This window comes from Rhinoraja longicauda, chromosome 7 (genome assembly GCF_053455715.1).
Source record: "Rhinoraja longicauda isolate Sanriku21f chromosome 7, sRhiLon1.1, whole genome shotgun sequence".
In the NCBI taxonomy this organism is placed as follows: domain Eukaryota; kingdom Metazoa; phylum Chordata; class Chondrichthyes; order Rajiformes; family Arhynchobatidae; genus Rhinoraja; species Rhinoraja longicauda.
The window spans coordinates 73,409,893-73,620,417 of NC_135959.1; the positions used below are offsets into that span (position 1 = coordinate 73,409,893).

General features: G+C 44.4%; 5 protein-coding genes across 13 annotated transcripts; 4 read left to right on the forward strand and 1 right to left on the reverse strand.

Annotated features, from left to right (window-relative positions):
• Positions 1 to 920: 920 nt before the first annotated feature.
• Positions 921 to 24,873, forward strand: nek3 (NIMA related kinase 3). 2 transcript variants are annotated; one of them, XM_078403181.1, is made up of 16 exons: positions 921 to 1,010; positions 4,497 to 4,627; positions 7,309 to 7,402; positions 9,135 to 9,232; positions 10,660 to 10,743; positions 11,235 to 11,302; positions 12,255 to 12,341; positions 13,289 to 13,343; positions 14,651 to 14,851; positions 15,642 to 15,720; positions 15,921 to 15,982; positions 19,032 to 19,143; positions 21,995 to 22,153; positions 22,537 to 22,671; positions 23,225 to 23,351; positions 24,782 to 24,873. In XM_078403181.1, exons 2-16 carry the CDS (start codon positions 4,511 to 4,513, stop codon positions 24,849 to 24,851), a joined length of 1,548 nt encoding a protein of 515 aa, XP_078259307.1. In that variant the 5' UTR covers positions 921 to 1,010; positions 4,497 to 4,510; the 3' UTR covers positions 24,852 to 24,873. The 2 variants fall into 2 exon arrangements, with proteins under 2 accessions (XP_078259307.1, XP_078259308.1); XM_078403182.1 differs by lacking the exon at positions 921 to 1,010 and having other exon boundaries at positions 4,509 to 4,638.
• Positions 24,874 to 27,136: 2,263 nt separating this feature from the next.
• Positions 27,137 to 65,767, forward strand: nek5 (NIMA related kinase 5). 3 transcript variants are annotated; one of them, XM_078402864.1, is made up of 22 exons: positions 27,137 to 27,226; positions 29,796 to 29,938; positions 32,217 to 32,313; positions 33,692 to 33,789; positions 34,810 to 34,893; positions 36,020 to 36,090; positions 39,042 to 39,128; positions 40,503 to 40,557; positions 41,454 to 41,654; positions 42,345 to 42,429; positions 43,415 to 43,539; positions 45,169 to 45,353; positions 46,027 to 46,105; positions 46,191 to 46,301; positions 48,067 to 48,150; positions 49,867 to 49,971; positions 51,711 to 51,776; positions 52,234 to 52,296; positions 53,378 to 53,519; positions 58,497 to 58,649; positions 61,285 to 61,402; positions 62,362 to 65,767. In XM_078402864.1, exons 2-22 carry the CDS (start codon positions 29,822 to 29,824, stop codon positions 62,624 to 62,626), a joined length of 2,391 nt encoding a protein of 796 aa, XP_078258990.1. In that variant the 5' UTR covers positions 27,137 to 27,226; positions 29,796 to 29,821; the 3' UTR covers positions 62,627 to 65,767. The 3 variants fall into 3 exon arrangements, with proteins under 3 accessions (XP_078258990.1, XP_078258991.1, XP_078258992.1); XM_078402865.1 differs by having other exon boundaries at positions 58,509 to 58,649; XM_078402866.1 differs by lacking the exons at positions 27,137 to 27,226; positions 33,692 to 33,789 and having other exon boundaries at positions 29,919 to 29,938.
• Positions 65,768 to 70,312: 4,545 nt separating this feature from the next.
• On the reverse strand, positions 70,313 to 125,018 carry alg11 (ALG11 alpha-1,2-mannosyltransferase). Of its 3 annotated transcripts, none has more exons than XM_078402872.1 (4): positions 76,856 to 77,009; positions 75,238 to 75,471; positions 72,211 to 73,136; positions 70,313 to 70,852 (listed from the first exon to the last, which is right to left on the reverse strand). In XM_078402872.1, exons 1-4 carry the CDS (start codon positions 76,918 to 76,920, stop codon positions 70,575 to 70,577), a joined length of 1,503 nt encoding a protein of 500 aa, XP_078258998.1. In that variant the 5' UTR covers positions 76,921 to 77,009; the 3' UTR covers positions 70,313 to 70,574. The 3 variants fall into 3 exon arrangements, with proteins under 3 accessions (XP_078258998.1, XP_078259000.1, XP_078258999.1); XM_078402874.1 differs by lacking the exon at positions 76,856 to 77,009 and adding an exon at positions 124,898 to 125,018 and having other exon boundaries at positions 70,314 to 70,852; XM_078402873.1 differs by having other exon boundaries at positions 70,315 to 70,852; positions 76,886 to 77,009.
• On the forward strand, positions 88,563 to 143,480 carry LOC144595386 (copper-transporting ATPase 2-like). Of its 4 annotated transcripts, none has more exons than XM_078402867.1 (21): positions 88,563 to 88,847; positions 98,158 to 99,364; positions 101,322 to 101,543; positions 102,759 to 102,919; positions 106,441 to 106,602; positions 108,582 to 108,658; positions 108,746 to 108,917; positions 110,746 to 110,979; positions 112,220 to 112,311; positions 114,275 to 114,402; positions 116,209 to 116,363; positions 122,819 to 122,953; positions 126,048 to 126,242; positions 129,119 to 129,301; positions 131,935 to 132,136; positions 134,389 to 134,535; positions 137,029 to 137,171; positions 137,682 to 137,885; positions 138,599 to 138,716; positions 139,710 to 139,812; positions 140,841 to 143,478. In XM_078402867.1, exons 1-21 carry the CDS (start codon positions 88,575 to 88,577, stop codon positions 141,112 to 141,114), a joined length of 4,587 nt encoding a protein of 1,528 aa, XP_078258993.1. In that variant the 5' UTR covers positions 88,563 to 88,574; the 3' UTR covers positions 141,115 to 143,478. The 4 variants fall into 4 exon arrangements, with proteins under 4 accessions (XP_078258993.1, XP_078258994.1, XP_078258995.1 ...); XM_078402868.1 differs by having other exon boundaries at positions 101,325 to 101,543; XM_078402869.1 differs by lacking the exons at positions 110,746 to 110,979; positions 112,220 to 112,311; positions 114,275 to 114,402; positions 116,209 to 116,363 and having other exon boundaries at positions 140,841 to 143,480.
• Positions 143,481 to 151,659: 8,179 nt separating this feature from the next.
• On the forward strand, positions 151,660 to 204,612 carry LOC144595608 (copper-transporting ATPase 2-like). The gene is made up of 19 exons (XM_078403183.1): positions 151,660 to 151,840; positions 155,540 to 155,764; positions 157,698 to 157,858; positions 165,417 to 165,578; positions 169,091 to 169,167; positions 169,263 to 169,437; positions 171,423 to 171,656; positions 173,454 to 173,545; positions 178,778 to 178,905; positions 185,563 to 185,717; positions 190,214 to 190,408; positions 193,096 to 193,278; positions 194,210 to 194,354; positions 195,029 to 195,172; positions 197,060 to 197,202; positions 200,372 to 200,575; positions 200,749 to 200,866; positions 202,699 to 202,801; positions 204,274 to 204,612. The coding sequence occupies exons 1-19, from the start codon at positions 151,708 to 151,710 to the stop codon at positions 204,314 to 204,316; spliced, it is 2,820 nt and encodes a 939-aa protein (XP_078259309.1). The 5' UTR covers positions 151,660 to 151,707; the 3' UTR covers positions 204,317 to 204,612.
• The last annotated feature ends 5,913 nt before the right edge of the window (positions 204,613 to 210,525 follow it).

Below are 210,525 nucleotides of genomic sequence, written 5' to 3' on the forward strand. Positions count from 1 at the left end.
TCCACTTTGCACCTGGCCTTACTCTGACAGTGGAGGAGGCCCAGGATAGAAAGGTCAGTGTGGGAATGGGAGGAAGTGTTTAGCAACCGAGTGATCCAGTAGGCCTATGTGGACTGAGGGAAGGTGTTCAGTGAAATGGGTTACTATGGATCTCACGGACTCCCAACATTTGTCAGTCGTATTTATCGTCACTTACATGGACACGGTGAGATACATGTTCTGCACAGTGGACTCAAGGAACTGCAGATGCTGGTTTACACCAGACAGTGTTGGAGTTACTCAGTGGGTCAGGCAGCATCTCTGGAGAACATGGATAGGTGATGTTTCCGGTCAGGACCCGTCTTCAGACCGACTGGCTGAGCTGAGTTACTCCAGCACTGTGGGTTAACGTTAGCGCTGTCTGCCAGTAGATCACCTGTACACTGACTGCCAGCGATCAGTCGGCAGCACTTGTCCAGCATGTCCACCCCCCCCCCCCCCCGACCCAACAAGAATCTCCACTCCATCCAACCAGCATCTTCACCCAATCTCCACTCCACCCAACCCCCACCTAATCTCCACCCCCACCCAACCAGTATCCCCACCCAATCTCCACCCCCACGCAATCAGTATCCCCACCCAATCCCCACCCCCACCCAATCTCCACCCCCACCTAATCTCCACCCACACCCAACCAGTATCCCCACCTAATCCCCACCCCCACCTAATCTCCACCCCACCCAATCCCCACCCCCACCCAATCTCCACCCCCACCCAACCAGTATCCCCACCCAATCTCCACCCCCGCCTAATCTCCACCCCCACCCAATATCCACCCCCACCCAATATCCACCTAATCTCCACCCCCACCCAACCAGTATCCCCACCCCCACCCAATCTCCACCCCCGCCTAATCTCCACCCCCACCCAACCATTCCACCCAATCAGCATTGCCAGGCAATCGGCGGCGGTTCCGGGTGGGGTCCCGCGGCTGTTGTATCCCGGGCCCGCGGACTCTGGGCTGGCGTCAGGTGAGCGCAGGCTTCCCCCTGCACTGGGCTGCACAGCTGGCAGCACTGGGCGGCACAGCTGGCAGCACTGGGCGGCACAGCTGGCAGCACTGGGCGGCACAGCTGGCAGCACTGGGCGGCACAGCTGGCAGCACTGGGCGGCGGCCGGGGGAGCTCTTTGTCCCTGTTTGTCCGCTGCTGCACCGCCCCCGGCTGCTGTGGCTGTGCTGTGGGCAGTGAGCGTCCTGCTGCACCACCCACTTGGCGTTTGCACGTTGTGGGCTGCTTGCCGAGTGTGAAGTTATTGATTTACTGTATTATTGATCATTATGTTCATATGCGCGCTGTTGCATTAACGGGCCTGTTGGGCTGCAGCAAGTGTGAAATGCATTGTTCTGCTTTCGGTATATCCGTGACAATTAAACACTCCTGACATAACCCCAGGAGTTGACAATCCCACCCCCAGCACTAGTTACACTTCTATGTTTCGACAGAAACAGCCCATTCAGGCTAACATGTTTTCTGTGGAATGCAGGAGGTCGCAGGGAGATCCGATAGAAGTCTGTAAAAGTCGAAGTCTAAGATACATAGATAGATAGAGTAGATAGAACCCTTTTCCAGCGCGGTTAAAATAAAATATGAGAGGACATTTAAAGTGACGGGCAACGTTTAAAGGAGACTAGACCAAGTGGACCCGTTGGGCCCAAACCTCTCCTGCTCCCCCTCCCCTTTTCCCCCCTCTCCCCCCTTCTCTCCCCCTCTCCCCCCACTCTTCCCCTCTCCCTCTTCCCCTCCCCCCCTTCCCCTCTCCCCTTCCCCCTCCCCTTTCCCCCTCCCCTTTCCCCCCTCTTTCCCCCCTGTCCCCACCCTTCCCCTCCCCCCCTTCCCCTCCCCCCCTTCCCCTCCCCCCCCCTTCCCCTCCCCACCCTTCCCCTCCCCACCCTTCCCCTCCCCACCCTTCCCCTCCCCACCCTTCCCCTCTCCCCCTTCCCCTCCCCACCCTCCCCCTTCCCCTCTCCCCCCTTCCCCTCCCACCATTCCCCTCCCCACCCTTCCCCTCCCCACCCTTCCCCTCTCCCCCTTCCCCTCCCCACCCTCCCCCTTCCCCTCTCCCCCCTTCCCCTCCCACCATTCCCCTCCCCACCCTTCCCCTCTCCACCCTTCCCCTCCCCCCTTCCCCTCCCCCTCCCCCCTTCCCCTCCCCCCTTCCCCTCCCCCTCCCCCCTTCCCCTCCCCCTCCCCCCTTCCCCTCCCCCTTCCCCTCCCCCCCTTCCCCTCCCCCCCTTCCCCTCCCCCCCTTCCCCTCTTCCCCTCCCCACCCTTCCCCTCCCCACCCTTCCCCTCCCCACCCTTCCCCTCCCCACCCTTCCCCTCCCCACCCTTCCCCTCCCCCTTCCCCTCCCCCCTTCCCCTCCCCCCCTTCCCCTCCCCCCCTTCCCCTCCCCCCCTTCCCCTCCCCCCCCACTTCCCCTCCCCCCCCACTTCCCCTCCCCCCCCACTTCCCCTCCCCCCCCACTTCCCCTCCCCCCCCACTTCCCCTCCCCCCCCCACTTCCCCTCCCCCCCCACTTCCCCTCTCTCCCTTCCCCTTCCCCTCCCCCCCTTCCCCTCCCCCCCTTCCCCTCCCCCCCTTCCCTTCCCCTCCTTCCCTTCCCCCCCTTCCCCTCCCCCCCTTCCCCTCCCCCCCTTCCCCTCCCCCCCTTCCCCTCCCCCCCTTCCCCTCCCCCCTTCCCCTCCCCCCTTCCCCTCCCCCCCTTCCCCTCCCACCCTTCCCCTCCCCACCCTTCCCCTCCCCACCCTTCCCCTCCCCACCCTTCCCCTCCCCACCCTTCCCCTCCCCACCCTTCCCCTCTCCCACCCTTCCCCTCTCCCCCCTTCCCCTCCCCACCCTTCCCCTCCCCACCCCTTCCCCTCTCCCCCCTTCCCCTCTCCCCCCTTCCCCTCTCCCCCCTTCCCCTCCCCACCCTTCCCCTCCCCACCCTTCCCCTCCCCACCCTTCCCCCTCTCCCCCCTTCCCCTCCCACCCTTCCCCTCTCCCCCCTTCCCCTCCCCACCCTTCCCCTCCCCACCCCTTCCCCTCTCCCCCCTTCCCCTCTCCTCCCCTCCCCACCCTTCCCCTCCCCACCCTTCCCCCTCTCCCCCTTCCCCTCTCCCCCTTCCCCTCTCCCTCTCCCCCCTTCCCCTCTCCTCCCTTCCCCCCTCAACCCCCCTTATTCTCCATCCTTCCCCTCCATCCCTAGATTTAAACTTTAAAATGTGAATAACTTTTAAAAATATAACACCGATTTCAATGAAACATCATGCATCAGCACCAAAGGGCCGACGGTGAGTAAGGTGGGCCTAAAATTGTTGCGCTATCGTGTACCGTTTTGGCTGTTGTTCAGGAACAAACAAACAAACAAACGAGAGTTCTAGTATATAGATGTGCAGGGCATGATTTTTTTACTCAGATGGTGGTGGGTGCCCAGAACAGGCTTTTAAGTGGTATTTGGATAGGCACAAATTGAGGGATATGGATTACATGCAGGCAGAGGAGATTTGTTTAACGGCATCACGTTCAGCACAGACATTGTGGGCCGAAGGGCCTGTTCCTGTGTTCTGTTCTGTCTTTTCACCAGTAGTGGGGGAAGATCAAAACTTTCCCCTTTGTGTCACCGAACAGCTAGTTATATACTAGAATAAATGCCACAGACATGCAAGAGCCATAATCCAACATAAATCCCTTGCATAATCAGATTCAGTGAAGGCAGAGAGAGCGTTAATTACATCTACATGGTTGGTCAGTAATTGTTACTTGAACAAAGCATTAATTTCAAACTGCAGGAGATGTAACTGGGTGGATCCCTCACCCGTGTCTCCTCTGTGTCCCGTAGTTCTGCTCTCGCACCCACTTCCCCCAGTTGGGACAAGGAGAGAGTTCCCCTGGTCCTCACCTTTCACCCCACCAGCCCCAACACCCGACACACTATTCTCTAACATTTCTGTCACCTTCAACGTGATCCCCCTTCCAGTCACATCATCCCTCCACAACTCCTCGGTTCACTCATCCCTTCCTACCCAAACCCACTCCCTCTCCAGGTACTTCCCCATACGATCACAGGAGATGTAACACTGCTCCGCGTTGGTTTCAAACTGCCTGTTAAATCAACAGCACACCATGTCCAAACCTAATCCTTGCCTGCTATGCTTGCTGTTTTTAATGTTTTATTAAAAGCTAGAGAGGAAAAACGTAGTTAGATCTATGACAGACGATTAATCATTATTTTCACACATAATGTAGACAGGCAATGGAATGACTTTTGAAATATATTTGGACAGACATGGATAGGAAGGGTTTAGAGGGCCATGTCCAAATGCCGGTAAAAGGGACAAGCCCAGAATGCCAACTTGGTTAGCAAGGACAAGGTGGGCCAAAGGGCCTGTTTCAGTGCTGTACAGCTTTGTGACTATAAAGGTTTGGCCATAGTGTAAACTGGTTTCTGACTAACATAATGCGTTTATCTTCCAGATGGGTGTTTTACAATGGATGAATACAGAGTACTAAAGGTGATTGGGCAAGGTTCCTTTGGTCGAGCTCTTTTGGTGCAAACTCAGCATGAAAACCATAAATATGTGATGAAAGAAATTCAACTTTCAAAGGTAAAGGCAATGTGAGTATATTTGGAACTTTACATGATGGAAATGTTTGATGGAGATCCCTCTTTAAATTATCTCCCTTTCATTCATAATGCTTGTTCTGTTCTCAAAGTCAACACTGGACTAGGAACTAACTAAACAAGCACTGGTAAAGTGCACTATGTTGTAACACCAAACATTTTAGATTCAAAAGTCACCCCCAGTGCTTTGCGAATGGAATCTTTAATAAAATATTGAGTAGATTTCTTGTTTTGTGCCTTTTCTTGTATGGCAAGTACCATTTGGCACCAGTTGACTCTCCCAATCCCAATAATTTCCCGTTAATATATGTGTGTTGGAGTGAAACAAATGAAGTCAACAAACCTGGGTCCAGGAAGTCTGAAATAAAACAGAAAATGATTGGAACATTTAGCATGTCAGGCAGCATCTGTGGAAGGAGAAACAGTTTGTGTGTTCAAAGCCTTCGAAGGCACTTCGACCATTAACCTCGACTCTGGTTCTCCTTCTACAGATGCTGCCTGACCTGCTGGGTGTTTCCAGCATTACTATGATTTGTTTACTGTGTACTATATACTATAATTTGTTTTTCATGTAGCAAGTTCCAATTCCCATTGTTTTGTCTAGACAACCCAAAGCAATAATTTGCAATGTAGAAAACCTACTGAATTCAATAGTGTTGTAGGCTGAAGAAAAAACTATGACTTGCGACCTGCATCCCTTTAGTTTAGTTTAGAGATTCAGTGCGGAAACAGTACCTTCAGCCCACCTAATCCGTGCTGACCAGCGATTCCCGTACACTAGCCTGGTTCTACACACCAGGGACAATTCACAATTTTACTAAAGCCGATTAACCAACAAACTTGCACATCTTTGGAGTTTGGGAGGAAACCGGAGCACCCAGAGAAAACCCATGCAGGTCATAGGGAGAACACACAAACTGCATACAGACAGCACCCATGGTCAGGATCGAACCCGAGTCTCTGGCGCTGCAAGGTAGCAACTCTACTGCTGCATCTCATGGCTGCCCTTGATCTATTGGAAAGTGTCATGAAATTGCTGCTTCAATCACAGCAGACAGCGAGGAGTCGAGTAAAGTCTCACCTTTGAGACAGTATTTCCAACATTGCAAAAACCCACATTACATGGTCATGTCAAACATAAAGTTTGAACCATGAATTTCTGAACTGGGTCGAGAGACAATAGACAATAGACAATAGGTGCAGGAGGAGGCTATTCGGCCCTTCGAGCCAGCACCGCCATTCAATGTGATCATGGCTGATCATTCTCAATCTGTACCCCGTTCCTGCCTTCTCCCCGTACCCCCTGACTCCGCTATCCTTAAGAGCTCCATCAGTCGACCATGATTGCCGACATATTCCGCACTCGGAGTATCGTGTTCAGTTATGCTCACCCTGTCATAGGAAAGGTGCCATTAAGCTGGAAAGAGTGCAGAGAAGATTTACGAGGATGCTGCCAGGCCTTGAGCGCCTGAGCTATAGGGAGAAGTAGGCTAGGACTTTATTCCTTGGAGTGCAGGTGGCTGAGGGGTGATCTTATAGAGTTGTATAAAATCATGAGAGGAATAGGCAGGGGGAATGCACAGAGTCCTTTTCCCAGAGTAGGGGAATAGAGAACCAGAGGATATAGGTTTAGGGTGACGGGAAAGATTTAGTAGGAACCTGAGTGGCACCTTTTTCACAGAGAGGGTGGTGGGTATATGGAACGAGCTGCCAGCGGAGGTAGTTGAGGCAGGGACTATAACAACATTGAAATGACATTTAGATAGGCATGTGGACAGGAAAGATTTAGAGGGTATGGACCAAATGTGAGCAGATGGGACTGGCTTAGATAGGGCATCTCGGTTGCACAGATGAGTTTGGGCCGAAGATAGACACAAAAAGCTGGAGTAACTCAGCGGGACAGGCAGTATCTCTGGAGAGAAGGAATGGGTGACGTTTCGGGTCGAGACCCTTCTTCAGACCGAAGGGTCTGTTTCCGTGCTGTATGACTAGGACACTATCCCAATTTTACCTTTTCCACTTGAAGTAATCCAGGAGTTGGTGGGAATGCTGCATTTCTTCAGGGGTCCATGAACACATCATTAAACTTGTCCCCTCCTGCCTGGCATCTTCTGTCCCTGATAGAACCAGCGGGGATTGCTGGTGGGCGCGGACCCGGTGGGCCGAAGGGCCTGTTTCCGCGCTGTATCTCTAAACTTGTAGAAGCCTAGTTTTGGACGTCTGGTGTTGGGCCTGCTCACCACATCTGTGGCAAGTGGAACTCAATATTCTCACGGGTTGTGACTTAAATCCAGTAAATGCTAATCCAAGATCTGCAGGGACTGGAAGTCTCAAACCAAAGCAGACTGTGCTGGAAACACTCAGCTGGTCGGGCAGCCTCTGCAGAGAGAGAAACAAGTTGACATTCAAGGACAAAGACCATTGGTTCCGACTGGTTCTGTCACTGTCCTTATAGTAGGCTCGTTGACACAGTCACATCAAAGCTAAAAAAATCTGATACTCGCAACATGAAGCTCTCAGAAGCTTTTTTTTTTTTTTTTTTAACTAAATATCAATTAATGTCTTTAACATACTAAATATCAATTAATGTCTTTAACATACTAAATATCAATTAATGTCTTTAATAGAGAATGTGGCTATACACTCTTTACTTTATCTGTTTAGAATCCGAGTGGACTACAAAGATCAAGGAGAGAAGCTGTACTCCTTGCCAAAATGAAGCACCCCAACATAGTTGCATTTATAGACTCGTTTGAAGGTGAGGGAATTGGGAATCTGTCTTCCTGGGGTTCTATTCTGGCCAATGTCCTTGTGTCCCTGCTGAAACTGAAAAAACTGGTTTAAACATTTAGATGGCACTTGCAGCACAGCGGCAGACTTGTTCTCAACAATCTGAGAGCAGTCCTTACCTACCATCTACCTCATTGGAGACCCGCAAACTATCTTTAATTGGACTTTACTGGACTTTATCTTGCACCAAATGTTATTCCTTTTATCCTGTATCTGTACACTGGACGGCTCGAGTGTAATTATATATAGTCTTTCTGCTGACTGGTTAGCACGCAACAAATCTTTTCACTGTACCTCGGTAAACTAAACTATTACACGTTCTACTTTTCAATCGTGTATTTATCAGGACCCCTATAGTAGATTTAAGCTAAGCGTCTCATTCTTCCCCTCTGTTATCAGGCGACTGAGCGCTCCTCCCATAAGCTAGAGGGTGGTCCCGATCTTCCAACCTACCTCATTGTGGACATTGGATTTTTTAATGAAGTTGGAATGTTATAACGCTATGACACTATATTCCGCACTCTGGTAGTTTTCTCTTTGCACTGTCTGGTGAACTTGTGTATGGCCTGATTGTACACACGTGTAGTATGATGTATCTGGTGGACTTATGTATGGCCTGATTGTACACACGTGTAGTATGATGTATCTGGTGAACTTGTGTATGGCCTGATTATACACACATGTAGTATGATGTATCTGGTGGACTTGTGTATGGCCTGATTGTACACACGTGTAGTATGATGTATCTGGTGGACTCATGTATGGCCTGATTGTAGACATGTGTAGTATGATGTATCTGGTGGACTTGTGTATGGCCTGATTATACACACGTGTAGTATGATGTATCTGGTGGACTTGTGCATGGCCTGATAGTACGCACGTGTAGTATGATGTATCTGGGTAGCGCTCACACATTTTTCCTCTGTATTTCGATACACCTGACAATAATAATTATTATTCCAGTCACTCTCTCGCTTAGGAAGTTTCTCATGACCTTATTTGATTTATTCATGACCATCTTGTATGTATTTGAAGAGTCATAGAGCTGTACAGCAGTGAAGCAAGCCCTATGGCCCAACTCATCCATGCCAACCAAGGTGGCCTTCTTGGCTACTCCCAATTGGTCACATTTGGCCCAATTCCTTTAAGCCATCGTTAAATGCACTCCTCGGTTCCTGAAACTTCTCCAGGGATACACTTGATACGATACCTGACCATGCCTCCTTTATCCTGACCAGATCCTCATTTTCTTTCAAAGTCCAGGCTTCCTTACAACTACTAGCCTTGTCCTTCACTCCAACAGGCATGTGTATGCTGTACACTCTCACCATTACATTTTCTGGACCAAACAACCTACTCCAAACAACTTTTGTATTTATGGGCCTTCAATTCTGGAGACGACTTCTCTGAGTTTAATCATTGTCAATGTCTATCCTCATTGTCTGGCCATTTTCTATCCTCCATTCTCAAGGCAAATGCCCAATCTGTTTGTGATGAAGTGACTATATATCATGCTTGGTCCCACCAATTGGGGATGAAATTCTGGGCCCGAGTATTTGACATTTCTTGTGAAATACAATTAACTTCTACATAAAACTGTGATAGTAAATTATCACTTCAAATCTGACAGTAGCTCGTTGACACTTTAATTTGCCGGCCACATCACGTTGAATACCACGTGCATTGTGTTTCTGGTACAGCTGAAGGACATCTCTATATAGTGATGGAATACTGTGATGGTGGAGATCTCACCCAGAAACTCCTGCAGCAAAAGCAACAACTGTTCCCAGAAGAAACGGTATGTGTGTTTAGTTTAGTTTAGAGATACAACGCGGAAACAGGCCGTTTGGCCCACTGAGTCCGCACCGATCAGCGGGCCCTGCACATTATCACTACCCTACACACAACAGGGACAATTTTATACATACGCCAAGCATATATCTATATAAGTATATACATATGTATATACCTGTACGTCTTTGGAGTGTGGGAGGAAACTGAAGATCTCGGAGAAAACCCACGTGGTCACGGGGAGAACGTACAAACTCCGTACAGACATCGCCCGTAGTCAGGATCGAACCCGGGTCTCTGGCGCTGCAAGCGCTGTAAGGCAGCAACTCTACCGCTGCACCACCGTGGCCGCCCGTGCTTTGTTAAAATTTAATTTTCATAGTCACAGACTCCCAGAGCACAGAAAAAGGCCCTTCAAGCCCAACCTGCCCATGTTGACCAAGATGTCCCATCTAAGCGAGTCCCATCTGTTGGCCCATATCCCTCCAAACCTTTTCTTTCCGTGTACCTTTCAAATGGCTTTTATATGTTGTTACAGTACCTGCCTCAACTTCATCCTTTGGCAGCTCGTTCCATATACCCACCACCCTCTGTGTGGAAAAAGTTGCCCCTCAGGTTCCTATTAAATCTTTCCCCAGTGTCCTCTGGTTCTTGAGACCCCTAGCCAGGGTAAAAGACTTTGTGTATTCACCGTATCTATTCCCTTCATGAGTTTATCCACCTCTATATGATCACCTACTCGCCCCAAGGAATAAAGCCCTGGCCTGCTCAACCGATTAGTTTAGCTCAGGCCTTTGAGTCTAGGTAACTTCCTTGTCTGTCATCAGTTATAATAATTATGTGATGAGACAGGCTCGAGAGGCTGTGATCCACAGCGGGGCTTCAAAGTCTCAACTACCTTGGCTGGCAGCTCATTCCATACCAAAGATACTAGAGGAGCAAGATGAACCACTCCGTCGAAATCACCTATACTGAAGTGTAGTACGCAAAGGAACCATATTAGTAAGCAAAACCCGCCATCCGTTATGCCTCTCGCGGTGTAATCAGTGTTTTGGGGAAACTAATGTGTGATGATACCAATAAAATGCAGAATATATCTCATCTATCAATTCACAGATTTTTGTTATTTTTCTTTTAAAATGTTTCTGTAAGTTTCTGCCTACTAAAATGGCGCCATGATATATTATGGTTTTTAGGGTCGAGTGGTCTATCTTGCTCTGCTCTGTTATCTTTGTTCCATACACCCATCACCCTCTGTGTGGGAAAAAAATTGTCCCACACAGTGCCATGTCTGAGAAAATCAATTACACTTTTACTTTAAATCAATTATTTGTGTTGAATAGTGAATTTGATGAGATGTACAGCAATCTTTTCACGAAGCTTTTGTCCAATTGCAGTGTGAACTTGGAACATGTTTTGTTAATGTTCTAACAGGTACTGAATCTGTTTGTACAAATCTGTCTCGGAATGAAGCACATTCACGACAAACGGGTTCTTCATCGAGACATTAAAACTAAGGCAAGTATTCCTTTTCACGGGTGAAATAGTGAACCAAACAGAGAATGTTCCACTTTAAGAATGAGATAAAAATGATGAGATTTTATAAAAATAGTGGCAATTCAAGCAACATTATTGGCTGCTGTAAGTCGAATAATGACCTCAACTGTTACAATGACCACCTATAAGCTGCTTTAGCTATTGAAGGGCCTGACCACCTAGTTTAATTAAAAAAAATATATTTTAAACTTTCGTAATGCATTTGTAATAAAACTGATAATTTGAAATTGAGAGGTATTTACAACTAAAATTCTAAACGTTTGAAAATCAGGTTTCAAACATTTCAGAGATGCCTGTAGGTTCCAGCATGTACTGTAACATTAAAAACCCCTCTGGTAATCTGTAAATAGTGAACTGATCACCACACAAAAGACACGGGCCATTGCAGTGAATTAATAGCACAATGTGTTGGAATGTAATGAAAATGATTCGCTTTTGATTTCAAAATGCAGAATGTTTTCCTGACGAAGAACGGCGTGGTTAAGCTGGGGGACTTTGGGTCTGCACATCTACTGAAGAGGTAAATTCCCACTGACATCAGGAGCTTGAGGTGATACTTTTGATCCTGAATCTTTTTAGAAATTCTCGTAGATTTGAAGAGCAAGGAAACAGGCCCTTCAGCCCACCTTGACCATGCTGACCAAAGTTGGCATACTGGGCGAGTCCCACTTGCCTCTGTTTGGCCCATCACCCTCTAAACCCTCCCTATCCATATATCTGTCCAAATGTCTTTGAAAAGTCAGACACAAGGAACTGTAGACGTTGGAAACTTGCATAGAACACAGTGTGCTGAAGTCGCTCAGCGGGTCAGGCAGAATCTCTGTAGGACATGGAAAGGCAATGTTGTCTGAAGATGGGCCCTGAACAGAAACATCCTCAAAGATGCTGCCTGACTCGCTGAGTTACTTGAGCGTTCTTTTAAATGTCGTAATTGTACCTGATTCTAAAGCTTCCTCTGACAGCTCGTTCCAGATACGGACTACCCTCTGAATGAAAAGGTTGCCCCCGAGGTCCCTCTTAAATCTTTCCCCTCGCACATTAAGCCTGTGCCCTCTAGCTTTAGAATCCTCTACTCTAGGGGGAAAAAGACTGTGAGCGTTCATTTTATCCGTGCCCCTCATGATCTTGTGCATCTCAACAAGGTCACTCCTCAGCCTCCTACGCTCCAAAGAAAAAAGTCACAGCCTATCCAACCTCTCCATGGCCTAAGTAACATACTGGTGAATCTCTTCTGCATCCTTTCAAATTTATTGTGTAATAAATAACATACTTGCATACAACAATGCATTCAGAACATTTTATGGCAGAGATGGGAGTGTTTGGCAGGGTGTGCTTGTGTGAAACAGATGATCAGTTCTGTATCCAGTGACATTGCAGGTTGCTCCTCAGATACTCACCCAAATGCTTTAGAATGATTGAGAATGTTTTCAAAAGTTATTCTCTCTAATGTAATCTTGCTTTCCTGTCCACAGCCCCCTGGCATTTGCTCATACCTACGTGGGAACCCCCTACTACGTATCTCCAGAAATCTGGGAGAATAAACCTTACAACAACAAAAGGTAGGCACTTCAATGCCCATCTGGTGATGGGCAGCTCGATTCTTTCAGGGCATTATCATGGTTATTCTTCAGGGTGGGACTTGTTTTAAATGATGATGATGATGATAAACAGCAAAGGACAGGAATAAAGTCCAGGCTTGCCCAACCTCTCCCTATCACTTAGGGCATAGAATCCTGGCAACATTCTCCTAAATCTTTTTCTGCACTCTTTCCAGCTTAAAGGCATCTTTCTTATAGCAGGGTGACCAAAACTGACATAACCATAGAGTCACACAACATAGAGAAAGATCCTTCAGTCCAACTTGTCCATACTGCCCAAGATGCCTCATCTACACCAGCCCCATTTGCCTGCGTTTGGCCCATATCTCCTCAAACCTTTCCTATCCATTTCCTGTCCAAGTGTCTTTTAAATGTTGTTATAGTACCTGCCTCAACTATATCCTCAGGCAGTTTGTTCCATATTCCACCCTCTGTGTGTGGAAAAAGTTGCCTCTTAGGTTCCTATTACACCTTCCCCCTCTCACCTTAAACCTATATTCTCTGGTTCTTGATTCCCCTACTCTATGTCAAAGACTCTCTGCATTCACCCTATCTATTCCTCTCATCACCTGAAATACCTCTGTAAGATCACCCCTCAGCCTCCTGCGCTCCAAGGAATAAAGTCCAAGCCTGCCCAACCACTCCCGATAGCTCAGGCCAAAGAGTCCTAGCAACATTCTCGTAAATCTCTGCACTCTTTCCAGCTTAATGGCATATTTCCTAAAGCAGGGTGACCAAAACTGAACACAATATTTCAAATATGGCCTCACTGTGTAAATCTGTGTAACTGGTTAGTGATTGAAGGGTTACAGTGGAAATAGTACACAATTTCTACTGATGAAACAATAAAAATCGCTGTATTAGATTGTACCAAAGTCATCTCACATCTATCTGTTTTGTTGTTTTAGTGACATCTGGGCCTTGGGATGTGTCCTATATGAAATCTGTGCTCTGCGGCATCCTGTAAGTAAATGTTATCACAATTGATATGCTTTTGTAAACAGGGAATATATTTAGGGTGACACCAGAAACTGCAGATGCTGGAATCAGGAGCACAACACCAAGTGCAAGAGGAACTCAGCGGGTCAGGCAGCATCTGCGGAGGGAATGGACAGACGACCTTTTGGGTCGGAACCCTTCTTCAGACTGATGGAGTAGGGGGGAAGATCGCTGGAAAAGAGAGTTGGGGATGGGGCAAAGCCTGGCGAGTGATAGGTGGATGCAGGTGAGCGGTGGGGGGGGGGGGGGATAAGCAGATGGGTGCAATAAGTGACAAAAGAGTTCCACCTGAAAGTAGTTTGGGAACCCTGAAGGTGGTCAGAGTTATCTTCAAATGGGGTGGGGTGATAGATGGAGAGGAGAGGGGTAGTCTTGATCGGTTACTGGCACTGGGCGAGGTGGACAGAAGCCAATTTATCCCTGCATTTGGTTCTATTGAAGTCAATGAATCATCGAAGGTTGGGTACATCTTGCCACTGACTGCCTCGATTGTGTTTCCTACCTCTGATCATAGATGAATTTCTCTTCCTGGATCTCAGGAGATAGAAAGATTCTATGATATAGGAGTAAATGTACATCATAAACTGTTGCTAATACGTTTACCACGTCAGACTGAAACAAAATGATTCATGTAGTAGAGTGAATATATATATAAGAAAATAACTGCAGATGCTGGTACAAATCGAAGGTATTTATTCACAAAATGCTGGATTAACTCAGCAGGTCAGGCAGCATCTCGGGAGAGAAGGAATGGGTGACGTTTTGGGTCGAGACCCGACAGACTGAAGAAGGGTCTCGACCCGAAACGTCACCCATTCCTTCTCTCCCGAGATGCTGCCTGACCTGCTGAGTTACTCCAGCATTTCATGTAGTAGAGTGGATTACTCTCTGGTGCCATGCTTTTCAATGGTTTTGTCAAATATATAGTTTAGTTTAGTTTAGAGAAACAGTATGGAAACAGGCTCTTCGGCCCACTGAGTCCGCACCGACCCGTGATCCCCGCACATTAACACTATCCTACACACGGGACAATTTACACTTACACCAAGCCAATTTACCTACAAACCTGCACATCTTTGAAGTGTGGGAGGAAACCCATGTGGTCGCAGGGAGAATGTACAGACTCTGTACAGACAGCACCCGTAGTCAGGATCAAACGCAGGTCTCCAGCGCTGTAAGTGCTATAAGGCAGCAACTTTACCGCTGCGCCACTGTGACGCCCATCATTTATTCTGCAAATTAATTTATTTTTTACTATTTTGCTTCCCTAGTTCCAGTCAAACAGCTGGAAGAGTCTCATACTGAAGATCTGTAAAGGCTCTTACACCCCAATTCCAAGTCTGTACTCCTATGAGCTGCATTACATCATTAAACAAATGTTCAAGAGAAGCTCGAAGGATCGGCCCTCCATTAACACCATTCTTGCCAGGCGTTGCTTTGCAAAGCTAATTAGCAATTACTTATCACCTGAGGTGAGGAGATCTGATTTTTATCCATTATTTGAAGGGCTGTTGTTTAAACCTCCTCCATGTACAGTCCCAGATTGTGGCTGTATGCAGGTGCAGCAGGCAGTGAAGAAAGCGAATGGTAGTTGGCATTCATAGCAAGAGGATTTGAGTTTAGGAGCAGGGAGGTTCTGCTGCAGTTGTACAGGGCCTTGGTGAGGCCGCACCTGGAGTATTGTGTGCAGTTTTGGTCTCCTAACCTGAGGAAAGACGTTCTTGCCTTAGAGGGAGTACAGAGAAGGTTCACCAGATTGATCCCTGGGATGGCGGGACTTTCATATGAGGAAAGACTGGATAGACTGGGCTTGTACTCGCTAGAATTTAGAAGACTGAGGGGGGATCTTATAGAAACATATAAAATTCTTAAGGGGATGGAGAGGCTAGATGCGGGAAGATTGTTCCCGATGTTGGGGGAGTCCAGAACCAGGGGTCACAGCTTAAGGATAAGGGGGAAGTCTTTTAGGACCGAGATGAGAAAACATTTCTTCACACAGAGAGTGGTGAGTCTGTGGAATTCTCTGCCACAGAAGGTAGTTGAGGCCAGTTCATTGGCTATATTTAAGAGGGAGTTAGATGTGGCCCTTTTTGCTAAAGGGATCAGGGGGTATGGAGAGAAGGCAGGTACAGGCTACTGAGCTGGATGATCAGCCATGATCATATTGAATGGCGGTGCAGGCTCGAAGGGCCGAATGGCCTACTCCTGCACCTATTTTCTATGTTTCTATGTGGCACTGTTATAATCAACCTGTTTCCACAGATGGTGAAGCAGGAATTCAGTGAAGCAACAACGAATAAGAAAAGAACCACACCAACTAAACAAAAGAAAGAAGTGAAAGGTATGTATAGATGCCGAGAATATATGAGGTGCTGCACAGGTGTTGTTTTGTAGGAGCTATTTTTAATTTTGAACAAAGTATAGTTTTCAAATTTCTAAAAATTTAAAGAAGTATTAGAAATTCTGTTGTGCATTATTCAAATACCGAATAGTGAGATTTATTCCAGGTGTTGATCCAATCCATGTATTGGTCTTTCTCAGGCGGTGTAGCAAGTAAATGTGGAGAAGACTCTGCTGGAGCTAGTGGAAGCAAACGGAACATGGTTTGTATAAACTCCTGATCAATATGCCATAATATTAAAGTATAGAAGGGGCAGAACAGTGGCGCAGTGGTAGAGTTGATTTATAATATCTTTTTGCACTCGGAACCCATTTCTCTCTCCCCCCTCCCTCCCCTTCCCCCCTCCTCCTTAGGTAGAAATATCAAATACTAGTGGACATAGTTTTAAAGTGAGAGCAGCAAAATTTAAAGGAGATATGTGGGACAAGTATTATTTTAAAAACATGATGGCAGTGGGTTCCTGGAACGCGCTGCTATAAGATAGTGGTGTTTACGAGGCCTATAGATAGGCACATGGATATGCGGGGAATGGAGGGATATAGGTTTGTGCAGGCAGAGAGCGATGGTCTTGGCATCATGTTGGGTATAGATAGCCTGTGGGCTGAAGGGCCCTATCTTGTTCTGTTCTATGTTCTATAATTGAGCATCTGAATTCTCCTCCCAAGGCTAACATAATACAAAGATGACTGTTTTGACAAAGCTCTCTCTTGAATGCATTCAGAGAATTGGCCTCCACTGCCTTCTGAGGCAGAGTATTCCACAGATTTACAAACGTCATACAAACAGCACCTGTAGTCAGGATCGAAGCCGGGTCTCTGGCGCTGTAAGGCAGCAACTCTACCACAAGCGTAGGCACACCATGATCTGGAAACATTAATTGTTATCCTTTTGTAAAGTTATGAAACTAGACTGCTTAATGTGTGTTGACCCAATGTGTCAATCCACTTCCCATGCACGTAGTCTTCTCAGATAGATTGAAGGTGAGGTTCTGTCGCTAAATGGATAGGGAAGTTTTGCTATTTGATAAAGTCACGGCACTCTAGATTCTGGTAAATGATACCAACTCTCATTGTTCATACTTTGACAATGGTGCAGAAATATCCAGAAATGTGTTTCACTAGAGGTGATAAGGGGTGGGTTTAAACCAGATTGCCAGTAGGATGCAATCTTATACAGGACGAGGCAGGTGAGAGGTTCGAAGTTGGTGTGGACGATGATGAGAGAAAGTATAGAGGACGGAATAAGCAGGAGAAAGGGCGGCACGGTGGCGCTGCGGTGGAGTTGCTGCCTTACAGCGAATGCAGTGCCGGAGACTCAGGTTTGATCCTGACTACGGGCGCCGTCTGTACGGAGTTTGTACGTTCTCCCCGTGACCTGCGTGGGTTTTCTCCGAGATCTTCGGTTTCCTCCCACACTCCAAAGATGTACAGGAATGTAGGTTAATTGACTGGGTAAAATGTAAAAATTGTCCCTAGTGTGTGTAGGATAGTGTTAGTGTGCGGGGATCGCTGGGCGGCACGGACCCGGTGGGTCGAAGGGCCTGTTTCCGCACTGTATCTCTAAAAAAAAAGGCTGACAGTAAGGAAAGAATGGTGGTTTAAATTGCACGTATTTCAATGCAAGAGGCCTGACGGGTAAGGCAAATGAACATAGGGCATGGATGGGTATGGGTGATTGGGATGTTGTTGCCATTACGAAAACCTGGTTAACAGAGAGGCAGGACTGGCAGCTCAATGTTCTAGGGCAGTGCTTCTTAAACTGGTGAATGGTTCACCCAAGGGTGAATGAAACTAGAGGGGTGCATGAAGGGTGAAATGACTTGATATATATAAAATTTTACACAAGGAAGAATAAGACGAAAACTACCAAAAAAACATAAGAAAATTTAGTCAAGAGTGAATGAAATTTTGTGATCAAGACTCACGGGTGAATGAGTTTAAGAAGCACTGTTCTCGGGTACAAATGCTTCAGGAGAGATAGAGGTGAGGGTAAAAGAAGAGTGGGGAGCGGGGTTGCATTATTGGTTAAGGAGTATGTCACGGCAGATGTCAGGGGTGACATCAGGGATGGTTCGTCTAATGAGGCTCTATGGGTGGAGCTGAGGATGATCACCTTGTTGGGGGTGTACTACAGGCCCCCAAATAGACCATGGGAATTAGAAGAACAAATGTGACAGGAGATTGCAGGCAGCTGCAGGTCTAACAAGATTATCGCAGTAGGAGGTTTTAATTTTCCCAATATTGACTGGGAATGTCATAGTGCGAAAGGTTTAAACGCAGTGGAATGTGTCAAATGTGTTCAGGAGAGTTTCCTCTGGCAATATGCTCAGGGGCCTACACGGGAGAGGCAACGCTTGATATAGTTTTGGGAAATTGGGAGGGGCAAGTGGATGAAGTGTTCGTGGATGAGCCTTTTGAGACCAGCAGCCACCGTTCTATTAGGTTCAAGATAATTATAGATAGGGACAAGAGCGGGCCCACAAGTTAAAATTGTAAATTGGTACAGGAAAGATTTACGAGGATGTTGCCAGGACTCGCGGGCCTGAGCTACAGGGATAAGTTGGGCAGGTTAGGATTCTATTCCTTGGAGCGCAGGAGGATGAGAGGTGTTCTTATAGTGGTGTACAAAATCATGAGAGGAGTAGATTGGGTAGATGCAGAGTCTCTTAACCGGAGTAGGGGAATCAAGGACCAGAGGACATAGGTTGAAGGTGAAGGGGAAAAGATTTAATAGGAACCTGAGGGGTAACATTTTCACGCAAAAGGCGGTAGATGTATGGAATGAGCTGCCGGAGGAGGTAGTTGAGGCAGATACTATTATACCGTTTAAGAAACATTTAGACAGGTACATGGATGGGACAGGTTTAGAGGGATATGGGTCAAATGTAGGCAGGTGGGACCAGGGCCGTCTTTACAGCATTATGGGCCCCGGGCAAAGCAGTGTACTATGGGCCCCTACGACAACTACTCACAGGAATAAAAATGTAAATGGTCGATAAAATGGGGCCGCTATGCTCGTGGGGCCCCGGGCAAGTGCCCATCAGGCCCATGCGTTAAGACGGCCCTGGGTGGGACTAGTGTACATGGGGCATGTTGGTTGGTGTGGGCAAATTGAGCCAAAGCGCCTGTTTCCATACTGGTGCTGATTTGGGGCTCCGTGCCAGGTTACTCATATCCTAGTCTCAGTATTTGTTAAATGCCTAATTTGGTTGATAATTTTTCTCTTTTGTGATATTACGTAACATTGTTAAGGTAACGACAGAGGAATCTCCAGCCATTCGGAAATGGAATGCGGCAGAAGGCAAAAACATCGCCAAGGGTCTGGCACAAAAAACATTGGAAGTAACTGCCTCTCAAATGGAAGGTGAAGTAATCTGTTACATGCTCCGTAATCTGCTCCTCAATTGACACACGTGCCAACTGTCCAGGTGTTACTGCCATCTTTTATAGGCTGTACAGATGTTGCACTTGTCCCATTGATGACAACAATGATATTGACATATTGCAATAATTTGTATTTTACTCTAAAATTTAAAGTGGACAAATCACGTAATTCTTAATGGGATATTTGATTTTTGGACTTCCTATTGTCTATATCCTATCAGCCGTTATTTTCCTGTTATTGATAGAGCTGCTGCCTCACAGTGCCAGAGTCCCGGGTTCAATACTGACCTTGGATGCTGACTCTCTGGAGTTTGCACGTTCTCCCTGAGACCGCATGGGTCTCCTCCCACATACCAAAGACGTGAGAATTTTTAGGCTATTTGGCCTCTGTAAATTGCCGCTAGTGTGTAGGGAATGGATGAGAAAGTGGGATAACATGGAACCAGTGTGAACGGGTGATCGATGGTTGGCGTGGACTTGGTGGGCTGAAGGACCTGCTTCCACGCTGTATCTTTCAATCAATCAATTAATCAAATACTGTTGATAAACACAAAATGCTGGAGTAACTCAGCGGGACAGGCAGCATCTGTGGAGAGAAGGAATGGTTGGCGTTTTGGGTCGAGACCCTTCTTCAAACTGATGTCAGGGGAGAGGGAGATACATAATGTAAGGTGTGAAAAAAGGACAAAGAGAATGGAGAATAAGGAAAATGTAGAATAGGTCATTGTTAGCTGGGACAAGTTAACAACAAGCAACCGAGATAAAATGTAGTCGGAGACAGTAAAACTGTTGGGAAGGGGGAGGGATAGAGAGAGAGAGGAAAAGCAAGGGTAACTTGAAGTTAGAGAAGTCAATGTTCATACCGCTGAGGTGTAAGCTGCCCAAGCGAAATATGAGGTGCTGTTTCTCCAATTTGTGCTGGGCCTCTGACAATGGAGGAGGCCCAGGACAGAAAGACCAGTGTGGGAATGGGAGGGGGGAGTTAAAGTGTTTAGCAACTGGGCGATCAGGTACGTTTAGGCAGACTGTGCGGAGGTGTTCAGCGATGTGATCGCCGAGCTTGCGCTCGGTCTCACCGTTATATAGGAGTCCGCACCTGGAACAGCGGATACAATAGATGAGGTTGGAGGAGGTGCAAGTGAACCTCTGCCTCACCTGAAAGGACTGTTGGGGTCCTTGGACGGAGTCGAGGGGAGAGGGATAGGGACAGGTCCTGCTGTTGCAGGGGAAAGTACCTGGGGAGGGGGTGGTTTGGGTGGGAAGGGACGAGTTGACCAGGGAGTTGCGGAGGGAACGGTCTCTGCAGAAAGCAGAAAGGGATGGAGATGGGAAGATGTGGCCAGTGGTGGGATCCCGTTGGAGGTGGCAAAAATGTTGGAGGATTATGTGCTAATGGGGTGGAAGGTGAGGACTAGGGGACTCTGCCCCTGTTATGACTGGGGGGAGGGGGAGGAAGAGTGGAGCTGCGGGATATCGAGGAGACTCAAGTGAGGGCCTCATCTATGATGGAAGAGGGGAAAGAACTGTTTAATGCCTAATTTGGTTGATCATGTTTCTCTTTTTGTGATATGATGTAACATTATTAAGAAAACGACAACTAGTGCTTTATGCAGCAATTTTTATAGATTTGAAAATGTGACAAGAGTTTCAGCAGATTTCTGATGTGAGGCAAGTTGCAGTGAGTGAGAGGAACTATGAGGGCTGGTGAACACTGTCTGTGCAGTTACGAATGCAGAGCTACAGCATGGAAACAGGCCCTTCTGCCCACCAAGTCCATACTGACACACACACACACACACACACACACACACACACACACACACACACACACACACACACACACACACACACACACACACACACACACACACACACACACACACACACACACACACACACACACACACACACACACACACACACACACACACACACACACAGACACACACAGACACACACACACACACACACACACACACACACACACACACACACACACACACACACACACACACACACACACACACACTCAATTAACCTAAAACCTGTACGTCTTTGGAGTGTGGGAGGAAACCAGAGCACCTGGAGAAAATCCACGTGGTTACAGGGAGAATGTACAAACTCCGTACAGACAAGCACCCATAGTCACGATCGAACCTACTTCTCTGACAATACAATACAATACAATATATCTTTATTGTCATTGTACAGGGGTACAACGAGATTGGGAATGCGCCTCCCATTCGATGCAATAAATTCATTAGTTAGTCAGTATTAATTTAAACAACCCAATGAAACAAATTGGAACAGTTTTAAAACAGAATAAAGTGCAAGTAGATCTGTGCTGGTTCACTGTGCCATGTGACCATTCGGCTCAGCAGGACCTCAGAAGGCAGTGGAGGCCAATTCTCTGAATGCATTCAAGAGAGAGCTGGATAGAGCTCTTAAGGATAGCGGAGTCAGGGGGTATGGGGAGAAGGCAGGAACGGGGTACTGATTGAGAATGATCAGCCATGATCACATTGAATGGCGGTGCTGGCTCGAAGGGCTGAATGGCCTCCTCCTGCACCTATTGTCTATTGTCTATTGACCGGTAGCAGCTCTACCAGTGCAGTTCTGAATGGATGGAGATTCCTCTGTCGTTTCCTTAACTATGTTACATCATATAATAAAAAGAGAACCATGATCAACCAAATTAGGCATTAAACGGTTCTTTAACGTGAAGAGCTGGGATTAATATCCGTGACGGAATTGAAGTGTAGATGGTTTGTGTAATCGGGATCTCCCCTTCACCGTCCAACTTGTTTGGTTGTCTTTACCCTCCTTCACAGTGACACCGAGGGGGAAGCAGGCGGTGGTACACAGTTCCAGAGCCCGTGGGGAGGCTGCTCGACGGCAGTGGAATGAGTTCCCTCCGGACACGGTGCTGGGCATCCTTGAGAAAGCACCGCTCTCATCAGCCCTCACCGCTGGCAGCGAAGATCACTGCGGTAACTTACAGCTGCAGCTTTGTCGGTTTGCGGAGTGCTGACCTTCACTGATCTTTGTGGGAATGTTTTTTATGTATGCATGGGGTGGGGAAGATTTAACAGGAACCTGAGGGGTAACTTATTTTACACAAAGGATGGTGGGTGTATGGAACGAGCTGCCGGTGGAGGTAGTTGAGGCAAGTACGATCATAACATTTAAGAAACATTGAAACCAGGTACGTAGGTAGGACGGGTTTAGAGGGATATGGGCCAAGTCAGGCTGGTGGGACTAGTGTAGGTGGGACGTGTTAGCCGGCGTGGGCAAGTAGGGCCGAAGGGCATGTTTCCACGTTGTATCACTCCTTGACTCTATACGGTGATATTGACACCTTGCTATTTATTAGGTGGCGGCGTTTTAGTGTTTCCAAAAATCAATCTACGAAAGCAATGGAACCAAGAACCTCCCGAAACAGTTCTTAATTTCTTACAGAATATTAACTCGAACCTGGCTTCTAAGACCTACACGATAAATAAAGGAGGTAAGAATTAGGGTTACAAATGAAAAATTGTTACAATTCTTTCTCATTATCTTTTTTTCACCTCTCACCTGTATCCACCTGTCCAGTGAGTGGGGAGAGATGTAAGAGGGACCTCGGGGAAACTTTTCTACTCGGAGGGTAGTCCGTATTTGGAATGAGCTGCCAGAGGAAGTTATAGAAGCGGATACAATTACAACTTTTAAAGACATTTGGACAGGTATATGGACAGGGTGGGTTTAGAGGGATACGGGCCAAATGGGACTATCCCACTATGCCAACTTGGTCAACATGATCAAGATGGGCCGAAGAGCCTGTTTCTGTGCTGTACAGCCTTATCACTTTGTGCTTCTATCACACAGACACTGGAGAAGAGGGCTGTGCCGGTCTGTGCGTTGTTTACTGATGGCTGCAATAATACCTGGGTGTCCTCATGAGTATGTAGATAGCAAGTCAGCTGATCACAAGGGCTGAGGGCACTATATGTGAGCACGAGGATGGAAAGTGATCTTCTGCCATTAATGTTTAAACTGACTAACCAAGCTTGTTTCTCCAGTGTCTGCAACCTATCTCATGGGCCCACTCTCAGCTGACACCAGCAAAGCTGATGATGTCGATGGTGAAATGGATACAATCGAGTTGGATCCAGACCGATCTGAACCCAGATCCGATGACGAAGACACGTAAGATCAAACATCATTTGGGCAATGCTGCAGAAAGCTCCTCAGCAACATCGTTTAGAAGGCTCAGTGGGCAAGGGCATTTTGCACCTTTCTGGATAAACATTTGTATTGTGGAAGGTGTCTTCCTATGAGGTCGAGCGGGGGCCTTTACTGAAGTGCAAACTCTGCTCTCTGGTTGTCATCAGAAGCCATCCCGATCTCATTGAGATGCTTATTTCCAAATCCTGCAACACAATGAGATGTCTGGTACACTCCAACATGCAATTGGGTTTTCTGTAAGTTTAATCTATACCCACTCTTCCCATTGGACAACTTAATGTAGTCTAGATATTGCAAGATAATTACCAAGGTGACTAGATCATCAACTCCATTCAATTGACCCTCCAGAAAGATGCACTTGACCGCCTCATCCAGCAAGAACGGGGTACTGATTGAGAATGATCAGCCATGATCACATTGAATGGTGGTGCTGGCTCGAAGGGCCACATTGGCCTACTACTGCACCTATTGTCTATTGTCTAAGACCAATATCTTTTTGTTACAATCATCTTCCAATTCCCTCCAATTCAATGGCCCTTCAAGGTTGTCTAATTAATGAAGTTTCTTAATCAGTGCTCGAAATAATTCCAATCCCAATCTGCAGACCAACAATCTTAATATTCCTCTCACTATCTCCCTCCCGCATCCCCACTCAACCTTGTTCCATTAATGTGCACCTTCTTCCCAATACTCCATATCATCATAGATTAGTAAGGCCTGAGCTTCGGGGGCTTTGAGGAGTAGGCAGATGTGACTGCTGCAACTTGCTGCCTTAACACTGTACACTCGAATTCTCAAGCACTGTTCAGTTTCCTTATCCCTGGGAGTACATTGATCTCCAGGATGGTCTGCAGCCAGCGGGATCAATCCCCGTGTTGGATTGCCTTCCCGACTCCCGAATGAAACAGGGGGAGACACAAAATGCTGGAGTAACTCAGCAGGTCAGGCAGCATCCCGGGAGAGAAGGAATGGGTGACGTTTCGGGTCGAGACCCTTCTTCAGGAACGTAGAGTTGAAGGGCAGGAGGAATCACAGAGGGGGAACAGTGAGAGAGCATGTTGCTAAACTCTCGATCTAAGAGAGGAGGAGAACGTCTTCAAAGTAGACATATCTTGAAGAGAATTTGCAGTGGAGTGGCAAGCTATGTAGGAAGAAAAACTGGAGATGCTGGTTTAAATCGAAGTAGACCCTTCCTGAAGAAGGGTTTCGACCCAGAATGGCACCCGTTCCTTCTCTCCCGAGGTGCTGCCTGACCCGCTGAGTTACTCCTGCATTTTATGCCTACCTTCGATTTAAACCAGCATCTGCCGTTTTTTTTCCTACGCTGAATGAAGCGTGTCCAGAAATGGTCCTTTGCTGGTGTAATGTGTCTGTCTGTTTCTCTGTTGCAGGGACTTTGAGGAAGATGACGAACCAGACTGGGTGGATGAAATGAAGAAGTTGCTGGAGAACACTCTTTAAAATGCACCTCAATGTTACGAATTAAATTTATTTTTATTTGAATTGTTTTGGTCGTCAGATGTACATTGTCAGATTTTTTAAAAAAAACAAAGTTGTGGAGTAACTCAGCAGGTCAGCCAGCATCGTTGGAGAACATGAATAGGTGACATTTTGGGGCGAGACCCTTCTTCAGACTGATTGTCGGAGTGGGGCAAAGAAACAGGAAGAGAGATTTGGATGAAGGCTGGAAGGTAATAGATTAAAACAGGTGAGATGGGGGATGGGGGGTGTGTGGGGGTGGTTGATAGGCAGATGGTGAACAAAGGCCAAAGATGAAAAGACAGAATGTGTGACAAAGGGATTGAAGAGTTGCGAATAGTGAAACTAGAACCCCTTCCCCTTCCACCCCCTTTCCTTCCTCGAGCTTCACAATTTGCAAGTGATCCTCCACTAATGGGAGCTGTTCACCAGACCACGGTAATACTTTACAGTGGGAGTAAGCACTGGATCACTGGTGATTACGTTTGGTTAGTGCTCTGATTCAAGCATTAATTCAAGCTCTTTCTTTCAATGAAAATGGCCACCCTGTCTACCAAACAGAAAACCTATGGTATGAGAAAGTTCTAACAACACATGGAAATTATCAAACCAAAGAGAGAAGTCATTGGCACATGGAGGCTTCTTGATCCCGACAAATCCATGCTGATGGATGGATACGTGAAGGTTGCTTCAAATGTTTAACTAGGTAATGCTTACTAAAATCTAATGGTTTGGACTCAGGTTGGAGTCTGAGAGAAATGCAATAGTTTAGTTTAGGTTAGACATACAGTGCGGAAACAGGCCCTTCGGCCCACCAGGTCTGCGCCAACCAGTTCCCTGCATATTAACACTGTCCTATACATACTAGGGCCAATTTTTACATTTACCAAGCCAATGAACCTATAGACCTGCACGTCTTTGGAGTGTGGGAAGAAACCGAAGATCTCAGAGAAAACCCACGCAGGTCACGGGGAGAACGTACAAACTCCGTACAGACAGCGCCCGTAGTCAGGATGGAACCCGGGTCTCTGACGCTGCAAGCGCTGTAAGGCAGCAAGTCTACCGCTGCATCACCGTGCTGCAATATGGTTGAAGAAGCTTGCCAGTACTTGTATGATTCAAAGATGCCACAGATAACAAGCAGAGAGAAACATCTGTAAAAGATGTTGCATTTCAGCAATGTTTGCTGAAAAACCTGTGACAAAGTTGTCAGCCAGGTGAACGTGTGCTGAGATCCACTAAAATACTATCAAATAAATTCAAAACCACCTTGCATGCATGCTGGATGTTGACTGTATCACAGAATAAGGTTATGCAGCTGTAAAGACAATGCAAACAGAATAATAAGTGCTGGTGGAAATCAGCGGATCAGGCAGCATCGGTGCATCAATGGACAGACGATGTTTTAGTCGGGAACCTTCAGCCTGATGAAGGAGGGGGGAGAAAGCTGGAAAAGTGAGGTGGGGTAGGACAAAGCCTGGAAAGTGATGGGTGGATACGTGGTGGGGGGTGTGGGGGGGGGGTGATTGGCAGATGGGTGGAGTAAGTGACAAGGAGACAAAAGAGTGTCAGAGACTGTCAGAGAGCGCAGATCTAAAGACAAGATGTAAGCACAAAACTCTACATCACAAGAACAAGCACTTTGTCCCACAATGTGCCTATCCAAAAGTCTCTTATCGTAGTCCACTAATGTATCTGCCTTCACTCCCGGCAACTCATTGCAGGCACCCACCACCATCTCAGTGATAAAAAATTGCCCTGCATGTCTCCGTGAGAGTACCCACTCCCACCTCACTGTACATCCATGCCTTCCAGTCTTTGATATTTGCATCCTAGGAGAAAGGTTCTGTCTGTCTATATATATATATATATATATATAGAGAGAGAGAGAGAGAGAAATTTAAAAAAAAATAAAAAAAAGATTTAATAAAAAAAAAAATAAAAAAAAAATTAAATTAAATTAAAAAAAAAAAAAGACAGATAAATAAATAAATAATTTGTCCCTGGTTTAAAAAAAAATGTAAATGCCGCTACTTCCAGTATAGTCCCTGGTGAACACTTCGCAAGTGATGACCACAAGATACGAGATAGTCTGGGCTGATGGGCTGAAGCGGCGTCTCCGGCCGCGCTGACTGATTGGCCGACGGGGCGGCAGGTGACGGTAGGGGCCGCGATGCACGACGGGGGCTGTAGTTCGATTGGGAGCGGGAGGCTTCGGTTGCCATGGTGAGCGGGACTACAAGCCCCAGGATGCCCCGCGCGGGGGCCCGGCCGGACACCCACCAACCGACGGACGGACTGACGTCTAGGGGTTGCATCTCGGCGCGGTGGCGGGGGGCCAGGCCGGGCCTGGTGAGGTGAGGCGATGGGGAAATGAGGAGAGGGGAAGGGATGAGTGGGGAGGGAGGCAGTGTGGTCGGGAGGCCTGGCCGCCCTGACTGACTGTGTGGCTGGCGTCATGGTAACCAGATGCACACAACAAGCTGCTGCAGTGACTGTCTCCGCGGGACAGGCAGCAGCGTCTCTGGAGACAGGGAATGGCGGATGTTTCTACAGACTGGAGAAGGGTCATCGCCCATTCCTTCTCTCCAGAGATGCTGCCCGTCCCGCTGAGACAGTTACTCCAGCTTTCTGTGTCTGTCTTCGGTTTAAACCAGCACCTGCAGTTCCTTCCTACACATAAACTGACCCAGTCCGTCCATAAATTGATCCCCCCTCGTTCCTTTCTGTCTCCACTCTGAAGATGGGTCCCCACCCGAAACATCACCCATCCTGTGTCCATGTCCACCTTCGGTTTCAGCCTGTACTTCCTTCCTTCACATTCTCTCTCTGTGTCTCTGCTTGTCTTTCTCTATCTCTGTCTCCATGACTCTGTCTCTCTCCACTCTCTCTATCTGCGCTTCTGCCTCTCTCTCCACGCTCTCCCTCTCTCTCCCCACACTCACTGTCACTCTCGCTCCGCTGCCCGCCCCATCTCTATCTTTCCACTCTCCCCGTCTCTCCCTCTCTGTCTGTCTCTCTCTCCACCTCTGCCCCCCTCCCCCTGCCACCTCGGTCCTTCTCCTCTCTATTCCTCTCCATTCTATCTGAAGCACAGGATCATTTTCACCCTTCCCCTGTCAATGAATTTAAGGTTGACTGCTTTTGAAAGGGCACTTGAAACAAAAATATATCACAAATCCTTTGCCAAGGTTCCTCATGGTAGGTTCCGCTGGTCTGGACCAAGGTTCCGCTGGTCTGGAAGATCTCACTGGATCTAGGGTAAGCTAGGTAATTGGATACAGAATTGGCTCGAAGGGAGGAGGCAGAGGGTGGTGGGCGAAGGTATATTTTAGTCTGGAGGTACAGGGATAGATGCTGGGTCCATTATTTGTTTATTATTTATGTTAACAATTTGGATGTGAATATAGGTAGCATGGTCAGTAAGTTTGCAGATGTCACTATATGGACAGTGAAGAATGTTGTCCAAGTTTACCATAGGATCTTAATCAACTGGGCCAGTGAGCCAAGGAATGGCAGATGGAGTTTAAAAGTTACTGTTGCCAAAAATATTCTTGTTAATACTATGCCTCACGGTTCCAGAGACCTGGATTCAATGACGACATTGGGTGCTGCCTTTATGAAGTTTGTACGTTCTCTCCATGACCACATAGGTTTCCTTCAGGTGCTCCGGTTTCCTCCCAGATCTCAGAGATGTATGGGTTGTCAAATTATTTGGCCACTGTAAAATTCCCCATATGTACATAGGTGGCAGGAGAACCTAGGCTGGATGGGGAAGGATTTTTTGGAGGAGGAGGGATTATTGGGGATGTGAGAGAGGCAATTGGATTAGCGTAAGTAGGTGCCTAGTTATCATCAGAGATGTGGTAGGATGGAGAGCTTGTTTTGTGCTTCATGGCTCTATGATTCGAAAAACAAAATGTAGGGTCAGTCTAAAGAAGGGTCGCACAGATAGGACCCAAAGGTTCTCCAGAGATGCTGCCTGACCCGCTGAGTTACTCCAGCACTTCGTATCTTATGTTTGTAAACCAGCATCCACAGTTCCTTGTTTCTCCTTAGGATCTTTGTTCTTAGGTTATCTTTAGTTAGAGATTCAAATATAGGTTGGAAATTCATAGATGTTTATCTGAGGAGGCTGTTAACTTCATGACATTAATTTTTAGAGTTGTACGGTAGCTCAGGAAAAGCTGACTGATATAATAATGTTTCATAAAAGTAGCATAATACTGCCTACCTAAATTCAACTTTTGACCATGCAATAACCAAGCTTTACGGCACTACGCAACACTAACCTCAGCAATTATGATTTTCTGTGCGTGTGCTTTTGGTTGCACTACAGACCAGTTTTGGTTTAAGGCTACCAAGTATTATGGATATTAGAGAATCAGAATCAGAATAACCTTTATTGTCATCCAAAAAAAACAAGTCTTTTGAACGAGATTTCGTCACCCACAGTCCAACAATAAGAGCAATAAAAATAAGCAATTACACACACAATCACAAACCAACACAAAACAAAAAAAAGAAACATCCATCACAGTGAGTCTCCTCCAGTCACCTCCTCACTGTGATGGAAGGCCAGAATGTCTTTTCTCTTCCCCTGCCGTCTTCACCCGCGGTCAGACTGTTGGAGTTTCCACGTTCCAGGCCGCGCCGGTCCCGCCATCCCGGGAATTAACCTGGTGAACCTATTAGTTTGTTGTATTATTAATTAGTGAACTTTTATCTGTGTGCATTGAGTTTACGGGCCTATTAAACTGCAGCAATAACTTAATTGTACTATTGTCGTTACATATAACAATTAAACACTCTTGACTCTAGATATTTTGTATTAATTTTGACATTTGTGGATTTTCTACTAATGTAAAGCCTACAATATAAATGACCTTTAAGTTCATAAGTAGAAAACTGTATTTTCTATTTTAGGGGTCTGCAACAGATTATCTAACACAATGGATAAATATGACGTAATCAGGCAGATTGGTGAAGGAGCATTTGGAAAAGCTTTCTTGGTTAAAGCCAAAGGTCACACCACACAGGTTGTGATAAAAGAGATTAAAACTGCAAAGGTGAGCCTGACATTTGAAATAAATCGACTCTACTCTGAAACATCTATGAAAATAGCTTTTATATATTTTCGAAAAATAAACACAAAGGTTCCGTAGCTAATTTATGATTTGCATTTGCAATAATTACTTAACTAGTAATGTTAAAATGGTACCTAAAATTTCTTTCAGCAACTTCTCCATTTTCAATTTTGCTTCCTGGTTTTTCTCCCCAGTCTTCCTGATTATCTCCTTGCCCTTACCTAACTTCATCTTCTCTGAAGAAGGGTCTAGACCCGAAATGTCATCTATTCAGGTTCTCTTCAGATGTTGCTTGAGTTAGTTTAGTTTAGTTTATTGTGACATATACCAAGGTACATGCTATGGAGTCTGCAGAAAGACAATACATGATTACAATCAAGCCATCCACAGATTACAGATACATGAAGGACATTCTTGCTATTGAGGGAGTGCAGCATAGGTTCACCAGGTTAATTCCCGGGATGGTGGACCGAGATATGATGAAAGAATGGGTTGACTGGGTTTGTATTCACTGAAATTTGGAAGGATAAGAGGGGATCTTATAGAAACATATGTAGGAAAATAACTGCAGATGCTGGTTCAAATTGAAGGTAGATACAAAATGCTGGAGTAACTCAGCGGGTCAGGCAGCATCTCAGGAGAGAAGGAATGGGTGAAGTTTCAGGTCGAGACTCTTCATCAGTCTGAAGACCCGAAACGTCACCCATTCCTTCTCTCCTGAGATGCTGCCTGACCCGCTGAGTTACTCCAGCATTTGGTGTTTACCTTATAGAAACGTACAACATTCTTAAAGGATCGGACAGGCTAGATGCAGGAAAAATGTTCCCGATGTTGGGGAAGTCCAGAATCAAGGGTCACAGTTTAAGAATAAGGGGTAGGCCACTTAGGACTGAGATGAGGAAAAACCTTTTTACCCAGAGAGTTGTGAATCTGTGGAATTCTCTGCCACAGAAGGCAGTGGAGGCTAATTCACTGGATGTTTTCAAGAGAGAGTTAGAAACATAGAAACATAGAAAATAGGTGCAGGAGTAGGCCATTCGGCCCTTCAAGCCTGCACCGCCATTCAATATGATCATGGCTGATCATCCAGCTCAGTAACCTGTACCTGCCTTCTCTCCATACCCCCTGATCCCTTTAGCCACAAGGGCCACATCTAACTCCCTCTTAAATATAGCCAATGAACTGGCCTCAACTACCTTCTGTGGCAGAGAATTCCACAGACTCACCACTCTCTGTGTGAAGAAATGTTTTCTCATCTCGGTCCTAAAAGACTTCCCCCTTATCCTTAAGCTGTGACCCCTGGTTCTGGACTCCAACATCGGGAACAATCTTCCTGTTAGATTTAGCTCTTAGGGCTAATGGAATCAAGGGATATGGGGAAAAAAGCAGGAACGGGGTACTGATTTTGGATGATCAGCCATGATCATATTGAATGGCGGTGCTGGCCGAATGGCCCACTCCTGCACCTATTTTCTATGTTTCTATGATAAAGGGAATAATTTTCAGTGCAAGATAAAGTCCAGCAAAGTCTGATTAAAGATAGACCGAGGGCCTCAAATGAATTTCTCTACCACTTTGTGTCTTTTTTTAATCTCCTCTCCAACACCCCTAATCTTCTCTAATTTCATCGACACTGCCTGCAGGAATCTGCCCCATGTGGTTTTCCCCCAGGCTGATTAGCCACCCCTTCCCTTCCACACTCTCAGTTTAGGTTCCCCAGCGTCCTTTTCATGATTGACATTTGTTATTATGAGGAACTGTGGAGGAGAGGGTTGTGTGGACAACAGCACCTGGAAAGTTAGGTTGTCCAGTTATCCTGCACTGTCAATGTCCCTGAGTATGCGTGGATGGCAGCACAATCTCGGGTGGTTGGGGAAGATCCCGACCCGAAACCTCGCCTATCCCTGCTCTCAAGAGATGCTGCCTGACCTGCTGAATTACTCCACCTTTCTTATAATCCACATCTTCAATTCCTTGTTTCTATATGTGTGGGGAGATGTTAGGGATATGAGAGGGGAAAGTGGGATTAGTGCAGATAGGCACTCTCACAGACACAGACGGAACCAACCTGCCCCTCTCTCTCTGCCCAGCGCCTCTTCAATGTCAGCAAATGTGCCACAAGGAATTTCTAATGTGTGGTTAACGACCTGAAATGTTAACTATTGTTCCCTCGTCGTGAGTTCACCTGCTGAGCACTTTCAACATTTTCAGTTTTGAGAACTAACACACTATCAGTTTGCTTGCCTGCTTCTACTTTTAGATGCGCCAGAAAGAAAAGGAGGCTTCCTTTAAAGAAGTGACTCTCCTGGAAAAAATGAAACACCCCAACATTGTTACTTTTCTGGATTCATTTGAAGGTAACTATTTTTCTTACGTTTATAAAATCATGATGGAAATAGATAGAGTGAATGCACAGAGTCCTTCACCCAGGTTAGGGGAATCAAGAATCTAGAGGGCATAGGTTTGATGAAGGATCTCAACCTGAAATGTCATGTGTCCATTCCCTTCACAATTAGTTTAGTTTAGTTTATTATTGTCACGTGTACTGAGGTACAGTGAAAAGCTTTTGTTGCGTGCTATCCAGTCAATAGAAAGACAATACATGATTACAATTGAGTCATTTACAGTCTTTTGATGCATGGTAAGGGACACTGCCAGACCAGCTAAGTTCCTCCAGCTTCTGCAGTCTTATGTGTCTCCATAATCTTAGTTTATAGTCCATTGTGACCGGTGCTGTGCTTCAGGAGACAATGAGATCCAAATACCGAGCAGCAAACAGCGTATTTTGTGGGTCCAGGAAGAGTTGGAATGCTTTCTTGATCAATCCAGGGGATGTTTGGATCCCCCATGTTGCAGATCCCCATAAGTTCCATCCATTCTTTCAGATCTACCTGGGACCAAACTCTGGTGGGCTGCCCCATTATCTGGATCCCAGTCACCACTTCTGCCTAGCAATGTATTAATAGCTTATGGTGTCATACTGCACCAAAACAGGCCCTTTGACCAACTTGCCAACGCCAAGCAAGATGCCCCATCTACACTAGTCTAATCGGCCGGTGTTTGGCCCATATCCCTTAAACCTTTCCTATCCATGTACCTGTCCAAATATCCCTTAATTGTTGTTATAGTACCTGCCTCAACTACCTCCTCTGCCAACTCGTTCCATATTCCCACCACCCTCTGTGTGAAAAAGTTGCCCCTCAGGTTCTGATTAAATCTTTCCCCTCTCACATTAAACCTCTGTCCTCTGGTTCTTGATTCCCCTCCCCTGGGTAAAAGATAATGTTGGTTAAAGAACGTGCCTTTAAAGAAACCACAGGCATGATTTACAAAAGTAATAATGTTGGACAAACAACATCTCATATTTCGCTTGGACAGCTTACAGCCCAGTGGTATGATATTAATTTCTCTAACTGCAAGTAACCTCGGCATTCTCTCTCTCTCTATCCCTCCCCCACCCACGTCACACTAGCTTCTCGTTTTCACCCAACAAACTGCTAACAATGGCCTGCTTCCTTTATCATCGTTACTTTTTTTGCATATCTTTCATTCATTGTTCTTCATCTCTCTACATCATCGCCGATATCTCTCTTGTTTCCCTTATCCCTAACCAGTCTGAAGAAGGCCTCGACCTGAAACGAACCCATTCCTTCTCCCCAGAGATGCTGCCTGTCCCGCTGAGTTACTCCAGCTTTTTGTGTCTGTCTTATGTAATATTTTGTACCTCATTTGCAGAGAGACAAAATCTGTACATAGTAATGGAATACTGTGATAGTGGTGACCTGATGCACAGAGTCAACATGCAGCATGGTGTTCGCTTTGAGGAGGAGCAGGTAGGGACTAAATATGCTCTTGGTTTGGAAGGTGGATGTGAGATGGAAGGTGGGATTTGGGGCACGGAAAGATGCACGTCACTAAATTATCTGTGAAGTGTGAACATGAGTACATCAAAGTACATGTACAGAGTACACAAAGACACTTGGACAGGTACATGGATAGGAAAGGTTTAGGGCAAAAACATATGGGCCAAACGCAGGCAGGTGGGACTAGTTGTTCAACATGGGCGAGTTGGGCCAAAGGGGCTGTTTCCATGCTGTATGATTCTATGATGATGAGTTGACAGACCTGGGTGGAACATGGCTTCACTGGACATGTGCCCAAGCACCCACGTCTGCTCAGGTATTTTCCAATTCTGGCAACGGGTCACGGACTTGTAAGATTAGCGCTCTCTGTCTCCACTGATGCCGCCTGACCCGCTGAATCATTTCCTGCGATTTGTCTTCTTTGATGTCTGGTATTGTGATGTTCAGATGATTGTGGGTGGGGAGAGGTGGGAATTAAAAACCCAATGTTAAGAGGAGGGCAGGTACTGTGCTTGCAAGCTCAAAGACCAAGGCAGAATCAGAGGGTTTGGAGATCCTCCCCTTTCCCCTGCTTCAACCCACGTCCCTCCATCCGGCTTGCATTTCACTCCTCTCCTTACTGTATCTGACACCCTTTTATCTACTTTTAACCTCCTGCCTTTGTCCCTTACTCCACCCATCTGCCAATCACCCCCCTCATCTGTATCCACCCATCACTTGCCGGGGGTTGTCCTGCCCTCACCCTCTCTTTTCCAGCTTTCTCCCTCCTACTCAATCAATCTGCAGAACAATAACAACGTATCACCGTTCCCTCCAAGATGCTGCCCGACCTGCCGAGTTCCTCCAGCACTTTGTGTTTTTCTCAAAATTTCAGCACCTGCAGTTTTTTTGTATACATAAAAGTTACATCTATTGTTTTTTCCACAATTAAATGTTCTCGTGTTTTAGATGTCAAAACTATATAACCGGTGTTTCCCTATTTTTTTCCAGATTTTAGATTGGTTTGTACAAATCTGTCTAGGACTGAAGTACATTCATGATCGGAAGGTGCTACACCGGGACATCAAGGCACAGGTAAAGTCCAAAGGGTAAAAGATGAAACAAATAATAGGGACCAGATGAGATCAAACTCCTTTGAAGCTTAGCGGCACATTTATACCTTTTTTTCCTGGAAGATTTTACTTTTAAATCTTTCTTGAGCCATACAGCATGGAAACAGGCCCTTCGGCCCAACCTGCCCATGCCGACCAAGATGCCCCATTATGCTGGTCCCACCTGCTTGTGTTTGGCTCATATCCCTCCAATCATACCTGTCTGTGTACATGTCCAAACGTTTGAGTTTGTGTTTAGGTTATTGTCACGTGTACCAAGATATCTTGAAAAGCTTTTATTGCGTGCTAACCAGTTAGCGAAAAGACAATACGTGATTACAATCGAGCCATACACAGTATACAGATACATGATAAAGGGAATAACGTGAATAACGTGAATAACGTGTAATTCAAGATAAAGTCCAGTAAAGTCCAATCAAAGATAGTCCGAGGGTCTCCAAAGATGTAGATACTAGCTCAGGCTGCTCTCTAGGTTTTGGTAAGATGGTTCAGTGACCTGATAATAGCTGGGAAGAAACTGTGTCCCTGAATCTGGAGGTGTGCATTTTAACACTTCTGTATTTTAAATGTCTTTTGAATGTTTTTACAACACCTTCCTCAACTACCTCCTATGACAGTTCATTCCACAATTCCATCACCTGATGTGTGAAAACATCGCCCATCAGGTTCCCTTTAAAGCATTGCCCTCTCACCTTCAACCTATGTCCTCTCATTCTTGATTCCCCTACTCTGGGTAAAAGAACGTGCATTCACCCTATCTATTCCCCTCATGATTTTATGCACTAAATATTGATGTGTCAAATTATATATCAGGATTAAATATATTTGAAAAGTTCGTACTGAATCAGTCCCTATAATTCTAATTGTGATAATGCAGACATATTGAAACAACTACAGGAAGGACATCATTATGTTGTAAAAAAGGTGCATAAGAGATCCACCAGGATGTTACCTGGACTTGTGGGCTTGAGTTATAGGGAGAGGTTGGATAGGCTGGGACTTTTTTCTTTGGAGCATAGCTCAGGTAAATGAGTGATTTTTGTCAAGGATATTTTATGAAAATAATTAAATTATATTTTTATTCTTAGAACATTTTTCTTTGTAACAATGGAAAAACTGCAAAACTTGGAGACTTTGGAATTGCACGCATGTTGAACAAGTAAGTTGTTTTTAATATTACAGGTTTCTAATACAAATAATATGATGGTAGTCCAAACCTGTGCATTCTGAGATATACCAGGGACCAGTTATGAGGGGAGGTTAAAACATTGAAATCAAGTATACAAAGAGATAATCCAGTTGGTTGGAGTGAGGTTTTGATGGAGATAGAGAAAGACTATTCCCTCTGATGAATGGGTCTTTCAGGAGAGATTCAGCAGGATGTTACCTGGGCTTGCGGGCTTCAGTTACAGGGAGAGGTTGGATCGCCTGGGTCGTTTTTCTTTGGAGTGTAGGAGGCTGAGGGGTAACATTATTGAGGTGTACAAGATCATGAGGAGCATGGATAAAGTGAATGCTCACAATCTTTTTTCCGCTAGGGTAGAGGATTCTAAAACCAGAGGGCACAAGCTTAAGGTGAGAGGGTAGAGATTTAAGAGGGACCTTGGGGACAACTTATTCACTCGAACGGTAGTCCATATCTAGAATGAACTGCCAGGGGAAGCTATCGAAGTGGATACAATTACAACTTTTAAAAGACATTTGGACAGATATATGGATAGGAAGGGTTTAGAGGGATATGGACCAAACACGGCAGGTGGGACTAGCCCAGTATGCCAACATGGCTGGCATGGACAAGGTGGGTCAAAGCTGCTGAGCTGCACAGCGCTGGTTCTATGAGTCGTTAAGGAGGAAGAAACTGCACATGCTGGTTTACACCAAAGATAAAGGGAATGGGTGACGTTTCGGGTTGAGATCCTTCTTCAGACAGAAGCTAGAAAACCGATGAAGTAAATTATTTTCACTCTGAATATTGCTCGAAAATGTGATGGCAGTTGTTTCCACACATGGTTGTACAGGAGTAGAGAAGGGCTGTGGATGTGGAACATACTGTAACAGGCAAAAGCAGAGTCAGGGGCAAAGAACAAGCACAAAACACAGTGCTGGTGCAACTCAGCGGGTCAGGCAGCATCTGTGGAGGGAATGGACAGACAATGATTTGGGTGAAAACCCTTCTTCGGGCTCAGAACAAGTGTTCTTTCAAACAACAAAAGCAGTGTTTGTGTAAGTCTCCACGATTTCTCGATGCCATGACAACCATTACATTTCTCAGGATAAAGTTGCATATTTTGCTCAACATCATGGAAAAATGTAGCAACAGTCACAAATTCAATCCTCATTGCAGGATCTTGATTCCTTAAAGGTATTTAGAAAGATAATTTTGATTTCATTTTGTTGAATGGAAGAAAATATTGAAGCTAAATTAAATTTGTAAAGTTAGAGGCATAGAGTCATACAGCATGGAAACACCTGCAGTGGTCCAACCTGTTCTTGCTGACCAAGATGCCCCACCTATGCTAGTCCCACCTGCCCGCATTTAGCCTATATCCCTCAAAACTTATCCTATTCATGTACCAGTCCAAATGTATTTGAAATGTTGTTATTGTACCTGCCTCAACTACTTCCTCTGGCAGTTCGTCCCATATATCCACCACTTTATGTGTGGAAAGAGTTGCCCGTCAGGTTCCTATTAAATCTACCTGGAATATACCTGGACTATCTCTGACATCTCCCTCCCGTTTCTGGACCTCACCATCTCCATCACAGGAGAAAAATTAGTGACGGACATTTATTACAAGCCCACCGACTCGCACAGCTATCTGGACTACACTTCTTCCCACCCGGTCCCCTGCAAAAAGTCTATCCCCTACTCCCAATTCCTCCGTCTACGCCGCATCTGTGCCCGGGATGAGGTGTTTCAGACTAGGGCTTCCGAGATGTCCTCGTTTTTCAGAAAACGGGGCTTCCCCTCCTCCATTATAGATGAGGCTCTCACTAGGGTCTCTTCTACATCCCGCAGCTCCGCTCTTGCTCCCCATCCCCCCACTCGCAACAAGGACAGGATCCCCCTCGTTCTCACCTTCCACCCCACCAGCCAGCGGATCCAACATATCATCCACCAACATTTCCGTCACCTACAACAGGACCCCACCACTGGCCATATCTTCCCCTCCCCTCCCCTCTCTGCATTCCGCAGAGACCGTTCCCTCCGCAACTCCCTGGTCCACTCGTCCCTTCCTACCCAAACCACCCTAACCCCGGGCACTTTCCCTTGCAACCGCACGAGATGCAACACCTGTCCCTTTACCTCCCCCCTCAACTCCATCAAAGGACCCAAACATTCTTTCCAGGTGAGACAGAGGTTCACCTGCACCTCCTCCAACCTCATCTATTGCATCCGCTGCTCTAGATGTCAACTCATCTATATCGGCGAAACCAAGCGCAGGCTCGGCGATCGCTTCGCTGAACACCTGCGCTCGGTCCGCATTAACGCCACTGATCTCCCGGTGGCCCAGCACTTCAACTCCCCCTCCCATTCCCAGTCTGACCTCTCTGTCATGGGCCTCCTCCAGTGCCATAGTGAGGCCCGCCGGAAATTGGAGGAGCAGCACCTCATATTTCGCCTGGGCAGTTTGCGGCCCGGTGGTATGAACGTCGACTTCTCCAACTTCAGATAGCTCCTCTGTCCCTCCCTTCCCCTCCTCCTTCCCAGATCTCCCTCTATCTTCCTGTCTCCACCTATATCCTTCCTTTGTCCCACCCCCGACATCAGTCTGAAGAAGGGTCTCGACCCGAAACGTCACCCATTCCTTCTCTCCCGAGATGCTGCCTGACCTGCTGAGTTACTCCAGCATTTTGTGAATTAATCCTATTAAATCTTTCCCCTTTCACCTTAAGTCCAAGCCCACTCGTTCTTGATTCCCCTACCCTGGGGAAAAAAACTCTTGAGTATTCACCCCATCTGTTCTCCTCATGATTTTACACACCTAAGTTGAAGTACGATATTCAAAAACGCAGCTCAAATTGTTCAGACGTATCAAGATATTAATGTTGCATTGTATAATTGTGTTGCTAGTATTTCTTATTTTGGTTGCTCTTATATTCTTGCAGTACTATGGAGTTAGCACATACGTGCATCGGAACACCATACTATTTATCTCCAGAAATATGTGAGAATCGACCATATAACAATAAAACGCAAGTATTTTTCATTTGCCCCGTGAAACATGCTGTCGGTGTCACTTTGATCTTACGTACAACTCTGACAAACGGCCATTTTACGGTTAATATTTCACTCAGGCCTCGTTCATTTAAATCTAGTTAATGAAGAGAGACAAAAAGTGACTGCAGTTTACCCCTCTCTATGCTGTTGTAAGTGTAATCAATTACAGGCTGGAGAGAAGACTAGGTCAGGCCTAGCATATTAAATTAAAACTAAAACTGAGATATGGGAGCAGGTGTAGATCATCTGTAGATCAACTTTACATGATTACAGTTTACTTGTATAGTCTTCCTGCCGACTGAATAGCATGTAACAAAAAAGCTTTCCATCATCACCTCAGTACACTTGACAATAAACTAAACTAAAATCCCAAGCTAAAACTTGTCAGAAAGCAAGGGGATGACTTTGTCAATGGATGAAACTGGTCAGCTCTGTGAGAATGGCAGGGAGCCCACAGTGTTACCAACCTCCATGGGCATTCACAGCACATGACTAACATCTTAGCTCTGAGGGGCATTGGGTATGGGGCACGAGCAGGTGGGTTGCGGATGGGAGTTGTAATCTTTACTGCAGTATGGGGGAAAAGCTGAGGTGTAATCACATTCCCAGAGAGGGTGGTAATAGGAGAGGTGCCTGCTGCCAACCTCCAGAACCAAGCGTGTCCAGGCCAATGCTGATCGCATATTTTCCCTCACATTCCCATAACTTCCCACAGATTCTACCACTCACCTGCACAACGTGGCTACCTAAATTACCAACCTGCACATATTGGGATGTGGGAGGAAACCAGAGCACCGGATGGAAACTCATGCAGTCACAGGGAGAATGTGCAAACTCCATACAGATAATAATAATAATACATTTATTTAATATAGCGCTTTTCAAGATACTCAAAGACGCTTTACAAAGCAAACAAGACATAAAAACAAACAAAAGATTTGTCCTGACGGAGAAGCGGCGAACAAATAGCGCCAGCGTCCTCTCACGTCAGGGTCCGGCAGTAAACAATAAAGAACACAAGACACACAATTACAATTTAACACAAACAACCATCACAGTGATTGCTCCAGGCACACCCTCACTGTGATGGAAGGCAAAGAAAAGTCTTGTCTCAGATAACATCAGAGTTGTAAGGCCATCAGCAGTATTCTTTGTGCCTCCTCTCACCCCCCCCCCCCCCCCAACAACCACTCAGTCCAAAAAATATGTTATATTTGAATCATATTACAACTAGACCAAATTATTTTGTAGTGAATCAGCACAATCAGAACTCAAATATATTTACGCTTCAGTACAATCTTCATTATTAGTTGTTTGACATTCTGTGAAATAATTTTTGATTTTTACAGTGATATTTGGTCTCTTGGATGTGTCCTGTATGAGTTATCCACTCTGTGTCATCCGGTAAGTATTGCAATCCTTAGCATTAATAGCAATTGTACAAATCTATATTCCAGTGATTCTCTCCAAAGGTAGCTAATTAAATAATCTCCCAGAATGTACAAGTTGAATATAGTTGCACACCTAAATCGAGAAACACTGCCTAATAGGACCGTTGTAATATTTTGTCTGTCTCGCCTCATACTTTGAGAAGAGGATTCACTATCACCTTCCTAAGACAATTAAGTATCGCCTCAGTAAATGCTGCATTTTCTTGTGACATCCAGAATCTATGAATGAACTTTTTTTTAAAGAGTATGCTATTTTGATCTCTAATTTTGGCCCAGGGCCAAATGATTTTAGCAGCTAACTGCAGTGCATGGCTGGCTTTCTCTGATTCCCTTACCTATGCATTGCAATATGCATTAGAAACCTGAGGGGCGACTTTTTCAACACAGTGGGTGGTGGGTATACAGATCGAGCTGCCAAAGAGACAATTGAGGCAGATACTATAACAAAATCTGGATAGGAAAGCTTTAGAGGGATATGAGCCAAACACGGGCAGGTTGGACTAGTGTAGATGGGGAATCTTGGTCGGTGTGGATGGGTTGAGTGGACGGGCGTGTTTCCGTGCCCTATGACTCTCTGACCCTCTCACTCAATGATTTTCAGTTCCCCAAAGTTGCAAGCAAAGAATTTGCTGCTGTTTGGTATATCTGTAAATCTGTATATCACTATAACCTTTATTTTTTTCCTCTGATAAACTGTGGTTTATTGGGATGCAAGCAAGATTAAAAGTAAAACTGAGTCAAGGATGAACACATCTGTAACAATGCATTAAGGCTGAGCAGAATGAGATTACTTGTATGATGTTCATCATGTTTTTGAGAGAAAGCTTTCAGTAAATGTTTTTTCCCCAGTTTGAGGGCAGTAATTTGCATCAGTTAGTGGTGAAGATCTGCAGGGGCTACTATGCTCCGATACATCCCAGATACACCTATGATATGAAGATCCTGTTGGCTCAGCTGTTCAAAGTTAATCCCCGTGATCGACCGTCCATCAATTCTATATTAAAAAAGCGATTCTTAGAAAAGCGTATAGGAAGATACCTAAGCCCTGAGGTAAGATTTAGTTCTATTACATTTTATTTAAGTGTAAATTACTTTCAGTACATCTGCAGTAAGTTTTATCTATTGTGGACACAGGAGACTGCAGATGCTGGAATCGGGAGCAAAACACAAAGTGCTGGAGGAACTCGGCAGGTGAGGCAGCATCTGTGGAGGGAATGGACAGATGTCATCAGTCTGAAGAAGGGTCCCAACCCAAAACGTCGTCTGTCTATCCCTTCACAGATGCTGCCTCACCCACTGGGTTCCTCCAGCACTTTGATTTTCACTTAAGTTTTATCCATTGTCCTTTTTAAACTAAAAATGCTAATATCTCGAGGTCCTAAAGCAGCGGGATGGCATCTTTTATATTTTATTGCGTAATATTTTAACGCAATTAACTGAGTAATGCGCTTCCATGAACATCCCTATATTATTACTTAGAAAGCAAATACTATGTTTACATGGCTGTTGTGCTGCTGCAAGTAAGAATTTCATTGTTCCCTTTTGGGACATATGACAATCAAAAAATATTCTTGAAACTGCTTAACAAAACTGAAAGAGTTAATCATAACAAGAGTTGTGTGAGGGAAGATAAAATCGTATTGAATGGAATCTTGTTCCTTCAAGATTTTGGTCATACTTCCTGTCTGAAAAATAAACAATATCCTCTCTGTTTGTCTGTTTCTAACCACAAAATGCCAGCTGTTAAAGGAAGAATTTAGCCACACGGTCATTCACAGAAGGAAGTCACCATCACCTAGACCTGCTAAAGCTGTCCCAAGACCAGGTAGAGCATTGCTTTTATCTCCAACCAAAATGGGCTTCAGTGTTTCAGATGCTGGTTTACAAAATACAGCACAAAATGCTGCAGTAACTCAGCAGATCAGGCAGCATATCTGGAGAACATGGATAGATGACATTTTGGGTCAACACTCTTCTTTAGACAGAGAATCTGAAGAAGGGTCCCGACCCGAAATGTCACCTATCCATGTTCTCCAGAGATGCTGCCTGACCCGCTGAGTTACTCCAGCACTGTGTTTTTCCCTGTAAGAATTCATTGGATTGGGTCGATGGAGAGAGAAGTGGGGTTGGGAGATGGAGATGGAGGCTGGGATGGTGTACTCTTGGGCTGTGTGGTAGCATCAAACATTGATATCACATTCACAGACTTCCAATTATGATTGCCATTGATTTAACAAAACCATGTAAAAAAATTACTTGTCTTAATTATGTCTTCAGTTGCCAAAGGCTGTCGCTTGCTGTAAATTTTGCTTTTGGGTTATGGCGAATACAATGTGACCTCCGTCTCCCCCTTTGGCCACTGGAGAATGCAGCAGCACAGTAACAAGGGACTCCCTCTCTGAGACTTCTCTCTAACGTGCAGGACACCACATGCAACCCAGGAGTTGCTAACAGTGACCATGCACGTTTACACACCTATATACCAGCGTATAACTTCAAAACTTTAAAGGTATTCAAAAATGATTGCAGATTAATACTGTTTGGATACTGCATTGGGATTTAAAAAAATGATTGAACTTTTTTTTGTTTATTGTTTTATCTATGAGTACTGTATTTACAGACCTGTTATGCTGCAAGTAAGAATTTCATAGTTTGGTACCTCGGACAATTAAACAATCTTGACTCTTATGGAACCTGTTGTGCAACATTTTGTGAGAACTGATGCATTGAAATTTACCGCAAAGAGTTTGGAAATATATTAGTTGCTAATTGTGTTCATCCCTGTGCATGTTAATGTCATTGCCTTCAAGCCCCGAAGATGCAGAGAGCTAAATGTGAGGTGAAGGACCCAGGAAGGCCACGTGTAAATAAGAAACAGGTACCGGCTCGTTGTGGGTGGAAGCCATTGGGAGCGTTCAACAAGCCAAATGTCAAGGTACAGTGAAAAGAGTCTGATTATACTCACATGAAAGCTAAGGATTTAAAGTTTAAAGGAGCTGTGCGGGGCAAGTGTTTTCACACACGGGTAGTGAGTGTCTGGAACGCTGCCTGCCACGGGTGGTGGTGGAGGCAGAAATATTTGTGGTGTTTAAGAGGCTTTTAGACAGACATATGGATATGCAGGGAATGGAGGGATATAGATCACATGAAGGCAGAGGATATTAATTTAACTTGGCATCTTGGTTGGCATTGACATTATGGGCCAAAATGCCTGTTCTTGTGCTGTTCTGTCCTGTGTTCTATGTTATAAGAAGTTGAAGGAGGTGTGGCCCAAACTCCAGCCTGTTATCCTACTCAGTAAAATCATTTCCCCTCCCCCTCCCCACCTCTACTTTCAGTGTGAAAAAGGTTTCTGACCCAAAACGTCATCTATCCATGTTCTCCAGAGATGCCGCTGAGTTATTCAAGAATTTTGTGCCTGCCGGCGGGACGTCAATCATCTTCCATTTTTGACTCCCCTTACCTACTCTAATCTCACCCCCTCTGAACGTACAGCCCTCCGCTCGCTTTGCAATAATCCCAACATTATTGTCAAACCCGCCGACAAAGGAGGTACCATGGTAGTCTGGTAGGCTGACCTCCACCGTGCTGAGTACAGGGTGCCAGCTGTCAGACACCTCCTCCTACTTACCCCTGGACCATGACCCCACAGATGAGCACCAGGCCATCATCTCCCAGACTTTCACTGATTTCACCACCTCTGGCGGTCTGCCCTCCACAGCCTCCAACCTTATCATTCCCCACCCCTGTGTGGGAGGGATTTTGATTTAAATGATTTAGACAATAGACAATAGACAATAGGTGCAGGCCCATTCGGCCCTTCGAGCCAACACCGCCATTCAATGTGATTAAGGCTGATCATTCCCAATCAGCACCCCATTCCTGCCCTCTCCCCATACCCCTTGACTCCGCTATCATTAAGAGCTCTATCTAACTCTCTTGAAAGCATCCAGAGAATCGGCCTCCACTGCCTTCTGAGGCAGAGAATTCCACAGATTTACAATTCTCTGAGTGAAAAGGTTTTTCCGTATCTCCGTTCTAAATGGCCTACCCCTTATTTTTAAATTGTGTTCCCTGATTCTGGACTCCACCAACATTGGGAACATGTTTCCTGCCTCTAGCGTGTCTAATCCCTTAATAATCTTATATGTTTCAATAAGATCCCCTCTCATTCTTCTAAATTCTAGTGTATACAAGCCTAGTCGCTCTAGTCTTTCAACATACGACAGTCCCGCCATTCTGGGAATGAACCGAGTGAACCTACACTGCAATCCCTCAATAGCAAGAATGTCCTTCCTCAAATTTGGAGACCAAAACTGCACACAGTACTCCAGGTGTAATCTCACTAGGGCCCTGTACAACTGCGGAAGGACCTCTTTGCTCTTATACTCAACTCCTCTTGTCATGAAGGCCAACATGCCATTAGCTTTCTTCACTGCCTGCTGTACCTGAATGCTTATTGCAACTGCTTTATTTAATTTCTGACAAAGTTAAGTTTTGAAGTTGGGATACAATTATTGTTAAAAATAAATAAGTAAAATAACTTTGTTACCCCTCCCCACAGCAATTAAACAATCGCTCACCTGTGAAGCCGTGGTGTCATCAGGCCAATGGACGGTATGGGCACTACCATGGTTATCTGGATTACTTAGAGAGGAGAAATAAAGGCCACTTAGCTTCACCAGCGCCCCAATTCAACTGCTCAATTGAAGACTACAGGCAGAGTGTGAATCATGATCCAATCCGATGGTACATTGGCTCTATTCTTTACCAACTGTGTCTGTAAAAAATCAAACACTTTGAATGAAAAGATTAAATTGCATTTTAAAATCACGCTTTGCCATTTTCTCAGAAGTCAACTAAGAACTGCCCTCATGGTTTCTTCTGAGTAAATGTTGAATGAGCAGACCACAAATATTTTCTCAAACTGGAACAGACCACAAATGAGAAGTCTCCTTGTAACTCCTGTGTGTGAAAGTTTGTCTCTTGGGTTTCCATTAAATCTTTCCTCTCTTATCTTAAACCTTGATTCTCTGGTTCTTGATTCCACTGCTCTGGGTAAAAGACTGTGCATTCACCCTGTCTATCCTCCTGAACACCTCTATAAGATCACCCCTCCTGTGCTCCAAGGAATAAAGTCCTAGCCTGCCCAACCTATCCCTATAACTCGGGCCCTCGAGTCCTGGTGACATCCTCGTAAATCTTCTCTTCATTTTTTCCAGCATAAAAACATCTTTCTGATAGCAGGTTGACCAAAACTGATCACAATATTCCAAGTGTGGCCTCACCAACGTCTTTCAGATTTTCATTTGATTTATTGCGAAATGAAAGTAATATAATTTTAGTGATGTCGAGAGAAGTAACTATTGCAATGTAAATCAGATAGATACAGACTTTCACAAATATCACTGTGTTGTTTCAGGCATCAGGCAGCTCACGAAGAATACATCCAAAGGAAGCTGGAAGCACAACAGTATAAGATGAAGGCAGAGAAACAATTGGTTAGTCTGCAGTCGGAATTGATCTGATTGGGGCTGTCTTGGTTCTGTGTCGTATTGAAAGGGGTTTTGTGACCTTGTGTTACAGGGCATACGTCCAGCATCGTCAGACGCCACTGCTCATCGAGTACAGTACCCAGACTCACCAGCCGGGCACCATCTTGAGAGGCAAGGACAGAGGAAAGAAGCAGACGATGAGGTAAACCACCGGAGGTGCTGCAGGATTTCCCCTCAATGGTGCATGTAGTGCCGTGTCATGGATGGTGTTTACGGGCTCAGCAGCAGTCAGCTCAGAGTGGAAAGGAACGGCTTGTCAACGTAATTGAGCTATGTTCTGAAACTTGCTGGCACCATGCCCCAATCAAAATTAATTAGGGTGTAACATTTAGTCGGAAACCAGTTTGTATTGTGGTATTGTATAGAGTGTAGGGTCTCGACCCGGAACGTCACTGATGCCTTCTCTCCAGAGATGCTGCCTGTCCCACTGAATTACTCCAACATTTTGTGTCTATCTGTACAGCACAGAAACAGGCCCTTCGGCTCACCTTGACAACACCAAGCAAGTTGGCATACTGGGCTAGTCCCATTTACTATCTAAATCTTTCCTATCTGTATGTGGAGTCATACAGTGTGGAAACAAGCCCTTCCGCCCAACTTGCCCACTTCAAACAACATGCCCCATCTACAGTCGACTCCTGCCTGTGTTTAGCCCATTTCCTTCTAAACCTATCCTATCCACATACCTGTCAAAATGTTTCTTAAACGTTGTGGTATCTCTGATATAATTAACTGTAGATTTGTGTGGAGCACAAGGCAATAAATAGTTTTAATCCACGATCCAAAAGCTTTGTTTAAAGTAAGATCATTATGAGATTCAATACATTTATATCCTCCAATAGCCCAGTGAAACAGAGAACTATAGAGTGATTTCACATCCTTCATTGATGTCCGAGTGAGATAATGAAATGTAACAAGTATCCTCATCAATGAAATGAAAATAGCATGAATGGAATGACATCGTGTTGGAACAGAAGTCAGCTGCGACAAACAAACCTGTTTGTTTCTGACTTGGATCACAGTGAGAAATTGAACTGAACACTTCTGGGTGGCACAGAGACGCAGCTGATATAGCCTATGTCTCTCAGCTCCAGTGAGCTTGGTTAAATCCTGACCTTCTGCTGTCCGTGTGGAGTTTGCATGTTATAGAGTCATACAGTGTGGAAACAGGCCCTTTGGCCAAACTTGCCCACAATGTCCCAGCTACACTAGTCCCACTTGCCTGCACTTGGTCCCTATCCCTCCAGACCTGTCCTATCCATGTATCTGTCCAACTGTTTCTTAAACGACGGGATAGTCCCAGCCTCAACTATTTCCTCTGGCAGTTTGTTCCATACACCCACCACTCTTTGTGTGAAAAAGTTACCCCTCGGATTCCTATTAAATCTTTTCCCCTTCACATTGAACCTATGTCCTCTGGTCCTCAATTCCCCTACTCTGTGCAAGAGACTGATATCCCTGTGACTGTTTGGGAGGACCAGTTTCCTTCTACATCCCAATAACTTGCAGGTTGGTAACTTGGTTGCTGTAAATTGTCCCTGGTGTGTAGATGGTGGGGCGAGTTGGGGATAAAGTGGATAATATAATCCTATCTGACCAATTTGGCCTCGATGGGTGGAATGGCCTGCTCCATGTTGTATCTCCATGGCTCTACTAGTCAGATGTTGTTCCTATCCTCACCAAAGAATCACCCTCGTGCATGCTAACTAAACTTCTTGAACAAACTGTATTCAGTCATAATGTTTGTGACACAAGGAGTTACAGAGATCTGGCTTTATTTAAAGTTTCTGAGGATGGTAACATTATTTACTGGGAAGTTTGCACACAATCTCAGCCAATCAGTGGCAATTATTTATAACTAACATAGAAGAAATATGGTTTTCAAACTTTGGCATTTTATTTCCTAGGAATATCGCCAGCAGCTTAAGGAAATAAGGCAACGGTATCAGTGTGAGGTGAAAGAAATTAAAGGAAAAATGGAAGAAAAAGAGGTGAGAAATTGAACTGTTTGAACACGTGTTACATCGATATGGTACTTGCTAAATTCTGATGTTAGGGAACATTGGCTCACTAACAGAAGTTGAGGTATATCTGAACCATGCTCTAAACCAGCATGACACAGGTTGGTGCCTTTTGACCTGTCACATCATTAGTTTCAATTACATTCTTTTGGCCACCCGACTTTGCTTCTTCCCATGCTGCAGGGATTAGTTAGGAAGGAACTACAGATGCTGCTTTATACCAAAGATACAGAGTGCTGGAGTAGCTCAGTCAGCATCTCACGAGAAAAAGGAATAGGCAACGTTTCGGGTTGGGACTTCTGTCCGATCCTGTTACAGGTTTTGAGGGATCCTCTCACTCTTCTATATCGCACTGAATGTAGGTCTCACTGACCCAATCTCTCCTCCTTTGCCAGTCCCACCACCACAGGAATCTGTCCAGCAAACCTTGCATGTTAAGAACATCCTTCCTTGGGAAAATAGACCAACACTGTGTACTCAGCCCCTCATGAGATCTTACCAGTGGCATTTGTGGCTGTAGAAAATCTTACTGTGGCTACATCGCAGGCAATGGACTCAGACACCACACAAAAACAAGTTTAGTTTAGTTTAGAGATACAGCACAGAAACAGCCCTTCGGCCCACCGATTCTGTGCCGACCAGCGATCCCCGCACATTAACACTATCCTATACACACTTGGGACAATTTTACATTTATGCCAAGCCAATTAAACTACAAACCTGTACGTCTTTGGAGTGTAGGAGGAAACTGAAGATCCCGGATAAAACCCACAGTCGCAGGGAGAACGTACAAATGCTGTACAGAATGCACCCATGGTCAGGATCTGACCTGGGTCTCTGGCGCTGTAAGGCTGCAGCTCTGCCGTCCATTTTAAAACATAATTTAATATTTCTTTATTTTTTAATATAATGTTAAGACATATTAGAAATCATATATGAATTATACATAAAATTTCCAAAAGAAATAAGACAGCAAAGAAAAACAAGACATTTGGTGCAAAATACAATGAAACAAAAACCATGGTCATGACAATGCAAGAAGTAGTCTGAAGAAGGGTCCCGCCCAAAAGCATCACCTATCCATTTTCTTCGGAGATGCTGCCTGAGTCACTCCAGCACTTTGTTTTGGGTAAATCAGCATCTGCCGTTCCTTGTTCCTAAGGTGGAACATACTGTAGGATTAGAGTTGTACAGGTTGGTTCCAGAACCTGTGAAAGTAGCTGTTCCCGAATCTGGTGGTGTGGGACTTATGGCTTCTGTGCCTCCTGCCCAACAGTAGCAGTGAGAAGAGGGGATGGAGTCATACAGCATGGAAACAGGCCATTTGGCGCAACTTACCCACGCCGACCAAGATGTCCCATCTACGCTAGTCCCATCTGCCTGCATTTGGCCCATATCCCTCTAAACATTATTCATGTACCTGTACAAAAGTTTTTAAATGTTATTATTTTAAATGTGCATTCACCCTATCTATTCCACTTATTATCTTATACACCACCTTAAATCACCCCTCAGCCTCCTGCGCTCCAAGGTATAGAGCCCCAGCCAGACCAACCTCTCCCTATAGCTCAGACCCTCAAATCCTGGCAATATCCTTATAAATCTTCATTGCACTGAATGATAATATCTGTGGGGATAAATAGGTGAATGTATTGGCTTTGACCTTCTTCTGTGCTTGCCCGACAGAATCATACAAGTGTTTCAAGTGAGACGTATCATGTTCACCGAGTAGCACCCAGAGACGGAGCGGCTGATCCCCAGGAGTCCAGCAGGGACAAGGGTTCTGTGCAGGTACTGGCACTCACCATTCAAAGTAATGCAGAGAGCATTCAAATATTTTCATTCAGTGTTCATCTATGAGGTCCAACAATGTACATCAATTTATATTTCACAAACTAAGCAATTGGTAAAAGTAATGATATTTCAACATTTGTTTTTCAATAATCCTTAATGCTCTTGTTGAGGTGTACAAGATCATGAGGGGCTTGGATAAAGTGAACGCTCACAGTCTTTTTCCCTAGGGTAGAGGATTCTAAAACTAGAGTGGGGAGAGATTTAAATGAGACCTCCGAGGCAACTCTTTCACTCAGAGGGTATTTCATATCTGGAATGAGCTGCCAGAGGAAGTTGTAGAAGTTAATACAATTACGACATTTAGCAGACATTTGGACAGATATATGGATAGGAAGAATTTAGATGGCTATGGGCCAAATGCAGGCAAATGGGACTAACCCAGTATGCTAATTTGGTTGCTATGGACAAGGTGGGCCTTTTCCGTTTTGTAGAGTTCTTTGACTATGTAAAGTGCAGGCCTAGTTCCAGGAATACAATTTCCATGTGGTTTATACAGAGGTCACTGAGAGACGCAAAGTTTGAGGTCACTGCTGAGGTAAAAGGTGACCACAAAGACCTGGCAGTAACTCGGGAGGAACCTTTCCCGTTCCAAAGCTGCTGGAATCGGGTGGCAGGTCATCAAGCTAGCTGAGTATCCAGACACACAACAGCAACCAGAAAACAGATAGCCAACACAGTGCCAAATACAAAGTCGACGTGTTTATGTTTAAAGTACCTGAAATATGTATAATCCTACGACATTTCCTACCATGGTTTTGAGGGTTGCAGGAGCACATTGACAATGGGTTTTGCAGCTTCTGTGTTGAAATATACTCACAGAAATCCTGATATAACAATCAGTTTATCAGGATAATAATACTGATTACCAATCTTGCTTTCATTGTGACAGGAGCATAATCTGTTCAAATAATATTCTGTCTGTGTAATTGACCTTATTTATCTTGGTAACTATATTGGAAACCAAAAATGAAAGAGCGCGTAGAAATGTACTGATTATTCGTGTTGTGTGATGCAGAATTGTACAGTTTTAGTTGTGCCATTTAAAAGAAACTGCTGAGAAGTTCATGTGTAAATATAATTGTACAGTTGATCAAGTTATCTTCTTCCCAAACACGAGTCAAAACCAATGCTGTATTTGTAGACATGATCAATAAACATACGTGTCACGTTGCTGGAAAATGCAATAATAATGTTTAACTTTTTAGAGTGTGCCAGCACATACCATTACAAGAAATGCACAGGCCAAGCATAACCACATGAACACCAGCATAACCACATGAACGCCATTATACCATTTTTCATTGTATGTATTAACCAGCTAAATATTGTCAGTGTTGTTTTAGTCTTGGTGCACTCAGTGTGGCACATTGGCACCTCTAAAAAGTTAACATCTAGATTTTCAAATTCTTAGAATTTTTAATATTATAAAAAGATTACCAAAGTTAAAAAAAAATTATAACATAGGCGGTCAGTCATATAAAAGTACAAGCAGCTTATAGAACGACAATCCACCATAGACACCAACAGCAAGGAACAATGTGCCTACTGCCACCTTTTATCCACATATAAAGCACTGGGTATTACAATGGAAACACACATCACCTGAGCTAGTTTTGGTGCAATATCCCCCGATCTGAATTTTTTCTTGACTGTTCCTTATGTCTTACACTTTCTAGGTTACTGAGAAAGATCTGAAACATCATCATCCTTCCGAAAATGAACAAATAGATCATAAACACAAGGTACAGGTAATTCCTCCAAGATTATGTCATATCATATCATATCATATCATATCATATATATACAGCCGGAAACAGGCCTTTTCGGCCCACCAAGTCCGTGCCGCCCAGCGATCCCCGTACATTAACACTATCCTACACCCACTAGGGACAATTTTTAACATTTACCCAGCCAATTAACCTACATACCTGTACGTCTTTGGACGTGATATGATATGATATGATATGATATGATATGATATATGATATGATGATATGATATGATTATGTCCTTGTTAATGAAACACATCGTAATATTCAGAATTGTTCTTTAGATGTTCGATCTAAGTATGTCAATATTTCCTGGGTGTTGGTGGCAGTATGTCACTGTTTGTAGTGGATCCCTGATCCAGAGTATTTTACAGACAATAATCTAATGTTTCATAATGAAAACTAACGTACAGCTTCTCTTCCTCAAAAGGGCGGTATAAAGTTTGAAATAAGGTTGGACGGTGAATTACTTTGTGACGACTCCCAACAAAAGGTGAGGGAAATGATTGCAATGTTTTCTAAAAAGAACAGTGTGGATTAACTTAAAGTATTTTGAAGCTTAATTAACTCGTAAGTCACTTAAAATGTGATATCTCAAACGACCTGCCAGATTGGTATTTCAACCTAAATGTTTAGAGGGATAACGAACAAGGAAAAGTTCACAAATTCCTGAATTTTGCATTGGCATTTGCTCTGAATTTCTGGGGGGAGTCAGAACGATTACTTCGCTCAGTCCGCCTTAACCAACCTGATCTCCCGGTGGCTGAGCACTTCAACTCCCCCTCCCACTCCCAGTCTGACCTTTCTGTCATGGGCCTCCTCCAGCGGTATGAACATTGACTTCTCCAACTTTAGATAGTTCCTCTGTCCCTCTCTTCCCCTCCCCTTTCCAGATCTCCCACTGTCTTCCTGTCTCCACCTATATCCTTCCTTTGTCCCACCCCTCCTGACATCAGTCTGAAGAAGGCTCTCGACCCGAAACCCATTCCTTCTCTCCTGAGATGCTGCCTGACCTGCTGAGTTACTCCAGCATTTTGTGAATAACTACCTGAAAACATGGTGTGTCAGAGTGGCTTGGCTTTGAAATCTCCTTCTGTTATACAAGAACTTTGGATGCTTGTTATGGATGCTCACAAATCCATGAGGATTACCCCTGGCAATCTGTGGAACAAGAATATGCATGTACAACAGAGCAGTGGCTTATTCCTCAGCCATGACAGGCTCAGTGTCAGAGTCACAGATCATACGGCATGGAAACAGGCCCTTCAGCCCAACTTGCCCACGCTGACCAACATGCTCCCATCTACACTAGTCCCACCTGCCTGGGTTTGGCCCATATCCCTCTAAACCTAACCTATCCATGAACGTGCAGGTAGAACAGAGCAGTGGCTTATTCCTCAGCCATGACAGGTTGAGTGAGTGATAAATCAGTTACCTTCCTTCATTTATTACTCCAGCATTTTTAAATTTGTGCCTTCGCCAAAGTTATAATACAGCCTTAAATCTGATCTCAATTATTGTTTAAATTTGCGTAATAAATTATCCTCGCTGTTTTATGTGCCGATATATTTTAGGAATTGGATACGTTCAATAAGAGGCTGACACACGAGGAAGGCAACAATCTTAAGCAGAAGAAATGGCAATTCATCGAGGCAGGAGGACTTCTGGAAGACCTCGCAAGCAAAACTTTAGAAGTAACATCGTCTCAAATGGAAGGTACACAATAATTTTACTCAGCATTCTTTTGATTTGTTTCCTGATCTCTGAACTCATTACTTTCTTTAGCAATGTTGGTGATACAGGTGTTTAATGTTTCTGAATGGGATGCAAGTTTATCCCATTCAGAATATGTGAATGCTTTGTGCATAGTTTCCTTTGGCATAATTATTTAGTTGAACAAGAGGAAGCTTTAACAAGGATTACCACCACATTCTCAAGGACCTTTGGGAATGGGCAATACTGGCCTTGCTAGCTGTGTGTTCAACCTGAAAAATAATAATCATCCCTTCCTTCTCTTTATTTCTCTTTCTTTCTTAATTTTTTAAATTTTATAATTGATTACAATGCATATAACAACAACAGTAAACCCCATCCCTCCCCTTCCCTACATAATCATGAAAACAAACAAACAAAAACAAACAAATAAATAAATAAAAATACATTTAAAAAAACCCAAAACATAACTACAATGTGACAAAAAAGACAAAAGCACAAAAACATGAGGCAAGGTAATTTTCACAAGTCAAATATTTCAGTATTTTCACTGCTGGATTCAAAGAAGGTACAAAAGCATGTGGCATTGAGGGAATAGTTTTACTTGTCCCTAATATGCTGCAGCACTGGGTTCCATATGTTGAAGAACTTTTGAGGGTTGCCAGACAATTCATATCTCAACCTCTCTACGTGTAATATGCCCATTAATTCTCTTAACCAAGTCTCAAACTGAGGAGCAGAGTCTGATTTCCATAGTTTCAAAATACATCTGTTGGCAATTACCATACCATAAACCAAGATTGTGCGAGCATTATGGTCTAGCTTCTCAAGCGTTGTGGAATACCCGAATAGAGCAGTTTCAGGGTCCGGAGTTCAAGTGACGTTTAAAACAGTGGAGTACCATTGAAATAAAAGACACCAAAAGTTGTGAAGTTTTGGACAAGTCCAAAGGTGGTGAGCGAGTGTACCCTCAGCGGTCTTGCATCTATTACACAAAGGTGAGAGATCAGGAAAGATTTTATGCAGCTTAACCTTAGAGTAGTGTAATCTGTGTATAACCTTGAATTGAATCAGTTGTAGCCTAGAATTAATAGAACAGGATTTTATACTTTTCAGTACTACCTTCCAGACATCGTCATCAATTTCAATGTTAAGGTCTTCTTCCCAGGTTTGTTTTATTTTTAAAGTAGATTTATCTAGTTTGTTTGAAAAGATACCTACAAAAGATGAGATTAGGTTCTTTGCTTCTGGGGGACCCAGCAAAATTTTAGACAACGAGTCGTCTTCGGGCAGGGTCTCAAAAAGCGAATTATTTTGTCGAACATAATTTCTCAGCTGTAAGAACCTGAAGAAATGAGTTTTGGGCAATGAGAACTTGGATTGTAGCTGATCAAATGATGCAAAGTGTCTATTTATGTAAAGATCTTTTATTGTAACTATCCCTTTACAACTCCATTCTTTGAATGCTGTGTCTGTAAATGATGGGGGGAAAGCGTGGTTATGCCAGATTGGGGCGTGCATTGACATATAACATATAACATATAACATATAACAACTACAGCATGGAAACAGGCCTGTCCGGCCCTACCAGTCCACGCCGACCATTCTCCCTGACCTAGTCTCATCTACCTGCACTCAGACCATAACCCTCCAATCCCCTCCTATCCATATACCTATCCAATTTACTCTTAAATAATAAAATCGAGCCAGCCTCCACCACTTCCACCGGAAGCCCATTCCATACAGCCACAACCCTCTGAGTAAAGAAGTTCCCCCTCATGTTACCCCTAAACCTTTGTCCCTCAATTCTGAAGCTATGTCCCCTTGTTGGAATCTTCCCCACTCTCAAAGGGAAAAGCCTACCAACGTCAACTCTGTCCGTCCCTCTCAAAATTTTAAAAACCTCTATCAAGTCCCCCCTCAACCTTCTACGCTCCAAAGAATAAAGACCCAACCTATTCAACCTCTCTCTGTAGCCTAAGTGCTGAAACCCAGGCAACATTCTAGTAAATCTCCTCTGTACCCTCTCCATTTTGTCGACATCCTTCCTATAATTTGGCGACCAGAACTGCACACCATACTCCAGATTCGGCCTCACCAATGCCCTGTACAATTTCAACATTACATCCCAACTTCTATACTCGATGCTCTGATTTATAAAGGCAAGCATACCAAACGCCTTCTTCACCACCCTATCCACATGAGATTCCACCTTCAGGGAACAATGCACAGTTATTCCCAGATCCCTCTGTTCCACTGCATTCCTCAATTCCCTACCATTTACCCTGTACGTCCTATTTTGATTTGTCCTACCAAAATGCAGCACCTCACACTTATCAGCATTAAACTCCATCTGCCATCTTTCAGCCCACCCTTCCAAAAGGCCCAAGTCTCTCTGTAGACTTTGAAAATCTACCTCACTATCAACTACTCCACCTATCTTAGTATCATCTGCATATTTACTAATCCAATTTGCCACACCATCATCCAGATCATTAATGTAAATGACAAACAACAGTGGACCCAACACAGATCCTTGGGGCACTCCACTAGACACTGGCCTCCAACCTGACATACAATTGTCAACCATTACCCTCTGGTATCTCCCATTCAGCCATTGTTGAATCCATCTTGCAACCTCACCATTAATACCCAACGATTTAACCTTCTTAATCAACCTTCCATGTGGAACCTTGTCAAATGCCTTACTGAAGTCCATATAGACAACATCCACAGCCTTGCCCTTATCAATTTCCCTGGTAACCTCTTCAAAAAATTCAAGAAGATTAGTCAAACATGACCTTCCAGGCACAAATCCATGTTGACTGTTTCTAATCAGGCCTTGATTATCCAAATAATTATATATATTGTCCCTAAGTATCTTTTCCATTAATTTTCCCACCACAGACGTCAAACTAATAGGTCTATAATTGCTAGGTTTACTTTTAGAACCTTTTTTAAACAAAGGCACAACATGCGCAATGCGCCAATCTTCCGGCACCTTCCCTGTTTCTAATGACGTTTGAAATATTTCCGTCATAGCCCCTGCTATTTCTGCACTAACTTCCCTCAATGTCCTAGGGAATATCCTATCAGGACCTGGAGACTTATCCACTTTTATATTCTTCAAAAGTGTCCGTACCTCCTCTTCTTTAATCCTCCTAATTTCCATCACTACTCTACTTGTTTCGCTTACCTCACATAATTCAATATCCTCCGGACGTATTCGGAAGCTCACAAGCTTTCCTAATTTGGTGCCATATTCTCTGAGCATTGGACAGAGTGAAGTGATCCTCTCTAAGAGAGGTGAGAGATCTGGGTAATGAAAAAAGGAGAGCAGGGAGAGAAGTTTTTGGGGTTAAGCTTTTTTCAATCGCCAGCCAAGAGGGCAGGTCATATCCAACTCCCCGTTCATATGCATACTGCCAGTATACCATGACTCTAACATTGGCCGCCCAATAGTAATATAAAAAGCACGGTAACCCCAGTCCCCCATGTTCCCTCGTTTTTTGAAGATAAGCTTTTGAGATCCTGTGTGCTTTATATCCCCAAATAAATGGCATAATGATAGAATCGATTAACTTAAAGTAGGATTTGGGGATAAAAACAGGGATATTCTGAAATAAATACAGAAATCTCGGCAGGGAGACCATCTTTACTGCGTTCACGCGGCCAATCAATGAAATAGGCAACGTTCTCCATTTCTCTATGTTCTCCTTTAGCTTGTTCAACCTTTCGGTAAAGTTAATTTAAAAAAGGGTCTTGGGGTTTTTAGATATTTTAATGCCCAGATATTTTATACTATCCGGATTTGTTTTAAACTGCATGTTGGCTAAGAATACAGGGTCTAATTCTGCTGTTATCGATTTAAGTTCACTCTTCTGCCAGTTTATAGTGTAACCTGAGACCTCGCCAAAGGAATTAATAAGCTGGAATAGGTAAGGGACAGAATGTTCAGGGTCAGATACAAAGATGGCAATATCATCCGCATAAAGCGAAATCTTATGTTCCACCCCACCCAGTATTATCGGTTTTATAAGCGCATGCCCTCTTATGCCGATTGCCAGCGGCTCAATGGCTAACGCAAAGAGGAGCGGCAAGAGGGGGCAGCCCTGTCGCGTACCCCTTTGAAGGGCAAAAGGGGGGTGACCTATCCTGGTTTGTGAGTATGGAAGCGGTGGGATGAGCATATATAAGACGTACCCAGGAAATAAAAGAGGCACCAAGACCAAACTCTTCCAGCACTCTGAGTAAATATCCCCACTCAACCTGATCGAAAGCTTTTTCTGCGTCTAAACACAGAATGGCTTGTTTGGAAGAACTATCGAATTTGTGATACATAATATTCATTACTCTTCTAACATTAAAGAAAGAGAACCTATTGGGGATGAACCCGGTCTGATCCGTATGGATAATGGATTCTATACACTTATTTAGTCTAGTCGCCATTATTTTAGTAAAAATTTTGAAATCCAAATTAAGCATAGAAATTGGTCGGTATGAGGAGGGATTGGTTTCATCCCTGTCTTGTTTCAATAAGAGAGAAATATTAGCATTCTATTTCTCTTTCTGTTCCTGATTTGTATCTAATTCACTCAAGTTTTTTAAAATTCTATTTCTCTTGCAGTCCTTCAATTTCATTGAAAAAGAACAGAGATTACTGGTTGTATTATTTGACAGGGTCTCATTGTTCTGAAGAAGGTTCCTGACCTGAAACGTCACCTATCCATGTTCTCCACAGATACTGCCTGACCCACTGAGTTACCCCAGCACTCTGTGTTCTATGCAAGATTCCAGCATCTGCAGTTCCTGTCTCATTATTGTCTTCGGACTGTTATGGATCATACTTAGAGCAATCTATCACTCAAATACTTTGAACTGGGCAACAGAAAATTTTAATTAATAGAACGTGCCACAAACATTCTTGCCCCAGTCTAGGGCTAATGTATGACTATTGCTGCACCTGACTTCTCTGTTTAGCGACCTCTGCAGCTGACCAGGTTGTTGTGATGGAAGCAGATGGTTCAAGAAACAGAAATCAGTGGGAACGGAAACCACCGGATACTTTGCTGAAGGCGCTCGTGGTTGCTCAGCTCTCATCAGTGTGTCTCACCACCTCTGCACATCAACTCGGTAAAGAAAGATCTTACTTTTAGTTTAGTTAAGGTACAGCATGGAAAGAGGTCCTTCGGCCCACGATATCCACACCTTTATATTGATTACTTGTCAGTACTAGATCTGTGTTATCCCACTTTCACAGCCACTCTCTACACACTAGGGGCAATTTACCTACAAACCCGCACGTCTTTAGGATGTGGGAGGAAACCCACATGGTCACAGGGAAAATGTGCAATCTCCACACAGATGGCACCTGAGGTCAGGATCAAATCCTCTAGTCCTGGCAAAACGCACAGTCCATCAATGACCTAGATAACTGAAGCGTGACCTACATATTCTATTTATTCACCCATTCCTTCTCTCCTGAGATGCTGCCTGACCTGCTGAGTTACTCCAGCATTTTGTGAATAAATACCTTCGATTTGTACCAGCATCTGCAGTTATTTTCTTACACTACATATTCTTCTAATCAATTCATCCAGTAATAAACAATAACATTGATGGCTTTATCCAAACCAGGCAACAGGCCACTGAGATTCCTGCATCTTGGAGTCCTGCAGGCATCTCACTATTTACACCAGGTGCTTATTGGGACGTTGTCAGAACCTTTACGAGGATGTTGCCAGGACTCTAGGGCCTGCGCTACAGGGAGAAGTTGGGCAGGCTAGGACCTTATTTCTTAGGGAGGCTGAGGGGCGATCTTATAGATATGTATAAACTCATGAAGGGATTAGACAGAGTGAATGCAGTCTTTTACACAGGGGAGGGAATTCAAGAACTAGAGAACATCAGTTTAAAATGAGAAGGGAAAGATTTAATAGGAACCCGAGGAACGTTTTTTTTCACTCAGAAGGTGGTGGGCATATGAACAAGATGCCAGAGGAGGTAATTGAGGCAGGAACAATAATAACATTTAAAAGACACTTGGGCAGGTAAACAGATAGGAAAGGAAAGATATAAGCCAAATGCAGGCAAATGGGACAGTCTTTGACGAGGCATCTTGGTTGTCATGGGCCTGTTTCCATGCTGTGTAACTCTGACTCTACTGCTTTTGAGCCAAAATGAACAACATTTTCTAACCTGATATTCCATTTGACAACTTTTATCCTACTTCATTTACTCACCGATATCTCTTTCTAGCCGCCTTGTATCCACTTCAATTTACCTTTGCAGCATCAGCAAATTTAGCAGCCCTGGCGTTGATGCCATCGTCCAAGTCATGCGTACACACATAGAGAATAGAAGCCACAGCACTTGTCCTATTTTGCACATCACTCGTTGCAACATGTAAGGCAGAAGGCCCTCTCCATTGCCCATTGGGCAGGTAATCCTCCATCCATGTCTCTCCTATACCCTGAGCTGGTGTGTTTATCCTGGTGGATTCTGCAGCACCCAAAGCACATTCCGACAGACGTTGGGGGTAGGTGGTACTTAAATCAGGAATTCATACATCAGAATTATGAAGGGCTGTCAGGAATAAAGAGGATGATTGGATTAAAAATTCTATCCCACTCTTGTCGCTCCTGAAATTCAGGCTGAAATTTTAGTACACATGTATTTATTATTATTTGTAAAGCATCCTTCAATTTTCAGCCAATTAAATATTTCCATTGTTAGGTAGGAAATGTAGGAAACACAAGCTTGTGGCCAGGCCACTGAGAGTAACTCCTTCTCTGTTCAAAATCATGCCCGAGGATCTATGTTCATCTACATCTTCATACCAGCTGCTTGCCAGGACATCTCAATTCATCTCAATATATTTAAGAGGGAGTTAGATGTGGCCCTTGTGGCTAAAGGGATCAGGGGGTATGGAGAGAAGGCAGGTACGGGATACTGAGTTGGATGATCAGCCATGATCATATTGAATGGCGGTGCAGTCTCGAAGGGCCGAATGGCCTACTCCTGCACCTATTTTCTATGTTTTTCTATGTTTCTATCCACATCTCAGATGAACAGTCCTTCCAACCGTTCAGCATTGTTACAGTGCTGCTCATGAACTAACCCAGATTTATAGAGCAGCCACTAATGGAACTATCTGTGTTGTTTATGATTCAAATTAATTCATCCTAGCTTTTTTGTTTTAACATCAGTTAAAGGATGAATGCCTGTACGGGTGAATTGTGTTGTTTTAGTGATTTGGTTGAGAGGGGAAGTTGCAATTGGAAACAGGAGGCAACTACCTTTTCATTCAGTGCCGGTTATTCTTAAATCTGTGTTGCGGGGTAAGAGACCTGCGCCTTCATTGGTACCCGAACATTAGCTGCCACTCCATCTGACACCATTTTCCTAATCATAACCTCTGACGTTCCAGAAAATATAATCCATGTCTGTCCAACCTTATATCTAATACCCTCTAATCCAGGCAGCATTCTGGTAAACCTCTCCTGAACGCCCTCCAAAGCCTCCACATCCTTACTGTAATGGGGAGACTAGAACTATACGCAATACTCTAATGGCAGCCTGACCAATTTCTTTGTGACGCATCATGATATCCTGACTCTTATACTCAATGCCCACCCTTACTGACCGATTAAGGTAAGCATACCATACACGTTCTTTAACACTTCATCTATTTGTGCTGCTAGTTTGGGATCGATACATGGCTGTGGACGGAGCTGATGATTGATCAGGCTATGTTTCGGTTTATTAGGTGGTTTGTCAACTCCTGTGAAGCCAACAGAAAAGAAGGGTGATTGTGAATCAGGTTTGGCCTCTGATGTGGAAGTGGACACTCAACGGCTGGAGCCCAGATCTGATGACGATGACACGTAAGCTCATTCTACCACTCTCACCTTTCCAAAACAAAATAATTCCATGGCATAAACATAGTCAGAGTCATACAGCGTGGAAACAGCCCATCTTGGCTATGCCAACCAACACGTCCCATCTACACTAGTCCTACTGGCCTGCACTTGGGCTAAACTGGCATGTTTAGCCCAATTACCACATGCCAGTGTTGTTGGCATGCAACCCCTATTTCAAGGTCAACTGGAACAAAGGAATAATAAACAGCGTGGGGGGGAGGGAGAGAAGGTTCAATCACATGGGATCCAGGGTGAGCTGGCCAACTGCATTCACAATTGGGGTGCTGGCAGGAATCGGAGAGCAGTAGTGGAGGGGTTGTTAATCTGATACCTGTCACCAGTCATGTGCCACAAGGATCGGTGCTGGGTCCACAGCTGACTGTCGTCTACATTGACGATTTTGACGACAAGAGGGCTGGAAAATTTGTGGATAACCCCAAAATTGGTGGTTGGTGCACAGAGAGGAAGGAGATATCCAACTTTGCAATAGGATCTAGATCAACCAGGGAAGTGGGTCAAGGAATGGCAGATGGAATTTAACTCTGAAAAGTGCAAATTGTTGTATTTTGTTGCGCCAAACAAGGGCAGTACCTGCAGAGTAAATACAATTACTTATAATAGATCCAAAATGCCGGAGTACTGTAACTCATTTCAGACTAGTCTGAAGAAAGGTCTCAACCCGAAACTTCACCCATTCCTTCTATCCAGAGATGCGGCCTGTCCCGCTGAGGTACTCCAGCATTTTGTGTCTATCTTCGGTTTAAACCAGCATCTGCAGTTCCTTCCAACACAATTACTTATAATGCAGATGTACCTGCTGTGCCATGGACAGTCTAGTCCAGTATTGCTATGTATAACCTTGTATTATTGTAACAAGAAAAATGTAGGCGGTGGTCCCGCTGATGTGTCTATTGATTCTTTAGAAACTTTGAAGAATCCGAAGATGAACTCACAGAACAGCTCGTGGAGTCTTTGCAGGAATTAATAATTCAACCAGAAGCTGATTACAGTGATGGGAAAGGAGCCAACCAAGGCGCACACGATGAACGCAGAGAGGAGGGTGAGGGCCAGGCGAAGGTGCTCGATTTCAGCACTGAAAGTATGCCTGAAAAATGTTGTGATCAAAAGAACGAGTCTGCAACTGATTCAGTCGAGGCTTTCACGGGGCAAATTACAACAACTTCCTGAGAGTAACACGGATGGCTAATCTTGCCCTCTGCAGTCAAGGAAATGAGTCGTTTAAAACATCGGTCTGGAACTGATATTTTAAAATACAAAAAACTAATTCCTTAAGCTGCTGCTCGAACGTTTCACTTGCAGTAACCAACTGATCAACTATCCTGTGAGGATATAACTATTCTGCTTTTCCTTAGCAAGTAAACCTTGTATAATTATAGTCACAGGAGAAAAATAAAGCCATGATTTTGAGCGGTACCTTCACGTACAGGTGTACTTGGCCCAAGATGATGATCCATCCCACCTTCCTCTCAAGATCTCCCTTGTACAAGTCAGTTGATTTGATTCATTCCACGTGATATGCAGAAATGAGCAAGCACTGGAGATCAAAGCCAGATGGCCAGACAGCAGCCCAATGCAATAACAAAGACCTGAGCCCCAAAATAAGCTGCACTTCAATTGATGAAGGAATCTCTAGAATCGATAAGAAAATTGGGCAAGTCTGTGAAATGGTTAACCCAAGAGCCTTACATAGGGGAAAAGGATGATGGAAAATTAGACCTACCCAGTAAATGTGACTTAAAGGACAATGTAGAAGAGGCAGTGACTAGTTTAGGGCATTGTTTAGCTTGTAAAACAGAAGTAGCTGCAGCAAAGATAATGTCATAAGATAATGGGAGTCACAACAGCAAGATGTGGCCGTGATCTACAGCACCTATTTACAGAGGAAATGTGGAAAATGGTCCTTGGGCGAAGGAGGACAAGACCCAGGCAGAAGACATGCCAGCACAGATACACAAGGATCAAATACGATAAGGAAAAATGGGTTACTAATGACCTGCTGTGTAAGTGTAAAATCTGCACACATTGTCATGCCAATACTTTAAACTGCAGGAGAGTTGTTGACTCAGTGGAGTATCTTTGAGCCCTCTCTCGCAATGCCTCCCTCGTGCACACTGTGACAGTGCCTGAAGAAACTGCCTTGTTCCAGAATCTCACCACTGCTGTATGAGGTTTAGTTTGTGTTATTCTGATTTAGGCTGTAATGACTGGGTTGTGGGCCCAGATGAAAGCTTGTTCACAACAGCAGGAATTTGTCAGGGCAATGCACCCGGCCTTGCTGTTTCATCAATGTCTCTCCATTAGAAGAGAGGACATGCAGTTCGTCAGCATGGAACACAGCCCATGACTACAGGGGAAGCAACGTTCAGATGGCAAGAAACATTCACACCACTAAAATGCCAGTTAGCAGCCACCTTCAACATTTGACAATGGTAACCAACGTTTGACAATGGCATCCAAGGAGCTACACATCCTCCAACCTGGAAATGTAACTACCATTCCTTCGCGTTCACTGAGCCCAATGGCGAGAGCTCCCTATCCAACAGTGTTAACAGAGACTCTTCTCCAGAAAGACAGCTGTGGTTGAAGAAAGTACCACACTCTCAAAGTTCATTACAGATGACCAGCAAACATTCCTAAACCCAAGTGTAAAAATTATAGTTAAATATTATTCTTGAAAAATATTTGGGATATTTTAACTTCATATTCCTCCCAATATACAATGCAAAAAAATTTAATTGTGTCTTGACCAGCACCACAGGGAGATTGGGTAGTTAAGAAGGCTTTCAGCACATTGGCTTTCATCAATCAAGTTACTGATGATAGAAGTTAGGATGTTATGTTACAGCTGTACAAGATGTTGGTGAGGCCAATGTTGGAGTAAATGTGTTCAGTTTTGGACACCCTGTTCATGACGCTGGAAAGAGCACAGAGATCATTTGAGGATATTACCAGGACTTGAAGGCCTGAGTTACAGGGAGCGGTTGAGCAGGCCAGGACTTTATTCCGTGGACCTCGGGAGGCAACCGGGTGTATAAAATACCCCAGGAGGAATAGTTTAGGTAAAAGACTGCATTCACGGCGTGAATGGGAATCAAGAACCAGAGGACAGGTTTATGGTGAGGGGCAAAATATTTAGTTGGAGCTTAGGAGCAAATGTTTTCGCACAGAGGACAGTGGGTATATGGAATGAGCTGCTAGAGAAGGTAGTTGAAGCAGGTACTTTAACAATATTTAAGACTTTGCACAGGTATATGGATAGGAAAGGCTTAGAGGGATATGGGCCAAATGCATACCTCGAGCGGCCTGGTCGAGGGAAGTGCCTTGTGAGAAAAGTGTGTCTTTGGCTCGAGAGTCTTGCCTTGTGAGAAAAGTGAGAGTCTTTGGCTCGAGAGTCTTCGGCGAGGAGGCCGAGGGAGGAGACTAAGCCAAAGGTTGGAGAGGGTGAGACGCTGTGAAGAAATGACAGGTATGCTGATTCAGTGTGATGTTTGCAGGATGTGAGAGGTCAGGGACCTGCTGGTGCCTCTGGCTGCGACAACTGTGGAAAATGTGTCCAGGTTCAGCTCTTGAAGGACCGTTTTGGGGCACTTAGAGAGGTAATTGGATGACCTCAGGATCATCCGGGAAAACGACTGGAAAAGGATCCTAGCAGGAATGACGGTGGAACAGCAATGGCAGGAATTTCTGGGCAGAATCCAGAAGATGCAGGATCATTTGAGTGAGAGGCTGACAAGCGAAGTTAGCGATGGAATAAAACTAAAAGAAAAAGTGTATAACATAGCAAAGAGTAGCGGGAAGCCAGAGGATTGGGAAACTTTTAAAGGACAACAGAAGGTAACAAATAGGGCAATACGGGATGAAAAGACAAAGTACGAGGGTAAGCTGGCCAAGAATATAAAGAAGGAGAGTAAAAGCTTCTTTAGGTATTGTGATGTATATGTAATATAAATGCCAGGCAAAAAGCAGAAGCTGGCAAATGTGCTTTGCCTCGTGACTGAGGTCAGGTGATTTTCTAGAAGTTTCCTGGTGAAGGATTATTATTAAATCTTCTTACAAGATGTCGGACATATATTCATTGTGCTAGTCACAACAGGGTCTTACCGCGGACATTACATGGTGTCAGAAGAAAAAAGAAACTAAAGAAAAGAATGTCTGGACTCAAGCCACCGGGACCACTCTCCCTGCAAGGGAACTTGGTCAAGAATTATAAGGACTGGATAAGGGCATTCTAGCTGTACGAGACGGCAACAGAACTGACGAGTAAGCCAGATAAGATTTGGTGTGCAACATTCCTACACGTAGCAGGGCCGGCCGGCCGCTCAGCAGATTGATGAGACCTTTCAGTTTGCCCAGGAGGAATGGGTCAAAATACAACCGTTGAAGAATAAGTTTCAGACATACTGTGGACCAAAGAAGAACTTAACTGTCTCAAGATACATCTTTAATACACGTGATCAGCGGCGAGGGGAGACCCTCTCCAGCTACTTGACTGCAGTGAAGTCTTTAGCTAGTGATTGCGAGTTTGGCATTATCCATGACTCGTTGCTGCGAGACAGAATCGTCTGTGGCATCACCAGCCAGCCAGTTCTGCTGAACGCGCTACATGAATCACATCTGGGAGTAGTGAAACTTAAACAACGAGCCCGCAATTTATTTGCGTGGCCAGGAATGAATGCACAGATTGAGGACACAGTGGGAACATGCTCGATATGCCAGGCGAATAGGAAAGCACAAGCAAGCGAGCCGCTACAACCACACCTCATCCCCAGCAGACCTTGGTCTAAGGTCGGCGCAGACATCTTCCATCTGGATGGAGTTGACCATTTGCTTGTAGTGGACTATTACTCCAAGTACCCAGAAATAGCACAGTTGACAGACATGACGTCACATTCGGTGATACGTGAGATGACGGGCATGTTTGCCCGGAGTGGATTTCCTGACTTGGTGATGACAGACAACGCAAGACAATTTGACTGTGCTGAGTTTCGAAGATTCCAGGAGGACTGGGAATTTGCCCATGTCACCTCAAGTCCCATATATCCACAGAGCAACGGGCAGGTAGAGCGCTTTGTACAAACTATAAAAGGTCCCATGAGAAAAGCAAAAGGCAGCGGCCGTGACCCGATGTATGCCATCCTCGAATACTGCAACACCCCCCTTGACGGGACAGGCGGCTAGGCCCCCTCACAGTTACTGAACAGTAGACTGTTAACAAGCAAATTGCCGTCGCCTCTATCGTTCTTACTGCCACATCATGTCCCTCCCATAGGACCACAACTGGCCGCCCGGTAAGATAAACAGGCAGCATACTTCAATGAGAAGGCAAGCGCCGAGCCGCTGCCGCGCCTGGAACAGCAACAACAGGTGTGGTTTCGTGCCAAACCAACCGAGTGGCAACGTGGCCGCATTGCAAGAGAAAACCTGTCCCCTTGGAACTACATCATCTCTACACCGAGCGGTACTGAGCTCCGCAGAAACAGGAAGGACTTACGACCTGCGCACGAAGCAGCTGGGCAATGCCCTGGCAACACGCAGCAGACGAGCACGAGCACTCTCCCACAAGGAGGACCCCCGCTCCCAGAAGGAGCGAGTCTCCCAGAGGAGACGGAGAGTCAACCAGACGGAGGAGCCCGTCTCCTAGAAGGAGCTAGTCTCCCAGATTCAAGAGAACTATCACAGGCCGCATCACATGGTCCTGTGGTGGGGGAACCGGCTCAAAGCGTGCCAAGCCGCACATGCATACAACATAAATACCACACAGAACGGGTTGGAAATACGACTTGCACGAGAAGTGGGTGATTGTCAAAACCCCCGGCACGGCTTGTTATGTAAAATTGTTGGCCAATTATTTGATAGTTTTGTAGTCTGAAGAGCATTGTGTTATTTGTGGTGTTTCATCCACATTAAATTGATTAAAGCTTCAAGTTATTAGTTTTGACCCCAACGTTGAAGGGGGAGATGTGATGTAATTAAAGTAAAGGGATGTATATGTAATATAAATGCCAGTGCCCCCTTGAGGCCAAAAGCAGAAGCTGGCAAATGTGCTTTTGCCTCGTGACTGAGGTCAGGCGATTTTCTAGAAGTTTTCTGGTGAAGGATTATTATTAAATCTTCTTACAAGATGTCGGACGTATATTCATTGTGCTAGTCACAGCAGGGTCTTACCGCGGACATTACAGGTATGTTAAGAGAAAAAGATTAGTAAAGACAAACGTGGGTCCTTTGAAGGCAGAAACAGGTGAAATTATTTTGGGGAACAAGGAAATGGCAGAGAGTTGAACAGGTCTTCACTAAGGAAGACACAATCTCCCAGATGTACTAGAGTACGGAGGATCTAGGGAGACAGAAGAACAGAAAGAAATTTGCATTAGGCGAGAAATATTGGGTAGACTGATGGGACTGAAGGCTGATAAATCCCCAGGGCCTGATGGTCTGCATCCCAGGGTACTCAAGGAGGTGGCTCTAGAAATAGTGGACACATTGGTGATCATTTTCCAATGTTCTATAGATTCAGGATCAGTTCCTGTGGATTAGAGGGTAGCTAATGTTATCCCACTTCTCAAGAAAGGAGAGAGAAAACGGGGAATTAAAGACCAGTTAGCCTGACATCGGTGGTGGGAAAGATGCTGGAGTCAATTATTAAATAAGTAATAATGGTGCATTTGGATAGCAGTAAAAGGATTGGTCCAAGTCAGGATGGATTTATGAAGGGGAAATCCTGCTTGACTAATCTGGAATTCTTTGAGGATGTGACAAGTAAAATGGATGAAGAGCCAGTGGATGTAGTGATGGAATTAAAAGTAACACCAGCAAATTTACAGATGACACAAAGCTTGGTGGCAGTGTGAACAGTGGAGAACTGTGAACTGCGGAAAGCTATTTTTATGTCTGACTGTGGCTGCTTTGACAGTCCGGAGTTGCCTTTCAGAGGGAAGTGCTTCAAAGAGATTGTGGCCAGGGTGAGAGGGGTCAGAGATGATCTTGCCCGTTTGTTTCCTGGCCCTTGCAGTGTACAGTTCGTCAATGGGGGGGGGGGGGGAAGGTTGTAGCCAACAACCTTTTCATCTGTGCGAATGATCCGTTGCAGCCTCCGGATGTCGTGCTTGGTGGCTGAGCCAAACCAGACTATGATGGAGAAGGTGAGGACAGACTTAATGATAGCAGTATCGAATTGGATCATCATTGCCTGTGGTAGATTGTGTTTCCTCTGTTGCCGCAGGAGGTACATCCTCTGTTGGGCCTTTTTGACTGTGGAGTCGATGGTGGCCCCCAATTAAGGTCCCTGGAGATGATGGTTCCAAGGAACTTAAATGACTCCACAGATGTGACTGTGGTGTTGTTTGATGGTAAGTGGGGGGAGGGGAGGGGGAGCTCTTCGAAAGTCTACAATCAGTTCCACTATCTTTAGAGCATTGAGCTCCAGGTTGTGGCGATGGCACCAGGACGCCAGCTGTATCACAAAGCTAATGGGATGTTGGCCTTCATAAGAGGATTTGAGTGCAGCAGTAAAGAGGTCCTTCTGCAGTTGTACAGGACCCAGGTGAGACCACATCTGGAGTATTGTGTGCAATCTTGGTCTCCTAATTTGAGGAAGGACATCCTTGCTATTGAGGGAGTGCCGCATTGGTTCACGAGGTTAATCCCCAGGATGGCAGGACTGCCATAAGAGGAAAGATTGGAAAGACTGGGCTTGTATTCACGGGAATTTAGAAGGACGAGAGACACATATAAAATTATATAAAAAGACTGGACAAGCTAGATGCAGGAAAAATTGTCCCAATGTTGGGGGAGTCCTGAACCAGGGGCCACAGTCTTAGAATAAAGGGGAGGCCATTTAAAACTGAGATGTGAAAAAAAAAATCCCCAGAGAGTTGTGAATTTGTGGAATTCTCTGCCACAGAAGGCAGTAGAGGCCAAATCACTGGATGAATTTAAAAGAGAGTTAGATGGAACTCTTGGGGCTAGCAGAAACAAGGGATATGGGGAGAAGGCAGGCACAGGTTACTGATTGTGGATGATCAGCCATGATCGCAATGAATGGCGGTGCTGGCTCGAAGGGCCAAATGGCCTCCTCCTGCACCTATTTTCTATGTTTCAGAGAAATAAGACTAGCTTGGTCAGCATGGACAAGTTTGATTGAAGGGCTTCTCCTGTGCTGTTTGACTCTAAATGGAGGTAAATGGGCCACATGAGCAGTGAAGGAACTCAGCTCGTGGCCAGTCAGTGTGGGTAGATTCCAGTTCACTGGTTGAATACAATTGTGAATGTTTCAGCACTGTCTTCACCTCGCACTTCCCTGTGCCTGTCACTGGTGAACACCGTGTTAGTGGTTTAACTGTGTCTATCGTTCAACACCATCTACCTATCGCATCCTGTATCACAGTGTGCTCCATGCCACAGCTGCACCAGATGGCACTTCACTTTTACATTCACCAGGGCTAGTGAGGGCAGAGATTTAAGAGGGCCCTCAGGGGCAACATTCATTCAGGGTCGTTTAGATCAGGGGCAACATTCACTCGGGGTTGTTTATATCTGGAATGAGCTGCCAGAGGAAGCTATAGAAGCAGATACAATTACGACTTTTAAACATATATGGATTTTAAGGGTTTGTAGGACTATGGGCCACATGGGACCAGCCTATTATGTCGACTTGATCAACATGGACAAGGTGGGCTGATGGCCCTGTGTCCGTGCTCCTCAGCTTCATCTAGGACTTGAAATTCTACAAATCAGCAGCTATATGATCTTCCAACAATGATAATAAAACTAACCTTGTAATCCACGTCTTCATTATAGTAGTTATTAATACTGTTCTCTTTATACTTGTGAATGTGTTGTTTGTCACAGATACAGAAAATACTGAAGTAACTTGCACAATTACACACCTGAAATCAGAACAGATTTTCCCTTACGCAATATTTACTGCAAAATTCAGGAAATATTTGTCTTTTCCCTTGGACACATACAACGTAAACCTTTTCAAATATTTCCAAACAACGGCAATACTGTGGAATGTTTCTCCTCCAGGGTGGAGCCTGGGAAGAGAGTCCTTACTTACATATATGATTTAATAATCAATCTTTCCTAGGAGTCATTATTTAAACACGTTTAATAATTATCTTGGGTTAAAGAAGAGTTCCAGAGCAGATATAAAAGCCGTCTCGAACTGATGGTCGGAGAATCTGCTGACAGACTTGCGTGCATTCCGTCTGATCTCCATCTGCTGCTCCGGTGGCAGTGTGAGGATGGAATTTAGAGCGTCAGCGTAACTTTCTTCGCTGTCTGCCAGGAAACCCGTTTCACCTCCGTCAAAAGGCACCACGATGTCAAGCTTGGGGCCTCCAGAATTGTGGGCCAGAATAACCGTCCCTGCAGCCATGCATTCCACCACACCTGTGGGAAAGGGGACATGGTCACAGGTACTTCAGTAACGCAGGGTGAATGTACATCAATCACATCACAGCAACAGAGGGTTGGGACGGCTCTCAGTGAAATGAATGAATAGAACAATACAGTGCAGGCCTGCACACCTGGAATTCCTGTTATGCAATCCTTTTTCTCAGCTCCTTCTTTACAGAAACTTCATTCTTGCTATTGAGGGCGTGCAGCGTAGGTTTACTAGGTTACTAGGTTAATTCCCGGAATGGCGGGACAGTCAGATAGTTGTGAATCTGTGGAATTCTCTGCCTCAGAAGGCAGTGGAGGCCAATTCTCTGAATGCATTCAAGAGAGAGCTAGATAAAGCTCTTAAGGATAGCGGAGTCAGGGGGTATGGGGAGAAGGCAGGAACGGGGTACTGATTGAGAATGATCAGCCATGATCACATTGAATGGCAGTGCTGGCTCGAAGGGCCGAATGGCTTCCTATTGTCTATTGTCTATTGATGGCTCAACCATGGTGCATCACTGCCTGAATATAGCCTGTAGCCAGGTCCGCAAGCATGTTATGGTAATCTAAGCCCCCCAAGGCACCTAGTGCAAGGCACCAAAACACGATTCTGTTTTCTGGCTTCAATCAGGAAACATTTTTTCTTCACCCAACTGAAATTTCAATCTTTGTGATCACATCTCACCTTTCCATGGTGAGGTGATGTGACATCCTGTCACAACCGAAAAGTTAAATATCTCGATGGAGTTATGCCAGCCTCACTCAGTGCATTGCTCCAGATGAATGAACTGCAATAGGATTGATTAACACCTGACCCAATTCACCATTTAACTGTCGCACCATTGATTAGCAGAAATTTAATCTGTAAAAAGAAACTAGAAATCTAAACTGTTTTAGCAATTCATCACCTGCTGCCTTTGCAATTGCCTGCAAACAATTAGTTTGAGAGGCAACCGCCAGGACTCGGGTCGATGGGGTTTTCGCTGCCTGCCACAGATTTGTGCAGGTAACAGTTATTGCTCCAAGATGAAGATGCTCTCACAGACAGGAACATTTGTTTGTCCTGTTGTTTGAACACTGGCTCGGTCTATTTCAGGTGCACCACCTTATTACAAATGTCACGTATCCAACTACAGTATTGCTTTGCAGCTTAAGTTATAGCTCAGACCACAAATAATTCTTGTTTAGATCATCTGTTAAGCACTTAATATTAAACATCTCAAAAGCATGCTATGAAGCATATTACACATGCTTGTGTATACTGGAACACCAGGTATTAAACAACTTCAGATGCTTCAAAATAATCCAAGTTAAAATAAGACAAATTCAGCAAGAATCGGAGCAGAAATCTCTAACATGCTCACCTATACCAAAATGTTCATTCCACATGGTGTGCAGTCCAATTGTAGCTTCAGAGAGATGTTTTTTAAGTTCTTCAAATGGAATATTAATTTTAAACTCGACATTCTCTTGCACTCCCAGATTCTCACAGAGTTTCTTCAGGCTAGACACTCGCTCTTCGTCCTCAGCGTTACGGCAGCCTCCGATCAGGACCAGCTTCACAGCACACTTGTGCGCACAGTCCCGCAGGAAGCGATGGAATGCTGTAATTTGTAGAGCGTGGTCCTTTTCTGGCCGAAACTGCCCGATGGAAACGATGGAATGCTCGGTCCTTTTACTGTTGTCTTCCAGCGGAATGTCCAGAAACGCCTGAACATCACAAGGTGGGCAGACAACATGAGTTCGGTCACCCGCCTTCCAAAGAGCAAGAATATGATTCAGAGTCCAGGTGGAATTCACCATTATAATGTCGCTGCAAGACCCGACCAATCCATACAGCCAGGCGAAGATGTGGTAGTAGACAAGTTTGAGGTTGCTCAGTATGGGATTGTTCGATATGAACGCTGCATTGTTAAACCTCAGAGTCCTGTCCTTCACCACAGACAGCATGTCTGTGCTAATGGTGGGGTAGTGGATGTAGCACCCCACACGGCAGCCACCCAAGTACTTGAAGAGAGGCAGCACGTAGGCATAGCCCATGGAGTCGATGAAGATGTCAGGAGTGCACTTCATGAGGGCCTCCCACCCCAGCAGCACAGACCCCAGACTCTGGCCGAGCAGAGTGAAGTGGGGATAAAGCTTTGCCTCCACAAGGTAGCGTTTCTCCAGGAAAACAAACTGAACAGGCTGGTGTAGTTTAATGTTGAATCGCCTGTAAGCTGTGTCTAGTATGTCTTCATCTGTGACGTTCTGATCGCCAGTGTAAATGACTATTTTAATATCAGCGTATCTGTGAATTACAAAATGTGAAAATTAGCCCCTTGCTGACAAAATGCACCATGTTCTTATGTCATATAGGGGAAAATTTTACAGAATACTTGATAATTCTGATATATAGAAAAAGCTACAAACAATATTCATGATAGGATCAGTGCATATTGAAATCAGTCTTAATTTTATTTACAAATAATTAATTGACAACACCCAGTTGAAAACATTATATTTATTCCAGCATTTGCTGCATCAGAGACATCATGCACTGTTTGCTGCATGTTTGCAACGTTTAGACATTCCTTGAATTTGGAAGGTAGACAGAAAATTGCTGGAGTAACTCAGCGGGTCAGACAGCATCTCTGGAGAGAAGGAACGGGTGAAGTTTCAGGTCGAGACCCTTCTTCAGTCTGAAGAAACAGACTGCCTGACCTGCTGAATTACTCCAGCATTTTTTGTCTACCTTCGATTTATACCAGCATCTGCAGTTTTTTTCCTACACACCTTGAATTTGGAATGTTTGTTGATGAATTGTCACTGCAACAGCATTGAATCTTTATGGTACATCCTTGATCTACATATCTATTTTTGCTGCATGGTCTGTTGTTAGGGTCAGAGAGACTAGCAGCCATTAATAATAATTAATTTAATAATTAGGCACCAGGCCCAAAGATGTTTCTCCAGTGCATGAAGGATGTATTTTACTTGTTGCTACAAGTGCAGAAAGACTGGGAAGTCTTTTTCAGTGCAGTACAGCCCAGAGTGATTTTTCCAGACAGAACTTTGCTTGTAACTGCACAACAGAAATACATTTACACCAGATATTCTGAGAGAGTCCTATCGGAGGGGGGAATGGAGACAGAACTTACACCTACATTGAAAGCCTTGGAGACGGCACACATGTACACTGCACAGTTTCCCGTTTGGAAAGGTCTTCATGAGAAGTGGCTGCTAGTGCTGTGTACAGCTCCATTCAGATCATGGCTCAGGCAACTCAATGAAGTTTTCATGGCGCCAGTTGAATAAAAATTAGGACTAAGTCTATAGGTTAGTATCCAAAAAGCTTTAGTTAGTTGCAGTTCAATTTAGGTCACAAAGTGCTGGAGTAACTCAATGGGTCAGGCAGCATCCCTGGAGAAAATGGATAGGTGACTTTTCAGATCGGGACCCTTCTACAGATCCGAAACGACACCTATCCATGTTCTCCGGAGATGTCTGGCCCACTGAGTTACTCCAGCACTTTGTGTTGTTTTTTTATAAACTAGCATCTGCAGTTCCTTGTGTCTACAGTTCACTTTAGGTATTTGCCACATCTGTCCTAAAGGAACTTTGAAACAAAGATCACTGGTTCCAGATGATCTCACAAGAGTTGTGCTCACTCCATCCAAGACTCTTCTGGATCTGGATTGATTCACTGGGTGAGTACATTGTTTATCTGTAGATCTTAATTTAGGATTTAATTGTTAATAAAATTATATATTTCATGTAATAAGTTCATCTATTAATGTGGGTATGATTTTTGAACAGCATTGTTTAGGTCTGTAATGCAACCAGGGCTTTTAAGACGAAGCTAGTGGAAAATTATTTTTCAATTTGTAAATCAAACATTCCCTTAGAACACAATCTACCTCGCTGATTAAGAAATACCTGCAGCTTGCAACTGTAAAATAAATGGTCCCAAGGTACTTAAAAGGAATGAAGTCAGAATATAATTTATACCGATCCAAAGACAGGTGATCAAGCTTGCACAAGGAGATAGGTTTTAAGAAATTTATTAAAGGAGTAAGGAGGGGAGATCAGGCTGGGAGTTCCAGGGCTTGGTTCAGCCAATCTCAAGTGTTGGGTTAAAGAAAATAGTATTTCACAGGCAGCTGGGGATACAGCAATGCAGAGTCACAGACTGTTGAGCTGGAAAAGGTAATGGGGAGAGAAGAACAAGGCCAAGGGAGATTGGAATACACAGACAAGGTAGCCGACCGTGGATTATAAACATGCTTTTTACCATTGCATTCTGTTGACACAATCAAAGTACATGATTATTTGGACAATTTGTTTGGACACCTTTAGAGAAAATGTTCCACAAATATTCAGACGTTGCAGGTGCAGTAACTGGGACTCACCTTTCCTGCAGTGCTCGCACAGCACACCACAACACCCGTTCCCCTCCACCCCCGGCATTGCAATACGGGTGAAAGAACGCCACCACCAAACACTTCTTGGCACCTTTTCCTGCATTTTGTGATATTTTCTTCTTTGGACAGGTCCAGAATCGTATGTACAGCAAAATAATGATCAGGATGAATGATAAACCAGTGGATATGATCAGCACTGGATAGAGCAATGAAAACATAAACCTAATAAAAAGAACAAGAGGTTACCAACACTGGCACAGTAAATATATAAAATACCAACATTAGAATTCACACCTTACGTAAGCGTTTTAACTCTCCCAAGGTAAATGCTGGTCAGTGTGTGAAGAGACACAGCAGTCTTATCAAGCTACTGGATCTACTTTTTATTACCTCCTTATATACGAAATGACATTCTTTGGTCTTGATATACAGAGCAGAAACAGGCCCTTCGACCCACCGAATCCGCGCCATTCAGCGATCAGCCTGTACATTAACACTATTCTACACGCTAGGAACAATTTTACCGAAGCCAATTAACTAACAAACATACGTCTTTGGAGTGTGGGAGGAAACAAGAGCAGTTTGAGAAACCCCACATGGCCAAAGGAAGTACTGTATACAGACAGCAGCCGAGGTCAGGATCGAACCTCGGTCTCTGGCACTGCAAGGCAACTACAAGGCAAGAAATCAGAAGCAGAACTAACAAAATCAACCATTTCTTGTAATTTACTTGCAGTACCTGGAAACCTACGCTGAGCATTTTTGAGTATGTTGTTAAAACACAGATGGCGGGTTTTCATCTGGAAAGGGATGGATAGGCTGGAGCCTCGGGTGACCTTATTGAGGTGTACAAGATCATGAGGGGCACGGAAAAATGGAACGCTCAGTCTTTTTCCCAGGGAAGAGGATTGTAAAACTGGAGGGCACCAACCGGTGGGAGGGGAGAGATTTATGAGAAACCTCAGGGGCAGATTTTTCACTCTGAGGGTAGTCCGTATCTGGAACAAGCTGCCAGAAGTTATAGAAGTGTATACAATCAAGAGTCGAGTGTTTTATTGTCATATATGTCCCAGATAGAACAATGAAATGCTTACTTGCTGCAACACAACAGAATATGTAAACACAGTACATTGTAAATAATATAACTCTACCACTGCCTCTCTCCCTGCTGCTGCAGCTCTCTCCCCAGTATGATTTTTAAAAGACATTTGGACAGATGCATGGATAGGAAAGGGTTAGAGGGATAGGAAAAAAATGCAGATGCTGGTTTAAATCGAAGGTAGACAACAAAAAGCCAGACAGGCAGCATCTCTGGAGAGAAGCAAGGAATGGGAGACGTTTCGGGTCGAGACCCTTCTTCAGACTCATCAAACGGGCAGGGGTTAGTGTGTCAACTTGGTCAGCATGGAGCAGGTGGGCCGAAGGGCCTGTTTCCGTGCTGCACAGTACAGTACAGTACAGCTCCGTGACCGTGTCTCCCGCCCCGTCAGCAGGCGGCTCCCCGGCTCATCGTCTCACTCCCGGCCGGGCCCGGGCCCGCACCGCCCCAGCACCGGCACCAGCGCTCTGCCCCCCCTTCTCCCCCGACTGGAGGACACTCTCTCACCCCCACTCCATTCCTCCTCTCTCCACTGACCTGAGGAGGCCGCTGTCAACGCCTCCCGCCGCCATTCCGGCGCTACCCCCGCCCCGGAACCAGACCCCACTGCCGTTGCCGGGGCGGGGCTTCACTGCACCCCGAGGGCCCGAGGCGGGGGAGCTGCCGGGCGTTGCCTAGCGACCGCCGCCACGTCACGGGCAGAACACGCACGGGCGCGGTGACATCACGCACGGAGAGGCGCCATTACGTCACGCGCCAGGGCTACGCGCCGTGGCCTGGGAGCAGCGGCGGCTGATTGACAGCGAGCGTCGTGCCTGCAACTCCCTCTCCCTCCAGGCTGCACCTCTCCCCCCGCCGCTATACCTCTCTCCCCCCCCCCCCCCCCGCCGCTGCAGTCTCCCCAGTGCAACAACATCCCCTACCGAAACAACACTCCCCCAGGGCAACAGCACCCCCGCCAGTGCCTGGACCTGGTGCAACAACACTTCTCTCCAGAGATGCTGCCTGTCCTGCTGAGTTACTCCAGCTTTTTGTGACTGTCTACGGTTTAAACCAGCATCTGCAGTTCCTTCTGAAACACTCAGTGCAACAACGCTCCCCCAGTGCAGCAACACTATCCCAGTGTAACAACCCCAGTGCAGCAACACTTCCTCAAACTAGTTTCAGAGTTTGCAACAGTGCAATATGGCCGCCGCTGCAGCAATCTCCCCATAAGGCAGTGGAGACCAATTCACTGGATGTTTTCAAGAGAGTTAGATTTAGGTCTTGGGGCTAACAGAATCAAGGGATATGGGGAGAAAGCAGGAGCTGGGTACTGATTTAGGCTGATCAGCCATGATCATATTGAATGGTGGTGCTGGATCGAAGGGCCGAATGGCCTCCTCCTGCACCTATTTTCTGTTTATATGACACTATATATATTTTAAATTTGGAAATCCCATTGAAAATGAACCAAAATGGGCTAGACCCATTTCCCTGCATTAGGCCCATACTCCTCTGGACCCTTCCTATCCACATATCTGACCAAATGTCTTTTAAAAGTCATAATTCTATCCACTGGCCTAGTTTCCTCTGGCAGCTCGTTCCAGATACGGACTACTGTAGCGACCATAGGGATTGGTCCTGAGAGTCGAACCCTTGGATTGGCCAGCAAGGTCACGTGGTGGTTTTGGCGCCCAAAACCAGTCAGTTGGAAGAGGACTCCAATGTGAATAGTTTGAGTTTAATGGTCGTCTGCGAACTCGGTTGTTATCTTTGTAACTGAATATTGCTACCGCAATAAACTTCTTTGACAAAGTTACAAGCCTTCAGACTCGCCATATTGGTGACCCCGACGTGATCTAGCCGATCACCTACCATGCAGGGACACGACGCCCCTGCTCCGGTTCTAACGCCCGGCATACCGCAGCTAAACGCGGTCAGCGTTCATCTTCCTCCGTTTTGGGCGCACCAACCACACCTTTGGTTTGCGCATGCTGAAGCGCAGTTCCATCTGAGAGGCATCTCGGTGGACGAGACGAAATATTACTACCTGGTCAGTGCCCTACCGCCTGAGACGTCCGCGCGGGTGATGCAGTTCATCACCTCCCCTCCTGCAGACGGCAAGTACGAAGCGCTGAAGATAATCATGCTTCGAACCTTCGGATTTAGTAGGCATGATCGAGCCGAGAGGCTTATGCATCTACCAGATCTCGGAGATCGGCTGCCGTCCGTCCTCATGGCTGAAATGTTGGCGCTGGCAGGCGGGCACAAGGATTGCCTCATGTTTGAGCAGGCATTCCGGGAGCAACTTCCAGAAAACGTTAGGCTTATGCTCATGGATTGTTCTTTCGAGGATCCCGTGGCATACGCGGAGAAAGCTGATGCGCTCATGGCGTCGAAATCGTGAAAGTACAGTTCGATCAACAGAGTCTCGGCACCATCGGGCAGCCCGCCACAACACCAAGATGGTGCTGCGACACCCGCCATTTCTCCAAAACCCCGCCAAAAGGATCCGCACAAGCGCGGCTGGTGTTATTATCATCTGCGATGGGGTGGAGAAGCCCACAACTGCCGCTCACCTTGCACTTTCTCGGGAAATGCCTCGGCCGATCGTACATATCATATCATATCATATATATACAGCCGGAAACAGGCCTTTTCGGCCCTCCAAGTCCGTGCCGCCCAGCGATCCCCGTACATTAACACTATCCTACACCCACTAGGGACAATTTTTACATTTACCCAGCCAATTAACCTACATACCTGTACGTCTTTGGAGTGTGGGAGGAAACCGAAGATCTCGGAGAAAACCCACGCAGGTCACGGGGAGAACGTACAAACTCCTTACAGTGCAGCACCCGTAGTCAGGATCGAACCTGAGTCTCCGGCGCTGCATTCGCTGTATAGAGGCAGTTGCGATTGGCCAGAACCGCCGCCTCTACGTCGTGGATCGATTCACAGACACAGTTCTTAGTCGATACGGGAACCATAGTAAGCATCGTACCGCCGACCGATCTCGAAGCTCGATCGGGTAAGAGAGGGCCTACCCTCATCGCGGTCAACGGTAGCACCATCCGCACGTATGGTACGCGGGCAATGTCTCTGTCTTTCGGTACCTGCACTTACGAATGGTCGTTCATCATCGCGGAAGTCGGTCAGGCGATCCTGGGCGCAGATTTTCTCTGGGCCTTTTCGCTAGTGGCCGATGTCCGAGGTAAAGGCCTTCGATCCTCCGCTAGCAGCGATGAGCCCGCTGCTCCACCACCTGCCACCCCGCCCAGCCCGACTGTCCAGGCCGTAGTCGCGGCCTCTGGCCCGTATGCTGAGGTCCTGGCTGAGTTTCCGGAGCTGCTCATTCAGCGTTTTGACACTCCATCTGCAAAGCACGGTATTGTCCATTATATTTCCACCGAGGGGCCACTCGTTTTCGCTCGGGCCCGGAGATTGCCGCCGGACAAACTGATGGTTGCGCGTGAAGAATTCCAGAAGATGGAACAAACGGGCATTGTCCGTCGTTCCGACAGCCCGTGGGCCTCTCCGTTGCATATGGTCTCCAAAGCATCTGGGGGGTGGAGACCATGTGGAGATTACCGGCGTCTTAACGCCGTCACCACTGCAGACCGCTACCCTATACCGCACATCCAGGACTTCTCGTCTAGTCTGGAAGGTGCTACGGTGTTTTCCAAAATTGATTTGGTGCGGGGGTACCACCAAATTCCAGTGCATCCGGAAGACGTACCAAAGACTGCCACAATCGCTCTGTTCGGGTTGTTCGAATGGTTGCTTATGCCTTTCGGGTTGAAAAATGCGGCGCAGGCGTTCCAGAGACTTATGGACCATGTCGGTCGGGAATTGTCTTTTGTTTGTATTTATTTGGATGATATCCTGGTCGCCAGTCGCTCGGAGCAAGAACATCTGGTCCATTTACGGACTGTGTTCCAGCGGCTTCAAGATCACGGGCTGATCATTCACCCCTCAAAGTGTCAATTTGGTCTCTCCTCTATTGATTTCCTAGGTCACCAGATCACCTCAGCCGGTGCCACTCCTTTGCCGGAAAAAGTGGAGGCAGTTCGTGCCTTTCCGCGGCCCACCACGGTAAAGGGGTTGCAGGAGTTTGTAGGGATGGTGAATTTCTACCACAGGTTCGTGCCGGCAGCAGCACGGATCATGCGTCCGCTCTTCCAATGTCTCGCGAGCAAACCTGTCGAGTTAGAGTGGTCCGCTGCGGCCGAGAAGGCCTTTGAGGCAGCTAAAATGGCTCTGGCAGACGCCACCATGCTGGTCCACCCGAGCACCTCCGCCCCCACGGCCCTGACGGTCGATGCGTCAGACGTGGCGGTGGGAGAGGTCTTGGTAGTCCCAGCCTACACAACCTCTCCCTGTAACTAAAGCTCATCACGCCGAAGAAGCAGAGGTAAGGTGGCCTGGAGAATTGGCATCTTGCAAAATCTGAATGATTAATATTGTGTAATTGTGTAATTGTGTAAGAAAATATGTAAGAAAATATCTGCAGATGCTGGTACAAATCAATGGTATTTATTTCACAAAATGCTGGAGTAACTCAGCAGGTCAGGCAGCATCTCAGGAGAGAAGGAATGGGTGACGTTTCGGGTCGAGACCCTTCTTCAGACTGATAATTCAGTGCGTATAAGGTAACAATACACTTCAATAGTCCCAAAATCAATTTTGAGTGATGTCTACAAGCCACTGCAACCCTAACCCTCTGACTTTCACACAGTATTTGTATTGTTGCTATCTTTCATTCTAATTTCCTGCATAAAACAAGAAAGCCCACATAGAATGTAGCCTTTGTGTGGTTTCTGCAGTTGCTATGGTACTACACTGGTGTTTTTTGAAAAATAGGATCTTGTCAGTAATTGATAGCTTTGACTGTGGAATTACAGATAAAGATTACATAACTGACATATTTCAGCATTCACAATCATTTTGGATATCATATAAATCTTTAAAATAATATCAAACAAATGTGGCTCACCTGGTGGTTACATTTTTCACCATGTCACCAGGTGAAAGTGAGGGGTTTTGGTTTTAGAGCAACACGTTTTTTTGCCAAAAGAAATATCTGAAGAAGGTTCCTGACTCGAACCTATCCATGTTCTCCAGACATCCTGCTGGACCCACCCGATTTATTCTTCTCATGATTTTATACACCTCTATAAGATCACCCCTCATCCTCCTGCGCTCCAATGAATAGAGTTCCAGCCTACTCAACCTCTCCCTATAGCTCAGCCCATCAAGTCCTGGTAGCATCCTAGTAAATCTTCTCTGTACCCTTTCCGGCTTGACAATATCTTTCCTAAAACACGGAACTGAACCCAATACTCTAAATGCAGCCTCCAGCAGCCACCCCTCCGCTTCCACGCTTTCCGAGCCCATCACGGAACTTTGGGGGGCTTCTGAAGGTGAGGGAGGTGCGATCGCAGTAAGTTCACAGCCGCCGACATCACCTTCCACCGCCTCCATCTCGGTAGTGATCCCATCTGATACCAATTGATTGATTGATAATTCATGATATTTATTGAATCAAAAGAATCACATTTTGCTCTATAACAGAATTAATCTGTAGAATTAGTTTTAGTTTAGATTAGAGATACAGCATGAAAACAGGCCCTTTGGTCCACCGAGTCCGCACCGACTAGCGATCCCCGCACATTAACACTATCCGATTACATTTTATACCAAGCCAATTAACCTACAAACCTGCACGTCTTTGGAGTGTGGGAGGAAACCGTAGATCTCGGAGAAAACCCACGCAGTCACAGTGAGAACGTATAAACTCGGTATCATATCATATCATATCATATATATACAGCCGGAAACAGGCCTTTTCGGCCCTCCAAGTCCGTGCCGCCCAGTGATCCCCGTACATTAACACTATCCTACACCCACTAGGGACAATTTTTACATTGACCCAGCCAATTAACCTACATACAGACAGCACCCGTAGTCAGGATGGAACCCGGGTCTCTGGTATTGTATGGCAGTAGCTCTACCACTGCGCCGCCCAATTTTAATCACAATTTATTTCCGTTTAATTTGAGTTTAACTTCCATTGATCTCATTGGTGTGTCAGTACATTTATTCTGTTGCCATTTATTTTCTTAGTTTACAGAATGGTGTGATCAGGCATGGTCCTCTGTTTCGTGTGGTCATTCGGTGTACTTTGATAGAATGACCCGGGGGTCAGCGAGGATTGAACTAAAGAACGGTGCTGCATCAGCTTCTGAGGAACAATGTGGACCGAATGCAATCACAGAGATAACATTGAACAAACACTCTGGTGACCTTTTCACAGACTTAAATGCCTAGAGATTCCTTCTCACAATGTTGTAAAACTTCACTGTTAAATGTAGACTTACTCTGAGGTGGAGTAAAACACAATAACACGGTGGTGCAGTAATAAAGTTGCTGCCTCACAGCGCCAGAGACCCGGGTTCCATCCTGACTATGGATGCTGTCTGTACGGAGTTTGTATGTTCTCTCCGTGACCATGAGGGTTTTCTCCGGGTGTTCCGGTTTCCTCCCATGCTCCAAAGACATGTATGTTTGTAGGTTAATTGGCTTCTGTAAATTGTCCCTAATGTGTAGGATAGAAATCGTGCATTGGTGATCCCTGCATGGCACGGATTTGGTTAGCCAAAGGACCTGTTTCCACACTGTATCTCTAAACTAAACTAGACTGCACCATTCCATGGGTGTATGGAACGAGCTGTCAAAAGAGGAAGTTGAGGAAGGTATTATCACACCATTTAAAATGTTGGGCAGGTACATGGATAGGAAAGGTTTCGAGAGATATGGGCCAAACACAGGCAAACAGAACTAGCTTAAATGGGACATATGGTCAGCGTGGACGTGTTGGGCTTAAGGGCCTTTTTCCATGCTGCATGACTCTATGACTCCAAGTAGATAAAATTATGAGAGGCACAGATAGGGTAGACAGTCGGAACCTTTTTCCCAGGGTGGGGAAATCAAATACTGGAGGGCACACCTTTATGGTGAGAGGAGCAACGTTTAAAGATGAGCGGGGCAAGTTTTTTTACACAAAGAATGGCGGGTGCCTGGAACGCACTGGAATGGTGGTGGAGGCAGATACGATAGCGGTGTTTGAGGCGTTTAGATAGGCACATGGATGTGCAGGGAATGGAGGGATATGGATCACCTGCAGGCAGAGGAGATTAGTTTAACTTGGCAGGGAGATTTGTTTACAGGGAGAACTTCTCGTGCTGCAGTGAGGTGGACCAAACGCATCGACACATCATGGCCAGCCCTGGGACCACGACTGGACAATCACTGTCCGTGATTTATCCACCCAGAGTTTACACAGATCCACGCTCACCTAGCACGGAAATAGTCCCTTCTGCCCAACTTGCCCATGCCAACCAATTTGCACCTCTACACTAGTCCCATCTCCCTCTCAACCTTTCCTATCCATGTAACTGTCTTTTAAATGTTGCTCTAGTCCCTGCCTCAACTACATCCTCTGGCAGCTCATTCCATGTACCCACCACCATCTGTTAGGAAAAGTTGCCCCACAGATTCCTATTAAATCTTTCCCCTCTCACCCTAAACCTATGTCCTCTGGTTCTTTATTCGCCTCCCCTGGGTAAAAGACTGTGCATTCACCCGATCTATTCCCCTCATGATTTATATTTACGTATAGTCTTTTCTATGACTGGGTAGACAATAGACAATAGGTGCAGGAGGAGGCCATTCGGCCCTTCGAGCCAGCACCACCATTCAATGTGATCATGGCTGATCATTCTCAATCAGTACCCCGTTCCTGCTTCCTCCCCATACCCCCTGACTCCGCTATCCTTAAGAGTTCTATCTAGCTCTCTCTTGAATGTATTCAGAGAATTGGCCTCCACTGCCTTCTGAGGCAGAGAATTCCACAGATTCACAACTCTCTGACTGAAAAAGTTTTTCCTCATCTCTGTTCTAAATGGCTTACCCCTTATTCTTAAACTGTGGCCCCTGGTTCTGGACTCCCCCAACATTGGGAACATGTTTCCTGCCTCTAACGTGTCCAACCCCTTAATAATCTTATACGTGCCACAAAAGCTTTCCACTGTGCCTTGGTACATGTGACAGTAATGAACTAAACTAAACTAAACTAGACCTCTGTAAAATAATGGTGATTTAGATTTGTTTTAATTGCATTTGGCAGCTGAATGGCACCGCTCACAGTGGATGGAGTCCATACCCAGCTCCTTGTAGCCTCGCATTTGTGTTCTCTGAGAGCCTGTAGTTGTGGTCGCGGCCAAATAAATGCCTCGAGTGTTTTGGTAACGAGATTCTCATGGTCATCGGGTGACTCTAATATTCATCCCGTTAATAAAGTCTGTGCTCTGATGCTCATGTGAGCACTCCTGCACTGACTGAGCTGTTGTACTGGGGATTAGAAGCTGCTGTATGACCTGACCATGTACGGTGCCTTATACATCTCCAGACCAAGGTGTCAAACACCAGGCATCTTCCCTGTGAGTTTCTCTTTCCTTGTTTGATTCCTTTACTGTGAAAGTTTTACATTTCTGTTCTGAATAGTGTGAATATGTTTACAGGACTACACAGATTAAGTGAGAATTGTATTTCCATTTTTCATTATCATCTAGTTCCGTTTTTATTTTCCATTATCTATGTCCTGTTGGTTTAATTATTTGTTCATTCGTCTGATTTATTGTCAACACATGGGCAGCAGCAGTCTGGTTTATTGCAAATAAAACTTGCATTTATATTTATTGTATTCTTGGTAAAGAGCAGAGTGTGGATCTGTTACCCACTCAATGCTCAGACGATGGTTTTTGTGCAAATAAAAAATATACAACTCGGCATACTGGCGGGATTACAGCTCCAAACATTGCCCATCAGCAAGTGTACAATGCAAAGTAAAGTTTTAAAAGTTAAAAAATAAAGTATTCTTTTGAGTTTGAATTTTATTTTTGGTTTCTCACATAGAAACATAGAAAATAGGTGCAGGAGCAGGCCATTCGGCCCTTCGAGCCTGCACCGCCATTCAATATGATCATGGCTGATCATCCAACTCAGTATCCCGTACCTGCCTTCTCTCCATACCCCCTGATCCCTTTAGCCACAAGGGCCACATCTAACTCCCTCTTAAATATAGCCAATGAACTGGCCTCAACTACCTTCTGTGGCAGAGAATTCCACAGATTCACCACTCTCTGTGTGAAAAAAAACTTTCTCATCTCGGTCCTAAAAGACTTCCCCCATATCCTTAAACTGTGACCCCTTGTTCTGGACTTCCCCAACATCGGGAACAATCTTCCTGCATCTAGCCTGTCCAACCCCTTAAGAATTTTGTACGTTTCTATAAGATCTCCCCTCAATCTTCTAAATTCCAGCGAGTACAAGCCGAGTCTATCCAGTCTTTCTTCATATGAAAGTCCTGCCATCCCAGGAATCAATCTGGTGAACCTTCTCTGTACTCCCTCTATGGCAAGAATGTCTTTCCTCAGATTAGGAGACCAAAACTGTATGCAATACTCCAGGTGTGGTCTCACCAAGGCCCTGTACAACTGCAGCAGTTTATTTCTTCATCTCAGAAGAAATTGGTAGATGGGTGGGGCAGAAGGATTGGATTTAATTATTGGATACAATGAACACTGATGCAAGATGATTCATTTAGGACAGGAAGGTAGGGGTTACTCAAGCAGTTTGTGTATTTGTTTAATATTCTCTGTGATGTCAAGCCTCTCCACAATCCCAACCTCTAGGCTTTGTCCATTTCTGTGGCTCACTGTCCTTGTACCAGACTGTGGACCAATTTCAAGATTTTTGATTGGATGGCTGTAAAAATAGCACATAAAAATATCCAAACCAAGAGGGCAAATCGAGCTTAATTCAGATTAGTGTGAGGTGTTGCATTTTGGGAAGTCAAACCAGAGCAGGATCTTCACAGAGAATGGCAGGGCTTTGTGGAGTGTTATAGAGCAGAGGAATTGGCATCACATATCTTTCATTAATCAGGGAATTCAGTGTAGAAGTTGAGCCATTATATTACAGTTGTACAAGACAGTGGAGAGGCCATATTTGAGTACTGCATTCTGTTTAGCTATGCTGTTAAGCTGGAAAGACTGCAGAACAGATTTACAAGGATGTTGCCAGCATTTGAGGGCCTCTGTTAAAGGAGGTTTTTTTTTTCTTTCCCCTTGAATCTAGGAGGCTAGTGGATAATCTTATAGAGTTTTATAAAATAATGAGGGGCATAGATAATGTGAATAGCCAGAGTCTTTTTTCCTAGAGTTGGGGATCAAGAAGCAGGGGACATAGGTTTAAAGGGAGAGGGCAAAGATTTGAAAGGGATCTGAGGGGCAACTATTTTCGCACTAAAGCTGATAGATGTATGGAATGAGCTGCCAGAAGAGGTACTTGAGGCAGGTACAATAACATTGTTCAAAAAACATTTGGACAGGTACATGGGTTGGAAAGGTTTAGAGGAATACTAAACCAAGTGGACCCGTTGGGCCCAACCCTCTCCTGCATTGGTGCAGCACCCTCTCCTCCCCTCCCCTCCCCCTCTCTCCCCTCCCCTCCCCCTCTCTCCCCTCCCCTCCCCTCTCTCCCTTCCCCTCCCCCTCCCCTCCCTTCCCCCTCCCCTCCCTTCCCCCTCCCCTCCCCCTTCCCCCTCCCTTCCCCCCTCCCTTCCCCCTCCCTTCCCCCCTCCCTTCCCCCTCCCTTCCCCCCTCCCTTCCCTTGGAAAGGGCCTGTTCCATGCTCTGACTATGACTCACAGTGTGTTTATTTGAGTTGCTTCTTCTTTTTGCGTTTGAGGCAGCAGAGGTTATGTGCTGCCCTCCAGGCACTGTAGCCAGTGCAATGTGCTGTTGTCGAGGGCCGTGAGGTGTACCCCGCCACCAGGGGGACAGAGGACAGTGCAGTCGAAAATGCCGTGCTGCACTGTTTGCTGGTCTGCACCACACACGCAGGCTGCTGATGGACGCAACCCCCAACGATGCTCAAATACACCTTCTGTGGCTTACAAATCCTTTTGTTCACTGCACCACTTGAGATTGGACTCCAGTGACTGCTTCTTCAGCCAGTCAGCTTCTTCCAGCCAGCTTCTTCCAACTTCGAACCATAGCTAAAATCAAACCTTTCCTCCAATTCGACGACACAGAAAAAATCATTCACGCTTTCATTTCCTCCCGCCTAGACTACTGCAACTCCCTATACACTGGGATCAGCCAATCTTCCCTGTCCCACCTGCAACTGGTCCAAAATGCCGCAGCGAGACTCCTGACGGGTACCCGTAAAAGGGACCACATCACCCCGATTCTGGCCTCTCTCCACTGGCTCCCTGTACGGTACAGAATCAACTTCAAGCTCCTCCTATTCACGTATAAAGCCCTAAATGGACATCCCCCCCCCCCCCCCCCACATCAAAAATCTTCTAACCCACCTCTCTAACTCCAGGTTCCTCAGGTCGGCCGACTTGGGGCTACTCACTATCCCGCGGTCTAGGCTTAAGCTCAGGGGTGACCGCGCTTTTGCGGTTGCAGCTCCTAGACTGTGAAACAGCATCCCTCTCCCCATCAGAACTGCCCCCTCCATCGACTCCTTTAAGTCCAGGCTCAAAACCTATTTCTACTCCCTAGCGTTTGAGGCTCATTGAGGAGGCGCTGTGAACTGTTTGCGTGCTACTGTATGTTTCATTTTTTTTCCTTAGTACCTAATCAGATGTACAGCACTTTGGTCAACGTGGGTTGTTTTTAAATGTGCTATACAAATAAAATTGACTTGGCTTGACTTGACTAGGAGTCAAAACAATTCACATTAAACATTTGCTTCAAGATAATTGAGAAAGAGTTTTCATACTGCTATCAGAAACAATATCTGTTGATTAAGATGATTGTGTGATATTGCTGCAGATTGTCAGTATTGAAACTGATCTGAATGTTTGGAATTAAAGCTTTGGAGCCGAGCTACAGAGGTTTGGAGTTTGTTCACAGTTGATTGCGTTGTTTGCTGATACTGTGGCAACAGGCTGCACAAAGCACTGGGTGGAGACAAGTAGAGGCACAGCGCTGCCCCACGTTTCCCAGTCCGTGTCGGGCCTCTCCGTTTGGCCGGCCAGTCATTGAACTGAGGGACCAAAGCAGGAATACGCGGCCAATGTGTGCGGAGGGTGGAGCTTGGTATTTGTTAAACGACGAGGTCAGGGCACTTTTGTACCTGGACTCCACAACAAGAAGGTGCCCTGTAAATGCCACACCAGGATCTCCCTGTCTTCTGCACACCAAATGGGAAGGCAGTGATGAAGGGATCGCGAAGAGGAGCCTCGTGGCGTGAGGTCCAGGGCAAGGTGGAGTCAGGGAGCACGGGTTGTCAACTCCCAGCTGGCGATTCCTCATCGCCTGCATCTGGCTCTGCAGCCCAGCGACCTGCCAGCCCATGCACGCCACGGAACGACAGTGCTGGAGTCCAGCGGGAAAGGGATGAAGACTTTCATGCCTGTGGAGAGAACAAAGCCTCACAGGTGGGTGATCCGGGCAAAGGGGCGGCCGCTGCAGATTAGGTCAGTGTCACACCATGCCTCGTGGAACAACAATACACTAGCAGGGTTCATCTCGGAATATTGTTGGAGAACAGGTCCCACCGATAATTAACATTGGGGCAAATCTTGATCAACCTATTTTTGCACTGTGGGCAGCTTGAGTGCAATCATGCAGAGTCTTTTCTCTGACTGGATCGCATGCACTCAACCTCGGCACACATGACAATAAACTAAGTTAGACTTAATGAGCTACCCCAGCACTCTGTGTCTTCCTTTGTAAACCAGCATCTGCAGTTCCTTGTGCCTACGTTTAATATGGGTTCAGGTCTATTATTTGTTGGAGGAACTGTTCAGCTTGTTCTGTGCAGTTATTTATTAATGTCATTGATCTTTGTCCGAAGGGTTCAGAAGCAATGGTCAAAGGTTCACAGGTACTGAGAGAGGGACAGAGAGGCAGTAATCGCCATCTCTGACAGTTCATGTTTCAGGCAACAGCGAGTGGTTAGAATTGTAATAAATATTCTTCAGAACGAAATTGATATGGGTAGAGTAGATTTGATCGGCCGAATGGCCCAATTCTTCTCCCATGACTTACAACAGATAGCTTTGTGGACCATGGTTAATAGTACAAGACAGTGTCAAAACAGGGGGATTGAGAGAGAACAATGGTGTTTCACAACCGGTGACGTGCTTTGTCACTGGAACAGAGCTGCAGAGAGTCTCAGAGTGAATCAGAGAGTGTCAGAATGAATCAGAGAATCACAGCGTTACAGAGCTGTGCAGCACGGAAACAGGCCCTTCGACCCACCTTGTCCATGCTGACCAAATTGGTACACTGAGCTAGTCTCGTGCCTGCATTTGGCCCATAACCCTCTAAACCCTGCCTCCACACAATACCTGGCCAGTATTACAGCGCAGAGACAAATGACTTTAAAATATTGTTCCTATTTTGGTAAGAATTAAAGTACGATCAAAAGAATACCCATCAAAAATAAAACCGTGACAAGAGATGATTACAGAATGACTATAATTTTAAAAAAGCAGATACAATTATGGTGTTTAAAAGACATTTGGATAGGAAGGGTTTAGAGATATGTGAGTCAAATACTTGCTGTAGAAACAGGCAGAACCCTGTGAAATCTCAAAATCTACATCCTATCATTTTGAGAAACATGCAGCCTAATCCCCATAATACACCAATTCTTTACAGTTCTTAGATTTTTCACCAATTGACTCTGAACCATTTTTTTTTACTAAACGTATGCCTTCACTACAAAAGAAGACACAAAGTACTAGAGTAACTCTAGTGAGGCAGCGTCTCTGGAGAACATGGATAGGTGACGTTTCGGGTCGGGACCCTTCATCAGACTGAGTTAGATCGAGAAGTAGTTCAAGACACGGGCATTGTGAAGCACAGACTCGGCCTATTTGCTCCCCCCCCCCCCCCCCGATTCAATCCAGCAGACGAAATCTACCAACAAAAGCGGTAAAACTAGAGACGAAGTTGTGATGGTGATTTTTAGGCAGAGCAACAAAGATCTGCAGATGTTGGTTTACAAAAAAAAAGACTCAAAAGTGCTGGAGTAACTCAGCGGTCAGGCTGTTGTTCATCGACTACAGCTCTCCATTCAACACCATCATCCCCTCCAAACTTATCATCAAACTCGGGGGGTGGAGGGGGGAAAGATCCAAAATGGCACGCTGAGTTTCTCCAGTGCTTTGTGTCTTTTTCTTTTGTAACCAGCATCTGCAGTTCTTTCTGTCCAGTAAGCCGTCACTGCATTCTGGACAACCACACTTGTTTCTTTCTCCAGCAAATATATTACTAATTGATCTATTTTTAAAGAACCTATCTGTTCAGACCAAATGTATTTGTTTCTAATAATCTACTTGTTCAAACCCAGCCTTTGGTGCAGACTGGGTTGAGTGTGTTGAGTGTGTTGGGCTCCACAGGGACTGGGGTGTTTCTCAGAGGATGGTGAAGGGGTAGTGTTTCTGAATGGGCTCTGGCAGTGAGGAGTCGGGGTGGGCTGGGAAAGCTGGTGCAGGAGCACACAGTGCTGTGGGCTATGTCAAGAGAGTCAAGAGTTTTTTATTATCATCTGTCTCGAAACGGAACAATGACATTCTTACTTGCAGCAGCGTAACAGATATGTAAACACAGTACTTGCTATTGAGGGCGTGCAGCGTAGGTTTACTAGGTTAATTCCCGGAATGGCGGGACTGTCGTATGTTGAAAGATTGGAGCGACTAGGCTTGTACACACTGGAATTTAGAAGGATGAGAGGGGATCTTATCAAAACATATAAGATTATTAAGAGGTTGGACACGTTAGAGGCAGGAAACATGTTCCCAATGTTGGGGGAGTCCAGAACCAGGGGCCACAGTTTAAGAATAAGGGGTAGGCCATTTAGAACGGAGATGAGGAAAAACTTTTTCAGTCAGAGAGTTATAAATCTGTGGAATTCTCTGCCTCAGAAGGCAGTGGAGGCCAATTCTCTGAATGCACTCAAGAGAGAGCTAGATAGAGCTCTTAAGGATAGCTGAGTCAGGGGGTATGGGGAGAGGGCAGGAACGGGGTACTGATTGAGAATGATCAGCCATGATCACATTGAATGGTGGTGCTGGCTTGAAGGGCCGAATGGCCTACTCCTGCACCTATTGTCTATTGCCTCTAGCACTCTATAAATCCCGAAATAAACAACAAAAAATGGTTCAGTATCTATAAAAGAGTTGTGTTCAGTTTTGGCTGAAACACAATATCGAGCATGTGTGGACACGATAAGAAGAAGACGATCTATAAAAAGCAAACAGGACAATAAATAAACAATAGTAGTGCAAAGTCAAAAATAATGTCCCCAAGTCTATGTAGTTCGAAACCTATTTGGAGCTGTAATGTTTAATAGCCAGATGGTTGTAGGGAAGAAGCTGCTCCTGAACCTGGACGTTAGAGTTTTCAGGCTCGTAAACCTTCTTCCCGATGGCAGGAGTGAGATGAGAGCGTGGCCAGGGTGGTGTGGGTCTCTGATGATGATGGCTGCCTTTTTGAGGCAGTGACCCTTAGATGGTGGGGAGGCTGAGGTATGGCTGTGTCCAGCTCTCTGCTCAAAGACCTCCCCCCTCCTATGGTGCAGTGGGCGGCACAGTGGTGCAGCGGGTAGAGCCGCTGCCCAACAGCGCCCGAGACCCTGGTTCGATCCTGACAACGGGTACTGCTGCGTGGAGTTTGCACGTCCTCTCTGTGACCGCATGGGTTTTCTCCAGGTGCTCTGGTTTACTTGCCACATCCCAAAGACGTGCGGGTTTGTAGGTTAATTGGCCCTCTGTAAATTGCCCCTAGTGTGCAGGTGAGCTGTAGAATCTGGGGTGTGGGGGGAATTGAGAACAATATGGAGAGAATGAAGTTTGATTAGATCAGTGTAGGATGAGTGTGAACGAGCGATCAATGATCGGCGTGGACTCGATGGGCGAAGGCCCGTTTTTTACATTTAGATTTAGATTTAGAGATACAGCGCGGAAACAGGCCCTTCGGCCCACCGAGTCCGCGCCACCCAGCGATCCCCGCACATTAACACTATCCTATACACACTAGGGACAATTTTTACATTTGCCCAGTCAATTAACCTACATACCTGTACGTCTTTGGAGTGTGGGAGGAAACTGAAGATCTCGGAGAAAACCCATGCAGGTCACGGGGAGAACGTACAAACTCCGTACAGACGGCGCCCGTAGTCAGGATCGAACCTGAGTCTCCGGCGCTGCATTCGCTGTAAGGCAGCAACTCTACCGCTGCGCTACCGTGAACGCCCCTGTGTTCTATCTCTGTATCTCCAGCCCATAGAATGTGATTCATTTTTATTTTCTTGCAACTAATTTAGCAAAATGAGCCAAATCAGTGTAAGTATAAGTACACTGATAGAGAACTGAAATAGGAACCGGAGAGACAACTTTTTCACACAGAGGGTGGTGGGTGTATGGAACGAGTTGCCAGAGGAGGTAGTTGAGGCAGGTACAATAACAACATTTAAAGACATTTGAGCAGGTACATGGATAGGAAATGTTCAGAGGGATATGGGACAACGGGGGCAGGTGGGACTAGTGTAGATGGGCATTCTGGTTGGCATGGACAAGTTGGTCCAAAGGGCTTGTTTCCCAGCTGTGTGACTCTATGACGGTGAAAGCCTACATTTTCCCACATTCCTAGTGCAGTTACTGTCCTGCACATCTCTATCTCCGGTTCCCAGGACCTGTCCATGTTATCGACCACTCTCTCTGTACATCCCGTCATTTCCACTCCTCTCCGTGGGTGGGGAACATCTGTTCCGGCGTGTCATTAGGACTGCCACATCAGGATGCCTTTTACCCCCAGCAGCCTCCACTATTCACTGCATGACCATGTTTTACTGGTGTGTGAATGTTTGTGAAATAATTTGCAGTCTGTAAGTTATAAGGGCGGCACGGTGGCGCAGCGGTAGAGTTGCTGCCTTACAGCGAATGCAGCGCCGGAGACACAGGTTCGATCCTGACTACGGGCGCCGTCTGTACGGAGTTTGTACGTTCTCCCCGTGACCTGCGTGGGTTTTCTCCGAGATCTTCAGTTTCCTCCCACACTCCAAAGACGTACAGGTATGTAGGTTAATTGGCTGGGCAAATGTAAAAAATTGTCCCTAGTGTGTTTAGGATAGTGTTGGTGTGCGGGGATCGCTGGGCGGCGCGGACCCAGTGGGCCGAAGGGCCTGTTTCCGCGCTGTATCTCTCAATCTAAAAAATCTGGCGTATAAAACTTGAGCTTTGTTATGTGGCACAGCGCGACAGTGCTGGAACCCTATATATTTAGCACTTTGGTGATTTTTTGTTGCACTACCTGTTGTACCTATGTATTATGTCTAGTATGATCTGACTGGATAGCACACGAACAAAGCTTTTCACTTTATCTCAGTATCAGTGAGAATAAGCAACCAACACCAAGACAAACATCACCCTTGTGTTGGTCACGTGGCAATTGTCAATCTGGCTCCTCAGCTAGATCTCTGATAAAGCAACACTCTCCCTGTAGTTCATTTGAGGGGACATACATTTGTTTTAAATCTCAAATCAGACTATCATAGTGCAAAACCGAAGTCCATGGAAGATCATAGTTGCTGAGGTTAGTGTTGTGCAGTGTTCAAGAGCCTGATGGTTGCTGGGAAGAAGCTGTTCTTGAACCTGGAGGTCATGTTTTTTTAGTTTAGTTTAATGTCACGTGTACCGAGGTACAGTCAAAAGCTTTTGTGGCGTGTTAAGCAGTCAGCTGAAAGATAATACATGATTACAATCGAGCCATTTACAGTGTATAGATGCATGATAAAGGCGATAACATTTAGTGCAAGATAAAATCCAGTAAAGTTTGATTAAAGATAGTCAGAGGGTCTCCAATGAGGTAGGTAGTTGCTAGTTGTTGATAGAATGGTTCAGTTGCCTAGGATGAAACTGTCCCTGAATCTGGAGGTGTACATTTTGCCCGATGGGAGAGGGGAGAAGAGGAAGTGACTGGAGTGAGATTCGTCCTTGATTATGCTGGCAGCCTTGCCGAAGCAGCGTAAATAGAGTCAATATAAGGGAGTAGGAAATAAACTGCAGATGCTGGTTAAAATCGAAGGTAGACACAAAACGCTGGAGTAACTCAGCGGGTCAGGCAGCATCACGGGAGAGAAGGAATGGGTGACGTTTCGGGCCGAGACCCGTCTGTCGGAGAGAAGAGGAGAACTTCTTCAAAGTTGACATACCTTGAGGAGAATTTGCAGAAGGGTCTCGACCTGAAACGTCACCCATTCCTTCTCTCCTGAGATGCTGCCTGACCCGCTGAGTTACTCCAGCATTTTGTGTCTACCTTCAATGTAAGGGAGATTGGTTTGTGTCTAAGATTGTGTCTGAAGAAGGGTCTCGACCCGAAATGTCACCTAGTCCTTTTCACCAGAGATGCTGCCTGATCTGCTGAGTTACACCGGTTTTTTGTGTCTATCTTCGGTTTAAACCAGCATCTGCAATTCCTTCCTACACAGATTGGTTTGTGCAATGGTCAGGGCTGTGTCTGCAATTCTCTGCGATTTCTTGTGGTCTTGGATGGAGCAGTTCCCAAACCAAACTGTGATGCATCACGATAAAATGCTTTCTGCAGTGCATTTGTAGGTGAGTGTTGTTGGGGGCATGCTGAACGTCCTAAGCCTTCTAAGGAAGTAGAGGCATTGGTGTGCTTTCTTGGCCATTGCTTCTATATGGGTGGTCCAGGACAAGTTGCTGGTGAAATTTAGTTTAGTTTAGTTTGAAGTTTACAGACACAGGCCCTTTCGGCCCACCGGGTCCGTGCCGACCAGCGATCTTACACCCACTGAGGACAATTTTTTTTACATTTACCAAGCCAATTAACCTACATACCTGTACGTCTTTGGAGTGTGGGACGAAACCGAAGATCTCGGAGAAAACACACGCAGGTCACGGGGAGAACGTAAAACTCTGTACAGACAGCACCCATAGTTGGGATCGAACCCGGGTCTCCGGCGCTGCATTCGCTGTAAGGCAGCAACTCTACCGCTGCGCCACCGTGCCGCCCTAGGAACATGAAGCTTTCAACCATCTATAAGAACTAGGAGCCTAAGCTACCTTAGGCTCCTGTACCTTATTCCCGATGGTAGCAGCGTGATGAGAGCGTGGCCAGGGTGGTGTGGGTCTTTGATGATAGTGGCTGCCTGTTTGAGGCAGCGTCTCCTCTAGATCCCTTCGATGGTGGGGAGGTCAGTGCCTGTGATGGGCCGGGCGGTGTTCACCACTCTCTGTAGTCTCCTTTGTTTCTGGACGTTTGAGTTACTGAACCAGGTCATGATAGAGCAAGTAGAGAAAAATGGAGTCATTTGTAAATAGGAGAAATCTGTTGGATGAGAAGGAACAGGGATTCCTTGCGCTTGAATCATGACCAGTTAACACACAGGTGATGCAAGGAATCAGGAAGCAAGGGGCACGCGGTTCTTTACCACACGAAGATCAGAGTACAAGAGTAGAGACGTATTGCTCCAGTTCTTTGGCGTCCTGGTCAGATCAAATTTGGAATACAATATCCAGTCTAATTAAAAACACAAAGTGCTGGAGGAACTCAGCGGGTCAGGCAGCACCTGTGGAGGGAATGGACAGGTGACGTTTTGAGTTGGGACCCTTCTGTAGTCTCTCGGAGCTGCTGGTCAGGGAGGTGCGGTTGTAGTCGGTCAGGCTGACCTGGACCGTGCTCGCCATCCAGAGAGGTAAAGTCTAACAGTTGATTTGAAGCAGAGCTTTTCTCAAAACCAGGATTAAAATCCAGAGTTTTGTTGGATTTTCCCTGAAAAATGGACAGTGATCTGAAAGCCGGGGCTTAGGCCTTGTTCCCTTCTACAACGTAAACTTTTGTCAGCGCTTACTATTCCAGGCAAGCAGATCATAGAAAACAATTCTTAAGATTCACTGAGAATGTTGTGGTGCTGTGTAATAACTGAGCATGGTTTATTAAAGTCATCATAAAACAGCATGCCTGTTATTTGGTATTTTGTCGTGACTTCCCAGGGCTGATGAGATGCATTTAAGTTTAATTGCTTGAAATAAAGGGAACAAGCGAATGTATAGTGAGAGTAATTTTGAAGCCTTTAGCCTGGGAGACTATGTGCTGGGGAAATCACAGTGCAACCTGCATGGAGATCACTGTGAGGAACTCCAGGAGAGTTTACAACCAGTGGGGCATAATTACTCTAATTACACACAACAAAACATCGGCCCAGCAATTACCATTCTGCTTTCCTCATCTATCCACTTTAACCATTTAAAAACTATTATGGTAATGCAGTTACACTTTAAAAAAAGGGAAGCTACCACTGGAAAGTCTTGAGCAAAACACAAAGTTCTGGAGGAACTCAATGGGCCAGGCAGCATCTGTGGAGGGGTTGGTGTGGATGACGTTTCTGGTCGGGACCCTTCTTCAGGCTGAAGGAGTTGGGGGGGAGAAGGAGAAGCGGCAAAAGAGAGGTGGGGGCGGGGCAAAGCCCGGTGAGTGATAGGTGGATACAGGTGAGGGGGGGGGGGGGTGATGGGCAGATGGGTGGAGTGAGTGACAAAAGCTGGAGGTGAAAAGGAGACAAAAGGGTGTCAGGTAAGGAGAGATGAGGAGGAGAGAAATGAGGAGGGATGTGGGTGGAAGGGGACTGGGGGGTGGAAAAGAGGGGGATAAAAGGGAAATGTGGGACTGGGGGATGGGAAATGAGCGTATGGAGGAGAGGACAGGAGCAGGGTGACTGGGAGTGGGAGGTGGTGGGGAAATGTGTGTTCATCGGGGTGAGGGAGGGATAGAAGATGGTGGAACAATGTGAGCATGGCATTTGGAGCTCAACCCTAGTTGTCATGAAAAAGTGATATCTTCCATTCCTTTGCAAAGTAGACTTCATTCATGAGCGATAGCACACTCTGTTTGTAACTCGCCATTCACACGTCCAAGATACACCTTATGTCCGTATGACGGAACAGTTTCCTTTCATGTACGCTCCTGGAGCGAAAGGACAAAGGGGCATCTGCACCAGCTCTAGCCCCTCACGGTGGTCTTTGCCTGGCCAGTTTCTGCAGTGACCACGCCAAGCCTCATTGTGCCCCCAGCACAGTCCACAGAAGATCATAGTTGCTGAGGTTAGTGTTGTGCAGTGTTCAAGAGCCTGATGCCTGCCGAGAAGAAGCTGTTCTTCAACCCGGAGGTCATGTTTTCTCTCCATTCTTTACCCCTCGGAGACCGGGAGGGTGAGGGGTGATCTTATAGAGGTGTATAAGATCACGGGGAGAATTGATAGGATGAATGCACAGAGTCTTTTACCCAGAGTAGGGGAATCAAGAACCAGAGGACATAGGTGAGAGAGGAAAGATTTAATAGGGACCTGAGAGAAAACATTTTCGCACGGAGGGTAGTGTGTATATGGAATGAGCTGCCAGAGGAGGTAGTTGAAGCAGGTACTATGACAATGTTTATAAGACACTTGAACAGGTAAATTATATATATTTATATATATATTTTAGAGGTATATGGACCAAACGCAGGAGGGTGGGAGTAGCTCACGTGGGGCATCATGGTCAGCATGGGTTAGTTGGGCCAAAGGGCCTGTTTCCATACTGTATGACACTGACTCTGTTCCCACAGGAGGTGACTGGGTCAGTGTGGGACGCTGTACCGACCATTGGTCATCTCGTTCTCCAAGCTGAACTTGGGTGAGGGATTCTTTGAGATAATCGCACACCATTCTCTCTCTTCCAGGTGCCTTTGGTGAAACACAATGGAACTGCTGTCTACGCTTGTGCAGAACAAAGCCCGAGGTGTGTGCGGCAGGCCGTGGACAGGGTTGAATTGGAGGCCAACCTGAGTGAACTCGTGCCCCTGCCCGCTGGGATCAAGACTGCCTGTGTCCGTGTTGTTGGCATGACCTGCCAGTCATGTGTGCAGTCAATACAGACCCAGCTGTCCAAACAGAAGGGGATTGTGGGCATTGAGGTGTCTCTTGGAGAGAGCAATGCCACGGTGCGGTACGTCCCCTCAATGATCTCCATTCAGCAGGTCTGTGAGGCCATTGATGACATGGGGTTTGAGGCCACTCCCCCACTGGAGAAGGAGGAGGAGGCTGGCGGAGCGGGTGAAGCAGTGGTCAGCATACGGGTGGAAGGCATGACCTGCCTCTCGTGTGTCAGCGTGATCGAAGGCGTGATCGGGAGGCTGCAGGGTGTGCTGGAAGTCACGGTCTCCCTGAGCGACCGGCGAGCAGAGATCCTGTACCAGCCGCGTCTCATCCACCCAGAGAAGCTACAAAGGCGCGTTATTGAGGCGGGATTCAAAGCCGCCATCGAGAGCAGGACCGGCTCTGTGAAACGAGCTGTGGACAATTCCATCAACTCACAAGATAGAAAGCGCAACCAATCCCCAGTGTGCAAGGACTCAAGGCCGGGCGTGACGGTGGCTTTCCACGTCGAGGGCATGCACTGCAGGTCCTGTGTGTCCAACATTGAGGGGACGGTCAGGGAGCTGCCCGGGGTACAGAGCATCTCAGTGTCCTTGGAGGACCGGGAAGCCATTGCCAAATACAATCCTCTCATGACAAATCCGACATTATTCAAGTCAGTTATAGAGGCTTTACCACCAGGGAAATTTAAAGTATATCTTCCAGATGGGATGCAGATGATAAGTGAGGCTTTATTCCCAGTTCCCAACACACCATTACTGCGGCAGCCAGGGGGTACCTCTGCTCTTCACTCCCAACCCCCCACTATTGCCGACGTTGACACTGGAGGGGTGTCTGATAATTCTCGTGTCCAGTCAAGACAGAGTGAGATCTCACAAAGAAAAGATGTGAAATTAATTCAGGTGTCACCGGCTAATGAGCTGGGAATGATCCACTTTGGGCCGGCACAGACAAAGATGGAGCAACTGAACGCGGCTGCAAATGCCACAGCATCGGTCTCCTCTCTATCTGGTACGAGCATTCTATCCCCATTTATCTGCCCAATATTTGGAACAACACTTCAGTGGGCATTGCTTCAGTGCAATGTTTAAAAAATGCAAAGTTATAAGCTAAGTCTTTGGGAGATCGAATGTAAGAGGGAAAATACGCAGTTAAGACCCTTTACAGCATTGATGTACAGAGGGATCTTGGGGTCCAAGTCCACAGCTCCCTGCAAGTGGCAACACAGTTAGATAGTGGTAAAGAAAGCATACAGTATGCTTGCCTTCGTCGGTCAGACCTTTGAGTTTAAGAGTCAGGATGTCATGTTACAGCTCTACAGGACTTTGGTTAGGCAGCATTTACATCATTGTGTGCAGTTCTGACCACCCCATTACAGGAAGGATGTGAAGGCTTTGGAGAGGGTGCAGAGGAGGTTTACTAAAATGATGCCTGGATTAGGGAGCATTAGCTACGGGGAGAGGTTGAACAGATGGATTGCTTTCTCTGGAACGTCGGAGGTTGCGGGGAGACCTGATGGGTATATAAAATTATGATAGGCATAGATAGGGTAGACAGTCAGAACCTTTTATCCAGGATGGAAAAAGATTAAATACTACAGGTCATAGCCTTAAGGTAAAAGGGGCAAAGTTTAAAGATATGCAGGGCAAGTGTTTAACACAGAGGGTGGTGGGTGCCTGGAATGTGCTGCCTGGGGTGGTGGTGGAGGCACATACAATAGTGGCAATTAAAGGACGTTTGGATAAGCATTTGCAGGGAATGGAGGGATATGGATTAAGTGCAAGCAGGTAAGAATTGGTCTTGGCATCGTATTTGGCACAAACATGGGCTGAAGGGCCTGTTCTTGTGCTGTACTGTTCTGTGGTGTATGTTCTATTAAGTCAACTACCCTACTCCTGCCAAGAAACAGGAAAGAAATTCCACATTGCTGAGTTTGTCTCTTGTTCCTGCATTCCCCATAACAGTGTGGTTCTGGTCAGTTCTGTTGTTGGTGAGACCACACTAGAAGTACTGTGTGCAGTTCTGGTCGCCCAGCTACAGGAAGCATGCCATGATGCTGGAGAGAGTGGAGAAGAGATTCACCAGGATGTTACCTGGGCTTGCGGGCTTGAGTTACAGGGAGAGGTTGGATAGGCTGGGACATTTTTCTTTAGAGTGTGGGAGGCTGAGGGGTGACCTTATTGAGGTGCACAAGATCATGAGGGGCACGGATAAAGTGAATGCTCACAGTCTTTTTCCCTCGGGTGGAGGATTCTAAAACTAGAGGGGAGAGGGGAGAGGAGAGATGTAAGAGGGAATACAGGGGCAACCTTTTCACTCAGAGGGTAGTCCGTATTTGAAATGAGCCGCCAGGGGAAGTTATACAAGAGGCTACGATTATAACTCTCAAAAGCCATTTAGACCAAAGATACTAGAGGAACAAGATGGAGCACTCTGTTGAAATCGCCTATACTGAAGTATAGTACGCAAAGGAGCGTAACGTCCGCCATTTTAGTAGGCAAAACCCGCCTCTTGCAGTGTAATCAGTGTTTTGGGTGAACAGTATGTGTGATGATACCATTAAAATGCAGAATATATCTCGTCTATCAGTTCACAAATTTTTGTTAGTTTTCTTTTTAAATGTTTCTGCAAGTTTCTGCCTACTAAAATGGCACCGTGACATACTACGGCTTTTAGGGTCGAGTGGCCTATCTTGCTCCTCTAGTATCTTTGATTTAGACAGATATATGGATAGGAAGGGTTTAGAGGGGTATGGGCCAAATGCAGGCAAATGGGACTAGCCCAGCACGCCAACTTGGTCGGCATGGACATGGTGGGCCGAAGGGCTTATTTCTGTGCTGTGCAGGTCTATGACTCTATAACTTGTTTCTTTCCATGAAAGGCATTGGTAAAAAGCTACATCGCTCTGATTTATTCCTCACAGACCATAGATACTGCTGGCATGAATAACTAATTTTGATCAATTTAGCAGAGTCTTCAAGATATTCCACTGCAAAGCGAAAAGATCCCTCTGTTGAGAGGTTGAAGGGCACATTGCCAACTGATGACCATGACCTTGAGTTTCTACCATTCAGGGACAAACCCAGTAACCACTGCTTTGAGAAGGTGGAAAAATGTTTCATGCAGATCACTGGGATGACTTGTGCTTCCTGTGTGGCCAATATTGAAAGAAATCTTCAAAAAGAAGAAGGTAAGCAGTGATTTTATGCTGCCCATAGGTTCGATGAAGCATGTTGGACAGTCTAATTAAGTACTTTTTTTTCCAGCACTGAAAGAAGTTGAATGAGCTGGATGTTTCTGTTATGCCGTTGGGAGCGTGCTTTGCATTCTGTGTACTGCATGTTGAGGGCTCTAGTTGGCACTCAGTCCTGAATCAGAGGGTCAGAGATCAACACATGTATGTAAAACACACAATGCTGGAGGAACTTAGCGGGTCAGGCAGCATCTGTGGAGAGAATGAACGGGTGATGTTTTGGGCTGACGTTTCGGGTTCATTCCCTCCACAGATGCTGCCTGATGTGCTGAGTTAATTTGGCACTTTGTGTTTTGCTCATGATTCTAGCGTTTGCAGTACCTTGTGTCTAAATGTAGGCAGAACCTTGGGTGATATTTAGTGCAGCCCCATGACAATGCCACATTGTCCACGGCCTCGAATGAACACTTCAACTTTTGAATTGAATACTAAATTATGACCCTGGCTCCAAGATCAGATCGTTTCCCCAGGGTAGGGGCATCTAAACATAGAGGGTGTTAGTTCAAGGGAAGAGGAGAAAGATTTATAAAGAGCCCTGAGGGACACCTTTTTACATGGAACAAGCTGCCAGAGGAGGTAGTTGAGGTGGTACGATTACAGCATATAAAAGACACCAGGACAGGTACAAGGAAAGGTTTAGAGGGATATGGGCCAAACGCGAGCAGGTGGGACTAGTGTGGATGGTAACACATTCATCGTGAACATATTGGCCTGTTTCTGTGGCTTATAGCTCTATGATTCTGTGAATCTGCAGCTGTGGTACGGTCTTGGTCTGAACATGGACAAAAGAGGTGAATTGCAAAGGAGAGAATGAGCGAGTATGGGGGAACGATATTACTGAGCCCTGCTACAATGATGCCATGGGAAATCAAGGATACCTGTCCACTGCCGGGACCCATGCCTAGCACCGAGGGATGTGTGCTTGTTGTTTGCAGTCACTCCAGCCCCTGGACACTCCTGCAGCAATCCTCGGGATGGTGCTCTGGTCCAAACACCTGCACTTCTTCCCTGAGGACAGGTGTGGGGATGGCCTGTTTAGCTTACTTTGCCCATTTTATGGGTTACTTCAGACCACATGCATTTATTTATAAACGGCTCCCTGCATTCTACTGAATGTAAAGTTCAATTGTACATGTAATGGGTGTCTTTTAGGAATCCATTCTGTTCTGGTGGCACTGATGGCGGGAAAAGCAGAGGTGAAATATTATCCGGATATCATCCAACCTGCTGCCATTGCTGAAATAATCACAGATTTTGGTTTTGGTGCCACTGTGATACAAGACGAGCCTCCAGCTGGGAAACTGGTACTTAATGTAAGTATGTTTCATGACTAAAGATGCAGGGATCATAACTATTTGAACAACTCTTAGAGTCATACAGCACAGAAACAGACCCTCAGCCCAACTTGCCCATGCCAACCAAGATGCCCCATCCACACGAGTCCCACCCACCTATGTTTTGGCCCATATCCTCCTAAATCTCTCCTATCCATGTGCCTGTCCAGAGACTTATTGAAACTTCCTGTGGAGTGAGTTTCCAGTTTGGCAGCACAGTGATTGATCTACGCGGGTTCTAATCTGCCACTGCAGATGAGATAAATCACAGAATAAATCCAGGGCTGAAAAACAAAGTAGGATGACGGAGTGCCCTTGAAACTATCCAGCTACACTAAAAACCCATCAGGTCTTTGGTGTTCTCAGGGAATCTAACCCCAATTTCCTCTCTTAACTGTTCTCTGAATGGCCGTGGTCACCATGGCTGGGACAAAAAAGGTGCCAGTACACAGGTGCCACTGTTTTGGTTTTGGGATCCAATCAACTTCTAATTTAATAAATTTAAAAGTATAGAATCAACTCGTGTTAAAAATCAAACATATTATGAAAATATATACGAGACCATTAACCAAAGGAACGTGCCACAAGGCCGGACAGTATTGATTCTCCCAGCCTTTAGACACACCAGTTCATGCAACAGGATTGGCTCATGTACATCAATAAATACTTCCCAGCTGCTGGTTGGATCAGATAGAATAAGAAAATAACTGCAGATGCTGGTACAAATCGATTTATTCCCAAAGTGCTGGAGTAACTCAGCAGGTCAGGCAGCATCTCGGGAGAGAAGGAATGGGTGACGTTTCGGGTCGAGACCCTTCTTCAGACTGATGTTAAACATCTCCTGGTGGCCGAGCACTTCAACTCCCCCTCCCATTCCCAGCCTGACCTTTCTGTCACGGGCCTCCTCCAGTGCCATAGTGAAGCCCACCGGAAATTGGAGGAACAGCACCTCATATTTCGCCTGGGCAGTTTGCAGCCCAGTGGTATGAACATCGACTTCTCCAACTTTAGATAGTTCCTCTGTCCCTCTCTTCCCCTCCTCCTTCCCAGATCTCCCTCTATCTTCCTGTCTCCACCTATATCCTTCCTTTGTCCCGCCCCCCTGACATCAGTCTGAAGAAGGGTCTCGACCCGAAACGTCACCCATTCCTTCTCTCCCGAGATGCTGCCTGACCTGCTGAGTTACTCCAGCATTTTGTGAATAAATGGATCAGATAGAAGCTGTTTAAGAATGATCATGACCCGAAACGTCACTTATCTTTTTCCTCCACAGATGCTGCCTGTCCCGCTGAGTTACTCCAGCACATTTTGTCTATCTTGGGTATAAACCAGCATGTGTAGTTCTTTGTTTCTACTGTTTAAAGGCCTGACTGCCTAATTTATTTTATTTAATTTTTAAACTTTAGCAATCTTTTTGTAACAAAACTGAATTTAAAATTGAAGAGCATAACAATTGGACTTTAGAGATCTTTTCGAGGTGTCGGTATGTTGTACCAGTGTACCCGCTCACAATAAAGCACTGAGCCTCATGGTCGAGCCTGCATGAGCAACATTGAACAATGAATAATGGATACAGGCAGAACCCACACACAAATAGATATTTTGTAACAACATTCTGAGATAGACTTTTGATTTGCTTGTAGGTGTATCAGCAGTGACACTGTTGGTGAATAGGCCCAAGGTTTAACTGTCTGATCGAAATCACTCTCATTTTTATTGGTGAAATGTTATGATGTTTAACAGATATGTAGGGGAAGGAGACAGTACAGATGGAATAACATAGAACTAGTGTGAACTGGTGATCGATGGACTCGGTGGGCCGCAAGGACTGTTTCCGTGTTGTATGTGCACAATCGGTCTCTCTAAGCTCCCTCGCATATTTCCCTGACTCCTTGCTCCGAGCAACCCACCACCCATCTCCTTTCCCTGAGAGCATCTCCTCACCATCTCCTTGTCCTGACAATTCCACCACCCATCTTGTCCTGACCATCCCACCACCCATCTTCTTGCCCCGAGCATTCCACCACCCATCTTGTCTTGAGCATCCCACCACCTATCTCATTGCCTTGACCATCCCACCACCCATCTCATTGCCCTGAGCACACCACCACCCATCTCATTGCCCTGAGCATCCCACCACCTATCTCATTGCCTTGACCATTCCACCACCCATCTCATTGCCCTGAGCATCCCACCACCCATCTCATTGCCCTGAGCATCCCACCACCCATCTCATTGTCCTGAGCACACCACCACCCATCTCATTGCCCTGAGCATCCCACCACCCATCTCATTGCCCTGAGCACACCACCACCCATCTCATTGCCTTGACCATCCCACCACCCATCTCATTGCCCTGAGCACACCACCACCCATCTCATTGCCCTGAGCATCCCACCACCTATCTCATTGCCTTGACCATTCCACCACCCATCTCATTGCCCTGAGCATCCCACCACCCATCTCATTGCCCTGAGCATCCCACCACCCATCTCATTGCCCTGAGCATCCCACCACCCATCTCATTGTCCTGAGCATCCCACCACCCATCTCATTGCCCTGAGCACACCACCACCCATCTCATTGCCCTGAGCACACCACCACCCATCTCATTGCCCTGAGCATCCCACCACCCATCTCATTGCCCTGAGCACACCACCACCCATCTCATTGCCTTGACCATCCCACCACCCATCTCATTGCCCTGAGCATCCCACCACCCATCTCATTGCCCTGAGCACACCATCACCCATCTCATTGTCCTGAGCATCCCACCACCTATCTCATTGCCTTGACCATTCCACCACCCATCTCATTGTCCTGAGCATCCCACCACCTATCTCATTGCCTTGACCATTCCACCACCCATCTCATTGTCCTGAGCACACCACCACCACCTCATTGTCCTGAGCAGTCCACCACCCATCTCATTGTCCTGAGCATCCCACCACCCATCTTGTCCTGAGCATCCCACCACCCATTTTGTCTTGAGCATTCCACCACCCATCTCATTGTCCTGAGCATCCCACCACCCATCTCATTGTCCTGAGCATCCCACCACCCATCTCATTGTCCTGAGAGCATCCCAACACCCATCTCATTGTCCTGAGCATCCCACCACCCATCTCATTGTCCTGAGAGCACACCACCACCCATCTCATTGTCCTGAGAGCATCCCAACACCCATGCACAAAGAGTAAAGTGCAGTGGCCAATCAACCCAGCACATCTCTGGGACATGGGGGAAGATTGGATCCAACTAAACCCCGAATTCCAACTAAACTCTGAACTACGAATTGCCTTGATTGCACTAGGGCCTTGGGGCTTTGTTTTTGTCTTTACACTATGTTTTTTTAATATATATATACATATATTAAACTTCTCGTCGCATCTACTGAGTACTATGTTAACAAACCTGCTGTGCTGCTAGAAGCAAGAATTTCATTGCTCTGTTTCAGGACATACAACAATAATATTGACGCCATTAATCTCTACCTTTAGATTACAGGAATGACTAGTGCTTCTTGTGCCCACAACATTGAGTCCAAGTTGACGAGAGTGGAGGGTGTTTTGTACGTGTCAGTGGCCCTGGCCACCAGCAGAGCCCACGTCACGCTGGACCTGGAACTGCTGGGTCCACGGGACGTTATCAGGATGATCCAGGTCGGTCCAACATGTTGACAAAGATCTTGGACATTGATTGCCTCCTGCCTGTGGTGCAGTTTAGCTTTACTTCTCTCCTACGTAATGCGGGAAAGCCTGGAGCTGCTATGAAGCCACACTGATGGCAGTTCAGTTCTGTTCCCAACCCCATCTGTGCACAATAATGACAATGCCTCACTGCCTTTCCCTCCATCGCTTCACTGCCTTGAATCCTGCTGCTTTCTCTGTCTCTCACTGATGCCCCCACTCCTCTCTAGGTCTTCCCCTTCACTCTGCTCTTCCTGCTGTCTGCCTTTTGGAACTGTCTTGTTCAAACCATGGTCTGAAGGATATGTATGGGGCAGTGTTTATACCCTGAGGGCAGTGGGTGCCTGGAAGTTCTCCTTTCCATGTTCTCCAGAGATGCTGCTCGACCCACTTAGTTACTCCAGCATTTGGTGTCTTTTTTCACCTTGTACACATTGCATAGTTTGTGTGTGGGAAGCACAAAGATATCGTGGGTGATTGGTGACTCCAACCCATCTACTCTGTCAACAAGGCCTGTGCGTTGCTGCTTTCAACCCTCTTCATATCTTTCTCTCATTCATTTGTCCTTCACTCCCCGTACACCAGCCATCACTTCACTGTCCTCCCTTCTTTTCCCAATGTTTCTTTCCTTCCTCACAATGATGCCAACTTTAGCCTCAGCCACTGAGGGAGCCATTTCCTTTCCACTAACTTTCTCAGTAGGGAAGACATATTAGGAGACACCAGAAACTGCAGGTGCTGGAATCATGAGCAGAACACAAAGTGCTGGTGGAATTCAGCTGGTCAGGCAGTGTCTGTGGAGAGAATGGACAGATGAGGTTTCTTCGGTCTGCAGAAGGATCTCAACATGAAATGTTGCCTGTCCATTCGCTCCACATGCTGCCTGACCCGCTGAGTTCCTCCAACATTTAGTTTTGAAGGAAGACATAATTTTTGTCTCACTATAGTTGCCTCTGCCATATTTAAGATCTTAAAGAGCAAGGACAAGGAATGAGGTTCTTCTAGAATATTTCATCATTCAGAAAATAGTTACCAAAGATTTGTGGTTTCAACTTCACTTTATTTTGCTCACAATACTCAATTGTACCTTTTACATTTTCCTGCAGAGTTCGCTTGGCTTCTGTGATCTATTCAATCTCTGGTTTTGTCTCATTCATGTTTAATTGTTTCATTATGGTAACATATTATTATGATTAGTACATTCCTCATCAGCTTTATTTGGTTTCTGAATACCTTGTCGATCCAGGGCCTTTGCAAAATGATGGTTTATGGTGGCATATTCTCTCTGCCTGAGAAATTGGAAGGGCAAGCTAACATCCTGCTTCATCTAGACATGGTCCAACGATGGAGGCAGTCAGCCATGTACATTATCTTTGCCATCTGACTCTCAGGATGGTGTACAAGGAGAAGCAGACTTCCTTAGATCTGTGCCCCTAGCTGCCCTTTAAGGGACCCCATCTACTGGAGGATTGCAGTACTATGTTCAGTTTTGGTCACTGCTTTCGGAAGGATGTCATTAAGCTGCAAAGAGTGCAGAGATTTATGAGCATGTTGCCAGGACTTGAGGGCTTGAGTTATAGAAAGAGGTTGGGCAGGCTAGCACTTATTCCTTGGAGCGCAATAGGCTGAGGTGTATAAAATCACGAGGGGAATAGATAGGTGGAATGCACAGGGGAAAGATTTAATAAGAACCTGAGGGGAAACTTTTTCACACAGAGGGTGGTTGGTATATGGGACGAGCTGCCAGAGGAGGTATTTGAAGCAGCTATAATAACATTTATAAGGTATTTGTCGGGTACATGGATAGGAAAAGATTAGAGGGATATGGGCCAGGTGTGGACAGGTAGGATTAGCTTAGATGGGGCACCTTGGTTGGCATGGATGAGTTGGGCTGAAAGGCCTGTTTCCATGTTGTGTGACTCTATGGCTACACTGAAACTTTTCCATTACAGGGACTCGGATTTGGAGCATCGTTAGTCAAAAGAGATACAGCCGTGCACAATCTGGAACATAAAGAGGAAATTAAGCAGTAAGCCTGTTAATAATATATTTAATAGACATAGGACATTTTGGTTTGGTGTGAATGATTCTATTTTTGTTCCTGTGGCCGTTTCAGGTGGAGGAAGTCTTTCTTATTCAGTCTTGTCTTTGGCATCCCGGTCTTTGGACTCATGATGTACATGATAGTGATGGACAAACGCAGCGGCTCCATGCCACCGGAACAGAACGTCCTCCCCGGTTTATCCATCCTGAACCTGGCTTTCTTTATTCTCTGTACTCCAGTTCAGGTGTGTGGGAATTTAAAATTTGACACAACATCCAGATGTAGTAAAGTCATAAGACATGGGAGCAGAATTAGGCCATTCAGCCCACCATGTCTGGTCTGCCATTCTATCATGGCTGATCTATTTTTCCCTCTCATGGCCAATCATGTTGAAGGTGAATAACATATTAGTGTAGGACAGGAATTCAGTTGTTCAAAATAAACTTTCTGCCCAGTTCAATCACAAAAGGTCTTCATTCAGCACCCCTATCTCCACTTTTGTGAAATGTTTCAAATGGCAGCTGCATTACTCTGAGATTAAGATGTAAGGAGTGGTTGTGCAGGCCAGGACATTATTTGCTGGAGTGCAGGAAGCCTAGGTGTGATATATAGAGGTGTATAAAACCATGATGGGACTAGATAGAGTGAATGAACACAGTCTTTTTCCATGGCTAGGGGAATCGAGTATCAGAGGACATAGGTTTGAGAGGGGGAAAGATTTAACAGGAACCTGAGGGGCAACTTTTTCACACAGAGGGTGATGGGTATATGGCACAAGGTGCCAGAGAGGCAGGTACTATAACAACAATTAAAGGACACTGGGACAGGTACAGGGACAGGAAAGGTTTAGTGGGATAGAGGCTAAACATGGGCAAATGGGACTCGCTTAGATGGGGCACCTTGGTCAGTTTGGATGTTGGGTTGAAGGGCCTGCTGTCTAACTCTATGATTTCTCCAAAGTAAATGAAGGAAATGTTGATATTGATCTGCTTGACCTGACCTCTGGTTTTGTGGTGGGACATTCTATTCTGTTATGTTCGGCTGAGACTGAGTGGCACAGTGCTTCAGTATCTGATAAACCACCAAACAAGGAATTGTACTGAAGATATTGGATTAAAATGGAGATATTGGTCTTGGATGCAGTAGAACATAGAACAGTACAGTACAGGAACAGGCCCTTCAGCTCACAATGTATGTGCCACACATGATACCAAGTTAAACTAAAGTCCTCTGCCTGTACATGATCCATATTCCTCCATATTCCAAAACGTAAAGGAGAAATCAAAATACCTCTTCAGTTCTCATAATGTTTCTACCTGACAATGTTTTATCTCTAATCGTTCCTGGAACTAGCGAAATAAGAGAGGGTCTAATTTTTCTCATATCCTGTTTTATTTTTGACCCTCATTTAACACTAGGACTATTAGGATATGCACAAGCAGAGAGATATTCAGATGAAGTTTGCAAATCATCATGCCTTGAAATGTTTTAATTTAGTTGATGATCACAATAATCTGTGCAGTAAATGAAAATCTTTCTCCCTGACTGTGGGACTATGTTTTAATGAGGCTTCATTATAATTTAAGGGGCCAATATCTTCATCATAATTTCTCAATCAAAAATATATCAAATATAAGATGTAATTCACTGATGACATTTTCATCATAAAGTGTAAAGTTATTTCATTATATTTAATTTATTTACTAAACTTTACTCAAGAGTCTGGGTCATGCCAGATTGTTAGTATGTTAGAGGCAGTGATGTCAATAATCTTGATTTGTGTTGGTTGGGGATTTCTGTTGAACTATTTAAACTAATGTTGGGCTATTCTAGGATTCCTCAGAGCCTTCAATAACCAATATCTTGCCAACAATTGGAGCTGCTTGATGTAAAAAATCTCATTTACCCTGTGAGAAGACGTTTGTGTATCAAGTCATAAATTACCCAGGAATATCTCAGCACTAATTGAAACTCTTAGAATAACATGTTGCCGAGAGATGATTATTCTTTGAGTAATTTTGGGTCTTATATTCCATACATTTAATTGGGCTAATTAATATATATTTTTAAAGTTTATTGGAGGACGGTACTTCTACGTTCAAGCCTACAAGTCTCTGAAGCACAAAGCTGCCAGTATGGATGTGCTGATCGTTCTGGCCACTACAGTGGCATATCTGTACTCCTGTATAATACTGATTGTGGCCATGGCAGAAAAGGCAGAGCAAAGCCCAGTGACTTTCTTCGATACTCCACCAATGCTGTTTGTCTTCATTGCCTTGGGGAGATGGCTAGAGCATATTGCAAAGGTGATTATTCACTTGGATGCTTTATGGTGACATTATTTTTAATACTTAATTGTTCGTTAATATCTATATACTAAAACTCTCGTTTGTTATCTTGTTTGTGACTGAACTTCAGCCAAAACGGTACACGATAGCACGGCAATTTTAGGCCCGCCTTACTCACCATTGTCACTTTAGTGATAATGCAAGTAGTTTCATTGAAATTGGTGTTATATTTTAAAAGTTATTCACATTTTAAAGTTTAAAAGGAGGGGAGGGGGAGGGGAGGAGGGAGGGGGGAGTGGGGATAAGGGAGAGGGGAGGGGGAGGTTGAGGAGAGAGGGGAGGGGGGGAGGACAGGGTGCTGCACTAATGCAGGAGAGGTCACTAATGCAGGAGGGGTCCACTTTGTCTAGGGTAATATAAAAGGCTTAATTTTCACTCCTCGTTTCTAACTGATTCTTTTAAATTCCTGCTTCTTTCCTTTTTTTCTGAATCCACACATTCTATGGACTTCAGACTGTTCTTATTTCCTGGCCATATGAGCACACCAACAGAGTGATGCACAAACATTTGTTCACACTTTTGGAAAGTAATCACTATTACTGTTTGATTGGACATATTGGTGCAGCAGCATGTCCAACCTATATAATGCACTGGAGATCTTACATGGAGACAAAAGGTTTAGTACATGGAGAGGAATGATTTAAAGGAATATGGGACAAATGCAGGCGAATGGGACTAGTGTAGATGGGTCATCTTGGTCGACATGGATGAGTTGGACTGAAGGGCCTGTTTCCATGCTGTATGAGTGTACTATTTTATGTATTACAAATATAAACCTTTGCTGCCTAGAGTTGGGAACTTACTTGAGACAGGAGTATAGAGTGATAGCAATGGGACAAAATGAAATGGGGATCAGTCAGAGTATTCAAGAGAGAGCTAGATAGAGCTCTTAAGGATAGCGGAGTCAGGGGGTATGGGGAGAAGGCAGGAACGGGGTACTGATTGAGAATGATCAGCCATGATCACATTGAATGGCAGTGCTGGCTCGAAGGGCCGAATGGCCTCCTCCTGCACCTATTGTCTATTCACTGCCGAACTTGGGTTGCCCTGAGACATTGGACAAATAAGTGTTAAAGGACGAGGAATTCAGAGAGCTCAGCAGGGAATTGGGAGCGGAGACGAGGATGAAATGGAAGGGGGAGAAGAGAACAGGATGGGAGTGACTTCTCCGATCTGTAACCGATTATTTTTGTTGCAGAGTAAGACTTCAGAAGCACTGGCAAAGTTGCTCTCACTTCAAGCTACGGAGGCCACGGTGGTAACACTGGGACTAGACAACTTGATACTGGGGTAAATTGCCAATTCAATTCAACCTATTGCTGCAGCCTCTGGTCCACACTACAGTCCATTATGCTAGAGACTTTTAAAATCTTTTTTTCATTTTTTACTCCTCTCTCCACATACAGAGGATTGTCAACTTGGTCATAGAGTCATACAGAATAGAAGCAGGCCCTTTGGCCCAACTTGCCAATGATGACCAAGATGTCCCATCTACACTAGTCCTACCCCCCCCCCCCCCCCCACTCACCCCCACCGCCCCCCCCCCCCCCTACGTTTGGCCCATATCCTTCTAAAGCTTTCCTATCCAATGTCATTTAAATGCTGTTATTGTACCTAGTTCAACTACCTCCTCTGGCTGCCCACTCCATATACCCACTCCCTCTCTGTAGAAAACGTGCCCCTCTGATTCCCCTTCACTTTAAGTCTACTCCCTCTGGTTCTTGATTTCTCTACTCTGGGGAAAAAAATTGTACATTCACCCTATCTATTCTCCTCATGATGTTATACAGTTCTATAAGATCGCCTCCTGTGCTCCAAGAAATAAAGTCCTAGCCTACCCAACCTCTCCCTATACCTCAGAGCATCTAGTCCTAGTCACGTAAATCCTCTCTGCACTCTTTCCAGCTGCTCCTGAGCTCTGTTGGCCTGACTGAGTGGCTGACGTGCGATGGGAGATGTTGACCAGTTGTACAGGTTTCCTCACACCTAATGACCACAGGGCTTGCAAAACTCCAGACTCAATATCTTCCACTATAATGTGGAATTACCGTCGCATCTCTAGGCCTGATTAAGAGCCTTGTCATTCTCTCATTCGAAATCCAATCAACAAGATGTTTCATGCAAAATACTCAGTGGGTCAGGCAGCATCTGCGGAGGGACATTGACAATAATGATTTATCCATTACTTTGAAAGTTACTTGATTAGAGTACTTCAGTGGAAACTAATTCTCTTTGATGGAAGACTAATAATAACTTTACAGGCACACTAGTCGAGTTAGTAAATGAAAATGACTGTTGTATCAATTATCAGCTGATATTATCGACAAGTTGCTGCAGGTGCTTGTTCCCGTGACATTTGTGGTGTTTTTTGTATTTTAACTTTCATCCAGAAATTGAAAGTGGGGCAGGAATGTAAATGCACAAGTTTCACATTAATAGACTTTAGGAATGCTGGAAATCTCTGGAGATTTAGAGGCAGACTTTTTTTTTCTGTACGTCAGACAAGTCTGGGCCCTCCGTGAATGATGACATCTTCTAGTTCTACTGTTTTGTTTTGCTGCTTGGTTGAGAGCAGTGGTTTTTATGATGGTACGTCCCAGTACTATGTACCGGCACATCTAACATGTGTTCATTAATTGTGCTTAGTTAATGGATAACGTCATTATGGACAGACTATGTTATTGGGACGGGACCCTTCTTCCAACTGCTGGAGTAGGGGGGACTCCATCAGCCCGAAATGTCATCTGTCCATTCTCACCACAGATGCTGCCTGGTCCGTTGAGTTCCTCCAGCACTTTGTGTTTTGCTCAATGTTCCAGGATCTGCAGTTTCTTGTGTGTCTGATTAAATCTGTACAATAGGTTATAATAGCCATTGGTTCTCATCTACAAAACCTTTGCATTTAGTGTCGGAGATGAGGAATGACAATATTTATTCACAAGATGCTAGAGTAACACAGCAGGTCAGGCAGCATCTCAGGAGAGAAGGAATGGGTGACGTTTCGGGTCAAGACCCTTCTTCAGACTCTTGATCAGTCTGAAGAAGGGCCTCGACCCGAAACGTCACCCATTCCTTCTCTCCTGAGATGCGGCCTGACCTGCTGAGTTACTCCAGCATTTTGTGAATAAATACCTTCGATTTGTACCAGCACCATCGATTTGTACCATCTGCAGTTATTTTCCTACAATTACAATATTTATATCACAACCTCTGTTTACATGAACCTATCCTCTTTGACTTTGCCTTTTCTCAGTGAGGAGCAGGTAGGTGTGGATCTAGTTCAGAGAGGTGATATTATAAAGATCGTTCCAGGAGGCAAGTTTCCTGTTGATGGGAAAGTCGTGGAAGGTACCTCTATGGCAGATGAGTCTCTGATTACAGGTATGTTTGGTGCATTGTCCCGTGTGTTGCCAGCTCGTTATCTGTGATGCTCTTTGCTAAAATAAATCCAAGATTGTTGGTTCAATTTTGACTAGTGTGCGCTGTGGCAGCCCAAAGCAGACTCTCACCTCAATTAGTTGCACAACTCAGTCCCTCCCCCTGGAAGGAAGCGTGTCCTAACGATGCATCAACATCAAAGGTACGCCACCAGCTTTGGCGATGCAGCAGGATTTTGATTCTCAGAACAAGTTCAAGGCCCTATCCTGTCTCCTTCAGTGTGGTGTGATGTTCTGGGTGTGATCTCACCAACATCATGTACAGTTGCCGCAATTCTGCTTCTCAGTGCCCTGTCTGATGAAGGCAAGTATGACCCATGTCTACATCACCACCTTGTTTACCCGTGTCAATAGCTGGTAAAGGCAGGTAGTGTTGAGGAAGCAGGGACTCTGCAGAAGGTTAGGAGAGTGGGCAAAAAGTGGCAGATGTAGTAGTGTAGCAAAGTGAGCGGCCATGCATTTTGGTAGAAGGGATAAAGGCGTACACTATTTTCTAAATGGGGAGAGGATTCAGAAATCGGTGGTGCAAAGGGACTTGGGAGTGCTGGTGCAGGATTCCCAAAAGGTTTATTTGCATGTTGAACTGGTGGTAAGGAAGACAAATGCAATGCTAGCATTCATTTTGTTGGTACTAGAATAAAAAAGCAAGGACGTAGTGCTGAGGTGCTGGTGAGGCCACATTTGGAATATTGTGAGCAGTTTTGGGCCTCAGCTGAGGAAGGATGTGCTGGCATAGGAGAGGGTCCAGAGGAGGTTTATGAGAATGATCCGGGGATGATTGGGTTAACGTATGAGGACCATTTGACAACTCTGGGCCAGTACTAGCTGGAGTTTAGAAGGATGAGGGGGGACCTCATTGAAACTTACTGGATAATGAAAGGCTTGGATAGAGTGGATGCAGAAAAGATGTTTCCAGTAATGGGAGAGACTAGAACCAGAGAATGCAGCCTCAGAATAAAAGGACGTACTTTTGTAATGGAGATAAGGAGGAATTTCTTTAGGCAGAGGGTTGTGAATCTGGAATTCATTGCCACAGCTGACTGTGGAGGCCATCACTGGGTATTTTTTAAAGTGGAGATTGACAGGTTCTTGATTAGTAAGGGTGTCAAAGGTTACAGGGAGAAGGCAGGAAATTTGAGTTGAGAGGGAAAAATATAGCGGCCATGTTGCACAGCTGAGTAGACTCATTGGGCCGAATGGCCTAATTCTGCTCCTCTGCCTTTGGTCATAAATCTCAGGGAGCTGTATACCTGTACCCTTCAGTCTCTCTGTTCTGCAGCCAGGTCCCTCGTGTCTACGATCTTTATTCAGAACTACGTACTGTGGCTTGCACTTTTGTGGCCCTAGTTTAGAGCAACTGATAATTTATTGTACATTGTTTTGCACTAATGGACCTGTAAAGCTGCAGAATTCGAACAATGAAATTCTTACTTGCTGCAGCTTGACGGGATCATTAACACAACACAATACATTTACAATTAATTATCTGTTGCTCTGGATAACCTGTGCTCTCTGAGTCAGAATTTGCAATGAATGTGACAGTTAAACATTCTTGACTCTTGATACCTTGTGCTCATGGATTTGCTCCAACTTTTGGATGTTCTTGTTGTTTCTTGACAAGCAGATCAATGTAAAACTGACGTTTGTCCAGCCCAGTTTGTGTTACTGTTTTCACTGGTTGTTTAACTCTAAAGCTAAAATGTGAGCGTGTTGAACTACCTGTGCACAATTAATTTGCTGTCTGTTTCAGGAGAGCCCATGCCAGTTGTGAAAAGACCAGGAAGTATAGTGATTGCTGGTTCTATTAATGCACAAGGAACTCTGTTGATTCGAGCAACCCATGTTGGTTCAGACACAACATTGTCACAGATTGTCAAACTAGTAGAAGAAGCACAGACATCAAAGGTAAATTTGCCACCGCTGCGTTATCCAATTAATGTCCAGTTGTATTTCTGCATTCATCAACAAAGGGAATTGGAAAGCCATTAACGTAGAACACAGAACAGTACAGCACACGGACAGGCCTATTCACGTGGAGCAAAACTCTGTAATTAAAATATAAAAGTAAAATACCACAGTCACTGTTAGGAAATATTTAGAGGGGTGTGGGCCTGGATAGGGGAATCGAGAACATAGGATCAACGACAAGGATTTAAGGTGAGAGAGGAGATTTAGGGGGCAGGTTTTTAACACTGATGTTGGTGTCTTTATGGAATAAGCTGTCAGAGGAGGTAATTGAGGCAGGTACAATAACCATTTAAAAGGCACTCGGACAGGTACATGGATCGGAAAGGTTTAGAGGGACACGGGCCAAACGCGGGCCAAACGCGGGCAGGTGGAACTAGCTTAGAAGGGGCATTTTGGTAGGTATGAACAAGTTGGTCTGAAGAGCCTGTTGCCGCACTGTATGACTATGACACAAACCTGAAATACAACTAGGAACAGGTGGAAATGGTCAGGATCAGCAGCGAATTGGAAAGAAAAGCAGAGTAAATTTCCACAAGTAGTAGCTCTACTCAATAACCAAAAGTCTGTAGTCTCTTTTTGCTCTGGTTTATTTCGCTCACATGCTTAAACTGTAATGTTGTATTCTTAATGTTTTATGCTTTATTCGTAATTGTTTACTGTATGTTTGTGTTGTCATTTGTGAGCGGAGCACCAAGACACATTCCTTGTATATGTGCATACTTGGCCAATAAACTTATTCATTCATTCATTCATTCATTCATTCATTCATTCATTCATTCATTCATTCATATACAGATCAGTGGTCAACCTGCAACATTAACTCTGCCTCATCTACTCTGTGTTCTCAACATTTGCTGATTCTATTTTGTGCTATATTATTTTTATACAATTATAATATAATTTTAAAGCAGAGTGCCATCATTGGCTTCCATTGATACCGGCCATAACAAAGTAATTTTTGCAAACTCGGAAATGGGCCCTTCGGCTTAACTCATCCACGCCAACCAAGAGGTTATCTAAATCAAAGGGAGCCTCTGGTGATAATTTTCACCTTCACAACTGTGAGGTTGATCTGCAAATCCTTGTCAATTTTCATTTCTAGTAAAGTGGTGAGGCTTGCAAACTACACCACTGATTCAGGCAGTGATTTTCAGGCACCCACCACTCTTGGGTGAAAGGTCATCCAAGTCGTTATGTTTGCTGGTTGTTAACTTGTCTGTCACCCGGTCATAACTGCACACCTCAGTTAAATTTCCCATCTCTTTCCTTGATGCAAGTAGAATAACCAGAGTATACCCGATACAGTATAGCAGCAGGCTGGAGGTCTGTGAGCAGTGGAGCGCTGTCAGGATCTGTGCTGCAAACTCTGTTGCTTGTGATCTATATAAATGACTTGGATATAAATGTAGATGGGCTGGTTAGTAAGTTTGCAGACGACACCAAGATTGCTGGGGTCAAGGACAGTGAGGAAGGCTGTCAAAATATATAGCGGAATGTAGATCAGCTACAGAAATGGCAGATGGTGTTTAATCTTAGCAAGTGTAAGGTGTTAAACTTTGGGAAGTCGAATTTAAGGGGGAAATGTGCTTTTTTTGCACGTCTTTCATTCATTTGATCCATATCTCTCTATATCACCGTCTATATCTCTTGTTTCCCTTTCCCTTGACTGTCGGTGTGAAGGGTCTTGACCCGAAACGTCACCTCCAGCTTTTTGTGTTTGTAATGTTCTGTTTTCTAAGTAACTAATTATACAATACAATACAAACTTTATTGTCATTGTGCAGTGTACAAGTACAGAGACAACGAAATGCAGTTAGCATCTTAACCAGAGTGCAGGCGATGGAATAGTAAAACATATAATATATACAGTAATTCAGTAGGGGTAGTGGAAATTCTGGTGAGCGAGATCAGTCACTGATGGGAGGAGTGCCCGAGGGGGGGGGGGGGAGGGGGATGGCAGCAATCACCGAAGCGCAGAGTTAAGTAAGGTAACGACCGCAGGAAAGAAGCTGTTCCTGAACCTGCAGGTCCGGGAACCGAAAGACCTGTAGCGCCTCCCAGATGGGAGGAGGGTAAACAATCTGTGGTTGGGGTGAGAGCTGTCCTTGACGATGCAGCGCGCCCTTTGCAGACATCGCCTACTCTGGATAGACTCAAATGAGGGGAGTGAGGAACCGGTGATGCGTTGGGAAGTTTTCACCACCCTCTGCAGTGCTTTCCGGTTGGAGACAGAGCAGTTGCCATACCATACTGTGATACAGTTGGTAAGGATGCTCTCGATAGTGCAGCGGTAGAAGTTCACCAGAATCTGAGGAGACAGATGGACCTTCTTTAGTCTCCTCAGGAAGAAGAGACGCTGGTGAGCCTTCTTGATCAGTGTTGAGGTATTGTGGGTCCAAGAGAGGTCATCAGAAATGTTGACACCCAAGAACCTGAAGCTGGAAACACGCTCCACCTCCATCCCATTAATATGGATGGGGGTGTGCGTACCATCCCTAGTCCTTCTGTAGTCCACAATGAGCTCCTTGGTCTTCTTGGTGTTAAGGACCAGGTTGTTGTCAGCGCACCACGTTGCAAGTAGCTGGACCTCCTCCCTATAGGCCAACTCATCGTTGTCGCTGATGAGGCCAATCACCGTTGTATCATCTGCAAACTTAATAATGGTGTTAGAACCATGTACAGGTGTGCAGTTGTAGATGAAAAGGGAGTCGAGGAGAGAGCTCAGCACACAGCCCTGTGGAACGCCGGTGTTCAGGGTGATGGTTGAGGAGGTGTCATTGTCTAATCTAACAGACTGGGGTCTGTTGGTTAGAAAGTCCAATATCCAATTGCAGAGGGAGGGGTTGATGCTCAGGTCATTGAGTTTGGCAATCAGTTTGGAAGGGATGATGGTGTTGAATGCTGAGCTGAAATCGATAAACAGCATTCTCACGTAGGTGTCTCTGTTGTCAAGGTGGGAGAGGGCGGAGTGAAGTGCCGTGGAGATGGCATCCTCCGTACTCCTGTTCTGGCGGTAGGTGAACTGATAGGGGTCCAGTGTGGGAGGTAGGCAGCCTATGAGGTGTGCCAAGACCAGCCTCTCGAAGCACTTAGTGATGATGGGAGTAAGTGCAACTGGGCGGAAGTTGTCGAGGCTCGCTGCAGTGGAGTGGTTTGGCACCGGCACGATGGAGGTGGTTTTAAGACTCGTAGGGACAGCTGCTTGGGCAAGTGACAAGTTGAAGATGTCAGTCCAAACATCTGTCAGCTGCGCAGCACAGACCCTGAGGACGCGCCCGGGGATACCATCAGGGCCAGCAGCCTTCCGTGCATTAATCCTGCTCACTGCCGTACACACGTCGGTGGGGGTGAGTGTGAGGTGCTGATGATCAGCAGGGAGCACAGCCTTGATGGCCACCTCTTGATTGTCCCTGTCAAAGCGGCCATAAAAGTGATTAAGCTCCTCAAGGAAGGAGGCGTCGCAGGATGTGGGGATCGAGTTGGTGGGTTTGTAATCCGTGATGGCCTGGATGCCTTGCCACACGCGTCGGGAGTCGGAGTTGTTCTTGAAATGCTCCTCGATCTTTAGCTTGTAGCTGTGCTTGGCCTTCTTGATGCCCCTCTTCAGGTTAGCCCTGGAAGAACTGTAGGCCCGAGCCTCACCTGACCTGAAAGCGGTGTCACGTGCTTTCAGCAGTAGTCTGACCTCACTATTCATCCATGGCTTCTGATTCGGGAATATGGTAATCTGTTTGAGGGTGGTGACACTGTTAATGGTGGAATTGATAAAATCCAGAACGGAGGAGGTATAAGAGTCAATGTCCGTGTGGGAGTCAAGGGTGGCCTGAGCTGCAAACACACTCCAGTCAGCGTTTCCAAAACGCTGCTGAAGTGAGAAGTCCGCTTCGTCTGACCAAACTTTAACTGTCCTCACTGTGGGTTTCACACGTCTGATGAGTGGGGAGTACTTAGGGAGCAGGAACAATGAGAGGTGATCAGACAGACCAAGGTGGGGGAGGGGGACAGCTTTGTAGGCCTCAGCCATGTTTGCATAAACTTTGTCCAGTATCTTATCTACTCTAGTGGCGCAGGAGACATGTTGATGGAATTTGGGGCGTACAGTCTTCAAGTTGGAGTGATTAAAGTCACCCGCAACAATGAAGGCTGCCTCAGGATTGTGTGTCTGTTGTTTACTTATGGCAGTATGCAGGTCTTTCATTGCAAGCTTAGTATTAGCATCCGGAGGAATATAGGCTGCAGTCACAACAGTAGATGTAAACTCTCTGGGCAGATAAAACGGTCTGCATTTGACCATGAGAAACTCTAGGTTAACTGAGCAGTGACTCTCGATGATGGTAGTGTCCGTGCACCAAGTTTTGTTTACATAGATGCACAGACTCTGGTCTTACCGGAGTCAGTTGTTCTGTCCGCTCGGAGTATATGACGCCCCGTTAGCTCAATAGCGCTATCAGGAACGTCGTTGTTAAGCCATGTTTCCGTGAAAATCATGATGTTGCAGTCCTTAATCCAATTGTGGGAGGTAATTCCCAGCCGGAGTTCGTCCATTTTGTTCGCCAATGATCGTACATTGGCAAGGAAAAGGCTAGGAATTGATGGCCTGTGTGGAGTTAGCTCTAGCCTAGCCTTTAAGCCACCTCGGCATCCACGGCGGTGTTTACGTTCGCTGCGCCGTCTATGGGTGCTTCCAGTCGGCCGAGCTGGCTTGGTACGCTCTGCTGACCAGGCCAGTTCAGGAGCGAAATGGAGTTCGCCTTAAAAGTTGTCATAGTTGCAGGAACCGATGCAGGAACCGATGTTTAAAAGCTCCTGTCGGTTGTATGATAAGTGTGCAAGACTATTCCGTGTGAACAGACATGAGGCAAATAAGCAAATTACTATAAAATCGCAGATTCTGGTGAGACACAGGGCGACGCGATGTGCCCGCGCCGCCATAGCCATAACAATTATGAGAGTCGGAAGTGGTGTTTGTTTTTATAGTATACCATAGAATCATAGAGTCATAGAGTGATATAGCATGGAAACAGGCCCTTCAGCCCAACATGTCCCAGCTATACACTATTCCCACCTGCCTGCATTTGGCCCATATCCCTCCAAACCTGTCCTATGCGTGTACCTGTCTAACTGTTTCGTTGTCCCTGCCTCAACTACCTCCTCTGGCAGCTTGTTCCACACACCCACCACCCTTTGTGTGAAAAAGTTACCCCTCAGATTCCTATAAAATCTTTTTCCCTTCACCTTAAACCTATGTCCTCTGGTCCTAGATTCACCGACTCTGGGCAAGAGAGCATCTACCCAATCTATTCCTTTCATGATTTGATACATCTCTATATGATCACCCTTCATCCTCCTGCGCTCCAGTGAAGAGTATCCCAGCTGACTCAACCTATAGCTCAGACCGTCTTGTCCTAGCAATATCCTCATAAATCTTCTCTGTACCCTTTCCAGCTTGACAACATCTTTCCTATAACATGGTGCCCAGAACTGAACACAATATTCTAAATGTGGCCTCACCAACTTCTTATACAACTGCAACGATTTACTTAACGACTTTGTACAACCGTACAATCTACTTAATTAATCTGAATTAAGTACTTTAGCCTGAGATAGCATCTGCAGTGCTGACATTTCTATCAGAGAAAAATCCTGTAAAAAATTGTCCCTAGTGGGTGTAGGATAGTGTTAATGTACGGGGATCACTGGGCGGCACGGACTTGGAGGGCCGAAAAGGCCTGTTTCCGGCTGTATATATATGATATGATGATATGATATGATATTGTTCAAAGTATTCAAATCCAGAATTATTACAATGAAATCACAATTGTCTGTTGATATTCAAACCTGAATGCACCATGTGTACGTGACTCATACCAGTTTTAAGTGTTGGATCTTCATTCATTCTAATGTTCAACTCTAGTTACATAGCTTGGGAGAATTAGAATACGTGACAAATCTTAAATAACATTTTGTTCCTGTCTGTGTGAGTCATTTAAAACTAACTATTGATTAAAACGCACGGGGTTATTTATAGTAAGGATTTTGTTTAAGATAATTCTAGAAGAGATGAGCAGTTTAAACAACTGTATTTGGGACTCAAAATTCTTTTGATGTTTCAGTATTGCGTTAATTAGAGCCATAGATCACAGAAACAGGTCCTTCAGCGCATCTTGTCCATGCTGACCAAGTTGGCATACTAGGCTAGTCCCATTTGCCTGCATTTGGCCCATAGCCTTCTAATTATTAAAGCCCTTGTTTCATTTGGCACAAATTACAAAACTGACAGAGAAAGAGAGCAGGGTAAAAGCAACCCCATGATTGTTGTGGATGTGTGAAGTAATATATTTTTAACCTGAAAATATAATTTAATTTATATTTCATTTTTATAATTTTCGCAGGCTCCAATTCAGCAACTCGCAGATAAATTGAGTGGATATTTTGTCCCTTTGATTGTTGTCATTTCTGTGGTTACGCTCATTACCTGGATTGTCATTGGTTATGTTGACTTCAACATCATGAAGACACACCTGTCGGTATGCACCTGCGATATATGTCACTGTGTGTCCAGCCCTGATCATGCCTTGTTTTAATGCCAGGGTAAAGTAGATGCCGCCTTCCTGTAAAACCTTCAAACAATGCATTCTTCACTGGGACTCCTTGTTAATCCAAGAAAATGCAACCCAGTAAAGAAGCTAGCTTCAAGCACATTTGGGGAATGGAATAATTTATTTTTAACTTTCCTAAAGCGGCAACTTTTTTACACAAAGGGTGGTAGGTACATGGAACAAACTGTCAGAGGAGGTAGTTGAGGGTGGTACAATAATAACATTAAAAATATATATGGACAGGGACATGGATAAGAACAGTTTAGAGAGATATGGTCTAAAGGTGGGACTAGTTTGGATGGGGCATCTTGGTCGACATGGGTAAGTGGGCCGAAGGGCCTGTTTCCATGATGTATGACACTACCACTCACTTATCTGAATTAAACTCTATTTCCCATTCCTCGATCCACTTGCCTAGCTGATCAAGTTTCCTCTGTAATTTTTGATAAACATCTTCACTCATAACAATACCACCTAGTATCATCTGCAAACTTGCTAATCATGCCTTGTACATTCTCACCCAAATAGTTCACATAGATGACAATGGTAATGTGTCCCTGAGGCAAACCAATGGTCACAGGCCTCCAGTCCAAAAAACAAATTTCCACCAGTATCCTCTCCTTCCTACCATGAAGCCAATTCTGTATCTAGTTAGCCATCTCTTCCTGGATCCTGTGCTATCTAATCTCCCAGAGCAGCCTACCATCTGGAACCTTATCAAATGACTCGCTAACGTCCATATAGAGAATGTCTACGGCTTTGTCCTCATCAACCTTCATAAGTTCATACATTCTAGGAGCAGAATTAGGCCACTTGGGCCATCAATAATGACTGATCTATCTTTCCCTCTCAACCCCATTCTTGTGCCTTTGCCCCATAACCCCTGACACCCTTACTTATCAAGAATCTGTCAATCTCCGCATTAAAAATATCCATTGACGGCCTCCACCGCCGTCTGTGGCAATTATTTCCGCAGATTCACCATCCTCTGACTAAAGAAATTCCTCCTTTCTAAAGATACGTCCCTTTATTCCCATTAGTGGAAACATCCTCTCCACATTCACTCTATCCAGGCCTTTCACTATTCGGTAAGTTTCAATGAAGGCACCCCCTATCCTTCTAAACTCCAGTGAGTACAGAACCAGTCCCTTCAAACACTCATCATATGTTAAACCAATTGTTCCTGAAATAATTCTCTTAAACCTCCTCTGGACCCTCTCCAACGCCAGCATATCCTTCCTCAGATGTGGGGTCCAAAACTGCTCACAATACAAAATGCAGTCTGACCAATGTCTTATAAAGCCTCAGCATTGCATCCTTGTGTTTATATTCTGGCCCTCTAGAAATAAATGCTATCCTTCTTGGGTACTACTTCAAAATCAGATTCATAAGACACAAATTCCAACGTACAAAACAAATGCTCACCATCCCTAATCAACCCATCTATTTAAATGCATATGTAACTCATCCTTCAGAATGTATAAGAAAATAACTGCAGATCCTGGTACAAATCGAAGGTATTTATTCACAAAATGCTGGAGTAACTCAGCAGGTCAGGCAGCATCTCAGGAGAGAAGGAATGGGTGACGTTTCGGGTCGAGACCCATCCTTCAGAATCCTCTCCTGTAATCTGCCTACTACAAATGTTGGTCCATAGTTGTTGGTCTATAGTTTCCAAGCTTTTCCTTGCATCCCCTATTAAATGCAGGCGCGAGATTAGCCATCCTCTTGTCATCCGGCACCTCACCTGTATCTAACAATAATTTGTATATCTCAGTTAGGACTCCTGCAATTTCTTCTCTCGCTTCCCAGTGTCCATAGATACATGTGATCAAGTCCGGGAGGTAAATGTTTACCGAAAGATTTACCTACCTTCATACGCTATGTCACCTCCTCGACCGTAATATGGACAGTCCTCAAGACAACTTCACTCCAGTATTCTGTGTCTATCTTCGTTAACTGCCCCAAGTTTTACAGTTGTCATGTCGTTCTCTTTGCTAGAAGCAGAGGAAAAATACTCATTGAGGACCCTGCTCATCTCCTGTGGCTTCACATAGAGATGACCACTGTTTTTCTGAGGGGCTCTATTCTCTCTCTAGTTACCCTAATTCCCCCCTAGACTTTGCAGAAAAAAAGGAGAACTGCTGGAGGAACTCAGAGGATAATCTCTGTAGAGGAATGGGCAGTCGATGTTTCAGGACGAGACCCTTCTTCAGATAGAAAGAGTAGAGGGCAAGTAGCCAGTATGAGGATAAAGTGGGTGTGGGAGAGGTATGTAGTAGATAGCAGGAGCGAGAAAGGGATAAAGGGGTGCAGTTTACCTAAAATTAGAGAATTCATTGTTCATGCCACTGGGTTGTAGACTACCCAGGCAGGCAGAAGATGAGGTGATGTTTCTCTGGTTTGCTTTTGACCTCACCCAGTGGAGAAGGCTGAGGACAGACAGGACAGTTTAGGAATGGGAAGGAGAATTAATATCGCTGGAAAATAGGATATCCAGATGGTGACAGGGAACAGAGCACATGTTCAGCAAGGTTGTCATCTAGTCTGGGCTAGGTCTCACTACTATCAACGCCACATTGAGAGCACCAAATACAAAGACAAGGTTGGAGGAGATGCAGGTAAATCTCTATGTCAGCTGGACGGGCTCTTTAGAACCCTGGATCATATTGTGTCCCACCACTAGCCACATCTTCCCCTTCCCACCTTTACGGAGACCAGTCTCATTGTGACACTCATTCCCCCCATCCACGCCAGTGAGGCTGCAGATACCACTGCATGCTGAACTGGCATTAATGGCACAGGGCAAGTTCTACCCTGGGGGAAGCTGCACTGGAGATGTCAACTCTGTCTGAAACACAGGGTCTGAGGTATCTAGGAGTGTTTTCCTCTGCGTTACCCTGAGTTTCACTTGCAGTGTTTTGTTGTTGGAATTGTGTGAGTGAATCTCTAGCTCATTGTGCCAACATGAGACATTGTCTGCTTCTGTATATTGTCTCATCCTCGACTCCTCTTTTCTCAGGGCTACAACACAGACATCTCCAGAGCTGAGCTGATTGTCAGATTCGCGTTTCAGACCTCCATTACGGTTCTGTCCATCGCATGCCCCTGCTCGCTGGGACTGGCCACTCCGACGGCTGTCATGGTGGGAACAGGGGTCGGTGCTCAAAATGGCATCCTCATTAAGGGTGGAGAACCGCTGGAGATGGCACACAAGGTCAGTGGCTGTAGAGTGACCAAGTTAGAAAAAACAGCATGAAAGGTAATATAGGTTTTCACCAGCAAAAGCTACGGCCATCTGTTTTAGAACATAGAATGGTGTAGCAGAGGAGCAGGCCCTTCGGCCCACAGTGTCTGTGCCAAACATGATACCAAGACCAACTCTTATCGGCGAACAGAAAATCCTTATCCCTTCATTTCCTGCATATCCGTGTGCCTTTCCAAAAGCCTCTTCAATGTCACTATCGTATCTGCCTCCATCACCACCCCCTGGCAGCATGTTCTCGGCACCCCACACCCTCTGTGTAAAAAAAAAACTTGCACATCTCTCTTAAATTTTGTCCTCTCATCTTAAAGTTATGCCCTCTAGTCTTTGATTTTTCCATTGTGGGAAGAAGGTCTTGCACTGTTATGGTCCCATTACCTAGTGTTACTGATTATTAATTTATTGTATTATTGATTATCACATTTTATCTGTGTGTATTTTGTTAATGGGTCTGTAAATCTGTAGCAAGTAAGAATTTCATTATTGCGTTGCCAGTGCATGTGACAATTCTATGCACGTGACTTTTGACTTGAAGGAATATTTTGATGAGCAGATAGTCCTCATTAAGGTCCAGAACCAGGGGCCACAGTTTAAGAATAAGGGGTAGGCCATTTAGAACAGAGATGAGGAAAAACATTTTTAGTCAGAGAGTTGTGAATCTGTGGAATTCTCTGCCTCAGAGGGTAGTGGAGGCCAATTCTCTGAATACATTCAAGAGAGAGCTAGATAGAGCTCTTAAGGATAGCGGAGTCAGGGGGGTATGGAGAGAAAGCAGGAACGGGGTACTGATTGAGAATGATCAGCCATGATCACATTGAATGGCGGTGCTGGCTCGAAGGGCCGAATGGCCTACTCCTGCACCTATTGTCTATTGTCTATTGTCTATAGTCAAAAGATCACATAAATTTTTCTTGAAAAAAAACCTGCAAGGTGGAGGGGTTAAATGTATGATACAGACAGCTTAACAAACATTCATCTGCAACCATATTCCTAACAAATACATTTCCAATTTGACTGCCTAATTCTTTACTTAGTTACTGTGTTAAGTTAATACTTTGTTAAGTCTACAAAAAAAGACACAAAGTGCTAGAGTAACTCAGTGGGTTGGGCAGCATCTCTGGAGAACATGGATAGGTGATGTTTCAGGTTAGGTCCGTTCCAGAGATGCTGCTTGATTGGCTGAGTTACTCAAGGAGTTTATGTTACTTTTGGAAACCAGCATCTAGTTTTTTGTGCCTTTATTAAGGTCCGTTTTCTCTGGAGTGAAGGTGGGTGAGAGATGACATAATGAAGATATATACAACTATGAGATGTGTGGATAGAGTAGATAGCCACTGTCTGTTTCCCTTGGTAGGAGTGTCAATATCTAGAGGGCAGAGGTTAAGATGATAGGTAGCAGGTTTAAAGATGTATAAGAAAATAACTGCAGATGCTGGTACAAATCGAAGGTATTTATTCACAAAATGCTGGAGTAACTCAGCAGGTCAGGCAGCATCTCGGGAGAGAAGGAATGGGTGACGTTTCGGGTCGAGACCCTTCTTCAGACTGATGTCAGGGGGGCGGGACAAAGGAAGGATATAGGTGAGACAGGAAGATAGAGGGAGATCTGGGAAGGAGGGACATCCAGCATTTTGTGGTTCCTCTGTCCCTCTCTTCCCCTCCTCCTTCCCAGATCTCCCTCTATCTTCCTGTCTCCACCTATATCTTCCTTTGTCCCGCCCCCCTGACATCAGTCTGAAGAAGGGTCTCGACCCGAAACGTCACCCATTCCTTCTCTCCCGAGATGCTGCCTGACCTGCTGAGTTACTCCAGCATTTTGTGAATAAATACCGCAGGTTTAAAGATGATCTGTAGTGTAAATTTGTCACATATCTGGAACGAGCTACCAGACGAGATGGTGAAGGCAAGAACAGGAACAACATTTGAGAGGCATCGGACAGGTACACAGATGAAAAAGCATAGGGGATGTAGAATTAACGCAGGCAAATGGGATTAGTACCTATAGGCTCCATGGTCGGCATGGATGCAGTAGGCTGAAGGGCCTGTTTCTCTGCCGTGTAACTCTGTGACTCCATAATTTTAATCTCCTCTGTTTCTGCAGACCAGGAATCGCGCAAGAACTCTTGCCACCTTTAGTCATCAGACAGACGAGGACTTTATTTCTTGGAATGCAGGAGGCAGAGGGGTGATCTTATAGAGGTGTATAAAATCATGAGGGGAATAGGTAGGGTGAATGCACAGAATCTTTTACCTAGAGTAGGAGAATCAAGAACCAGAGGACATAGGTTTAAGTGGAGAGGGGTAAGATTTTAAAGTAACCTGAGGGACAACTTTTTCACACAGAGGGCAGTGGATATATGGATTGAACTGCCCCAGAAGGTAGTTGAGGCAGGTACTATTACAACATTTAAAAGACACTTTAGACAAGTACATGGATAGGAAAGGTTTGGAGGGATATTGTCCAAATGCGGGCAAATAGGACTAGCTTAGATGGAGCATTATGTGGCAAGGACGAGTTGGGCAAAGGGCCTGTTTCCGTGCTGTATGACTGTAACTCTATCTAATTCATCCTGACTTTTGTGATATCTATTTGCAGAATGCTGCACATTTTTTTAAAAATACAGTCCAGTTTGAACAGTCACAGGGGCATTGTGTTCTGTGTCTGGGCGCAGTGAGTTACCACAAAATAATGTAATATTTCGTCCATTCTGGTCAATTTCTTAATATTTTTTTGAAAATGATGGAAACTGAAGCTGATAAAAATGGAGAACCTGCATTTGAGAACTTTAATTATTTTACTGTACTGAATCGAACTATCGTCTCCCCAGATAAAAGTGGTGATGTTTGACAAGACTGGTACAATTACCCATGGTGTTCCTCGGGTGATGAGGGTTCTGGTACTGGGAAACATTGCTCAACTATCTCTGAAGACACTGCTTGCAGTTGTAGGCACTGCAGAAGCCAGCAGTGAACATCCTCTTGGAAGTGCCATCACTAAATACTGCAAGGAAGTAAGTCATGGATGTTCTCTCTGCTTCTCTCAGTCTCTCAATCTAGTTTCAATTTAAGTAATCCCTACTTTATTTGTGAGTACAAACTTGGCTTCAACAGGAATATGTATGAAGTTGTTGGCCCGATTAAATATTCTGTCAAGTAACAAAAGATACCTGACTGAAGAAGGGTCTCGACCCGAAACATCACCCATTCCTTCTCTCCTGAGATGCTGCCTGACCCGCTGAGTTACTCCTGCATTTTGTGATACCTTCTATTTGTACCAGCATCTGCAGTTATTTTCCTACACATTAGATACCTGTTCGGTTTGGATCATTTTCTTCTTGTCGAGTTGAAGATAATTTCAGGATCTACTTTCAAAGAACAATTGCTTTCTTCCACCTTCACACTTCATCCCCACCAACCCTGTTCCTGACCTCTCCACACTCAACTCTCTCCTGAAGTACAATTTCAGATTTTTAAGTCTTTGGTCCTAAATATATTTACTGATTTCAGATCTATTTCTAATAAATCATTCCTGTGCCCTATAAATAGTGCAAATATTATTTTACAATGAGTTGTACAGAGTGCTCACCTATGGATGAAATGATTGTTTTTGCAAATTTAGCCACATTTCCTTACAGAGAAATAGACACAAGGAACTGCAGATGCCAGTTTACAAAAACACACAGAGTGCTGGAGTAACTTAGCGGGTCAGGCAACATCTCTGGAGAACATGGATTGGTGACTTTCTGGGTCAGGACCCTTGTTCAGACTGATACGAAAAGCCACCTATCCATGTTCCCCAGAGATGCTGCCTGACCCGCTGAGTTACTCCAACACTCTGTGAAACGTCACCTATCCATGTTCCCCAGAGATGCTGCCTGTCCCGCTGAGTTACTCCAGCACTTTGTGAATTTTTTAACATTTCCTAACACATGTTCAGTGCCCACGGGCTTTACACGCAGAACTCTGACATCTATACGTCGTGTCGGATCTGTGGATCAACATTTTTCTTTCTATCTGTTCTCCGACCCATCAGGAATCCTGCCGTTCAGGGCATATTTCTCGTCTTCTTTTCCCACAGCAGTTGATTATAACATTTGCCTCTTAATTTTTATCTGTGGCAACTTTCCCTGCACCAACTTTTACCTACTGCCACCTACTCCTCCTGTGATGGAGCCTTGGGTATTTATTAACTCAAGATGCAAAAATAATGTTTATATTATGTGGTTCAAGAAAATTTCTGCATTGTGTTGACAGCTGTCTTAAAGTGAAATTAAACAGAAAGTCCTGGAAACATTCAATAGCCAGTCGGCATCAGGATTAACTGGTCAAAGACCCTTCCTCATGACCGGCGAAAACAGAGAACAAGTTAAAGTTCCTGAAGGGTGGGGGAGGAATGGACAGGATACAGGACTCGCCAATTGTTTAGCTAAAAACCTTCGCTCAGTCCGCCTAGGCCAATACCGATCTCTCGGTTGCTAAACACTTTGACTCCACCTCCCATTCCCTTATTGACCAGGGCTTCCTCCACTGTCAGAGTGAGGCCAAACGCAAATTGGAGGAACAGCATCTCGTATTTCGCTTGGACAGCTTACAACCCAGTGGTATGAATATTGATTTCTCTAACTTCAAGTAACCATTGCTTTCCCTCGCTCTCCATCCCTCCCTCAACCTAGTTCTCCAACTAGTTTCACTGTCCTCCTGATTAATTTTACTGTTTGTATGCCTCATTGTCACCTTCCCCTCGTCCAACAATGAACCATTCTACATTTCTTTGATCAACATCTGCTTTGATGTTCTTTTCACACCTTACATGTTCTTTGTACCCTTCCATATCTCATTTCCCTCTCCCCAGACTTTCAGTCTGAAGAAGGGTCGCGACCCGAAACGTCACCCATTCCTTCTCTCCAAAGATGCTGCCTTATTTGCTGAATTATTTCAGCATTTTGTGTCTATCCTCAGTGTAAATCAGCGTCTGCAGTTCCTTCCTACACAAAGAATACTCCTTGCTCCATCCGAACATACAAAATGCTGGAGGAACTCAGTGGGCCAGTCAGCATCTGTGGAGGGAATGGATAGATGATGTTTTGGATTGGGACCCTTCTACAGACCCTGTCTGAAGTCTGAAGAAGGGTCCCGACCTGAAACGTTGTCTATCCATCTCCTTGAGAGATGCTACCTGGCCTGCTGAGTTACTCCAGCACTTTGTGTATTACAAAAAAAACCAGAAAGTGCTCAAGGAACTCAGTGGGCCAGGCAGCATCTGTGGAGGACATGGATAGGTGACGTTTTGAGTTCGGACCCTTCTTCAGACTGACAGAGTAGGGGGAAAAAGCTAGGAAAGAGATGTGAGGTCGGAACAAAGCATAGCAAGTGATAGGTGGACACAGGTGAGGGGAGGGGGCAGTGTGACAAAAGCTGGAGATGAAAATGGGACAAAAGGGTGCCAGATAAGGAGAGAAGAGGAGTGAAATGTAAAACCCAAGGGAGGGATGTGGGTGGAAGGTATGAATCTCTTCCTGTGGACGCTGCCTTACCTGCCGAGTGTTTCCAGCATTTTCTGCTTTCACTTCAGATTTCCAGCATCTGCTGTTTTTGTATAATTTTTCGATTATTGTCTTACGGCAATGTTTCCTGCCTGCCTCAGGAGCTTGGCACAGACGTGCTTGGGCACTGTACAGATTTTCAGTCTGTTCCAGGCTGTGGCATCAGCTGCAAAGTTGCAAAGATTGAAACTGCACTGAAGAAAAGTGAACAGAGTCCCAGCAAGGAGCGGGAGCAGAGTGGAGAGTTAATGCAGATCCGTGACTCACCTGATGCAGTGTCCTCACAGATAACTGGAGCAGAAGGTGAGTAAGAGAATAAGAAAATAACTGCAGATGCTGGTACAAATCGATTTATTCACAAAATGCTGGAGTAACTCAGCAGGTCAGGCAGCATCTCGGGAGAGAAGGAATGGGTGACGTTTCGGGTCGAGACCCTTCTTCAGACTGATGTCGGGGGTGGGACAAAGGAAGGATATAGGTGGAGACAGGAAGATAGAGGGAGATCTGGGAAGGAGGAGGGGAAGGGAGGGACAGAGGAGCTATCTGAAGTTGGAGAAGTCAACGTTCATACCACCGGGCCGCAAACTGCCCAGGCGAAATATGAGGTGCTGCTCCTCCAATTTCCGGCGGGCCTCACTATGGCACTGGAGGAGGCCCATGACAGAGAGGTCAGACTGGGAATGGGAGGGGGAGTTGAAGTGCTGGGCCACCGGGAGATCAGTGGCGTTAATGCGGACCGAGCGCAGGTGTTCAGCGAAGCGATCGCCGAGCCTGCGCTTGGTTTCGCCGATATAGATGAGTTGACATCTAGAGCAGCGGATGCAATAGATGAGGTTGGAGGAGGTGCAGGTGAACCTCTGTCTCACCTGGAAAGAATGTTTGGGTCCTTTGATGGAGTTGAGGGGGGAGGTAAAGGGACAGGTGTTGCATCTCGTGCGGTTGCAAGGGAAAGTGCCCGGGGTTAGGGTGGTTTGGGTAGGAAGGGACGAGTGGACCAGGGAGTTGCGGAGGGAACGGTCTCTGCGGAATGCAGAGAGGGGAGGGGATGGGAAGATATGGCCAGTGGTGGGGTCCTGTTGTAGGTGACGGAAATGTTGGTGGATGATATGTTGGATCCGCTGGCTGGTGGGGTGGAAGGTGAGAACGAGGGGGATCCTGTCCTTGTTGCGAGTGGGGGGATGGGGAGCAAGAGCGGAGCTGCGGGATGTAGAAGAGACCCTAGTGAGAGCCTCATCTATAATGGAGGAGGGGAAGCCCCGTTTTCTGAAAAACGAGGACATCTCGGAAGCCCTAGTCTGAAACACCTCATCCCGGGCACAGATGCGGCGTAGACGGAGGAATTGGGAGTAGGGGATAGACTTTTTGCAGGGGACCGGGTGGGAAGAAGTGTAGTCCAGATGACCGGGTGGGAAGAAGTGTAGTCCAGATGACCGGGTGGGAAGAAGTGTAGTCCAGATGACCGGGTGGGAAGAAGTGTAGTCCAGATGACCGGGTGGGAAGAAGTGTAGTCCAGATGACCGGGTGGGAAGAAGTGTAGTCCAGATGACCGGGTGGGAAGAAGTGTAGTCCAGATGACCGGGTGGGAAGAAGTGTAGTCCAGATGACCGGGTGGGAAGAAGTGTAGTCCAGATGACCGGGTGGGAAGAAGTGTAGTCCAGATGACCGGGTGGGAAGAAGTGTAGTCCAGATGACCGGGTGGGAAGAAGTGTAGTCCAGATGACCGGGTGGGAAGAAGTGTAGTCCAGATGACCGGGTGGGAAGAAGTGTAGTCCAGATGACCGGGTGGGAAGAAGTGTAGTCCAGAGCAGAAGGTGAGTATTTGCATTACTCATTTTAGCTGAAGTCAGATTCATGGCACCTGTAAAAAGTAGATAATAATATTAGGAATTGATTTGATTTTTTTGAGGCTATTAGAATTTCACTTTTACCAGGAGAAATTCCTAGTTCAAAAGAAAAATGGCAGATTAATCCAAGCAAGTGTGAGGTAGTGCACTTTGTGAGGTTGAATGCAAGGGGGAAATTATAATTAATGGCAATCCCCTTAACAGCATTAATGTACAAAGGGACGTTGGGGTCCAAGTCCATAACTCCTTGAAAGTGGCAATGCATGTAGACAAAGTGGTGAAAAGATAATATGGTATACTTGCCTGCATTGGTTGGGGCATTGAATATAAAAGTCAGGAAGTCATCATACAGCTTTATAGGACTTTTCTTAGGCCACTTTTGGGAGTTTTGCAAGCTGGTCACAGCACCATGTTCGGCACTGACATTGTGGGCCGAAGGGCCTGTTTCTATGTAGTACTGTTCCATGTTCTGTAACGTTGTTTAACCATGTGAAAACAAAACCTGTTTGGCACTAATGTGTGCAAAAGGTGTTGAAGGTTCTTAAAATAAACCATGAAGGAAATGCACAGAAATGCAGCACTCAGAGCCTGCTGTGTATTACTCAAAGCTGGTCTTTCTTGCCATCTCCCTGACAACCTTTTCTGTTACATGTTCCCTGAATAATGATGATATTATTAATTGAGTGCCGAGCTATTTGTTACCACCTTTAGGAACAGTGATTTCCCAGGCGTACTCTGTGTCGATTGGAAACCGGGAGTGGATGATACGCAATGGGTTGCAAGTCGGGAATGATGTCGACGAGACGATGATCAGTCACGAAATGAAAGGACAGACAGCAGTGCTGGTGGCTGTAGATGGTAAAGTCCAACTGCGGAGCTGCGATAGTGTCATTAGATTTACTCGGGAGAATTGCCCTATTGCGAACTCTGCTCATCGTCCAATGCAATTGACCAATCTCAACTTCCCAGCTGGAGAATTCAGCAATATTTACCTGTACATCATCTTCAATAATCCAATTTAATTGTTTGATTTATCATTTTTGATAAATTCCTCAGAAATTGAGCATATTATTCATAAGATCAGTTGTATGAGTAGATACTCGAGTGTAAACTAAACTCTAAATAATAATCCACAACATTTGTGGGGGATAGTTCGGTAAAAAATATCTCAAATTCATAAAGAGTAGAAGGAAAAGAAAAATCTAAATAAAATTTAAATAGGTAAAACTAGAAATCTGAAATAGACATAAAATACTGGGGCTGTACAGAGACTTTGGGGAATTTATGATTGTAATTACAGTTTAAAATGTTCTGTGCTGAATACAATAGAATGTAAGTATTGGAATAATATAAAATGTGCCAGCTCTTACCCGAGTTTGACAAGTAATTGATGAGTGAAAGATGATGATTAAGCATTGATGTACAAGAGGGATTCTGGGGTCCAAGTCCATAGTTCCTTGAAAGTGGCAACGCAAGTATCTAGACAGGTAAAGAAGGCATATGGTATGCTTGCTCTCAAAGATCGGGGCATTGTGTATAAGAGTCAGGAATTCATGAGCAGCTTTATAGGACTTTGGATAGGCCACATTTGAAGTATTGCATACAGTTCTAGTTGCCCCATTACAGGAACGAAATGGAGGCTTTGGAAGGGTGGTTTTGGAGGTTTATCAGAATGATGCCTGGGTTAGGGGGTTTCAGTTACAAGAGATTGAACAGAGTTTTTTTTCCTGAAACGCCATAGGTTTAGAGAAGACCTGATAGAAGTATCTCAATTATAGACAGGGTAGACACTCAGAACCCCTTTTCCCAGTATGGAAATGTTAAGGACGAGAGGGTATAGCTTTACAATGAGAGGGGTAAACTTTAAAGGAGATGCACTGGGCAAGTTTTTTTACACCGTGAGTGCCTGAAATGTGCTGCTGGGGGTGGTGGTGGAGGCAGATATGACAGTAGCATTAAGAGACTTTTGGATAGGCATATGGATATGCAGATAATGGAGGGATAGGGTACACGTACAAGCACAGATTAGTTTATCTTGGCATTATGTTCGGCACTGACATTGTGAGCTGAAGGGCCAGTTCCTGTACTATGTTCTATTAAAGGTAGGCATAAATACGATAAATGTGAGGTTATCCACTTTGGTGGCAAGAACAGGAAGGCAGATTATTATCTGAGTGGTGACAGATTAGGAAAAGGGGAGGTGCAACGAGACCCGGGTGTGCTTGTACACCAGTCACTGAAAGTAAGCATGTAGGTTCAGCAGGCAGTGAAGAAAGCTAATGGCGTGTTGGCCTTCATTGCGAGAGGATTTGAGTTTAGGAGCAAGGAGGTCCTACTGCAGTTGTACATACCCCGGGTGAGACAGCACCTGGAGTATTGTGTGCAATTTTGGTCTCCTAATTTGAGGAAGGACATTATTGCTATTGAGGGAGTGCAGCATAGGTTCACCAGGTTAATTCCCGGGATGGCAGGACAATAGACAATAGACAATAGACAATAGGCAATAGGTGCAGGAGTAGGCCATTCAGCCCTTCGAGCCAGCACCGCCATTCAATGCGATCATGGCTGATCACTCTCAATCAGTACCCCATTCCTGCCTTCTCCCCATATCCCCTCACTCCGCTATCCTTAAGAGCTCTATCCAGCTCTCTCTTGAAAGCATCCAACGAACTGGCCTCCACTGCCTTCTGAGGACTGACATATGAAGAAAGAATGGGTCGACTGGGCTTGAATTCACTGGAATTTAGAAGGATGAGAGGGGATCTTATAGAAACATATAAAATTCTTAAAGGATTGGACAGGCTAGATGCAGGAAAAATATTCCCGATGGTGGGGGAGTCCAGAACCAGGGCTCACAGTTTAAGAATACGGGGTAGGCCATATAGGACTGAGATGAGGAAAATCTTTTTTGTCCAGAGAGTTGTGAATCTGTGGAATTCTCTGTCACAGAAGGCAGTGGAGGCCAATTTACTGGAAATTTTCAAGAGAGTTAGATTTAGCTCTTAGGGCTAAGGGAATCAAGGGATATGGGGATATATGATCAGCCATGATCATATTGAATGGCGGTGCTGGCTCGAAGGGCTGAATGGCCTACTCCTGCACCTATTTTTCTATGTTTCTAAAATGTTGGAGTAACTCAGCGGGACAGGCAGCATCTCTGGAGAGAAGGAATGGGTGATGTTTCTGGTCGAGACCCTTCTTCAGACTGATGTTCTATTAATATTGAGCAGTGCACTAAATCAATACCAAGTTTAAATTACTTTGCAACAGTACAAATGCGGTGGATTAAGTTTCCGTTTGCACGTTCCCTGTGTTTGCCAATGCTGTGTAACAGATATCCTCTCTGGAAAGGTACGCTGTGCGGGATGATAGCAATCGCAGACACTGTCAAGCCTGAGGCCGCCCTGGCTGTGTGCACCTTGCAAAGCATGGGAGTGGACGTGGTGCTCCTGACAGGGGACAACCACAAAACCGCAACTGCCATTGCCCGCCAGGTAGGGGTGAATCACATCGGATCAATCGCCTTGGACACAGTCTCTTGCAGTTGGTTCATTCACTTTTTCATTTCTGCTCATGATTTCTATTTTAGAGGGTAGGTGGCTGTCTTTGCAACTGTCGCTAGTGTGTAGGGTAGAACTAGTATATGTGGATCGCCGGTCAGCACGGACTCGATTGGCCGAAGGTCCTGTTTCCATGCTGAAGCTTTAAACTAAACTTCTAGTCTTCTCAGTGTGCACTATTATCTCCATTCAATGGAGGCTCGGCCAGAAAGCTCGGAAGATAGAGCTGCATGAACTTGCTGGTCCTATTTACTCGGCACAAATGCAGGAGTCACTAAAATAAAAGATAAAGATTGTACTGATGGCAAAACATTTTTAATATTTCTCTATTCTTTGAATTTCATTGTTCCATTGTCGGTATATATGACAATCAAACACTCTTGACTCTAGGGTTAACTTGTTTATTCTTCCCCCCATGTTTTCTTTTCTCTTTCTTTTTTCAAGGTTGGCATCAGGAAAGTGTTTGCAGAGGTCCTCCCCTCTCATAAAGTAGCCAAGGTCCAGGAGCTTCAAGATCAAGGTAAAATAGTGGCAATGGTCGGAGATGGCGTCAATGATTCTCCTGCCCTGGCTAAAGCTGATGTGGGAATCGCCATTGGAACTGGCACAGATGTGGCAATTGAAGCAGCTGATGTGGTGCTGATTAGGGTAAGCAACTGTTACATCTTCAAAAAAAGACAAAGTGCTGGAGTAACTCAGCGGGCCAGGCAGCATCTCTGGAGATCATGGATAGGTGATGTTTTGGGTCGGGGCCCCTCTTGAGACTGATTACAGTGGGGGATGGGTTGGGGAATGAAAGCTGGGAGGGAGATGGGGGTGGGGCAAAGCCTCATGTGACAGGTAGATACAGGTGAGGGGAGGGGAGGTTTGACAGGCAGATGGTTGGACAAAGGCCAGATATGAAATGATTAAAATGTGTGATATAATTAAAAAAAGGAGTGAATTGTGAAGCCTAAGGAAGGAATATAGGTGGAAGGAGATGAGGGGAGGGAAGAAATAGGTGCAAATTCAGATAGTGCACAGAGAAGAGTGGGTAGAAAAATGGGGGTGGGGTGGGGAGAAGGTGGAGGGGTTATTTGTAGGTTAGTTACCTAAAACTGGAGAATTCAATGTTCATACCATTGGGTTGTAAACTAACCAAGCAGAATATGAGGTGCTGTTCCTCCAATTTGTGTGTGGCCTGCTCTGGCAATGGAAGAGGCTCAGGACATAGGGGCCAGTATGGGAAAAGGAAGGGGAGTTAAAATGGATAGAAACCAGGAGCTTCAACAGGCCTTATTGAAAGAGTTCTACATTTCTATTATATTCTCTTTATTTATTTTGTACTTTGTGGTGACATGTTTTCTGCCTTTTGTCCCCAGAATGACCTGCTAGATGTTGTTGCGAGCATTCATTTATCAAAAAAGACAGTTTCTCGAATTCGTATCAATTTTGTGTTTGCCTCAATTTACAACCTGGTGGGGATTCCTATTGCAGCTGGTGAGTGGAGCTCCTTTCTTTCATTTTCCCCCTTTTTCTAACCATGTATTCCTCTTAAAATCATTCAATGAGTGCAAACATTTAAAACCCATTCTAGGTACAGATGGGAGGAAGTTAGGATACTGTTGGGAGCCAATGAGAAATGAACAATGAGTAGCAAACACAAAAGTCCAAGGATGGCTCCGGATTTGGTCATGGGCTTCCTTTCCCTAACTCTGGGGAGTTTTGGATATTAATCAGACGTTCGAATGCTGGCCAGTACAAACTTCCCCCGAGCTGGTCAGCTTGGATTCCAGGCTGCTTCACAGATGAGTTGAAATGGGAAAGAGGAGGAACAGGAGAATATGTGTGGGGGTTTGGGGGTGGAGTGTGCAGGAGTGTTAGTGAATGCAATGTCTGGAGTCCCAGAACAGTGCTCTTGCTCTTACATCAGGTGCATATCATGGAAATACTTGGAATTGTCTTTCCATTCTTATTTTTTTCTCTTTGCCCTTTTGAGAATGCTTTTAGCTTTAAAAACACTACCTCTCGCCACCTCCTGTGTCACCAGAACTAGTCAATAATGTGTTAGTGTTTTTTCAAATCCATAGATGTTAATATTGTCTTATCAGTTATGTGTAACTCTCTCCTTGAATTGGGACCAGCAACCAGTGGTACCAGATCAAAGTCCTTGCCACAGAGAGGGCGTGGAGGGGTAATGCAGAATCAATGCTATTTCCATCCAGCTTCCTTCTACATGATTAGAACAAAAATCTTTGGTATAAAGTTAGCCAGCTTCATGTGCCTTTGATTCCTGTTGTTAATTGATGTTGTCCAGATGGCCAGATTTCACTGATCCCAACACAAGACTGCTCTGATAATTCATTCCGTTGTTGTAGGTTACAACTTTTCTAGTATTTTGGTGAAAATCCTGTACAGGTGGCCAAACATCACTGAGTTTCAACACGAGAATGACTGTTCTGATTATTTATTCCCTGGCTGCATGTTTTTCAGGAGTGTTTCTCCCTTTTGGCCTGGTGTTACAGCCATGGATGGGCTCAGCTGCAATGGCAGCTTCCTCTGTTTCTGTTGTCGTCTCCTCGTTACTGTTGAAACTGTGAGTAACAGAACGTTACGTTCCCCACGTTAAATCAGTTGGTCCAAAATAAGGTGTATTATTTCATAAACAAATTAACCATTTAAATTGACTGATATCAGCTGTATTTTGGAAACATGATGATGAAGCTATGATGGTGAAGCTATTTCAGGTAACTCCCTCAATAAAAACCCATGATCAATGGGAGCAGAGGCTACCACACTGAAATGATCTTAGTGAAAACTGCAGGAAGCATCTCCATGATCAAAAATCACTTCCTGCCCTGCCCTCAGTCACTCTGTAGATCAATGACACAGTCAGTCACATCCTGATCCTACATTGTCCAGCTCTATGGCAGAACATATATACTGTTCCCTTTCCCATCAAACTGGACAGTTAAGTTACTTCACACAATGCAATAACTGGGAGCAACATGTTGTCTACGGAAAGTGTAAACTACAGTTGAATTATTGTGATATGAAGGTAGATGGATATTTTATGCAAAACCCCTGCTCTGAAATGGTTGAGTGAGATAAATGTCATTCCATATTTTATGTTAACAGTAGAGACAAAAATGAAAAATATTACATTTATGAACATTACAAATTTATGCCAGGTGTAAGATACAGATGCATTCAATGCTATGAACAGAACAAAAGACATGGTACAGGGAATCTGTTATTCCCACCAAATAGGTCCATGCCCCATTGGAAAGGAGAATTATTTCTCCCTTTCCCTATCAATGTTCCTCACGTTTCAAGATCTTAAACTAATTCCACTGTCTAATGTAGGACCAATGACAAGTACAAATACATGGTAACAAGAGGGGAACTGAAATGTGTTTGTCGTGTTTTGATTATCACTATCACCTGGAATTGGGCTGTTAATAATTTGCGCCTTATGTTCCTTTACAATCAAAGGACAGTTTCAGGATTTAGTTGATTTTCTGCATTGAAAACAATCGCATTGCTTGATGATTAACATGGAACATTTTATCATTCGCTATTCAGTATGTGATCTATATGCCACTGTATTGTTCTCAATTTTAGCTACAAGAAGCCAGATCCAGAAAAACTTGAATCTCAGGCACAAGGCCGCATGAAGCAATTGACGCCGTCACAAGTTAGTGTGCGTATAGGAATGGAAAACAGTCAGCGAGATTCTCAGAGGCTCAGGACCAATGACATATTACGACGCATCAGCCGATTATCTCTGAACTCATTGACTTCTGACATGCGATCTAATCGGAGACAATCTCTTCGTGAGGAACATGATGAATGGTCCCTGCTAGTTGGAGCACCCAATGAAGAGCATTGTATCTGAAGACTGATGTGAATTATGAATAGAAAAATATATTTGTAAAAAATCATGTCTAAATGATGCCCATTCAACTCGAACCTTACTGAATGGCTTACAGCAGCAGTAATACTCATCAGGTGTATTGTTATTTGATGTACAAGCATTGAGTATGACCAAGCTGATTTATTAACTTTCACCACCTTTGAACCAAATGTGTACAAATAAGTTTTCTAAGGTTTATGTTTATGAAAAGGCATTTTGTAGTTAATTAATACTAATTGTTTTATTCAGTGTACAAAACTTTAATAAGACCAAAATATTGTGTTATTTTACACTCTAAACTCACAATACACTGCATTTCTGAACAAACAGAATTCCAATTAATGTTACCACTATAAATATTGATATCTTGAAAGATTACTTGACTTGAATCCACAACTTGTTTGGTCCAGCTTATTTCCATTTTTAACAGACATGCAGTCACCACCGAGTGAAAAACGTGGCCTTCGGTCTCGCTGCTGAAGTTTTAAGATCTTACATCGAGGACTTCAGTCACAAATTCTTACCTAATCTGCTGTGTGTGAGAAATGGAAGATTTGCCAAGGAACTTGGAGATTGTGTAATCATCATTATCTTCAGAAATGGAGATAAACCAATAGTGGTAACTGCAGGGATAAGGCAGAGATGAAAAGAGATTCCTGTACCATTGTAAATTGTTGACATTCTCTCCCCAAGGACGTGTATATGCTCAAATATGGAGATTGTTTGGGACTGAGGACATATATGGTTGTACACTAAGGAATTCAGGGTACATGAGGAAATTACATGAGTACTCAGTGGGTCAGGCAGCGTGTACATAGGAACAGAGCTTGCTATTTCGGGCTACTGACTTTGCATCAGAACAGGTGATGGGATCGAAGGGCCAAATGTCCTCCTCCTGCACCTATTTTCCATGGGATCGAGCAGGAATGTGATCCAACGGTTCAGGATCAGCCTTGATGTTTATGAATGAGACGCAAGCTCAAGGAGTGTACAAGCTACCCCACTCCTGTTTATGATGTAATCATGTTCCAATTTAATAGGTCAGTTAATGACATGAAAGTAAATGGATTCAGGGTGCGCTCATGTTCCACGGTGAGGAGTCACCAATATACACGGCATCAAAAGGTTACAGGACTTCAGACTACTTGGTTGTTTTTTCACTGGACTGAATAATTTTCCTGTCATTAAAACTTTAATGCTTCTCATGATCTTCAGAAAAAACACATTCTCCACAGGTGTACAATATGTTACACAGGACCATCTGATTGTTTTTTATAAGTATTCCTTGTTCATTTAATTTGTGGTTTGCAGGACTAATAATTTGTTTTAATGTATGCGGTCCCTGAGGAAACCATCCTGCAGTTTCCAGCTCTTCAGTGTACAATGGTGGCAGGAATTCAACTGTGGCCTTACTCCTTGAGCGCTTGCAGTGGCTGTGCCAAGCTTCAGTGCATCCCTCTACATGATCTTGAAATATCAGCCATGGGAAACTCTCAGGCCTGGAAGACTGGCAAGTTTCAGAGAGAACCAGATGGTGTCTTTCACCGAGTTGATATCCTTCCTTGATATTTGCCTTGGGGACCACTATACAGATGAACCTTGGTAATGAACACCAGATCTCTTTCTTGGTAAAGGCAGGAAGTGACAAATTATTGTATCTTGCCCAGCATTGTAACTTGGGGGGCAGTGGGTACTGGCAACGAGATTGTGTTGTGTACAGACACAACAGTTGTGTGTTGTGTATTATCTTCTATATATAGCAACTGTTGTGTGTTGAAAAAGGAGCACAGCCCCTCCTTGGGGAAGGAGAGATAAACGGCTCAGTGAATATTGATACCTTTATTATGAATAATTTCTGTGAACATACTTGCATTTGCCCTGGTTAACCACAGTGCTTCATGCGTAATTGTTTCTCCATGAACAATGTTAGTTCGGTTGATGACAAACTAACCGTGGGAGATATTTTGTTAATTAAATGCTGTAATGGAATTTTTTTAATCATAAAAATTGTAAGACTGTGATCATGCGACAATTGTACGTAAAGCTATTTCTGAGTTTATAGTGCAGATTGATGACATTGCTAAAAAGCTGATTTTATTCTGCCGTGAACCTTAAGTAAGCTGAGAAATTCCTCCAAGCTGCAGTACAATGGAGTTGAAATGGTGAGGCAAAGTCAGTACCAGAACAGGAGAAACTTTGAGGATGTAACAGGGTAAAAAGGATTAAATAATGAAATCAGGTTCCATAAACATAGTTGTATTCCTCTGGAATTTAGAAGGCTAAGTGGTGATCTGAGGTATAATAAAATGTCACTTCAGTAGGTTCTTGGTTCTTGGTCCTCCAAAATATTCCCAATGGAATTTAAACTGGAGGTGCAGATACAATAGAGGGATTCAAAAGAATAACAATTCAGGCCTTGAGGGGCATTTTGGAATGAAATCAGAAAGTCGCTTAACATACACAGATCAGAGGGAAGCTAAGTACCCTATCCCAATTCTGTACATGGCAAATCAATTTAAATCTCAAGACCACAATCTGTGAGGAGCAGGCAGAGATCATGAAGGTCTTGATAATTGTTTTACATTACCCTCTTTCAATGCTCCATTGTTCAACGGTTGGAATGTTAATCTGTGCTGATAATCAATATTTCTCATGCACATTGCCCAGGTCTTCCATAGAATGCTTTTAGTATCATTATTCCCAAACTATATTTTGATTATTAAAAGCTAAAGTGCTGTACTGTGTACAGGGAACACGGTAGCCTGATTGTCATGTTATTGATCATTGATTTGTTATTTACACTACGGTCAGTTGCAATTCCCTGTTGTACCAAAAGGTAGGAAATGATTAATGTCTGAGCCTCTGAAATGATCTCGTGGAATAACACGCACACTGTTCCGTTCTTTAAATACAACAGTCAGGATAATTTGATTCAATTACATCTCTAGTTCAAGTAGATTAATTGTTACAATGGTTCCTCTTGAGTCCTTCTCTTTATTTTACAGGGTAACTGCTTCAGTTTCAGCTGGTGACAGCTTGAAGCTGTAATTTTCTTGTCCAACATCTCAGGAGGCCACAATCTGCTGGTTTCATGTGTGAATCTGTGTGGGTGCATTGTTCAAAAGAACTGAATAGCTCAATCATCAGCACAAAAATAGCTTGAGGTACAATTGATGTTTGATTAAGCAAAGCTAAAGGCACGGTGCATGGATCAGTGAAAAATGAAGTATCCTACCAGCTCATAACATGACATTTTTGTAGTACTTCTGCAATTAAGACATCCGAACGTATTAGTGAAAATTCAACGTAGTATTCCACAACACACCCAACAATGACTTTGCCCATTAACGATTGATTGCTGTTAGTTTCAAACAATTCCAAAACTAAGCGATGTTTCACGTAATTCAAGGCCAACTATTTGACTTCAGATACTGCTCACTTTGATGCTCACGTTTAGGCTTGTAGAGTTTACCAGACAGCCTGTTACACAGTGTTCCAAGGTGTTCACTTCAGAACATCCTTATTAGCTTCTTCTGCACTCAGGGTCAGCTTGCAGAGCTGTGCCCAGCACAGTTTGCTTTCTTCATATCATCATATCATATCATATATATACAGCCGGAAACAGGCCTTTTCGGCCCTCCAAGTCCGTGCCGCCCAGTGATCCCCACACATTAACACTATCCTACACCCACTAGGGACAATTTTTTTTACATTTACCCAGCCAATTAACCTACATACCTGTACGTCTTTGGAGTGCGGGAGGAAACCGAAGATCTCGGAGAAAACCCACGCAGGTCACGGGGAGAACGTACAAACTCCTTACAGTGCAGCACCCGTAGTCAGGATCGAACCTGAGTCTCCGGCGCTGCATTCGCTGTAAAGCAGCAACTCTACCGCTGCGCTACCGTGCCGCCCTTGTATTGGTGCTGATCATATCTCAATCACAGTACACTGCTGGGGTGGGGGGGAGGAATGAAATCATCCTCAGAGGGAAAGACTAAAAATAAATAATTAAAGCTATTATTATTAAAATACTAAATATATGATAATCAAAGAAATGCAGGTGTTAAGATTCCTGGGCTCCAGAGAGATGTTTCAGACAGAGCAACAGCAAACAAAGGGAGGCAGAATGGGACCAAAGGTGAACGCTCATGGACTATTTCCCAACATAGAGGATTCTAAAACCAGAGGGCATAGGCTTAACATAGGAGGGGAGAGGTTAAAGTCGATCCTTGGGGGCAACTGATGTTTCACCCAGAGGGTAGTCCATATCTGGAATGAGCTGCCAGAGGAAGCCCTAGATTATACAATTAAGACTTATTTTAAAAGTCTTTGGATAGATATATGGATAGGATGGGTTTGGTAGGGCCAAATTCAGGCAATCGGGACTTGCCCAGGATGCCAAATTGGTCAGCATGTATAAAGGGGGCACAAAGGCCTGTTCCTGTGCTGTACAGCTCTATGACTGACAAAGGAGTCTGTCAGAGTATATTGGATGTGCAAAGTTAGTGGAGATTGGTGACGTAGCTGATAAAAAATTATGAAAGTTGGTAAACACCACAAAGGAGAGCATGGAGTCGGGTGAAGAGGAAACAGTGAGGATGGAGGATTGGAATAAAACTCAAAGTAGTGGTTTTCTTGCCTGAAGGTTAGGAGGATATTTATTGTCAAAAATCTCCAGGTTGCATTTGTTGTCCTTCATAAAAACACAAAGTTATGGAGGAAATCACTGCATCAGGCAGGATCTGTGAGGGGAATGGACAAATATTTCAGGCTGGGAGCCTTCTTCCGACTGATGATTTAGCAAGGCTTTGGAACTGATTTCACTTCTCATGTCCTGGGACTATTTGAGTACTTCCTGTGAACCGGCCACATTTGGGATTGAGAATTTGTTATTTGGGTGCTGGAGGGGAAGTAAATATCTAGAAAATATAGTTTGTTCTGGTAGTGGAGGACATGTCCAGCCTGACCTGTCGTCAGGTCTTCCTGCTCTGCATTTTGTAAGTCCTACAGTCTGCCATGTTCTTTAAATTGGCTGGCATTTGTACAATTGTTTCTGTCATTTTGCAGCAGATTTGGAGACTCCTAAAAAGACTATATCCCTGGAATAAACCAACAGCAAAAGGTGAGGGTCTGTGTATTTCTGACAGTCACTGACAATGATGACTTCCTAAACCAGCCAGATGAAGAAGCCTCAATCACACAACCCCTGCAAGGCATTTAGATTTATGCTGTCAGAAGGCAGGGAGTGACTCAAAACGTTCGTAATATAAAAATAATTCCATTCCGCAACATAAATTAAATTTAAAGTGTGGAGCTTTGGTTTCACATTTCCCTTGACTTTTCTGGCTCATCTTCTAATTGAAAGTGTCTTGTTATCTAAGAGCATCAACTCCACAAAACCCAGTGGTTTTTATGGTCTTTTGGACCAGCTTAATCACAAAGCAATGTAATTACTAGCACAACAGTTGGAAGAATTGACTCTTAATACAAAATATTCTACAAATAGATTTTGTGGAGCAAATAGTAAAGTGAAAACATCAGCTATCTAGTCATTTATAGTTATTTATCAAGACTGCATGTACTGTTATTTCAATTTCTTAAATTAGTTGTTATCTGAAGAAAAGTTATAGGAAATAAGCTACATGTTGGCTGAGTTTTGTTCAACAGTAAAATAATGCAGAAAATGCAGAAAGTGTCGCCACCGAATAATATAGGACTCGGACACCATGCACTCTTTTCCAGACACACTTTAATTACTTGTGCACAAGGAGAGCAGCAGATTCACAAATACCACACTGCTCTGAATTCAACTTGATGAATGTCAACTTCTATACAGACGTTTAATCAATTGGAATCTTATGCACTACCTACTTTTTTTTCTTCTTTTTTTTTTTGTGTGTGGGGGGGGGGGGTCGTGTAGGGTGTGTGTGTGTGTGTGTGGGGTGTGTGTGTCTGTGTGGGGTGTGTGTGTGTGTGTATGTGTGGGGTGTGTGTGTGTGTGTGTGTGTGTGTGTGGGGGGTGTGTAGGGTGTGTGTGTGTGTGTGTGTGTGTGTGTGGGGGGGGTATGTAGGGTGTGTGTGTGTGTGTGTGTGTGTGTGTGGGGTGTGTGTGTGTGTGGGGTGTGTGTGGGGTGTGTGTGTGTGCGTGTGGGGTGTGTGTGTGTAGGGTGTGTGTGTGGGGTGTGTGTGTGTGTAGGGTGTGTGTGTGTGTAGGGTGTGTGTGTGTGTAGGGTGTGTGTGTGTGTGTGTGTGGGGTGTGTGTGTGTGTGCGTGTGTGGGGTGTGTGTCTGTGTGTGTGTGTGTGTGTGTGGGGTGTGTGTGTGTGTGGGGTGTGTGTCTGTGTGGGGTGACATATGGAATTACCAATCTAAATACATTCTGATAGTGTTAATAGCCAACACAAACAATATATTCACATCTGTATCAGTAACCAATAGCAGATACATATCCGATTCTAATAACTAACCCCAGTATATTCTGATAGGTAATAGTGATTAATAGTAATACGTTAATAGCCAATCTTAATACATACTGATAAGTATTCGTAACCAATAGAACTACATGCTATATTATTTTCTGTTATGCCTGACCGGAGGGGGTCATTTACACTCTTCTTAGGGGAAGGGAGGCTATCTAGAGCAATGAGACTCACAAGGGCATAATTCTACAGCGCCGAGTACAGAGAGTGACTGCCAAGATATGTTGTCCCGATAGATGGAGATTTTAACACTATTGTTCTGTAAGGCCTGAAACAATGTGATTCTTAGGGCTTTTGTGTTCGCTGAAGCTTTAATAAAGTGCACACCATTTTAACCCTTGCTATGCTGTAGCTTCCACAGAAGTACTCAGCACATTAGACAGCATTTGTGGAAAGAGAGAAATAGTGAATACTTTTGTAACTTTGTCAGCACCCTATACATACTTTGAGTATGGTATGCAAAACAAAGAATTTCACTGTGACATGTCACATGTGATAATAAAGTATCAATCAATCAATAGCATTAATGTTGCTGGATGATGAATTTTCATTAGTACTAAGCAGTTCTGTCACAGACGTTATCTGGAAGTGTTGGGTCTCATCCCTAATCCTGAGGGATATAGCCTGCTAGTTGGTAGATGAGATACTCTGCCTCGGGCTTACTGCTGGGACTTGATTGTATTCATATATGGTATATGTGATCTGTTTTGAAAGCATGCAAACCAAAGCTTTTCGCTGCCACTCGCTACACATGACAATAGTAAACCAAACCTGGAACAGTGTAAGAGTCCAAAGATAGAGGTCTGATTGGGGAGGGATAGAGGACTAAAGCAGGAGGGAACTGTCAACTTAGGGGCTTCCCTGCAGATGAGTATTTCACGCTATCTCTGTACACACAATAATAATAAAACCACTGGGGCACAGGCAGCAACCAATCTGCATTTGATTCCTTAATGTACAGGAAATCATATCATGAATAATAAATGCTCTACACAAGATTGGAAATAATGTTTCACTGGAATAAATGTTTGGGTGCATGGATGATGAGATGAGTACGTTGCTGAAGATAAGCACTGCATTGTCAGACACTGTAATTTGATCACGTAGACTTCCTAAGATTAACAACATTAGAAGTAATGTCTATGAACAGAAGGTGAGAGGTTTCAAAATGATAGAGCAATAAAAAAATCGATCTTTTAAATTCTGCACATCAAAGCACTGCAAAGTCTTACAATCAATATTCATGAACCACAGGAGATGCACTTTTGTTTATAAAGCTAAACAATGCGAATAGTCAACACCACAGCGCAGCGGGAGAGTTGCTGCCTTACAGCATCAGAGAACCGGGTCCAATCCTGACCTCGGATGCTATCTATATGCAGTTTGTATCTCCCTGTGACATTGTGGGTTTTCTCTGGGTGCTCCTCCCACATTCCAAAGACGTGCAAGTTTGGATGTTAATTGGTTTCTGTAAATTGGTCCTAATGTGTAGGATAGAACTAGTGTACGGGTTGGTTGGTTGGAGTAGACTTGGTGAGCTGAAGGGCCTGTTTCCACACTGTATCTCTAAAAATAAAACTATTCATGGTCATGGGTATCGGACTGGTGTTAAATCATTTTCTCTCTTTGCAAGTGAAAACTTTAAGAGGCATAGATAGGATCAATGGTTTTTTTGTGATCCTACACATCGGTACCTTCTAGCGGCTCCTCTGAAAACCATAATTATTTCATTTTCAGGCAACGTTACACATATGTATATTAATCACAATTAGCTAGTGGATAATGTAAGTGAATGAATTAGAACATTTAATTGATTAGACAGTTTAGTTATAATATTACAAGTTAAAATGTCCCCAAGATTGGAAATCTTAATGATGCAAATTGGTAATAAATGTAGCTTAATTTTTAATTGACATGTGTACTTGCACCTTTTTGTCTACGAAAAGGAGCATTGGATTGGATAGACAATCAGAATCTTTTTCCCAGAGAATAAATGTCAAAGACTAGAGGGCATAGCTTTAAGGCGAGAGGGGCAACGTTTAAAGGGGATGTGCAGGACAGGTTTTTTCCACAGAGGTTGGTGGGTGCCTGGAACTCGCTGCCAGGAGTAGTGGAGGAGGCAGATACGATAGTGGTGTTTAAGAGGCTTTTAGATATTCAGACTTTTGAATATTCAGGGAATGGAGGGATATGGATCACATGCAAGCAGAGGAGATTAGTTTAACTTGGCATCATATTCGGCACTGACCTTGTGGGCCAAAGGGCCTGTTTCTGCACTGTATTGTTCTATGTTCTGATCTGCCAAGTATTGCCAGCATTTTCTGTTTTCTTTATATTTGAGTTCTTTCCAGGTTTACGGCCTGTTGTTGATGTCAATGCCAGCATGACTATTCCAGCATGTCAATGCCAATGTGTCAAGGCCAATGCATCAATGTAATCATGCCATGTAAATGCCAACATGTCAATGCCAACATGCCAAGGTCAACATGTCAAGGCCAACAATCAATGCCAATGTGTCAATTCCAACACATAAGGTCAACACATCAATGCCATCGTGTTGTGTCAATTCCAACATATGAATGCCAACATATCAAGACCAACAGTCAATGCCAATGTGTCAATGCCAACACATGAAGGTCAACACATCAATGCCATTGTGTCATGTCAATGCCAACATATCAAGGCCACCAGTCAACGACAATGTGTCAATGCATGAAGGCAAACACATCAATGCCAACCTGTCGTTGCCCTGCTGCCTCCGGGCGCGCCTCCAGGAATAGATCACTTGCAACTATTACTTCTGCCATCCTTATTGCGGGGATGTGCGGCCTGAGCGTCGGATCGATATGTTTGCTTTAACACAAGCCGACCGCGAGGGACGGGCGGACGGCGAGCCCGCTGCACCTGTGGGCTCGTGCTCGTGCCAACCGCCCGCCCGTTCGTGCCAACCGCCTGCCACGTGACGCGCGCTGAATTGAATGGCGCGGCCGTTAGCGGGCGGCGCGGCGCGGCGCGGGTCGGCGGGTGGCCGTCCTCCACTGGGCCGCCTCGACACCACAGGTGCGGCGGTGGCGGCCGGGGCTCTCATCTCTGGGCGTGGGAGGGCAGTAACTCCCAACTCACCTGGAATTTAGAGGTTTGCTTCATGTTTAAGGTGGCGACGGGGAATAGTGCTGCCATTGATGCTTTGGGTGGTAATTAGCCAGATGGGATTTATTGGGGACAACAGAGCATAATGTAGACAATTGTTGTGTAGATGTCAGTGTTAGAACTGAACTGGAACAACTTGGCAAGAAGCCCAGGTAGTTCTGGAGAGCAGCTCTTCAGTACTATGTCTGGAATGATTTCTGAGCCTATGCTACATTTTGTGTGCATTCAGCATTTTGCTTAACTACGTGGAGTGAATCAGATCGCCTGAAGATCTGGCATCCTAACGCTGGGAATCTCGGGAGGAAGACAAGTTGCATTATCTACTGGGCGCTTGGGCTGAATTTGGTTGCTAATAATTCAACATTGTCTTTAGGAACTTGCATGCTGGGCCCCATCCTTGCAAAGGATTGGAATAGGATGACCAGGCAGGAAAGGATTTGAAATTGGTGTCTTACGTTGATGACGGGTGATCTATTGAACGTCAAAAATATTGGCACCCCGCCCAATCCCAAATCAGCAATGAATGTCTAGAGTTAAAACCTTGCAAGGCCTGAAGCTTTCCACCTCCTTCCTATGATTTAAACTGGGCATCTCAATGTTTTTCAATGATTCTTTGAAATAACCTGGAACTGTTTTTTTCCAGATGCAAACAACCTTGGACTGGTATTCTACAGAGAGGGAATATATTGAAATCCTGTGCTGCTAATATTGAAGCTGTCAAAAGCCGAAGTGTATTTCAAGGCCAGGGAAATATTGTGAAATATGAACCCCCTCTGGTTCATAGTGAGGCTTTCGTACTGAAGAAATTTAAAATCTCCTTTCCAAGTGTGATAAAATGAGACAGTATCAATTTCCAACAAAACCATGTCTATATCAACAAAACTGGAGTACTTCAAATCACTTGTGCCGTGATCATTAGCATTGGATGCTCATATGCCTCCCAAATGCAAAGGACACAGTCAAGCAAAATATCACCGGTCAAAAAGCAGGGAAAAAGTAGCATCACTTCATCATTTATACTATCAGAGAGATTAGGAAGTGTCACAAATACAATGGAAGATACTTTCACTGTACCCGGTAGGGTAACTGAATTTTGACTTCAAAAGTTTTGAAGAATTTTAAACAATTTTGGTGTTTGACAATATCAATGATTTTTACTTTAAAGTGAAGTAAAATCAAAATTTTTGATGTTTTTCTGTAGATCAATGGGACAAAGATGTAAATTAGTCAATATTAAAACGAGGCAGCCCTCATAAGGGCTTAACATAAGTGATGAACAAGAGAATTGTAAAATACATTTCACCAGCTTAATGTTTGAATCTGCGCTATTTTACCTTCCAAACCTCATTTGGAAGAAATGTCATTCCATTTAATGCTCGGAGTTGAGAAAGGCACAGATCAGTTTTTGGTATTTGAGGAGCAGGCAGTCCTTGTTGTAGAATATTGCATGGGATCCAAGGAGAGATAACTGGATGGATAGAAAATTGGCATCATGGAACGAAGCAGAGGGTGATGGTGGAAGTTGTTTCTCGGACTGGAGGCCTGTGACTGACTAGTGATGTGCCTCAGGGTTCGGTGGTGGGCCATTACTATTTTTCATCTATATCAATGATTTGGGTACGGCAAGATTAGCAAGTTTGCAGATGATACAAAAGTGGATGATTTTGCAGATAGTGAAAATGGTTGTGAAAAATTGCAGCAGGATCTTGATCAATTCATGTGGGCTGAGGAATGGTTGATGGGAATTAATGCAGAAAAATGTGTGGTGTTGCATTTTGGGAAGTCTAACATGGGCAGGACCTTCACAGTGAATGGTAGGGCTTTGGGTAGTGTAGAGCAGAGGGATCTAGGAGTGCAGGTGCATAGCTCCCTGAAGGTGGAGTTGCAGGTTGATCGGGTGGTCAAAAAAGCGTTTGGCATATTGGCCTTCATCAGCCAGAGTATTGAGTATAGAAGTTGTGAAGTCATGTTGCAGTTGTATAAGATGTTGGTGAGGCCACATTAGACTATTGTGTTCAGTTCTGGGCACCATTTTATAGGAAAGATGTTGTCAAGCTGGAAAGGGTACAAAGAAGATTTATGGGAATGTTGCCAGGACTAGTGGGTCTGAGCTATAGGCAGAGGTTGAGTAGGCTGGGATTTTATTCCTTGGAGCACAGGAGGAGAGGAGTGATCTTATAGAGGTTTGTAAGATCACGAGAGGAATAATAATAGATCGGGTAGATACACAGAGTCTCTTGCCCACAGAGGTGAATTGAGGATTAGAGGACATAGGTTTAAGGTGAAGGGGAAAAGATTTAATAGGAGTCTGAGGGGTAACTTCGTCACACAGAGGGTGGTAGATGTATGGACCAACCTGCCAGAGGAGGTAGTTGAGGCAGGGACTATCCCCACATTTAAGAAGCAGTTAGACAGGTCTCCTTGCGTTTGGTGTGCACAGCCTAAAGTTGTAGGTCAAGGATAGACATCCAGGCCAGGGCAACATCAGTTGCTGGGTAGATGGCCTTGATGTCACCAGGGAAAAGCCTCAGTGAGCAGTCATTCACGATGTGTGGGATGGTCTGGTCTGGATATCCGCAGTCGCAAGCAGGGCTGTCTGTCATGCCCCACTTGTGCAGGTGATGGGCTGTTCTTGCATGGAGGGTGCGGATCCTGTTCAGGGTTAGCCATTGCTTGCGATGTAGGTCAAATCCCGGTGGGTTCACTGTGGGGTCTGTGATCACCTCTCCGTTGTTGGTATTGGCATCTTTCCAGGCTCTGTGCCACTCAGTCTCGGGGTCAAAGTCTTCCAGGGATTTGGCTGAAGACCAGAAGGGTTTGCGGGACTTCAGCCACATGTTGGGCAGATTGTTCAAGTTAGCATGGATGGGAAAGTCAGGGTTAGTCTCGATGGTGCACCAATCTTTCAACATCCTCTCCCTTCTGTGTAGGCTGGGAGGGGCGATTTGAGAGAGGACAGGGAGCCACTGCAAAGGTGTTGACTTAAGTGTCCCTGTGATGACCCACATTGCAGAGTTAAGGACAATGTCAACTCGGTTGGTGTGGCAGCTATTAGCCCAAGCTGTTGAGCAAAACTCGGTGATTGAGTAGACGAGGGCTAAGCTTGCAGTACAGTGTGCATTGGATTCCCAGCTGTTGCCTGCAAGTTTCCTGATGATGTTGACCCTTGCTTTCAGTTTATCAGCCACCCTCTTCAGGTGTTCACGATAGGTGAGGGTGCAGTCCAGGGTGACTCCGAGGTACTTGGGGAATTTCTCATTCTTCACTGGCTTACCTCAAAAAGACACTCGGAGCTTTGCATTGGCGAGCCTATTGTTGAGGTGAAAGGCAGTGGAGGTTGTCTTAGATGGGTTGGGGCGAAGTCGCCAGAAGGTGAAGTACTCCTCCATCCCCTTCAATTCTTGGGTTAGCACTCTGCTGATATCCTCAAGGGCAGCTCTCTGGTAGGCAAGGGCAAGAGCAAGATCATCTGCATTTGCAAACTTCCTGGATGAGGTAGTTGGCAAGTCACTCACATAGATGTTGAAGAGTAGGGGAGCTAGGACAGAGCCCTGGGGGAGGCCATCATTCAGGGTCCTGACAGAGCTGGTCTGGGTCCCCAAGCAAGACTCTAAATCTACAACTGCTGAGGTTGGATGGTGGTTTGGCACTGCAAGATTCTGGAAGTTTTCAGCAACAGACTATGTCTCCACACGGTGTCATATGCTGATGACAGATCGATGAGAGCAACACCAGTTTTCAGGGCACGTTGGAAGCCAGCCTCCAGATTAGTAGTGAGGGCAAGTACATGGATAGGACAGGTTTGGAGGGATATGGACCAAATGCTGGCTGGTGGGACTAGTGTAGCTAGGACATGTTGGCTGTGCGGGCAAGTTGGCCCGAAGGGCATGGTTCCACACTGTGTCACTATAAGACTGAAACAGCCCTTTCAGCCCACTGAGTCAGTGCTGACCATCAAGTACCCATTCACACCAATCCCATTTTATCTCCTCACATTCCTATTAACTTCCCTCTGATTCTACCATGCACTCACACATTGGCAGTATCTGTGGAGAGAATGGACAGATGTTTTGGATTGGGACCCTTCAATCCACAGTCATAGAAAGAATGATTAAACTCCACACAAATAGCCCCAGAGATTTTGAATGAACTCAGGTAACGAACTGTGAGGCAGCATCTTTAATAGCTGCCAGTACACCCTGTGTATTTATTTCCACACAATTGGCAAGAATGATGCATTGAGAGGGAAAGAATGAAACCTCAGGAGAGAGTGGTCATGATTTTCCTCTGGATCATGGGCAGCTCACCTGCCTGAGAGCCTCACAAAAGAAAAACTTAATTTTATAGGAGGCCCTCTTCACCCTCCTACTGCACGATTGAACATTTGTTTTGTTGTAAGATTCTTACTACATGGACAATGGCCCTCTCCATTGCCAAAACTAGTGGCATTTGTTGGAAACCGTGTGGAATATTCAAATCCGAGTTCTCTCGACCCGAAATGTCAACCATTCCTTCTCGCCAGAGATGCTGCCTGTCCCATTGAGTTCATCCATCATTTTGTGTATCTTTTAGATACTCGCTCTTTTAACTGATCAACTAGTTGCTCCTGCCAGAAAGCAAGAATGAAATTCCACATTGTTGTGTTTGCTGCTTTTGTTCCTGCAAATTCATGCATCTTATTAGTTTCCATAAAAGCAAAAGTAACTGATAGTTCAGATTTATTCCTCCCAGTCCATAGATACTGCTTGCATGAATGAGTCATTTTGATCATTTTAGCAGAGGCTTCAAGACTTTCCCTTTCAAAGAAAATAGATCCCTCTGTTGAGAGGTTGAAGCGCATATTGCCAACTGAAGATTATGAACTTGAGTTTCTACAATTCAGCGACAAACACAGTATCCACAGCTTTGAGAAGAAGATGGAAAAATGTTTGATACAGATCACTGGGATGACTTGTGTTTCTTGTGTTGCCAATATTGAAAGAAATCTTCAAAAAGAAGAGGGTAAGCAGTGATTTTTTGCTAGCCATGTTCGTGGTGATTATATGTTAATCTTAACAAAGAGTACAATTCTTTTGGAGCTGAAAAAAATAATACCTTAGATTTTTAATTCAAGTAACACCTTTTGCCTTATACTTTGTGCTCGCCATAAAGTGCAGATGACGACACTCTTGTGGATCAGAAGGGCAGAAGTCAGAAGATGTACATTGACATCTTGCTTGGAACACTGGATGTATTCCTTGAAACAATAAATTGAATTGATACCAAAAGGCATAAGTATTACTTATGGGACATAGGTTTAAGGTGAAGGGGGAAAGATTTAATAGGAATTTGAGGGGGTAACATTTTCATGCAAAAGGTGGTAGGTGTATGGATCTAGCTGCCAGAGGAGGTAATTGAGGCAGGTACCATTGCAATGTTTATGCAATATTTAGACAGGTACATGGATAGGACAGGTTTAGAGGGATATGGGCCAAATGCAGGTAGATGAGACTTGTGTAGATGGGTCATGTTGGCCGGTGTGGGCAAGTGGGGCCTGAAGGCCTGTTTCCACGCCGCAAGACTCTATGACTCTATTTAGTGCAAAGAGATATATAACTGGCAGTGATGTGATGCTGGGAAGCTGGCAATAACCCCTTCCTTTCCCCGCACTGCACACCATAGCCTTTGGAGTCTATGTGTTAATGTGAGCTCCTGCGGTCCCAGGTGCTTGTGCTTAGAAGCTGACCTTCACTTGAATGTTTGCCGCAATGAAACGACCACAGCTTGATGTGGTCGGGCTGCCTGAGAGCCTGGTGTAGGAGTGTGCAGGGGTAAGTGGTGTATCGCTCAGCCCTGAGACATGGGGCTCAGAGCTGTCCCCTACTGATGAGCAAGAGCCATGCCTGGGGTAATCAGCACTTTCACCATGTATTGTAAGACTGCATAGATCTTACAATCTCTCCCACCACCTCTTTGACATGGTGGAAGCTGTTCCCTGCCCCTGTCAATTGAGCTTGTTACCGTAGTGTAATCTCTGGTCTGAGGGGAGGTCTGCAATTAAACAGATTAGCGCCCCTAGTTCTGGACTCTCCCAACATTGGGAACATTCTTCCTGTATCTAGCTTGTCCAGTCCTTTTATAATTTTATATGTCTCTATAAGATCTCCTCTCATCCTTCTAAACTCCAGTGAATACAAGCCTAGTCTTTTGAATCTTTCATGTGACAGTCCCGCCATCCCAGGGATCAATCTCGTGAACCTACGCTGCACTGCCTCAATTACAAGGATGTCATTCCTCAAATTAGGAGACCAAAACTGTACACAATACTCCAGATGTGGTCTTACCAGGGCCCTATACAACTTCAGAAGAACCTTTTTACTCCTATACTGAAATCCTCTCATTACTAATTATGTCAGTATTCCAGCTACACTGAAAAATACCAACCAAGTCCTAAATAAACATCTGCCCAGTCACAAGACTTAGGATAAATGCAGCCTGATCAATGGCATCCTTTTGGTCTATTGTCATATTATTAATGTGCAGCTTCATTTAACTTTCATGTAGTAAGTTCATCAATTTTCATGTAGTAAGTTCATCAATGATCAATCTGTGCCTAACAATTTCATGAGACAGTATTATAGCCTTGTTCCAAACCTGAACGATTAACTGAATTTTCAGGGTACGTGAAAGTTTGGGGCACCATTTTATTGAGCCCTGATACCATTAAATATTTGGGAATTGAGTGGAAATGAGTGGAAATGAGTCTCCTGGCGATAGTTGAAGAAAAATGTATTTGTTAGATATCAGCCCCTGGACATTTCAACAGGTCCTTAAACAAACCATTTTCATTGCCATTTCATCATGTGATCAAAGATGAGGAAGGGGAATGTTTGTCTTATTTTGCATTTTCTACTAAATATAACATGCCATTTTAAATGTAATGGGTGTCTTTTAGGAATCAATTCTGTTCTGGTGGCACTAATGGCGGGAAAAGCAGAGGTGATGTATTATCCGGATATCATCGAACCTGCTACCATTGCTGAATTAATCACAGATTTAGGTTTTATTGCAACTGTGATAGAAGACAAGCCTCAACCTGGGAAATTGGTACTTAACGTAAGTATATTTCATGTATTTCAAATAAGTATATTTCAAGTATATTAACGTAAGTATATTTCATACAGGGATCAATAACTATTTGAACAACTGTAATTGAAAGGAGAGTAGTAGGTCAGAAATTGAAAGGTGTGATCAGAAGGTAGAGGTTAGGACCCATATCTCTCAAAGGAAGGACAGGCAGGCAGAAGTGAAGGAATATGATGTCGCTGATGGGCTGGTGCATTTATTTCAATGCAAGGAGTAATGTGGAGAAAGCAGATGAACTTAGTCCTAAGCACTGATCCAGAGTCTATGATGTTGTGACCATTGTGGAAACATGGTTGCGAGAGGGACACAACTGGTAGCTCAATGTTCCTGGGTTTTGATGTTTAGGACGTGATCGAGAGGGAGGCAAAAGAGGTGGAAGAGTTATGCTACTAATCAGGGAGACTATCAGGGCGGCACTCAGAGAGGACATACTAGAGGGTTTGTGCACTGAGGCGATATGAGTAGAGCTTAGAAATAAGAAAGGTGCAAGCACTCTCATGGGATTGTAGTATAGGCCCCCCTATAGCAAGATAGAGGAATACCAATACCAATAAATAGAGGAACAGATATATAGACAGATTACGGAAAGATGCCAAAGCAACAGGGTTGTCTTAGTGGTAACTTTAAGTTCCCCAAAATTGACTGGGCCTTGCTCAGTGCTAAAGGCTTAGACAGGGCAGAATGGGTGGGTGCTTCCTAGAGTTTCTTGAAACAGCACATGGATAGTCCAACCCTAGAAGGGGACATACTAGTATTGGGAATTGTGCCTGACCAGGTGACCAGTGTTACAGTGGAAGGGCATTTTAGGGATAGTAATCAGAACTTCATAAATTTGAGATTGTTTTGAATAGGGAGAAGGCTGAACTTTACAGGAAGATACTAAAATGGAGCAAGACAAACTAAAATGGCATTAGGTAGGAGCTCTGGAGGTTACACAGGAAGCACTTGTTAGTGAGTACATCCACATCTCACATGGGAATCGTTTAAAGTTTAGAACTGGCATGTTCCAGTAAGGCGGAGGGATAAAGATGGCAAACTAAGGGAACTTTGGATAGCCAAAGAAGTTGTAAATTTGCTTAAAAATAAAAAAGAGGCGCATGCAAGGTTTAAGAGGGTGCAATCAGACAGGGCCTTTTGAGGCATATGAAGAAAAGAGGAAAGAACTCACGGGCAATTGGAAGAACCAAAAGGGGCCAGGGTAGGCTTTAATGATTTAGATCAAGGAAAATCCCAAAGCATTTTATACCTGCATTAGAAACAAGAGGGTAACTAGGGAGAAGGTAGAACTGCTCAAGGATAAAGGTGGGAATTTGTCCTTGGACTCTGGAGATGCAGGTGAGAAACTAAATGAATACTTTGCATCAGTTTTCATCAAGGAGAAGGACACGGATGACAGTGAGATCAATGTGGAGAATACTAATAGGTAAAGGCATTTTAAGTTTAAGAAAGAGCAGCTTTTAGGGTTCTTGAAGATCATAAGGTGGATATATATCCCCTGATGAGATCTATCTCAGGTTATTGAGAGAAGCAAGAGAGATTGCAGGAGCCTAGACGAAGATCTTTGCTCACCTTCTTTAGCTACAGGCGAAGTTCTGGAGGACTGGAAAATAGCTAATGCTGTTCCTTTATGTGAGAAGAGGAGAGATTCCAGGGAATCATAGACCATTGAGCTTCATGTCAGTCGGATTAGAGTGGATTCTTTGGGATAGGATTTACTGCCATTTGGAAGAGAATGAATGAATTAGGGGTAAGCTGCATGGCTTTGAACATGGCTAATTGCATCTTGCTAACTTTATTGAGGAGGTGACGAAGGTAATCTTTATTGGGAGATTTCAACATGCAGGTAGACTGGGAAAATCAGGTTGGTAATGGACCCCACGAAAGAGAGTATGTGGAGTGTCTCCGAGATGGATTCTTAGAACAGCTTGTACTGGAGCCTACCAGGGAGAAGGCAATTCTGGATTTAGTGTTATGTAATGAACCTGACCTAATAAGGGGACTCGAGGTAAATGAGCCATTAGGAGGCAGTGACCACAATATGATAAGTTTTACTCTACAAATTGAGAGGGAGAAGGGAAAATCGGAGGTGTCAGTATTACAGTATAGCAAAGGGGATTACAGAGGCATGAGGCAGGAGCTGGCCAAAATTGACTGGAAGGAGGCCCTAGCAGGGAAGACTGTGGAACAGCAATGGCAGGTATTCCTGGGAATAATGCAGAAGTTGCAGGATCAATTTATCCCAAAGTCAAGTCAAGTCAATTTTATTTGTATAGCACATTTAAAAACAACCCACGTTGACCAAAGTGCTGTACATCTGATTAGGTACTAAGGAAAAAAATGAAACATACAGTAGCACGCAAACATAACAGCACATACAGAACAGTTCACAGCGCCTCCTCAATGAGCCTCAAACGCTAGGGAGTAGAAATAGGTTTTGAGCCTGGACTTAAAGGAGTCGATGGAGGGGGCAGTTCTGATGGGGAGAGGGATGCTGTTCCACAGTCTAGGAGCTGCAACCGCAAAAGCGCGGTCACCCCTGAGCTTATGCCTAGACCGCGGGATAGTGAGTAGCCCTAAGTCGGCCGACCTGAGGAACCTGGAGTTAGAGAGGTGGGTTACAAGATTTTTGATGTAGGGGGGGGAATGTCCATTTAGGGCTTTATACGTGAATAGGAGGAGCTTGAAGTTGATTCTGTACCATACAGGGAGCCAGTGGAGAGAGGCCAGAATCGGCGTGATGTGGTCCCTTTTACGGGTACCCGTCAGGAGTCTCGCTGCGGCGTTTTGGACCAGTTGCAGGCGGGACAGGGAAGATTGGCTGATCCCAGTGTATAGGGAGTTGCAGTAGTCTAGGCGGGAGGAAATGAAAGCGTGAATGATTTTTTCAGTGTCATCGAATTGGAGGAAAGGTTTAATTTTAGCTATGGTACGAAGTTGGAAGAAGCTGGCTTTTACCACAGCGTTGACTTGCTTGTCAAATTTTAATGCAGAGTCAAATATCACGGCGAGGTTTTTGACATGCGGTTTGACTAGGCAGGATAGGCTTCCAAGACTGCCTGTTATCGATTTGATGGAGTCGGGGGGGGGGGGGGGGGGGGGGCGAATAGGATGACCTCAGACTTGCTCTCGTTTAATTGGAGGAAGTTCTGTGCCATCCAACATTTTATGTCCTCAAGGCAGTGTAAGAGGCTGTTTAAATTTGACTGGTTGTTGGGTTTCAGGGGGAGGTAAAGCTGAGTGTCATCGGCATAGCAGTGGATAGAGAAATGCCGTGCCTTTGAATGATTTGGCCAAGGGGAGCATGTATAGAGAGAAGAGAATGGGGCCTAGGATGGAGCCTTGTGGAACTCCGCAGGAGAGGCTAGCTGGAGCAGAGGAATAACTGCCTATGTTGATGGCGAAACTCCTATCTTTGAGGTAGGAAGCGAACCAGCTCTGGGCAGTGCCATCAATGCCAACCGCGTACCGGAGACGGTCAATAAGGATGGTGTGGTCCACTGTATCGAACGCTGCGCTGAGGTCGAGAAGGAGCAGGATTGCACAGTCGCCGGTGTCGATGGCGAGAAGCAGGTCGTTGTGTACCTTCAACAAGGCAGACTCTGTGCTGTGGTGGGCTCTGAAACCTGACTGGAAACTTTCCAGGATGGTGTTTTGGTGTAGGTAGGGCACTAATTGGTTTAGAATTGCCTTTTCAAGGACTTTTGACAGGAATGGCAGTTTGGAAATGGGTCTGTAGTTGCTAGGCAAGGTGGGGTCTAGGTTAGGTTTTTTCAGTAGGGGCTGGACCACCGCGTGCTTGAAACAGGTTGGAACAGTGCCAGTGGCCAGAGAACTGTTGATAATAGAGAGGATGCTGGGACCAGCTATTGCAATGACATCCTTCAGAAGGGCAGTGGGGGCAGGATCAAGGGGGCAGGTTGCAGGTTTCATAGCGGAGACAAGCTTTGCAAGGGAGGATAGAGTGACGGGTTGGAAACAGTCCAATTTAGATGAACAGACTAGTGAGACAGCTAGGTCACGGGTGGGAGGGGAAATGTTCATTCTAATGTTCTCAACTTTGCTGGTGAAAAATTTAGCGAATTCTTCGCACTTAGCAGGGGACCCAACTAAGCTGGTACTGGGGGCGGGACATATGACAGAGGTAATTGTGCTAAATAGGACCTTGGAGTTATGAGAGTTTTTGGAAATAAGGTCGGAGAAGTATTGTGCTCTAGCAGACTTTACTGCTTCCTGGTATTTGAGAAGATTGTTTCTCAGAATTTCGAAGGAAATTTGAAGCTTGTCACCTCCGTTCTGATTTTCTGCACTCCCTTCTTAGGGCTTTGGTGGTGTCATTGAGCCAAGGCCGACCTTTGGGCTTAGGCTTTTTCATTTTAAGGGGAGCGATAGAATCCAGGATGGAAGAGCAAGTGATATTAAATAAAGAGGTGAGATCCTCAGTGCTGAGATGGGGGGGAGAAGCCTCAATAGTGCAGATGTTGGGGGCAGCTGTGAGAGCCTCGGAGAATTTACTGGCAGTCAAGGAATTTATGTCGCGGGAGTAGCGAACAGGGAGATGAGATTTTGCGGGAGATAAAGGCAGAGATGCGTCAAAAATGATAGCGCTGTGGTCCGATAGACAGGCCTCGTAATTTCAATGTTGTAGATTGGGAATCAGGACGATAACACTAGGTCGAGAGTATGGCCTAACTTGTGAGTGGGTCCCGTGGTGTGAAGAGTCAGATTGAAGGACTCAACTAGGTGCATAAATTCACTCACAAGAGGCTTAGTGGGACAGCAAACATGAATGTTAAAGTCACCAAGAATCATGACTGGTGAGGAGGAAAGATTCTAAGGGGAGTAAGAGACACCCGTGGCTGACAAGGGAAGTCAAGGACAGCATAAAAATAAAAGGGAAGAAGTATAACATAGCAAAGCAGAGTGGGAAGCCAGAGGATTGGGACTCTTTTAAAGAGCAACAGAAGATAACTAAAAAGGCAATACGGGGAGAAAAGATGAGGTACGAGGGTAAACTAGCCAATAATATAAAGGAGGATAGTAAAAGCTTTTTTAGGTATGTAAAGAGGAAAAAAATAAGTCAAGGCAAATGTGGGTCCCTTGAAGACAGAAGCAGGGGAATTTATTATGGGGATCAAGGAAATGGCAGACGAGTTGAACCGGTACTATGGATCTGTCTTCACTAAGGAGGATACAAACAATCTCCCAGATGTTCTAGTGGCCAGAGATCCTAGGGTGACAGAGGAACTGGAGGAAATCCACATTAGGCAGGAAAAAGTTTTGGGTAGACTGATGGGACTCGAGGCTGATAAATCCCCAGGGCCTGATGGTCTGCATCCCAGGGTGCTTAAGGAGATGGCTCTGGAAATTGTGGACGCAGTAGTGATTATTTTCTAATGTTCTATAGATTCCGGGTCAGTTTCTGTGGATTGGAGGGTAGCTAATGTTATCCCACTTTTCAAGAAAGGAGGGAGAGAGAAAACGGGAAATTATAGACCAGTTAGTCTGACATCAGTGGTGGGGAAGATGCTGGAGTCAATTATAAAAGACGAAATTGCGGAGCATTTGGATAGCAGTAACAGGATCGTTCCGAGTCAGGGGATTTACGAAGGGGAAATCATGCTTGACTAATCTATTGGAATTTTTTGAGGATGTAACTTGGAAAATTGACAGGGGAGAGCCGGTGGATGTGGTGTACCTCGACTTTCAGAAAGCCTTCGACAAGGTCCCACATAGGAGATTGGTGGGCAAAATTAGAGCACATGGTATTGGAGGTAGGGTACTGACATGGATAGAAAGTTGGTTGACAGACAGAAAGCAAAGAGTGGGGATAAATGGGTTCCTTTCAGAATGGCAGGCAGTGACTAGTGGGGTACCGCAAGGCTCGGTGTTGGGACCGCAGCTATTTACAATATACATCAATGACTTGGATGAAGGGATTAAAAGTACCATTAGCAAATTTGCAGATGATACAAAGCTGGGTGGCAGTGTGAACTGTGAGGAAGATGCTATGAGGTTGCAGGGTGACTTGGACAGGTTGTGTGAGTGGGCGGATGCTTGGCAGATGCAGTTTAATGTGGATAAGTGTGAGGTTATCCACTTTGGTGGTAAGAATAGGAAGGCAGATTATTATCTGAATGGTGTCAAGTTAGGAAAAGGGGACGTACAACGTGATCTGGGTGTCCTAGTGCATCAGTCACTGAAAGGAAGCATGCAGGTACAGCAGGCAGTGAAGAAAGCCAATGGAATGTTGGCCTTCATAACAAGAGGAGTTGAGTATAGGAGCAAAGAGGTCCTTCTGCAGTTGTACAGGGCCCTAGTGAGACCGCACCTGGAGTACTGTGTGCAGTTTTGGTCTCCAAATTTGAGGAAGGATATTCTTGCTATTGAGGGTGTGCAGCGTAGGTTTACTAGGTTAATTCCCGGAATGGCGGGACTGTCATATGTTGAAAGACTGGAGCGACTAGGCTTGTATACACTGGAATTTAGAAGGATGAGAGGGGATCTTATCGAAACGTATAAGATTATTAAGGGGTTGGACACATTAGAGGCAGGAAACATGTTCCCAATGTTGGGGGTGTCCAGAACCAGGGGCCACAGTTTAAGAATAAGGGGTAGGCCATTTAGAACAGAGATGAGGAAAAACTTTTTCAGTCAGAGAGTTGTGAATCTGTGGAATTCTCTGCCTCAGAGGGCAGTGGAGGCCAATTCTCTGAATACATTCAAGAGAGAGCTAGATAGAGCTCTTAAGGATAGCGGAGTCAGGGGGTATGGGGAGAAAGCAGGAACAGGGTACTGATTGAGAATGATCAGCCATGATCACATTGAATGGCGGTGCTGGCTCGAAGGGCCGAATGGCCTACTCCTGCACCTATTGTCTATTGTCTATTGTAATCGATGAGGGTAGGGCAGTGGATATTGTCCACGTGTATTTTAGTAAGGCATTGATAATGCACCCTGTAGCAGGCTGATCCAGTAGATGAAGATGCATTGGATTAACAGTGACTTGGTTGTATGGATTCAGAACTGGCTTACTGATAGAAGATGGTTGTTGTGGAAGGACAATATTCAGGCTGCTGGTCTGTGACTTGTGGAGTTCCACAAGGATGTGTGCTGGGACCTCTGCTGTTTGTGATATATATAAATGACTTGGGCGTAAACGTAGACAGTTTGGTTAGTAAGTTTGAAATGGCCGGAGAAATGGCAGAAGGAGTTTAATCCAAGCAAGTGTAAAGTGTTGCACTTTGGAAGGTCAAATGTAAGGGGAAAATATACAACTAATGGCATGACCCTTAACATGCTTGGGCAGCACAGTGGTGCAGCAGGAGAGTTGCGGCCTTGCAGCACCAGACACCTGGGTTTGATCCCGACTGCGGGTGCTGTCTGTAAGGAGTTTGTACTTACTCCCTGTGACCACGTGGGTTTTCTCCTCATGCTCCGGTTTCCACCCACATTCCAAAGACGTACAGGTTGCTCAGGTGATAATACTGGCCTTGCCACATCCCATGAATAAGTAAATATGTACCTTTAGGTTACAGGAATGATAAGCGCTTCTTGTGTTCACAATATTGAATCGACGTTAACAGAAGTCAAGGGGATTTTAACGGTGTCAGTGAACTTCACCACCAAAAAAGCCTATATTAGTTTGGATCCAGAATTACTGGGTCCACGCGATGTCGTCCGAATAATTGAGGTACGTCCAAATCTGTCTTCAATATTTAGTACCATTTACATCAATCCTTGATTTGGCTGATTCTGTAAATTCTGTAGTTCAGCTCATATCACTTTCCTCCTTACATTGATAAACTCCTCTTGACCTTGCCTTCCTCCCTGAGCCTCTGAAATTTCTTCCTCCACTTTCCAGAAACATGAAACGAAGGCTGTCATTCTCCTCAAGTGGATAGGAAAGGTTCCAGAATGCTATGGAGACCTCCCTAATGTCTGGGTCAATCGTAAACCTTCAACTATTTGCTCAAAACAATTCTCTGACTGATATTGCATATCTGATTTTGAGATTATGATTGCTGTGGATTGGCTGTTGTGTTTCTTGGATGTACTAAATGCAACACAAATGCAACTCTTTTCTTTAACTATAGATCCAATTTCTGTTCATTTATTTCATTCCCTCTGAGCAATTTGTGTGTACTACCTCTAGTCTAACACATTATATACATTGTTCAATGTGTGTTCACTCAGCAGGGGAGAACAATAGTATTAATTTATTCTGATTACGAGGGTGCCTTTTTAAGCCCGGTGCTTTAACTCTTTCATTCGTACACCTGGGTCCATTTCTTTCCTTTGTGTTCATTCATTTTACATCTCCAACACAATAATTTATCTTCCTTTTAAATGTTTCATTCCTCCATCATTACAGCACTATTTTTACTTTCCCCTCTTCAGGGTACGCTTTCATTCTGATATAATTCTCGTTAATAAAGACAAATCCTTGGACTTTATTATTTTTCTTTGCCATTTAAGATCAAGGAAAAGAGCAGGCTATCTAGTTTCTCAAGCCCACTTTGCCTTTCACTAAAATGATGGCTGGTATGTATTTCTGCCAACTATACTTTCTGAACTGGACCCTGTCACTCTTTTTTCCACTTTGATTCGGCATCCATCTATCTCAGTGTTGCATGTAGCTAGTAAATCTATATCTACTATTCACTGGAGAATTCTAAAAACTTTCAACTTTCAGAGCGAAAACTCCTCGACCTCAATCTTCTGGCCAACTTTGTCCTGAGACTGTGCCTCCTATTTCTGGAATCACCCACTAACCTTATCTACCCCACAAAATCCCCTGTGATTGTTATTTATCTCAATGGGGTCACTACTCATTCTTCTAAATTCCATATCATGCAGGCCAAATCTACTCAAAAGACATTTCCTCATCCTCAACCCAGAATTAATCCAGAGAACCCCCTCTGCTCTGCTACCAAGAGAACAGCACACTGCCTTTAATGAGAAGAATTTTTATGATAATTAAATTCACAACTCTCGTCTCAGATCTTTCAGCAATTCACTTTTTTGTCATGTACAACACTGCGCCTTTGATATTTTATTTCCTACACATCCAATCTATGTTTGTTGTTCTATTCAACCTCTGATTTGTTCTTATTCTCACAAACAGTTTTGTCCCTCTTTGTATCAGGCTTCTGAACGGTCCTTCCATAAGCTCGGGTACTGTCTGATTCACCTTTACCCCATTGCGGGCATGGAACTTTATCCATGGAACTGACGCGCAACAATGCTGAGAACTGTATCCTGCACTCTTTATTTACCCCTTTGCTCTACCTATTGTACTTGAGTTTGACTTGATTGTATTTATGTAGATTATTATCTTATCTGATTGGACAGCATATAAAACAAAGCTTTTTGATTGTACCTCAGTACATGTAACAACAATAAACTCAATTGCTAATAATTCTATCATTACGACTGTTGTTAATTTATTCCACCATCAATTGTATTTGATTTCTCTGCACCTTGTTATCCATTGCTTTCTAAAACTACAGCAAATGGAGGCAACTGATCATGTACAGTGCATTCAGAAAGTATTCAGACCCCTTCACTTTTTCCACATTTTGCTATGTTACAACCTTATTTAAAAATGGATTAAATTCATTTTTTATCATCAATCTACACACAATACCCCATAATTTAAAAAACGAAAACCAGGTGTTTACATTTTTTTGCAAAGTAATTAAAAATAAATAACTGAAATATCACATTTACATAAGTATTCACACCCTTTGCTATGACACTCAAAATTGTACTTATGTTCATCCTATTTCCATTAATTATCCTTGAGATGCTTCCACAACTTGATTGGAGTCCACCAGAGATAAATTAAATTGATTGGACATGAATTGGAAAGGCACGCACCTGTCTATATAAGGTCCCACAGTTGACAGTGCATGTCAGAGCAAAAACCAAGCCATGAAGACAAAAGAATTGTCCGTAGACCTCCGAGACAGGATTGTGTCAAGACACAGATCTGGGGAAGGGTATAAAACAGTTTCTGCAGCATTGCAGGTCCCGAAGAGCACAGTGGCCTCTGTCATTCTTAAATGGAAGAACTTTGCAATCACCAGGACTCTTCATAGAGCTGGCCGCCCGGCCAAACTGAGCAATTGGGGGAGAAGGGCCTTGGTCAGGGAGGTGACCAAGAACCCGATGGTCACTCTGACAGAGCTCCAGAGTTCCTCTGTGAGAACCTTCCTGAAGGACAACTATATCTGCAGCACTCCACCATTCAGGCCTTTATGGTAGAGTGGCCAGACGGAAGCCACTCCTCAGTAAAAGGCACATGACAGCCTGCTTGTAGTTTGCCAAAAGCACCCAAAGGACTCTCAGACCATGAGAAACAAGATTCTCTGGTCTGATGAAACCAAGATTAAACTCTTTGGCCTGAATGCCAAGCGGCACCGTTCATCACCTGGCCAATACCATACCTACAGTGAAGCAGTGAAGCATGGTGGTGGCAGCATCATGCTGTGGGGATGTTTTTCAGCGGCAGGAACTGGGAGACAAGTCAGGATTGAGGAAAAGATGAACGGAGCAAAGTACAGAGAGATCCTTGATGAAAACCTGCTCCAGAGCGTTCTGGACCTCAGACTGGGGCGGAGGTTCACCTTCCAACAGGACAATGACCCGAAGCACACAGCCAAGACAATGCAGGAGTGGCTTTGTGACAAGTCTGTGAATGTCCTTGAGTGGCCCAGCCAGAGCCAGGACTTGAACCCGATCGAACATCTCTGGAGGGACTCGAAAATAGCTGTGCATCGAGGTTCCTCATCCAACCTGACAGAGCTTGAGAGGACCTGCAGAGAAGAATGGGAGAAATTACCCAAATACAGTTGTGCCAAGCTTGAAGCGTCATACCCGAGAAGACTTGAGGCTGTAATCGCTGCCAAAGGTGCCTCAACAAAGTACTGAGTAAAGGGTCTGAATACTTATGTAAATGTGATATTTCAATTATTTCTTTTTAATTACTTTGTAAAAATTTCTAAACACCTGCTTTCGCTTTTTTATTATGGGGTATTATGTGTAGATTGATGATTAAAAAATGAATCTAATCCATTTTAAAATACGCTGTAACATAGCAAAATGTGGAAAAGTGAAGGGGTCTGAATACTTTCTGAATGCACTGTACATTATGTGTAGACTTCCTTTTATCTTATTTACCTAACTTCATTTCCTTTATAGGATCTTGGCTACAATGCAACTGTTGCTAGAAGACATTCAACAACAAATTATCTGGACCAAAAAGTGGAGATAAAACAGTAAGCCTGTTAATGAATTTTTTTGAAAAGAAATAGAAAACCTTAACTGTATTTGGTGTCTCTGAATAATCGCTCTGTTTTTGTATAAATTTTAGGTGGAAGAGGTCCTTCTTGTTCAGCCTTATTTTTGGCATCCCTGTCCTTGGTTTAATAATATATGTCGTGGTGATGGAAAAACGGCCCCATGCCTCCACGTTTCTTGATCAAAATATTATTCCGGGTTTATCAATCCTTAATATACTTTTCTTTATTCTGTGCACTCCTATTCAGGTAGGTGGAAATTGAAAACTATTGAAGGGTGCAGAACGAATCAAGTTATTCTGTGGAAATATTGATAACATTGAACTGTACTCCCTTACTTTAGGGTAGAGCTGGAACTCTGTTGTTGAAAATAAACCTTTTAACCAAATTAGTAACAAAGTCTCTCCTCTCAGTCTTCACTTTTATATCTTGTATTGAATTCCGGTTATATGGCTCCACGATGAAGTGAATGATAAATTGACTTGCGTTCTACTTTTCTGGTGGGATTTCTTCAGTTGTTCTTACTAAAATAGTGTATTCACCAGGTGGCTTTGTAAAGACAAATTAACATTGGGACATAACACCGTACATGATAATCATACATGAACTTGATTACATGGCCTCATGGAAGTAAGTTTTATTGATAAAGGTATGCTGTAATCAGTAAAGTTAAATCCTTCCAAATTTCCAACCAACTTTTCAAATGCTAAATTTGCTAGTTCCGAAATATTTTATGTTATTCAGCTACGTTGTAAAGAGAAATTTACTGAGTAACAGCAGACCATTTCATGTTCTCTGCTGCTCTGTGCTTAAACTTGAAATATTCTGGGGATGGCCTGAGCTGTTGATAGCAGTGTTGCCTCCAAGTCATAAAATTATTGCCTCAGAGACTACATAAATGCCCGGGCTGGCAGTCCAGAGTAGTACTGATGGAATACTGCTCTGTCACTGGTGCCATTTTTTGGATGAGTTATTAAACCAAGGCTACATCTGCTCTCTCAGCTGAAGGTATAAGAACCCATGAGACTATATGGAGAGGGGCAAGGACAATAGCCCAGCATCTTGATCTATTTTTATTCCAGAAATAGCATTAGATAAACAGATATTGTTGTATCATATTGCAGTTTGGAGAAACTTGCAAATTATCTGTTGCATTTCCTACATTCTAACTGTCGCTATATTTCACATGTTCTAAATGCTTTGGCATAACACAAAGCTGCATGAGACACTACATAACTGACATTTATTTATGAGCAAATATTAGTAAGTCTACAAGTTTTTAAGTTGTAGCTTAGCCAGGCCATTAACTCCATACCTATCCTAAAATCTGTAAATTTAAATCATTTGGCATGCTTGGAATTTTAGTGCTGGACTGGCAGATTTTCCAGAATATTGGATGTGCTTTCTCATTAATGCCTCAGCACCTCAACACACATTTAGTTCATGCCTTTTAGATGTTGATTAGAATAATTATTCAAGGGAATTTGATAAGTTTAAAGGGAAAGGAGAGCAGGAAACCTGGTAAATTTAAAGGAAGCATGGGTAATGAGACGACAAATAGAATGCTGGAAGAACACAGCCTTCTAATCAGCATCTGTGGAGGCAAAAGGTGTTAGTTGACATTTTTGTATCAAAACTGACAGTAAGGAATGCCAGTATAGAGCAGTACTGGGGGAGAGGAGGATAGGATGGTCATTGGTGGGTGATAGGTGGGAAAAGATTAGGAGAATATGATGGAAAATAAGCCTTGGTCAGTACATCATGTAAATATAATGTTTGATTTATCTGGTGACCACATAATTTGTAAATAACTAAATTTTGCTCACATGAGTTTGGGTGCTACGTAATTGGTTTGTGTACCAGAAATTCTGATATGAAAATTGGTAGCTCCAATTTATTGTTATGCCTTGCATTTTATGATGATTAAAATTATTTGATCTATTTTGGGACATTTAAGAATGCATTAAAACCTTCAATTAAATAATCGAAAAATAATTGTCTAGTAACCTTGGATAAACATTTCAGGTGTTGAATCAGCAGTGGCTTTTAGTCTTGAATATTCATGAGAATATTTTCATATAAAAAATAAGATGCATTAAATAATTTTAATTGAACTACTAATACACTACTCAGGAGAACAAAGTGTAGGAAGAGGATTACTCATTGATGAAGTTACCTGTTTTATGTTCCAAGCATTTTATTGAAGTAGATTCCTAATTAATATATTTTTAAAGTTTATTGGAGGACGGTACTTCTACATTCAAACCTTCAAGGCTCTGAAGCACAAAGCTGTCAGTATGGATGTCCTGGTCGTTCTGGCCACTACGGTGGCATACCTGTACTCCTGTATAATACTGATTGTGGCTATGGCAGAAAAGGCAGAGCAAAGCCCAATGACTTTCTTCGATACTCCACCAATGCTGTTTGTCTTCATTGCCTTGGGGAGATGGCTGGAGCATGTTGCAAAGGTGATTATCACTTATATCATTTACCAGGTAAAGTTATTTTCCATCTGAAAATATTTTATATTTGTTATTCAATATGTAATGCACATTTTATTTACTGTGTGCTTGTTTTAACTTTATTTTTTTCGCTCTCTTCTGAAGCCAGTAATCTTTATGGATGATATGGTTTTGTTGTTGCCAATTGTGATCTTTAGGATTCCAGAAGGATTGTTCTGGTCAATGACTTGACAATTACATTGATAAAGCTTTGGATTGTGGAAGCGAGCAAAACCAAAGTGTTCTTATTCCCTGAAAGAATTAATCTTCTAACTTGCGAGCTTTTGCTGAATTATGTTTCATCTTCTAGTTCAAAAGCATGAATCCAATTGTAGAATAGTTTCTGACTTCCCATCAGTCAATTTAACCAAATCATTGGGAAAACCTGAAGTGGTTTGGTCTCTGTGGATACATTAGATAATGTTAGCCATTATTTCCTGTTGCATATTTAAAGATGTTTCATCCTGATGGAAACTCACCACTATCAGAGTTTGGTGGGATAAAATAATGCAATGTAGTCTCCTACCAACCTACTACTTTCACTTTGTATATTACAAGCAGTGCTTTAAATGTGACTGCGTGCCAGTAAGGCATAATGACACCTATAAAAAGTTAAAAACTAGATTGATGTACAGCTATCAACAGAGTTGCATGAACCGGCATGATTACCAGCACTTTTTTTGTCTTCAAATATTTTCTAGTTTTATTTTGGCCTTTGCAACCTTGATTTGGGAATTCTCTAAGGCAGTAATCCCTTGGGGGAAAAAAAAAGAGATTATTTGATGCACATTGCCAAATGTGGGTTGTCCTAGGTAATTGATCCAAGTAGTTGCCAAAGAAATGCATTTCTTGGATATAAAAACAGGGATGTGATGCTGAGGCTTTATCAGACTACTTTTTGAGTGTTGTGTGCAGTTTTGGGCCCCATATCTGAGGAAGGATGTGCTGGCATTGGAGAGGGTCCAGAGGAGGTTTGCGAGAATGATCCCAGGGATGATTGTGTTAACATATAATGAGAGTTTGATGGCACTGGGCCTATACTCGCTGAAGTTTAGAAGGCTGAGAAGGGGTGGGGCCTCATTGAAACTTACTGAATAGTGAAAGTCTTGAATAGGATGGATGTGGAGATGTTTCCATTAGTGGGAGAGTATAGGACCAGAGGGCACAACCTAAGAATAAAAGGACATACCTTTAGAAAGGAGATGAGGAGGATTTCTTTAGTCAGAGTGAATCTTTAGTGAATCTGGAATCCGTTGCCACAGATGGCTGTGGAGGCTAAGTCAAAGCAGAGATTGACAGATTCTTGATTAGTTAGGGTGTCAAAAGTTATGGGGAGAAAGCAGGAGAATGGCGTTGAGAGTGAAAGATGGATCCGCATGATTGATTGGCGGAGTAGACTTTTAGTTTAGTTTAGAGATGCGACCCTTCGGCCCACCGAGTCCACGCCGACCAGCGATCACCATACACTACTTCTATCTTACACACTAGGGACAATTTACAGAAGCCAACTAACCTGTAAACCCGCATATCTTTGGGATGTGGGAGGAAATCAGAGCACCCGTTGAAAATTCACGCGGTCACAGGGAGAATGTGCAAACTCAAGACTGTAAGGGCCAAATGGCCTCATTCTGCTCCATTGACTTATGAACTTGGAGAGACTTCAGAAAATCAGGAGCGATTTAAAAATGAAAGGGAAGAGCAAGGGGACAGAGATAAAGGGATACCAATATCTTAATAAAATTACAACGTAACTTTTTATTGTAGAGTAAGACTTCAGCAGCATTGACTACGTTGCTCTTACTTCAAGCTACGGAGGCAACAGTGGTAACACTGGGACCAGACAACTCAATACTGAGGTAATTTGTCATTTTGCAGTTGCCCTCTATAAATATTTTGACTTAAACTTTAATTTAGATAAATGCCACCATCCAGTATGTTATAGCTTTGCTTAAATGTTTTTCTATTTTTATTACTCCAGCTGCATCTTTCTACTCGATCTGTTCAACTTGCTCTTAGGCTCTGCCAACTTCATTGGGTAGGCTTCTGAGAAACTGCTCAAGAATGGTGCAGCTTGATCGCTGATACAATTTCTTCATACCAACCTACAAAGTTGGGAAGAGTCTAGTCTCAATGCCTTCCCCAGTAATAAGCTAGGTTAGTTTGTTTAAAGGGCCTGTCCCACTTAGGCGATTTTTTAGGCGACGGCCGGTGACTGTCAAAGTCATAGCAAATCGCCGAAATTTTCTTTTACCCAACGACAATGACCATGACAATGCCGAGTCAGGTCGATACAAGTTACTTTTTTTGTGAAACTATCACCTGGCTAAGAGATTACACCGTCTTTGGAAACATCGCAAAATTCCCATGCTTATCAATGCTTCTCTGGCGTCCTAATTTTTGCTGAAATCACTGACAAGTCTGTAATTACTTGAGAGTTTTGAAATATAACATCTTGCCCAGGTTAATTGAAAACCAAGCTTCACGGTAACAAGGCATAAACTGGATTGACTTCCAGTTTACTAATAGCAGTATTAAGAAATTTAATTTTAAACATGGTTAAATGGATTTTTGTGCGAGTGTGGGCATTCTATGAAAATGTACAATACAATACAATACAATATATCTTTATTGTCATTGTACAGGGGTACAACGAGATTAGGAATGCGCCTTCCATACGATGCAATAAATTAATTAGCTAATCAGTATAAATTTATACAACCCAGTGAAACAAAATGAGAAAATTTTAAGACAGTATAAAGTTCAAGTAGGTCTGTGCCGCTTCACTGTGCGATGTGACCATTCGGCTCAGCAGGACCGGTTCATAGCAGCTATGGCCCTGGGGATGAAGCTGTTCCTGAGTCTGGAGGTGCGGGCGTAGAAGGCCTTGTAGCGTCTGCCCGATGGTAGAATTTCAAACAGACTATGGCAGGGGTGTGAGGAGTCTTTGTGAATGCTGGTGGCTTTTCTGAGGCATCGTGTGTTGTAGATGCCCTCCAAGGCTGGTAGCTGTGTTCCGATAGTCTTCTGAGCTCTATGGACTACCCGCTGAAGAGCTCTCCTCTCTGCCTCCATGCAGCTGAGGTACCACACAGGGATGCCATGTGTTAGGATGCTCTCTATGGTGCAGCGGTAGAAGGTCGTCAGCAGCTATTGGGGCAGACCAGACTTTTTCAGTGTTCTCAGGTAGAACAGTCATTGCTGTGCCTTCTTGACCAGTGTTAGTGGACCATGTGAGATCCTCTGAAATGTGAGTGCCCAGAAACTTGAAGCTGGACACTCTCTCCACATTGTCTCCATTGATGAAGATCGGAGCGTATTCCCCATTGTGTGATCTACGGAAGTTGATGATCAGCTTCTTGGTCTTGGAGATGTTTTGGTATCTGGTTTCTGGGTTGCATATCTGGGTTGGGAGCCTACTTTAAAAGTAATCGCTGATGGCCATAAACATCGCAAAATTCTCATGCTTACCTGACCGTCAAACTGTCGCCTCCAATCTACCTGTCAAATGTCCTGACGGTAAATAAATTGGTTAAACACAAGTATTTTATGGTATCTTCAAATGACTTTACTTAATTTAATATTACGTGCTTCTAAATGCATCTGCGACAACCTAGCAAACCTGGGGACAGCATGCGACAGCACCCGAAATAAGCAATGATATCTGGCGAGAAATTTCAATCCGGTTAATTTCTCAGCGACGCGCCGAGATCCACTATGATTCTTTGAAGACTCCTCACGATCATGCCCGCGACACCCCGGCGAACTGTTGGCGACAGCCTAGTCGCCGGCAGTCGCCTTAAAATCGCCTAAGTGGGACAGGCCCTTTAGGCATGAAAGAATAGCAGAGATGAAAAATACTATAGTTGTTTAAAAATAGATCATTCTGAACAACTAGATATCAAATGTGATTGTAATTCTTGGTTGCAATTTCTATCATTAACTTTGGATAGTAAAAACAAAAACAAAAACAGAAGCTCGAGATGCCAGAAATCAGAAATAAAAATAAAATAATGCTTGAAGTACTAAAAAGTTCAGGATGTATCAGTGGGGTAGAACTAGATTTAACATAACACTTTGATGACCGTCTAGAAATGTAAGGAAGCAAGTGTGATTTATGTTGCTGTGGTTTGGGAGTTTGAGGTGGTAAACTCCTAACATTCCCACAGGGCTTCTGTGTCTTTCTAATGCATTAACCTGAGATTCTCTGTGACATCCCAAAGGTTCTTCCTGCACTTTGGTCATGAGTTAGGGAGTCTGAAGTGATAGTGGCACTGCACACATCCTTGAATTCTTTTCTCTATTTACCTTGTAATTTCTTTCTATTTCAGAGCTCTAAAAACGATAAGAAGAAGAAGTAGAGCTCTAAACGAAGGGTCTGCTTCAGAAGTTGTTGACTTTCAGAAATCTGCTGTTGGGCATGAAATATCTTGGCTCCCATTAATGCTGACAGAGTGTAACTATAGGCTCTAATGATAGATGTTGGTGGCCGGGGCAAGAGCACTGACTTTGGCTCATTATTATTCCAGTAAAGCTGGAGCATTTTGTTGATACAACACCGATGATATATTTCCCATTGCCATCTAAACTATCTGCGTGACATAACACAAGAGCATAACGGTTTCTTTTATAGGGTTTGTTTGAAAAGTCAACAACTTCTGAAACAGACATTTCGTTATTCTGAGCTCTGAAATGGGAAGAGGTTATAAGGCAAATAGAAGAATGGATTCAAGGATGTATGCAGAGCCCCCTTGAACAAATGTAACATCTCCACTGTCTCTTCAGAGTCCCAGAATCTTTGAGATGCTACGGAGTGCCTCAAGTTCATGCCAATCATCCCCGGTATCATTCTTGTAAACCTCTTCTGGACCTTCTCCAACAACAGCACATCCTTCTTCAGATATGGGGTCCAAAACTACTCATAATATTCCAAATGTGCCATATAAAACCTCAGCATTATATCCTCCCTTTTATATTTTAGTCCCTTCAAAACTATTGCTAATAGTGTATTTGCCTTCCTTTCCACCAACTCAACGTGCAAATTAACCTTTTGGGAATCCTGCACCTGTGCTGTGCTCCATTCGCCACTTCTTTGCCCACTCTGCCAACCTGTCCAAGTCTTTCTGTAGACTCCCTGCTTCCTCAACACTACCTGCCCATCCGCATATCTTCATATCATCTGCTAATTTGGCCACAAAGCCATCAATTCCATCATCCAGATCATTAACATATAATCTGATAAGTAGCGAACACAAAACCAACCCCGGCAGCCAACCAGAAAAGGCTCCCTTTATTCGCACTCTTCGCCTTCTGCCAGTCGGCCAATGTTCTATTCAGTCCAGTACCTTGCCTCGAACACCATGGGCTCCTACCTTGTTTTGTAGCCTCATGTGTGGCACCTCATCTGAAAACCCCAGAACAACATCCACTAACTCTCCTTTGTTTATCCTGCTTGTTTTTTCCTTAAAAAAGGGGCAACAGATCTGTTGAGCATGATCTACTCTTAACAAAGCCATGCTTTTAAAAGCCTCCCAATCCTCTAGCTTCCCACTAATCTTTGCCATGTTATATTTCTTCTCTTTTGCTTTAATGCAATCTTTAACTTGCTTTATCTGTCACGGTGGTCTCAGTCATTCCTTGATATGTTTCTTCCTCTTTTGGATAAAAAGATCCTGTGTCTTCCAATTTACTGCCAGAGGCTACTCTCATTCCTGCTGGGGTCCACTTCCAATCAACTTTAGTCAGCTCCTCCCTCATGCGTCTGTAGTTAGGTTTATGCAACATTAATACCGATACATCCGATTTCATCTTCTCCCTCTCAAACTGCAGGTTGAATTCTGGTATATTATGATCACTATCTTCCTTCACCTTAAGTTCTCTAATCAAATATGGTTTATTACACAACACCAAATCCAAAAAATGCCTTTTCCCTAGTGGGCTCAACCACGAGCTGCTCGAAGAAGTTATCTCATAGAGACATAGAGATGTTTTAGGCCCGACTTGCCCACATCAAACAATGAGTCCCATCCACACTAGTCCCACCTGCTTGCATTTGGTGGCCTCTAAATCTATCCCATCCATGTACCTGTCCAAATATTACATAAACATTGTGATACTACCTGCCTCAACTACCTCCTCCAGCAGCTCGTTCAATACAACCACCAAAAGTGTGAAAAAGTTACCCTGCAGGCTCCTATTAAATCTTTCCCCCCCTTATCTTAGACTTACATCACCTGGTTCTTGTTTCCCCTACTCTGGGAAAGAGACTCTGCATCTACCTGATCCCAAATCATTAATATGTGACAAACAGTAATGGGCCCAACACCAAACCCTGAGGCACACCACTAGTCACAGGTCTCCAGTCCAAAGCCACAGGCCTCCAGAACGAGGCATCTCATAGACATTCTACAAATTCCTTCTCTTGGGATCAGTACTAACCTGATTTTCCCAGTCTACATGCATATTGAATTCCCCCATGACTACTGTAACATTGCCTTTCATACATGTCTTTTCTATTTCATGATGTAATTCCTGCTATTTGGAGGCATGAAGATGACTCCCATCAAGGATCCTACATCTTCTGATCGTATGTCGTTTCTTGTTAAGGATTGGATTTCATGTGCTACCAGCAGAGCCACCCCACCCCCCTCTGCCCACCTGTCTGTCTTTTCGATAGGATGTATATTCGTAGATGCTCAACTCCCAGTTCTGATCCATTTTCAGCCGCAACTCTGTGATGCCCACAACGCCATACCTGCCAATTTCTAACTGCGCTATAAGTTCATCCACCTTGTTTCCTATACTGCGTGTAATTAGGTATACCACCTTCAGTTCTGTATTCACCACCATTCTTTTCAAAATGGATGACATTTTGTCGGACGTTAGACTCTTATCCCCTTCTAAACCTCCTGTCCTGTTTCTTATTCTGGAGACATTGGTAACCTCTCCTGCGCGCTCCTTCCCTTTAACTTTATCCATACTTTTCCAATCTGTTGAACCCATTGTAGCAGAATGCATTATACCAAAAATTGCATTTTTTTAAAACATTTCTGTACAAACACAAATAATCTCCTTTATTCTGCTTCTTTCAGTGAGGAGGTGATATCGGTGGAACTTGTCCAGAAAGGTGATATAATGAAGATCGTCCCTGGTGACAAGTTTCCCGTGGATGGAAAAGTCGTGGAAGGTATTTCAGCAGCAAATGAATCTCTCATTACAGGTATGTTTTGATATTTAAAATGCACTGGACTCACAATGTTTCTTCTGTGGTTTTTCTTTAAAGAAGGCAAATGTTTGTCTGTCATTAGGTAAATACCATCAATAGAGAAAAGTATGTACAGATTTTATTTACTAATTTTCAACATCTACCCATTGCTGACAAGATCAGCATTCATTACACAGTTTTCATTGTTTGGAAAAGCCTTTCAGGCCAAGCAGTAAAGAAAGAACGATGATATATTTGCATGTCGGGGTGTTGTGAGCTTTTAAAGTAGTAGTGTTACCATGTGCATGCTGCCCATGTCCTTCTTGATGGTAGTGTCAAGGATTTGGGAGGTGCTGCTGGAGTAGCCTGGACAAGTAACTATAATACGGGTCAGGCAGCATCACTGGAGAAAAGGGATGGGTGACATTTCGTGTCAGGACCCTTCTTCAGACTGAAAGTAGGGGGTGGGGAGGGGTGGGTGAAGAGCTGGAGGTGAGAAAAGACCAGGACCAATCAGGGCCGGGCGGTGCCTGGTAAATCCATTGTTGGCTAAGGAAGGTGTGATCTCAAGAGATTGTGGCGGGCTGAGCCACTGTGGAGTCGAACCGTCATTTGTCAGCACGAACTCTCGCGTGGACTGGGCATGATCTGGGCCGACCAATCACGCGGTCAGGGGGACGGCCATCGTATTCCAGGAGGACAAAGGATTTGGCAGTTGGAGTTTGAACTCGGGCACACGCAGGTGCACCGTACACCGCACACACCTCCGGCTGCTCTGCCAGCGGCTCAACGAGCATGGCCTGGCCATCAAACTAGCCAAATTTGGCCTCCCTTCCAGCTTACTCGGCCTCCACATCAATCAGCACGGTGCGGTCCCGCTCTCGATCAAGGTCGTGGCCATTCACCAGTTTCCCAAACCCTCTACAGTGAAGGGACTCCTAGAGTTTGTCGGCATGGTAAACTTCTAGCACTGTTTCGTGCCGGTGGACATCTCCTCTGCCAGGTGTGTGCAGTTTACCTCCAAGTTGTGGTCAGCAAAGGCCTGGCTGCTTGGCGCTCAGCTGAACCACACTATGGCCTACCACCCGCCGTTTGGCCTAGTGGAGCGTTTTCACCGGCAGCTGAAGGCATCCCTAAAGGCAGGGCTCACGGGTCCGGACTGGATGGACGAGTTGCCGTGGGTCCTGCTGGGGATACGCACTGCCCCGAAGGAGGATCTGGCAATTTCCTTGGCCGAGCTGCTGTACGGCGCCCCGCTTACGGTCCCAGGGGACGTCATCCCGGTGGCATGCGGACATCAGGATCTGGCCATGACCGTGCTGACGCGCCTCCATGAGACGGTGGGCACACTCTCTCCAGACCCAACATCCTGACACGGACTCACCCCCACGTTCATTCCACCCGACCTCCAGGACTGCCAGCACGTTTTCCTTCGCCGCGATTCCCACCGTATGCCACTGCAAAGGCCTTATGAGTGACTCTTCCAGGTACTGCAACACGGCACCACGACTTTTGCCATCAACATGGGCGGCATGCACGAGACTGTCTCCGTGGACCACCTTAAGCCGGCACACATGGACATTGACCAAACAGTGCAGGTGGCACAACCCCGTCGTATAGGGTCCACCTTCACGACCGCACCCGCCCTCAACTCTGCCAGCTGCAACCCTGAACACAGGAGACGCGTACACGCGTTCAGACCGCCTCACTCGTCAGCTAAACCGCCTCCGTTACTCTGGTGGTGGGGGTGGGGGGTCATGTGGCGGGCTGAACCACTGTGGTGTCGAACCGTCATTTGTCGGGCTCGAACTCTTGTGTGGACCGGGCGTGATCTGGGCCGACCAATCGCGCGGTTAGGGGGGTGGCTGAGATGTTCCAGGAGAACAAAGGATTTGGCAGTTGGGATTTGAACTCAGGCACTCGCGGGTGAGTGACACAACTGTATTTGGTCAATGACTAAACAGTGTTTACACAACGCGTGTAAAATAAACTATCTGAGGAACTGTGGAACTGATAAAAAGACTAGGGTGGAGATAAGAGCAAAGAAAGGTGGGGGGAGTGTCGGTAGAAGTTACTTAACATTAGATAATTCAATGTTCATACCACTGGGGTGTAAGCTACCCAATGAAATATGAGGTGCTGTTCCTGTAATTTGCATGTGGGCTCACTCTGGCAATGAAGGAGGCCCAGGGCAGAAAGGTCATTATGGGAAGGGGAGTTGAGATGGTTGGCAACCGGGAGATCCTGTTGGCCTAGGCGAACTGAGCATATGTGTGCAGTGAAACGGTCGCCATGCCTATGTTTGGTCTCGCCTATGTACAGGAGCCTACATCAGGAACACCGGTTGCAGTAGATGAGGTTAGACGAAGTACATGTGAACCTCTAACCTGAAGGAACTGTAGGGGTCCCTGGATGGAGGACAGGTGTTACATCCCCTGCAGTTGCAGGGGAAAGTATCCAGGGTGGCAGTGGTGTGGGTAGGTGTGGGTAGGAAGTGAAGCATGGAGTTGTGGAGGGAGTGGCCCTGTAGAAGGCGGAAAGTGGTGGTGATAGGAAGATCCGATTAGTAGTGGGGTCCCATAGGAGGGGGACAGAAATATTGGAGCATAATATTTTGGATGCGGAAGCTGCTGGGTAGCTATTCCCACCTCTCTCCTTGGTCCCCTCCTCCACTAGTCATTTTACAAGTTCCACAGTTCTCCACATATCTTTTGAGATCACACCTTCTCTAGCCAACAATGGACGTACTAGGCACAACCCTACCTGAGGTTATTTGTGGCTGGCCCTGATCTGTTGTCACCTCCAGCTCTTCATCCCACCCCCCCACCCCTACCCCTACTTTTAGTCTGAAGATGGGTCCCGACCCAAAACATTGCCCATCCTTTTTCTCCAAAGATGCTGCCTGACCCACTGAGTTACTTCAGCATTTGTCTCTCTCTTTGGTACCAAACAACTGCAAACCAGCATCTGCAGTTGTTTGTTTCTATTATAAATTTGATGCATTTTTTAAGATGGTACATATTGCTGCCACTGCAACATTAGTAAAGAGAATGATTATTTGGCTAGATTGTACCAATGGAGGGGCGTGGCTGCGTGGATGCGTTCTGCAGCTGCGGCTCACCGGCAGTATCATATCATATCATATATATACAGCCGGAAACAGGCCTTTTCGGCCCACCAAGTCCGTGCCGCCCAGTGATCCCCGTACATTAACACTATCCTACACCCACTAGGGACAATTTTTACATTTACATTTACCCAGCCAATTAACCTACATACCTGTACGTCTTTGGAGACGTACGTCTGTACGTTTTTGTCTATTGTCATCGTTTAAATGTACGTTTTGATTTATTTTTAACTCTGTATATGTGGGGGGTGGTGGGGGAAACCTTTTTTTCCAATCTCCTCAACGGAGATGCGACCTTTATCGTGTCGTATCTCCGTTCGCGCTACGGCCTAACACTGTGGAGTGGGCGGCCTCCAGCTGGGATCGACCTTGAAGACTCCGGTCGCAGGGCCTGGACTTACCATCTCGGAGGCTTCGGCCGTGGGCCCTGCAGACCGCAACATCTGGAGTTCGCAGGTCCCTGGCTGGCGACCGGCTTTCGGGAGCTCCAGCTGTAGTAGCTTCGACCGCCCCGGAGCGCAAGGTTTGATCGACCCGCTCGCAGGCCCTTCATCGCCCTGCGTGGCTTGGCCACGGCACTTTCCATCGCCCGGTGGGGGCTCAGGACCTTCATCGGCCTGCTCGGCTCGGCTCTGGGACTTTCCATCGCTCGGGAGCCTCGATCGCCTCGTGGCACGGGAGAAGAATGAGGAGGAGATAAGACTTTTCTTTGCCTTCCATCACAGTGAGGGTGTGCCTGGAGCAATCACTGTGATGGCTGTTTGTGTTAAAATTGTAATTGTGTGTCTTGTGTTCTTTATTGTCTACTGCCGGACCCTGACGTGAGAGGACGCTGGCGCTATTTGTTCGCCGATCTCCGTCAGGATAGTTCGTCTGTTTGTTTTTATGTCATGACTGTTTTGTAAAGCGTCTTTGAGCATTTGGAAAAGCGCTATATAAAATAAATGTTTATTATTATTATTATTATTATTATAATGCAGCAGAGCTTTTGGTCCTGAATGATAGCCCACTCCTTGAGAGTCATTACAAATACAAATAAAGAATATTCCATCATGCTGCGGCCTCGTGATTTGTAGATGATGAAAAGGATTTGGGGTATCAGGACGTTAGTCATCTACCACAGAATACCTAGTCTATGGCCTGCTCTTGGAACCAAAGAAATTGTGCTGGACTATTTATAGTTCTGGTCAGTGGTGACCCTGATAAGATTGTTATGCTTTGGGCCGCTACTTGTTGAGTATCAACATTCGGGTGGTTAGTCTCTCTCTAGTCGAAGGTCACTGCCTGGCATAAATATTACTTACCTCGGGTCCTAGGGTCCAGATAAACCTGTGGTCTAAATCTTGCTGCATATAGTTATGGACTGAGGAATTACAGGATTTGAACATTATGACATTTTCAAGAACATATCCACTTGGTAAGATTTTAGAGTCCATTATAAAGGATGTGGTTACAGAGTACAAAGAAGTTCATGATAAGATAGACCGGTTGGCATGGTTTTATGAAGAGGAGATCTTGCATGACGAATCTGCTGGAATTCTTTGAAGAAGTAAATGGTAGGATAGACAAAGGAGAGTCAGTGGACATTGTTTACCTAGAAAGGCACTGAACGTGAGGCTGCTAAGAAAGATGAGAGGCCATGGTATCAAAGGGCAGATACTAGCATGGATAGCAGGTTGGCTGGATGGCAGAAGGCAAAGAGTGGCAATAAAGGGGGCCTTTTATAGTTGGCCGCAATGACTAGCGGAGTTCCGTAGGGGTTGGTGCTGGGGCCGCTACTCTTTACGTTGTATATTAATGATTTGAATGAGGGGATTGAAGGCTTTGTCGCCTAGTTTGCAGATGATATGAAAATAGGTGGAGGGGCAAATAGTGCAGAGAAAGCAGGGACTCTGCAGAAGGAATTGGACAGGTTGGGAGAGTGGGCTGAGAAGTGGTAGATGGAATATAGTGTAGCAAAGTGTGGAGTCATGCATTTTGGAAGTAAGAATAAAGACGTAGACTATTTTCTAAATGAGGAGATAATCCAGAAATCAGAGGTGCAAAGGGACTTGGGAGTGCTGGTGCAGGATTCCCAAAGAGTTGATCTGGAAGTCAAATTGGTAGTGAAGAAGGAAAACACAAAGCTAGCATTTATTTCAAGAGGGCAAGAATACAGAAACAGGGATGTAATGCTGAGGCTCTATAAGACCATGGTCAGGCCGCAGTTGGAGTATTGGGAGCAATTTTGGGCACCATATCTGGGGAAGGATGTGCTGGTGCTGGGGTGGGTGCAGAGGAGGTTTACAAGAATGATCCCAGGAATGAGTGAGTTAACTTGTGGTGAATGTTTGACGGCACTGGGCCTGTTCTCGCTGGAGTTTAGAAGAATGAGGGGGGACCTTATTGAAATGTACCAAATAGTGAAAGGCTTGGATAGAAAGGATGGTCCCAGCAACCCTCCCCCAACTGACAACCTGTGGACCCATTGCCGGCCGGGGAGTCTCCCCCGGGTCTGAGGGCGGGCGAGGGGGGAGATGAAAGGGGAGATGAAAGGGGAGAAGGAGCCACTCACCCCGGGCCCGGTCGGCCATCGCGTCGGCCAACAGCAGGAGAGCCCTCCTCTTCCCCCTCCCCCATTGGCCGCCACTCCAGTCTCTCGCGTGGGTCCCGCACCCCTCCGAGCGGCAACCCTCCCCCCACTGTGCACGCGCGGATCCGGTGGCCATCTTACGTAAGTGTTAGATCAATGGGCCCTAACTGCGCATGCGCGGATCCGGTGGCCATCTTACGTAAGTGTTGGATCAATGGGCCCTAACTGCGCATGCGCGGATCCGGTGGCCATCTTACGTAAGTGTTCGATCAATGGGGCCCTATCTGCGCATGCGCGTACCCATTGGGTTTTCATTGTGACGTCAATACGGAGGTAGCCAATCAGGACGCGCCGGCCCCCACGTGGGGGGGAGGTGATGGAGGCAATCAAATTTATTAAAGTTTAAAATGTGAATAACAACCATTTGAACCGCAAGTCAATGGTGCGGTAAGGTGGGCTTAAAATGTTTGCGCTATCGTGTACCGCTTTGGCTGTATTTCGGGAACAAACCCACAAATATACAAGATAAGAGTTTTAGTAATGTATAGATGTGCAGGGCAACTTTTTACAGAGGGTGTTGAGAACCTGGAACATGCTGCCAGGGTTGGTGGTGGTGGAGGCAGATACAATAGTGGCATTTAAAAGACTTTTTGAACAGGCACATGGATATGCAGAGGGTGGAGGTATAGGGATTATGCACAGGTGGATAAAAGTTGTTCTTGGTAACATGTTTAGCACAGACATATGAACTTAATTCAAAGCACAAGCCTTCTCTCTCAGCTGTCTCTCAGCTCTCGAACGTCCTTGTTATTTCTTGAAAAGAAGATCGATAAATATCTAACCATTGTTCAGCTTAGTTTGTTATTTTGAATTGGTATCTTGCTTAAGTACGTCAAGGATGTCCATACAATGTATAGAAGTAAGACTCCAAATTTATACTGTGCAGGAATAACTTAGTGATTTTACTTTTCAGGAGAGTCTATGCCAGTTGTGAAAAGACCAGGAAATATAGTGATTGCCGGATCTATTAATGCACAAGGAACTCTGTTGATTAAAGCAACCCATGTTGGTGCAGAAACAACATTATCACAGATTGTCAAACTAGTAGAAGATGCGCAGACATCAAAAGTAAATCAGCCACTTTTATGCTTACAAATGAAGTTTGGGTTTTACTTGCGTATACATTTTATACTGTCAGAGACTGCACAGTGGTGCAGCTAGTAGAACTATTACAGTGCAACAGCCCACATTCAATCCTGATTTTTATCTGGATAATATTTACATTCTGCCTGTGACCACATGGTTTTTCCAAAGATATGCAGGTTGGTAGCGCATAGGTGACTGGTAGAATCTGGAGTTAGTTGATGAGAATGTAGCAAAAATAAGTTGGGATTCATGTAAATGAGTGCTTGATGGTTGGTACAGATTTGGTGGATAGAAGGACTTGTTTCTGCACTGTATGATTCTATGACTCCAACCAGATTATGGTTAGCCATTAATTTGTGATGAATGTGTAAAATTATACAAAATCATAATATTGCAGAAGCTAGAAATCTTTTTTGAATGATTTTCATGTGCCTTTTAGCGTTAACCTAGTGCTCTATGTGTATTAATATATGTTGTCTTGATTGGATAGGGAGTCATAGAATATAAAACAATACAGCGCAGGAAAAGGCCCTTCAGCCCATTGCCAATGCCGATCACCATGCCAACAGATGTCGCATAAGAACAATAGGAAGACACAAAATGCTGGAGTAACTCAGCGGGTCAGGCAGCATCTCGGGAGAGAAGGAATGGATGAAGTTTTGGGTTGAGACCTTCAGACTGATGTCAGGGGAGGGGGCAGGACAAAGGTAGGATGTAGTAGGAGACAGGAAGACTAGTGGGCAAACTGGGGAGGGGATAGAGAGGGAAAGCAGGGCCTACCTGAAGTTAGAGAAGTCAATGTTCTTTCCGCTGGGGTGTAAACTACCCAAGCGAAATATGAGGTGCTGTTCCTCCAATTTGCGCTGGGCCTCACTCTGACAATGGAGGAGGCCCAGGACAGAAAACTAGCATCTGCAGTTTTTGTTCCTACACATCTTCCTGCTCCACTGCGAACCAGCGTCTGCAGTTTTTATTTCCTTCACATAAGAATAAAATGAGGTTGAAGTCGATGGATTGAAGTAGATGCATTGAGAAGCTGTGATTGAAGAAAAAGCAAAAGGCAGTCACCAATCCAATAAAGTCTGTGAATGTAGCAAAGATGAAGTTGTTCATAGTGGAACAATATTATGTGTATTTCCTGGCAAACCTTGCGACAACAATCATTCTGTTACATTGATTGGGGAGAAAGGTGGTGAAATAAATCTGTAGTAAGAAGCAACGCATTGCATATATGAAGGCAAGTGAAGCTCTTCATGTTCACAATAGTACGTACTCAGTTGTTATGTGTTGCTTCAAGTTATGGTGTAGGCGCAGTGATAGACTATATGATGGAAGATGGATGACCAAGGAAACCCATTGCCTTTGCTTCTCACATACTTCCAAGAAATGAGCATAACGCCAACAAATGTCACATTTAATGTAAATAATTGCACAAAATATGGGGACTTTTTAATAGCATTGCACATTATCCTAAAAGCATCAGTTATTTTAGCACTGCATAAATTATTTTAAAACATTCATTCTCATCCAGGATGAATCGCTTAGCCATTATTAGTTTTGTTGGGAGTGAAAAGACAGGGAGGTTCAGAATAAATCAAGGAAATAATGTGAACTGCAGATGCTGGTTTAAACCGAAGACAGGCACAAAAACCTGGAGCAACTCAATGGGTCAGGCAGCATCTCCGGAGAAAAAGAACAGGCGATGTTTTGGGTGGAGACCCTTCAGATTGAGCCAGGGAAAAGGGAAACAGGAAATATAGACAGTGATATAGAGAGATATAGAACAAATGAATGAAAGATATGCAATAAGTAACGACGATTAAGGAAAGGTGGAGCTCACAATGGTCCATTGTTGGCTGTGGGCTTGGTTATACAGACAAGGTTATACAGACAAGTTATACAGACAAGGAAATAAAACTGGTTTCCAAAGAATTATGTAGTATTTTAAGTAAGATTTTTTTTCAGCTGAGGATATAATTCTTAACTTTCAGCTGATTTTGTAAATTTTAAGTGAAGTACATTTTGACTTTTGCAGGCTCCCATTCAACAGCTTGCAGATAATCTGAGTGGATACTTCATTCCCTTTATTGTTGTCATGTCTTTGATTACACTTATTGCCTGGATTGCCGTTGGATTTGTTGACTTTGAAATCATGAAAAGGAGCTCGCCAGTAGGTAGCAATAAAATGCATGTAATACCTGTCACAGTAGAACTTGTCATTCCAAGACTTGTCTAATTTGTTTTAACGTAAGTTTAAAATAAATGTCATCAGGAGACACCGAGACTGCGGATGCTGGAATCTTGAGCAAAAAGGCAAAGTGTTGGAGGAACTCAGCGCATGCCCATTCCCTCCACAGATGGTGCCTAACCCACTGAGTTCCTCCAGCAGTTTGTGTTTTAAAATAAATGTCCGCATCGTGCAAAGTATCGGGACAAGGCTTTTATGCTCCCCCCTTGTAAATCCAACATGAGAAACAAAGGTGGATATGAGGATCAGAAAACAACTTATTTTCAACTTTTATCAGTTTAATAAAATATCATATTTTTTTCAAAAATAAAAATACTTAAATCACCATCAATCGTTAGGGAAGAATTGAGGAATGTTTGGGTCATGGGAATGGGGCACCTAGAGTCATATAGCGTGGAAACAGGCCCTTCGCTCCAACACGCTGACGAACATGTCCCATCTATACTAGTACTACCTGCTTGCATTTGGCCCATATCCCTCTAAACCTATCCTATTCATGTACCTGTCTAAATGTCTCTTAAACGTTGTGATAGTTCATGCCTCAGCTACCTCCTCCGGCAGCTTTTTCCATGTACCCACGATCTTTTGTGTAAAAAAAAGTCAGGTTTAAGTCAGGTTAAAATATTTAAATCTTTCCCCCCTTACCTTAAACCTATATCCTCTGGTTCTCGATTCAACCTACTCTGGGCAGGAGACTCTGTGCGTCCACCCGATCTATTCTTCTCATAATTTAGTATACTTCTATAAGATCACCCCTCATAATCCTGCACTCCAAGGAATAGAGTTCTAGCCTACTCAATCGCTCCCTGTAGCTCAGGCTTGAGTGCTGGCAACATCCTCGTAAATCTTCTCTGCACCCTTTCCAGCTTGACAACATCTTTCCTATAACATGTAGTTCAAAACTGAACAGGAAACACTAAATGTGGCCTCACCAACGTTTTATGTAACTGCAACATGACCCCTGACTTCTCAGCTCAGAACTTCTATACCTAGATTTGATGTAAATGTAAATTTATAATAATTGAAAATGCTGAAATTGCAAACTCCGTACAGACAGCACCCATAGCCAGGATCGAACCCGGGTCTCTGGCGCTATAAGGCAGCAACTCTACCGCTGCGCCACTGTGTCACTCCTACTTGAGTAATAGAGTCAGGAGGGAAAAAGTCCTTTGGCCCAACACATCTGTGCTGACCATGATGTCTTTCTAAACAAACCCAATTTGGCCCACATTCCTAAAAACCTCTACTATCCGTAACATAGAGTTATTCAACACACAAAAGGGGCCCTTTAGCCCAACTTGCCCATGCCAAATAAGATGTCCCATCTATGCTGGTATCATCTGCCCATGTTTGATCCATATCTCTCTAAACTTTTCCTATTTAAATGCTGTTAAAATAGGAAAACCTGCCTCAACTACATCTTCTGGCAGCTCATTACATTCACTAACTGTATGAAAAGGTTATCCCTCCAGTTTCTATTACATCTTTCCCCACTCACCTTAATCTTTATCCTCTGATTTATGATGCCACTACTATGGATAAAAGATTCTGTGAATTCACCCCATTTGTTCCCATTATGATTTTATAAACCTTTATAAGATCACCCCTCATCCTCCTGCGCTCCAAGGAATAAAGTCCTAGCCTCTGCATATCCTCAAGCCCTCGAGTCCTGGCAACATCCATGTAAATCTCTGCACTCTTTCCAGCTTAACAACATCCTTCTTACAGCAAAGTGACCAGAACTGAACATAATATTCCAAATGCAGCCTCACCAACGTCTTGTGCAACTGTAACATAATGTCACTACTTCTAGAACCGATACCCTAACTATTGAAGGTCAATGTTCCAAAAATCTTCTTGACCACCCTATAGGAAATTAGAACTTGCTCCAAAAAACATAGAAACATAGAAAATAGGTGCAGGAGTAGGCCATTTGGCCCTTCGAGCCAGCACCGCCATTCAATATGATTATGGTTGATCAACCAGAATCAGTACCGCGTTCCTGCTTTCTCCCCATATCCCTTAGAGTTACGGAGGAAGAAGCCTTCAGCACACTCGTGAAATGCTTGATGTTACCTGAAGAACTGTGACCCATAGGGCAACACATCAAAGGTGGGATTAGATAAGATGGTCCGTTTCTTTTACCACATCATCACAATCGGCTGAATAGCTCATACTTCATACACCTTTGATTCAATGACTTCAAATTACATTCTTGACTTGTTTTTAGGATTTCAACATGCATATTTCAAAAGCTGAGCTGATTATCAGATTCGCATTTAAGACTTCCATTACGGTATTGGCCATCACGTGCCCCTGTGCTTTGGGACTGGCTGCTCCTACAGCTGTAATGGTGGGGACAGGGGTCGGTGCTCAAAATGGCATCCTCATCAAAGGCGGCGAACCACTGGAGATGGCATGCAAGGTCAGTGGCTGTAGAGTGATTGAATAAGAATTATTGCCACGGCAAAATCAAACCTGATTGATAACATGCAAGAAATGTTTTCATGGCCATCCAGTCAAAAGATCATGAAACTCATTGTTTTACTTGAAAAAGAAAAGCTTGCAGGGCTGTGGAGGAGAAGGGTGAAAAGGGGACCAATTCTGCCCTCAATTTTGTACCACAAGAAAATGAGATGTACCCACCTGATTCTCTCATCTAAAGTACTGGTAGAATTTGTGAGCAACTGGGCCGCACTGATCCCTGTGTCACCCCACTAACTACCATCTCCTAATCTGACCTATTCATTCAGTGTTACCCATTCCTCAATTCACTGCGTATGATATAATTTCCAGAAACTCTCTGAAAGTTCAAATATACCACATCCCCTTTTTGCCAGGCGTGTCCTCAAAAATCTGTAATGGGCATATCAAATGTGATTACCTTCTTGAAAATCCATGTGGACTCCTCTCAATCCGAGAATTATATTTTAAATGCCCAGTTACCATTTCCTTAATAATAAATTCAAACATTTTCCTTGCTAATCATGTTAGTCTTACTCGTCTTTCACTCTCTATTCTTTCTTCACTAATGGAGGTATATTTGCTAGCTTTAAATCTGTGGAACCATTCTAAAATACAGGAAATTTTCAGAAAAATGCAGGTTTTGTATGCTGTTTCGGAAGTACCCGTTTCCAAACAGGATGTAGGTCAAGACAATTTGGGGAGCCTATTGGCTTTCAATCCATTTAACTTTTCCAGTCCGTGGTTTTTTTTTAAGCTCCTCGTTCCTTCTAGATCTGTTTGTTCTTCACTGTTTCTGGAAGTCTTCTGTGCTGTCTTCCACGACTGCAGACATAACACTTCCAACTGATTCTGCCATTTCCTTAATACCCCTGTATAATTTCATATCTCATTCTATGGGAATTATATTAATAAGTGATAGGAGCAGAATTGGGCCATTTGGCCCATCATCTACTCCACCATTTGCTCATGGCTGATCTATCTTTTCGTCTCAACCCTATTCTCCTGCCTTCTACCCATAACTCCTGACACCCATACTAATCAAGAATCTATCAATCTCTGCCTTAAAAATATAAATTTTTGATGGCCTTCACAGCCTTCTGTGGCAATGAATTTGATAGATTCACCACCCTCTGAATAAATAAGTTCCTCCTCATCTCCTTCCTAAAGGTATATCCTTTTATTCAGAGGCTAATGGCCTGTGGTCCTACACTCTCCCACTAGTGAAAACATCCTCTCCACATCCACTTTATCCAGGTCTTTCATTATTCGGTAAGTTTCAATGAGGTCCACCCTCATCCTTCTAAACTCCAACGAGTACAGGCCCAGTGCTGTTGAACACTCATCATATGTTAACCCAATCATTCCTGGGATCAATTTCGTAAGCCTCCTCTGGACCCTCTCTAACGCCAGCACATCCTTCTTCAGATATGAGGCCCAAAATTGCTCACAATACTTCAAATGCGGTCTGACCAGCACCTTATAAAGCCTCGGCATTACATCCCTGTTTTTATATTCTAGTCTTCTTGAAATAAATGCTAGCATTGCATTTGTCTTCCTTACCACTGATTGACTTGCAATTTAACTTTTTGGGAATCCTGCATCAGCACTCCCAAGTCTCTTTGCACTTCTAATTTCTGAATTCTCTCACCATTTAGAATATAATCTACACCTTTATTCCTACTACCAAAATGCATGACACTTTGCTACACTGTATTCCATCTGCCACTTCTCTGCCCACTCTCCCAACCTGTTCAAGTCCTTTTGCAGAGTCCCTGCTTTCTCTACACTGTCTGCCCATCCACCTATCTTCGTATCAACTGCAAACTAGGCCACAAAGCCTTCAATCCTCTCATTTAAATCATTGATATACAACGTGAAGAGCAGCGGCCCCAGCACCAGCTCCTGCGGAACACTGCTAGTTACTGGCAGCCAACCAGAAAAAGCCCCCCTTTATTGTCACTCTTTACCTTCTGCCATCCAGCCAACCTGCTATCCAGTATCTGCCCTCTGATACCATGGGCTCCAATCTTCTTTAGCAGTCTCACGTGTGGCACCTTATCAAAGGCTTTCTGAAAATCTAGGCAAACAACATCCACTGACTCTCCTTTGTCTATCCTGTTATTTACTTCCTCAAAGAATTCCCATGGGTTCGTCAGGCAAGATCTCCCCTTCACAAAACCATGCTGACCGGCCTATTTTATCATGAACTTCAGAAATCTCATCATTTATAATAAATCTTACCAACCACTGAAGTCAGGCTAACTGGCCTATAGTTTCCACTCATCTGCTTTGTTCCCTTCTTGAATAGCAGAGTAGTATTTGCAATTTCCAACCGTTTGGAACCACTCCTGACTCTAGTGCTTCTTGAAAGATCACAATTAATGCCTCCATAATCTCTAAACCCACCTCTTTGAGAAACCTGGGGTGCACTCCATCCGGTCCAGGTGACTTATCCACCTTCAGACCTTTCAGCTTCCCAAGCATCTTGTCCTCAGTAATAGCCACTCCACTAACTTCCACCTCCTGACACTCTTATGATACTATGATTATCACTCTTCCCTAAAGACTTATAATTTCTGTTTGAAAAATCAATGTATTTGCTAGCTTTGATTATTCAGCTGTACTGAAATGAGCTTTTGTCTCCAGGTAAAAGTGGTGATGTTTGACAAGACTGGTACAGTTACACATGGTGTTCCAAAGGTAATAAAAGTTCTGGTACTGGAAGAGACAACTCAGCTTCCAATGAAGACACTGCTTGTAATTGTAGGCACTGCAGAGTCTAGAAGTGAACATCCTCTTGCAAGTGCCATCATCAAATATTGCAAAGAAGTAAGTCTTAGATATTTTCACACTGCTTCTCTCAGTTCCTGAGTCCAATCTCCTGTTAGCACTAAAATAGTATTTCATTATGATACAGTGGGCTGAATTTCAGTAAAAGAAATCACTGGGAGACTGTTGACCTAATGCCATTTTAAAAGTCGTGCACTTTAATTGATGAGAGCTCTACTTATTGTGGACTATTTCATCTTGATGAGGTGAGGATAATTCCAGGCCCTACTTCCAACTAGCATTTGCCTTCTTCATTTTCCACCTCACTGTCACCAGTCTCTGGTCCTAATTTTGCCATCTTCATTTTCGTGTGGTGTAACTTCATATTTTCAACTCTTTTCATAATTAGACCAGTTCATTTGAGGTCCAATTGTATCTGTGCCCTTTAATTGGTTCTACTATTTTCTTACTGTGATGCCAGGAATTGTATAGAATTTGGAACTGAAATATTAGGTTACATAAATTCAGCAACATTTCCCTCTATGTAAACATCCACACATATTAAGTTCTAAATACCATTTTTATTTATACATCCAATTCAGGGTCTATGGATCAATCTGCATTTCTGTTCTTCCACAAAATTCCTACCATTCGGAGCATATGTTTATTCTTCATCTCCACCAGATGTTTCCATAAATTTGCCTCTTCAATTCTACTTCTGATGAAGGGTCCTGGACCTAAAACAGTAACTGCTTCTCTTTCACAGATGCTGCCTGACCATTTTGGCATTCTATTTCAGATTTCTAGCATCTACCATCCTTTGATTTTCATTAATGGTCACCTGAATTAATTGAGAATTAGGTAAAGAAGCTTTGGGATCCCTGCAATGTTTATTAACTAAAAATTGAACTAAGGATATTATTTGTATTGTTGGGAAGTTTTGCAATATGTTGACGAATGTATTAAGGTGAAATGTTTCCGCCTGCCTCAGGAGCTTGGCACAGACGTGCTTGGGAACTGTACGGATTTTGATTCTGTTCCAGGCTGTGGCATCAGGTGCAAAGTTAGCAACATTGAAACCGTGCTGATGAAAAGTGAACAGAGTCCCAGCACAAAACAGCCCATTCAGATTAAAGGTAACTAACTTACTGCTACATTTGCACCACAAATTATTTGAACGACGACAGATTTGTAACAACAGTAAACAGCTGGAGAATAATAATCCACAGTTTGGCAATAAAGGGGCAAGTGTAAGTGCCTAGTAAAGTAATTCAATTAACTAATTAAACTTGTTAAAAGACACTTGGACATTAAAAAACACAAGTACATGGATAACAAAGGTTTAGAGGGAGATGGGCCAAACGTGGGCAAATGGGACTAGCTTAAATGGAGTATCTTGGTCAGCGTGGATGAGATCAGCTGAAGGACCTGGCTCCAAGCTGTCTAACTCTACAACTCTATGACGCTTCGGGATGGCCTAGCAGCAGATGGCTCTTTGGGAGCAGCATAATGGCGCAGCAGTAGAGTTACTGCGTTAGCGCGCCAGAGACCATGGTTCGATCCTGACAATGGATGCTGTATGTATGGAATTTGTATCTTCGCCCTGTGACTGCGTGGGTTTGCTCCGGGTGCTCCAGTTTCCTCCCATATTCCAAAGATGTGCAGGTCTGCAGATTAATTAGCTTCTGTAAAATTTTCCCCAAGGGTAGGATAGAACTTGTGCTGGTCAGCGAGGACTCAGTGGGCCGAAGGACCTGTTTCCCCGCTTTATATGAATTTAACTAAAGATTCTATCTTATGCTATTTGCAGGTACAGAGCCTCTGGTTTACAATGTGTTGATTGGAAACCGGGAGTGGATGACACTAAGTTGTTTATCTTATGGACCTGATGTTGACGAGACAATGGTTAATCATGAAACGCAAGGACGGACAGCAGTGTTGTTTGCTATTAATGGTAAAGCTCATGCAGTTTGTCCAGTCATAGAATTGCTGTAATGTAATGAGCTATCAGCTCGAACTATGCACCGTTCAAAATGCCAGAAGTCATTGCCCAAACAAATGGCAACAATCCCAACCTTCCATTGACTAATTAGGAAGAATTTACTTGCTTATGAACTTTTTCTTCTGGCCTTCCATCACAGTGAGCAGGTGACTGGAGGAGACTCGCTGTGATGGATGTTTTTTTGTTTTATGTTGGTTTTTGTGATTGTGTGCTTTATTGCTTTCTTTTTTATTGCCTCTCATTGTTGACTGTGGGTAACGTAATTTCGTCCAAAAACATGTTTTTGGATGACAATAAAGGTTATTCTATTCTATAATCTAATATATGTTTTACTTTTGTGGCTGTTGCAAGTGGAAAATGTGAACATGATCCAAGTTCCCACACAGCATAAAGATGCCAACAAATCCACACCTCATCAATTTGTATGGGCTGCACAGGTGGATAGTCGTAAACTAGAGCAGACCTTAGATCTATGAATAGTTAAGTAACTAACTCTGAGCAATAAATGTTAACTACAGACATTAATGATAAACTAGACTCTGAGGAATGAATTTTCACTCCCAAAAAAGATGGGGTGACAATGGATGATATAGTCTCAAGCCCAAACCCTCCCTATTAACCTACTATATGGTGGATCGCAGGTGGTACAGGTTGAGGAGGCCCGTAAGACATTGGAGCAGAATTAGGCCATTCAGCCCATCGAGTCCACTCCACCATTTAATCATAGCTGATCTATTGTATGTTTCCCTCTCAACCCCATTATCCTCCCATCTGCCTGTAACCTTTCACACCCTTTCTAATTAAGAACCTGTCAATCTCTGTTTTAAAAATACCACACCCTCTGGCTAAAGAAATTCCTCCTCATCGTCTTTCTAAAGCTACGTCCTTTTATTTTGACTCTGGTCTTAGACTCTCCCATTACTAGAAACATCCTCTGCACATCCACTCTATCCAGAACTTTCATAATGTGGTAAGTTTCAATGAGGTCGCCCCTCAATCTTCAAAACTCCAGCGAGTACAAGCCCAGAGCAGTCAAACGCTCATCATACGTTAACACAAACATCCACGGGATCATTCTTGTTAACCTCCTCTGGATCTTCTCCAATGCCCGCATATCGCTCCTCAGATGTTGGGCCCAAAACTGCTCGCAATACTCCAAATGTAGTCTGACTAGTGCCTTATAAAGCCTCGTCTATGCCTTTATTCCTTCTACCAAAACGCAAGACTGTACACTTTGCTACGCTGCTTTCCATCTGCCACTTTGCCTACTCACTCAACTTGTCCAAGGCCTTCTGCAGACACCCTACTTCCTCTACACGACCTGCCTCGCCACTTGGTTTGCTGATGGTAACAGATTTAGCTTCAGTCAGTCAGATCTTCCAACTTTGAGAACACAGCAGCTAAAGGGGAGAGCAAGGAGATGGGGAATTACCATTGTACATAGCTCAGAACAAAGGACTGGTGTTGGATTGTAATATGACAATAAATAAAACTAGAAATAGCCATGTAAACAAACTTGTGAAAATCAGGAGGAAAAAATATACACAGAATTATAAAGATATAGCTGGGACATTAAATAAACACATATTTCTAGATGCTTTTGGAAACTTTGAAGTTACAGATAAACAATGATAGAATACTATTGATTGTTAATGCTTTATTCTGAGTATTGGCAGAATATGTATGATAACATTTTTTTTTAAATAGGTACAGGCTTTTGTCTAAATTTAACATCAGTAAGCAATCTATACTAAGTCTGAATTGTGTTGAGTACAAATAGAGCTGAATTTTCATGTCTGAAAATGTCTTGCATGTCACAAAATACGTTTTTCTTTGAAGGTACGGTTACTGGGATAATAGTAATTTCAGATACAATCAAACCCGAAGCTGCAACGACTGTCAGTATCTTGCAACACATGGGAGTGCATGTAGTCCTCCTAACAGGTGATAACTACAACACAGCAGTAGCAGTTGCTAGCCAGGTAGATGCTAATTTCATCTCATTATTCCCCCACCCCATAGCGTTGCCGATATTTGAAACCTTTTTTCCTTCTTTATATTCTACACATTATTTCCATCTGAAAGAGCAGGGAGCCATCATGTTTCCTAACTTCTAGCAATGGCACTCGGCATTGTGAAGCACCCAGCTGCCCAGATAGATTTCCATTTATAAGAGCACGTTGAGGAAGTAGTTTGCTTTGCCATTCAATAAGATCGTAGCTTCAGCACTATCTTCCTTGTTCCACCATCAAAGATGCCTCTCGCTCCATCCATCTCCCTCACTTTGGGATATATGACCACCTGGCTGTGTTCCTCCTTCGCCTGTATAGGCAGCAGCTGAAAAGCCCAGCCCCAGCAGTGTGGGCTGCACGAGCTGGTCAGGGGAGGCAGAGCAACGAATCCAGGATTGATTGAAGTTGGTAGCCTGGGTGAAGTTCAAGGACTCAGCAACGGATCTGAATGAATATGCCACCGTTGTTGCCGACTTCATAAGAAAATGTTTGTGGAGGTGTGTATTCCCATCAAAGCCATCCGAGTGTTTCCCGACCTGAAGCTTTGAATGAACCAGGCTGTCTGCAATCTTCTAGGGACCAGGTCTTGGGTGTTTGACCTTGTTAAGGCTATCAAAAAGGCTAAAAGGGACATTTACTCTAAACTGGAGGGTGCGATGGCCATTCAGCAGCTATGGCAAAGGTTGCACACCATCACTTCTGAAAAGGCAAAACCAAGTGGCAGCTCAAGAGACAACAAGGCATCACTCCCGGATGAGCTCAATGCATTCTGCACATGCTTCGATAGAGAGATCTGATGTGCCTTCTCAGGCTTCCACAGCCCACCATGGCACTGTAATCTCAATCACCGAGGCCAATGTTAGAAGATCCTTCAGGAGGACGAACCCTCGGAAAGCAACTGGACCTGATTGCATACCCGGACTCATCCTCAAAACCTATGCAGACCAACTGGTGGGAGTTTTTGTGGACCTCTTCAACCTTTCATTACTGTTGGAGGTTTCCACCTGCTTTAAAAGGGCTTCAATAATACCAGTGGCCAAGATTAAGGTGACATGCCTCAATCACTATGGACTAATGTCCGTGGTGATGAAGTGCTTTGTCAGGTTGGTTATGGCACATCAACTCCCACCTTAGCAAGAACCTGAACCCACTACAATTTGCCCACTGCCACAATAGATTAAAGGGGGATGCGATCTCACTTGCTCTTCACTCTGTAATGGACCACTTGGACAATAAAAACACAGACGTCAAGCTGTTGTTCATAGACTACAACACCATCATCCCCTCCAAAACTGTTACCAAGTTCAGAGAACTCGGTCTCTGTGCATCCCTATGCAACTGAATCCTTGACTTTCCCCTCAACAGACCACAATCAGCATGAATTGGAAACAACACTTCCTCCTCAATAACTATCAACACTGGGACACTGAGCTGCTTGCTCAGCCCCTGCTCTACTCACTCTATACCCATGACAGTGTAGCTTGACACAGTTCCAATTCCATCTTTAAATTCGCCAAACCACACCATCGTTGTTGGATGAATTACGGGTAATGATGTTAGAATATAGAAAGGAGATCAATCATTTTAGTTTAAAGAAACAACGCAGAAACAGGCCTTTCGGCCCACCGAATCCACGCCTGCCAGCAATCCCCAAACATTAACACTATCCATACTAGGGATAATTTACAATTATACCTCGCCAACTAACCTACAAGCCTATACACCTTTGGAATGTGGGAGGAAACCGGAGAAATTGGGGGAAACCCACACAGTTCACACGAAAAACATACAAACTCCATAGTCAAGATCGAACCTGGAACTCTGGTGCTGTAAGGCTGCAACTCTACCACTCTGCCACCCATCTGTTTGAATGATGCCAGAACAGCAGCCTTGCTCTCAACATCAGTTTGACCAGGGAGTTGATTGTTGACTTTAGAAGAGGAAGACCGAGGATCCACAAGCCTGAAGTAGGGTATAGAAGTAGAGGTATTGATGGGCTTTCTTTATGATTGAGGAGAGGAGATACGGTATGGTGACAAATACTTTCTTGAATTTTTGCAGATGTATGGTAGAAAGCAACTGACTGGTTGCATCACAGTCTAGTTTGCTAACTCAAACGCCCAAGAATGAAGCGGTGGACATAGCCCAGTTAGTCGCAGGTACTGACGCCCCCATGCTTGCAGGGGTCCATATGAGGCACTGCCTCAAAAATGCAACCATCAAAGACCCAGATGACCCTTGCTACACTCTCATTTCACTCCTACTATTGGGAAGAAGGTGTAAGTCTGAAAACCTCCAGGTTCAAGAACAGTTTCTTCCCAACACCATCAGATTCTTGAATACTACAAACACCAATTAAACCATGAACTACGAACTGTCTTGGTAGCACTAAGGACTTTTATTGCAGCAATATTAGGGTTTATAATTTTTTAATAAATTTTATTGTATTAATATTAGGGTTTTGCAGTAATATTAAGGTTTATAATTTTTTTTAAAAATTATGTTATCTTTGACTACTGTGTTTGCAGACCTGTTCTGCTGCAGGTATGAAATTTCATCATTCCATTTTCAATACTTACCTCTATTAAACACTCCGAAGGTATTTATTCACAAAATGCTGGAGTAACTCAGCAGTCAGGCAGCATCTCAGGAGAGAAAGAATGGGTGACTTTTCGGGTCGAGACCCTTCTTCAGACTGACTCTTAAACACGCTTGACTCTTAAACTTTGACTTAATTGCAGATGAAAACTCTGGCCACTTCAACTTTGTTTAGTGATTCAGCCTCCACAGCCGTCCAGTGGCGAGTTCTGAACATTCACAACCTTTTGAGAGAATGCATTCCTTCTGATTTCCATCTTAATGGTATCCCCTTATTCTGATGGTATGTCCCATATTTCAAGATATACTACGCTAAATATCCACTTTGTCAAACCTCAATCAAAACATAGAACAGGCCCTTCAGGCCACGATGTCTGTACCCAACAAGATGTCAAATTAAACTAATCCTTTATGCCTTCAAGTGACTCATATCATTCCATCCCCTAAATATATTTTGCTCAAGTACAGAAGTATTTAATTGGTAAAGGTTTTGATGGTAATTTAAAAAAATCTCAATTGCTGCATTCTATTTCTTTTATAGATTGGCATCAGGGAAGTGATTGCAGACGTCCTTCCCTCCCAAAAGGTATCCAAACTTCAGGAGTTCCAGCAACATGGTCAATTGGTAGCAATGGTCGGAGATGGCGTCAATGATTCTCCTGTCCTAGCTCAAGCTGATGTGGGAATCGCCATTGGATCTGGCACAGACGTGGCCATTGAAGCAGCCGATGTGGTGCTTATGAGAGTGAGCAACTGTTACATATCAACATTCATTGCACTTCTATTCTCATTGTCTAGATTATGTAAGAAAGAATGACCAGAAGGAAAGTAGTATATTGAAATACGACATTTAAATATCTTTTTTATCACCTTAATTTATATCCTGTGATGACGTGCATTCTGTTTTTTTGCTTGCAGAATGATCTGCTGGATGTTGTGGCCTGTTTTGATATATCCAAAAAAACAGTTTTTCGAATTCGAATAAATTTTGTCTTTGCCATGATCTATAATCTGATTGGAATCCCTATTGCTGCTGGTGAGTAGTTCTTGTGTTTAAACATTCTTGTATTCAAACCATTCTTCACCTTAAGGTGAATTAATAAAATGGTTCAACCCTGCTCCAGGGTAATAAGGGGAAGACATTGGGCTAATGTGAGGAGCCAGTGGAAAATCAGCAATGCATTGAAAAGGTACACAAGTCCAAGGCGAGTTTCCTTTTTGCATCATTGAAGTGTTTGGGGCACAAATCTGACATTCCAGTGCACTTGGCTAGCACAAACATAGATGAAACTGTCCAGCATTGGTAACATAATGGTCCACAGATTCTGATAGAGGAAAATGGGAGAGTGGGAGGGAGGGAAGGCTTTGCAGTGAACAATTAGCCCTCGTGCTTTAGAAAATTTTGCACTGGAAAATTTACCCGCTCTTGGTCAGTTTCCACTGGTCGTTTTAGGAAAGATTTTTTATCTTTAAAACTTTTCTCTCTTTTATCAGTCTTACGTTAGTATGGCAGTGTAATTGCTTCTTGGACACAGCACTTCCATACCCTGACACATCCCCCAGAGATGCAGAATTATCTCTATTTCCATCCAACTTCCTTGGATGTGATCATGGCTGTGAATGTCAGTGGTGCAAAAAATATGATTGTTGACATGATATGTTTAATTTTAATCTTCCACAGAAGGCTGTTTGTCTATATCTATGATAATTTTACTTGGATCACCAACTACCTGACTGGACGACCACAGTATATTAAGCTGCAGAAATGTGTCACGGACATGGTTGTGAACAACACAGGGGCCCCACAGGGGACGGTCCTCGCTCCCTTCCTGTTCACCATCTACACCTCGGACTTCAGATATAACTCGAACTCCTGCCACCTGCAGAGGTTTTCTGCAATTGTGGGCTGCATCAGTGAGGGGAGGGAAGCTGAATACAGAGGTGTAGTCAACAACTTTGTTGACTGGTGTGGGCTGAATCACCTGCAGTTCAACACCTACAAGACTAAGGAGTTAGTGGTGGACGTTAGGAGGAGACGAACACCCCTGTCCCCTGTCTCCATCAAAAGTGTGGATGTGCAGTTTACCAAGGAGTCCAAGTACCTTGGAGTGTACCTGGACGGTAAACTGGACTGGTCCAGGAACGCTGAGGCCCTGTACAAGAAAGGACAGAGCCGGCTGTACGTTTTGTGAAGACTCCACTCCTTCAATGTCTGCAGTAAGATGCTGCAGATGTTCTACCAATCAGTGGAGGCCAGTGCCATCTTCTTCGCTGCTGTGTGTTGGGGCAGTCAGGTGAAGACTGCGGATGCCAACAGGTTTATCAAGTTCGTCAGGAAGGCTGGCTCTGTCCTGGGGGCGGAGTTGGATTAATTGGAGGTGGTCTGGGAGGGGAGGATGCTCCTCAAACTGCAGAGCATCTTGGACAATACAGCTCACCCCCTCCATGACACACTGGTCAACCTGAGGAGTACCTTCAGTTATAAACTGATTACACCAAGATGCAGCACCGATCACCTCAGGAGATCCTTTTTCCCTGTGGCTATCAAACTGTACAACTCCTCCCCCTACTGTCATGGGGTAGACTGACTCTCTCCCCCCCAATCTTTGCACATCCCTAATCCTTTCCATTCATCACTTTAAGTTCATGTATTTTGTGTTTTATGACTGTTGGCAGACCAATTTCCCTCCTGGGATAAAGTTCTATCGTATTGTATCATATCGTAACAACTCGGAAATCATATATTGGCAGTGTAAAGTGTTAAAGTGAGATCTCACTGAAAATTGTGTACAGGTGGCCAAATGTCATTGAGCCTCAACACGAGAATGACTGTTCTGATGATTGATTCTCTGCCTGTATGTTTTTCAGGAGTGTTTTTCCCTTTCGGCCTGGTGTTACAGCCATGGATGGGGTCAGTTGCAATGGCAGCTTCCTCTGTTTCTGTTGTCATCTCTTCATTACTGTTGAAACTGTGAGTAACTGAGCGTCCCGTTTCCCCATGTTAAATCAGCTAGTCAGAGCTGATTTTTTATTTCACAAACAGATTGATGATATCATTTGTATGTTTTCATTCTTTCAAAGTTACCAATGCATTGGCAGAGGTGAGATTGTTTCAATTTACTCCCTCTAAAGAATTCCAAGATGGAATCCAAGGCTACTCAACTTCAGAAATTACCTGAATACAAACTTTAGAAAACCTCTATTGCAGGGAATGGAGGGATATGGCTCACTTGCAGGCAGAGGAGATTAAATTAACTTGGTATCATGTACTGCACAGATATTGTGGGCATAGGGACTATTCCTGTGATAGACACAAAGTGCTGGAGCAACTCGGTGAGTCAGGCAGCATCTCTGGAGGAAAAGGATAGTTTTCCTCCAGAGATGCTGCCTGATGTTTCGGGTTGGGACTCTTCGTCATACTGAGAATAAAGTAGGCAGGGGGGGGGGAGGGCAGTTGGAGGCGACAAAAGAACAGGACAAATCAGGGACGGCAGCAAATGACCTTGACCTTCTGAAACAAATCACTCTATGTAATAGTTGACGTCCTTCATGAATGGCAAACATTTATAGAAAGTGGAAGCCGAGTTGATCATGATAAGTTAAGTTGGACAGATACTTTATACAACCCCTTTCCTGTACTGAAATAATTGATTTATCACTTCCTTCTTTATTATTTTGTTCGGCTGTCTTTCATTTCCAGCATTCCACATGATTTGAAATAAGATAAATGTCAAGAATTGTTTGTCAATTCTTGTACAATGTGGCTGGGAATAAAGTGTTACATGGTGGTCTGCTTATCACTTTTAAAATAGAACTAGAACGGGCCCTATGGTGCACAATGCCATTGCAGAACTTCATGCCAAGACCAACTCTTAACTGCCTGCACATAATCCATTTCCCTCCATTCCCAGCATATCCATGTACCTATTGAAAAGTCTCTTAAATGCCACTATTGTATCTGCTTCCACCTGTTGAGTTGTTCAATTGATGATTTAGAATCACAGAGCAGTGTCAGTGTTTATTTGATCTACTCCATTAAAATAATCACACCTGTGGTGATTAAAATGAAATACTTTCCTGTCCAGATTCTTGAATGTAATTAAAACATACAACAGTACAGCAAAGGAACAGGTCCGTTGTCTACAATGCCTGTGGCAAACATGATGCAAAGCTAAAATAATCTCCTCTGCCTGCATAAGGTTCACTCCCCTCCATTCCCTACATATCCACATGCCTATCCAAAAGCCTCTTAAACACAACACTCGTATCTGTCTCCACCACCACCCCCAGCACTGTATTCCAGGCATCCACCAACCTCTGTGCAAAATAATTTCCCCTCTCATCTCCTTTAAACTTTGCCCCCTCTCATCTTAAAGTTACACTTAAAAAATTGACATTTCTATCCAGGGAAAAAGTTTAGAATCTTGTTATTCTCAATTTCAGCTATAAGAAGCCAAACCTACAGAAGTTACATCCCCAAGCATAAAGCCACCGGAAGCAGTTTACACTATCCCAAGTTATCACCCATTTAAAATGGATGAAAGGAATCAATATTCTCCAGAATTCAGTATCTGGGACCTTCATCCATTATCTCTTAACTCACCAACGTGAGAAATGATGCAATCAGAGACTATCTCTTCGTGAGGAATCTGATAAATGGCCTCTGCTGGCTGGAGGCAGGATGAAGAGCATTGAATCCAAGCACTGATGGAAACTATGAACCGAGAGAATATATTCATGCTCTGCAAACTGATGAAGATTCAGGTGTTTTATGAATTGTGATACCATGTTTACACAGCCTTTGTGAAACAGCAGTTTTGTGAGCTTTAAGTCCGTGGCCATTCTGAACTTAATTAATGCTAATTGCTTTAACTTTGGAGATCTGTATTGCATGAAACTGCAATAAAATTATTTTAATACTTTGCTCTGACTTCAAATTGATTCAGTTCATTTCTGAACAAAGTGATTCCTATCAATGTTACATAATAGAATCCCTGGTATCTTTAAGCAGTACTTTTGATTTCACGGTTTCTCATTAAATTATTCATGAAAGTCTTTCATCATATTTTCTTTTGAAGTTGCCAGATAGAAAATGATGGTTATGGACAGCTTGAAAATAAAACAAATAAATTATTTTAATCAACAGTCAAATAATGTACCATGTTCGGCACAAACATCGTGGGCCAAAGGTCCTGTTCCTGTGCTGTACTGTTCTATGCTCAGATCTATGCCAAGCTCATTGGCATAATGAAGAGGGACGTTTGTGCTGTTTAATAACTCAGTATGTTAGACCAAATCAGGCAAGGTGGGGAAGATAGGTTCAGCAAGAACATGTGGCAAGACCATTCATGTGTGTGCGGTCAGAGTGTATCTGAGTCTGTCCACTGGTGTTTCATACGATGTCTGCAGGATAGCCTGGTCTCAGGGCCTCCTTGCTCTGCTTGTCTGTCAGTATGCAGTGACAACCATGTGTGAAATCAAGAATCTCAGAATCAGGCATCTGGCACCCCTCACAACTGGAGTGGAAGCAAGGCACATCCTTGAGGAAGGACATTCCTTGCGATTGAGGCAGTGCAGCGTAGGTTCACGAGGTTAGTCTCCGGGATGGCGGGACTGTGATATGAGGAAAGATTGGAAAGACTGGGCTTGTATTCACTGGAGTTTAGGATGAGAGGGGATCTTATAGAGACTATAGCGGCAACTTTAGTCCTTCCCAATAAAGTCCTTAAGCTTACCGTTGACGAAGGAGTGGAACGATATTTCTTGACGCAAAACAACAACAGAGAGATCTTCACGACATTTCAGTTTATTTAGTCGTTTATTGAAGTAATAATGTAAACAGAGTAGTATATCTCCCGTTGTATAACCTCTGATAAGAAATTAATATCTCGCCGTCGCTCCTTCGTATTGACTTGCTACTGTTATTGACTTGCTAAAACATATCTTAGCAGGCTCCTCTCGTGACGTAGACACAAAATGCTGGAGTAACTCAGCGGGTCAGGCAGCATCTCGGGAGGGAAGGAATGGGTGACGTTTCGAGTCAAGACCTTTCTTCAAACTGATGTCAGGGGAGGGGGCGGGACAAAGATAGGATGTAGTCGGAGACAAGAAGAATGTTGAGTTCTCCCACCCCTGACATCAGTCTGAAGAAGGGTCTCGACTCAAAACGTCACCCATTCCTTCTCTCCCGAGATGTTGCCTGACCTGCTGAGTTACTCCAGCATTTTATGTCTAGATTCGATTTAAACCAGCATCTGCAGGTTTTTTTTTCCTCTTGTGACTTCTGTATGGCTTGCTAAAACGTTATGTCTTAGCAGACTCTTAACGTGACTGAAGCATTAAGTCAGTGCTGGCTGAATTATACTCATATTCTAACTCCTCCCCTGGCTCCTCCCAGTCCATTTATTTCCATTATGACCATATATGTAAGCCTAGTACTCGTATCATGACAACCCCCAAGCGTCCAAAAATAATAAAAATGGATACAAAATAATATAATATGCTAAAATAGCTAATAAACACAAATGGCTCCAAGTACATAACAAAACAATTACTAATAAACATTAAAAGGATCCATAAAAACTTCATACTTAATCAAAAAAGCATGCACTATATATTGGCATCTAATCTACTACAGTGATTCTTCAATCTTCAAGGCCACCAGTCTTTGCTGTACTCCGGTATCAGCTTCCAGGAGCAGACATAGCTTCCTTTCTTTGACCCGCCTCCCCCCTCCCTGACATCTGTCTGAGGAAGGGTCTCGACCCGAAACGTCACCCATTCCTTCTCTCCAAGATGCTGCCTGTCCTGCTGAGTTACTCCAGCATTTTGTGATAGCTTCATAATCGGTCCTTCCAAGATGTTGCTCTTTGTCTGAGGTCGAACAGCATGCACAAAACCTTGTGCATCTGGTATAGTCTCCAATATTCTGCCCATTAGACAGGATCTTCTTCCATCTTCTTCTCTTCCAGCTTAAGAAGCGGTCAGTCCTCTTGATGCTTCACCTGCAGGATTTTCCTTTGTGCTATCATATCTCCATTGTGATACGTCAGTAACATCCCTTACAAAAGAGATTCTGTTTGCTACAAATGTTTGAAAGCATTTAGTTTTGTTGCTGATGTACTTAAGCACCGTTGTGCTATCAGTCCAGAAGATGGATTTGTCCAGTTGAAGCTGTAATTCCTTTTGCAGCATTGTGTCAACTCTAGATTTTCCCATTATGAAGTCGTGATTGTATTGTTTGACCAGAAGCTCCTCTTGGCTTGCAATGGATATTCGATTCACAGCAGCGACAGGGCAGCCATTCCCATCCATGCTGTCGTGGTCTCTTCTCAGGAGACCATAGATGACAGATCCCAGTAGGGTTTTCATGCCGTATGGTCCATCTCCTTGACTATTGACCAGCTCCCGAGGTTCCAATACCTTTGAAGCATTTGCCCTGATGACTAGGTCAATGCCAGAGTCCATTTCAGGTATCTTGACTGCCTTCAAGTAAGGCCATTGCTTCAGGTCTTCCTGTCTGGGAATGTGTAACTGAGAAACATTGTTGGTCTTATGTGTAAACACATCAGATAGTTGAATGAAATCATCTTTATCCAGACTAGATATTTCCAAACCTGAGATAAGGCAACTGGTCACAAGCTTCACTTGATTCACGGTACCAATGAGAATTTCAATCCTTGGTCCTGAAATGTGCAGCCTTCTCATCAAGCTTTCTGTGCAGAAAGTAGATGAGCTTCCATGATCCAAAAATGAGTATGTTTGCAACACTGTGCTCCCCTTGTGGCTCTTGTACTGGTACAATGGGGAAGATGGAGGTTTTATCACCGGCCCCGATATGGTCACACGTCTGAGATGGAGGAGCAGCATCACCCGCAATTGGTTTTTCATTCTGTTCTGGTTTCTTTTCCTTATCCTTTTGTTCAATATGAAGTATTTCAGGATGATCTTCTTGCACCTGTGATTCTACTGGTTCTGTAGTCATTGCCAAACTGCTTTTGGGTGTTTGCAGCTTTTCTTTTGCCTTAGTAAAGGTAGGGCCTTTGACAGTTCCACTTTTCAAATAAAAGTTCATCCCATCAGCTACTGTCGAGCTGTATCTTGATTTCCTAGCCTCAGGTACATTGAGTCTTGTCTTGGCTGCTGCTATTGCATCATCTGGTTCCAATTGTTCCTTCCTTCTTCTCAGCTGTTCCTTCTGGCTCTTCCTACCGAGCTCCATTTCCAATTGTCTTCTCTTCTGTTCAATTGACAATTCTTTGTTTTTCAATTGTTCATCTCTTTTCTTCTGTTTTTCCTCCTTTCTTCTCAGTTGTTCTTTTTGAGCCTCAATCTCATGCCTGTCTTCCATGAAGGCAGCCTGTTCTGCGAGAACGGCCAGATCTGCCTTAGCTTTTATACGAGCAGAGTTTGTCAAAGATGCACGAGATGAAGAACGGGATTTAGCTCAACTTAGAGTTTGAGACATTTGAAGCACCAATGATAGAGTTTGAGACGTCTTCAGGTCCAATGATATCTAAGTTTACACGACTCTGTTGTGTAGCCCTCTCAGCAATGGAGTGTGTAGTTTGATGACCATCCTTAGTACCTTGTGTAAACCCGATAAAAGATTCCACTGTTTGGTGAAGCCACTGATTTTGCTTTTCGAGCTCATCTTCAGGCTTACTTTACCAGTGCTTCCTTGATTAATTGAATCAGGTTAGATTGTACTCCATTTACATTTTCACCTGATTCCATGTTCTCTTTCATCATTTCTGTTAACTTGGTAGCTTGTTTATATCTTGAGTTTGTCTGGTTTTTTTCTTCTTCTTCAATCTCACACTGTCCTTTCAGGGTAGCAACTCGTTTCGAGACGTAAGAGAACTGAGAAGCTCCACAAAATGGAGAAAAACCATTTTCCCTTTGGGAATCCATTCTGATGTTGCCGCCTGCTGGCCGAACATCAGATTTACCTACAAGCATACTTGTATGTCAATATCCCTTTAAGATGTGTTGATGCAAAGTCATATCTTCAAAGGAATTCAAAACAAAACTGATAGCAAGCTTGCACAAGGTCACTTCTTTGTTTCTAGCATTTCCAACATTTTTCAGTCGTAGTTTTCCAATACAACTTCTGAAAAACAGCATTCCAATAAAGCTTAATGCTACATCCTGGCTTTCGAAGTTTTCCTTTCTCCGTAGTCAGATCAACGCAGACAATGACCTGATCAGTCTGTTTCGGCTTCAGGGTTTTTGCGATAAAACAATTCTTGTTCCATGCAGTCGATACACAAGCTCCAGTCCCACTCCTAGAACCAATTATAACTTTAAATTACTCTTTAGAGACAGGTTAATTAATCTTAACTCACTGATCATAGCTCTTGATCTATTCACTCTGGCTGAGATAGGTTCTTAGAATATCGCAGCAACTTTAGTCCTTGCCAATAAAGTCCTTAAGCTTACCGTTGATGAAGGAGTGGAGCGATATTTCTTGACGCAAAACAACAGCAGAGAGATCTTCACGATGTTTCAGTTTAGTTAGTTGTTTATTGAAGTAATAATACAAACAGATTAGTATATCTCCCGTCATATAACTTCTGGTCAGATATTAATATCTCACGGTTGCTCCTTCATATCCTGTTATTGACTTGCTAAAACCTTCTGTCTTAGCAGGCTCTTAACGTGACTGAAGCATTACGTCAGTGCTGTTTGAATTATACTCTAACTCCTCCCCTGGCTCCTCCCTATCCGTATAAGTCCATTATGACCATATATGAAAGCCTAGTACTCATCCCATGACAACCCCCAACCCCCAAAAAAAATACAACAGGATACAAAATAATATAATATGCTAAAATAGCTAATAAACACAAATGGCTCTGACAGAGACGTATAAAATTATAAAAGGACTGGACAAGCTAAATGCAGGAAAGATGTTCCCAATGTGGGGGGTGTCCAGAACCAGGGGCCACAGTCTAAGAATAAAGGGGAGGCCTTTTAAAACTGAGGTGAGAAGATTTTTTTTCACCCAAAGAGTTGTGAATTTGTGGAATTCTCTGCCACAGAAGGCAGTGGAGGCCAATTCACTGGATGGATTTAAAAGAGAGTTAGATAGAGCTCTCGGGTATAGTGGGACGAAGGCAGGCACAGGTTACTGATTGTGGATGATCACCCATGATCACAATGAATGGCAGTGCTGTCTCGAAGGGCCAAATAGCCTCCTCCTGCACCTTTTTTCAATGTTTCTATGTGACCAGCAGGGACTGCCTCAGATGTGCCTCCTTCTTGCTGGTTCATCTTAGGCTGAAGAACAGGAAATATGGCGTATTACCATCATTCTCTCAGCCTTCCAAGACTGCAAATCACATAATGAACAAATTGAACAGTATCAGAATAAAGAACTGATGTACTGTATCTCAAATGTCACCACTGGAGATATTTTGCAGCATTTGTGTTCAATGATAGGTGGACGCAAGCTTTGAGGCATATTCAGGAACCAGATGATGGAACACCGATTCCCACAGTATGTGAAACATGACTACAGTATAGTTACGGCATATTGTTGTCTTGCTACGTATGCATAGTTCCTGAAAACTATTTGGATTTGTTCTTCTCAAATAATAAAGTTCCAAATTTATGGATGCAGGAAGCTCATAAAGCAGAAGCCTCACCACAAGTTGAGAGTGAACTGTACCAAAGCCCAACAACTTTGTTTAG

Excerpts from the sequence above, each read along its gene's own strand:
- nek3 (XM_078403181.1), top strand. The coding sequence starts at position 4,511 with ATGGATGAATACAGAGTACTAAAGGTGATTGGGCAAGGTTCCTTTGGT. Across the intron at positions 4,628-7,308 it reads AAGAAATTCAACTTTCAAAG|AATCCGAGTGGACTACAAAG; the intron begins GTAAAGGCAATG and ends TTATCTGTTTAG. Across the intron at positions 15,983-19,031 it reads GTGGAAGCAAACGGAACATG|GTAACGACAGAGGAATCTCC; the intron begins GTTTGTATAAAC and ends AACATTGTTAAG.
- nek5 (XM_078402864.1), top strand. The coding sequence starts at position 29,822 with ATGGATAAATATGACGTAATCAGGCAGATTGGTGAAGGAGCATTTGGA. Across the intron at positions 34,894-36,019 it reads ACCGGGACATCAAGGCACAG|AACATTTTTCTTTGTAACAA; the intron begins GTAAAGTCCAAA and ends TTTTATTCTTAG. Across the intron at positions 58,650-61,284 it reads CACCTCTGCACATCAACTCG|GTGGTTTGTCAACTCCTGTG; the intron begins GTAAAGAAAGAT and ends TCGGTTTATTAG.
- alg11 (XM_078402872.1), bottom strand. The coding sequence starts at position 76,920 with ATGGCGGCGGGAGGCGTTGACAGCGGCCTCCTCAGGTCAGTGGAGAGA. Across the intron at positions 75,472-76,855 it reads AGAGGAGGAATGGAGTGGGG|GTTTATGTTTTCATTGCTCT; the intron begins GTGAGAGAGTGT and ends TCTTTTTATTAG. Across the intron at positions 73,137-75,237 it reads GTGCGAGCACTGCAGGAAAG|ATACGCTGATATTAAAATAG; the intron begins GTGAGTCCCAGT and ends TGTAATTCACAG.
- LOC144595386 (XM_078402867.1), top strand. The coding sequence starts at position 88,575 with ATGCCACACCAGGATCTCCCTGTCTTCTGCACACCAAATGGGAAGGCA. Across the intron at positions 101,544-102,758 it reads AAATCTTCAAAAAGAAGAAG|GAATCCATTCTGTTCTGGTG; the intron begins GTAAGCAGTGAT and ends GGTGTCTTTTAG. Across the intron at positions 108,659-108,745 it reads CATAAAGAGGAAATTAAGCA|GTGGAGGAAGTCTTTCTTAT; the intron begins GTAAGCCTGTTA and ends TGGCCGTTTCAG.
- LOC144595608 (XM_078403183.1), top strand. The coding sequence starts at position 151,708 with ATGCAAAGGACACAGTCAAGCAAAATATCACCGGTCAAAAAGCAGGGA. Across the intron at positions 151,841-155,539 it reads AGATACTTTCACTGTACCCG|CAGAGGCTTCAAGACTTTCC; the intron begins GTAGGGTAACTG and ends TGATCATTTTAG. Across the intron at positions 169,438-171,422 it reads TTCTGTGCACTCCTATTCAG|TTTATTGGAGGACGGTACTT; the intron begins GTAGGTGGAAAT and ends ATATTTTTAAAG.